At 39.8% G+C, this 288,358-nt stretch overlaps 6 protein-coding genes and 2 long non-coding RNA genes across 18 annotated transcripts; 3 read left to right on the top strand and 5 right to left on the bottom strand.

The window, feature by feature from the left end:
- The first annotated feature begins 50,250 nt into the window (after positions 1 to 50,250).
- On the top strand, positions 50,251 to 76,479 carry LOC141551851 (ceramide synthase 4-like). Its single transcript, XM_074283990.1, has 11 exons — positions 50,251 to 50,385; positions 55,895 to 56,068; positions 56,651 to 56,768; positions 58,210 to 58,328; positions 58,511 to 58,568; positions 60,714 to 60,764; positions 71,091 to 71,183; positions 71,728 to 71,856; positions 74,351 to 74,457; positions 74,775 to 74,931; positions 76,186 to 76,479. The coding sequence occupies exons 2-11, from the start codon at positions 55,896 to 55,898 to the stop codon at positions 76,357 to 76,359; spliced, it is 1,179 nt and encodes a 392-aa protein (XP_074140091.1). The 5' UTR covers positions 50,251 to 50,385; position 55,895; the 3' UTR covers positions 76,360 to 76,479.
- A 57,319-nt stretch (positions 76,480 to 133,798) lies between these two features.
- On the bottom strand, positions 133,799 to 134,988 carry LOC141561666 (uncharacterized). Its single transcript, XR_012488115.1, has 2 exons — positions 134,724 to 134,988; positions 133,799 to 134,006 (listed from the first exon to the last, which is right to left on the bottom strand). It is a non-coding gene; the product is annotated as an uncharacterized LOC141561666 (long non-coding RNA).
- A 35,307-nt stretch (positions 134,989 to 170,295) lies between these two features.
- On the bottom strand, positions 170,296 to 175,967 carry LOC141561673 (uncharacterized). 2 transcript variants are annotated; one of them, XR_012488120.1, is made up of 3 exons: positions 175,815 to 175,967; positions 171,344 to 171,496; positions 170,296 to 170,556 (listed from the first exon to the last, which is right to left on the bottom strand). It is a non-coding gene; the product is annotated as an uncharacterized LOC141561673 (long non-coding RNA). The 2 variants fall into 2 exon arrangements; XR_012488118.1 differs by lacking the exon at positions 175,815 to 175,967 and adding an exon at positions 173,730 to 174,398.
- On the top strand, positions 174,451 to 225,110 carry LOC141561618 (ceramide synthase 4-like). 2 transcript variants are annotated; one of them, XM_074301497.1, is made up of 11 exons: positions 174,451 to 175,284; positions 209,527 to 209,700; positions 212,152 to 212,269; positions 212,761 to 212,879; positions 213,086 to 213,143; positions 215,159 to 215,209; positions 216,171 to 216,263; positions 216,741 to 216,869; positions 222,229 to 222,335; positions 222,667 to 222,823; positions 224,241 to 225,110. In XM_074301497.1, exons 2-11 carry the CDS (start codon positions 209,528 to 209,530, stop codon positions 224,427 to 224,429), a joined length of 1,194 nt encoding a protein of 397 aa, XP_074157598.1. In that variant the 5' UTR covers positions 174,451 to 175,284; position 209,527; the 3' UTR covers positions 224,430 to 225,110. The 2 variants fall into 2 exon arrangements, with proteins under 2 accessions (XP_074157598.1, XP_074157608.1); XM_074301507.1 differs by lacking the exon at positions 174,451 to 175,284 and adding an exon at positions 207,358 to 207,524.
- A 15,093-nt stretch (positions 225,111 to 240,203) lies between these two features.
- On the bottom strand, positions 240,204 to 251,324 carry CD320 (CD320 molecule). 4 transcript variants are annotated; one of them, XM_074301519.1, is made up of 7 exons: positions 251,058 to 251,323; positions 246,538 to 246,657; positions 245,729 to 246,061; positions 244,850 to 244,957; positions 244,643 to 244,744; positions 243,610 to 243,711; positions 240,204 to 240,917 (listed from the first exon to the last, which is right to left on the bottom strand). In XM_074301519.1, the coding sequence occupies exons 1-7, from the start codon at positions 251,176 to 251,178 to the stop codon at positions 240,763 to 240,765; spliced, it is 1,041 nt and encodes a 346-aa protein (XP_074157620.1). In that variant the 5' UTR covers positions 251,179 to 251,323; the 3' UTR covers positions 240,204 to 240,762. The 4 variants fall into 4 exon arrangements, with proteins under 4 accessions (XP_074157620.1, XP_074157635.1, XP_074157628.1 ...); XM_074301534.1 differs by lacking the exon at positions 251,058 to 251,323 and adding an exon at positions 250,307 to 250,673 and having other exon boundaries at positions 244,901 to 244,957; XM_074301527.1 differs by lacking the exon at positions 244,850 to 244,957 and having other exon boundaries at positions 251,058 to 251,324.
- Positions 251,325 to 253,791: 2,467 nt separating this feature from the next.
- NDUFA7 (NADH:ubiquinone oxidoreductase subunit A7) lies at positions 253,792 to 262,445 on the bottom strand. Its single transcript, XM_074301553.1, has 4 exons — positions 262,233 to 262,445; positions 261,576 to 261,625; positions 258,145 to 258,294; positions 253,792 to 254,076 (listed from the first exon to the last, which is right to left on the bottom strand). Exons 1-4 carry the CDS (start codon positions 262,443 to 262,445, stop codon positions 253,980 to 253,982), a joined length of 510 nt encoding a protein of 169 aa, XP_074157654.1. The 3' UTR covers positions 253,792 to 253,979.
- Positions 262,379 to 263,323, top strand: RPS28 (ribosomal protein S28). The gene is made up of 4 exons (XM_074301567.1): positions 262,379 to 262,504; positions 262,685 to 262,732; positions 262,813 to 262,944; positions 263,265 to 263,323. Exons 1-3 carry the CDS (start codon positions 262,466 to 262,468, stop codon positions 262,933 to 262,935), a joined length of 210 nt encoding a protein of 69 aa, XP_074157668.1. The 5' UTR covers positions 262,379 to 262,465; the 3' UTR covers positions 262,936 to 262,944; positions 263,265 to 263,323.
- A 186-nt stretch (positions 263,324 to 263,509) lies between these two features.
- KANK3 (KN motif and ankyrin repeat domains 3) lies at positions 263,510 to 285,273 on the bottom strand. Of its 6 annotated transcripts, none has more exons than XM_074301445.1 (13): positions 285,167 to 285,273; positions 284,702 to 284,890; positions 284,321 to 284,407; positions 278,040 to 278,078; positions 276,457 to 277,746; positions 276,284 to 276,377; positions 275,570 to 275,761; positions 275,334 to 275,421; positions 275,008 to 275,230; positions 265,761 to 265,903; positions 265,366 to 265,566; positions 265,041 to 265,139; positions 263,510 to 264,229 (listed from the first exon to the last, which is right to left on the bottom strand). In XM_074301445.1, exons 4-13 carry the CDS (start codon positions 278,071 to 278,073, stop codon positions 264,155 to 264,157), a joined length of 2,439 nt encoding a protein of 812 aa, XP_074157546.1. In that variant the 5' UTR covers positions 278,074 to 278,078; positions 284,321 to 284,407; positions 284,702 to 284,890; positions 285,167 to 285,273; the 3' UTR covers positions 263,510 to 264,154. The 6 variants fall into 6 exon arrangements, with proteins under 6 accessions (XP_074157546.1, XP_074157564.1, XP_074157584.1 ...); XM_074301463.1 differs by adding an exon at positions 282,217 to 282,465 and having other exon boundaries at positions 284,702 to 285,259; XM_074301483.1 differs by having other exon boundaries at positions 284,702 to 284,736; positions 285,167 to 285,183.
- Between the last annotated feature and the right edge of the window lie 3,085 nt (positions 285,274 to 288,358).

Raw genomic sequence — 288,358 nt, 5'->3', positions numbered from 1 at the left:
TTACTTTATGGTGTGATAAAATCCAGGAACAGAAGGATGATGTATGAAAAAGAAAATTTGAGCAGAGATCAAAAAAGGTAAAAAGAAAAACAATGTTGGTATCAGAAAATACTAGACAACATGGCTAGGAAGAGGGAGCAGACCAGTTCAGGCAACACATCATAGGGAGAAGAAAAAAGGGATGCCAAAGTGGAAAGATGACTGGATATGGAGTCTGAGGCAAAGAGATAGAGTAAGAAGACAGGGTAAGAGAACAAGACCCAAAACCCTGTGTCCAAGAGGCTTCCACTGAGCCTCAGAATGTAGATTGACCCAGAGAAATGAGAGGCAGGGCCCAGCTCCAAGAACTCAAACAAAAAGCAAGTGGGACATGATGGCAGCCAAGTTTACACCCAGAGAGTCTTTAGAAGTTCAGAACTCTGATATGCTCAATCATCCAAATCAGATCAATCATCTAATCAGATGGCAGAAAGGGATTACATGATCAATCAGCAGAAAAGCAGTCAAATAGGAGAAAAGGATTATAATTGGGGAGAATACAGGCTTTTTAACCCAACCGAAGAGCAGTATCCAGTGCAAACAACTCCAATATAATTGCCAGATGATGAGGAGAGATCTAGAAAGTGGTAAATGGAATGGACTAGATGCTTAGAAGAAAGGTTTTGCTTATCTCTCTACAGATGGGAAAGGAATCAGATGGGTGCCAACCAGCACCTGGAGAGAGAAAGAAAAAGAGAGAAACCTTGAAAAAACAAAGGAGAAGACCTGTAATGTTCTCTTCTCTAAATTATAATCATTCTCTGGGAGCAGATTTCTTGGGGAGTTTCTGGAAGCAGTCTTGGCTTCAGTTCAGTTTCAATAATCCCCTCACATGCAGCCAGGAGTTAAAGTCCAAATCCTTTATTGTCTCTTCCAAAATCTTATCTCCTTCACTTGGGGCTCAGCTAGTTTTCTGGAGGCCTTCCTCTCTCCTTGGCTCCTGAGAGCTCTTGCTGCTGGTCCTTTGTCTCTGCCAGCTTCAGCCTCTCGTCTTCCCAATGTCTCCAACAATGTCTTCCACAAAGGTGGAAGTGGGAATGAACTTTAACTCCACCTCCGAGAGTGGGATTGTGAGTTTCTGTGGGCTTGTGAATCTCCCAGAAGTCAATCCTAGTTGTGAATCTCCCAAAGTCCCCCCTGGCCCTGAGAGCTTCTTGCTTATATGCTGCACACCAATCATTTCATTACTAGGAAACCATTATTTGTTGTAGGATTAAATCAATGCTAAATTAGATTTAACCCTTGCCTTCTCAGTTTCAAGTTCTGGCCCATAACATCTCCTTGTAGGGTCAGATCAATCATACTGAACCATGCTAAATTAGATAATTATTGTCTCTTATCCATTCCAGTGTCTTAGCACCTTGTAAGAATCCTAACAAAGACCTAATAAACATCTGACACTGAAAAAGCATGGCTAATAATGAGACTGTTACAGAACTTCAAAACCCACAGGAATCATTGGATTCCCTGACATGAAAAATTGTTCATAAGACTGTTGCAAAACTTGAAAACCTACAGCAATCATTGGATTCCCTGAGATGAAAAATTGTTGATAAGACTATTGCAGAACTTCAAAACCAGCAGGAATCACTGGATTCCCTGAGACATGATAAAACTGATACAGAATTTCAAAATCTGCAGGAATCATTGTTTTCTCTGACACATTTTGTCCACTCTTTTGTCCACTCCAGGGGAATTGGTTCATCTGACAACTAAGTATTGAAGCTGCCATCCATCCTGTTGGCTTGACTTCCACTCTGAAGTCCTAATATAACTCTCTTTGGGGGGAAAAGGAGGTAATAGTAGGATATTCTGGGTAGAGTTCAATGGAAAATCTTGGATCTATGCTTCAGATGCTGGAGTCAGCATTAGTGAGGTTAATGAGTGAGGAAATAACTTGGGTAGCCTCCAGAAGGCCAGGGTTATTCACTCATCCATCCACTCCAGGAGTGTTATCCTCAACATAACTCTCATGATAAAATGAGGGTGTGGTCACCATTGCTGAGCCAATGAGGCAGTTCACAAAGTAATAAGCAAGATGACCATCAGGGAAAACACTAAGTAATAGATGATGATATCTCAGTCTATTCTAGAAGTAATCAGGTACAGTCTGTGTTACCTGTTGGGAGACAGAAGCAGAGAAACAAGACAGTACTCATGGCTATCATTTCCAACATACCCTATCTGTCCTTGAAGTTCAGGGTCAGGTTTCTTCCTTTCCTACTAATCTGTGCATCTCCTCTCCTTTCATTTTCCAAAGGCTGTTTCCAAAGACTCCTGGATAAGAGTAACCCATTTAGCGCCTCCTGCCTCTTTACATTACTCTGTATTTGCCAAATTATTTCACCTGTCTCTGAGGATGAAGGTATAAGCCTTTGATCTGAAGTTCTAATCAGTTGCATGCTCCCTATGGATTCCCCTAATTGCAGATTGGATGATTAAGGGGAAACAAATTGGATTCTGGGGAAGAAAAATATTATGTTTCTTTTTGTATCCCCTCCAGTACTTAGTATAGTGCCTAGCACATAGAAGGTAATTAATAAATGTTTATTGATTGATTGGATGCCCTTTCTGTAAGGGTGACTATAATAAGGTAACCAGAAAGGTATTGAAATGCCCAATCTTGAAGGGGACTATAATGAACAACCTCTCTCCTCCCTTACCATTTGTTATGGTTTTGTTTTGTTTTTTTTGTAGAAAAAAATAGATTTACACAACCAACAACATTTGTCCTTACCACAAGTTTCAGTGTTGATTGTGTTCTTTTCCTCTAGTATCTTAAAATAGATTTGTAAAGTAATGAATAAGAGTTGATTGTCTCTTTTTTTAATTGGTCAGTTGAGGATGAAGACTATTCTTGAGAATCTGTCAATCCAACCTTTCAGAGTTTATTTAGTTCTTCTTTAATTCTTTGTTTAGAATTTATTTAGTTCTATTTTGTTTTTAGGTTTGCTTGTGGCAACTACTCCAATATTCCACAGTCCCTGCTGCTTGTGCATGATTTGGAATATGGAAAGTCCATATGATATCTTCAGATTATGTTCATTTATGAGTAAGTTCTGATGTGAAAACTAAGCTATTTTCACTGAAGCTAAAATCAGAGTATACCAGCTAAAGACAGATATCCTTTTCTTGGTCTTTCATGGGCACTTGTAACTGAGTGATACAGTAGGTATCTGGACTAACTGTTCTCTCTATGTGACTTGTAAGGCATCCTGCTGCCTTATGCTTTATGCCTTATGCCCTGCGCGAAAATATGTAAAATAGCATAGTAGATGAGGGGAGTCCCCCAGGTGGGGAGGAGGAAATTCTTTGCCGAGAAAACCCCAAATATGGTCATAAGAAGTCAGACATGACTAAATGACTTAACAACAACAATACCAGTGATAGGGGAACAAGGAGCCAGTAGCAAAGAACTGTTATCTGATGGATCTTCTCCTTGTTGGTGAGGAATTTCAGGACAAGGAGCTTTTCCTTGGCCTTAGCAAGGATGTTGTGCTGGGACTTTACCCATTGGAATCCCAGAAATTTTATTTATCAGGCAAGGTCCTGGACTTTGTTAGCTGGTTGCCTTGTTATCTTGGTGTAAATTGGTCAAACAACATGGCAAAAACAATGTTCATTTCTTCTTCATTAGGTTCTGCTAACATGATGTGTTTTATAGAGATATATGCATATGTGTATACACACACCCATTTGTATATATGTGTATTGTGTGTATATATGTGTTTGTATATGTGTGTAAACACACACACATATAATGGATTGTCCTAACAGGCAGAAGGAAGCTTAAATTTAGTCAGAGTCTATCCCCAGTGGCAAATTGTAAGATCATGAAGTCAGCCCATAAATATGTATTCTATTTAACTGTCCTTGTGAGAGGACCATAAAACTATAGCTCTTGCTTACCCTGATAAAAGCAAGCTAGTTCTGGCCTTCCGCCAAAAGGGAACTGAAAAGAACGCCTAGGTCAAAGTGACCACTGTACATCGGTCCCCAGCAATGGCCAGCAGTGTCTCTATAATAGTAACAATGTCAAGAATAGCCATTACCTCTGAACCAACTTCTTTATTGAAACCCTATTTATCTATATACTTCACTTCCAAGACCCACTGCCTTGCACACTGATTCTTCAGGGTTTGAATTGAGAGATGGCTCACCTGAGGACTACCATGTTCAGCAATTCCTTCATCAACATAGTTATGTCCCCTTCGCCTATCCACCCCCCCAAAAAAATTTTCTTTTGTCTCAACTATACTAAATGCCTAGGCAACATTGGGCATCCTACACAGCCACCCACTCAGGGTATTAAAGATAAACTATGAGCAATATTGAAGGTTGCAAAGCCAGCCGTAGTGCTGATTCGAGCCAGTAAGCCAAGTCAATGAAGCGATTGCTGTACTGCACTCTGTCTGTGCTAGCAATTGGAAAGTGCCAAATGGAACACGGGCAGTGACCCAGGATGTACACAAGGTGGCACCAGATCCAAACCCAGTGGACTATGGCAGCCTCACAAGTTAAAGCTGGTCCCCCCACTATGTAATTTGAGCTTTCATGGCTAAAAGTCACAAATAATAGCAAGCTCTTCCTAGTAGCCATTGGGTCAGGATGACCTTCTATCCTCTCCAGTGGTTTGTTTGAGGACCTTCTCCACTTTCAAGTCTAACTTCGTGCCTTGAAATGAGGTCAGAGTAAAGGATGGAGATCTTATTCTTGTCACCTTCTGAGAGAGTGGCAGAAGGTCATGATCAGATGCCATGGAGCTCTGTCCTACAGAGTAGTGTGGCCTAGCTCCTCTACCTTCACCTTCCCCTCATCAGAGAATTGCTGCAGTTATCAGGATCTTATCTAAAGAATGCTGAGCTTGCCTCTCCTCAGAATGTCCTCCATCAGTTTTGCAGTATTGTTTGTGGTCATTGTCTTTTCCACCTCCATACAGCAGTCCTGTCCCTCATATGAGCCTCTCTCTTCCCTAACATAGTGAAAATGAGCAGAACTCAGAACCAGGAGATCATTATACACTTCAACAACGATATTATATGATGATCAATTCTGATGGACATGGCCCTCTTCAACAAATCAGATCCATTTGTTCAATAATGAAGAGAACCAACTACACCCAGTGAAAGAACTATGGAAAATGAGTATGAACCACAATATCGCATTTCCACTCCTTCTGTTTTTGTCCACTTGCATTTTTTTATTTCTTTCTCAGGTTATTTTTACCTTATTTCTAAATCCATTTTTTCTCATGCAGCAAAAATAACTGTATGGATATATATACATATATTGTATTCAACATATATTTTAAAATATTTAACATGTATTGGTCTACCTGCCATCTAGGGGAGGGGATAAAGGGAAGGAGGGCAAAAATTAGAACAGAAGGTTTTGCAAGGGTCAGTGTTGAAAAATTACCCATGCATATATCTTGCAAATAAAAGGCTTTAATAAAAAAAAAAAATAAAAAGAATTGTTTCTTTGAGAAAAAAAATTTCCTAGCAATGACAGGAAAGTGAAATGGACTCCTTTAGGATCCAGTAGATTCCCCTGATTGGAGATTTCTAAGTAAAACCTATATAGCTCCTTATTTGGTACATTGTAAGGGGATCATGTTCATGAATGGATGTATCTGGTTGGAATAAGGATCCTTCCATATTTGACAGCCTGTAATTCTGTGACCCCTAGGGACATACACAAGTACTTCCCAGTTACTCTGTACTAGAAATTGATATGCCTGGAGGTTGTTACAGTTTCTGATATTGAATCATTTGACAATGCTAATGACTTTGATAGCAGACACTTTCTTTTCTGGGTCTTGAGTAGTTATGGATATTGAAAAGGCAGCTGCCAAGAGGCATTTTCACACAGATTATTTCCTAGGATAATGACTACAAGGGCCAGACTGGAAGCACTGCTATACTAAGACTCTTGGATTCAAGATCTAAGGCTCTCTTTATTGGGATCTAAAGAAGATAGAAGTCAAGTTGGTGATGGTGGTGGTGGTAGTTTAGCATGCCTGGCATCTGGTGCCTTTTGGGAGTCTCTGAAGGAAAGTATGGGAGAGAAAAGATATTAGACAATGAAACTAAAATCTACAGTGCTATTGTGCTATAGCATTGTGCTGGCTTGCTTGCTCTAATTGGTTGGCCAATTAGGATAATTGGCTCCTTTCTGCAAGTATAGTTTCCTAGATGATAGCCAGGAACACTGAGTTAAAAACAGAAACAGTTGCTTTGAGGGAACTGGTACTAGTAGGCAGTGCTTGGTGCTGGCACTCTTGTGACCATCTGCAGTTGGTCAGGAGCTGCCAACTGTGGCCCAGGAGGGGTGCTTGTGACCTTTATGTCTTTTGGTGACAATTGGTCAACAGTTGCCAATTGTGATGAGATCACTTTTCCAGAATGATTTGACCCCTTAATGATAGGTTTAAGGGCTAGTCTGGAAGAAGGTCTGGTGGCTACTGGGAAAGGTTCCTTCTATTCTCAAAGTTCTTGTATTCAAGATTCTGGATGGTAAAGGTGGTACTGGTATTCACTGAGATCATGGATATTTTTCAAACCTCCAAGAGCTATAGAAATGTCAGGTTTTGAGGGGGTTTTTTAAGTCAGAGATGTTACCAAAGCCACTCAATTTCTCTAACCTTGAATAGCAACTGATGGGTACAAAGGGGCTGGGGCATTGCACTATGCTATGTTCAATATCCAGGCAAGCAATTTAAAGCACATATAAATCTTAAGGAATTCTGTTCTCCATTAGAATAAATTGTTCTCATCCATCCATTCCACCAGGGAGGAGGAAAGGGGAGGTTTTCACATGCTTTAGACACAACACCCCCAATTTCAATCCTATTAATTACCTGCAACTTAGTTTAGCCCATTTACTGAGGTAGTTTTACCAGGGAGTAGCCACTAAGCTCATTTTACATATCACCTTATTTTGGCACTGTCCAAACAATTCCAGGTATATGTCTGCTATCAAAGTAATTAAACTTTCAGGTCTTCTAGTTAGAGATCATTATCTCCAATGAATAAACTTCCCCTGCCACAAGCTAGTTCCACCTCAATAGACCCAAAGTCTTTTGACTTTTCTTTTTCACAATTACCTCCAAGACTGGACACACTTATCTAATATTACTAGCTCACCTATATATATATATAAAAAAAAAAGTCATCCCAAGAGAAGAAGAAGCATCCCAAATTCAATCTGAGGCTTGCCCAAATAGGACATGTGCCTTAATATCTATGAATTGTTGCTCCTTCTGTTCAATAGCATTTACTAAGATTCTGTTGTATGAAATACTAACTGATAGAATTACAAAGATAGAAAATGAAATCATCTCTTCCTTTAAGGAGGAGAGAGAGAGAGAGAGAGAGAGAGAGAGAGAGAGAGAGAGAGAGAGAGAGAGAGAGAGAGGAGAGAAGCTAAACTTCTCGTCCAGGGTTGAAAAGGGGATGTAAATAAGGAATATAAGAATTTCTCTTTGGAAGTTAAATACTGACTTGATTCTGCAGTAGTAGCAGAATATAAAGTCTCATATATGAGGACCTCTTATGAAAAGGTAGAGTTAAGCATCAGCCTTCTTATTAAGAAGGACCATCTAATCATATTTTCTCTATGGCCTCGGGCTAACAACAGCAAGTGCCATAAAAAGAGTTCTGGACAAGATAGTCAGATGGCAAGTTTTAGACCCAGATCTCACTGCTATACTACTATATGATCCCCCTCTGGGTCTTAGTTTCCCTATATGTAAAATGACTGCAAATATTCTTTGCCAATAATATGTCACCATTTTCTTGGAAACATTTTCACTACAACAATTCTTTGTCTCTTATTTACAGAATGCTATTCAGATGGTTTTGGAAGGACCAATATTGATTGGTCCCCTCATTGATACTCCCTCATGGGCTAATTTGAGAGATCCAAATGGACCATATACTATCACCCCAAAGACTTGCTAGCATTGACATTTGTCATAATAATTGTTAATATGTCTTTGAGAGAGGTAAGTCACGTGGGTTTTTCCCCCGCTCCCCATTTTTAGAGTTGTATTGTTTCCTTTGATTTTTATAGCAAAGTCATTTCTGAATATACTCTCCTTTGTCCCCAAATCACTTAATGAGCTGGCCCTTGAAACAAAGAAAAATAATTAATCAAAAATGACCAGCACAGAGACCCTATATGATAATATATTCAACATTTTACAGCCACTTTCCCCCCCACCTCTTCAAGGAAAGAAAAGGAAGTGCATTTCTTCATCTCTTTCCAAGGACCAAGATTAGTTATAACAATGATACAGTAGTTCAAGTCAACAAATCACACATTTAACTTTGCTTCTTTTCATATTATGTTATTATGTTATTGTGATCTTGTTCTCAAGAAAAACAAGTTACAATAACAATAGAAATAAGAACAGTACATTATTTTTGTTGTAACAATAAAAAATGAACCAACATCAATAATGTAACTATCTACATACATCAAATGGCATAGTGTGGAAGATACAATATCCTAAATTAGGCCAATTTTTCCATAAGAGATAAAGAGACTATCCTCAAGTCTGTATTGGCACAGGAGATTAAACAATTAGAGTGTTGATATCACTTAGTGGTAACCTGAAAATAAGACCTTTTAAGGAAAAATTAGCCTAACTTACATGAATGAGGGGAAATGTGTTATTATATTGCTACTATCACACATAGCAATTAAAAGTTAATCGACAAAAAGCATGGATAACAAAACAATAATAGTATGTCAATTTAATATTCTTTCTGAGTTGGGCAAATTAGAAAATATGTAATTGAACAAACTTCAAAAATTTTGAGGTAAAAAGCTTATAGTATCTTCTGAGTGGAAATATTGAATAATATACATATACTTAGCATCTCAGAGTCCCTTTATAAAAAGAGAGCATATGTTAAAACACAGAAAAATTGTAAGCAAATATAAAAATTCCAGAAATACTAAACATTCATTTTAAAGGCCATAATATGATAACAAATAGTAATTAATACAGAGCATATAAGCAAAAGAAATTGTATTTAATATAATAAGATATATTATACTAGCATGAATAATGAGTGAGTAAAAGAACAAATCATAGAAACAATTGATAATTGTATGAAAGAGAATGAGATTGAAGAAGCAAAATTCTTGAGATGTAGCTAAAGCAGTACTTAAAGGAAAGCTTATATTCCTGAGAACATACATCAACAAAATAACTTTTTAAAAAAATTAGTGAATTGCATAAGCAATTAAAATGAGGAAGTCAACAAATAAATTCAAAATAAGTACAAAATAGAAAATTTTGAAAATTGGAGCAGAAATAAATTGGTTTAAAAAAACCCCAAAAAAACAGAACTAAAGAACAAAATAAAAAACTAGTTATTTGGGGGGAAAACTAGCAAAATTGACAAATTTGTAGCTATCTTGATATAAAATGAGGCAGGAAATTAAATCACAGAATAAAAACTTAATTAGATGAAATCATAACAAAAGAAATAAAAAGAATTATCAGAACCTGCCACAGCATTATTTGCCAGCCAAACAGAATTTAAAGGAAACAGAAGATTTTTAATAAATAATATAAAATATTCAAATTGACAGAACATCAAATATAAATCTTAGACAATCCAATTTCAAAAAACTGAAATTGAATTAACTGTAAAGGAACTACCAAAGCAAGAAGGGGAAATGTCCCCAGGACAGGTTTTACAGGAGAATTCTATCAAACCCTTAAAGAAAAAAATTATGCCTATACTAAAAAAAAAATATATATATATATGTAAATATATATATATATGCATATATTATCACAAATTGAGAAACAAATATAATTCTAATACCTATAACAAGGAAAGGTTAAGTGAGTTGCCCAGGGTCATACAACAAGGAAGTTTTCTTGACTTCAGAGCTGTTATTCTATCTCCATTGCACCACCTAGTTGCCCCCTCAATATAACATTTTTAAGTTAAACTTATATGTGGATAGAAGAATGATTTTTAAATTGAAAAAAATAATCATATTAAAAACAAAAATATACACAATTTTGGTCATTTTGTGCATTATTCTGTTTTAGCTTACTTAATTTTGTATCAGTTCACATTTAATCCTTCCTTCCCATGTAAGGGAATTTTTCTTCTAAATTTCTCACCTTTGTCATTTCTCATGGTTAAATAACTTCTTATTATATTCATAAACCACAACTTACTTATCTATCTCCCAACTGATGAACATCTATGGATTTTCCAGATTTTTGCTACTACAAAAAAAAGTAGTTATGAATTTTTTGTTAATTAGATCATAAGGTATTAACAGTGGATAAATGTTCCAGTTTCCAAGAGAAGGAAGCAAAAAATATGTTTAACTTCAATTCTTGAAAAGTTGTGGAAAGATCTTTAAAGAGGTGATTACTAAATACCTAGAAAAGAAAGCAGTGTTTGCCAAAAAAAAAAAAAAAAAAAAATTTTGACTTGGCTCCATCAGAAATAGGTCATGTCATATTAACTTTTTTCCTTTATTGACAATTTTACTAAACTAACAGATGAAAGAATATCTTAGATACATAATATCTTACCTAGCCTTGAGCAAAACATTTAATAAAACCTTTTATAATATTCCAATTGTGTATAGGATTAGTGTTCTTCAAATTTTTTGATCATGCAAACACTATATTGCAAAAAAAAAAAAATGAGCATGCTCTCTAATATAAAGATATTTATCAATTTACAAACTATTCATTTTTGCATTGATATATTTTTTCACTAGATAAATAGAGGATTTATTAAGTACTATAATCACATGCCAGGCAGAGTGCCTGAGAATATGTAGCAGACAATATAATGTTAAGGAGCTCTCCATTGAGAATGAGATAACTCAGCTCAACCAAGTAAATGTGTCATCGATCTCACCCGAAAAGAAAAATACCCCTCACTCTCTAGAATACCAAGCTGAGAATAGGGACATGATAGAGACTACCAGCTCCTCTCATATCTTCCCAGAGTCTTCCTTCAGCAAGCTGAAATGGGGTTAGCTTCTTCTAACTTCTTTTTTTGAATATGGAAGCCAGATGTATCCAAAGAGACCCAAAACTTAAGGTGTCCACAAAAAGACTGAAGAAGGCTGCAAGTCTCCCACTTTTGCTCTCTACCCTGGCCCTCATGCAGGACAGGGCATTCATCTCGACCAATGAGGAAAGAATCTTACAACAATGGACTTTGACTCAGGGTCTACACTTAATAAATTCTACTTAAAATAATTTCATTTATTAAAGATACAAAATTATTTTGTTCTTGCTAAAATATTGTTGTGAATATTGTCATTGTCATGAAAACAACGTTATAGAATATGCTTCGTTATTTTTGAAAACCTTGGTTGTGATATATTGATTCAAAAGTCTAAATCTAATTTTATCTTATTTCAATACTTAGGATAACTGTTATGGGTGAAAAAGATACCCAAGAGATATTTAGATCCAAATGGAAAAAGTGAACTTTGAGCATTTGCTAGTTAGTACTTAACACTCAATACTTACTGTCATGAGTGAAAAGGATATCCAAGAGATTTTTAGATTCAAATTTTTTTAAAAAGTGAATTTTTAACAGCATGCTAAATCATGATACATACTTTTAAATTTCATCTTTCAATTATTCAAAAAGATTTTGTTGAAATTTGACTAGTAAATTTCCATTTCCTTTGATATAAATCAGTTCTTATTGCAAACTATAAGATTATGATGGGAGCAGGGCTGGGGTATAGTATGGTACAGCTAGTAGTACAGCACTTAGAGCATGGGGCCTGCAGTCAAGAAGATCAGAATTCAAATCCAACCTCAGACCAGCTGTGTGACTCTGGGCAAGTAACTTCTCTTTGACTCAGTTTTATCGTTTGTAAAATGAGCTGAAGAAGAAGAAAAAGCCAAACTACTCCAGTAGATCTGACAAGAAATCCCCAAATGAGGTCACAAAGAGTCAAATATGGGGCAGCTAAGTGGCATAATGGATAGAGTACCAACCCTGAAGTCAGGAGGACTGGAGTTCAAATCTGGTCTCAGATACTTAATACTTCCTAGCTGTGTGACTCTGGGTAAATCACTTCACCCCAATTACTTCAGAAAAAAAAAAAAAAAAAAGTCAAATACAACTGGACCACAACAATTTTTAATGAACATATAAATTCAAAACTCCCTTAAATATATTTGGCAGATTTTTTTTAATATCTTACAATCCTATTATCAAGTTTTTAATGTATATAGGTATAATATAAGAGGTATGGATTAAAGCATCATTTTTGTCGACAAAAGCTTGGTTTTTAAATATCTTTTTTTTTAATTATGACTTTCTACTATCTGAGGTATAAGGCATATTCAAATAAACTAGTATCTTAGATGAGAGGGTTGCCAAGTCATTCTTAGAATTGTTTTTCATCTTTGATGCCTATTTGATTCACCCAACTCTCATCTATGATTCCCAGAAGCTGTACCATGACCACCAGCCACACCCCAATAAACTGTTTTGACAGATAAACTATAGTAGGTTGAGTGAAATCAAGTGGCTCAAACCATTTGATGAATTAGGAGAGTGTCAACCCCAAACGTGAAGATTTCCCCTGTAGGAATGGGAGGATGAAATTATTGTTTCAATGATCATGAAGGTGGCTGTAACAGATACTGTGAAGCATTTAGAGTCTGATTAGTCATTGAAGATACCCAAGTTATCCACTACATCTTGGGACATGACCGTTCATGTCAACTTTTGTCTTGCCACTAAACTTCAATGACTCTAGAAGAGTACAGAGGGCCAGTGTTGAATAAAGCATTTGATCCAGGTATTACTTGAGACTTACTCTCTGTTAGGGCCAACTACTCAACTATATGAGCTCACCATCTCTCTAAAAATTGTAAAGACATACTTGGTAAAATCAGGTTAATCTTAACAGGAAAAAGCATTTTAACTACACAATGAATCAAAACCATAACTTGAGGTAAACACATTAGTATGATAAGTTCTGCTCTGTATTGATAAATATCACAGCCATTCACAATTCTGTTGATGTTGATGAGCATCACAACCATGCTATTTACATTTCTGTATTGACAGTTAAGGTGGATATGGGAATGCCCTAGAAGACATGTGATGAAGGTAACTAGAAATTTTGTAACATTCACCTAAAAGGTATATTAAGCCTGGCACTCAGATTAATAAACAGAGATTGCAAAGCATATCTTCTGCCTGGCCTCTGATACTCATTCATACTCTGGTATTTCACTGGAGCTGGACTCCAATAAAAGAGAGAATGAGAGGACTTTGAGCAATTTTGCCTCACTTAAATCTAATTTAAATGCAAATCAAAAAACATTACCCATACCATTGTGCCATTTTTTTAACCTATCTCAAAGTCCTGTGGCAATAGGCAAGTGATAAAGAAGCAGGTGAGGGTACATTTAGAGCTATAGTAACAATCCTGCCCACAGGCAGCCTAGGCTATAGAATTGTCTTCAACTGGACTTTTCACTGGTATTCCTCAACTCCATGGGTATCTGAAAAGGCTTTTAAGGACTACACTGTTCACTTTCTGGTGGGAAGAAAGGGCTAGAAAATTGTTTCACTCACCCAACGATGACCTGAATAAGTAACATAACAGGAAGAGTTCTAATCCTGCAGCCAAAACACAAACATAAAAATATACAAAAACTTTTGCAAAGATGATTCTACCCACCATCAGAACATGAAATGTGATTATGCTCATGAGCATAAAATCCAGTAGAATTGAAAAATGAAAACTCTTGTTGTGAGAAATCTCAGCAGGTATCACATCCAAATAGCAGCACTGAGGAAAACAACACTGACAAATGAAAGCCAGCTTATTGAAATTGGAAGTGGCTACACATTTTTCTGGATTGAAGGCAAGCACCATGAAGCTGTCATAGGTTTTGCAATCAAAACTAATGAAGTCAATAAACACCTGTTTATCAAAAAGCATGAATGATAGACTCACAATCACTCAATTGCTACTGGCAAGAAAGTGCCATATCATCATCAATGTATATGTTCCTCACCATGATGTAACTTGATGAGGTCAAAAAAAATTATGAAGACCTGGAGCCCCTCATCAGCAATATGCCAAAAGAGAACAAGTTCATAATTCTGGGTGACTTTAATGCTAGAATAGGCACAGATGATGAAACATAATAGGGAGTCCAGAAACAGCAACTGCAATTCTCACTTGCTATTGTACCTCTCATGATCTTCTTAATACCAAAACCATCTTCCATTTATCTAAACACAGTAAAACTCCTTTGGCATTTGATAGACTGTTTCATTTTGAGTAGAGAAGAAAGACAGGATATAAGAATGGCAAAAGCAATGGGTGGTGCAAAGTGCTGGACTGTTTCTAGATGTATCCTCTCCAAGCTAAATATTCCCATTCAACAAAAACAGCAGTTCAAAAGCAAGATGATTACCAAAAGGCTTAATGTCAACAGATTAAAGTTCTTCCTCAAGCAGGAATAGTTCATTACTAACTTAGACAGAAAGCTGAGCCAACTCATAGTTGGCAACAGAGGAGCAGAAAAAAAATGGACAGCTTTCAAAGCTTTGGTGAACAAGACTGCATTTACTCATTTGAACCAGAATACTTAAAAGCAGAGGTTCTCAAACTACGGCTGGAGGGCCAGATGTGGCTGCTGAAAATGTTTATGCAGCCTGCCAGGTTATGGCAAATGGGCTGAGGGGCAGAGACAGAGTTGAGGTTTTGTTTTTACTATAGTCTGGCCCTCCAACAGTCTGAGGGACAGTGAACTGGCCCCCTATTTAAAAAGTTTGAGGACCACTGCATTAAGTAGCATTAAGATTGGTTTAATGAAAATGATGGAGTATTTCAGAAGCTACTAAATGAAAAATGGGAACTCCACAAGGTTTAACAACAGGATATTTCATCTGTCTCTAAGAATTTTTAATTCTTAGAATTCTTAGAATTTTAATTCCATGAAAAATAAAAGTGCAAGCAAAGCTTGAATGATGAAGTTTGAATCTCCTCGATTCCTGATGGTGATGAGGCTAGTGGCAATAAGAGAGTTGTTAAAATCCCCTTTAATCAACTGCAGGTTTAAAAGTGAAAGAATTCACTTATTCTCGAATCATTAATTGCAAAATGAAAGTTTAGACTCATTTCTGTAGTGGCAGAGTTCTATTCGGAAATGGAATTTTATGCTGAGAAAATCAGTGGGCAGAGTCCTAGCAAATTGCTTGGACCTTCTGCAAAGAGTTTAGCTGAGAGAAGCTGTTATATATGCTTCTTGGTGAGGGCTGGGACAGCCCAAGATCTGATCAAACCAGGATTCCTCAACTGAATGAGAATTTAGAATTTCTATGGGAGTTGATTTGCCCCTGAATAGTGTTAATTCTCTCATCCTGGGAGGGTGGGTCTTATCTCCAGACTCCTTGGAGCCTGGGACATCCTGATCTCTGAGATCAGAAAAGGGGACACAATCGCAGAGTGATAATCTTAAAGGGAACACAGCTTCAGTAAAGGGAACAGTTTCCCACCCCCCCCCTTCATGAAGAAATGAAAGGTTCCAGGCTCAGAAAAAAGTAGATGAAATTCAGTTTTATGCTGATAGTCACAGTCCAAAACACTTTTATGGTGTCCTGAAGGCTGAAGTTCTATGGTGTCTTTCAACTTCAAGTGCTGATGGAGTCATCTTGATTAATTATAAGGAAATGACTTTGAAGAGATCAGCTGAACACTTCCATAGGGTCCTCAATAGACCATCATTAATTAATGTTTAAACTATTGTGTGGTACGGAAATGGTGAGGGAACACCATTTAATAAAAAAAGCTGGAGAGAGCTCTAGAGAAAAGCAAAGTTTATTGTACATTCGAGAGAAGGGCGTCCCACTCTTTGAGTAGACAATCGAAGAGAGGAAGCGCCTCCTGTGGGCAGGACAGCACCTTTAATCCCTAACGCAAAACGCCCCCTCCCACCACTGACCCTCATCCTCATTGGCTGAGAGTCTTACATTCTAAACGCGAGATCTACCCATGAAATTGAACTTGACCAATAAGTACATAGTTGCCCATATTTGGATGAAATAGGGAGATATCATAGGAGGGGAAGGCAATGCCCTTCAGAGTCCTTCAGGCCTACTGGAACTCTGAAGTAGATGAAGCCTTACTCGATTTTCACAACTGTCTTGAAAGATCTCACCTCATCTCATTCAGTCCCTCCTCTTATTTTGTACACTGAGATCTCTTCAAATTTTTTTGTAACAATTTCACATTCCCTATTAATTCCTCACTTCCTTCTGATTCCTGTTGGCCTTGGGCCACCGGCTCCACCCTTACCCTTTTAACAGCATCTATTTAACAGACCCTTCAGCTTTCTCTTCCAACCTGATCATTCCAGATGAGTTTTGGACAATTCTGGTTATTAATCTGATCAAACATGGGATGTAGATAGGGAATAATATAACACCACTAAGAGCTATAAGGCCAAACCAAAGGAGCTGCTTCCACCAGCTTCCCAAACCAGGACCATCAAGAAGTATTGAACAGTGAGGTCCAAGTCTGTACAGGAACATGAGCAAGTTTCCTAATGTTCTTAGTGATTTCCTTCACTAGATTACCATTGTTATCAATCTTTATACAACATGTGGATAAATTTAGTTTAGCACAAACTCTCCCTTCCTCAGCCAACAAATAATCCAGCACAAGTCTATGTTGTAAAACAGCCTCTCTGGTTTGAGTAGCTTCATCAGCCAAAAGATGTAGTGCCTCAGCTGTCTGATTGGTGATAATCTCTACAACTGCCTGAAGCCTAATTATCCTGTTCAACATCTATATTGGAGTTCTATATCCCCAACTTCCATCTTGAGCCCAGGTCGCTGGCCCATACTCTTTGACTATTCTTTCTGGAGGCCAGGCCTCACCCCAACCATTTGCATCTCCAGTCCAAGTGATGGAGGTATCTAAACTCCGTTTCTCCCTTCCCAAATCATCATATAACTGAATCCCTAAATATTGGTTTGCCTGTTCGGGAAGAAAGAAAAATCTTGGCCTTATTAGTCCAATATAACAATTCCCTGTCCAATTGAGAGGCAGGTGATTATAGGCAGTTAAACCACAGATCCAATAATGACCCTTTAGAGCAGGTTGTTCCCTTGGAAATATGTCTGAGCTATTCCTTGTAAAAGGGTAATATTGTTGGTCTCTCGTCCCTAGGGGGCTTCTCCCCACAAAGGGGTCATACTGGCATTTCCATAAACCTTGCTCTTTTCTCCAACTACAATTGGCAACTGGCCACTGGACTGTTAGATTAGAGGTACTCCAAAATGTGGAAAACAGAGTCCCATGTTGCCCGGGTGTCCTTGGGGTGACATTATACCAACCCCATTGGTAACTGTACCCAATGTATATGTTCCCTTTCCTCTTATTCTCTTTTATACATCTCAATACATCCCATTCTACTTCACTACACTCAGCAGTAGTGACTTGTTGATAGCAATATCCCTGCTCTCCTATTTCTGGGAGAGCATTCAAGGTACAGTCTTTCTAGTCCTTCCCACACTTCAATTGAGGATTCCTCCCCGTATCCCGCCAATATTTAGACATTTTTGTACAGTCAATTGTCTTTGGCCTCAGGTCTGTTCTCGAATAGGTCCACTCACATACACTAATTCCCAGCTTCAAACCTTGTCCTGTCTGATTTAAGCAGTATTTCCCTTTCCTATCTTTGGTCAATGACCACTGATGTTTCTCTTCTCAATTCCAGAAACCGGTCCCATTATGAATTTGGGATCTGTTGCTAAGGATCCAGGCTGGGCTTAAGGGGACAGGTACCCATGGCCATTGGTTCAATTGTTGGGATCCACCACAGATCCAACAATTCATAAGTTAAATGTGCTCCCTATATTCTGCATGAGCAGGAGAAATTGGTTCTCATCTCTAGAAGGTCATAAGGAAATAGATAAACCCAAAGCTTAGGGAGAGCCTCATAAGGTTCAACTATTATAACACCGTGAAATTAAGGTGAACTTCCCAAAGGAAAATATATCAAATCACAAACAGGCAGAGACCCAAAGTAAGAAAAGAGAAGTCATACAGTTACAATGCACTGGATTCAGAATCAGTGTTCCCATTCAGTGGGGGTCCCCTCCTCTTATGTAATTGGAAGTCTCCCCTGTCTTCAACTGTCCACTCTGATAAAGGTGGCGCCACAGGTCCTTTTGTCCTGGTGTGGTGTGTCCAGCCTCGTTCCTGGGTGCGAATCGCAGTAACTGAAGTCAGTATCACTTGGTAGGGTCCGTCCCAGCACGGATTCAGCTTCTCGTCCTTCCAGGAACGGATCAGCACCCAATCACCAACCTGAATTCTATGAACAGGGAAACCTAGAAGTCTGGGCTATTAGCCCTTTTTGTTGAAGTCCTTGCAAATGTTCCAGCAATGATTTCACATATCTCTTAACAAACAAATCCTTAGTTTCTAAAATAGGGTCCCAGTCTCCCTTAGGATAAGCCTGGAAAGGATGACCATACAATAATTCATAAGGTGAAAGCCCAATATCTCTACGTGGCTTGGTCCTGATTCTAACCAGAGCGAGAGGAAGGCATTTCGTCCAAGGTAGTTGGGTCTCTAAAGATAACTTAGTCAGCTGCCGTTTTATTTCTTGGTTCATCCTTTCTACGTTCCCAGAAGAGGGAGGATGACAAGGGGTATGGAGATCCCAAGTGATTTCTAAGGCCCTAATCAGATTCTGCAATACCTGGGCAGAAAAATGTGCTCCCTGACCCGAGTCTATCCTCTCCACCATTCCATATCTAGGAATAATTTGTTCTAATAAGACCTTACTTACTGTCGAGGCAGTTGCTCGGCCTGACGGGAATGCCTCCACCCATGAGGTCAGATGGTCCACTATGACCAGCAAGAACTCGACCCACTGGTGGCAGCTCAGTAAAGTCCACCTGGATGCTTTGGAATAGTCTGATTCCAGGAGGTCGTCCCCCTTTTGGAAGCTGGCGTTGGGCAGCCCTGTTAGTCCTTCGACAAACAAGACAACCGTCCACCAGTTGTCGAGCCATAGTATATAGGCCGGGGGAAACATACCTTGTCAGTATAGCATCACACAGGTTTTGGACATCCCAATGGCTGCCCTGGTGCAGTTGCTGAAAGACTTGCCTCATACTTGCTTTGGTCAGTACCTCTCTGCCGTCAGGTAAGAGCCATCGTCCTTCCGAGTTCTCAACTGCTCCGAGAGTTGAGGCTTTCTCTTTTTCCTCCTGAGTAAAACTAGGAGAGGGTAGACTAGGGGGAAGTACAGGTATCAAAGCCATTATATGAGAGATTTCCTGATCTCCGGCTCCCTTGGCCTCCTGGTCTGCTAATCTATTTCCCCTTACCTCAAAAGAATTTCCCATCTGATGTCTCTTTACGTGTATTACTGCTATATTACTAGGAGTCAGAATGTTTTCCAGTATCTCTCTGACTAGTGTATGATGAACCAGTTCTTTACCTTTACTGTTTACATATCCTCTTTCCTCCCAAATCCTCCCAAATACATGCACCACACCCCAGGCATATTTAGAATCAGTATATATATTCCCATCTTGGTCACACAATAATTTTAACGCTTGATTTAAAGCATACAATTCACAGCAATTCACAAGTTTGAGCAGACCAATGGGCAGGTAGACTGCCCTTGGTAACAGTGGAAGTTCTAACAAACCCATTTCTTTTCCCATTTACCATCCTAGAAGAACCATACATAAATTCTAAACAAATATTTATCATAACCTTGTGTTGATAACAATAAGGAATTTGTCCTAATGAGTTTATATCCAAGTAGATCTTTCATAAGTGAACATTATTCATACAAATCAGTTTGTTTTTAAAAACATCCAATGCAAATACAATCATATACAGAATGTCTAATTCCACACAAGAGAATTCAAGAAGTTTTGATAAGAGATTCCCATTAACTTGTAATGGGAGAGACATTCTGCTATTCTGAAACATAAGGTCTTATCAAGTATTCTGATAGAGGCAGGGGGGTTTTTTTTTGCAGAACTAAGAGGCAGGGAAACTGAGGCAGGACTGAGTCAGGACAATAATTCAAAGTTAAAACATAAGCCAGCCAATCATAGTCTAGCAAATTTTCAGCTAGAGTCCCCTGTAAAGGCCTTTTGTCTCTGCAGCCTTCTCCAAACCCAGCATCTGCTAAAATCAGGTGTGTCTAGCTAGTGGACAGGTAAAGAGCTTTTTCAACTTTTTGCAGCCTCTCCCTTATCTGTAGAGACAAGAGAGCGAGACAAAAGGAGACCTTTTGTCAATCGCAGCAATTCTTAAAAGAATTGTGCCGAGCATAGAGTTCTAACAACGATCCAGGCCAGAAGCAGCCTGGATGTAAGCTGCAAAAAAGAAAAAAAATCTTTTACCTTTTCCAGAGTTCCATTCAGTACCCAAATTATGTCTAGTTTTCGAGGTCCTTCATCAGGGAACCAAAATGATGAGGTAAGCAAAGAGTAAGTAGTTTCCAATTCGGCCTGAACTGAAATAAGACATCAGTTTTTCCCAATTTTCTGACCAGTTGAAATCTCAGTTTCCCTTCCCCCCCCTGTTTACAGAAATTATCAGATTATACACAACAGACTAGTAAATTTCCCAAAATAGCAATAGTCACACAGTTTTATACAGCAATAGTTCTGTTCTCCAGGGGACAAAAAGGAAGCAGGATTAAAATCGTGATCTTGGATTATGGAACATTCTTTTCTAATAGTATTGCCTCGTGTTTCAACACTATGGAATCTGTGAGCCATCTCCCAGCCCTCTAGATTTAATATTGTTCTAACTTGAATACCCCTTCATTTCATCTTCTCTGCATATTAAATAGGGGATTGAGTGTCAAAAGTTCTTTCCCCACCATGATCATGCAAGACATGAAAAACGCATCTGAATATAGATCTATAGTCAGGAACTTGGGATTGGGGTTCCAGAGATTGCCAGCTTCGTCTCAAAAAGAAAGGCAAAGTGGGAGCGGTCCTAGCAATGTATATCTCACTGACCACTTGGCTCTGATTACAAACATAAGAGGAAAAACCAGGGGCATGATTTAAGGCAGTTTTACTTTAGGTAGCTGTCCTAATTTTAACCATCCCACCTCCAGATGGTGGAGTTTAACGACCTCTGCAAACAGTTATACCTGAATTCAAAACTCCGAGTAAATATTAGCTTCAGTCCCAAAAGATTTTATCTAAATGTAGGCTGTTCCTTTAAACAGAAATAATTAATATCTAAATCAGCAAGGAGGTGCAGTTATTAAAAACAAACAAACAAACAAACAAAAAACCCCACTATACTTAATGGGAGGAGGGACTTCTCCACGTGGTCACCCTTCCCCCACACCACCATGCTTCCCGACCCAATATATCATAGCTCCATTTAAACTATTAATTACTTTTACAAATCAATCTTTCCTGTCCCGTCTTTAAGTAAATATATATGTATATATTTTAAACTTTACACTTCAATGTTTGCACGTAACTGACCCAAATTTTATAAAACTTAATACATACCCAACAGAGCTGACAAACACTTAAGGCATAGCTCAGTTAAAAATTACCCAATACCTCTAGCAAACATACCATCTAAGTAGGGAGATACAACCACAACCTCCCCTAAGTAAGCTACCAGCATTTTGTTTTAAAAACCTATGTTTTAACTTAAAATCCCAATCACAGCTTTAAATTCCCAATAATATAAAACTACTTTGCTATCATATTTAAAACAATGAACTTCACTAAATAGCGGTTTCTTTCCCCCGGCCCACGTGGCCCTGCTGCAGTCAGGACACGTGGGAGGAAGAGGAAGGAAGCCACCATCTTCACTGGCTCAATCCCACAAACTTCCCCATGTACAGGGTTTCTGATCCCAAATGGGATCTACTAACAGCTATTTCTGGTCAGCTGGAAAGACTCCTGCTTCAAAAGACCTAGTTCTCCTCCCCCGCCCAAAGGCCCCTGGAAGGGCTAATGGAATTAAATCCTCTCAGGTCCTTCCCTTCAGGTACCATTTAATCCTTTTGGCACCACCAGTCTGCAACAAAACAACAATACCTTATCCGCTTTTTCTTGCTTTTTATTTTTCCTCATATTTTGGCAGTTTGTTCCAATTACTTAATTTATCTCCCAAGGGAATATCTACCGGTATCTTATGATCATTTTTCTCATTTCTCTCCGTGAGGGCTGGCTGGGACTAGGCCACACCCATTGAATTTGGAAGGAGTTTAACAGACTCCTAAACGCCCAAACACGCTAACCGTAGCCGGTTAACTCAGTCACCCAGGAAGGCCTAGCTCTCTTCCTGTCTACCGTCTACAGCCCCCTCCAGAACCTATAACTAGACTCAAGGGGCTTCACAGGACGCTTACCTCCACTGGGTTGCTGCGCAACAAATTACTTGACTGATCTGTCCTCCACCAACCGGTTGGGATTTTCACCGCGGAGTTTCCGTTGCTTTTCTCTGAGTTTCTCCACTTCGGGTCCACTCTACGTCAGGGAGCAAGGAGAAGCCCCTGGATGCTAGCGGGCTGCCTAAATCAAGGCAGGGCGCCATCCCACTAGCACCCAGGAGTTCACTTACTCACCGAGTAAAGGATCCGGACTAGCCCCCAAACTGTGTGGTACGAAAATGGTGAGGGAACACCATTTAATAAAAAAAGCTGGAGAGAGCTCTAGAGAAAAGCAAAGTTTATTGTACATTCTCGAGAGAAGGGCGTCCCACTCTTCGAGTAGACTATCGAAGAGAGGAAGCGCCTCCTGTGGGCAGGACAGCACCTTTAATCCCTAAAGCAAAACGCCCCCTCCCACCACTGACCCTCACCCTCATTGGCTGAGAGTCTTACATTCTAAACTCGAGATCTACCCATGAAATTGAACTTGACCAATAAGTACATAGTTGCCCATATTTGGATGAAATAGGGAGATGTCATAGGAGGGGAAGGCAATGCCCTTCAGAGTCCTTCAGGCCTACTGGAACTCTGAAGTAGATGAAGCCTTACTCGATTTTCACAACTGTCTTGAAAGATCTCACCTCATCTCATTCACTATTAATCTGATACCTCAAGTTGAAGTCAATCCCTATCTAGCCAAATTTCCAACTGAAGAAAAGTTTTTTTTATACCACTAATCTCCTCTCATAAAGTAAGGTGTCTGGTTATTGCAGTTTATTGCAGCTAAAATTTATAAGGCATAGAATCCATTGATCATACAAAAGCTGAATGGAATCTTCTAGGTTAAATGTCAAGAAGTTATCCCTCAGGGCTTCAAAAATGCTTTTATTGCCCATCTTTATAAAGGTTAAGGAAATAGATTGTCCAGTGACAATCACAGAGTGGAAGTTGTTTTCTGGCAAGATTTTTTATCAGAGTCCTCCTTAATAGGCTAATCCTTCACCTGGAAGATGGTCATCTACTTGACAGTCTAATTTTAGAAAGGATTGGGGAATGGTTAATATAGTGTTTGCCCCCTAACAACTCTAAGATAAATACCAGGAGCAGAACAGAGGTCTGTACACAATATTCCTTGCTCTGACCAAAGCCTTTGATACATTCAATCATGAGGAGGTACAAAAAATTTGATTGCCTGGAGAAAGTTATCAGTGGTGCATATCAGTTTCATAATGGCATGCTTGCCTAGGTTCTAGATAATGGTCAATGCTCTCGTACTTTCCCCGTTATCAATGGAATGAAGCAAGATTGTGTGCTTGTTCCCATGCTTTTCAGTGTGATGTTTTAAGCAATGATTTCAGATGTCTTAAATAAGTGTGAAAATGGTATCAAGGTCAGCTATTGCACTGATGATAAGTTATTTAACTTGAAAAAGTCAACACTAAAATGGAGAAAGAGTCAGTGTGTGATTTTTTTTTGTCCCCAGATGATTGGGCACTCAATTCCACCTCTGAAGCTGAGGTACAACAAAGTATGGATCAATTCTCTGCTGCTTGTACTAATTTTGGCACAAGAAACAGGTTCTCCAGCTGCCAGCATTTATACCATCCATTCATAGAATCATCAGTTACAGGAAATGGAGAAATTTTTGAATACTTTTAATTTTCTCTTACCTTGGCAGTATACTTTCCAGGGATATCCACATAGCTGCCTACTTAAATGAAGGTCTACTGAGCCATTGTGCTGACCTCATTGTTGTATGTATGAAACCTGAACAGTGTGCCAGCACTATACCAGGAAAGAAATCATTTCCATTTGAACTGTCTTAGAAAGATTCTGAAAATTATCTAGCAAAAAAAGATATTGGATAATGAGATCCTTTTTCAAGCTGAACAGCCAATCATTCAAACTCTAATGCAGAGAGAGAAGAAGGAAGGAAGGGAGAGAGAGAAGGAGGGAGAAAGGAAGAAAGGGAGTAATGAAGGGAGGGAAAAAAGGAGGGAGAGTCAGAGGAAAGGAGGAAAGAAAAGCTTTCATAAATTATGGTATTTTTCTTGAGAGCAATATGTTTTTTTTTTATACTGCACTGTTTTTAAATTTTCAGCTTAATTCCTTGTAACAGAGATTTGATGATCTGTTCAGTTCAGGTTTGTAGACAATTACTTAATATGAATGACTGCCATAATTGAAGGAGGTAAAGATGCAGAGATACACATAAAGGAAGTGAATTACTGGCCAAACTTATTCAATTTTGTTACTCATTTTGTAATTCCATCAACCAATTATGCAAAAGCTTTTGTTGAAATTTGGCTAGTAGATTTCCATCTTCCCTAGTTGGAAGGGATGAAGATATGTGCATGAGTGGGATATGATTTCTGAAAGTCAGACAGTTTCCAAGTCCAGAGGATGATTGAAGCCAAGTGAGGAAAAAGCAGTAGCAATAGGGCAGATGGCAACATACCTGGATCCACCCTGATTTCTTCTCAGCAGGTATTTATCTCCATTTATTTCCCAAGTATACAATGGGTTAGGTTTGGGGGGATCTGGTTAGGGGAATGGAGTCTTTGAAGCAAGATTAAAGATCTGAGAGAGCATATGCTGGATCTCTTGAATCCCTCTAGCACTATAAGCAAGGATGTCTTTTGGCCCTTGGCTACTGGTTCCTCCTACACTGATGCTAATACTGTTCTTAAATTCTTCTTGAGGCAGTTCTTCTGAGGAAAATGGAGTTAAGTGACTTACCCAGGGTCACACAGTTAGGACTGTTAAGTGTCTGAGGTCACATTTGAACTCAGGTCCTCCTAACTTCAGCGCTGGTGCTTGGGAGCTTCATTTGATGGGACAAAGGTTGGAAAGAAAGTGTAAGAAGAGCCCAGAGAATAAATAAAACATTTCCCTTCTCCCTGGACAAGCCTGTTCCTGTGGCATTTGGAGTCCCCAAGATCTAGACTGTATCAGCTCCTTGTTCTCCCCAGGGGATAGTCACTGAATAAGGAAATATACATTTGATCCATCTCTCAAACTTTCCCAAATCCTGATTGAAAATCAGCTACATGATGGAAAGAAGAATCTATTATTACAGAACCTTGGGCTCTTCAGGGGTCCAGGTAGTGTGACCCCCCTCAGTCCTGAAATGTGGATCAGGGTACTCTGGAAACTTCCAGTCCCACGTATTCTTATAATATTTGATGTCTGTCAGCCCCCAGGTCATTCTTTCTTCTGTCAATCATTATACATTAAGTGCCTACTATGTTTCAGGCACTGTGCTAAGAGCAAAGATACAAATGTGAAAAAGACAGTTCCTGCCCTCAAGGAATTCAATCTCATGGAGGGAAGACAACACACAAAAACATGGACTTTAGGGGAGATGAGGAAAGGGAAGGTATCCAATGTGTGAGCTTGATAGAAAAATCTGCAAAAAGTGAAATCAGCTGGGAAATGAAGAGATGACTTGCCTGAGCTTCCTTAAGTGAAAGTTCTTTTTCTCAAGACATATAGTACAGCATCTTTCCCTGACTCCCTAAGTTGAGCCTTATACTAGGGGACTTTAACAGAGTCTTCATCTCCTGTATAGGCACAGGTGTGGAATGGAAAGATGAGATGAACTTACAGGGATGTGTGAATGCTTTTTCTTTATTTTATTTTTATTATTTCTGTATCTCCTTATGACCTATGTGTAATCCTCTACTAAAATTTGGGGCCAGTTGCAGACACATTTATTTCACCTAAATTGGTGGCATTCATCAATGTCTGACATTGTTTAACCTATTAGTTTAAACACTGTCAACTCAGTTATCTGCTGATTTGAGGTTTCCTACAAGGCAGATAATTTCAGGGAAACTGAAATATTCCATTCCCATTTTTTGTTTTGACAGCGATATTCCATTAGGAGACCACATGCTTCTTAATGCTGTCTAATTTATGGTGCAATGTTTGGTAACAAAATCTATAAAATGGTATTCTGTATTAACTCTTTAGCCCTCCTGCTGTGAGAATTTTCACCTTTCCTTTTGTTCTCTAAGCAAGACTGCTCGTACTTCTGAGTGCTATAATAAGCCTTTCCTGCTTTTTACTTTGAGTGAACTCTGAGTAGTCATTTTTGGTAGGGTCTTTTTTTTTTCTTTTGCCTCTCACACACACATAAAGCAACAAATGCCTAGATTTTCAAAAGCCCATAAGCAGAGAAAACAAAAACTAAAGCTGATATTCTCATCAATCACAATTGTCTGCATGATCCTACATAATACTTTACCAGATTTATAAAACCACATTTAGACTATAACAAGAAGATGAAGACATTTGAAGACTATTACACAAACAACCCCATTTCTATTGGGTTTCACTGTCTGAATAACTCATTTGAAAAGCAAAAGGTAGTAGCATACAGTTCTCTTATCCATCTTTAAATCCTTAAATCCTCAGAGCTTCAATTGCTACAAAGCTTCTTCTCTCTAGAACATTAGAATATCATCTTCTAGAGTTGGAGATCACTCAGGAGACAAATCTTCCCTTGCTCCAATTTCCTAGAGTTGCCTAGGAAATTTCCCTTCTCTATCCAGCAGTCTCAATTCTGAAATCAAGATCATTGCCTAGGAACACAAAATCTCCATCACTCATCCACATTTTGTACTCTTAAGATCAAACTTGCCTGTTTTTCCAATTATTTTTTGATTTCTTATTATAGTATTCTAATTCCTTATGATGACTGAAGCATTTGGGGGAAGGGAGGATAGGGGGGTTATTCCCAAAAGTTATTTCTAAAAGGTCTTCATAGAATTGATCAACTTTGACTTCTTCAGCATCATTAATTGGAACATAAATTTTATTACTGTGATGTTGAACAGTTTGCCTTGTTTTTGAATAGATATTATTCTGTTATTTTTGAGATTATATTTCACTACTGTTTTTTTCATCTTTTTATTAACTATGAGGGTAATCCCATTTCTTCTAAGGGATTCTTGTCCACAGTAGTATATGTACTGATCACCTGAATTAAATCCATCCATTCCCATCCATTAAAGTTCACTGACACTCAAGATGTCAATATTTAATCTTTTTCATCTCCTGTTTGAGCATATCCAGTTTTCCTTGGTTCATGCATTTTACAATGCAGGTTCCTATGCAATATCTCAAATGACCATCAGGTGCAACTCTATTCAGGAACTCTATTCAACCACCAGCTCTGGTATGCTAAATTACTTTGGTTTCCTAAGAGGTTAAGTTATCTTAAGCTTAATAAATCAACCTTAATATCTGTGATGGAAAGACAGTTTTGAGTAATCCTTTAATAGGTCACATTTGAATTCAATTCCAGGGTATGAAATGACATGAAACTCAAGATATTTAAAATATTAAATATTATTATTTGTTTTATATTTATAATTAACACATTATATGTATATATTATGTTTGTATTATGTTATAGAAATAAAATTGTAAAGTTCTTGAATTGTGAAGGTCTGGTCGTCTGCTCAATTATAATCCTTCTCTGGGAGGAGATCTGTAAAATCTTTTCCTCTGTGTGCAGGTTTCTTGGGAGCTCTGAATCTCCTCCAACTCTTGTCCTTTCTCAAATCAGACTGGTCTCCTTTCAGCCTGTCTGGTGTCAAGACTTTATCCCAGAGTCAATTCTCTCAGACCCAATGCTGCCCTTCTTTTATCCTCCCAGAGAAGTGGCATGGGATAATGGAAGGGCTTCTGGGAAACATTACTTCAACCAATGAGCTTGCTCCTCCTAGAATTCCTAAGGTGTAAACTCCCTTTAAAGGCCCAAACCAAAGGTCTGAGCCAGAGAACTGTCAAGTCAACCTGAGTTCTCACCTTGTCACTGTCCAGACAACCTGAGTTTTCACCTGGTAATCCTAACATAAAATTATATTTTTAAATATTATATATGCTGTTTCCCTACCTCAGAGGTCCTATGCCATATTAGATTTTATTCTCCTGGAGCACATCCAAATGTTTACATAGATTCTGAAATTTAGCAATAATAACAGCATTTATTAAGTGCTTACATGCCCAGCATTGTACTAAATCCTGGAAATACAAATGTAAGCAGAAAGGCAGGCAGTTCTTTACTTAAAGGAGTTTACATTCTAATAGGGAGCACAAAATAAAGGAAGGAAAAGAACAAAGATATTAAGCAACTACTATATGTCAGGCACTGTGCTAAGCACTTTACAATTCTCTCATTTGGTCCTTACAACAGCCCCTAGAAGGTAGGTCCTATGTATTATAACCATTTTACAAAGCAAATAGAAGTATCTTGCCCAGAGTCATGCAGCTAGTATTTCATGTTAGATTTGAACCCAAGCCTGACTCCAGATCCAGAGTTCTATATCTATTATGTTACCTAGCTGTCTCAAGACACATAAAAGGAAGTTGAAAACAGAGGTGGGGAGGTAAATAGATGGTTGAATGTTGGTGACATTTTAGAGAGCCGAGTTCATCCTAGACAAGAATGACATGGTTGGTTTGGGCATTTTTCTTTAAAAAGGATGTTTGGGGTCAATCAGAGGAAAAGATCTCAAGAGTACCCATACTTTCCAGTACGCAAAGTTCAAGGGCAAAGTGAACTGCCAAGATGAAGAGGTTTCTGTGGATTTAGTATTTAATATTGCTCTTGGAAAAGTATACAAACATACTTATTTGAAGACATCCCTGTCCAACTGAGAGCAGTTGGAGAAATACAGCAGTAATCCTGAGGTCCGAAGACCTTAGGTGTGCTATTGTTCTAACAATCTGTTTGTCAATGGTCCTAATCTCCTGGCTTTAGGAATACTATACTATAGTCCTAGAAACTTTGCTGACAACAATCTATTAGTCAGTGATAACAAGGTTTCGGAGACAAAAGATAAGGTGCATACCAGACAACTCCTCAGTTCTACCTCTGGACCATAAAATTAGCATATTACTAAGATGAAGAACCAGATTTTTTTGTCTTTTCATATAAATTTGTCTTCTTGCTCCTAGTTCTTTACTAAATGCTTTTGGAACTTAGCCTACTTTAATTGATGTTATAATTACAATAAACTTTGCACCTTGACTTGGAGATGGGTTCAAGGTTGAAAATTTTTTGAGACACTTTGTGACACTGGTCGGTGACCCCAACTTTTGGGGTCTCCTTTAGGACCTCAATATAACCCTATTTCTTAGCTGTCCTCCCATTTCCATCCCAGAGAGATCTTGCTTTTCCTTGAACAGGATACTCCCATCTCCCATCTCTGTGCCTTTTCAGCACCTTGTTTTAAAAGTCCTGTCGTCTCTTCAATTAGAATCCTTCTCTGGGAGGAGATTTCTTTTCTCTGTGAATTCTTTTCTCTGTATGCAGGTTTCTTGGGAGTTCTGAATCTCCTCCAGCTCTTGTCCTTCCAGACTACTCTCCTTCCAGCCTGCTGTCCCAACTCTGTCCCAGACTAGACTAGACTCCAGACCCAATGCTGCCCTCTTTTATCCTCGAAGAGAATGTAGTGAGAACTCAACAGGGCTTGGGGAAATACTTCAACCAATGAAGTTGCTCCTCTCAAAAGTTGTGTAAACTCCTTTTCAGAATTCCTTTTTAAAGATGTATACTCCTTTAAATATGTAAACTCCTCATCAGAAGTTCAAAGGTCTAAACTCCCCCTAAAGGCCCGGAACTAAAGGTGTGAATTCTGAGCTAGAGAATTGCCCAGACAACCTGAGTTCTCACCTTGTAATCTTAACACCTGGTCTCCATATCTGAAATGTTTCTTCCCCTCTTCCTCCTAGCTTCCTTTAAGATTCAACTGAAATCCCACCTTCAGCAAAAAACCTTTTTTAGTTCTCCCATTCCCCTAGTTCTTTACCTCTAAGATTACTTCTCTTTTCCCACTCTGCATTTCTTTAATGTACCTAGTTGTTTATATGTTGAAAATAGAAAGTATCAATAATTCCCTGAGAAAGAGATTAGCTGAAAGATCTCTCTGATAATTCTGTTGTTTGGTTCCTTCCTCTACATCCTTTCACTTTATTTAGATTTTGGCATGTTCTTGTTTGCAGGTGCTGCATTTGTCTTCTTTTCATTTTTTGCTTTTTCTTTGCTTTTTTTATATTTCCAACTCCTAGGAGAAGAAAGGAACAGTGATCCAAGATGGTGGTAAGTTGACTGTTGCTAGAATTTCTGCTACTGCTGCTACTGCTGGAGATCCAAAGAGTAGGTAAGGATGAGCAAGGACATTTTCTCCAGTGCTGGCCAGAAGCTAGAGCATCATGACAGACTCAGAGTATCAAATGGAAAAAGACAGTTCGGATGAAAGCAATTCAATTTCCTGGCATGGTGCTGGTAGACTATACAAATTTCATGAGCATAACAATAAAATCAGCCCAACACAACAGCTATGTAGAACTTCAGTTTGGGAGACATTCTCCAGAATTGCATATATTAACCTCATCATATATGTATATATCCCTGGAAAGTATACTGCCAAGGTAAGTGAAATTATCCATAGTATTGAAAATTTCCCCATTAGCTGTAACTAATGGTTCCTTGTATGATGATGTGGTGCTGGCAAGTGAAGAACCTATATTTTCTTGGTGTTGTTAGGCCAAAAGCATGAACAGCAGAGAATTAATCCATAATTTCTTGGATTTCATCTTCAGAGATGCATTAAGTGCACAATCATCAGAGAACAGAAAATCTTGCATCAACTCTTCCTCCACTTTACTGTTGGCTTATAGCCTTTTCAAGTTAAATAATTTATTGTTAATGTGGTAGTTGACCTTGATGCCATTTCATCCTTGTTGAAGGCTTCTGACAAAATTACTGAAAATATCATGCTAAAAAGCTTGAGAGCAAGCACACAGACATGTTTCATTCCACTGGTGATTGGAAAGGCTCAAGAGTATCATTCATTATCCAGAATCCAGGGAAGTGTATCATCATGAAACTGATATATAGTACTGATGCACTTCTCCAGGGAATCAAATTGAGATGCAATTTTCTGTAAACCTTCATAACTTACAGTACCAAAGGTCTTGATCAGATCAACAAACATTGTATACAGACCTCTGTTCTGCTCTTTATATTTCTCCTGGAGTTGTCAAGGAACAAACACCATATTGACCATTCCTCAGCCATTTATGAAGCTACACTGTCTCTTAAGTAAAAAACCATCTTCCAAATGAAGAACTGGCCTATTAAGGAAGCATCTTGCCAACAATGACAGAGAGAGATCCTCTGGCTTTTATTGTCATAGGATAATATATTCCCTTTGTTCTTATAAAGATGGGCAAGGGAGGCATCCTTGAACTCCTGGAGGATATATAACCCATATATTTATCATATGACCCAGAAATTTTCTATCTCCTTTTGTATTAACAGGATTTCATATCTTGTAAATCTCAGCTCAAATAGAATCAATACCAGATATTTTGCCACATAAGAGCCTAACAGTCATTCAAAAACTCTTCTTCAGTTGAAAATTAAGCTAGATGAATTGACTTCAATGTGAGGTAAATGACAAATGGCTTAAACATTGGTTGATGGGGCAGCTAGGTGGTACAATGGATAGAGCACCAGTCCCGAAGTCAGGAAAACCTGAGTTCAAATCTGGCCTCAGACACTTAACACTTCCTAGCTATGTGACCCTGGTCAAGTCACTTAATCCCAATTGCCTCAGCAAAAACAAAAACAAAGCAAACCAAAAAAATCATTGGTTGATGATGATCTGTTGAGACCGCTATGAAAATGTTCAATCCATCCCAAAGAATCATTTCTTTATCACTAATCAATGTGGCTCCATGAGCACTGGATAGTTGAAATGTACCATGTGTTTTTGGCCTATAAATAGCCTTCAGAGATTCATAAAAATGCTATGGATTGTTAGTATGTGTAAAATGGAACTTCATCTGCTTTCTTAGTGATCCAAGAAGCCTGCTTCCCTCTGAGCTTCAATTGCACTTTATTTTTGATGGAGTTAAATGTTGTCTTAGAGACATATGAAGTATCCTGCTGATAAACCCTGTGAACTTCTTGTTTTTTTATTTAGTAGCTTCAGAACTTTTGCATCATTTTTATTAAACCAATCTTGATAGTCATGAGTATTCTGGCCCAAATGAATAAATGCAGTGCTGTAAACCAAATCTTTGAAAAAAGCTCACTTCTATTAAAATAACTCTGAGGTACTACTTCACACCTTCCAGGCTGACTAAGATGAAAGGAAAAGATAATTGTTAAGGATTGTGCCTAAGTGTGAAACCCAAAAAGCCTGTAAAGGTTTAAAGGGAATTTTACCATTAGGGATATACAAGCAACATCTTCATCAGTAAAGGCTGATTTGTAATTCCTTCAAGTGTGTTATGATTCATGGCTGTGGAGGCTATTGGAGAATGTCCCTTAGTGGTACAGTATTAGAGTCCAGCTCCTGTAGTGATGAAGAATGTGACAACATACTGGGGCCAAGTGGAGAAGTCCTGATTATGGACTCTTTGAAGTTTATTGATCAGAGATACAAATATATGTTAAGGGCCAGAACTCTGAAACAAGCATTCTTACAAGGTATTGATTCAGTGGAATTGATAAATACAATGACTATCTAATTTATCATGGTGCTTAATAGTTGTCTACTTTAGTACATGTACTTAGTACTTAATATAGCTCTACAAGATTCACACCTATGATAATGGAGTATATAACAGCCAGCAAGGACTGAATGAAATTCATTCCATCTTCAGTCAGGCTCTTGGTGGCTCTCATGGGGGACCAAGAGGCTCAGAGACAGCCGGAGAAGACGAGAGGATTGGAGGTGGGAGCTCAAGCTCTGGGAGCCAAGGAGAGAGAGATTTATTTCCATCTTCATCAGTCTTGTGGTGGCTGGCCTGTCTTCCTGCATTTTCTCCACTGAAACCAAGTCCCCTTTGAAGGCCACAAGAAAGCTAGCTGAGCACCAGGCGAAGGAGACAATAAAGACTTTTGGACTTTAACACTTGGCAATTCTCATGGAGATTAATCTACTGAAAAGAAGACTGCCCCAAAGACCTCCAGAAAACTACCAAGAACATTACATTTTGGCATCTAAACATAGGACTAAGAACATACATATGTAACCCAGAAAATAGTACAAAATACAAAAATAGGCAAGAAGGAAACTTTATTAAGGGCTAAACTAGTGCTTCAGCTGAAATGGGACAGATGTTTAGAAAAAAGCCTTCTTTTCCACTTCAAAGAAAATGTGTTGAAACCTTGGTTATACTGATTAAAAAAAAAAAAACAACAAGGTTTGATTATAACTTGGATGCAGATCATTGAACTCTTTGAAATATTACAATAGGGGCAGCTAGGTGGCATAGTGGATAGAGCACCAGCCCTGAATTCAGGAGGACCTGAGTTCAAATCCAACCTCAGACACTTAACACTTCCTAGCTGTGTGACCCTGGGCAAGTCACTTAACCCCAGCCTCAGGGGAAAAAAAATAAATAAAATAAAAGTATTAAAATATATATATATTACAATACACATCTCCTTGGTTTTCTAGGGAAAAGAATTAGATCCAGATAAGTGGAAATTAGTAGAAGAGCAACTATGTGAATATTACAATGATAATGGACCTTATTCAATTCCTAAAGAAACCCTCTATACATATATCACAATATAATTGGCTTTAAGGAATTATATGTATTAGAATAAGAAATAAGTATTAGAATAAGAAAAAAAAAGAAAGTGCAGGAGGGGGAGGATACTGACAAACTAGGTGAAAAGGATGAAGAATGGAGTCAATTACATTTCTGATGAAATTAAGGAATGTGGTGCTTCACAGAGGAGTCATTAGGGCATTCCCCATCCCCTGATTTACCCCCCTCAATTAACCCTTCATGGGTGGAGGGAAAAAGAGGAGGGGGAAGGGCACTAACACCATCAGCACCCACCTATGAAGCAGCCTATGACAAGATTACAAAAGGCATTAGTTAAAGCTAAAAAAGAAGGACAGGATATATCTAATTTTAAAATAAATGCATAGCTGTTAGTGAAGAATTTTATTTTTCAGATCAACAAAGGAGAAGATACATTGCTTTTGATCTGGAAAAAATCAAGGATTTGAAAAAGGGTTGCACTCTTTATGGGGCTACATCATCCTCTATTAAGATGGTATTAGAGAATTTGGCTTATGAAATTTTAGCCTCCAGAGATTGAAAATCCATAGCTTGTTTAGAACCTGGACAAAACTTGTTGTGGCTTTTGGAGTATAGTGAACTATGTAGGAAACAAGCCCAATGAAATAAGCAAACTAGAGTTCATATACAAGTCACCTTTGATCACCTAGCAGATAAAGGTCCATATGCAGACACTTCAGTGCAGATTAATTACCTTTTGATAGCATATGAGCAAATTGCTGCTGCTGCAATCAAAACATGGGGCTTCCTCCCAGGAAAGCAAGATCGAGGGAAAGCCTTCATGAAAATAAAGCAAGGTCCAAATGAACCTTTTGCTGATTTTGTGGGATGTCTGCAGACAGCTGTCACAAGAACCATTGGTGAAAATGCAGCTATAGGAATAATAATCTGACAACTGGCTAAGGAAAATGCTAATGAGGCTTGTAGCAGAATTATATGGGGACTACACAAAGATGCTCCTTTAGAGGAGATCATAACATGCTGTGCCACAGTGGGCACAGATGCCTTTTACACCTAGGCTATGATGCAGAATATGGGAAGAGGGGGTCCCTCTTGGCAAGGGACTTCCAGAGAGACTCATCAATGCTTTTAATGTAGTAAAGTAGGGCAAGTAAAAGCTCAATGTAGGCATTGAGATAGAGTGAGAGGACAGGATGGGAGAACAAGACCCAAAACCATATGGACAAAATACAACAAGTGCTTCCACTGGGCCTTAGAATGTAGATTGACCCAGGGAAACGAGAGGCAGGTCCCAGCTCCAAGACCTCAATCAAAAGACAGGTGGGCCATGATGGCAGCCAAGGTTATACCCAGAGAATCTTTAGAAATTCAATACTCTGATATGATCAATCAGCAGAAAGCAATCTGATGGGAGAAAGGGATGACAATTGAGGAGAATATAGGTTTTTTAACCCAACAGAAAGGCAGTGTCCAGTGCAAGCAGCTCCAATGTAATTATCAGGTAATGAGGAGAGATTCAGAAAGTGGTGAATAGAAGGGACTGGATAGATTAACTGTTTGGGAGAAAGAGTTTGCTTGTATCTCTACAGATGTAGAAGGAATCAGATGGGTGCCAATGAGCACCTGAAGACAGAAAATGAGAAAAAACCTCAAAACAAAGGAGAAGACCTAAGAAACATCTGACACTGAAAGATCATGGCTGATAATAAGACTGTTACAGAACTTCAAAACCCACAGGAATCATTGGATACCCTGAGATGAAAAATTGTTGATAAGACTGTTGCAGAACTTCAAAACCCACAGGAATCATTGGATTCCCTAAGACATGATAAGACTGATACAGGACTTCAAAACTTGCAGGAATCATTGAATTCCCAGACACATGAACTAATGGAAAAATAGATTGGTTTGGGACTATTTCTAGAACTTATGCACATGTTGATTCATGTTGTTTATTACATCACTACTAGCCTATATTACTATGTACTTATGTAATACCTTCCATGTTGATAGATTTATGTATTCCCGTTTCAAGTGAGACCCTTCAAAAATCCACTAATCTGGTTTCATTCCCCATTTTGCTTTAGTTTTCATCTCCTTTCCTGAGATGTCAGGGAAGGTGTGTTCACTTCCTTTTTTGGTGTTTTCACTCCTTTTTTGAGGTGTCAAGGAAGACATGATCACCTCCTTTTGGGGGGTTCTCACCTCCTTGGGAAGTCAGGGAGGGTGTGGCCACCTTATGTTCTAAAACAAAAGAAAGCAGGAGATATTATGGCCCAGAACTCTGAAAAAAGGATTCTTACAAGGTGTTAAGTCAATGGAATTGATAAAGACAATGGTTATCTAGTTTAGCATGGTGCTTAATAGTTGTCTAATTCAGTACATGTACTTAGTACTTAATATAGTTCTACAAGATTCACACCTATGATAATGTAATTATAAGAGAGCATATAAGCTGGGAGCCTCAACCAGATTCAGAGCAAGAGAAGATAGGGGACTGGAGGTGGGAGCTCAAGCTCTGGGAGCCAAGGAGAGAGAGATTAATTTCCATCTTCATCAGCCTTGTGGTGGCTGGCCTGTCCTCCTGCATTTTCTCCACTGAAACCAAGTGCCCTCTGAAAGCCATGAGAAAGCTAGTGGAGCCCCAGGCAAGGAGGCAATAAAGAATTTGAACTTTAACACCTGGCTATTCTTGTGGTGATTACTCAACTGAAAAGAAGGCTGCCCAGAGACCTCCAGAAAACCCGAAAAGAACATTATAAATATATATACCTCATATGCTCATAGGTTTGATACAAAGTGCACTCTTTTAAAATTCCTATAGCCTAACAAAATCTACTATGATGTAAATGATTAAACCCCTTAAGCCCCGGATCTTGGTTACTTAGACAGAGATATAAATAGTTGAGATACACATCAGAGTAAAATTTATTATACGATCATCTCAGGGATCTTTCTCCCAAATACCTTTAGTCTCCTAGTGAACATTCTTTCCTGTCCTAAATTCAGAGGTTTAGCTTTTAAACCAAAGAGTAGTGTCTGCATTTTGCTTCAGTTGCTAGATTATTAATTTATTATATTGGCAAGCAATCACTGCTATTTCAGTAAGGGAGTTTTGGTGAGCCAAGTTACTGTAAGACTCAAAATCTGGAACGGTGTCTTACCTCCTGGCCCTCTACAATATAATCCCCTTTAACCCTTTACAGGATTTACACTTAGGCATGGTCCCTTAATGTATAATGACAAAAGTTGGAGGAAATCTACTGATGCATTGTTGATGGAGTTGTAAAATGATCCAACCATTCTGGAGAGCAATTTGGAATTATGCCCTAAAGGCTATCAAGTTGTCCATATCCTTTGATCCAGCAGTGCCATTACTCATTTCATGGTGGCAAAGAATTGGAAAATGAGCAGATGCCATCAATTGGGGAATGATTAAATAAGTTATGATATATGGAAGTAATGGAATATTATTGTTCTATAAAAAATTATGGACAAAATGATTTTAGAAAGCCTTGGAAAGATTTACTTAAACACACCTTCCCCCAAAAAATATCCTAGACATCATATATCAAGAAATCTTAAAATTGTTCATACCTCTTAGAAACAAAGGAAAATACAATCCATCAGTTACTTCCCCCCCAAAAAAAAAAAAATTCCAAAAGTAAAGACTCCTAGGAACATCACAGCCAAAATCCAGAGTTTCTAGGTCAAAGAAAAAACACTATAAGCAGCTAGAAATAAAGAATTAAAATACTAAAGAAGAATCACAGAGAGAGTTACATATGATATGGCAATCAACATTATCCAAGAATAATTTAATCAGAAAAACTGAAATGAGGGAATGAGAAGGGGTGAATTTTTAACATAATAAAGTATTATTAATGTAGCAATATGTAGTAAATATAGCAATATTATATATACATATATGGTATAATTAATACAGTAACACAATAAAGTAAATCTGAGTATTCCTGATGAAAAGATTATGTGGAAAAACTTTGAAGATCAAACACAAAAATGAAGAGAAACATTTTTTTAAAATAATGAATGAATAATGATAAAGTAATAAACCAGGATTATTTATATTCAAATATAGAGATATATTTGTCCCCTCTGAAGTGTATAAAGGTCACAGAGGGAGTTTACTTAGACAAAGAGCCTGGGAATAGCTCTGTAATCAAAGTAATGAATTTTGAAAGACTTAATGACTCTGATGCCATATCCAACATGTTCCTAAAGGCCTTATGATGAAACATGCTATCCATTTGCAAATAAGGAGATGATAGATTCAAAGAGCAGACTGAAGCAAATATTCTTCCATTTCTTTTTTTCTTTTTTTTGGATATGGCTGATATAGGAATTTGTTTTGTGTGATTGTGCATATTTGCTATGGGATTTGTTTTTCTTACTTTCTCAATGAATAAGGGATGACAGGAGAAAAGAGAAAATTTGGAACTGAAAATAAATATTGAATTTTTAAAAATTATGAAAAAATGTTAATAATAAGGATTAGATTTTTAAAGTGGAAAAAACAAAGTTTTTCACAACCTGTCCTCTTCCTGCCTTTTCAGTCTTCTTATGTTACTCCCTACCATATATTCTACAATCCAGTCACATTGGCTTCCTTGCTATTCTTCAAACAAAACACTGCATCTCCCAACTTCAGGTGTTTTCACTGCCTGTTCACCATGCATGGAATTCTCTCTCTCTCTCTCTCTCTCTCTCTCTCTCTCATGTACCTTTACTATAGGCATGAAACTTGCCCTTTCTTTAAAATCAATATTGGAGATTGCCAGGGGATTTTTGGTCTGAGCAAAAATAGATCTAAGGATATATAAGATATTATTCACTGTATGAATGGATAGATTCTCACAATAGATGTTCACTTTTCCCTCTTTGATGGGTTTGTATGATGGAGTCTGCTCAGTTAAAGAAATGTTCAGTCTCAAATAGAATTGGAGTCATTTTTTTAAAGAAAAGGGAGTTTTCATTGGACCCAGATGGCTGTGTAAAGGAAAGTGAGGCAGGTGACCTTGCCCAGCCCTTCCTCACTTAAATCCAATTTACCTGCATGTCATGGCATCTGCTCCCTGATGTCATGGTCCTCTTTGAGAATGAGGGACAAACAACAACAACAATTTGAGGGGGAGCAATACCTTTTAGCAGGATGATTGTAGTTTGCTTGAATACATGGGATATCTGAGTGATTCAGCAGAAATGAATTATTCAACAAATTGAATATAACATGTATGCTTTAGCTACATAATGAAATGATGAGACTCATTGGAAAAGATCCTGATGTTGGGAAAGATTGAAGACAAAAGGAAAAGGGGATGGCAGAAGATAAAATGGATAGATAGTGTCATGAGAATAATGAACATGAACTTAGATTTCAAGTGAGAATGAAGAATAGAAAGGCCTGGGATCACAAAGAGTCCAACAAAACTGAACAACAAAATTTATACATTGATCAATTTATAAATATCTGAGTAACCAAAAAAAAAAAAAAAAAAAAAGGAAGGAAGAAAAGGAGAGATTTGAAGGCACCTTATGGTTACAGGTTCATCAGCAATGTAATATTCTGTTTGCTTTCTGGAGGGCCTTCAGACCAGCCTTGGTCTCAGCAGAGGAATCACCATGAGAATAGCCAGCTAAAAAGTCCAAATTCTTTATCATCTCTTTCACACTCTGTCTCCTTACTTGAGGCCTGGGCTAGCTTTCTGGAGGCCCGTTAGATCGGCCTTGGTCTCAGTGGGGGCTGAATCCCAGAGCTTGAGCTCCAGCCTCCAGTGCTCTCTCTTCTCTCCAAGTCTATCTCTAGTACTGACTCTGACCTCTTAAATACTCTATTACAATTAAATCCATTCATCATATGAGTATAAGCAAAGCATTATATCATTAGGGAACCATTATTTGTTGTAAGATTAATTCAATCATATTGAACTAGAGAACTATTAATCACCATGCTAAACTAGATAACCACTGTCTTATCAGTTCCACTGAGTTAACATCTTGTTGAAAGAATCCTTGTTTCAAGTATACTTCTCCAGAGTTCTGGCTCTCTACATCTCCTGCTTTCTTTTGTTTTAGAACATAAGTGGTCACACCCTCCCTGACATCTCAGGAAAGGAGAATAACACCAAAGAGAAATAGGGAGTCAAACCATATTAGAAGGTTTCTGAAGGGTTGCACTTGAAACAGGTATACATAAATCCATCAGCATGGGAGGTATTGTATGAGCACATAACAATACAGCACAGGCTAGTAGTGATGTAACAAACAACATGAATCAGCATGAGGAATTATACACATCCATAAGTCCTAGAAATAGTCCCAAACCAATCTATTGTCCATTACTTCATGTGTCTGGGAATCCACTGATTCCTGCAGGTTTTGAGTTTCTGTAATAGTCTCATTATCAGCCATGCTTTTTCAGTGTCAGAGGTTTCTTAGGTCTTTTTCTTTGTTTTGAGGTTTTTCCTCTTTTTCTGTCTCTCTCCAATGAACAAGGCAAATATGGCTCATTGGCACCCATCTGATTCCTTCTCCATCCATAGAGATACAAGCAAGCCCTCTTCCCCAAACAGTTAACCTATCTGGTTCCTTCCATTCCCCACTTTCTGAATCTCTCCACATCATCTGGCAATTATATTGGAGCTGCTCCACTGGACACTACCCTTCTGTTGGGTTATAAAACCTGTTTTCTCCCCAATTGTAATCCCTTTCATCTGATTGCTTTTTGGCTGATAGATCATGTAATCTCCTTTCTTCCATCAGATTGCTTTTTGGCTGATTGATCATATCTGAGTCCTGAACTTCTAAATACTCTCTGGGTGTAGCCTCAGCTGCCATCATGCCCCACCTGTTTTTTGGCCTGGGGCCCTGAAGCTGGACCCCGCCTCTCATCTCCCTGGGTCAATCTGATGCCCAATGGAAGCTTCTATTGCATTTGGGACATGGGGTTTTGGGTCTTGTTTCTCTATTCTCTCATTCTACCTCTATGCCAACATTAAGCTTTCAATGTCCTACTTTTAGCAGATTGAAAGCATTGATGAGTCTCTTTGGAAGTCCCTTGCCCCCCTCTTCCCATATTCTGCATCATAGCCTGGGTATAAAAGGCATCTATGCCCACTGTGGCACAGAATGTTATGATCTCCTCTAAAGGAGCATCTTTGTGTAGTCCCCATATAATTCTGCTACAAGCCTCATTAGCATTTTCCTTAGCCAGTTGTCAGATTATTATTCCTATAGCTGCATTTTCACCAATGGTTCTTGTGACAGCTGTCTGCAGACATCCCACAAAATCAGCAAAAGGTTCATTTGGACCTTGCTTTATTTTCATGAAGGCTTTCCCTCGATCTTGCTTTCCTGGGAGGAAGCAGCAATTTGCTCATATGCTATCAAAAGGTAATTAATCTGCACTGAAGTGTCTGCATACGGACCTTTACCTGCTAGGTGATCAAAGGTGACTTATATATTAACTCCAGGTCTTGTATGCTACACAGTTCACTATATTTAAAAAGCCACAAGTTTTGTCCAGATTCTAAAAATGTCCTTGCTATAGATTTCCAATCACTGGAAGTTAAAGTTTCATAAGCCAAATTCTCTAATACCATCTTAACATAAGATGATGTAGCCCCATAAAGAGTGCAACCCTTTTTCAAATCCTTGATTTTTTCCAGATCAAAAAGTGTATATCTTCTTCTTTGTTGACCTGAAGAGTCAAACTTTTGAATAATAGGATATGCTTTTATTTTTAAATCAGATATATCCTGTCCTTTTTTAGCTTTTACTAGTGCCTTTTATAATCTCGTCATAGGGGGTGGACAAAGCTCCCGCATGGATGGTGTTGATGGTATTAATGCCCTTTCCCCTCCTCCTTCTCCTTCCACCTATGAAAGGTTAATTGAGGGGGGTAGGTCAGGGGATGGGGAATTGTCCTAATGGCTTCTGCTATGAAGCACCACATTCCTTAATTTCATTAGCATTGTACTTAACTCCTTTCTTGTCTAATTCTTCATGCTTTTCAACTGCTTTATCAGTACCCTCTTCTTCCTGCACTTTCTTCTTTTTCCTTATTCTAAAACTTATATAATTCCCTAAAGCCAATTGTATTAAATTTCATATATATATATATATAATGTTTCTTTAGGAATTGAATCAGGACCATTATAATATTCTATTAATTGCTCTCCTACTAATTTCCATTTATGTGCCTCTAATTCTTCTTCCTTGGAGAACCAAAGGGACATGCATTCTAATGTTTCTAAAAGTCCAATGATCTGCTCCCATGTTACAATCAAACCTTGTTATTTTTATTAGTCTAATATGCACATACTTTCCTTGGGACAGAGAAGGTTGTTTTCTAAACATTTGTCCCATTTCAACTGAAACACTATTTTAGCCCTTAACAAAGTTTCCTGATTGTCTATTTTTGTACTCAGCCTAATTTCTGGGTCACAGAGACTTTTCCACTGAACTCAGGATCATGTCAATCTGGACTGCTGAGTGTAAATCCTTAGTTCCACATTCAGGCACCAAAATATAATGTTCTGATTTGCTTTCTGGAGGGCCTTCGGACCAGCCTTAATCTCAGCAGAATAATCACTATGAGAATAGCCAGGATAAAGTCCAAATTCTTTGCTGTCTCCATGCCTGGGGCCTAGGCTAGCTTTCTGGAGGCCTTTCAGTTGGGCCTTAGTCTCAGTGGGAGCTGAGTCCAAGAGCTTGAGCTTTAGCCTCCAGTCCTCTCTCTTCTCCAAGTCTCTCTCCAAGTCTGTCTCTAGGTCTGACTCTGACTTTTTAAATACTCTATTACAATTAAATCCATTCATCATACTGAGTATGAGCCAATCATTATATCACTATATCTTTGTTGTAAGATTAATTCAATCATACTGAACTAGAGAACTATTAATCACCATGCTAAACTAGATAACCATTGTTTTATCAATTACACTCAGTTAATACCTTGTTGTAAGAATCCTTGTTTCAAGTACACTTCTCCAGAGTTCTGTCTCTCTACAAATTGGACCAAAAACTTCTGTGTAATAACTTGCCGCTGGGGCAGCTAGGTGGCACAGTGGATAGATCACCAGCCCTCAAGTCAGGAGGACCTGAGTTCAAATGTGACCTCAGTCACTTAATACTTCCTAACTGTGTGATGCTGGGCAAGTCACTTAACCCCAATTGTCTCAGGAGAAAAAAAAAAACTTAACGTTTTAAAATTGGCCAATTAGCCTTTGGATGATCCACTCAAGAAATTATATTATGAATTCTAGACTTAAAAAAAAAAAAAAAAAAGAGTAGAAGCCAAAATTAAAATACAACCAAAACATGTGAAACATGATTTGAAAACAGACATCTATTAATTTTTCCATTCTTGTGGAAAAGTCCATTCTGCCTATTTGTGAGCCATATAATAATTTCTCCATGCTATATGTGGGGGACAACCCTCACAATATAAGACTAATAAGCAAAGAGGAAACAATTATTAATCATTTGTGATGTGTCAAGCACTGTGGAAAACACATATATTACCTCATTTTATCCTTAACACAACCTCAGGAAACAGGTATTATTAAGATCTCTTTCCTACAGGTGAGGAAATTGAGACAGACAGAGGGTAGATGATTAAGTGATACATAGTTCATAAGTATCTGAAGTGGCAATTAAATTCAATTTTTGACTCCATGCCCAGCCCTTGGTCCACTATTTTGGTCTTTCCTAGTCTTCACTCCCCAGTTCACTCTAAGATAACCTCTCTGTATATATGCCTTGCATTTGCCTAGTAATTTACATGTTACCTTTTTCACTAGAATACAAGCTCCTTGAAGACAGAAACCATATTTTTACCTTACTTTGTGTCCCGGTGCTTAATACAGTGCCTGACACTCAGTAAGTGTTTAATAAATACTTATTGACTGAGAAACAAATGTGCTAAAGTGAAATCAGGAGCAGGGAAGAATTTCATTTGGCAGTCTTCCTCAGGGCTTACCTGGGAACTGGCTCTAAGCAAGAGAGGAAATTAGGGCATTCAGAAAGTAAACATGGGGGAAGAATCATATCTGAAAAGATTATTTGTAACATGCCCTCCTGGCAGTTACAATTACTAGTCTACCCTATGCCCAACAGAGTACCTTTGACACTGACCTTTGCAGTGTCAACTCTACCCGGCTCACCTCCTCTGAGGCCTTCAAAGGTCTCTGGCCACGATTTCTTGAATCTATAGTTTAATAACTGGTAGCACACTCAAGAACAGCCATGTGTAATCTTAAAAGGCTTTATTATACATACTCACATAATGCCCTGACTTGTTAGCTCCCTAGTGAACACCTGGTCTGAAGACCCACGTGTTCACTACCAAACTCCTTACCTCTCTGGGCTATCCATAGCTTGGCTCAGCTACCCCAGGTTTGGGAGCCAGGTTAAAGAGAGCAACTGCTGTCTGCAGTGGGCTTATAAAGGGCCTATGAGGTCACACACACACACACAGCCAACCAGCGAGAGAGCCGTTACCCATTATGAAGCTATCTCAATATGGCCAGGATCCCACCTACAGGGCAGTCCTATATCCACAGAGATTACTTCTAGGCCACTCAAACTGTTGCACTGTGGCACCGCCCATTTAAAGGATCCTTACAATTCCCTTCTCTTGTTTTGTGGGAACCACATCCTTACAAGTACTCTCTTTGAGCTTTTTAAAGGCAGATTTAAGGGAACCCAAATAGATGTAGACCCAAATGATCTTAAGGATTTGGGAAAGGAAATTAGTTAATATTGATTACTTTGATTTAATTTTAGTTTGTAGGATTAAACTCCCTTCTTTAGAAAATGTAATCCAACAGCTAAATCAGACTAACATAAATAATCTCTTAAATCTAGGTTACCTATAGATTTAGTGAATAGTTAGATTAGGAAGACTTTATCATTTAGTAGCAGATAATTGAAAGTAATACATAGATCTTTGTAGGAATAAAATAATCACAGGATTATAAAGCTCTTTTTAAAGGCTAACTTTCCCTTTCTGGTAGCTGAAGAAAGGAGGATTTTCTAAAGATTAAGTTCCTTTTTCCAGGCTTAGTGGATAAACTTTCTTTTCTCTTAAATTAGAGTCTAATTGATTAATATAATCCTGTCAGGGGGAAGTTGGCTGATAATCACAAATATTAAGTGCTACTTTAAAGTGAACTTTCTGGTTACAAAAGATATCACCTGTAAAGGACTTCTGAGATAACTTCAATTTGACAAGTAGATAATGCCAATAGCCTGAATTTGAATGAAGGAAGTCTGGGAGAAGCAAACTAGTCAGATGATAGATTTTGTCCAATTGAATTATGCTTAAAATAAATTTCTGTTTATTCCTCTTTATTCGTTATTCCTAATTAAAAAAAAAAAAATCAGCTGTGCAACTCACCCCTTGTCTCTGACATTCTAGGAATCAGATGACCCGGTTTGATGTGAATACTAGTTTTAGAAATTAAATCATAGATGGTGGATAACTTTGCCTTAGTTTCTTTTTATTTCAGGTAATTAATTTTAATTCTGAGAAGACTAGTTCTACTAACTTTGTACAATTTCACATAAGATTTCTTTAGTCCCTTCTCATTCCTAAATGCAATTAAGTCAAATGAATGAGCATGTATTAAGCACCTACTCTGTGTTAGACAATGGGCTAAATGCTGAAGATACCAAAAAAGAAAAGAAAAGACAAGACATTTCTTGCTCTCAAGGAGCTTACAATCTAATGGAGATGACAAAACACAATTATGTATACATATATACATATATCTTAAGCAGTTAGGTGACAATGACTGGGCTTGCAATCAAAAAGACTCATCTTCAGGAGTTCAAATATTTTCTTTCAGATATTTTTTTTATACATACACACACATAAAGAGCTGCACAGAGATCAAGGTAGAAAATATGATCATACTCTTACAGATAGTGCTAACTAGGGGAGAGGTTAAAATTTAGTGGCAATACTCTGGCATAGGTCAAGAGAAAGGTGGTGGGTGGATACTCTAAGGGCATTTGACACTTTCCTCCAAACAGCAAAAGCAAAGTTGAGAAAAAAATAAAGTACCTGATTCATATACAGTGGATGGAATTGCAAGGGAGGTAAAATATTATCACAGAATAATAAAAGTTAGGAGATGAGTCAGGAGAGAAAGAAGTTAACATCCCTCCCACCACATCTAGAATGCTTTCCATTATTTTCACACACCCCAGCTCTGCAACCTGCCCAATGAGTGCCAGTGATTGAGGTCATTTGGCACCTATTTCCATGTGGACTTTAGCCCCAGAGAGGCAACACTGATTTGGGGTCACATTTTGAAAGAGGTGTTGGGCAGAAGAATGGAATAGAGCCAGGGGCAATGATCTCAGCTGAATTGGCAGTTTGGCTGGCACTGAAATCAGTTTATTATGATGGGCATGGAATCAGGCTTCTCACCCATGACAGTGAATATCATGGTTCATGGTCAGGAGAATGTAATAGGGCTCCTTTCCCTGAGGGGGGTAGGGATGTCTTTCTTTGATGGATTTTAATGATAACCCATCCTTCTAACCTGAGTAGGTGGAACCATCCCCTGAGACTCTGGGGAGACAGAACTTGATAGGAAGATTTAATATAATTCATATGAGTCTGGCAACACCAAATGATGTTTTCATGGGGTCACCTGAACTGGTAGGGTGCTTATAGCGGTGCAGGGAGTCTCCCAGGACTGGTCAGGAAAATTTCATGAGTGCTTCAACCTCTCTCTGGACAGTGGTTGCTTTCAGACTTATTCTCCTAAAGACAAAGGGAAAGGCTAATATGTCTTATGAGGTATCCTTGATTATTCCAGTTTGTTATTTTACCACCTCTCATTTCAAGGTGATGTGAGAATCATCTATCAATCAATCTATCAATCTGCATGTATCAAACATGATTCTAAGTGCTGAAAATACAAAGTAAAACAATCTCATTAATCTTCACAACAACTCTGTGAGGTAGGTGATATTATTATGTCCTTTACTAAGTTGAGAAAGCTAAGGAAGACAGTGCTTAATCGACTTGTCCACGATCACAAAGCTCCTGACTCCAGACCCATCAATGTATATACTGTATTTCCTCTATAACAACCCTCATTGAAAAAAAGAAAAAAGTAAATGCTATAAAATTACAAAGCATAGCTCAAAAGAAATATGAGAAGACATCCCATCCAGGTTTTCTGCAGAGGGAGGAGGTGTACAAGGATTGTGCTTTATATGTTATTTTCAGACTTTTTCAATGTATTAATTAGTTATGCTGAAGTTTTTCCTGTTTTTTTGTGTGTTTTTTTCTTTACATTTTAAATACTATTTGTTATAAGGGATGATTGTCTGAGAGAAGGGAAACAGATTCTGCAGCAGCTGGTCCATATGTTTGACACCTCTGTAATATTCAACTTTTTTACTTGCCTACAGAAGAGTATAAGTTGAAAAAAGGAGGGAGGGCAAAATGTATGGGTAGAGACTCTTTGTGTGGGAGCTCTCTGTGCCAATGAAATTATAGATCCAGTCTGTCTTGGTCCTTCCTGTTAATGATGAGAGTTTTCATGTTGAAAAGACAAATAATCCTTTGCTCCTATGACTCAGGTAATTTATCTGATAAATTCTGAAAACAAAAATGTATATAGGTATGCATATACACACATATACACACATGTCATTTACTATTCTTGGATTCTGTCTTTGGGGATTTATTTACTTGCTAAAAATTTATTTATAACCTTAAAATCAATACTTTTGGTGATTTCATGATCATTTACAGACATACAGAGAACGTTGAAAAATTTAATCACCTGATGAGCAAATTCTCAATTAAGACACGAGTAGGTTACATCTGCTTTGTTTCAGTTGGAATGCTGTAAATAAATTCTTCATGTTCTATTTAGAGCCACTTTTGCATTTTGATACTTCTTTTCTATGATCTAGATGTTTAAAATGGCCCCAAGTGTAGGGCTGAAGTGCCATCCAGTGTCCCTAAGCACAAGAAGGTTATGTACCACCTAATTCAGGCTGGATTACTCATGCTATTGGCCATGAGTTCAGCGTTAATGAATCAACAATATGGTCCATCCAGAAAAAGCAAGAGGAAATTACACAAAGTAATAAAAAGGAAAGTACACAAAGCTGCTCCAGAAAATGCCAAAGTAAAAGTTGTTACCAAAGACTTGAAGAAACTGTTTCCCTTGGGATATTGGTTCAGTATTTGCTAATACAATGTAATAAAACTTTTTAGAACATAGAGACCACAAATGAAAATCCAATATATGTTCATTTTTTTCTTTTTGTATTGACACATCAGCTAACAACCAGAAAGCAAATCACCCTCTATGCACCAACAATAATTTCAAAATTACTCTTAAATGTAATGGTAGATTGATCATAAATAAACCCAGTCCTTATGAGCAAGCAAAGTATTCTCAGCTGATGCATTCTCAGTATGAACTTTTTTGCATGTGCTGATATTCTATAACTGTTTCTACTCTACTGTTGTTTGCCCTTCCTTCTCCAAGAGGACCGTGGCATCTGAACAATCACAGTAATGGCTTGCTAATGAATTGTATTTAAGTGAGGGAGGGCTGTGAAATCACCATCTCACTTTCTCCTCCAGAGCCATCTGGGTCAAGTTGCAAGATATAAATCAAGATGAATGAAGATGGCTCTGCTCTAGTACACCAACCATGAGAGAGATACATCTATTTTATTCAACTTGTGTGCCATTCAAAAAGAGCCATTTAACCAAAATAAAGCTAATCCCCATTAAGTTCTTGAGCTGATTCATTTAGCTCTTAAGTAGGAAGGATACCTTAGGCCTTTATCTCCAGAACTAAACCACATGGATATTGAGTGACCAAGTCTGCTATTATTTCTTCTGTCTCTTCTGTGTGTTCTTCTTTTCTTTTTACTTGAAGAAAATTGAAGATGGCTATACACTTATGAAGTCAAGATAAGAAGTATGAGAAATAAAAAGAATATCCCCACTTCTATAGTGTTTTGCTTTTCACAAAGCACAACCCACTATCTATCGCCCAATGAAAAGAAGGTTCCTTGATAGAAAGTGAAAGAACAGTGGTGGGGGAAGTGAAGAGGAAGACTTAAAGAGGGAAAGTAAAACATCGTTGTTATTTTTAAGATTCTTCATTCACCAAAATCATTAAGGCTTAATTAAAATTCCAGAGATTACTAAAAGAAAAAAAAATTTAATTCATAAATATGGATTCTCTTCCATTGTCTCAGAAATCCCATAATGGTATTATTATTGCTACTCTGATTGGGAGTGAAGGAAGCACTTAAAGTAGCAGCTTTGATTTTAGATTACCCGTTTATAAGAATAAAAATGTGATCATCTTTTTGAAAGAGAGAGTATTTATTGAATTTCTACTGAGTGGTACTTTACTAGGCACTGCTTGCTGTTGGCTACAGAAACCTAGTAACTTGAAGGAGAGACTATGGGATGTATTAGTCTCCCACTGGATATTTCCTATTAGTAACGAAAAATATGAGGCTCAGAGGGCACTCTTTGCACATGCGGAAATCAAAATCAAATTTAAAGCCAACAATGGCAAAAAAAAAAAAAAAAAAGTAAATTTTAAAAATCTAACTTTTGATTCTAGAATATGACAATTAATCAAATATTTTCCTATGCATTGTAGACATCCACCCTTAGATCAATCCCAGAGTTGCCACTTACTTTTCTGAACATTCTCCTCCCTCCAGGGTCCCATGTACTGGTTTGTGCTCTTTCTTCCCTCCTCTTCCCAGATCCTATCGTCCCAAATCCAGATCTCCCAGCCATCTCCCCTCATTCTGGTGATTATCCAGTTTATTCTGTCTATATCTTGTTTTGTACATATTGAAGTACATGTACACACACACACACACACACACACACACACACACACACTAGATTAACATTTCCTTGAGGACAAGAACTACTTTTGCTTTTCTTTGTGTTCCCAGGACATGGCACAATTGGCTAGCATGTAGTAGGTGCTTAATAAATGCTTATGGAAGGATTGATTGACTTTAAATCCAGGGAATTCAACACCATTCTCCACCTCCTCCCTCCTATCTCATGCCCAAGCCCCGCCCTAATCCTTCCCTCCTTCTCAGCACCTCCTGTGGTTGAAAAGCAATGGGTTGGTGATCTGTGGGCTTGCTGCTGAAAGAGCAGGGAGGTTAGCTTGCAACACCTACCTTGATCAGATCCCCAAAAACCCTGCAGCAGCAGAACCAAGCCAGCCTCAAGAAGCCTCTGTGCAAACATCTGCCCATCAGTACTGCAGGTAAGTAGTTCCTCCTGCATGCATCCCCTCCCTTCTCAATCCCTCCTGCCCCTTTGCCCAGACCTTTCTTACCCAGGATAGTCATACAAAAGGGGAGGGACAAGGTAGAGCCTTTAAGGTCAGTTCCGTCAGTGATACACTCCCATCCACCCAAGAAAACTTTTCTGCTAATGTACGCAAAACCAAACTCATCATCTTTCTCCCCAAACCACCCCCTCTTCCACTGTTGAGGAGACCACCAGCCTCTCAGCTACTTGGGTGTCATCCTAACCTCCTCGCTCTCTCTCCCACCTAATATCCAAATACTCATCAAATGCTGTCCTTTTTACCACTGGACTCTGCCCCTTCTCTTCTCTGATCTGGCAATACACCAGCACATCATGCCTAGATTATTTCATGGCTTCTGGTTGATCTTGCCTCAAGTTTCTCTCTACTTGTCCTCCCTCCTGCCATCCACCTGATCTTTCTAAAGCCCAGACCTGGTCATGTCACACACTCCTCCTTCACCCTATTCAATAAATTTCACTGGCTCCCTTTCTCTTGTAGGATCAAATATAAAATCGTCTGTCTACCTTTTAAACCCTTTTAAAACCTCCCCTAATCTACCTTTCCAGTTTTCTTTCATGTCATTTGGAGACTGTCCTTGTTCTTCTTAAAATAAGACATTCCACATTCCAGCTCCAGACATTTTTCACTCTGCCCCCCTTACCTGGAATTCCTTCTCTCAATTCTAGCTCCTGGCTTCCCTGCCTTCCTTTAAGGAACTAAACTCCCACTTTCTGCAAGGAACCTTTCTCTGTTCTCCTTAATTCTAGTGCCTTCCCTCTGAGATAATCTCCAATTTATTCTGTCTGTACCTCATAAATAATTGTTTGTATGTTGTTTTTTCCCCATTACACTGGGAGCTCCCTGAGATCGGGGACTGTCCTTTGTCTTTCTTTGTATCCCCAGTGCTTAGCACAATGCCTGACAAGGTGCCCTATTTACTCTCCTCTCTGACCTAATATTGTCAGTCACCAATACCACTCTTTATCTCTCTGCCTCTGTGTATGCCTCTGTCTCTCTCTGTTTTTCTTTCTCTCTTTGTCTCTCTGTCTTTCTTTCTGTCTGTCTCTCCATCTCTGTCTCTCTCACTATCTGTCTCTCTTTGTTTCTTTGTGTCTCTGTTCCTCTGTCCCTCTGTCTTTTGTCTCTTTGTCTATTTCTGTCTCTCTCTGCCTCTGTCTCTCTATCTTTTCTCTATCTCTTTCTCTTTCTATCTCTGTCTTTCTGTATCTCTCTGTCTCTGTGTGTGTCCCTCTGTCTCTCTCTGTGTTTCTTCATCTCTCTCTATCTGTCTCTCTCTGTCTTTTTATCTCTGTTTCTGTGTCTCTCTCTCCCTCTGTATCTCTCTGTGTTTCTGTGTCTCTGTCCCTCTGTATTTCTCTGTGTGCCCCTGTCTCTCTTTTTCTCTTTTTCTCTGTGTCTCTCTCTTTGTCTGTGTCTCTGTCTCTCTATCTCTGTCTTTCAGTGTGATTGTCTCTGTGTATCTCTCTATCTGTTTGTCTCTTTGTCTCTCTTTGTGTCTCTCCATCTCTGTCTGTCTCTTTCTTTGTTTTTCTCTCCCAGTCTCTTTTTTCATTCTCTCCCTTCTTCCCCCCTCTCTGATACACACACCCCACTATCATACAGAGAACAATTTCAGATAGCCTTTATCATAAATACACCATTGTGTCAAACCTAGAGAAGGGAACAGACATATTCATGATCACAAGAAAATGTGAAAACTGGTTAATAAATGCTTATTGATTTAATAAATAAATTGAGGCACTTAGGTGATGAACTGGAGAGAACAATGGGGCTAGATTCAGGAAAACCTGAGTTTAAGGATAGCCTTACACACTATATTAGATGCTGGAAGTTGAGCAAGTCAATTTACTTCCCAATGCCTCAGTTTCCTCATCTTTAAAGGGGGGAGGGTAATAATACCTACTTTTCCAGGGTTGTGAGAATCAACTAAAATATTTGTAAAGCACTTTGCAAATCTTAAAACATTATTATTATTGGAATTAAATATTACAGCATATTCCTTAAAAGCAAGATTTTTATGTTTCATGAAGTAGGGCTCTTGCCCAAGTTAGATTATTAGGATTCATTGTGAAAGAACCTGTCTGATGAGATCAACTGAATTATTTGTAAAACACTTAGCACTGGGGGTATATAACAGGTGCTTAATTAGTGTTTGTTTTCTTCCCTCTTTCCCCTGCCTATTAATCTGATCCTCCTATAGAGGTATGGCTGCCCAAATAAGAACTTGGAAGAAATCAGGATAAAGCAGTAGCCAAAGACAAGCTGAGGCCATAGAGAACAGTGAATATAATAGGACTTCTTTTAAGATTTTCAGTGTACTAGGTCAACAACTACTCTACAAAATCAGCACAGTAATTATTATCTCCTGTCTTGTAGAAGAAGAAACTGAGTCACAGAGAGATGAAATGAGGTTATCCAGCATAGCACAGCTAATGGCTAAGGCAGAATCTGAACCCAGGTCTTTCTGCTATCCTTTCACCCCATCCCTTCCTCTCCTTGTCCCTTCACATCTCCTCCAAACTAAACTTCTCCCTTTGCTTCAGTGAATCATTATATGGCATCAATTTCAGGCCCATCCCATCCTTGTTGCTATTCCATGGCCACTCCAGCCTATCCATTTTCATACTATCTCCAGTGCCTCAGAGGTGCAGAGTGAGGCAAAGAGAATCAGGTAGGACTTCTTGGAGGAGAAGAAAAGTGGGCTATCCTAGGCCATAAAACTGAAAGCTAGGAGGGGCCTTAGAGGCCATCCCATTAAAACCCCCTTTTACAGAGGCAGAGGCCAAGGTGCAGAGAAGTGAAATTATCTGTCTAAAGTTATATAGCTAATAATCAAAGTGAAGCCAGGTCCTCCGGCTGTAAATCCAGGAATCTTGCACGGAGCCTAGAGGGGTCAGGGATAGTGGGAAGGAGGAGGTCTTTGAAGGTCAGGAGGCAAAGTTTGGACTGAAGCTAATTAGATAAGATCTTGAGGGATGGGACAATGTGACTTCTGGTTGAATCAATATATATATATATATATATATATATATATATATATATATATATATATATATATATATGTGTGTGTGTGTGTGTGTGTGTGTGTGTGTATACATATATATATATATGTATATATATATATATATATATATATAATATGATAAAAAGAGGAAAAAATGAAAGATAGAAAAAGAACTTGGAGAAAGGAGACAGATCTATTTTTTTACCTACTAACAATCATATGCTCCAAATCACTAACAATAAGAGGAATGCAAATCGTTTTGATTCTGAGGTTATTTCTCACATCTTTTAAAGTAGCAGAGATGATAAAATATGGGAATAATCAACTATGAAAGGATTGTGGAAGGGGATATTCATACAATGTTGATGAAGCTGAGAATTGCCCCCAACCATTTCTGGAAATCAGTTTGAAATAATCAGTTATTCATCAAGCATTTATAGCTTGTTTGATGGTTTGTGTGAGTAAAGTCATCTGTCCTCTCTGTCCTAGGCAACTCAGTAAGTCTTTTAAATTGCTAAATTTGATCTGTATTGGCAGAAGGAATTTCCTAGATTAACAAAATTTTAGGAATAGCCTCAATATAAAATAGAGCAGACTCTCCTATCCAGTGTTTCCATTATATCAAGGAAATAATATGTACAAAAATAAATACATACAGAATAAACATAGGGAGAGGAACTAGACCTCTGATTTCATTAGCACTGGGACCTCCCAAGTGAGGAAATTCCTGCCTCTGATACAGATTAGTGCTTTATCTAATCTAGCTGCCTAGAGCAAGAAAAGATTAAGTGATTTACCCAGAGTCACCCAAACAGAAACCAGCATGTTACGTACATTTTGATAGGTTCCTAGGCTTTGGAATCAGTTCTATCCACTATACCTGGCTCACCTCCAACAGCCTAACCCAGTCCATCAAGTTTCACCTCTCCTGAGAGTCTAGCCCTCCACCGACTCCATCCCCAGGGTAGGTAGAGCCCTAATTAAGCTTTGCCTCAGAGGAAGAGAAGGTGAAGAACGAAGAAGTCCCAGGGGGCCCAAACATTTCATCACTTCTTGATGTTGCCCCTGATTTATTTCCCATTAAAATTTCCAGTCTTACCTCCTCACCTCCAATCAACCCCATCCTTACACCAAACTTCTTCCCCAACATTAGGCAGGCCCCAGAAGCATCCCCTTCAAGATCACCTGATTATAAGTTTCTCTAGGGCAGAAATACTCAGTTAGACTCTTCTCTGAGCTTCAGAGGTAAAAGACAAAACACTAAACAAGACCTTATTGATTATGAGCAAAGGCCATATGTTTGCATATGTCAATAAGACTGAGAAATCAGGTACTATGCTAGGAGTTAGGGGTATGGACAAAATAAATGGGCAAAAACATCACTTGTCCCAAAAAGGAATTTATATTCTATTTTGGGTGATGCTTTTGGACCAGGTTAGAGAAGGGACAAGATGTATAGATATGGATACCAATTCCAAGTAAGGAAAGGCTAAAAATGTGATTGAAAACCTTCCTTGAACTCATCAGTCATTGTCATTTGGAGGCAGGAGGACATTCAGGAAGAAGGCACTTTTGAGGTCTTCCTAAACTCAGGGAATGAGGTCACAGGGCCTATGTCCCAAGCACTGTTCACTGGCATACTACAGAGAGGTCACTGGCAAAGATGAGGCAAGGGGGAAGGGAAGCTATAAAGGAAGCTTGAGGTAACAATGGTGAATGGTCCCTGGGATAGGGTCTAGTACCTGAAGCTAGGATACTCTTACATTTTTGCCTACAGAGTAATCACCCAGCCTCTCCCTGAATACTCTCAGTAAAAGGGAGGTCACTCTTCTTGCCTGAATGAATGGTGACCCTTATTCTACATTTTGTTTTTCGGTTCTAAGGATTTTCTTAGCTCTGACATTCCACCTTTAGCATTCTAGGTTCTAAGTTCTTTGGTTCTAGGATCTGTTTTCCCTCTTTGGGAAGCTACTGTCCCCAACCTCTGCAACCTTCATAGTTTAATGGTCACATCAGAAACAGCATAGGTCTGAATTAAGGTATTCAAAGCAGGTCCCATGTGGCAATCTGGACTACCTGTGTCTCATGCCAAGGAAGTTCTAGGCAGAAGCCAGCATGTTAGGTAAGAACCTTCAGGCCAATGTGTTCTGTGCCCATCCCCCACCACCCAATTTCCAGGACATCTGAGTGGCAAATGCTGTAGAAATAGCCCTGGACAGGGAATCTGTCATTGATTCATCATGTGACATTGGGTAAGTCTCCTTCCATATTTTTACCTCAATTTCTCTATTTGTAAGATGAAATGGTTAGACTTCCTTAAGGACTCTTATATTTATGACATTCTCTGTTTCTAAAATTGATGATCTGAATGCACTGACTCTATTAGTCAGTTTGCCCTGCCAATCCCTCTTGAGACTTTTGATGTCTTACCTTCAGAATGCTGGTCACCCTGTATGAATCATTTTGGAAGGATGAATACTGGTTGCCCTCTGGGTACACATGGGCTGACTTGGAAGATTCAGATGACATCAAATACCCTCATCCCAAAGACCTGCTGGCAGTCATTCCCACAACATTTGTTTTATTAGTCATTAGATATATCTCAGAGAGGTAAGTCAGCTGTGGAGGGTTTCTCCTTAGACACTTTGATAATAAATAAATAAAATTTTGTTGATACCTTTCATTTTTAGAAAACCTTTACTAAGAAAAAAATCCTTCCATCAAATATCTTTGATAAAAGCCCTATATACAGACACCTATATGGGTGCCTTATTCTCCTATCAGACCATATACTTAGTAAAGGTAAAGATGGTATCTTAAATTCTATATCTTCTCCTAGCTCTGGGCACTGGGCTTGGTATACAATAGGTGCTTACCAAGTACTTAATGAATTTCAGGGTGAGGAGAATGTTTGCTTTTTTACTGTAGCTCAGCATCTTGGATAATTCAACTGATCCGCTTTCTTGATAGCCTAAAAGTCTTTCCATAAGGAAAATATATGATGCTCCTTTCCACTAAACTAAGCATCTAATATGTGACCCACATGTACCCTTGTCCCTTCATACAAGCAACTCCCATTCTTCATCTCCCTTGAATTATGTCAAGTTAGTTGTGGTATTTATGTGGAGGGCAAGAGAGTTCCCATAATTGAAAATTTTCTATGTACTCAGCTCCTCCTGTCTCCTCTCACAGGTTCATAGGGTTGCCCTTGAGTAGAGTCATGGGTATACGTGACCCCATCAGGACCAAGGCTACTCCTAACCCCATCCTGGAGTCATTTTTCCAGACCCACAGTAAGCGTCCCACAAAGGTGAGCAAGTTTAGATTCCATTAAGGATTCTGGAAGTTTTAAGTCTCCAAAGCTTTCAACAGGGCAGTATCTGATGTTCAGTAGTCCCTGAATAAGAAATGGGAAAATGGAAGGTGCTGTGTGGCAGGGGCTCACTCAGACACCTGCCTTCTGTGTTCCTCTTTCCCTTAGAGAGTCTGATGCTTACTCTGAGCAATAGTGTTCTACCAATCTCTAACCTCAGAGAGATTAAAAATTCACTAAACTGGGTTCTAATCTCACCTCTGCCATGACTTGTTTTGTAAACTTAGTCAAGTCACTTGACATTTTTTGGGAATCTTAGTTTTCTCATCTGGAAAAAAAAAAGGAGGATGGACTCTAAGATCATTCCCAGCTTTACCATTCTATAGACATAGTTTTTTTTCCTTATGAATCATTTCTAATATTTAATCAGTTGCCAAGTTTCATTGATTTGATTTCCATTCCATGTCTTGAAACCATCCCTTTCTCTTCATTCCTTCCACAGACAGCCATTTTAATTTAAGTCCTCAGCACCTCTGCCCACAACTCCCACTATTGCAATGACCTCCAAATTTCCATTGGCCCACTGTCTTTCTCTCTACAATCCATGATCCTCACAACCAACAACCAGCCATTTCTAAAGCTCATGTCTGACTTTATCTCTTTACCTTTTTGAATGGCTCTTTATTGCCTCCAAGTTAAGTACAAATAGTTCTTTTGGATCTGTAAAGCCCTTTACAATTGGACTCCAGTCTACCTTTCCAGACTTATTGCACACCTTCATCCCCATACCCTCTGTTCTAACCAGATTCCATCCCCCACCTCCAAGCCATTATATAAATCTACCTCCCATGTTTGGAATGCTCTCCTTCCTCTGCAAGAATGCTCTCATTTCTTCATTGTGAATTCCCTTCAGGGCTTCTACCTCTTTCAAGAAACTTTCCCTAATTTTTCTCAATCATTAATATTCTCCTGAAATTACTTTGAATTTTTTTACATCTATTTTTATTTTGTTTGTACACATCATGTCTCCCCCTAAAAGAATATAAGCTCACTGAAGACAAGGAATGGTTAGTTTTCATATTACCATAGCGCCGGCAAGTTGGTTTCAGAAATTCTCCCTCAGTTGGGCCTTCTTTTTCCCAAAGGACCATGCAGCCATGAAAGGGGTCAGGATGTGACTTGGGAAATGTTTTTCTGGGAGGAATTGTGTCCCAGCCAAGGAGGAGGGAAGAAAGGAATTCTTTGGAAGGAGACAGCTCCTTGGACCTTAACCCTAGAGACTGATCGAGGACATGCCTCCTGCCATGTTCTTGGAAGTCTCCAAGCTACTGAGAAACAGGGTGGGCACTTCCTATTAGGAAGACTATGTGAGCTTAGGGAAGAGGACAATCACCTAAAGCTAAAGTCCTCACCCTTAATTTTCTCCTGCTGTCCCCAGGATGAGCTGAGTCAGCTGGCCAGCCAGTGCAGCCTCTCTACGAGGCAAACAGAACGCTGGTTTCGACTTCGCAGAAATCAAGAGCGACCATTATTGAGCAAAAAATTCTCAGAAACCTGGTGAGCTGGGGGGACCTGGTGGAAGACTGACTCCAGGATACCTAGACTTGGGTCAGTGGGCCTTGGAACCAGGACTGGCTTGGAAACCAAAGGCCCCATTTGTTCATCTCTCCACTCATTCCTTCCCCCTCCCAGCCAAATGACCTCATCCATTCATTTCTATCTCTGTTCTGTATTTTCAGCTGGAGATTTTTATTTTACTGCTGTTCTTTCTCTGGAGGCTTTTTTGTCTTCTGCAAAGTGAGTATGTTCTGTCCCATCCCTACTATATAACTATTCTCTTCCTTTGACTATTCATCTTCTCCATTCCCATAGACTTTGTCCTTTCTTTTTCTGCCCATTTATTCGCTTCCATATTCCTCCAATCCCTTCTTTCCCCTAATCTTCTCTCTCCCTGTCTTCTTTGTTCTCTGTTTCCACACTATTGACTTTGTCCTTCTTGCTTTCCCCATCCTTCATGTCTCTTCCCATTCTCAGTACTCATCATCCCTCTCCCATTACCCTTTTTGACTTTTTCTTTTGTATCTCTCATTCTCTTCATCTCTTCTCCCTATCCTTTGTCCTTTTTATCTCTTCTCTATCCCCTAATTCTTTACACTACCATTCCTTTGATTTTTCTCTTCTTGATTCTACTCTTCCATTTACTACTTTCTTAGGCTCTCCCAGACACTTTACTCTCTTTATCTTACTCTTCACTCTCTTTCTCTCTCATCATGTTCCCTTCCTTTCCTATCTATTTCATTATCACTAATCCCTATTTTGCTCCAAATCCAACTTTCCACCTATCAAAACTAAATCACATCCTTCATCCTTTTATATCACCCCACAATGCAGCTCCTGTTGTGTTGGGGATAGGAAAAGCAAGGTCACAGACTCTCTAAGACTTATGTAGCTAGACTGGTAGGTCCAACCAAGAGCCAGGATGAGTAAGATAAGAACTGAAATGGAAATATTATAGAAATGAAGGTTTCAGAGGGAGGAAGGCCAGTCTTAGTGGGGGAGGAAAGGAAAAAGGACCAGAGCACAAAATTTCAGGATCACAAAATTGAGGATTAGAAGGCATGTCAGCAATCATCTCGACCAATCTATAGCATATATGACAAATGGCCATCACCCCACTTTGGCTTAAAGACCTCCATGTCAGAGGAAGACCCAGAGAGTAGACCATTCCTCTTTGAGACATGTCATTGTGAAGAAGTTTTTCCTAAGATCAGGAAATGACATTTTTGTAACTTCCTCCCATTTCTCCTGGTTTGGACTCTGGGGAACAAGCAGAACAAAGTGAATTCCTCCTCTTCATGACAACTGACTTGGAGAGAGTCATCATATTCCCTTTGATCCTTCTCCAAGCTAAATAGGCCCAGTTTCTTTAGTAGATCCTATTATGACATGAATTCAAAATCTTTCCCATGCAATCAGTTGCCAAGTCTTATTGATACTATTTCTGTAACATCTTTTGAAACCATCTCCTTCTCACCATTCCCATAATGACAACCCTAAATCAGACCCTCATTACCTCAGCTCTCCACTGTTACAATAGCCTTCTAATTGGCTTACATCGTCTCCCTTCTAACAGTGCATGTTCCACACAGACATTCCTAAAGCTCCTGTCTGACTGTGTAATTTTCCTCCTCAAAAAAGTTAAATAATTCTCTATTGCTTCTAAAATAAAATACAAATTATTCTTTTGACCTGTAAAATCCTTCATGATTTGATTTTAATTTATCTATTGAAGTTTATCACATATAAACCCCAGTATAGACTCTATATTCTGGACAAATTCATCTATTTCTTATTACTGGTTGCCCTCGTGCTTATCCATATCCTTCTTAAACATTGGGATAGAGAACTGTACCCAATCCTTCAAATAAGGTCTGATGAAGCCAGAATATAGTAAGACTAATCTCTATTTCTGGAAGCTATACTCCCTCTTATGGCAATGTATACTCAGCTCTTTGGGCTGCCATATTACACTGCTAAAACCTTTCAGTGTTTTATTTTGAGATAGAAAAGACTTGTTAAATGCTCCAACATTTGGAAGCTTCCTAGTTTGACAGGCATCTCTAACCCAGTACCCAGCTCATACCCCCTAACTATTTCAGAGCTAACAGAAGAACCAGATGCTAATGATCTGAAGAGATGTAAAAAGGAATAAAGGATCAAGCCTTTCATCTAGTCAGGGGTTATACCTCATAAGTTTGATTCTGCCTTTTTTAAACCTGGAGAGGATGGAGAAAAAGAAGGTAAGGATAAGAATAAAGTGATATAAGGTAGAAATGCAGTCATTCCTGATGAGTGATTAGAGTTTTCTAGAAGGCTCACAGCTTTAGGGAGGAAACCTGTGGAAACTAGTGATCCTCAAAACATGTTCATTGTTTCTTTCAGAAAAACTGGATTAGCCAGCCAATATCACTCTTGATTGGATACCCTAAACAGGTGAGCAGTCCCCGGACAAGGCTGGTACCAGATTTGTCCACTGAAAGAAGCCATGGGAATGATGAGGATGAGGATGAGGATGATGGTGGTGGTGGCTAGAATATATAAAGCACTTTAAGGTTTGCAAAGCATTTTATAAAAATTATCTCATTTGATTCTCACAATTCTGTGAGGGAAGTGCTATGATTATCTTCATTTTACAATTAAAGAACATGTCACAAACAGGGCAAATTACTTGTCTAAGGTCATACTAGTATGTATTATTATCATTACCAGCTAGTACTTGTCTAAGGCTGGATTTGAACTGAGGTCTTCCTGGCTCCAGATCCAATACCTCATCCATTGTGCCCCATATAGAAATGAATGTATTTGCTGCACTTCTTTCTTTCTCTATCCTTATTCCAAACCCCTACTTTCTGAATCACAGAATCTCAACATTGGAAAGGACCAGAAAGACTCATAAATGAATAAAACTTTCCTTTATAATTACTCAAAAAATGTTCAGATCACCTCCTCCTTAAGTTCTCCAAGAAGGACAAACTCTCCCATACTTTCTAAAGCAGTCAAGTCTACTTTAGGACAACTCTCTTTAAAAAGTTTGATCAAACCTAAACCCAATATTCTGTTGCTGCCCTCCCTTATATTAGTTTGCATTTCTAGAGGTATCCTCCACATGATTTACAGATATTAATCATGTCTTCAATTTATTTTATTTTCTCCAAGCTATTTTCAATTATTTTAATAAATCATAATCATAATCAGTGTGACTCCAAGGCCCATAACTATCTGATTACTCTACCTTCTCCAGTTTTTCAAAGAAAATATGGCATCCATCTGGGGGAGGGGGTTGGGGGAGGAAGGGAAAAAATCTGAATAGAAGTAAGTGCAAGGGATAATGTTGTAAAAAATTACCCATGCATATGTACTGTCAAAAAATGTTATAACTATAAAATAAAATAAAAATTTTAAAAAATATATGGCATCCAGAACTCAATACAAGCCAAATCAGACTTACCATAATTCCTTCCCATCCCACAATTGATTATCTTTGGCATTCTCTAAAAAAATTTGTTCAAATTCTTTTCTTCTAATATTAAACTGTCCACACCAACCTGACACATATTCTGATTCATTTGAAGACCTTGCCTTGTACTTTATTGAGAAATGAGACTATTTGCCATGATCTCCCTTTTTTTCCTTTGCCCATATCTCAAAATCCCTAAACAATATTCCTCTTTTTCTCTTCTATATGTTTCTATTGAAAAGATTACTTTTCTCACTAGGGCTAACACCTCTACAGATTCCTTTGACTTCTTCCTCTCCTTTCTTCTTCAACAAATTGATCCATGATGTACAAAAGAACATAGTGTTTAATATTATTCCTTTCATAATTTATATTAATATTGAATTAATTGTTTTGATTGCTTCATTACATTGCTGACTTATGTTGAGCTCACAGTTCACTAAAAATAAAGATTTTTTCAGACTGATTGCTAACAACCACTACCCTATATTGTGTTTGTGAAATTGATTTTTTAATTTTATGCTTTAGCACTTAAGATGTTATATTTATCCTTTTAAAATATTTTATTTTCCCCAATTATATGTAAAGAATTTTTAACATTCTTTTTTTAAATTTTGAGCTCCAATGTTTCTTTTTTTTCTCTTACCTTCTCCTTCATGAAATAGTAAGCAATTTGATATATTTTATATATGTTCAAATATGTAAAGCGTACTATTGCATTAGACATGTAAAAAAAAAAAAAAAAGCATGCCCAAAGGGGGAAAAGACATGAAAAAAATACAGAAAGTGAAAAATAATAGCTCAATTTATATTCAAGTTCCATCAGGTCTTTTTTCTGGAAGTGGATAGCATTTTTCATCATGAGTCCTTTGAAACTGTCATGGATCATTATATTGTTGAGAAGAGCTAAGTCATTCATAGTTGATCATCATACAGTATTACTGTTATTATGTAATGTTCTCCCAGTTCTGTTCATTTCACTTGCATCAGTTCATTCTATTTTTTTAATATCTGCCTCTTCATCATTTATTATAGTACACTAATATTCCCTTACAGTTATAAACCACAATTTATATAGGCATTCCCTAGTTGATGGGAATTCCTTCAATTTCCAATTCTTTGCTACTACAAAAAGAACTGTTATAAATATTTTTATATACATATCTCCTTTTCCCTTTTTATTATAGGAATACAAATCTAGTAGTGGTATTGCTGGATCAAATGATATGCATAATTTTATAACCCTTTGGGTATAATTCCAAATAGCTCTCCAAAACGGTTGACTCAGTTCACAACTCTTTAAGTGTCCCAATTTTCCCATTATCTCCTCCAATATTTATGATTTTCTTTTCTGTAATATTAGCCAATCTGATAGGTGTGAGGTATTATCTCAGAGTTGTTTTACTTTGCATTTCTCTAATCAGTAATAATTTAGAGCATTTTATATGACTATAGATAGCTTTGATTTCTTCATCTGAAAGCTTTCTATTCATATCCTTTCACCATTTATCAATTGGGGAATGACTTATATTCTTATAAATTTGAATATTTTATATATATTTGAGAAGTATAGAGATACTTGCTATAAAACTGTTTCCCAGCTTTCTGGGAAACATTCTAATCTGGGTTCATTGTTTTTGTTTATGCAAAACCTTTTTTAATTTATATAATTTAAATTATTCATTTTACATCTCTTACTTGGTCATAAATTCTTCCCTTCTCCAGTTACCTGACAGGTAAACTATTCCTTGCTCTGCTGATTTGCTTATGATATTGCCCTTTATGTTTAAATCATATACCCCATTAGATCTTTTCTTAGTATATGGTTTAAGATGTTGCTCTCTACCTAGTTTCTGCCAAACTGCTTTCCAGTTTTCCCAGAACTTTTTGCTGAACAGTGAGTTTATGTCCCCAAAACTAGAGTCCTTGAATTTATGAAATGCTAGATTTTATAGTCATTTACTACTACATCTGGTGTAACTAATCTCTTCCACTGATCTGACACTCTGTTTCTTAGCCAGTACCAGATAGTTTTAGTAATTACCACTTTATAATAAAGCTTGACATCTGGTATGGCACCACTTTCTTCCTATTTCTTTTCATTGATTCCTTGGATACGCTTGACTTCTTGTTCTTCCCAATGAATTTAATTGTAATTTTTTTTTCTAGTTTTATAAAATAAATTTTGACCATTCAATTGGTATGGCACTGCATAAGTAAATTAGCTTAGATAGAATTGTCATTTCTATTACATTGATTCACTCCACTCATGAGCAATTGTTATTTTTCCAATTGTTCAGATCTGACTTTATTTGTGTGAAGTGTTTTGTAATTGTGTTCCTATAGTTCTTGGCTTTGTCTTAGTAGGGAGTTTCCCAAGTATTTTACATTGTCTACAATGGAATTTTTTTTAAATGGAATTTCTATCTTTTGCTATTGGACTTTGTTGGTATTATATAGAAATTATGATGATTTATGTGAGTTTCTTTTATATCCTCAAAATCTGCTAAAGTTAATAATTATTTCAAGTAGTCTTTTAGTAGATTCTCTAGAATTTTCTAAATATGCCAACATATCATCTACAAATGATGGTTTTGTTTCCTTGTTGCCTATTCTAACTCTCAATTTTTTTCTTCTCTTATTGCTACAGCTAACCTTCCTAGTACAATATTTTAAAAAGTGATGAAAGTGGATATCCTTGCTTCCTCCCCAATCTTATTGGGAAGGCTGCTATCTTATTCCCATTATAAATTATGCTTACTGATGATTCTATTACTTATCATTTTAAGGAAAGTTCCATTTATTCTTATGCTAACCACTGTTCTTAATAGGAATGAGTGTTGTATTTTTTTTCAGAAGTTTTTGCTGCACCTATTGAAATATTCATGTGCTTTCTATTGGTTTTATTATTGTGATTATAGTAAATTATGCTGGTAGTTTTCCTAATATTAAACCTGCATGCCTGATATAAATCTCATCTGGTCATACTTTATGATATTTTATTTAAAATTTTTACATCAATATTCATTAGAGTAATGTGCCTTAGATCTTCCTGGTTTAGGTACTAGCACCATATTTGGGTTGTAAAATTACTGGCATTCAATTTGATAAAATTATTCTTACCTAATTTTTTAATTTCTTCTTCACTGGTAGTAAATTAATTCTTTTAATTTTTGATCCTGATAATTTGGTTTTCCTCCTTTTTAATCAAATTAACCAATGATTTGTCTACTTTATTTGTTTTTATACAAAACCACCTCCTAGTTTTATTTATTATTGGTTTATTATTTATTATGGTTTTATTTTGATTTTAGTAATCTTTCCTTTGATTTTCAGGGTTTCCAATTTGTTGTTTAATTGAAGATTATAATTCATTTTTTTTAGTTTTTTTTTATTACATACCTAATTCTTTCTCTATTTAATTAATATAAGAGTTTAGAAATATAACTTTTACCTAAGTACTGCTTCCCATAAATTTTGGTATGTTATTTCATTGTTGTCATTCTCTTTAGGGAAATTATTTATTGTTGCTATGATTTCTTCTTTGTGTGATTTACTCATTCTTTAGGATTAGATTATTTGGTTTCCAATCAAATTTTAATCTATCTTTCCATAGGGCTTTATGAAATATAATTTCATTACATTATTTGGAAAAAAAGTCATTTAATATTTCTGCCTTTCTGCAGTTGGTTGTGAAGTTTTTGTGCCCTAATATATTATCGATTTTTGCATAGGTGCCATGTACTATTGAAGGAAAAAGTATAGTTCTTGCTTTCCCCATTCAATTTTCTCCAGAGATCTATTATAGCTAACTCTTTAGAAATTCTATTCACTTACTTAATATCTTGCTTGTTTATGTTTAGAATTATCTAGGAGCGAAGAGTTAAGATTCCTCTCTAGTATACTTTTACTTTTTCCTCCTGTAACTCATTTAACTCCATTTTAAAATTGAATGCTATTTTATTTGGCAAATATATTTTTAGGGTGGTTTTCTTCGAAGCAATCATGGTTGCCCAGGGTCACACAGCTAGTAAATGTGTATGGCCAGATTTGAACATGGGTCTTGCTGACTCCAGGGCTAGTGATCTACCTCTATATTGCTTTGCTGCTTCTATATTTAGTATTGATATTATCTCATTTTCTATGGCATCCTTTAGCAAGATGTAGTTTCCTTCCTTATTTCTGTTAATTAGATCTATTCTTGCTATATTTGTCTGAGATCATGATTGCTACTCCTGCTTTTTTTTTTTTTTACTTCAGCTAAAGCATAATAAATTCCACTCCAGCCTTTTCCTCTTATTCTGTGTATTTCTCTTTCTTATATCATATTGTAGAATGTTGATTTTTAATTCACTCTGCTATTGATTTCCATTTTGTAAATGGAGTTCATTCTTTTCACATTCACAGTTATGATTACCAACTGTGAATTTTCCTCCATTCTATTTCCCCCTATTTATATTCCTCTGCCTTTCTCTCCTTTCATTCTCTTTCCTCAATAATGTCTTGCTTCTGACCACTGCCTCTCTGAATCTGCCCTCTTTTTCATCAATTCCTCACTTTTGTTGTCCCTCTCCCTTCAACTTCCATAAAAGATAAGAGAGATTTCTATACTTGAGTGTATATGTTATTCCCTGTTGAAATCAAATACAATGAAAATAAGGTTCAAGCAATGTTCACATCCCTTCCCTCTTTTCCTTTACAGTGTTAGAGCTTTTGGACCTCTTCCTGTGAGATAATTTATATCATTCTACCTCTCCTTTCCCTCTTCTCCCAATGCAATTCTCTTTCTTATTCCTTAATTATTTATATTATCCCATCAAAGTCAACTTTTACTCACACCCTCTATTTATACTCCTACCTACCCAAATAGTTCTGGGTTGCAAGTATCATCTTTTCATGTAGGGATGTACAGTTTAACTTTATTGAATTATTTATTGACTAGAATGTTTTCTCCTTTTTGTTTACCTTTTTATGTTTCTCTTGAGTCTTACATTTGAAATCAAGTTTTTTGTTTACATGTTGTCTTTTTATCAGTAATGTTTAAAATTCTCTATTTCCCTGAATGTTGATCTTTTTTCCCCTGATGGATTATGTTTAGTTTTACTTGATTGTAATCCAATCTCCTTTCCCTTCCAGAATATCATGTTAAGGGCCCTGTGATCTTTTAATGTGGAAGCTGCTAGATCCTATGTAATCTTTCATGATACTTGAATTGTTTTTTGTTTTTGTTTTTTTGGTTTTTTTTTTTTTCTGGCTACTGGCTACATTATTTTCTCCTTGATTTGAGAAATATGGCTATAACTCTCCTGGTAGTTTTCATTTGGGGATCTTTTTCAGTAGGTGATCAATGGATTCTTTCAATTATTATTTCACTCCCTAGTTCTAGGATACTAGAGCAATTTTCCTTGATACTTTCTTAAAAGATATTATCCAAGCTCTTTTTTTAAAATCCTGTTTTTCAGATTATCCAATAATTCTTAATGTATCTTTCCTGGATCTATTTTCCAGGTCAGTTGTTTTTCCAATGAGATATTTCACAGTTTTCATTCTTTTGATTTTTTAAATTATTTCTTGATGTCCTATAAAGTCATTAGATTCCATTTATCCAATTCTAAGTTTTAAGAAATTAATTTCTTCAGTTGCCTTTTGTACTTCCTTTTCTATTTTGTTCATACTGCTTTTTAAAGAGTTGTGTTTTGGGAGGTAGCTAGATGGTCGAATGGATAGAGCACCTGAGTTCAAATCTGGCCTCCGACATTTAACACTTCCTAGCTATGTGATCCTGAATAAGTCACTTAACCCCAATTGCCTCAGCAAAAAAATAAATAAGTAAAATAAAGACTTATGTTCTTCATTGGGTTTTTGTGCTTTGATTTTCTATGTTACCATAGTAGCTTTTTATGGTCAAGGGTCTTTTTTGCTTATTTGCTTTTTATTCATTTTTCCAGTCTGAGCTCTGTTCATCAGATATAAGGTACTGTCCAAGTTTCTTATGCTGGGGTCCAGAAGCAAAGCTGCTGAGCTGCTGGACTAGGCATCCCTAGGCTGGCAATTTGCCTGCTGTACTAGGGCCTCTAGGCCTGACAATTCATACAGGAGCCATTAGGCCTGGCCATTCACCTGCTGCACTTCGGGGCTGGAAGCCTTACAATTGGCCTATTTTGCTACTGGTCTACTGTGTTGGGGCCACAGAGTTTTGGTTGGTAATTTGTTCTGGGTTTTAGGGGCTTCCCACTGGTTTGTTCAGATAATATCTCTGCTGGACTATGCTCCTCTTATGTCTAAATGAGACAGTCTTTCATGCAGTCCCTTTAAGTTATTTTGGGCTAGAAAATTGTTTCACCCTGTCCTTTTGTGGGTTCTGCTTCTTCAGAATTTATTTTTAGACTTGACTTAAAGTTGTTTTGGGGGAGAATTTGGGAATGCTAAAGCAAGTTCCTATCTTTTCTCAAGCATCTTGGGCCCTGCCTCTTATGTATATATTTAATAAATTTCAACTTATTAATTTATCTAGACATCCTAGATTGTCAAGATTTTTCTGGATCTAACTGTTATCAAGTTGGCTCTCTCTTAATTTTGATAATCTGGTATCTGGAACTTTCTCCAACTCATTGATTTTTTTTAAATTTTATATTAAACATTTATCCTAGGACATCTCACAAGAGGCCTCCTTCCAAGTCAATATGAAACTATTACTGAGATAACTCTTAAGTTCTGACCATTCAGTCATTTTTAAATCTACCTAAATACCATTTAGAATTTAACATATTTTATCTTTTATACAAGAATGGCCTGAGAGATTTCATCAAATGCTTATCTAACTTCTAGGTCAACTGTGTCTGAAGAATTTCTCTAACTTTAAAGTTTGCTAACCTTTTTCAGAAAAAAAAAAAATGAGATTTGTTGTTATGTTATGTAATTATATCCTCACTGCAATCTCTTTCTTGCAACTGATAATCTTGAGCATTTTCTTGATTATTTTCTTCTCTCCTTAAATTTCCTATATTGCTTTCTCTACGTACCCTAATTTAAAGGAGTATTTTGTCTCACAGTTTACTGAAAAGCCAATCACCATGAGCTTCCTCGTCTTTCCTAGTCCATATCTCAAAACTCCTTCATTTCATTCCCCATTCTCTCCTCTATATACATTTTTAATAAAGAAATGGTAGTGCCAACCCCACCATGGGTTCCCTCGATTTCATCTCTTTTTTTGTCTTCAACAGACTGTCACCTAGTTCATCTCTAATCTATAATCTCTCTCTTCCTACTGGTTTTCTTACTCCCTACAAACATATTCAAGTTTATTTCTTTATTGAGAAACTGTCCCTAGACCTTACTCCCCCTCAATCTACTTGAAATTCTCTCCATTCCTTTGCAATCTGGCATCTGATCTCCTCACTCAGATTCACTGTTTTGTCCAAAGTAAGCAATGGCCCATAAATTGACAACTATAATAGTCTTTTTTTTTAAGTGAATCTTTCTTAATTGAAACTTTTGTTATTGGTAATCATCATCTCTTCCTGGATACTTTTTCCTCCCTGGGTTTTTGTGACATTGACTTCTTAATAATAATAATAATAATAACATTCAAGCAACTTCAAAATTTTGAAAGGGTTGAGGCAGAATTTGTACTTGGGGCTTCCTAATTTCAATTTCAATATTTTATCCACTGAGTTACCACACTGCCTTCTTTTTTCTGCTACCTGTCTTATTCTTCCATCTCAGTTTTCTTTCTTGACTTATAATCCATATCACATCCATTATCCCTAAAGCTCTTTGTGGTCCTTCTCTTCTTTCTCTATATTTTCTCTTTTACTGGCTAGATGATACAATCTATAATATGATAGACTTGGGAGTCAGGAAGACTTGAGTTCAAATCCTGTCTCAAATACTTCCTAGCTTGGGAGCTTGGGATTCTTAGTCCTGTTTCTATCTGGAGAAATGGAGATAATCATAGCTTCTACCACTCAGGGATGTTATATAGAGTGCTTTGCAAACCTTAAACTAATATATAAATGTCAGTTATTATTATTGTTGTTGACTATTATTGTATTAGTGTACTTCATCGAGGTCCTCGGTTTAATTGTCACCTCTATGGTCATGACTCCTAGATCTCTATATTTAGCCCTAGTCTCTCTTTCTTGATCTTTAATCACATATTTCTTGGACTTTTCTTGCTCAATGACCTGCAGGCACCTCAGACTTAATATGTCCAAAAACATAATTCATTATCTTTCCCTCAAGACCAATCTGCCTTCCATACTTTCCTACTCTGTTGAAAGCAGCCCTATCCTTCCAAGTGGGCTTTGCAATTTCATGTGATCATCATTTTCTGTATCCAATCAGATCTTACATCTTGTTTCTACCTCCCCAACAACTCTCACATCCCCATCCCCTTCTCTCCATTCACAAAGCTCTCTTCACTTCTCATCTAGATTATTGCATTAGCCTCCTCATTGACCTCCCTATTTTAAATCTCTCCCCAATCCAGTCCATACTACATGCTATTGCCAGACAGATTTGTCTGACTGCATCATGTCCTAATCTAATAAAGTCCATTGTTTCTCTTAAACTTCAAAGGTCAAAAATGAATTTATGTGTTTGGAATTTAAAGCCAATAACCTCATCTGCACCTACCTTTCCAGCCTTATTGTATGTTCCTCCTTCTCATATGTACTTGTGATATAGATAAACTCGACTACTTACTCTTTCCATACATGATTCTCCCTCTCCCATGTTAGTGCTTATCCCCTGTGCTTTGAATGCACTCCCTCCTCCCTTCCACATCCTGGAGTCAATATAGTTCTTCAATACTCAGTCCAAATGCCACTTTCTTTGTGAAGCTTTCCTTGATTGCCAGCTGCTCATTTCTTTCCCCCAGATTTTCCTTTTATCTACTTTGTGTGTATATATATATATATACATATGTACATATATAGGCATGTTTGTGTACACTATGACTGTATGTATATGTGTATATGTTGTTTCCTTTAATTGAAAAGCTTCTTGAGGGCGGGAACTGTTTTGTTTTTATCATTGTATCCCTAGAGCCTTGCCCAGAGCCTGGCACATAATAAATAGATTTAATATTCTTGTTTATTTGATTGCTGAGCAAATACTGACTTATGAAGGCTCTGTCCAAAGGGTCTTAATACCATAGGCCATAGCCTAGCATGGCTGGAGAATGGGACAAGGCAGGGTGTTTGGTCCCATGGTATAGAATTCCTAGACAGTTATTTTCCTATTGAACCCTGTGTCTATCCATGGGTAACACCAGTGACCAATAACTCTTTTACCTTCAGCCTCTAGAACCTGCCTTATACTGGTGGTATGTCATGGAACTCGGTTTCTACTTCTCCTTGCTGCTCACTCTTTCCTTTGATGTAAAAAGAAAGGTGAGTCTGGAGGAAGCCCCGGTTTGGGGTGAAGCAGCAAAGGAATTTATTGGGATAATGCACCCTGAGGGCTCTCTTTAAAGGAGGGAAGTGTTTGCTGGGGGTGCTGCTTTCTTATTGGCTGATTTCTGTGATATGTTTAAATCAAATGGTGTGGTCAGGAGCATGCTGACTTGCTTGTGACTCTAGCGAAGTCCATGATTAAGGATTCCTGTGGGGTTTAGAACTGGGGGCAACAGTCAAACAAGGGGCATCATTCCCACGTAAGCAAGAAGACTAATAGGAATAAGAGTCTGTCTGTCCCTGAGAAAAATGTCATACTTGGTCCTGGTCCTGAAAGCCAGTTCATGGGACCAAGCAGAGTTCTAAGGGGACCTTGTCCCACAGAAGCAGGAAGGGCAGCCCTGGTCCTCCTGAGCTTGGTAGATCTGAGGCACATTGAATAAGGAGCCAATTACATTCTGTTCAAGCCAATGACCAAGGCGCTTTCTTTGGAGCTCCTCCCACTAGGTCCATCTCCTACCCAATCCCTTCCTCTTCCCAGGACTTCAAGGAACAAGTCATCCACCATTTTGCCGCTATCTCTTTAATGTCAGTATCCTATAGTGCCAACCTGGTTGTCTCTGGTGCCATGGTGCTGCTCCTCCACGATGTGACGGATATCTTACTGGAGGTGAGTGAGCCCACCATAGAGGAGCGTAGCTGGGTCAGCCTGAGTTCCTGGAAGCCTCATAGATTCAGGGGCCACAGCTCCAGAAAAGTCCCTAACTTCCCCCTCCATTAGTGTATTCCATTACGCTTGGTGACCCAAGAGGCCTTAACAGAAGCAGGCACTTGGAGCTCTGATGGACCTGACTCCATTTCTGGGGAGAGGGAGCATGGCCCAAAAGAGAGAGGAGTGACCTTTTCTCTCCCTGACTCTAGCCCTTCATCACTATTGTTCAGTAGTGTGACCCCACAGACTTTTCCCATGGAGTTTTCTTGTCAAAGATACTGGAGTACTTTGCCTTTTCTTTCTCTAGTGTGTAGATATTTTACAGAAGAACTGAAATAAATAGACAATAAGTGACTTGCCTAAGTTCATATAGCTAGTAAGTATCTGAGGCTGGATTTGAACTCGGATCTTCCTGACTCTAGGTCCTGTGTGGTGTACTGCTTTCTAGAGCCCCCAAGTTGGGGTAACAAAACATACCATTGCTTTCTAGAGTCCCCTCGCTGAGGTGATGAAAATATCCTGCTTTCTAGTGGAGAAGTGATGAGGTGGGACTCCTGAGGATAGTAGAAAAATGGAGTCCATTTATTCCAAGGATTTCCCCTTTTTTATAATATAACAGAAACAACACTGGGCATGTGCCAAGTATACTGTTCTCGTGGGACCACATAAACAACTTGCTATTGTACATAGTTTGCCATCTGTTATCACTCTTCTACCTGATATCACTCTGCTTCGATCACAACACAGGTTGTCACCTCCCTCTGACTGCTCAGGAAGGCTGAGAGCCCTTAAGGGAGATGGGAGCCGAACCAGACATTGTCAGCAGGTTCCCTCTGGGCTGAAGGGTCTTGTACTTTACGCAGAGTTTCCCCACTGTCTGTGGCCCTCTACAATCCTGTACTCTATCTACTGCACCATCCAGCTGCTCCAACTCTGTCCCTACCAGAGAGCAAATATCCAGGGAAATCTCTAAAAACAAAAGTTAGCTCTGATTCACCTCTAAGGTCTCCCCCAAATAAGAGAGAAAGCACATTAACTGGATCCCATCTAAAAATAAAATTCTCATTATGCAAAATAAGTATTAGGTATAGAGCAGCAATTTATTTCCTCCACCACAGGCAATATCTGATGGAAAAGACTCCCAGGTATGCAAATGTAGTCATTTTACTATGATGTCACAAAAGCATTCTCAAGAAACACAGTGCCATTCAAAATCTCCCAATAAAAAACAGAGTTTATAAGGTTAAAGGCACAAAACTCAAAAACTTCATCAATGACACAGAAAAGGATAGAAACCTAATTTTAAAAAAGCATAGGATGGTTTTATACATATTAAATGATTAAGAAATGCATAAATAGTGCCACAAATGGAAGCTGTGCCCTTGGCCTTGGTTGCTACTCCATCTGGGCCCTAGAAGCAAGTTGTTACAAGGCCACGGCATCACTACTCTTGAAAGGCATAGATAGGTTTTTCCGCATTAACCTTAGGCTTTCATTGTCAAGATCCAGATCTCCTAACAAATCAGGACATGGATGATTTTTGGTCTCCTACAAAATTATAATAGGAATGACTATCTTTGGGAAACTCATCTCTTTCTGGTAAGCTGATGTGTGAAATCAGAGCTCTGGAACACTCTACCCATATGGTGACCACCAAAGCTGGAAATAACTATTTCTCAGGATCACTGGGCCATGGTCTTGCCACAGAGGGATGGAGAGTAGAGAAATCCCTTCCCCACCTTGCTGAAAGTCCAAAGGAGCAAAAACCTTAGCAAAGAGTGTAATAGTGAAGGATCCCAAAAGAAAGTGAGCACAGATGTTTCCACAATTCTCATGACCCACTTCAAGGAACAAAGTTTCATTCCAAGCCTGTCTTCCTCATTTTCTGGGGACAGTCAACACCACAGTCATAAGGACTAATAAGAAGTTCTATATCATTCTATATCATTCTAGAATAGTCTATGTCCCTCAGGAAAAAAAGCCAAAATAATTGTCAAGCAACAGTCCTGCATTTAGCAGTGCAGTCATCAACCTTCCTGCTTAACCTTCTTGTGGGGATGGATGGTGCAACTATATTTTAAGACTTCTTCCACTCTTTCTCTGTAATTAAGATTTGGGGAGGTTGGATGAGGGGAGGAAAATATCAAAACTCTTCCATATGTATTATCCTGTGACTAGCTCTGTCTACCCAAAATTAAAAGGATGGAGTACAATTCTTTCTCAATGGTCAATGGTCCTCAGGTTATCTTTAAGATACATATAAGAAAAAATTTCCTAATATACAAAGCTCACTGGTCTATGAAATATGAGTTCCTCAGGAAAGTATGTCTTCAGGTGAATTGATTAGTTATCTAGGGAGACTCTTGAACAAGTTACACAGGATACCCTTTGAGACCCCTTCCAAATTCTAAGTTTGTGTGTTACCAAAATTCTCTCTGTTGTTTCCTTCCAGGCTGGTAAGATGCTAAATTATGCAAAACGAACAGTAGCTCAAGAGGTTGTGTTTGTCATCTTCGCCCTGCTGTTCATCATTACTAGACTCTTTTACTTTCCAGTCAGGTGAGCCTGGTCCTAAGAGGTGGAGTGGGAGGAAGACATGGAGGAGGGAAGGGATCCAAATATTGGGGACCTTCTGTGCCAAAAGCTGCCTACTAGAAAGAGGAATGAGTCTCCTACCTGACAAATTCTTGTACATTTGAGAAGGATGGGATGTAGATCATGAGGGTTTGGAGTCCTTTAAGAAGGCTCTGCCCCCATATCAGAAGCTTTACTCTGCCTTTTCCATTTTGGGGGAATAACAAAGTTATTTCTGCTAGGGTCTAAGCTCTAGCAGCTTGCCTCCTCTCTTCCCACATTGTGATTCTTCTCTCTTACAGAGTCATCTACTTTGTCTTCTCTTTTTTTGAAACCAATGGTATGCAAAACTTGGCATACTATTTTTGCCAGACCCTCCTGTTGGTCGTACTGGGTCTAAATGTCTTCTGGACTTCCCTCATCCTCAAAATGGTCTTCAATCTTTTCTCAGATGGCCGGGTAGGTACAAACCTCATCGTGGCCAACCCTTCCTATATTCAACCCATGGCCAACAGCAAAGGAAAAGATGGGAAAAGAGGAGGAGTACTGCAAGTAGAAATAGAGCATGGAAATTCAGGCCTAGCATCCTAGCTCCAGTAAGCACCTAAGTCATCCCAGATGGGGATGAGAATCACTGTAAGGTAGACACTGAACTCATTGAGGGAAGAAGGAAAGAGGATACTCTGGTTGTTGATAACTACCAGGACCTAGATGGGGGGATACATTCACTCATTAAGTAAAAAAACAAACTCTTCTACTCAATGATTGAATGAAAAGACTTATTAAAAGCCTTAACATTGTACTAATATCCAGACCTAACTAATAAAAAATTGAAATTGTACTCTTAAGAAAGAGGAGACAATACAGAGAAGATACTGGTGGCCAGAGTTTTGTTTTGGTTTAACAATTAATAGCTAGCATTCATGTAGTAATTTAAGGTTTGCTAAGCACTTTGCAAAAATTAACTCATTTGGAAAATCATTGGGATTATAAATGAAGTCATGATCAACATGTCCTTTCCTGGAGCACTGGGTTCAGAAGCAATGGAATGTTGATGTATATTTCAAAGCTGGAAATCAGGGAAAGGAGGTTTCAGGATTCTAATGGTCCCAAAGTAAATACAAGGACCAGTGATACAAAGGATTGATGACAAGGTAACAGTGGCCATCCCAATAGCTCCCTATTGCCACCAAAAGAAAGTATAGAGACTATCTAATTTAAAATTTATTTAAAATTTAAATTAAATCATTTAAAATCTTGTATTACTCAGCCCCAGCCTTCTTTCCAAGCCTCATATTGCTCTCATTTCTTCATTCAATTTTGAGTCTAGCCAGAAGTCTAGTTTGGCTAGACTTCATCCAGGATACTTCATGTCTCATTTCTGCCTTGCAGAAAGTCAGCTTCCCCATGCCTGAAATGTAATCTCCCCCTCACAATTACTTAGAATCCCTTATTTCCTCTAATATTCAAATAAGTATTGCCTAAATTAAGTAATTCCTGATTTCCTCCCTACCCCAATTTCTATTGCCACCCACCCCAAAATTTCTTTGTCTTACTTTGCATATATCTACATATAATTTTATTTCTCCCAATAGAATGAAAGTTCCTTAAGGGCAAGATGCTGTCTTGGTTTTTCCCTTGCTTTGCACAGTAATTAGTGTACGGTAGGGATTTAATAGATGCTTATTGATTGATTTCCCCCATGGTTCTCAGGTGAAGAAAGATGTGAGGAGTGACATAGATGAGTCGGACATGAGTGATGATGAACAGTTGACAACGAGACAACAAAGCGATAGAGGACTCCAGTCCAATGGTGTTACAAATATTCGGTCCCGGAAAGTTCAAGGAACTGGCCAGCTTGCTACTGAGGCTGTCCCTGTGTCATAACCTAGTCCAGCTCAATTGAGGATCCCTGGATAACTGGTCTCCTGAATGCCTGAAGGCTAAATCACTTTGGGAAATGTCTCAAATTCTTATTGAGCATGTTCACAGAACAATACGTGTAGTCTGGGGTCTTTCACTTCTGGCTCATTGTGTCTGTTTGCCTCTCTGTACCCTCTCTACTAGAGCAGGGGAAGAATGGAATATCTCTGCTGAGGATTTTATGGTGAATTTATTGATGTTTCTATTGAACAGTGTTTCTCCCTAAACCATTGTCCTTGGACTTAGCTGCTAAATCTAACCCTTGGAGAACAGACTGAAAGGATGGGGGATGAGGGAAGCATTTGAAACTTCCCGAAATAGCCTTTTCTCACCACAGGGTCTTCCAAACATGTTTAAAACTTCTCAACTTTCCATGGCTCTCATGCCTGACAATCTTATTTGATATTTCACTAAGAAGAAGCTTGAATTCAGGTCCAGGCCACACACAACACTGCCACCTTGATGTGCTGCAATAAATTCCTTTTGTCTTATTTCCTGAATTTTCCCTATTAGAGTATGCAGCTTAAGTAAGAATTTTTCCTTTTAATAATCTGATGAGCAGCCAAGATGGGTCACTTGCTATCATAATTATCCCTGAGTAAGTCTACTCTGACTGCGCATCTGCCACTCAGACTTTTGGCTGATCATAGCCTAGAGTGAACTCTCCCAGCAATTAAGTCAGCCATGAAGTGGTTAGAGAATTAAACTCCTCAAATTCAGGAAGGATAAAGGTCCAAAACCCAAAGCTGATTATTTTTTGTACATTAAGAAAAAGAACTGACTATTTGTGGAGATAGAGATGTGTTTTTGCCCAACTTTAGTTGCTACAAGGCAAGGTGATACCAGTATCAGTATTGGGATAGGGACAGGATAAACCTCATATTGAATCCCACTTACGCAAACTCTTAAAATCTGAGGTAAGATAAAACTGCATGTTCAACCGAAAATGTCCAAAGCAAATGACTGGCCTTGATACTTAGCTAATTGTGAGAAGCAAATTTGACCAAATAAATATGGGATCTTTAATTATTGTCAGCTACAGATGCTAAAAACCAGGCCTGAAGAACTGGAGCCTTAAAAAAATGGATTATTGGTTCTGGAGGGCAAGACTTACAAGCCAAGACTGCTCCTCATTATCAGGTCCATCCAATCCAGATTTTTCAAACATATACACACATATATACGCATATATTCACAGGCCATGGTACTCTTAAGAAACCATTTTTATAGGGAATAATCAATGAAAAAGGAACTTAAGAAAGAAAATGACATAAAGATTTAATTCAATAGAAACAAAACATTTTGTTTTGAAATGGATGGTAATATTAACTTGCCCTGGGGAGGAGGGGATGAAGGAGGGAGCTGCAAAGGTCTTTTAAGTTGTCCTTGCCTGTGAAATTTTTAGGACTTTTTATTCACAGAAGGTAATAAAATCCTATCAACTTTGCTGACAGCAAATTATGTGAAATGCTAAAATAATAGCTTTTAAGAAAGTAGGACCACTCCCATTTGAAATGGAAAGGACTTACAAATTTGCTTATACTACAGAGTGATTTTCATCTGAAATATTTGACCATCATTTATGAAAATTATGAAATTTTATTTGTTAATTAACAGTATCTATTGAAGTTGCATCTTTGAATCAACTTTGAATAGACTTTTAGATTCAAAGATTTCATTTTGCCTTGGGGTAAGGAGACAATGCAGATTGGAGTTTTACTGTAATAAGCACTTTTCTGGGATTTTCATACAATTATCATGTATTTGCTATATATGTAAAACTCTAGAGAATAATGTTTTTAATTTATAAATGAAATGTCATTCTATGTACTCATTGTTAGCCATTATTTCAACATGAGAAAAATTAATAAAAATATACTAAACTTAAACTATGATAGTAAAATTTTGCTACTTGAAGTAAAGAAGTCTCTTTGGGACAGTAAATGGGTATTTTTTGAGCTCTTATTTCAGATATGATTGTCTGAACATTAAACCATAGTCCACTACTCAAGAGGAATGCTATGTGCAAAAGGGAATGTGGTCTGAGAACTGCTACAGGTGAATATTCTTGGGAAATATGAGGAAATAACCTTGCAAAAATAAGGTAGCATCCTCTTGGCTTAATATCCCCATTCTGCTATTTCTTTTCTGAACAGGAAATTTTCCCCTCAGTTAATTCTGAGCCTGGATTTGGTATCCCAAGAATAAAGTGTAATTTTGTTCATATGATTTGCTGTTAAGTCTTATCTGAAATCAAACAGAACTAAAGGAAACATTTCCCTGTTATAGCTTATGTAAGATCACTCTATGCCCTTGAAGGTACAGTCTTGATAAAGTCATAATTATATCTCTCCCTTTTTCTTTCATAACAAATATCTATTATCAGTGTAAATGAAAGGAAGAAGTTTTGTTATTGCAATGCTTAATCTATTCATTAACATGTTAATACTAAAATGCCTGAGTTACTATAATAAGATGTAAGTACGAAAGACCTTACTATTTTTAATCTGAATTTGTGGTCAATTACATGTTCTCATCAACTAAGTATTTTTAAATGAGTTTTTAGACTTTCCATCCCCTTGTTAATAGTTATATATTTATGAATAATATTGTTCCCTTGAAGTATCTCATTCTCCCAAGATGTTATAAAATTGAATTAAAGATTTTAATTCTTTTATCTTTTTAATTAAAGATTACATTAATAATTGTAAAGATTTTTAAAATTGTTTATTCCCCCTATTTTAAAGTCTAACAATATTAAGAGACAGAATGATTCATTTTCCAAATCAGATCCTCTTCCTTCAGTCTGTGGATGACATCGTTCATATCAAATACAGGGTTTGGGTAAAGATAGAGAAAGTGCAATGTAAAAACTGAAATGAAGTTTCAGATGAATTAGGGGTTTCCAATTTGTTCTTCTTATAGCTATTATTAATTGGATCTATAACGTTTGAACAAGTTCTTGACAGATGAACTAATTACTGGAAAAGCAATCTGATTATATTTTTGTTATGTTTTGCTAAATTACACTAAGTCTTATCACTAGCAAGTTTTAGAAACATTACTTAGAGAATCTCCATAAATAAGCTGGAATCTACAGATGATCCCAAAAATACCTCCACAAACCTGCCTGAACCAAGTACAACTATTGGAGAGATGCATAGGAGATGCTTATTGTGCTTATGAAGATCATAGACAGTGACAAAGGACTCGACATCACTAAGGCTGCAGCTATATTTGGTTTCTTTATTCACCTTATTGTCATTTTGCTTCTTTTATTAGTTCTATATATGTATGTTATGGACCTATTACTTATTCCATAGATTATCATTTCTACTTTGACTGTTGCCAATTTGGCAACCAAAACCCTTGTACTGCAAGTTTGCTGGATATGGTTTGCCCCTAGAGTTTATGCAAAGGCCCATTATGTGATCTCTTGCTGTCCTTCTTATCAACAGTTTAACTCCTTATGGAAAACTGTCTCTGCCTTTCTATCCATCTCTCTTATCTTGTTCAAAGGGCCCATTTTGTCCCCTCTTCCATATTCCCTTATTTTTGCAGAAGACATCCTTCTCTCCCCGCCATGTTTCTGTCTCTCTCTGTGTATCTCTCTGTCTGTCCACCTTCTCTCTCCCCCATTTCTTTCTGTGTGGGTGTGTCTTGCTCTCTATTTCTCTCTGTGTCTCTGTGTGGATGTGTCTTGCTCTCTCTCTTTCTCTCTGTGTATGTGTCTTTGTGTCTCTCTCTTTATTTCTCTTTCTGTCTCTGTCTCTGTCTCTGTCTCTCTCTCTTTCTCTCTCTCTCTCTCTCTCTCTCTCTCTCTCTCTCTCTCTTTCTTTCCCTCCCAGCATGCTGAATTGATTGGCAAATCTTACAGGTTTTATCTTCCTATGTCTCATATCATATCCACTTATGGATACCAATTTAGTTCCGACTTAATTACCTCTCACCTCCAAGTTTCTCTACTTCAACTCTTTCTCAATTCAACAATCCTACACACTATTTCCAAATAAATTTTTCTTAAGCAAAGATTTGATTGTTCGATTCTTCTACTCAATATCAAGTTTTGCTATTGCCTCCAGGATATAATAGAAAGTTATCTATTTAACTTTTAAAGTCAGATCCTAATCCAAGTCACACAATTAGACACTTTTTGAGTGTTGCCTTTTTGAGTCCCCCTGTATGTAGGTGGGAACTAAGGGAAAAGAGAAGAAAGAGAAGGGAGTCAGCCTTCCAGTAAAGCAGAAAAGAGCAGGCAGGTGGTGATAAAAGGATCTCCATTAGATACATTTCTTCCTCAGTACAATGACGGATTTTACTCTGAATTATCTTCTCATGAGTCACCAGACTTTGAGCCTGAGTTTAGCAGAGTCCAGAAGTATGTGCTTATAAACTGTCTCATAAATAAACATAAAGATGAAGAATATAGAAATCATTGGATAACTATTAGAAATTAATGTCATATGAAACAAATAGAAACAAGAAAAAATATTATATAACATGATTACAGCATTAGAAATTGAAATAACAGAAATTAATAATCAAACCAGTTCAAAAAAAAAAAAAAGAGGAAGAAAATGTACTCCTTTCCTTTCTTTGCAGAGAGTTTACAGATATGAAATGCCACATGCACTGTCTAGAGATAGTAGCTGTGCAGATTATGTTTGCTAAACTTTTTCCTCCTTCTCTTTTATTGTTTGTTATACGGATTGGCTCTGGATTGCATTATAATGGATAGGAAGGAGGAAAAGAAAGGACAAGCATTTTTAAGCACATAGAAGGTGTCAGACATGATGATAAGCATTTTATAGATATTGTCTCATTTGGTAATAGAAATAGATAGCTCCTATAAGGCTGCTAGAAAGGGAAATGGGGGTAAAGAGATTCCAGTTCCAAGAAGGGAGGAATAGATATGGAAATAAAAGTGAGGTAAAAATGAAATACAAGAATAACTTTTTTTATCCTAAAGTTCCTATAGGTCAGTAGAGAAAAGAACAAAGAGAAAGAGCTATTGAGGAAAATGGATCTGTGTGGGTTTATTTGGTGCTGTTATTGTTTTATGGTCTATGAGAAAATACATATTCCTTTAGGTTTTCAATCTCTGACCTCTGTTTCTTTCCTACAATCCCATATCGATATTGAGTTTTGTCAGGGAAAAGATAACAGTGTCTGGCACTTTAGACTGATGCTCTCTAGGTTGAAGTGAAGTAAAGACCACTTACAAAATGGAATTAGTTGTTTTTTGTGGGAATTGAGAGAACCAATTAGATTCTATTTCATGAATACTAACATCATCTTGTGCTACCTACAGATACTATCTTCTATCTTGATGTTTTTCTGGAAATCATCCAGTGTTATAAACTCAGTGTTATAAACCATCTATAATTTCATAAATGCAGATGGATGCAATTAATTAGCACCTCTCAATTTAGGGAAAAGACCTCAAAACTTACTCACTGCCTTCCCAACACAACAAAAACTCATTCTTTCTTTTTCCCAACTTGGAAAGTCCCTAATCTTTCCTAGAATTAGAAGTCAGATAAATTGAAATTTTGTATCCTAGCTTATATTCTATTGTTATCTTTTAGTTAATTGGTCCTACTTAATTAATTGTTCTTAATACATAAAAATCTGCCTCATTTTGTATTCAGGATCTTTGGACTGACTGGAGAATCCATTGACTTTATTATGCCTTTTTTGGCTAGTAAATCATATAAGTTAGGTTGTTTCTGTTATTATCTGACACACTAAATCCTATATTCATTTTGACCTTATCTTGGTAAACAATGTAAGATATTTATCTATGCCTAATTTCTAACAAACTGTTTATCATTTTTCCCACCAATTTTTACCAAATAGTGAGTTCTTATTCCCACAGTTAAATTTTTGTATTTATCAAATGCTAGGTTACCATGGTCATTTACTTCAGTGTACTTTATACTTATTCTGTTCCAATGATCCATCATTTTATTTCTTAGTAATATCAGATAGCTTTGATAATAACAGTTTAAGATGTAGTACTGCTAGATCTTCTTTGTTTACTTCTTTCTTTTAATTATTTTTATATTCTTGATCTTTTATTCTTACAAATGAATTTTATTATTTTTCCTAGCATAATAAAATAACTTTTGATGGTTTAATTGAGTTTGCACCAAATAAGTCAAATGGTTTAGACAGAATTGTCATTTTTATTATGTTGGCTCAGCTCAACCATGAACAATTAATATTTCTCTGATTATCTGAATCTGAATTTATTTGTATCATATTATAATTATATTCATATATTTTCTGGATTTGTCTTGGCAGGCCCACTCCCAGGTATTTTATGTTATCTGTGGTTATTTTAAATAAAATATCTCTATCTTTTCTTTTTTCCACCCAAATTTATTTTATTTGAAGAAACAGAATAAGAAAAAAGAAAAACAGAAAAGCAATACAAAACAAAATGAAAAAAAAAAAGAACATTATTGTGTGCCCAGCAGAACATCAGGAAGGATTCAAAAAATATAACAAAAAATATCAATTTAAGAAGATATATATTAGTAGAAGAAATTACATTTATGAATGTCCATCTTTACTTTCTTGTAAATTATTCTTTTGTTTTCTGCTGTGCACTTTTTAAATTTTATCCTTTTTCCCCCCCTTTCATTCCCCCCCCCAACTATCCTCAAGCAGGCTATGGTTAAGAAAAGATATATCTATATAAATATGCAAATATAGATATACCATACAGATATATCCACATATATACATACATACATTCATACATAGACCCACAGAGATCTCTCTTTCATCCCCCATCACCCCCCCAAGCAGGCTACAATTAAGCAAGCCTATATTTATGTGTACATTGTAGCATTCATACACACAATCAAACATACATATTCCATATCAACTAATGTCTTTCCTATCCCTGCTCATTCTTTTATTAAATTCTGTTCCATAACTTGGTTTACTATAACTTAACCTCTCCCCTACCCAGGGATTCCTCCCTTGTCTTCTTCCCTCACTCTTTGCTTCCCCATCTACCCATCCTTCCCCCACTTATTTTTTTAATAAATTTTGAAGGATGCTATAGCCTTCATGGTATATATGTGGTGTTGCCTATTGAATCCATTCCCAAAACAAGTAGGTTTTCAGAACTATGATCCCTCCTCCCTCCTCTAATGCCTCGGTGTCTATTCTTCCTCTGTACTTCATTTATATAACATGATAACTATTTTTACCTTTACTCTTCCAATCTTTCTTTTGAGCTTACCCAATTGTTGATGTAAATCTTAAACATAAAATATATATTTCCCATGTAAAAAATGAACAATTTTTCCATGTTTAAACAGTTTGTTCATTTTGAGTTCCTTAAAATTGATCTATGATATTGGCTCTTATATGTTAACTTTTCTGTTAAGTTTGGGTTTGGTAATAGAAAATCCTGAAAATTTGCAAGTTCATTGAATGTCCATTTTTTTCTCATTCAACATTATAGATAATTTTGCTGGATATGATATTTTTTGCTGCAGTCCTAGTTCTTTGATTTGTGGGTAAATATGCTTACAAAACCTGCATTCTTTTATTGTAGCTACTGATAAATCTTGTACAATTCTAATTGTAGCTCCAGAATATTTGTATTGTTTTTTTGTTTCTTGCAAAATTTTCTCTTTGATCTGGGGTTTCAAAATATAACAATAATAATCCTATGTGTTTTCCACAAAGGAACACTTTGAGATGGTGATTGGTGGATTTTTTCTATTTCTACTTTCCCCTCATATTCTATCTATCTATTTTCTAGGATTATTTCCTGCATTGTTAAACAAGATTCTCTTTTTGGTCACAACTTTCTGTCAGTCCAATTATTCTTATACTTTCTCTGCTTGATCTGTTCTCCAGATCTGTCATTTTTCTTATAAGATATTTCATATTCTGTTCTATTTTCTCATTCTTTATAAGCTGTTTTGTTATTTCTTGGTCTCTCATAGCTTCACTAGCTTCCACTTTCCCAATTCTCATTTTCAAAAAGTTATTTTCATCTTTGAGACTCTATATCTCCTTTTCTAATTAAGTTTTTTCCATAATCTTGTTTTTCTTGGATGATTTTAATTTTTTGTTAGTTTTTCTTTAATGTCTTTCATTTGATTTTGAATTCTCTCTGGTCAAGGAGTTATTTCATATTATTGTTTGGAGCAGATTTTCTTTTCTTTTCTTTTTTTTTTTTTTTTTTGCTAAAGTATCTCTTATTTTGTCTCTCATTAATGTCTCTTATTTAAAAGAAAAATCTGCAAAGAAAGAATCCCAATATTATGGAAACAGGGAAGAAAACTGGAGTTCATCTTCAGATATTAGTGACCCCTTAATCATGGGTTGGGGGAATGATGCCTCAAGCTTCCCTTCAACTCTCCACTCTGACCAGAAACTCCAAACCAAGTGCTCCACCCTCTGGCAAGTGCCCACACCTCAGAAGTGCCCCTGCCCCATTGCTTCTGCATTCACCAAGTGCCAGTTCCTTCTCCCCCATGGCCACCTCTCAGCAGCACAGCTGGCATTCCCAATCAGTCTTCCCAGAATCAGACCACAACAAACAATCCCAGAGGTGAAAGTCTCTGTGGTTCCTTCTGAGGTTCCAATTACGACCAGCTAGCCTGAGGAGTCTGCACTGGGTATTTCTGCAGAGCTAACCTGGAGGTGTTTGCATTTCAGATGGTCTTTCTTCAGATCTTGTCGGGTTGTATCAGGAGGACCCCAATTCTGCCCGTCTTCTTTGTTTTTCACCAGTATATGTTCTCCCCGAGGTACAAATTTGTTCTGTTTGTGGGGGAAATCAGGAGAGTTTGAAATTTACCAACCTACTCTGTCATCTTCCCAGGATTCTTCCCTCAACTGCTCTCTATATTTTTTTTTACAGGGTTTTGTTGGTAATATGTAGAAATGCTGATGATCTGCGTTGGTTTCTTTTATGTTATATAACTTTGCTAAAATAATTGTTTCAACTAATTTTAGTTTAATTTCTAAGATCTTCCAAATATATAGCATATCATCTACAAGTAGTGAAAGTTGCATTTCTTTGCTGCCTATTCTAATTTCTTCAATTTCTTTTTTCTCTCTGCTATTTCTAGCATTTCTAGCACAATATTGAATAAGAATAATGGTGATAATGGGAATCTTTGCTTCACTTTTGATCTTATTAGAAATGTTTCCAAATCACTACTGATCAGAGAAATGCAAATTAAGACAACTCTGAGATATCACTACACACCTGTCAGATTGGCTAAGATGACAGGAACAAATAATGATGAATGTTGGAGGGGATGTGGGAAAACTGGGACACTAATACATTGTTGGTGGAGTTGTGAAAGAATCCAGCCATTCTGGAGAGCAATTTGGAACTATGCCCAAAAAGTTATCAAACTGTGCATATCCTTTGATCCAACAGTGCTACTACTGGGCTTATATCCCAAAGAAATACTAAAGAGCGGAAAGGGACCTGTGTGTGCCAAAATGTTTTGTAGCAGCTCTTTTCGTAGTGGCTAGAAACTGGAAGATGAATGGATGTCCATCAGTTGGAGAATGGTTGGGTAAATTATGGTATATGAAGGTTATGGAATATTATTGCTCTGTAAGAAATGATCAGCAGGATGAATTCAGAAAGGCTTGGAGAGACTTGCATGAACTGATGCTGAGTGAAATGAGCAGAACCAGAAGATCACTATACACTTCAATAACAATACTGTGTGAGGACGTATTCTGATGGAAATGGATATCTTCAACATAAAGATCCAATTCACTTCCAGCTGATTAATGATGGACAGAAACAACTACACCCAGAGAAGGAACACTGGGAATTGAATGTAAAATATTAGCACTACTGTCTATCCAATACTTAACGTGCAACAAGAAAATTGGATTTATACTCATATTGTATCTAGGTTATACTGTAACATATGTAAAATGTATGGGATTGCCTGTCATCTAGGGGAAGGAGTAGAGGGAGGGAGGGGAAAATCTGGAAAAATGAATACAAGGTGTTAGGTTCTTACTAAGTGCTAATGAGATAATGAGATACTAGGTTCTTACTAAGTGCTAAGTGGGTATTTAACAATTCTCTAGTTCCAGCCTTTTCTGAAGAAGAGCTTGCATGCTTAGGAGGATCAAGTTCATTGGTTGAAATAATTCTTCCCAGAAGCCCTTGCATTATCCCACATCCATTCTCTGAGAGGATAAAGAGGGCAGCTCTGGAGGAAAAAGGGAGTCTCTGCTCTAGGCCAGAGTTGAGTCAGCTCTCTACAGGAAGAAGAATCTGTCCGAGAGATTTGAGTTGACACAGCAGATCTCCTCCCAGAGAGCGATCAGCAGCTTCAGGAGACAACAGCACATTACATCAAGGGATAATGTTATAAAAAAATTACTCATGCATATATACTGTCAAAAAAAACTTATAATTATTAAATTTAAAAAAAAAAAAGAAATGTTTCTAGTTATCTCCCTTATAATCAGACTTTATGCCTCTCTCTCAGGATTTCTAACCTTACTTCTCAATTGCTATAATAAACTTCTTTTATCAATCTAGGTGCCAATTCATTGATCTGCTCTTTCTCTACTTCATTGACATAAGTACTTAAAGATATAAATTTTTTCCTGATTACTACTTTTGCTACATTACATAAGTTTTGATATATTGTCTAATTATTATCATTCTCTTTAATAAAATTATTTATTATTTCTACAATTTGTTATTTGATCCAATTATTCTTTAGAATTAGATTAGTTTTCAATTAATTTTTAATCTGAATTTCCATGGTTCTTTATTAAATGTAACTTTTGTTGGAATGTGATCTGAAAAGTATGCATTTGATATTTCTGCTTTTATGCATTCAACTATAAGGTTTTTATGTTCCAATACATGTTCAGTTTTGTTTTGTTTTGTTTTTTTTCCCTGAGGCTGGGGTTAAGTGACTTGCCCAGGGTCACACAGCTAGGAAATGTTAAGTGTCTGAGATCAGATTTGAACTCTGGTCCTCCTGAATTCAAGGCTGGTGCTCTATCCACTGTGCCACCTAGCTGCCCCAATGTTCAGTTTTTATAATAGTGCCATGTGCTACTAAAAGGGAAAAAAAAAGTATATTCCTTCCTATTCTTATTTCTCCCGATGTCTATCATAGGTAGTTTATTTAAGATTCTATTCATGAACATCATAATTAATTCAAACCTAAGCCCTCTATGTATGCTCTCTGTAACTACTCTAATAAGAGCAACATATAATTTAATAGCTGCAAAAACCATTTTCCCATTTAAGACAGCAAATGATTTAATTTTATTCAATCCCTTATTTAATCTTTCATGTTTATCTTCTTATATTTCTCCCAATTCTTGTAACTGAAAGTCAAAATTTTGGTTTTGATGTGGTCTTTTTTCAAGAATATCTTCAAGTTCTTTAATTTATTAAATATCCATTTTTTTCCATTGAAGAATGACAACAAGCTTTGCTGAGTAGATTATTCTTGGTTGTAGAACCAGCTCCTTTGGTCTTTGAAATAATCATATTTGACACCTTTCATTCTTTTAACATGGAAACTATTAAACCTTGTGATGTCATGACCATAATTCTACAATATTTGCATTGTTTCTTTTTAATTACATGTAATATTTAATCCTTGACATAGAAGCTTTGAAACTTAGTTATAATACTACTATAAGTTTTCATTTGGGGATTACTTTCAGGTGGTTGTATTTTACTCTCTAGTTCTAAAACTTCTGGTTAATTTTCCTTAATTTCTTGAAGTATAATGTCTAGATTTCTTTTTAATCATAGTTTTTAGATATAACAATTCTTGATCTGTTTTCCTGGTCAGTTGTTTTTCCAATGAAATATTTCACGTTCTCACCTATTTTTCATTGCCTTGATTTTGTTTATTACTTATTGATTTCTTATGAAGTCATTAATTTCCCTTTGTCCAATTTTAATTTTTTTTCATAAAAATTTTATGGAATAAAAAATATTTTCATAACATAGTATAATTTTAAAATAATTACACATAAAACCCATTATGTACAAATTGCTATTCCTTTTAAATATATAACAAAGTTATAGTTTTTTCCTTTTTTTTTTCCCCTCCACTCTGTCCTAGAGATGACTATATATAACATTTAATATTTAATTTGTTGAGAGCAGCTAGGTGGTGCAGTGGATAGAGTACCAGCCCTGAAGTCAGATACAATAGGCAACACCACATATATACCTGAGGTCAAATATGAGCTTAAACACTCAATATTTTCTGTGTGACCCTGGGCAAGTCACTTGACCCCAATTACCTCAGCAAAAATTTTTTTTAAATATATTTAATTTGTCCTAGAAGATAAGGTAAATTGACACATAGAGGGATATGAAAAACTGGTTCAGAGAAGTTTTAGCAGTTTAAGAAATAATGTGTGATAAATTGGGGTGGACTTCCAAGCTAATAAAAGATGTTACAACTTAATAAGTAATGCACAAATAAGCTCCTCGATTACTTTAGTATTTGGGATTATGAATATGAACTAAACAGTAGTCTGGAAAGAGTATGCTCAATCCTTCATAATCTATTACACTACAATACTATAAATGAAAAGGACACTAAAATTAACTCAAAAGCTGTGAATTTTAATGAATAATATTGGCTCCTGGGGAATAGATAAGGAAATTGGACAATAAGAAAAATCAGTTTCCTTGGAGATGACTCTGCTTGTAGAATATTATATACACTGACAAACATGTTTGCTATATTAATTTGTTTTAATTAACTAATTTTCTGTTAACAAAAGGGCTACTAGATGTTTTGAGAGGCAAAAGAAGTAGATATATCTAGAATATATGATATCCTGTGGTATAGGATCAAAGATTCTGAACTGAAAAGGACCTGAAATGCCATATAGTTCAATTCCCTCATAAAACAGATGAGGAACTGACAAAGGGAACAAAGGGATTTGGTTTGCCCAAGTCATTTATTACACAAGTAGTAAATAATAGAGCTAAGATTTGAATCAGATCTTCCTACTCTATACTCCTCCAGGAAAAAAAAAAAAAGGTACTGAATGAGGTGAGATCTCAGGACAGTTGTGAAAATCAAGTAAGGCTTCTTCTATTTCAGAGTTTGAGTAGGCCTGAAGGACTTTGAACATTGATCCAAGGACATACTTAAGTCCCCTTTCTGCTATACTCCCATGACATCATGTTCTCTCTATTTCAGTCAAATATGGGCAACTATGTACTTATCGGTCAAGTTCAATTTCTTGTGTAGTTCCCAAGTTTAGAATGTAAGACCCTCAGCCAATGAGGATGAGGGTCAGTAGTGGGAGGGGGTATTTGGTTAGGGATTAAAAGTATTAACTCTGCCCCCAGGAAGTGCTTCCTCCCTTCCATCCTCTATTTAATCCGTGGGACTCCCTTCTGGAGAGAATGTATGATAAACTTTGCTTTGCTTCTGGAGATCTCTCCAGCTTTTTTTATTAACTGGTGATGACCCCTCACCATTTCTGAACCACACAGTACCAATAATACTTTAATTTTTAAAAAGAAACCAAAGAAAGAAGGCTACAGTTGACTTACCTTTCAAAGTCCACTAGGATTAATGTCACAGAATAGAATCTTGGGGTGAGAATAGGTGACCCCATCTGAATCCTCCATTTCATTTCATGAAAATACTCAGGACAGAATCAGAATTCAACCTTCCAAAATCATTCAAACAGGCTAATCAGCCTCTTGGGAGCAAAAGGGTTATTCAAAATACCATGAAATGGTATTGTGGGTTGCATTGGCAAAAGACATAACTAAGAGAAAGAAATAAAAGTGGAAAGGAGAAAAAACTAAGATTAATATAAGGAAAGAGTTCCTAATTATGAGAACTATCTAAAACGGGAAGAGGCTCTCTCAGGAGGTAGCAATTTTTTCCCTTTCTCCAGAAAATTTTAAGAATTTATAGCTGGAAAGGACCTTAGAAGTCAGCTAATCAAATCTCCACATTTTTAACTACCCAGAGAAAAATTGTTCCAAAATTACATCTGGAAACAGAGGCCTAGAGATTATAACTATAATGCCAGAGAAACTGAGGCAAGATAGTGATTAGAGAGAAATAATTTATTTAAAAGGGAGAGATTTACTGGGACCAAATGGATCCATGGTTTGGTCCCAGAGCTGAATAAGACCATTGTCTCCAAGAATCCAGCAAACAATGTGAGTTTTCAATGACATATATACATGTAACTCAGACTCAGGGGGGTAGACTGAGACAGAAGTGGAGTCAGGCTGCTGAGATCGGGAACAGGACACTGACAGGATGGGGTGAGGCATCTTGATAAGACAGTATCTGATATTCTGATAGCTTGGGAGGGGGAGAGGCATTCTGATATTCTAAAATATAAGATCTTTTATCCTTATCAAATATTCTGATAAAGAGGGAAGGGAGATTTTACAGAACTAAGCAGACAATTATAAATTGAAGCAGAGCACTTAGGGAAACCAAGATAGAACTAGGTCAGAGTAATTAGGGAAACTGAGTAAGGACAATAAAAGAAAACTGTGCCATAACATAACTAAATTGCCTAAGAGAACATAGCTACTCCTTTTAGAGTCAGAATTTGAAATCAGCTACTATAATTGAATATATGACACTTTTTTTAAAATTTAAGGCTAAGATTTTATATGATGGGGACTGACTGAACAAAGTCCTCCAAATGCACCCAAGAGTTCTTCATTGACTAGATCACAAGAGCTAGCTTTCTTTAACAGCTTTTGAATGTTGCCATAGCCCCAGAGTATTCAATTATCAACTTCCCTCAAATCAACTCAGCAAAAAGCACCTGGGAATAGGATAAAAGTTACAAGGACAGAAACCATTTATAGAAGCCTGTGAAGCAAGAAAGGAAATAGTGGAAAGAAAGGAAAAGCAAAGCAAAAGAGAAAACCCAGCCTAAGCACAGCAGTAGGAACAAAGGAGGGAAACATCCTTTTTCTTTTTTCTTTCATTTTGGAAAGGAAGGGGAAATGATAAAAACAGAAAATAGAAATTATCAATAGAAGCGTCCAACAAACTGAAAAGAAGATCACACATTTTAAGCACACATAAGAGAGCAGAAGGGATTTTAGGACGAAAGAAATAATCAGGATAATCATAGCTTTAAAAATAATATATTGAATTTATCATGTGCTCTTTTAAAAGTAAGCTACACTATTTCTCCAGCCTAAAATTCCTTCCAGGCTTATGACTCAGAGAAAGTAGAAAGAACAAAGACTTAGTCTTTCTTTGAAATGGAATAAAGGTAATAAACAAATTCAGCTCTTGTGTAGGCATTGCCTTCTCACCCATCTGAAGTAAAAGAGGCCAGAATTCACCTGGGGACAATATCTTCTCTTTTGAAATTCAAGGTTAAGCTATTGATTGCAGGATATGATACAGGAAGAAACTGAGCAGAAAATGTTCTAGAATATTAAGCCCAAATTGTGTTTTAACATATTGTCATCTTTTCCTTGCTCAAGATGCCTATAAATGTTTCCTGACATCTTCTTCAGGCAAAGAATCACATAAAAGGTATAAGGAAATGTGTCAATTTGGACAAGTCTCTCTCCAGCTAGAAATGACTTGGATATAGATTATTATTAAATTCAGTAAAAATTGTTTCTGGCAAAGCTGAATCTAAATTGCAGGATACATTATTAGTAATATTTTGTTATTTGACAAAGAATATTATTTGACAAAGACTCACTACAGTGAGTCTAGAGGAGGACAATAAGGATGGTGAGTGAAAATGTGTTAGAGTCAGGGGCAGATCTCAAGGGCAGATTATAAGAGGCACTCGGAGGCTTTCTGATAAAGAAGGCATTGAAGGTATTGGGTAAACCTCATTAACGAGGAAAAGCCTCCTGGCTCTTCTGATCATGCTCAAACTCATGCACTCTCAGTCATGTGACCTGGGGACTACAAAAAGGGGGTTGCAGAAGGTGGGAGGGGGGAACTCCAGAAGGGAAGGAAGAACTCCAGAGTGAATGCTAGAGGGAACATTAGGGAACACTATGTAAAGAGATAGAATAAAAGACCTATTGCTGCATACTTGAGTGATTCAGGTCTTCTGTGGTGGAACCTCAAGAGAGGTAGCTCTCTGATTGAGATAATCAGAGCCAAGGTGTCCCAAGACCTGGTGAAGGTAAGAACCAGTTGACCCCTGCTGAGGTAAGCAGCAGGGAGTTAACAAAAATGGACATCACTTCTTATGAAGATGAGTTAAAGCCCAGCTTCTTAAATCATAGTTCATAACCCCATATGGGGTCTCATAACTAAACATGGGGTTTACAAGATTATGAGTTATTATCAGTAAATGTTTGATTTGTATACCTATTTTATAATACCAAATGACCAGGGTGACATAAAAGTTTATCAATCAAAAGTATTGGCAAATGGAAAAAGTTTAAGAAGCCCTAAGTTATAGGAATTGGAAATAATTAACCTGGAGAATAATAAGACTTCTAAGACAGATAATGAGAGAAGAATAACAAGGTAGCTAGGTGGCAGAATAGATAGAATGCTGAATTCAGAATCAGGAATTCCTGAATTTTACTCTTACAATAGATATTTACTGGCTATGTAATGCTAGACAAGTCACTAAACTCAGCCTCAATTTCCTCACATCTAACATGGGTATAACAGCACTCATTTCTCAAGGTTGTTGTGAGAATATCATATATTATCAAATGAAATAATATGTGTAACACTTTGCAAATCTTAAAGCTCTATTTAAATGCTATGTATTATTATTATTATGCCCAAAGGGGTGCCTCTCAATAGTGGCTGGGATAAAAGATAAGTGAAATTTGAGTAAGAAAGGAAATGTGTAGGGGGAAGGTCCTATGCCATTGTTATCTCCATTTTGGAGATGAGGAAGCTGAGACTGAGAAAAGTGAAGTGACTTACTTGTTCAGGGTCACATAACTAGTAAGTGTCTGAGGCTAGATTTGAACTCAGTTCTCCCTGGGAGACATTCTGCCGCTAGTTTCATAGGAATAGGGCAAGAAAAACAGATGCCATTTTGGTCATCCTTCCATGCCATAAAGGAGCCAGAAAGGTTTCCCTAAGCCTCTATCCTGCTATCAACTGAGGGTAGGAGAGTGAGAAGAGATTGCTTCCAGAGTGTTGTAGAGATCACTAGGAGCCCAGAAGTTATAAAAACAGAAGAGTTCATCAGAGGCTAATCTAAGCCTAATCTCCTAATCATTTCCAATCAACTTGACTTTTATCCTGCCACTAAAATTTGATGCCTCAGGAGGAGATAATGAGACTTTTGACTTTGTTTAGTTCTCTGGTAATTAAATTTAATCCATGAGCAAGTCAAGACATCAACTTTGTAAAGTTATTAGTCCTCTTTGAGAAAGAAGGAAAAACAACAATAACAACAGTAACTTGGCAGGGCCAAGTAGGTCAACCACAATAAAATTAAGGAGAATGGATTTCAGAGCTTCCTCTCTTCCACCCCCTTCCACTTACCAAGTGCTGAAGAATCTCTGGGATTTCTAAACACTTGCTAAATTTTCCTTCTTTATACATCTTTGAGGAGGAATGAAGAGAAAGGGAAATTGGGACAGGCTTCACCCAAGCAGCAATGGATCCCATAATTGAGGGAAGTGACCAGAACTCCGAGAACAATTTATTCAGAAGCAATTTGTTTTAACAGGGGACAGACAGAGAAGAAATAATTCTTGAAGCATAGTAAATATTTAATAAATGTTCATTGTCATACTGATTGAGCAAAGAAGCATCCAAATGCAGGATGGGGATTCAAAGAACAAGGAGGATTTTGTGTGTCCAGTACTTCATGTCCCTAAACCTTGGCTACTAAAGGCAATAAATTATATGTGAATAGTTTGAGTGCCACTTAGTGGATGAATTATGTACTAACTTTGCTAACTGGCCACTTTGTAAATAGCAGAAAGTTGAGGAATAAGTCATTTTCTTACACTTCTTACAAATCAAGAAAATAGGTGCAAATCTCATGTGACTTATAGTCTTCACAGCCTAGACTAAGACTGAACTATCCCGGACTCTACACTGGAGGGCAGAACCTCTGACTCAGTGGAAGCTTTTGAATTGCTCTGCAAAAAAATGAAAGAAGACCACACAAACTGGGCTCTGTAATGGCAGCAGCAATCCCAGAAGCAAAATGAAACTCTTTGAAAAGAGACTAAGTAGCTGTGGAACACCTGGAATATCCCCTTGAGAATCTTCCCTTGATTCTGCTCTGCTCAATGAAAGAATCCTACTGGGAGGAAAAAGAATTGTCCTCTGCTGAGAAGAATCTAACTAGCTGGTCAAGTGTCTCTTTTTCTTGTCCCTTTGATGAGGTCTTCACCATTTGGGATAGCTAATGGTGGAATTGATTTCTGGGATAAGCAAGTCAAAGACTCTGATAGAGATCAGTTTAACTCCATGGTCCCACCCTACAGGGAGGTAGTTCAGTCTGAAATCCAAATTATGTCAAACTCCTGAGATCCACCTTCTGTAGAGGTCCTGAGCAGTCTCAGTTTGTCATGCCTCATCAGAAATACTAGTCATATCCCTGAGGTTAAATTTTCCCTATAAAATATACTTGTGGGCCATCCCATGGCTGCTACTTTCCTTTGGTCCATGGCACTCTGCATTGTGTTTCCCCTTCCCCCATGCCATGTGGTTTTTCCCCTAATTCCACTATGCTTCCCAACCCCACTTCTCCTTACAGCTAACTCTTTTAGGATGCTAAGTCCCTTTCAGGATTTAGCCTGCTAACTAAGAGTATGCCCTAAACTCATGGGATGTTCCCTTTCTACTAGATAATTGTGAGTTCCACTGAGGAACTTGTCTCTCATATGCTCTCCCACTCTATTTCATATTTACCATTCCCAGTGAATGAGATAAACGAGTGAAGACCTTTCATAGAAATGTGGCCTTGAATTATGACTTAAGTCTTTGCAATAATAAGTTGAGCTATAGCTAAAAAGCTGCAGGTGTTCAATTGTCTTGGATGAACATTTCCCCCACCTTTTAATTAGCAGCTAAGTACTTTAAAGGCAATGATAGCTTTGGGAATTCAGGTAACAGAATTCTCTCATCCAAGAATATCTGCTTGCATAGCAGTTTTCTAGGGAAAATTAAACTAAGAGTTTGTTATTTACTAATATTCTTTTGTTTCTCTGATAAATTTCAGTGTTTAGAGTATAAACCTGACTCCCCCAGACAATGGGAGAATAAGGGTGAGGAGGGGCTTTCTATTCTATATAATCTTGTTTTGCAGTTTTCAAAAGATTATAATAAATCCCTTTTTGCCTTTTTTTTTTTTTTTAACCCTGAGAATCTCTGATCTTTAATTTGGATAAGGGTCACTGTCCCACATAGTTTGGGAGTATGTCCAGGATATTTCCTGTTCCTGAGGGGTCTCTCCCCTGCCTAATCCTTGGGCAGTCACCCTCCAAAGAGTTCTCCAATGGTCCTTGGACTCAGTTCAAGAATTCCTACTCCCTAGGAAATGAGGAAATCAAACTATCACTTTTTGCAGATGACATGATGGTATACTTAGAGAACCCCAAAGACTCTGCTAAAAAGCTATTAGAAATAATTCAAAATTTCAGCAAAGTGGCAGGATACAAAATAAATCCACATAAATCCTCAGCATTTTTATACATCACTAACAAAATGCAACAGCAAGAGATACAAAGAGAAATTCCATTCCAAACAAATGTTGAGAGTATAAAATATTTGGGAATCTATCTACCAAAGAAAAGTCAGGAATTATATGAGAAAAATTACAAAACACTTGCCACAAAAATAAAGTCAGATTTAAATAATTGGAAAGACATTCAGTGCTCTTGGATAGGCCGAGCGAATATAATAAAGATGACAATACTCTCCAAACTAATCTATTTATTTAGTGCTATACCAATCAGACTCCCAAGAAACTATTTCAATGACCTAGAAAAAATAACAACAAAATTCATATGGAAGAATAAAAGGTCGAGAATTGCAAGGGAACTAATGAAAAAAAACTCAGAGGAAGGTGGTCTAAGTGTACCTGATCTAAAGCTATATTATATAGCAGCAGTCACCAAAACCATTTGGTATTGGCTAAGAAATAGACCGGTAGATCAGTGGAACAGATTAGATACAAAGGACAAAAAAGGGTACATCTATAGCAATCTAATCTTTGACAAACCCAAAGATACCAACATTAGGGATAAAAATTCATTATTTGGAAAAAACTGTTGGGAAAACTAGAAATTAATATGGCAGAAATTAGATATGGATCCACACTTAACACCATATACCAAGATAAGATCAAAATGGGGCCATGATTTAGGCATAAAGAGTGAGATCATAAAGAAATTAGAGGAACAGAGGATAGTCTACCTCTCAGACTTGTGGAGGAGGAAGGAATTTATGACCAGAGGAGAACTAGAGATCATTATTGATCACAAAATAGAAGATTTTGATTACATCAAACTAAAAAGTTTTTGTACAAACAATACTAATGCAAACAAGATTAGAAGGGAAGTAACAAATTGGGAAAATATTTTTAAAAGCAAAGATTCTGACAAAGGTCTCATTTCCAAAATATATAGAGAACTGACCCTAATTTATAAGAAACCGAACCATTCTCCAATTGATAAATGGTCAAAGGATATGAACAGACAATTCTCAGATGAAGAAATTGAAACTATATCCACTCATATGAAAGAATGTTCCAAATCACTACTGATTAGAGAAATGCAAATTAAGACAACTCTGAGATACCACTACATACCTGTCAGATTGGCTAAGATGACAGGAACAAATAATGATGAATGTTGGAGGGGATGTGGGAAAACTGGGACACTGATACATTGTTGGTGGAGTTGTGAAAGAATCCAGCCATTCTGGAGAGCAATTTGGAACTATGCTCAAAAAGTTATCAAACTGTGCATATCCTTTGACCCAGCCGTACTACTACTGGGCTTATATCCCAAAGAAATACTGAAGAGCGGAAAGGGACCTGTAGGTGCCAAAATGTTTGTGGCAGCTCTTTTTGTTGTAGCTAGAAACTGGAAAATGAATGGATGTCCATCAATTGGAGAATGGTTGGGTAAATTATGGTATATGAAGGTTATGGAATATTATTGCTCTGTAAGAAATGACCAGCAGGAGGAATACAGAGAGGCTTGGAGAGACTTACATCAACTGATGCTGAGTGAAATGAGCAGAACCAGAAGATCACTGTACACTTCAACAACAATACTGTATGAGGATATATTCTGATGGAAGTGGAAATCTTCAACATAAAGAAGAACCAACTCACTTCCAGTTGATCAATGATGGACAGAGGTAGCTACACCCAGAGAAGAAACACTGGGAAGTGAATGTAAATTGTTAGCACTAATATCTGTCTGCCCAGGTTACATGTACCTTCGGAATCTAATGCTTATTGTGCAACAAGAAAATGGTATTTACACACATGTATTGTATCTAGGTTATATTGTAACACATGTAAAATGTATGGGATTGCCTGTCATCGAGGGGAGGGAGTAGGGGGGGGGGGATAATTTGGAAAAATGAATACAAGGGATAATATTATAAAAAAATATATAATTAAAAAAAAAAAAAGAATTCCTACTCCCAATCAGGCAAATTCCTAAAGAGAGACACTTGGAGAAAACAAAAATTGAAGCAGGCTAACAAAGATAAAGGATTAATTCAGCTCAGGAGACAAGCTGGCAGAAAAAAAAAAAAAAAGTTTGGAATTGATGAGCTTTGTATCCCTTTCAATTCCTGGTCAGGGAACTAAATGATGAGATTCAGTGCAGGCAGAGAGTTGTGGGAACCCCTTCTGGTCGGCACAGGTCCTTCATAAAAGAATTTATGAACCCAAAAAGTTAGACTAACAGAAAGAAGTTTCTTGGCACTGAGAAGTCAGCTTTTGCTAGGAGACTGACTTCCTCAGTGGCAAGGTCCTGACAAAAAAGTAAAGGTCTAGCAGTGAAGTCCTGGGAGTTAATGCTGCCAGGGGGGTTAATGCTGAGAAAAAGGTGTCTTCTCAGTAAACAGGGGGTCCCTGAAGGCAGCTATGCCAAGGAGAAAGAGAGGGGTTCCTTGACAAGTCATGTTCCTGCTTTGGGCCTCTGCCAGGTCCTGACAGAGAAGTAGGTAAAAGAGATAGAGAGGGGTTAACAATGAAAAGAGAATATCTTCTCATCGGGCAGGGGGTCTTCGAAGGCAGCTATGTCAAGGAGAGGTCCCTTGGACTGGCATGGTCCTGCTTTTAGATCCTCTGCAAAGAAATGAGCCCCAAAGTTGCTCTTTTAAAAGAGATTTGAAACTGAAGTTTCAGTTGAATGAAGTTACTGCCCCCAGGCCTAGATTTCCAGAAGAATGGGACCATTTACTGAGAGTAGTCCTGAGCCAACACAGGGAAGGACAAAAAGAAAATGATTAAATACTGTTGTTTTGTTTGGGCAGGCCAAATCTCTTTGCAGAAGTTCCTAACATGGCAGCCTTATACCTGGCATGCCAAGGATCTCTGTCCACTGGAATCCTATTTCTGGTGCCCTTTTATCTCTACCTTTTACTAATTAGACTTTAACTTTACTTCCAAAACCCCAAAATAAACCTCTTTTATCAATCTAGGTTTTTGGGTCCGTAAATTCCTTTACAGGGAACTCTGCACCGCCACTAGACCTCATTTAACTCTGTATTCTTGCGCCGAATCCAAAGGGGTTGCAGGGGAGCTCTATTTGACTCCCTGTACCCCGAATCTGCCACTAACCTCAATTAAACCTAATTTCATTCTAAACCTCATCAGTGTGATTTAGAAAAGCAGTTTGTGTTTGTATATGTTTGAGCCAGTGTTTTATCTTCTGTGTTTCTCTCAGTCCACCAAATTACAAAGGAAAAGATCTGGCTATTTGGGATTTAAAAGCACTTGTTTTGTACATAATTGGACTTATGCAAATAGCTTTTAGCTAGAAAAAGGAAGGACTAGTTCTGAGATGAGAAAAATTTTTAATTGCCACACCAAAAAAGAAAAAAACAAACCCTCTTTTTCTGTGAACTTCTGTGAACAGGCCAATTTGGGTTTGCAGAAATAATTAACTTTACAGAACTCCTAAAAGCATTTTAGTAGATTTGGGGGTTTTTGAGAATAAGTTTTCAGTCAGCTGAATTAGTCTATTGTATTTTTAAGGAGGCCTAATTTACATGACAAAAAGCCTTCTAAGGGCCTGAACTTGAGAAAAACTTCAAAAGGAAAAAACTGTCCTCTCTGGGATTTCCCAAGCTTCTCTCCTTTGGAAAGGCTTGTGAAATCTGTCTTAGGAAAGCTGTTGTGCCTGACTGACTGGATTCTTCTGGGGTTTATGTTAATGCCCCAACATTTTTGACATGTCTTCCCTTCTCCTCCCCCGGATTTCTGGCATGAAGAGTGGGCTAGTTACTGGGCCAGTTACTGGGCCAAAGACCTGCAGCTGGACACCTGGGTCCAAATTTCTCTGATCCTCTGCCCAGGGTCCTAAAGTCTGCCAATTTCTTAAAGCTCTGGTAGACAGACTTGAAAGAATAGTTTTCTGCCACCTCAAATTTTGGAACTATATGTGTTTAAAGTGGAATTCTGATTCTGAAATTGTCTGAGATGATTAATATTGAAGTATTGCTACTAGAAATTTAAATCTATATTTGATTTGATTTGAAGTTAAAAAAAAAAAGTTGGTTCTGTGGTAACTTACCTAGAGTGGTTACATGTCTGTATCTCCTAATTCCACCATGTTGCTTTCTAAATTATATATTGGATAATGTATAAAAATTGTATGAGCTGTTCTTTATTATTTTGTCAGTCCAATAAGAGGTAAAAGCAAAAAAATTTGGTGTATAGGGATGTATGGGATAGTACTGACCACAAAAAAGAATCAGAGACTCTTAAAGTCTTAGAGTAAAAAAGGGTTTATTAAAACCTTGGAGGAAAAAAGGACATCTCCCATCTGACAAGGTATTTGTTAGTAAAAGGAGAGCAAAGTAACAACCACAAAACACAAGATTAAATGCTCTAAACACAGAAGCCCCCATCCCCCAGACTGGCATTTTCTCCCATTGTTTAGGGGGAGTCCAGGCTTATATTCTAGTCATAGAATTCTAACCCAGAAACAAAAGAATAAATTGCCTCTAAATGAGTTACTTAAATGGTAATTAAGAGGTGGTGGAAAAACAGGAAGGGACAAACACCTACAACTTTTTTCCACTATAGCTCTACTAATTATCATAAAGTCTCAAGTCACAATTAAGGTATAGTTTAAGGCTATATTCCCATGAGAATGTCTTTATTCAAGGCAAATTGCACACAGGGATACATGTAATTGCAGAACAAATTATATGTGAAAAGTGTGTAATATGTTTAAAGATAAATAAGAAGAGATTGAGGAGGTAGTCCTCTGGAAGGAAGGAACCTAACTCCAAAATATTCAAATTAGGTTTTAATGAAATGACTCTAGTAGGAAAACTGAGATAGTAGATGAGTGGAAGCTTTCTCCTGAGCTCTGCTACTTTAAAAGGGGTTATTGGAATAATATTGGACCAAATTGTACCTAAGTATGAATTGGTAGAAATTTGATTCTGATAATGAAAGATACTTTACTTCTAAGGTTTTATGAAAAATAACGGGGAGGGACTGCAAATTAAGTGGCAATTCCATACACTTGGGCATCTGCCCTCATCAGGAAAAGTGGAAAGAATAAATCAGGTTCTTAAGAAACAGATTACTAAATTGATGTAAGAGACTAAATTATCTTGGACCAAATGTTTGCTAATTGCTTTTTTTAAAAGAATTAGAACTGTTCCCAAAAGTGATCTAGGACTTTCCCCACTATGGAATTGATTTATTTTATTTTATTTGGGAGGAAAAACAAAGGATAAGTTTTTAAGGAATTACATACTGGCAGGATCCTCATCCCTTTTAGCTCTTAGGAAGCAAGGATTTGTAAGCTGAATAGGCTCATTAGACTTCAGGTCATGGTCAAAATACTTAATAGCTAGACAAAGGATATATTAGCAGACCAGGTCACTCAGATTAGGGAAGCTGAGATTAGTATTAGACTACTTGTTGGCTGAAGAAGATAGAATTATAGGAAATTACATTTTTGCTATGTGAAAATTGATGATAATGGACAAGTAGTGAAGGAAATTGTCAAAGACATCAGAAAATTGGCCCATGTCCTATTCCTGGTCCTCACTGATGTGATCTATGGTATAGGATTTGTCACCAAATGATGGCAGGCACAAAAAGTTGGGGTTCAGTTATGTGAAAAATTCACAATGGCCATTCTCTTTGTCAAAAGGTAATTTATTTGGGGGAATGGATTACAGATAGAATGAAAGAATACAATAGACACCAGGAATGGTAAATATAAAAAAGTATATAAAAGACAAGTTCCTCAGTGGAAGTCACAATTTCCCAGAAGAAAAGAAGTACCCCATGAGACTAGAGATATCCTTAGCTAGCAAGCTAAATTCTATCCATATTCAGTATCAGCATATCTGTCCCCAGTCCATGTGTTCCCAATCTTTCCCTTTCCTGTGTCCAACCCACACACATCTGCCTTTCCCACCTGTACTCCCTCTCAGTTCTGGACAGACACCCCCCCCCATGTCCTTGAACCTCCAGCGTATGTGGGCCCCACCCTGCCTTTCCTCACTTTCTCAGGCAAATCACTTTATATAAAAATCTGCAGAACAATACATTTACATTAAGCAGGAATTGTTTATAGTTTAACAAGAATCTGCTGCTTCTACTAGTCATTTAGAAAAGGGAAGCAAAAGCAAGAGCCCCAAATCTAACTTTATCCTTTATAGAGGAATTTACTGGTTTCCAATATTTGCATGTATATATGCAATCCTGAAAGCATAACATAAACCACTCAATTAACAAGAACTTTTCAAAGTACTTAGAAATAATAATCATAATAATGAGTCAGACACTGAGTGAGGCAGAAGTACCACCCATATTGTCTTCTGCACAGTTATTTATCAATTTGATCCTTACTAAATGAAATGGATATGAGATCTCCTCAGAAAACTAACCCCTGCCATACTTTAAAGATACAGTTACAGGATAACCTCTCCTTGTTTGTATTTTTGCTTAATCGCACACAAACTATTTTGTAATCCTGTTCTTATACCCTGAGGATGAAGTGGATTCTCTGACAGATAGTGAGTTTTCCCATCCCCAACAAATAGAGCTTTCTAAAAGAATGGAATCACTAATGAGAAAATGGTTTTCCCCACACTAGAGGCCTTTAAACAGTTCTTGGGAAGTGATAGCTACACAGCTGCCAAAGTGATTTTCCTAAAGTATTAGATTAATCATATTTCTTCCATATTTGATGGGGGGAACCCTGAAGCTGTTCTCTGACTTTGCGGGGAATGCTTGAGAAACTCTCCTTTGGGAGAAATCTGCCCTAGAGAATCAAGATAAAGTGGTTTCATTCTGTTATTTTGGTGGGACTAGTAGAGTCCAGGATTCAACTTAGCTCAAACTTAAATAGTCTCATTTAGCTGGAGATCTAGATTTCTATCCACCCCTATTGAGCTGAAGATTGGCTCAGGACCACTCCCAGTAAATGGTCCCATTCTACTAGAAATCTAGGCCTGGGGGCAGTGACGGCATTGAGGGAATCTCTTTGGGTTGAAACTTCTATCTCAGATTTCCTTATAAAAACAACTAATTTTTTTTTTCTTCTGAGGCTAGGGTTAAGTGACTTGCCCAGGGTCACACAGCTAGGAAGTGTTAAGTGTCTGAGACCAGATTTGAACCTGGGTCCTCCTGAATTCAGGCTGGGGCTCTATCCACTGCGCCACCTACCTGCCCCCTAAAAACAACTATTTTAAACTCATTTCTTTGTAAAGGCCCAAAGCAAGAACATGCCAGACCAAGGGAACTCTCCTTGGCATAGCTGCCTGTGAGGACCCCCTGCCCGCTGAGAAGACACCTTTTTCTCAGCATTAACCCCTCTTTATCTCTCTGCCAGGATTTCTCTGCTAGATCTTTACTTCTCTGTCGGGACCTTGCCACTCACTGAGGAAGTCAGCCTCCTAGCAAAAGCTGACTTCTCAGTGCCAAAAAACTTCTTTTTGCCAGTCTAACTTTTTGGGTTTATAAATTCAAAGGATCTGTGCCAACCAGAAGGGGTCCCCACAACTCTCTGCCAAGAGCCAAACCTCATCATACTCATTAATCACCAATAATACCCTATTACCTTTAGGAGCAAATTCATGTAGTCCAGCTTTAGGGACTCCATTATAAGAGTTTGGAATGGAGCCAACAGATATGTATAGTGGTATCTTCAGGGAAAAAGTCACAAGGTCTCTAAATTCCAAAGACACATTAGACTTTACTTGAGGATCAACTACCCAGAAAGTCTACAACATTGACACTGAAAGCGACCCCAACTTTTGGACTCGAAGGAAGCCTAAAGATATAATACTGGAGAAATTGAGGCAAAACAAAGATTAGAGGGTTTTAATATTTTAATAGTGGAGAAATTGGACTGGTGAAGCCATACTAGTCAGCCAACTTGGATGGGATTCTTGTTTCAAAGCATTCAGCAATGAGCAAGTATTCCAGAGACTTTTATAGGGCACCAGAGATCAAGGAAACAAAGGCAAGGGGGAAAGATCATAATTCAGTTTTGACAGGTTGGGGGTAAGGAGGTAGGATCATAAATTCTGATAAATTGGGAGTGAAGAAAATAGTAGAGGAAGAGACAAGAAGTCTGAGCCAGAAGACCAGGCATTTGAGATAAGTCAACTGGAGTTTTATGACTCTTTGGAATACCAGAGTAGCCACAGCTCTGCAGCCCGAATTATCTCATTTCTAATGGGGGAGGGATTGCCACCAGGGAAACTGAGGCAAAACAATTCAGGGAAACTGAGGCAGGACAAAGAAAGAAGAATTGCTGCCTTGGGACCTTCAATGGGGTAACAACAGTGTTGAGGGATAAAACACCCTAACAAGGTTTGGGTGTCCCCAGGTAGGTATCACAAGTATTGTAAAAGAATTTGCAAACCCATCTCCAAGTTAAGTTGGCAAAAAAGGGTTTATTGATGCTGAGAATTAATGGGGCTAGATTCAGATTGGAAATAGCAAAGAACAGCTTTATCCAGTCCCTCATAGCCTAAAGCTAAGGAGTCTATCACTGATAGACATAGATGTTGATTCTATGACCTGAGGCTAAGGCTAGGAAGTAATCTCCAAATGAATTAAGGGTGGTACTGGGCACAGAAATTTCCTGAGGCCAGAACTATCTGGCTAAGGAGTGATCAGCTTTTCCTAAGCCAGACTCTAAATCCAGAAGATTTAGGATTTCCTGACCTACTGCCAAAACAGAAGGCCCCCCAAAAATTCAGGGGTCCAAAGAATTCGATTACATCAGAATCACAGCATCTGTCTTGAGAGGCTTCATACCTGATTGGCCCACAAGATCTGTTCCTATTCTGTCCTTCTAGCTGTACTATCTTCCTCAAAATCTCCTTTCTGTCTTGTCAAGAGCTAAGTTCTTCCAAAGGGTAGCCAACTTGGCTTCTTTTAAAAACCACCTGAAATATGGTCATTCCCCACCCCCACCCCCAACCATTGGCCTGACTCTCCTTAAAAATCCAACCAAAGGACTTTTTCTTACTTCCTAAAGGGATGACAAAAGCAGGTCTTCATGCTTTATTAGCATATTATTAATTCCATTGCTTTCAATTACTATATTAATTAATAGGGAGGAATCCCTCTCACCCTCTACCCCCACTTGATATATAAACTCATCTGTATGATATTTAAAGACCTATACATCCTGACCCCAACCTACTTGTCAACCTTATTATATAATATAATATACCCCTTATGCAATTGATAGTTCAGACAAACTGGGTTTTTTAATACTATTTTTTATCCACACACTACATTTTCCATTTCCTTATCTTTGTATTGTCTGCCTAATTCCTAGAATGTTGTGCTAAATATAGCCCGACTGAGGACAGATCCTCCAAATTAACTCTGACCCATTAATTTCCATTTTTTAGATCTAATCATTCAACCATATCCAATGCCACCTAAATGTAATATTATCCATCTCATTTCTGCCCATCATGTCTAAGATGTTATAGTGATAGCCTTTTTGAAGAATGTTGTTTTTGTATTTTCTAAATATTTATTTTGTTGATTTCCCAATCACCTGTTTAAAAAAAAATTATTTTTTTTTAAATTTTGAGTTTGAAATTATCTCTCTCCCTTCAGCTCTTTACCCCTCCCTGAGAAGACAAGAATTTTCATGTTAAGTCATGCAAAACATGTTCTATATTAGCCATGTTGCAAAAGAAAAAAACATATCAGGGCAGTCAGATGGAGTGGATAGAGCACAGGCCCTGAAGTCAGAAGAAACTGAGTTCAAATCCAGCCTTAGATACTTAATATTTCCTAGCTGTATGACCCAGGGCAAGTCATTTAACCCCAATTGCTTCAGCAATAACACACACACACACACACACACACAGATCAAGAAAAATAAAGTTTGAAAAAATTATATTTCAATCTTCATTCAGAGTTCATCAATGGGACAGTTAGGTAGCGCAGTGCATAGAGCACCAGCCCTGAAGTCAGGAGGACCTGAGTTCACATCTGGTCTCAGACACTTAACACTTCCTAGCTGTGTGATCCTGAGCAAGTCACTTAACCCCAGTTGCCTCAGCAAAAAACAAAAACAAAAAAAGGATGCAGAGTTCATCAGTTCTATCTCTATAGCATTTTTCTTCATGGGTCTTTTGGAAATGCCATGAATCATTGTCTTGAGCAGAGTAGCAAATCTTCAACAGTTGTTCATCCTTACAAAATTGCTACTACTATAAACAATGTTCTATTTGTACTCATTTCACTTTGCAAGATTTGTTTTTGATGAACTCCTGAGAACTGAATGTAGTATAGTAGGAAAAGCACTGGATTTAAATTCAAAAGTCCTAGGCTTAAATCTAGTACTAAATATCTAACCTTTTATAAATCATACAATCTTTCTGGGCCTCAGTCAATTCATCTATAAAATGGAAAAGAGGGAGAGGGAATGGAATTGGACCAATTAAATATTCCTCTCATTCACTGCTCTCCACATTGATCATACCCTTGTCCTCTTAGCTAAAGGGAGTTATCCATAAAGCTTTCCTATATTGTTGCAGGAAGGAAGAAGAATTTAAATTATTAAACCATCTCTATGATTATAGGTCCAGGATGTGGGAGAGGGAACTTTAATAAAAGAATGAGTGAAGTGCCCCAAATGCTACACTTAAAGAATTGGTGTTCAAGCACCAAGTCAAATTGGTCTGGTTTCTCATTTGAGAGTGAAGGGGTCACCCCTCATTCCCTAATCCTATGAGAAAAGTCCCACATCATCTGAAATCTCTGTAGGAATTATTTAGCTTCTCAGACATAAAACATTTTTTTTCTTTTTAAAGTCAATGATTGATTAAATTGACCAGTAAGACCAGAGTAAAGAAGTTCTTTAAGTGGAAAAGGAAGAGGGGGGTGTACAATAATCTTTGTGTGGACCCAATTAGACTCCATGTTCTAATGTTTTTATTTGTCTTTTTCTTAGTTTTGTTTTTAAACAAAAGAGGGTTCACTTGAAGGGTAAAAGGGAAAAGGGGAAAGAATTTCAGGAAATGAGTGTGATGTCAAAACATAGGGTATCAACAAACAAAAGAACTAAGGGAGGTGGGAGCAGAAGGATTATATTACTCTAAAATCCCTTCCTAAACTTTTAACACAACCACAACAACCAGGGGAAAGAGTAAAAACAGGTAGGCTACACTACATCTTCTCATTTTATGCCCTCATAAACTATAGCAGGGAATTGAGTCATATTATAGGAGTTACACAGCAAACAGAGCATAGCTAGTAAGAGCCAATAAGAAACTTTCTTTTAAGACACAGACCCAGAGGATCACTCTGAAAAGACTCTGGCTTTTTGCCCAATTAGCCAGGGAACACCATCCTTTTTTTTTTTTTTTTTTTTTTTTTTTTTTTTTTTTTTTTTTAGTACTCCTTAGTTTCTCAGACCTGATGGGTTTATCTGATCTCATATAGTTCATCTTCACAGAGTAACAGGGCAAAGAGAATGGCGCATTCACTGTGGGATTATCGCTGTATCATTGTATCTATGTCATTTTATCACTTCTTGAGGATTATAACTTGTGCCTCAATAAATTTTCTTTCTCATCAACTACTTTATTGTCTACTTAGACACAAAGTATTTTAAGACACAAGTATATCACTGAAATCCATTGGAGTAGTATCCCTATGATTTAGACAGTTTGGAAGTCAACAATATTCTAGATTATTATGGCATAATTATCACATCTAAAACTACATTATAAAGCAGAAATCAAAACTAATTGATATTGCTAAAAAATAAGAGTGGTAGATCAACAGAATAGGTTAGGCACACAAGACACAATAGTCAGGGACTAGAACAATCTAGTATTTGATAAATCCAGACTACAGCTTCTGGCATAAGAATTCATCATTTGACAAAAGTTGCTGGGGAAACTGGCAAACTTGGTTTTTATTCCCTTTTTTATGTTTTTTCCCTTTTGCTCTAATTCAATTGTATATGTATAACCTTTAACAAATTGATTGCTGAATTACGGAGGGGGTGGGAACAGAGTGAGAAAGAGTGAAAATCAAAATATTGTAAAAGTAAATGTTTGAAACTTTTTTTTGTAAATTACTAAGGCATAAAAATAACGACAATCACAACTATAACTAACATTTCTGTGATGTTTTAAGGTTTGCAAAGTCTTTACAAACACCACTTTATTTGATCCTCACAATTGTCTACCTTTTACAAGTGAGGAAACTGAGGCAGATAGAGGATAAATGCTTTGCATAGGGTCACCCAATTAGTAAATTTCTGAAATCATATTTGAACCCAGGGCTTCTGGATTCCAGGTCCAGCACTGGATTCACTCTGCCATCTAGTGGTATATTGGTGGTATATATGATATCCAATTAAGATGCCTCCAGTTCTTAGCCTATCTCTTCCCCAAGCTCTTCTACTCAGATCCAAGAGCTACAACAAAAATGGCACCAGGTCTGTTGCACCTCCTCTTCCTTTCCCCCTTAGGACACTTTTTATTCTGTTATGCTTTAATCATTGACTTTAAAAGGAAAAATATTAAGCTTCATATCTCAGAATTTTACTGTGAAAGAATTTTACCAGCTAGACACCATATGTCTCATATTAGATAAAATACTCATGCCAAATGTAATAATACAATAGATGTTACAAAAAACATCAGAGTAAAATAGCATAGACGTTAACTCAGAAATGATGAGTAACTTTAAGAAGGCATTTAGAGTGAAATGAGAAGAACCAGAAGATCGCTGTACATTCCAATGCTGTATGACGATGTATTCTGATGGAAGTGGATATCTTCAACATAAAGAAGATCCAACTCACTTCCAGTGGATCAATGATGGACAGAAACAACTACACCCAGAGAAGGAACACTGGGAAGTAAATGTAAATTGTTAGCACTGCTGTCTATCTACCCAGGTTACTTATACCTTCGGAATCTAATACTTAATGTGCAACAAGAAAATTGGATTTACACACATATATTGTATCTAGGTTATACTGTAACACATGTAAAATGTATGGGATTGCCTGTCATCTAGGGGAGGGAGTAGAGGTTTGGAGGGGATAATTCGGAAAAATTATTACAAGGGATAATGTTATTAAAAAATTACTCATATATATACTGTCAAAAATATTTTATAATTATAAAATTAAAAAAAAAAAAAAGAAGGCATTCAGAATATTAACTAGTGCGGGAAGACCAGCTGTAGGCAAAGGTGATCTGACCCCTTGGTAAACATCCAAACCTCCCAATGGCATGATTCCCAACAACATAAAACCCTGTAAGTTACCACCACCTGGCAACACACAGCTCCATCTACAGCTTTCCCATGGGAGAATTGTGCTGAGTGCTAAGTTTGTGGGGATAGTCCATCCAGAATCAAGTCTGGTTTTTTGTGACTAGAAATCCTGAATAGAAACAATAACAACTCAACTTCTAAGATTTGAATTAGTCTAAGGATTGGATTCATTTATTTCTTCCATCAGATAGTAAATATTTTCTGCCATCTTCATTAGAGAAGCTGGGTAGTACAATGGATAAAGAGTACTAAGCCCAATATCAGGAGGACCGAGTTCAAATTCAGCTTCCAACACTTTATTAGCATATGATCCTGAGTTAGTCACTTAAACTCTGTCCACCTTAGTTTCTTCAACTATAAAATGGGGATAATAATAGCACCTGTCTCCCAAGGCTTTGTTTGGACAGGATAAGATAATATTTGTAAAGCCAAGAATATAGCCTGTGTGTGAAATCTGAATTTTGAGATATGTTTATCACTTATTGATGGTGTGGGTCACACTTAAGTAAATAAACTGTACTTAACCTATGTCTGTAATTCTTCTGGCTTATTGGGTTGTAGCTAACAAGAATTCTGAAAATCCTCATGATCAAAGATGGACTGGAGTAGAGACAGACATATTAAGTAGACCAATTAGCAGACTGTTTCGTAGTATAAGTGTGAAGTAATAAGAGCCCTATACAAGAGTCTTGACAATATCAGAGAGAAGATAACATATTCGAGATATGTAAAATCAACAGCCCTTGACAATAGATTAAATATGAGGGATGAGAGAAAATGAGGAGGTAATAAGGATGACACCTAGATTACAAGTCTGAGGAGCAAGAAAAGATGGCAGCACTTTTGACGGTTTGAAAATGGATGAAAAGCTTTGGAAGAGGTTCTGTGGAGAGTTAGATAGAAAATATCTCTTTAGGTATCCTCACCTCCACTTTTACCTGCTCACATCCAATGAGATAACAGATGTTACTCTTGTTCTTTAACACAGATCAGGACTCTCCTTTCTTTTTTCATCTCACCATTCATACCACAAACCCTGGATCCTTCAAAACCAAAGGAACTAGAAACCTGAGGACTCTGGGAAAATGCATACCCATACACACTCCAGGCCACCGAATCTTTGATAACCATTTCTCTTCCAAAATTCAGTGTCTCCTGAATCTTCCTGGGTCTTGGCAAACATCAGTCAATAAACACCTATTTAGTTCCTAGTATGTGTCAGTCATTTCTTCTTTCCCTCTGTATCATACTTATGTAGACACTGAGTGTTGGTAAAGTAGGGCAAAAATAACATCTGGCAGTTTAGAAAAGATCACTATATATGAAGGTAAAAGATGAGAGAGAGGAGCCTTGTTCTAAATTATGTCAATGGTCAATGTCTCCAGTAAGTAGAAAACATCGTCCCTGGCTTAGGACCTTTTTCTCCTGAATTGATTCTTATTTATTCAATTCAATCAGTCAAAGGTAATAGCTGGCATTACAGTGGAAAGGTCCAGATCTAAACATCAGGAGGTTCTAGCCAGCTCTTCCCTTGCTTCTCCAAGACATGCAACAATCTCTTTGAAATTCAGTTTTTCTGTGTGATAAACAGAGAGGAGAAATTACTGGTTAATCCATAAATAAATATTTATTTAGTGTTGACCAATTATATTAGTGACTTAGAATATTACCACACACCTAATTCTTCTAAGGCCTTTCACTTGGGATGAGGTTGGCTCACTTAGCCCAGCCTACCCTCACACTAGCAAATCTAGTACTTTTTCTCAGAATTAAGGGGAATCTTGGAGGAGGTTGACACTACTCATGACTAAGGCTATGTTTGCAATTCTTCAAAATTCTAAAGATAAGCCCTAAGTAAAGGGAATAGACTGCCCATTTCCTGCTATTGTAGCTCCCAAGGACCCACTAGTGTGCTACCCATTTGCACAAGATCAGTCACAGTAAAATTTATGATTCTTAAATTTAAAACATTTGCTAAAAAATAAGACAGATTTTTTTAAAGTATTCATATTTATTCAATAAAAGATAAAAGCAGAAATAATCATAAAATCTACTCTATAAAAGATAAGAACAGGAATAATTCAATTATAGCAATCCACTCATAAACTTGTTTTACACTCTTTCACTAATGAACAGTGTCCATAGAAGAATGTAAGCACACAATTATAGATACCAACAATTATAGAAACCCAATTATAGAAACATGAGCAGAGAAATCCATATGCCTTAAGCTTATGCACTAAGATGGTATAATGGAAACAATTGGTAATAATAATAGTTAGCATTTATATGGTGTTTTAAGGTTTGCAAAGCACCCTGCAAATACTTCATTTTATTGTCAGAAAAACTCTGGAAGGTAAGTGACATTATTGTTTCTATTTTGCAGATGAGGAAACTGAGGCTTGGAGAGTTGTGCAACTCAACCAGTAAGTATCTGAGACTAGATTTGAATTAATTGATTCTTGGTGAATAATTGATATTGTGTAGGAAAAAGGTGAAGAACTTACAGATTAAGCACATATTGATCAGGGACTGTTATCTAAAGCCTTAAAGACCTCAGTTTAGGAAGCATGTGATTTTACATAAGGCTTGGACTATATTCTATTGTTCAAAGAAGGACACTGGTGAGAAAACTATATATCTACTACATTCCACTGACCAAACAAAGGAACAGTAGATTTATGTGACCAATTGCGACATATAGAGGGAAGGCTTTTGGAGGTTCTTTGTCTGAAATTTTTAAAAGTTGTGAACATTTTCAAGGATGTGGCTCTGTGCTGCTGTGAAATTCGGCTCACAGAGACTTATATGAACTGATGCTGAGTAAAATGAGCAGGACCAGGAGATCATTATACATTTCAACAACAACAATACTATATGATGATCAATTCTGATGGATGTGGCCATTTTCAACAATGAGATGAACCAAATCAGTTCCAATAGAGCAGTAATGAACTGAACCAGCTGATAGTTTCATTCACCTTTAGAGGCTTGTCCATGGCACTGTGCAGGATTTCATTGCTTAGCTATTGTGATCCTTAAGCTATTGTATTGTAACTAGTCATCTCCAACTTTGGGCTCAATTGAGAACATGACTGAGGAGGGGACTGCTATGTGCCTTCAGAAGGAGCCAGAGTCCATATGCTGGGACCAGTAGGAAGATCAGCTCTAGGATTTGAAGTTTCCTTAACAGAATGCACTGATCAAGCACTAGATTTTCAATTCCTCCACCATTCCACTCAATTCTCCCTTGGAGTTTCTCCTTGCTCCACTGAACTGTGTCATATGCTTCCATTACAAGACACCATTACCAGCAAGAGGAGGAGGTGGACAGAAATCCTTTTCCTCACCTCTTACTTTGGTCTCCAAGAGGTTCAAGGGAAAAAGTGAAGAAATAAATTGAGACTTGAGTTGGCTGAATTCAACTGGCGGTCAGTTCTACTGATTTTAAATTCTGTAGCCTCTCTGATTTGTTTAAGTGGCTGAAAGATAAGAAAAAAGGCCCAAATATAGATAAAACCACGAAGTCTGACACCTCAACTTAATCTCCTGACCATTTCACATGCAAATAATTCACTAGGTCTAACAAAGGACACATTCTAATAAGACATAAAATTCAACCACTTAGAGTCAGAAAGGACCATCTCCCCATATCTCATTGTCTGTTACCTGCCCTTTCTTTATACCATGTAATTTTATTATATATATTGAGGGGATTCAGTTGATCAGAATTTCCTTGATCAAAACACAACAATTTTATTTTTTATTTATTACTTTATCATTTATTTTAAACTGTTGTATAAGAACTTAGGTAACCCCAAAGATATGATGGTAAGGGTTTAACAATTGGTTCAGATGTGGGGAGATGGAAACTATACATGACATACTTTTAAGCTTAATCTGCATTATTAATATTATCTCAATTATTGTTAAAACTAAACCAAACATGGAGCTATAGACTGCAAAACTTCTGACCTGCTATTTAACCAACTAAATAAAAATACAATAGAATAATGTAAACATGTGATTTTGTTAAGTCATCATGGGGCTAATGGGGATTTGTAGGTTGGGGAGGGGTTTGTTTATTTTTGGCAAACAAATGAGGTTAAATAACTTACCCAAAGTATTAAGTGTTAAGTGTCTGAAGATAGATTTGAACACAGATCCTTCTGACTCTAGAGCTGGTGTTCTATATTCACTGCACTATCCAACTACCATTACATTGAGCTTAATGACCATGATTTTTATTTGAATTTGATACCACTGATCAACAAAACAATAAATCCAAATCCTGATTTGTAGCATTTGCTAAGGTATAAATGGTCATTTTGTAAAAATAGCAATTGATTCAAATCCTGTATTATCTGATTCTATCACGCTCAAAGTATGCCTCACATATCAGGTACAGGAAGTTTTCTGCTCATGAACTTCTCAGAAATACATTCTCAGAAATACTTTCTACTTTGGCTCAGATTTCTTGCTCATCTTGATCTAGGGTTTAAAATATAATTATCATGCCAAATTTCATAAGTTTGTCACAATTTGCTCATATTTCCCATTGATATTTATCTCCTTCCCACTTTACAAGACTCAAAAAGGAAAACAGATCATAATTCTGAAAACATGAAACTGGCATTTATGAGTTAACTGTGCTATTGCCAGGGAAGTCTGAACTCTCAATTCAGGTTTCAACTTCCCTTTCATGGAGAGAATAAAACTTCCCTAAGGCTGTTGGCAGAAAAGAGCTACCAAATATTCCCTGCCAACCTCACAGTCAAAGATCTCTCTGACTACTGAAGAAGTAGCTGTTACTTCCTGAAAAGAGTTTGGGGAAACTTTGGAGCCAGAAGATCTCAATAGGGAGTGAGATGAGGAAAGGGGGATGCACTCAGAAATCTCCAACTTCAATCTCATAATCTAAGGCACTGCAAGCTTATCATGTAAACTCCCCAGCCTGATAGAGATTCATGAGGAGCTTTTCACCAGCAGCCTCTCTAGTATTATTTCCAATGTGTCATGAATAAAATTCCAGTTGTCATGAATAAAAGAGCAGGCCCCTTATCCCACTGCTACTGCCTTCTCTCTGAAATTGCTCTAACATACACTATACTCATAGTTTTCATGTTGTCTCCCCCATTAGTTCCTTATAGGGAGGGATTGTATGTAATTGTTTTATTCGTCTTTTTTTTTTTATAATCTTATAGTGTTCCCCACTATCTTTTCTCCTGTGACTCCCATTCCATGTAACAAATAATATTTTAAAATTTAAAATTTACTAATACATTGAAAAACTCCAAAAATATACACAATATACAACTGTGGACTTTGCGCCTCTACAAAAGGGTGATTTGGGAGTAGCTTTTCATATATCTTCTGAGTCACATTTTTGCAACATTCATTTTGATTTGTGTGTGTGTGTGTGTGTGTGTGTGTGTGTGTGTGTGTGTGTGTGTTTCTTCTTAGCTAAAGACTACTTTCCACTCTCATATCTGTAGCTCCAAAAAGCTGGAGCCTGTATAACAGCTACATTGTTGTAATCATTGTACATGTTTTCTTGCCTGCTCACTTCACTCTGTATCATTTCATAGAGATCTTTTTATACTTCTCTTTTCATCCCATATGTATCATTTCTTATAACATATAATATACTCTATTATATTCCTGTATTACAATTTACTTATTATTGTACATAGCAACAACAAGCTTAGGTGATGATCAACTGTGATGATTTAGCTCTTTTCAACAATGAGATGATTCAGGTCAATTCCAATAGACTTGGGATGGAGAGCAATCTGCATCCAAACAGAGGCTTATGGGGAGTGAATGTGGAATAAACATAGTATTTTCACCTTTTTTGTTTGTTGATTTGTAGTTTTATATGTAATCATCTTTTTATTGTATTATTATGGAAATACTTATTTTATTTCATAAATTAAAAATACTTTAGAAAAGATCTGAAGATCCTCATCATCAATGTGCCAAAAAAAAACAAAAACAAATAAACAATTTTGTCATTCTGGCACTGGACATAGCAGGGAGTCCTTGTAAGAAATGAAGTTAGAAACAGCAACAGTGTCATTTATTACTAAAGACCTGTACATCTCATGACTTCATCACCAGCACTGTCTTTCATTTACCTAAATATAATAAAACTCTGTGCATGTACCCTCCCAGCAAACACTGACAATTAATAGATTATGTTATTGTAAGAAGAAACAAACAAGAAGTGAAAGTAGCAAAGGCAATGTGTGGGGCAGAGTGTTGGACAGATCATAGACATCCTCTTCAAACTAAAAATTCATCATCAACAAAAATAGTGACCCCCAAACAAGATGATTGCTAAAAACACTTCATGTCTTTAATAATCAAGATTAGAGCACTTTTCCAAGTATAAACAATTAGCCTGGAAGGAAAGCTGACTGAACATATGGTTAACAATAGGGAAGCAGAAAAGAGGTGGACAAGTTTTCTGAGATTTGGCGTTTAATAAATATCACATTTTCTCATCTGGGCCAGAACACTAACAAATAACAAAATTGCTTTGAGGAAAATGATGGAGAAATCCAGAAGTTACTAAATGAAAAGTGAGGATTCCATAGGGTTTACTAGCAAGATAGTTCATCCATCTCTAAGAAGCATTTAATTCAGTCAAAAATAAGTGCAAGTGAAGCTTAGATGAAGGATTCTTGGCCTAATAAGAAACAGCAAAATTCAGTTTTGTATTGAAAATATGAGATGAGAAAAAATGAGATGATTCAGGCCAGTTTTAGTGATCTCATGGTGATGAGAGACATCTACATACAGAGAGAGGACTGTGGATCACAACATAGCATTTTCACATCTTTTGTTATTGTTTGCTTGAATTTTATTTTCTTTCTCATTTTCTGATTGAACAAAATCTTGACAGATTTTTCTTGTGCATCAAGATAATTGTATGCCTATATTCGATTTACATATATTTTTTACCATGTTTAACATATATTGGATTGCTTGCCATCTAGGAGAAGAGGTGGGGAGAAGTGGGGAGGGAAATTGGAACACAAGGTTTTGCAAAGATCAATGTTGAAAAACTGTCCACACATATGTTTTGAAAAAAAAAACTTCAAATTAAAAACAAATAAATAAGTAAATAAAAGGACAAACAAATAAATGAATGAATGAAGTAGACCCTGAAGGGGAAAGAGAGAAAGAGAGAGAGAGAGAGAGAGAGAGAGAGAGAGAGAGAGAGAGAGAGAGAGAGAGAGAGAGAGAGAGAGAGAGAATAATATTCTAAAGCACTTTTATGATGCCCCAAAGGCTATTTATTGGTCAAAAAACTACGATGCATCTCAACTATTCGACATTGATGGAGTCGCATTGTACAATAATAAGAATCCTGGAGAGATAGACCAAACACTTCCACAGTGTTCTCAACATTCCATCTCCAAATAACGCTGAAGACATTCATCATATACTTCAAGTGAAAACCAATCCTTCTCTAGCTGAATTTCCAAATGAAGAAGAGTTTTTAAATGCCATTAATATCCTCTCACATAGCAAAGTGCCTGGTGCTGATTCTATTCCAGATGAAATTTACAAAGCAGAGGTCCACTGCTCATACAAAAGCTGCCTAAAATCTTCTGGGTTACATAGCAGGAGATTATCCCTCAGCAGTGCAAGGATGTCCATCTATTGTCCATCTCTGCAGTCCTCCATAACAGGCTGATCCTTCACCTAGAAGAGGTCGCCTACTCAAAAACCAGGGAAGCTTCAGAAAGAATTGAGGAACCATTGATATGTGGTTTGCTGCCCAATAACTCTAGGAGAAATGCCAGAAGCAAAATAGAGGTCTGTACACCCTCAATCAGTCTGTTTTCTCAGCTTTATATACTCAGCTCAGTGCAGTTATGATGACCTTTTGCCATAGATTGATTTGCTCCTTTATGGAAACTAGTTATTCTGCCCCCTCTTCCACTTTCATTCCTGTGGCACTATAACATAAATGGAAGGAAATACCCAGAGATCATATTTCTATCAAAGCTTTTCTGAACTCATGCTTTTTAATTACATCACAGAAATTCTTCAAAATGAGTTTATGTAGGTTAAGATACATTTTCATATAGATCTGTTTAAATGCAGGAGAGATGGGTTCATCTCTACTACCCTTCTCCATACCTTAGGGAAAGCAAAAGAAGGAATCAAAAGGCCAGTTTGCTCTGCTCTCCTCTCAGAGAAGATACCAAACTATAATTATATCTATCTGTTCTGCCCAAATATTGCAAGTTGGGATAGAGCAGGGGAAGAATTAAATTCAGGCCATTTTTCCTGATTGTTATGCCTTAATGAGAAATGAATGCTCCAAAGTATAGCCAAAGGCTTGACTCCCTTCCAAATAAATATTATTTACATATATACCATCACTTCTAATGAATAGCAAGTAAACCCAATTATTCAAATCAATTGCAATAAGAAGTCAGAGAAGTTATACAGATTAAAATATACTAGGCAATATACAATATGAATGAGCTTTCCCATCAGGAGTGAGATGACTTAGTTTAGCAGATAAAGATCTCACTCTTGGGAAAATTTCCCAAAGTCTCAAGTGTAGTAAGCTGGAAATGGTATTGCTCAAGACATTGGCTTCTCTATGTGATGGCCCAAAGTCTTTCTCTCTTAATTGCATTTACCTTTTTCAGAAATGGGAAACTTGAAGCTAGAAGAAAAAGAAAATCTTTCTAAAGCTTTTTTCATACCTCACACTTAAGGGAACAACAAATAACCATGCAAATCATTATGCAGATGTATAGCCTTAAGACCTGGATTACATTCATAAAGGGTTTTAAGGCTTCCAAAGTTCATTATATTATCTCATCTAATATTTATAACAACTTTGTGAAATAGGTGCGATTATTATCCCCATTTTACATATGAGGAAACTGGAACTGAGAGACATTGAATGACTTGCTCAGTGACATATAGTAAACATCTGAGGTAATTCAAATTCAGATCTGACTTCAAACCCAACATTAATCCACCATGCCATCTAGTTGCCCTTTAGTCGGTATCTCAAATGGGTGACATATTAATGCTGGACTTTAAGTCAGGAAGCTCTAAATCCAAATCTGGCTTTAGACATTTATTCCAAATGGTATCAAAATTATCAGGACAGAATGTCCTCTCTCTCTACCCCTTTTTCAATTCATCTAAATAGCAATGAGTTCACTGAGTGACTTAATAATGGTAATATAATTCTCCATAAGTTCTGAATAATAGCTACCAAATCCCTGAAGAGTCTTTAGTTTCTGGAAATCCACTGAATGAGGCCAGTTAACCAGAACTCTTCTCTAGGTCAGGGCTAGCTCCTTACTGAGACATTATGAGAACTAGACTCTTGGCAGAAATTCTGCAGACCTTCGTTTGTCAATTGACAGCTTTAGAGAAGTAGCATCTGGTGAGGCTAAAAGTGATTTACATCCTTCTCATGTTTTCCAAAAACATGAGGTCTTTCCAAAAACAACAAACATTGATGGTTCCAGGTAATTCAAGTTTCCAACAATTTCTTCATAAGTGGCTAAGATACTAAATCAATACCTCTAAGGTTCCTTAGAGAATATGCTCTATGATTTGGAACTATACCCACGGAGCTATCAAACTGTGTATACCTTTTGATCCAGCAGTGTCTCAACTGGGTCTGTATCCCAAAAAAATTCATAAAAAAGGGAAAAGGACCCACATGTGCAAAAATATTGGTAGCAATCCTTTTGGTAGTGGCAAGGAACTGGAAACTGAGTGGATGCCCATCAGTGGAGAATGGCTAAACAAGTTGCGAGAAGTAAATGTTATAGAATATTATTGTTCTATAAGAAATTATCAGCAGGGTGATTTCAAAAAGTCCAGGAGAGACTTACATGAACTGATGCTAAGTGAAGTGAGTAGAACCAAGAGAACATTGTACACAGCAACAACAAGATTATATGATAATCAATTGTGTTGGACTTGGCTCTTTTCAACAATGAGGTGAATCAGGTCAATTCTAATAGACTTATGGAGAGAGCCATCTGCATCCAGAAAGAGTTTTATGAGAACTGAATGTGGATCACAGGATAGTATTTTCACCTTTTTTGTTATTGTTTTCTTTGTTTGCTTTTTTTTACTTGATTGTTTTTTCCCTTCTCATTTTTTTACCTTTTTGATCTGATTTTTCTTGTGCAGCATGATAAATGTGGAAATATGTTTAGAAGAATTTAACATATAATGGATTACTTGCTGTTGAAGGGAGAGGAAGGAGGAAAGGAGAAAACTTTGGGACACAAGGTTTTACAGGTTTGAATGTAGAAAACAATTTTTGCATGTATTTTGAAAAATAAAAGACGATTGTCATTAAGAGAGGGGAGAGACAGAGACAGAGACAGGAGACAAAGACAGAAATAGAAACAGAGACAGAGAGAACATGGTCTAATCAGTATAATTGATGAGAGTTAGGAAAGGGGGAACCCCTTTTGGATTGGCACAAGGATAGTCCAGAGATGGCGCAGTAAATTTACAGGCCTGAAAACCTAGATTGATTAAAAAAAGGTTTATTGTAGGGTTTGGCAGTAAAGTTTAATTAGTAAAGTTGAAGGTAGAAATAAAAGGGCACCGGAATAGGTTCAGTGAGCAGAAACCCTTGACATGACCGACATAAGGATGACATGTTTGGGACTCCTGCAAAACATGGACTCCAGGGTAGCCCCTTTTATAATGGGGGCTCTTGGTGATCTTGAAGGTGGGTGGAGTCTCAGGGTCCTGGCGGGTTTTTAGATAAGGAAGAAACTGTTTGTGGGGGTTGGGGAAACCTGAGCAGATAGTGGTGGGCTGGGAAAACTCAAGCCAGCTCAAATCTGGTGGGGGCTGGGAAAGCCGGAATATCATTGAAATTCAAAAGGGTGCTTTTTGACCAGGATTTGTGAATCAAAGGTCAGCCATGAGGGTTGGGGAATCAGAAAGGAATTTTAAAGGGACCTCAACCCCCATCATAATCACTTAAATCAGATGAAAGCTATTTGTCACTATCCTCCTCTGTCACTTATCCACTATCCACCTTATCCCCCAATACAGAGACTGAAATTCTATATACATACAACTCTTCTCCAATCTTCTTCCCTAAGTCCCCCATCAATAAGCTCACCTTCTACAAAAAGTCTCCTTAATGCTAATGCCTTCCCATTGTTGATTGTCTCCAATTTATTCTGTGTATATCCTGTTTGTACATAGCTGTTTGCATGTTGTCTCCCCCATTAGACTGTGAGATCTTTCGGAGAGTGGATTAGATTGGTGTTATATTTTTGGAGGTAGGGGTGTTGCTTTTTTTGTATCCTCAACACAGAACATGCTTGGTATATAATAGGCATTTAATAAATGCTTCTTGGATAGTTAGGTGGCACAGTGAGTAATGTTGAGGCTGGAGTCAGGAAGACTAATCTTCCTGAATTCAAATCCAGGCTCAGATACTTATAACCCATGATGCAGAAATCACTTAACCCTATTTGTCTCAACTCATCATCTATAAAATGTTCAGAAGGAAATGGCCAGCCAATTCAGTATTTTTCCAAGAAAAGCCCTAATGGGGTCATGAAGAGTCAAACATAAATAAAAAACAAGAGAACAACAGCAAATACTTCTTGGCTTACAGAACACTGATTAACTTCAGGTGTCTGTGATGGTTCCATTCTGTCCTTTTGGGTGGTTTCTGTAATCTTCCATCTATAGTGGAGACAATTAGAGGAGCCCCTGATATTCTGAATTGGGGAAACTCTCATAGAGTTTCTCTAATTCCTTACTGAGGGCATGTACCTTCCTGGAATAATGATACAGACTCTTTATTGGTCCCTAGTAAGTGGAGCATTGCCTCAAAAATGACTAGTGATAGATTCAGGAGATTGAAATCTAGCCCAGTTATATAAAAAATGTGGGGAAAAGCTCTCTCCTGCCTTTTTGTGGATCTCTCTTTCTTTACCCAGCACTTTTTCTCCCATGTATTATACTAGTAGGGACTAGGGGCTAAAGTAAGTATCTCATCTGTCCCCCCAACAGGATCAAAGGGACCTTGCAGTATTGTCTGTTTCCCTCTGTGAACACAGATCTGTGACTACCAATTCTAATTTGGTATTTCCAGCCTTAGCAATAACCACATAGGTCATGAGTTCTTGAACTCCAGATTATTACATCAGCCAAAAAACAGGAAGATAATTAGATAACAGAACACTTTTCAGATATGATGGCCACTGTCAGGATCATCCTACAACCAAAGAAGTTAGGAAAAAGAAAGCTATGCTGTGGCTGACCAAGAGATTTGAAACTGTAAGTTGCTTAGTGAAATATTTATTTAGCAGTTCCATAAAATTTGCCATGAAGGGAGTAAAATGAGTGTAATGGTCTATTTGAATGTTTTGTATTTCCTGTGTTTCTTCTTTGAGTTGGAGTGGGGGGGGGGGGGGGAGTTCATGCATTTTCTTCATGGTAAAATAAATAGCTGTAATATACCTGAAAGTTTCTTTCTCAAATGATTTCTATATTCCTCAATCACTGAACAATTACCCAATCTAAACTTTGGGTCCACTCTCAAGTTAGAAGAATCATATTTCCCACCACTATTAAAGACTTTTCTCAATGGAAAGTACAATATTAGTTCAAGAGCTGGATATTCTCTCTGCATGTAAAGTACCAAAGGAGCAATATACAGAATCCTCCCTACTTCTATCCTTATCAAGAGACATACTAAAATATTGCCTTCACTGAGATATGTACTCCATGACTCAAAGGTCCCTAAACAAGCAGTTCTACTCTCACATGGACCTGGGTTCGTGTAACTTCCAGAGAGAAATATATAGCAAAACATTATTTAGAAAGAGGAAATAAGTGAGATCAAAGATTTTGTAGATGAGAGAAGAACCCAACACATTTACATTGTGAACATGTTCTTCCAGAAGCTGGTAAACAGTAAACATCACTATCACGATCAACATGATAATTAACATGATACAGCACCAAAAAGAATAAAATCAATTGATCATATTTTAGTAGACAGGAAAAGATTTATTATTAATATGGGGTTTATCCCTCAGCAAGCTACTCATGTATAATCAGGTTATCACATCAAAACTAAAATCAGAACTATTAGAGAAAGAGAGAGAGCCAGAGACACACAGAGAGAAGTAGAGACAGAAAAGGAAACTACACACACATACAAGAAAGAATAATGAGGAAAAAAAAATATGGTACAATTGAAACAATTTGGTTCTAACCTAATTGAACAAATTATTACACTGATACTGATTACAAAAATTTTGTCCAGAAATTCGAACAATGCAAATTAATTGACACAACAAAGGAGATCACAAGTCCAAAAAGTGTATTACTTAGAAATAGGCAACTTATCTAGGGGAGGGGATGGAGGAAAGGGAGGGAAATGTTGAAACAGAAGTTTTTGCAAGGCTCAATGTTGAAAAATTATCCATGCATATGATTTGTATATAAAAAGCTATAATTTTTTTAAAATAACTATTAAAAAAAAAAAAAAGAAGAAGAAGAAAGAAATAGGCAACTCGATTTGGCAAGTAGAGAGAAATGGTTGCCTAGGGAAATTCTAGGTTAAAATATAAACTTTGGTTTGGGAGGAAATGGATTGCACTAAGATAGAGAATAACAGATGCCACTGAAAGAGTTCCACCAGGCTTAGAAATGTGCAACTCAATTAAGCCATAGGGATAATCCCCTCCAGAGACCCCCCACTCAACCCAGAAATCCACAGAGGGATCTATGGAGATCTTGGGATTGGTAAATAGGTCTCAAAGTAGAATCTATAGTAGGGTAAGATCATAGAGCCAGGTGAAAAGAAGGCACTTTCACACAAAGCTCCAAAGTCCCTTAAAGGAGGACCCCAGTCTGAGCCATTGTACTCAGGACTTAAAAGGCCCTGTTTACCTTATTGTTTCAGAATTTGACCCACAGTCCCATGCATAGAAAACCAAGGAAAACACCTACCACCAAGAGAAAATACCTTGGTTTGATAGCTACCCAAAGGATAATCCTAGAAGATAGTGACCTCACAAGTTCAAGTAACACCTCAAAGGAAAAAATATCCTGTCCATAGGAACTTTTTAAAGGAAATGAAATAAGAGGTACTGGATGAAAATGCTGAGGAGGAAAAAATGACAATGAAACCCCATGACTTAAAAATGGATGCTGGAAAACATCAGTCAAAAAACGGAAAACTCTGGGGATTAGAATGGGCTGGATAGAAAACAACGACTCAACGGTACAACAAAAATATCAAAATAAACCAAAAATCTAGAGGAGGAAAAAAACAGAAGAAAACCAAAGAAAGGTGATATTGAAAACCACCAGCCTAAAAAATGAATCATGGAGAGACAGTCTAAGAATTATCATATTCTCTGAACATTTTGATCAGAAAAAAAAAGTCTTTATATCATATTCCAGTAAATTACAAATAAAAATTTCCCAGAACGCTTGGGCTGGAGGCCAAAGTGAAAATAAAAAGAACCTACTAGTCACCTCCTGAAATAAAATAAAAAATCTCAGGACAATATAAGAACATCCAGAACTTCAAAGTCAAAGAAAAAATGTTCTACTCAACTATAAAGGAGGTCACATATTAAAGAATCATAATAATAAAGATTACACAAGATTTAGCATCTATAATTACAAAGAGAATTTAGAATATGATATGCCAAAAAGTAAGATTAAGGTTTGTTGCAAGGATAACTTATTCAACAGAAACAATTATAAGTCTACAGAATAGGTGAGGAGAGAGGAAACCTTTAATAAAATAGAGGGTTTCCAAGTATTCCTGATAAAACAAAAGATTAGAAACACCAAGATGAATCCAGAAAGTCATGTATATTCTTATAATTGAAAAGGAATACATGGGGATGAATTGTTTACATATTAATGGGAGATAAGAAAGAAAAATCTTCTCAGAACTCTAATATTTTTGAGTCATAGGAAAAAAGTTAAAATGACAGCAGGTCTGTAAATGATATTGATGAGGTTTGGCACAGGGCAGAGAGTTATGGGAACTCCTGGTTGTCACAGGTCCTTCATAAAAGAATTTATACACCCGAAAAGTTAGACTGGCAAAAAGAAGTTTATTGGCACTGAAAAATCAGCTTTTGCTAGGAGACTGATTTCTTCAGTGGCAAGGTCTGACAGAAAAGTAAAAGGCTAGTAGAGGAGTTGGAAAGATAAAGAGGGGTTAACGCTGAAAAAAGAATGCTTTCTCAGTGGACAGAGGGTCCTCATAGGCAGGTATGCCAAGGAGAGAGAGAGGTTCCTTGGCATGGAATGTTCCTGCTTTGGGCCTCTGCAAAGAATTGAACTAGCAAATGCCTATTTTATCTTGACTGGGAGCTGGGGGCAGTTTGAGTTGAAATCAGGCTGAAATCTTCCAATTGAATAGATTTTCAATTGAATGAGCATCCCTGAGCTCCTCCAGGATAACAGAATGAAATTACTTATCTTGATTCCTTAGGGCGGTCTTTCTCAGGGGGAGAACTTCTTTAAGGGTTCAAGGAGTTTCTCAAGCATTCCCCCCAAAGTCAGAGAGAGATAGCTTCAGGGTTCTCCTGTCAATATTGTCCAGTTTTATTTGCTTTAAAAGATAATGAAAATAGGAAGAAAAGATTACTTACTTGTAGGAAATAAAAAATAAGAAGGAAAATTACTATTATCTAATTATAGATATGTAATGTGCCTGAGATTAAGAGTATATAGCCATGGCAGAAGAAGTGAAGGAAATGGGGCATCTCACAGACCTCATGTTCATATGAATAAGATAAAAGAAAAACTGAATATAATTATATTCATATCTCAGTACAGAAATATATAGAATCTCAGTATAGAAATATATATTAAACTCAAAAAGGAAGTGGGGACAGAGACAATGGAGGGATAGAGAAAAATCTAAAAGGAAGGATGGGATAGATAAGAGAACAGTCATAAGCAAAATAATATCAAATACTACAGGGGAAAATATAGAGAGGATTAAAAGGAAAGGGGGGGAATAGTAAAACCTGGGATCAGGACAAGGTACAGAAAAGAAAAGAGCTGTAACAGACTAGAAGCAGATTGTTTCAGTTATAAGATCATAAGTATCAAGTAAATCCCCTCTCTTCTAGCACTTTCTTTATAAAGAGGGAAATGACAGTAAAGAAAAGGAAAAGTAAAGAGCATATGATAGAGGAAAATACACAGTTGATATTCTATGAATTGAATTAAGTCACTATAAAATTAATATGAATTCAGTCACTATAAAATTAGTATGAATTAAGTCACTATAAAATGGAAGAAGATAGCAGAATTGATTAGAAAGTGGAATCTAGTGATTTTTCTTTGCAAATACTTGAAACAAAAAGATTTACATAGAGTTAAAACAAAAGGCATAATTTATTTTGCTTCTAATCTTTAAAAAAAATTAGTTGTGTTACAAGAGACAGTCTTGGGAGAATAGAGTCATAAACCCCATTTTCTATTAGAAAAAAAATAAAAATTTAGAAAAATTAAAGATAGTATAATCTCTGGTGATTATTGAATGGGAATAAAAAAGGAAATTACATACTTATATCAGTAGAATATAGAGATAGCTGGGGATGGGAATGTATGTGTGGAGGGGTTTATGACTCTATTCTCCTAAGACTGTCTCTTGTAACACAACTTACTTTATTATTGTTCTAAAAAAAAAAAAATTGATGAACAAGCTGATTTTAGAAAGGACTGAAAAGATTTATATGAATTGATGCTGAGTGGAGCAAGTAGAACCAGGAATACATTATACACAGTAACAGAAAGATCATGTGATGATCAACTATAAAAGATTTGGTTTTTCTCAGTGGTTCAGTAATCCAAGGCAATCTCAATAAACTTTGGATAGAAAATGCCATCTGCATTCAGAAAAAGAAATATGGAGATTGGGGGGCAGCTAGGTGGAGCAGTGGATAGAGCACCAGCCTTGAATTCAGGAGGACCCGAGTTCAAAATTGGTCTCAGACACTTAACACTTCCTAGCTTTGTGACCATGGGCAAGTCACTTAACCCCAGCCTCAGGGGGGGGAAAAAAAAAGAAATATGGAAATTTTAATGTAAATCAGTATACATAATATTCATTTATTTTTTCTGACTTTTTTTCTCTCTCATGGTTTTCCCCTTTTGATCTGATTTTTCTTTCCCAGTATGATTTATAAAGAAATGTATGTTTTTAAAAATTAATATACATAATAAAACCAGGAAAAAGAAAAACATTTTTTAAAAAAGAAAACATTATTAACTATCCATCCAATTCTTATTCTCGTAGTTATACAAAAATGTTATGAGAGTCATTTATACATGAATTAGGAATTATAGGGAATGATAATTATTATTAAGGAAATAATAGTAATAAATAACAACTACTTAATACTTACTTTGTGCCAGACACTGTATTAAGTACTTTATAATGACTAATTCATTTGATCTTCACTATAATTCTGCAAGGTAGATACTATTATTTCAGATGAAAATTTCTCAGATGTAAAACTGAAGCCATGGTTAAGTGACTTGCCAAGGGTCACACACATAGTAAATAGCTGAAACCTGATTTGAACATAGGTCTTCATGACTTCTAACCCAGTGCTCTGTACACTGTACAGCTGCTATTGTTTGTTGATTGTTGTTGATTAATGATTACAAAGAAACAAACAAAAAAAGCATTTGATTCTTAGAAAGAAAACACCAACTTGAAGGCTTTTTTACAACAGTGTCTCCCATCCAAACATCAAAATCATTCAGAATTCATTAGAATATGAAATATGAAAACAGAAATAATCCTGTTCAACTTTGTAAGAGAGGAAATGAACTCAAGAGTAGAGTGTACTTTCAGGATGAGGAGGCTGCTATGGCATGGTGGGGACAGTTCAAAAAGTCAGAAATGGAGCCCAGTAAGATTAGGCTCTTTGTGGATTTGCCAGAGTAGAGTAAGCCAATGAGAAATGGCCTTCTTAAGTCTTGTGTGCAGGCTATGTGGGTCCAGAGTGCTGGGATGTCATTATTATTTGAATATATAAATTATATAAGTATCATTATTTTTTAAAATCTTGTATGAGGGAGAGGGAGAGTCTTAGATTTCCCCTTGATCACCTGATAGAATCACAGGTGAAAAAGTATGGTTGCATTTAAAAAGGAAAAAAATCACCTTCTGCTACCCAGTTCTGTAACGTGCTCTCCTGGCAGTTACAATTACTAGTCTGTCCTAGACCCACCAGAGTACCTTTGACCACTGTCCTTTGCAGTGTGAACTCTACCCGGCTCGCCTCCTCTGAGGCCTTCTAAGGTCTCTGGCCACAATCTCTTGAATCTATAGCTTAATAACCGGTAGCGCACTCAAGAACAACCACGAGTAATCTTAAAAGCCTTTATTATACCTACTCACATAATGCCCTGACTTGATGCCCTGACTTGTTGGTTCCCGAGTGAACACCTGGTCAGAAGACCCATGTGTTCACTACCAAAACCCTTACCTCTTTTGGCTACCCATCTTGGCTTGGCCACCCAGGCTGGGGAGCCAGGGTGAACAGCACAGTTCAAACATTTTTCTCTTAATGATTGGTGGTTCTCAAAAGATAGTTTGAGATTTCAAGGCAGTCAAAGAGAAAGATAATAATTAGAAAAAAAAATCCCCAGCTCCTCATCTCTTAAGGGGAAGATGTGATGATATCTAACTACAGAAAGAGACATCCCTTCAAGAAATTAGACTCTGAGGAACAATTGAATGATACACACTGCCCAGACACAATACAGAGAGACAGGCAGCAGAGGGCAGAAGTAGCTTCAAGAAGCATCATAGCTGGCAGGAGAAAACACAATCAGCTAGCTATAAACTAGAGAGTCACTGTGCCCATTGAAGAGCAAACCCTAAAAACTTAGCTGGGCAACCAGGCATTAGAGATGCTGTAGCTAGGGGTAGCTTTGTGAAGGACTCCACAGGAAAGGACTTTCATGTCCTGTAATACCAAAGAAAAAAGGAGCCATGCAGATATCCTAGAATGTACCATTGCTTCAAACAATTTTCAAAACACATATAAGAGTCCTTGGACTCTGATTTTCTGATGTTCTGATTTTCCACCAAATTTTCTACAACATCTTAAAGAGCACACTCAATATCCTTGTCCCTCTACATATTCAATATACCTCATTATATGATTTCCCCAAAGGCTTTAAATCCATCATTTCATGCCAACCTTCCAACATCTGCCCAAACATAGTGCTAATTTTCACTTAATTTTTATTACAGTGTACTAGCCATGTAACAGATATCAGAACTTAATTGCAGCCATGCAACTGTTACAATAAAATTACTAGTCTGATCTGTCAAAATCAAGATAGAAAATGCCACTGTTCATAACATAAGAAAAAGGAAAAGAATTATAGCTTTGCATACATGTACATATGTATGTGTACATACTATGTGCATATGTGTGCATATTCATGTATATGTGCATATATGTACATGCCACATATGTGTACCTGGATATCTGTACATTGCAGTATATGCATGTTCGTGTGTTAATACAAATATATAAAAGAAGCTGACATAAAAATCCGCTAGAAATAATTAGTGGTTCTTTTGGGAAATTTTGTTTTGGGTATTTTACCTTGGTACCTTCTTTCTGTCTTTTTTTCTCTCCTACTTAGAAGCAACAGAGAGAAAAATATTTTTTATGTGAAGTGTTTGCAGGCAGGGGATGATCTTAGTGCAAAGAGAACCTATAGCAAATTTTTAAGATTGCTAAGTAACATCATGGAGAAATCTTGAATTTGAAGTCTGAAAGAAGCCAACAGAAGGCTTTTTCCATAGCCAACCACCAAATTAACTCAAGACTCCTTAGTTTTCCCTTTTTCTTAATAGCAAGTTGCTACACCTTCTAAATCTTTGGCTCTCAAGCTTCAATTCCAAATGAACTATTTTATAAAACAATATGGTGGCACAGTAAATAGAGCACCAGCCCTGAAGTCAAGAGGGCCTGGGTTCAAACTTGGCCTCAGACATTTTACACTTCCTAGCTGTGTGACCTTGGACAAGTCACTTAACCCCAATTGCCCCAGGAAAAAAAATATTGCCCATACATATATTTGAGGGTTCTTGTATATATGTTTTTCTTTTTGTTTTTGTTTTACTCTTGGCCAATTCTGCTTTTTTTTTTTTTGTATTGTTTTGTTTTGTTTTTTGTTTTCATGGCTTTTTATTTATCAGATATATGCATGGGTAATTTTTCAGCATTGACAGTTGCCAAATCTTTTGTTCCAATTCCTCCCCTTCTTCCTCCCACCCCCTCCCTCAGACGGCAGGTTGACCAATACATGTTAAATATGTTAAAGTATAAATTAAATGCAACATATATACAAAAAGAATCAGACTTTGAAATAGTGTACAATTAGCCTGTGAAGGAAATAAAAAATGCAGGTGGACAAAAACATAGGGATTGGGAATTCTATGTAGTGGTTCATAGTCATCTCCCAGAGTTCTTTCACTGGGTGTAGCTGGTTCAGTTCATTACTGCTCTATTGGAACTGATTTGGTTCATCTCATTGTTGGAGAGGGCCACCTCCATCAGAATTGATCATCATATAGTATTGTTGTTGAAGTATGTAATGATCTCCTGGTCCTGCTCATTTCACTCAGCATCAGTTCATGAAAGTCTCTCCAGGCCTTTCTGAAATCATCTTGTTGGTCATTTCTTTCAGAACAATAATATTCCATAATATTCATATACCACAATTTATTCAGCCATTCTCCAACTGATGAGCATCCACTCAGTTTCCAGTTTCTGTGTGCTTTTTTTTTTTTTTTACTATAAACAGAACCAAAAAAACTTCATGAGATTGAATAGAAAAAACAGTGGTTTGGGTAAAAAAAATAAATGGTGAAGAAACTCACAGATAAATGAAAATGGAGAGCAAAAACAATAATAACAACCTCACTACTTCTTCAACATTAAAATTCTAACAGATAAACCTTTTGACCACCCAGACAGTTGCTATGGACCACCTTCGTATTACCTTCCTCAAGATGAAAGTCCAAAGATCTTTGATTACATGTGGTTTTACATGATTGAATTATATGTGATAGTCTGGATTTCTTTTTTTTCCCGACACAATTGGGGTTATGTGACTTGCCCAAGATCACACAACTAGGAAGCATTAAATGTTTGAGGCCAGATTTGAACTCAGGTCCTCCTGATTTCAGGGTTGGTGCTCTATCTACCATGCCACCTAGCTGCCCCCGGGATTTCTCTAACTAGATAAAACATTGGCATCATAGCTACTATTGCTCCCTGAAGAGTACATTGGAAAATTAGGAAATTGTAAAACATTTTGGAGAGGATCTTTATAAATGCCATTTTACTTTTCAAATGAAAATGTCCAGGTATAAAATTATGACTATGGTGGACACACGATTACTCCACAAGTACACCAAGAGTTTCCACAAGCAAGTCAGATCAGAATCCCAGTGAAAGATTTTATCCAGAGGGATGGATGCCTCTAGGAGATAGTCAACATTTTTCAATCATCTAGCTTATTTTTTCAAACACTAATTTTTATAGAGGTTCTCCCGACTTCTGTGATACTTTAAATTTGTAATGTACAGAATAGGAATCACCTGAACTAATTTCATCAGTTATAATCAGGCAGGTAATATGGGAATGTGGCAATGGATTATTTTCATTATTTAGACAAATGACTATTTACAAAGTGTGACTAGCACAACACAAATGGGCTAGTGGCAGTTGAAAATAAGGAGACATTGCTGATCATTCAACAGAGTCATTTATTAAGAAAAAACACGCTGCTTATATATCTTAAAACCATATGTTATTATGAAAAGCATTGTTGTGTGACCAACCCTGGTTTCTGTCTTCTATGATCTAACTCTCTGAAGAATGTGGCTAGTTCACAATACTCCAATAGTTATTCCAGAACCTTATGTTTTTTCATGATTTCAAGCTTAAATGCACCTTAATTAATCTGAGGAGGAGGAGAACATCCCAGTTACTGAAGTTTCTAGCTTCTCTACATCTCTCCCTTTTTTGTTTTTGTTTTTATTTTGCTGAGACAGTTAAGTAACTTTCCCAGGGTCACACAGCTAGGAAGTATTAAGTGTCTGAGGCAGGATTTGAACTAAGGTCCTCCTGACTTGAGGGCCAGTGCTCTATCTAATGCCCCTTTTTTGTTTATTGAGGTGCTCTCAAGTCTTGAAATCTGAGACCCTGCCTGTGGACATTCTCCACAATTCTTTTATCTATGTTCAGAAAACAGAGTAGGTCCACAAATACAGATACATATAAGTAAAATTATAGCAAATGCTATGAATATAATTTCATGCCCAATGACACTGAATGTTCTTTGTGCTCTCTTAATCCAATAAGCAATTATTTGGGCAGTCTGGTCAGGTTCTAGATTTTCATGTGATTCTTTATGTAACATGTCAACAATCTTTTGAAGATCTTCAATATCCAAGTTCACATTTGAATTTCCCCATAATCCATTATAAGGTGATTTCTAATTTTATCCCATTCCTATTCTTACCTCATTGTATTCCTTATTAATCATACAGAAACTAGTGAATCTGTAATCACACACCAACCTTTGTCTAATCCTCAATATGTTCACTTCTTGTCCTATTTCAAGGACATTCTCCCTTGTTATGAGCCAGAATTTGAAACAATGTACTAAGTGGAATTGAGGAGACAATGGTTAAATCTAGTTTAGCATTGATTTAATCCTACAATAATGGTTTTCTATTGATATAATGATTGATTTATACTCAGTGTAGAGCATATAAGGAAGAAGCTCTCAGGGCCAAAAAAGAGAAAAGTGCACTAGAAGCTCTGGGAGGCTGAGACAAATTAATTCCATAATCCACTTTTGTGGTGGCTGGAGGCTAAAGCACAAACCTTTGGATTTGGAGAGATTCCGAGGGCAGAGAAGGAGGAAGGAGCTCAAGCTCTCGGAACCAAGGAGAGAGCTAGGCCTCTAAGAAAGCTAACAGGGCCCTGGGAAAGGAGACAAGACTTTGAAAGAGATAATAAAGGATTTGGACTTTAACCCCTGGCTACTCGCATGGTGACTACTGAACTGAAATGAAGGCTGCTCCCAGAGACCCCAAGAAAACCTCAACAGAGAACATACATTTTAGAGAGAACATTACACTCCCTTACTTGATTTATAGCTTCATAAAACTCCTTATTAATTTTATTCTGTATAGCAAACCCTTTAGAGATGTTCAGAGTAAGTTCATGGAAATAATTAGCTTGAACCACTTGATTTTGAATACTGATTACAGAAATAGCACGAGGCACTGGAAAGCAAAATAGAAGTTAATATAATTATACCAAAAACAATACATAAAATACATTTTTTCTTTCTACTTTTGCTAAGCAAATGTTCAATGTTCTCCAAAGAATGATCTGCTCAAGTGGGATACCAATTATCACTCTGTAGAGGTAACATTAAATGAAGGCTTCATAATAACAAACACAACACAAGTATTAACCTTACTTCCTATGCTTTCAGAAACCTTGTATTCCCTGCAAGTAACATTATGTTATTAAGTAATTCTTTTATTATTATTATTATTATTATTATTATTATTATTATTATTATTATGTAACATAACTCCTCCTTCTACTTTTGCTATTGTAACTTGGCCAATTTCTCCCCACATGAAAGCATAATCATTCCTCAGACATGCATGCACTGTAGCATTATATGATACATTCTTATTTCTGTTCTGATAAAATCCCTCAATAAGAGCAAACAGTAATGTGATTTTCCAAACGTGATCATTCCCCTTTTGATTATTCCCCCACCAATTCAGTTTGAGGTATCCCTCATGCATATGGCAATCATGAGAGTCATTATGCCAGGACACATAAGTCTGATTCCAAATTGTGTGACAAAAGTTTCTGCTAATGTTGCAGTCCAGAAAAGGAGGATCAGTCCTAGAGGTCCTGATCTGGAAAAAGTAATATATGGATTTCCCAATTGAGAGTTGCTGTTTCACAGTTCTGAACCAATATACCCATAACAGTGGTTGTTAGATTGAGGAAATGTGTGCTTTGTGTCATTACAGACTTAAGGCCTTTTTTACACAGAGGGTTGCAACGTTCCTACTAGCCAAAAGCCTGTGAAAAGGATCATGTTTATAATAAAAATGAATAGGTTATATAAGATTACAGCTGTCAAAGCTAGCATTTGTAGTAACTCATAGGGGAGGATCTTTAGTAAGTCCAGTAAAATTAAACTTAATTATCAAAGTATTTGATTCCCTTCCATGCTCATTAATATCAAACTATTTAACTAAATATTGAGATCCATTATCATACAATAGAATTTCAGGAATGTATTTTCCCCATCCAACCACTCTCACCCAAGGTGGACTTTGTATACTATCCCAGAAAGTTTTATTTTTTTCCTTCTCCCAATTTAAGTTGTGCCCCGACTAAGGCCAGTTGCAGGAGCTATGCTGTTCCATTTCCCTTGCAGCAGCTTTTGCAAGTCTTTTCTTTTATCTTCATGCTCTGGATCATTTTGGACAGGGCGGCTACATCTTTCCAGGATTCATGTGTCTCCTTTATCTGTGGAAATACAAAGAAAACCTCAATTCCGAATTATTACCTTTTCAGGGCCCCTCCACATACCATTGACATCCTTCCACGTTACATATTGTTGCCAGGCGACAGAGCCAACCCTTTAACCTTTTCTGTTCCTCTTTGTTTGAGGAAAAATAATATAGAAAAGAAAAAACTAAGTCAGCTGGGATGTGGGACATGTTATTCAATGTGAGATAATTAATAGTATATAGTGCTTTAGCAAATCTGTTCTTGGGGGACTTCTCCCCCCTCCCTTTTTTTTGTCTATTAAGATTGATTTTCAATGTTCTATTCTTACCCTCTACTTTTCCTGGTTTTGATAAGCACATTTTTATAATGTTTTACAAAGGAAGAATATCAGAAGAGACCATCTGAGGGCCTTTCTCTCTGCACACTTTGTATAAAGTTTCTCCTATGGCTTCCCATTCACTGATAGTGATTTGGGGGCCAATGGGGAACCACAGTACATTATTGTAAATATCCTGTAGAAATGGTCTTAACTTATTTTTCTTAGCCTTTACTCCTTTTTTTAACATGATTAACTGTAAAAGTTTAAGATCTTTCCCTTCATTCTTTAATCCTTTAACTATTTTCCCTCCTATTGTTTTACTTCTCTGTTTGCTCAGAAAAGTGAAAGAACAGATGAGCCGTGCAGGTGAGCTGTAGGGCAGGTGAGCTGCCCTACTGAAGCATTCCCCTTACCTTGTCTAAGGCATTTTGTCCTCTGGCTACTCAGAGGGTACCAACCACTAAAAGATCATCTTCAGTCCCAGGTTTCCCATCAAGTCTCTGCTTCCCTTGTGGGACACTTGACACAATCAATGCCTGATAGGATTAGGGCATGACAAGATCATGGCGCTGTGTTGGGAGCTATTTGTTGTGACCAGCACAACACAAATGGGCTGGTGGCAGTTGAAAATAAAGAGGCGGGGTTGCTGATAACTCAAAAAAATTATTTATTAAAAAAAATCATTCTGCTTATATATCTTAAAACCCATATGTTATTATGAAAAAGATTGTTCTGTGACCAATCTTGGTTTCTATTTTCTATGATCTAATTCTCTAAAGCATGTTATTAGTTTCTGGGGACTCAATCTTATGTAAAGTTCACAATGCCCCAGTGATTTCAAGCTTAAATGCACTCTTGATTAATCTTAGGAGGAGGGGAACCTCCCAGTTAGCTTCCTGGAAGTTCTCTACACCAAAGAACATTTATCCACCTCTAGAAAAAGAATTCTAGTATTTGGCCTGGTGTCTACACTCAAAATAAAGAGTTAAGATCAAAAGTAGAATAAGAATGGTATTGATGAGATTTGGAAAGGAGATAGCTTAAGATCAAAAATACCAACAGGAAATTCCTTTTTTGGGAGAGACTGAAGGAGATAATAGAGAATTTTTGTCTTATTTACAACAGAGAATTCTTGTATTATTGACAAATATCTCTGGAACCTCTTGATAACATCTCTGTGCAACCATTGTTTTGATGACTCTAGTCATCATGTATGTATATAAGGAAGGCTGAAAAATGAAATCTTTGCATTTGGTATATACCAGCTAAATGCCCGTCAACTGACATCTCCCTTGCAGGCAGTTTGGGTCTTCCTGAAGGCCAAATGCCAGTCTATCCCTTTACTATCAATAAAGATTTTGTTTCCATACAGCATTAAATAGCAAATTCCTTTGCTGCCAAAACCGCCCTTGGTTACTTTGGGGAAGGAAGGAGAGAGAGAAAAGGAACTGATCCATCTCAGTTTAGAACCTCAGTTTACTCCTCATCAGTATCATCCAACCATACTCTGGAAGCCAAGGTTTCTAAAGCTTGAATTTGGAATACAAGGTTCATCTCAAACTGTAGCTGTATATTTAGACAATTACAAGGTTCAACTGCACAGATATCAACTACCTTAACAACTTCAATGCATCTTCTTCCTAATAAATCAATTACTGCGGCCATAAAAACGTGAACGTGGGGGTAGGGGGAGCAGCTAGATGGCACAGTGGATAGAGCAAGGACCCAAAAGTCAGGAGAACCTGAGTTAAAAATCTGGCCTGACACTTAACACTTAGCAGTATAAGCTGGGTAAATAATTTAACCCCAGTTGCCTGGGTTTTTTTCATGAAAAGATATGAATCCATTTTTTTTAGGTTATATTTTTTTACATATTTCCACATGCATCATGTTGATAGGAAAAAAAATTGGAATGAAAGGGGAAAAGCATGAGAAAAAAATAGAAGAAAAAAAGGTAAAAATAATATGCTTTGATCTACATTCAGTCTCCATAGTTCTCTCTCTTAATGTGGATGGCATTTTCTGTCAAAAGTTTATTATAATTGCCTTGGATCACTGAATTGCTGAAAAAGCCAAGTCTACAATAGTTGATTATCACATAATCTTGTTGCTGTTATGTATGTTTTCCTGATTCTACTTGCTTCACTCAGCATCAGTTCATGTAAATCTTTCCAGGCTTTTCCAAAATCAATCTGTTCATCATTTTTTATAGAACAGTGTAATATTCCATTTCTTTCATATCCTATAACTTAACCATTCCCCACTTGATGAGTATCCACTCATTTTGTAATTCTTATGCAAATCCATTATTTAAAGTGCTTCTGAAGCCACTTACAACTGAAATTTGCTTTACTGAAGAGACTTCAAGGAATCAGCTGGAAGAGTTCAAAAAAGCTTTTGAGTTTCCTGAGAACTTTGGGAGAGTTCATGGGTTTTGTTTTGTTTTTTTTTCATTTTCCCTTGTTCTGTTTCTTTAATGTTCTTATATCAACCTAGAGATACCTAAACGTCTGTTTTTCTAAGTTCCTTTCATCAACTCAGTTCCCCCATGATACCCTTCTTCACCTGGATATCAATGGGCTAGCTGTCTAAATATAAACTTTTTTGACATTTCTTCCTTCCCTGATTCATGTCTCAACAGCTGGTTGTGTGTGGTCTATTATACAAAGTCCACTCACATCCAAAATTGATATATTCAATATAGTTACCACAGATCTTCAGGTCTGAACACGGTCTTTTTTTTAGTATTTCAGTTTGCATCTTTCCAATGTAGTTTCTAATATTCAAATATCATTCTGATGTCTTAGTCTGGTGGTCCTCAAAAAAATCAAGAATGACTTGCTTCTTTTCTTCCTGAAAAGCATTTCTGTTTACTTCTAGCTCTTGTTCAAGCCCTTTGAACTCCTCCCCATCCTCTTGACTTGTCTCACCTTCTTGGCAGAAAGAATAAAAAGCATCTCCCTATCAAGGACATCAACCTATTTTTTACCAAGCTCTGGATAGACCTCTTCTATCCTGCTTGGAACTTCCTTCAGATGTCTGATCAAGTGATGAGCCAGATCTCCCACCATTGTTGCTGGACTTCTGCAACCAGGAAGCAATTCCCAAGAAAAAGAGTGCTTCCCTTCAACCTTGTAAAGGGCTATGAAAGTTTTTTTTTTTTTTTTTTTTTTTTTTTTTTCCCTAGGAGTTGCAGAAATGGCATGCTCTTGTCCCTTGAGAGGAGTGAGCCCTCAAGGGTCTCTTTTATGATCTGTATTAATGAAAACACCAAATAAAAGAACATTCATTGGGGGATGTGAAACAATTCATCTAGTTCATTAGCAATGTTCACTTCATCATCAGATGATGTCTCAATTTTTACAGCATTCGGGTTACATTCATTACACCCTCATAAGCCTAATGAGGACTAGGATGTCTCCCCCTGAAAGTTCATCTGAGGCCTGAAGATAATTGCTGCTCTTCTGCTTGGGCAGGCCTTTTTTCAGACCATCTAATTTGTCTTATTAAAGTAATCCTGAGTAACTCGTGTAAAACAATACAGCCACCTATTAGTTTTGCAATTTTTGTCTACCTCCTGATAAACTTGTCCAGACTTGTTCAAATAGCTCTTTTTCTCCCCTGTCCATGTGAGTGAATGATTGGCCAGACTTATAAATGACTATAATCATGAGTTTTCCTGATTTTTGTGTACTTTTCATGTGCTTTTTATTGCTTTCCTTTTTGATCAAGTCAGAATATGTCTTGAAGTGATCTTTAAACATATAATATTCTTCTAACAACATTTTCTTGATGACAGCCCTCTTCTCTGCACTCTATCCAGACACCTAGGAATGAGTTATTATCATGGTAATGATCTTGCTGTGAACTAAATGGTGTATCTTTATCACCTCTGGGTAGAGGAGACACCTCTGCCTCGGGGTCTCACTCAATATCCACCTTTACCTTTCAGCCTCCATAATCATGATCATAACTGGAGAATCACCCTTTGACCCCCAGAGGCAAATTTTTCAAACAGGGATAGTGTAACAAGGGTTTTACTTATGTGCAAAATGTATTAGATGGCGTCTCTTCACATGGAGAGGCTGGGAGTTTGTTTCTGGAACAGTCACACTGACATGTAAGGGAAATGCCTTAAAAGGCATGTATTGTGGTTGGTTCTGGTCCTCTGAGAGGTGAATGGGAGACTTTGATTGGTTTCAGACGCATAGTCTCTCTTGCTTTACTCCTTTAGGCTACTCTATTCCTAGAAGTATGAATTTGTTCTTCTAGTTGCCTGGTAAGAGGATATGATATAAGAGGAGAGATTTTGAGGATTTTACCCCTTTGAGGTGATGTGGTCACAAGAAACAGACCTTGATTTTTGATGTCTGAATGTGATTTTGTTGGGTTTTTTTTCCTGTGTTGGCTCTTCTCAACAAAGTGGTGATTCAATACAATAAATGTGGATGGAAAATACCACTCATATCTAGAGAGAGAACTATAGAAACTGAATGTGGATTGAATCATAATATTTTTGTTTGTTTCTTTCTTGTGTTTTTTCCCCCTTTGGTCTGATTTTCTTGTATACCATGACAAATATAGAAATATATTTAAAAGGATAGTGCATATTTAATCTACATCAGATTGTTTGCTGATATAGATTGAGGGGGGAATAAAGGAGGGAGGGAGAAAAATATGGAATGCAAAGCTTTACAAAATGAATGTTGAAAACTCTCTTTACATGTATTTGGAAAAATAAAATATTATTAAAAAAATAAACTTTAGAAATGAATTGTTTTTTTTTAAAGCAGCCTTTGGATGATCCAGACCAGCAACTGCAAAGTCAATGTTATTTTCGGAGGTGAACTTGGTAAAAACCAACACTATGTAAGAACTGAGCTAAGGTGAGAAGATTCTCCCCAATGAGAAAGTAGTATAGGAGAGAATCTGCCCCTGAGGCATTAGGGGAAATATGCTTATACTTTATTTTTGCTTTATCTTCAAAGTAAACATACTTTTGTAAAAGCTAATCAATATTAAGTGATTAAAAGATAGGAAAAGTCAATGTTGAAAGGGTTATGAGAAGATAGGCACACTAGCACATAAGTGGTAGAGTTGTAAATGAATACAATTATTTTGGAAAGTAATTATCAGAATTATGCAAATAAAGTGACTAAAACATCCATACTCTTTGACCCAGAATTCTACTTCTAGGCTTATATCTCAAAAAAGTCACTGATAAGAATAAAATCTCTAAAGATATCAAAACACATACAGCCAGTTTTTTGTCTTATGACAACAAAAAGCTGTAAAACAAAGTAAATGCCCATTCATTAGGGAATGACTAAATAAATTGTGGTGTATGCATGTAATGGAATATTACTCTGCTATTTTAAAAAATGATGAATATAGATAATCACAGAAAAACTTACATGAAGTGATGAAAAATGAACAGACAAGAAAGCAATATACCAAAATAACTACAACTATATGAAGGGAAAGAATAGCAACCACAAAGGAGAATATTGCAAAATCATAAGGAACAAACATGATTCTTTCTTTTCCCTTAAGGCAATTGGGGTGTCTGAGGCCAGATATGAACTTAGGTTCTCCTGACTTCAAGGCTGGTACTCTAGCCATTGCTCCAACTAGCTGCCTCAGAACAATCATGATTCTAAGGAAAAGAAATAAGAATATGCTTTCTCTCTACTATCACCACCATCAATTATGTGTAAGTGGAAATCTATAGGTGTGGAACATTTGTATTTATTTTCATATTTCTTCAATGTATTGCTCAGTTTTGCAGATTTTTTGCCTTTTTTTCTTTTTAAAAAATTATTTGAGGCAGCTAGATGGTGCAGTGGATAGAGCACCAGCCCTGAAATCAGGAAGACCTAAATTCAAATCTAAACCTGTGTGATACTGGGCAAGTCACTTAACCCCAATTGCCTCATCAAAAAAAAAAAAAAAAAAAATTCTTTGTTGTATAGAATTACTTAGTAAAAGATAAAGGGATACTGGGAGAAATTTTGCAAAATAAAAACAAGCAATTTTTAAAAATTATTTACAAAATAAATATAACTGAAGTCTTTGTAACTAGTTCTTACCAGTAAGAACTTAGGTGGGAGATGAGGTACATAATCTAATAGCCATGGAGAAAAAGACATCCCCAAACTATTCAGGATGACCTGAAACCCTGAAGGGACAGATGTAGGATACTAGAGAAGAGAAAAAGTCACTGTACAACTATAAGAAGAATTCTCCAAATCACTAATAATATTAGAAAAATAAATAAAAATAATCCTGAGTTTCATCTCACACCCAATAAATGTGTAACTATCATAAAAAAAAATAGAAGTATTCAAAGTTGGAAGAATTGTTAAAAAAAAAAAAAAAATAGGTGCACTGAGGCATTATTTGTGAAAGCTAAGAATTAATAAAATTATTCCGGAAAGCAATTTGGAATTGTACAAATAAAATGCCTAAAATTTTCTTATTCTTTGACAGAGATTACACTTCTAATCACAAAATCAGAGACACACTACTGGGTCTTATCCCAAAGAAATAAAAGAAGGGAAAAGACCCACATGTAGCAAAAATGTTTTGTGGTGGCAAAGAAATGGAAAATTAGTAGATGCCCATCAATTGGGGAATGGCTGAATAAGTTATGATCTACAAAAGTAATAAAATATTATTGTTCTATAAAAAAGAATGAACAGAACAATTTTAGAAAGGCCTGGAAAATTTCTAAGAACTGATGCTGAGGAAAACAAGCAGAACCAAGAAAACATTGTACACACCTCAATTATATGATCAACTATAATAGACTTGGTTCTTGCAGCTATTTAGTGATCCAAGGCAATTCCAATAAACTCTGGATGGAAAACACCATCCATATCCATGGAAAGAACTATGGAGACTGACTGTAAATTAAAACATGCTTTGTTAACTTTTTTTTCTTTGTTTGTTTTCTCAGGATTTTGTTCTGGTTTTTCTCTCCCAATATGATTCATATGAAAATATGTAAAAAATTATTATATATGCTTAACCAAAAATAAATAAATAAATGAATGAAATACGAGGCAATTATTTGTAACAAGAAAGTTCACCGTATACATCAAATATTTCTAGCAGTACTTGTTGCAAAAAATAACTACCTAAGGAAGGGAACAGTTTCAAGAAACGTTCTCCTTCCACCAGAAAAGAATTCTGGCTATGGACTCAAGAAAGATTTCTAGTAAGAGATTTGAGTCACTTCTTTGAAGCATACCACCATACCACCACTTTACTTTTAAGGGGGGAAAGCTCATATTGACCATTGATCTCAATATGTTTTGAGAACAGAGTGCCTCACAGCTTTCTGGGGGAAATTTATTAGTCTACCAGCATAGTAAACATCTTTATTAATTAAAGAAAATGGCTGATTGTTAATAGGAAGCATTTCTACAATATTTTTTACCTTTTGTTCTTTCAGATAATTTTTATAACTAATTTTTTCTAGCTCTATAAAAGAATTCTTTGGTAGTTTTATTGTATAATATTGAGTAAATTGACTTAGATAGAATTGTCAATACTAATGATTTATAATGGTTCATTTTTATATGCTGCAACTTTGCTTAAGTTTTTAAATGTTTTAACTAGATTTTTAGTTGATACTCTAGGGTTCTCTAAGTATACCGTTGTATCATCTACTAAAAGAGAGTTTTGTTACTTCATTATCTAGTTTTATTCCTTCGATTTCTTTTTCTTATCTTATTGCTATGTATTTCTTCCTGTATTGTACTTAACTTTCCCTTTAAGAACCTGAATGTTATATATCACTTGGTTCATACATATTTAGAATTGATACAGTTTCATTGTCTATGGCCCACTTTCTTAAACTGTGGTTCATGACTCCATATGAGGTCTCATAACTGGATGCAGGGGTTGTGAAATTATGGTTCATTATCAGTAAATATTTGATACCTATTTTATATACCTATTTATCCAAAGTCACACAAAAATTGGGGGGCAAAAAGTTTAAAGTTTAAGAACTTAAACTTTTGTGCATGCATGAAATGTTCTGTTCTCTAGAGGATACCTATCCACCCCAATGCTAGACCAAAATACGTGCTGATTCAAGCTGGAGTCCATTACTCCCCTGACTAACCCAAGACATACAGGTAATCCTGATGTTAGCTAAGGTATACCGGAGGGGATTGGGGGGGGGGGGGAAAGAGGGGAAGGGGGATGTCTGTTACTGGTATGCACTTGCTTCACCACACTAGGGCTCAGTATTTCATGATGATTTGCTGAGGTGGGGCTTGCTGAGAAGCTTCCTGTCCTGGACCATGTCTACTCTTCCCCAAGTGAAACAGCACCCTCTTGTCCATCCTCCAAGTTTCCTGGACTAACAGATCTTTTCTTCCCTATCTCCTTGCTGATTTCACCACTCCAGTATTGTTGTTCTATTTTATGGTTGCCTGGAGGTGAACATGAAAGAATTACACCAAATCATTGCTTACTTTGCCATCTTAGTTCCCAGATGTCTTTTTCAGTCTTGATTTAAGAAGCGTAGAAGCGTAAAAGCATACAAGCATATAAGCGTATATATATTTTTTTGATAAATGGACCATTGATTCCTATGCTTTCAAGTGCTTTTAATAAAAATAGGTATTTTATGAAAGTCTTTTCTGCAATCATTGAAATAATCATATAACTTTTCTTGTTTTGTTATTGATATGTTCAATTATGTTGATAGTATTCCTAATATCCAACCAATCTCACATTCCTAGTATAAATCCCAACTAGCCTTAATGTATGTTGTAACATAGTGCTATAATCTCTTGCTAGCATTTTATTTTTAAAATTTGCAACAATATTCATTAAGGGAGGTGGTCTATAGTTTTTGTTCCCTCTTTTTGTTCTCCCTGGTTTAAAAGTTAAAATCATATTTCTGTCATCAAAGGATGGACTTCTTTTTTACCTATGTTTTTTGAATAGTTTATATAGTATTAAGATTAATTGTTCCTTATATGTTTGGTAGAATTCACTAGTAAATTCATCTGTTTCTGGGGGATGGATTCATAGGGTAAGGTTCTTAAAGAGCTCATTTTTGATTTGTTCAATTTCTTTTTCTAAGATATAACTATTTAAGTATTCTATTTCTTCTTCTATTAATCTGAAGTCATTTAAAAAAATATTCATTAATTTCATTTACATTATCAGTATTACTAGCATATAATTTGGCAAAACAACTCCTAACAATTGTTTAAATTTCATCTTCATTGGTGGCACATTTATCTTTTCTTTTTGATAATAGTAATTTGGTTGTCTTTTTATTAATCAAATTAATCAGTGGCTTTTTTGTTCTATTATGGGGTTTTTTTTTAATCATAAAACTAGATCTTAGTTTTATTTATTTCCTTTGATTTTCAGAATTTCTGTTTTGGCATTTAATGGATTTTTTTTCTAGCTCTTTAAAATCGCATGCCCAATTCATTGATCTGTTTCTCTCTCTTTTATTGATGTCCATGTTTAGAAAAACAAATTTTCCCATAAATATTGTTTTGACTGAATCTTACAAATTTTGAATATGTTGTCTCATTGTCATTTTCTCTAATGAAATTATTGATTGTTTCTATGATTTGTTCTTTAACCTACTCATTTTTTAGGACTAGATTATTTAGTTTCAATTAATCTATATTCTATGGTCCTTCATTGAATGTACCTTTTATTGCATTATGATCTGAAGAGGATGCATTTAATATTTCTGCTTTTCTGCATTTGGTTGTAAGGTTTTTGTGCCCTAACATATGGTGATTTTTGTGTGTGTGTGACAGTGCCATGTATAACTAAGAAAAAGTTATACTACTTTCTACTCCCATTCATTTTCTTCAGAGTTCTATCATATTTAAGGTTTAGCTATTGTTTTTTTCTATTTCTTTGTATTGTTCATTTATCTCTCCTTAATATACTATGGAATTCTGCATCACTTGGGCATATTTTTTCCTTTATCCTTGACCTTTTGCTTTTCTTCTTTCCTCAATCATCTATAAAAAATCATATCAGACAGCCATTTTGCTTTCTTGCTCTTCTTTTTCCTTGCAATGGATTTTTTTGGTTGCTGTTGCTGCTGCTGCTGGTACAATAGTTTGAACCTCTGTCTATAGTTCTTTAAGCACTTTATCGACCATATTTAATCTGTTATACCTACTCATCACCTCTACTTCATATTCATAAGGGTTTTATATGATCTAATGGTTTTCCCTATTTTCTTCAATTTGAGTCTGATTTTTGCAAAAAGAAACTCATGATGTGAGCTATAATCAGCTCCAGGTCTTGTTATAAGTTACTGTATAGAGCTTCTATCTCTTTAGCTGCAAAGTATATAATCAATCTAATTACTGTATTGACCATCTGTTGATGTCCATATGTAAAGTCACTTTTTAGTGACTTTAAACAACCTTTTTAGGTTGTTTAAAAAAAAAAAAAAAAAGGTGTTTGCTACGACCAGAAAGTTATCTTGACAAAACTCCATTAGTATCTGTTCTACTTCAAGGGTCTTTTAAAAACTTACTTTTTACTCTAATTATTTTTTGATTTCCTACTTTAGCACTCCAATCCCCTATGATGAATGTGATTTTTTTGAGTAATATTTCTAAAAGATATTATAGTTTTTCATAGACTGATCAGCTTTGGTCTCTTTGCATCAGTGATTGGAGCATAGATTTATATTACTGTGAAGTTGAACAGTTTGCCTTGAATTTGCACAAAAATCATTGTCGTTTTTAAGATTATATCCCATATCTTCAACATAAAGAAGATCAACTCACTTCCAGTTGATCAATGATGGACAGAAACAACTACACCCAGAGAAGGAACACTGGGAAGTGAATGTAAATTGTTAGCACTACTGTCTATCTACCAGGTTACTTATACCTTTGGAATCTAATACTTAATGTGCAACAAGAAAATTGGATTTACACACATGTATTGTATCTAGGTTATACTGTAACACATGTAAAATGTATGGGATTGCCTGTCATCTAGGGGAGGGAGTAGAGGGAGGGAGGGGATAATTTGGAAAAATGAATACAAGGGATAATGCTATTAAAAAAAAAAAAATATATATATATATATATATATATATATATATATATCCCAGAATAGCTTTTCTCACCCTTTCATTGACTATGAGAAGTGGTCCATTTCTTCTAAGAGTTTCTTGTCCACACGAGTGTATGTCACCTGAATTAAATTCACCCTATCCCATTCATTTAAGTTCAATGATATCTCAAGATGTCAATGTTTAACCTTTCCATCTCCTGTGGGACCACATTCAGCTCACATTGGTTCCTAGATCCTACATTCTAGGTACCTACCTAAAATTATTTTTTACATCAGATTTTCCTTTCATCAGCAGACACATCCGCAGCTAAATTGTCTTTCAGCTTTGAACCATTTCACTGGAGTTACTAGTAGGTGTCCTCCACTCTTCTCCATTAGCATATTGGATACTTTCCAACCTTAGAGGATTATCTTCTGATGTCTTTTCTCTTAGCACTTTAATACTATACATCGAGTTTTCTTGGCAAAGCCACTAGAGTGGTTTACCATTCCCTTCTCCAGAGATTTCTTCAAGAAAATTAAAAATATCCTAAATTATATGCCAATAAATCTGATAATTTAGGTTAAATGGATGAATACTTGCAAAATTTTAATTACCCAGATTAATAGATGAGGAAATAAACTACTTAAATAGTCCCATTTTAGAAAAAGAAATTGAACAAGCAATTAATGAACTCCTTAAGAAAAAATCTCCAGGGTCAGATGGATTTTAGCAATTCTACCAAGCATTTGAAGAACAATTAATTCCAACTCTTTATAAACTAATCAGAAAAATAGAGGAATAAGAAGTCCTACTAAACTCCTTTTATGACACAAATATGGAACTGATATCTAAACCAGGAAAGACCAAAACAGAGATTTCTGTTTCCCTAAAGAATATTGATGCAAAAATCTTAAATAAAACATTAGCAAAGAGATTACAGCAACTTATCTACAGGATAAAACACTATGACCCAGGAATGCAGGGCTGGTTCAATATCAGTAATTGACCATCTCAATAACCAAATTAACAGAAATCATATGATTATCTTAATTGAGAAAACGCATCTGAAAAATACAATACCCATTCCCATTTAAAAACACACACACACACACTAGAGGGGTAGCTAGGTGGGACAGTGGTTAGAGCAGGAGCCCTGAAGTCAGGAGGATCTAAGTTCAAATTTGTCCTCAGACACTTAACACTTCCTGGCTGTGTGACCTTGGGCAATTCACTTAACCCCAATTGCCTCAGCAAAAAACAAAAAAACACTAGAACATAGGAATAAATAGAGTTTTCCTTAAAATGATAAGTAACATCTATCCAAAACAATCAACAAGTATCATAAATAATGGGGATAAATTAGAAGCATTTCCAATAAGATTAGGAGTGAAACAAAGTTGCTCATTATCACTACTACTATTCAATATTATACTAGAAATGTTAGCTTTAGCAATAAGAGAAGAAAAAGAAATTAGAATTAAAGTAGGTATTGAGGAAACAAAAATTATCACTCTTTACATGATATGATGATACACTTAGAGAATCAACTAAAAAATTACTAGAAATAATTAACAACTTTAGCAAAGTTGCAGGATGTTAAAAAAAAAAATCCACATAAATCATTGGCATTTCTATATGTACCAACAAAATGCAGCTGCAAGAGATAGAAAGAGAAACTGTATTTAAAATAACTGTAGATGATATGAAACATTTGGGATTCTATCTACCAAGACAAAACCAGGAACTAAGAACACAATTACAAAATGCTTTTCACATGAAGTCAGATCTAAACAATTGGAAGAATATCAAGTGCTCATAAATAGGCCAACCTAATATAATAAAAATGACAATTCTACCTAAATTAATCTACTTATTCAGTGCCATACCAATCAAACTGCCAAGAAATTACTTTGTAGAGCTATAAAAAAAATAATTTAAATATTCATCAAAAGATCAAGAATTTCAAGGGAATGAATGGGGGGAAATGAAAATGAAGATGGCCTAACTGTATCAGACCTAAAAGTATATTATATGGCAGCAATCATCACAAGAAAAGTAATGGACCAGTAGAATAGGTCAGGTTCACAAGACACAATAAAAAATGATTATAATAATATAGTATTTGATAAATTCAGAGACAAGCAAATTAGGAAAATAAGAGATAGTATACCTCTCAGATCTGTGGAATAGTGAAGAATCTATGGCCAAGGAAGAACCAGGAAACAATATGAAATGCAAAATAGATAATTTTGACTATTCTAAATTAAAAGGGTTTTGTACAAACAAACTGCAATGCAACAAAGATTAGAAGAGAAGCAAAAAGCTGAGGGGAAAATTTTATGTCTAGTGTTTCTGATAAAGGCCTCATTTCTAAAATATAGAGAGAATTGACTCAAATTTATAAGAATACAAACCATTCCCCAATTAATAAATGGTCAAATGTTGGTTAGAGAAATGCAAATTAAGACAATGCTGAGATGATTCAGTCCAATTCCAGTGGACATGTGATGGAGAGAAGCATCCATATAGAGAATTAAGTATGCTTCACAACATAGTATTTTCACCTTTGTTGTTGTTGTTTGCTTGTTTATTTTTCTTCTTTTTCTTTCCCCTTTTCATCTGACTTTTCTTGTGCAGCATGATAAATGTGGAAATAGGTTTAGAAGAATTATACATGTTTAATGTATGTTGGAGTGCTTACTGTCTAGAAGAGAGGGAAGGTGAAGAGAGAGGGAGAAAAATTTGGAGCATAGGATTTTGCAAGGATAGATGTTGAGGATTATTTTTGCATATATTTTGAAAAGTTATTATTTTTAAATAAATTTTTAAAGACAACTCTGAGGTACTACTTTACACTTCTCAGATTGACTAAGATGACAGGAAAAGATGGCAAATGTTGGACAGAATGTCGGAAAAATGGAACATGAATGCATTGTTGTTAGAGTTGTGAACTAATCCAACTTTCTGGAAAACAATTTGGTATTATGTCCAAAGAGCTATCAAACTGTGCATATTCTTTGATGCAACAGTATCTCTACTAGGCTTATATCCCAAAGAGGGGAAAAGGGAAAGGACCTACATATGCAAAAACATTTGTAGCAGCCAGTTTTGTGGTGACAAGAAACTGGAAATTGAGTGGATACCCATCAGTTGGAGAATAGCTGGATAGGTTATGGTATAGGAATGTAATGGAATATTATTGTTCTATTAGAAATGACAGGCAGGCTAATTTCAGAAAAGCTGGAGAGATTTAAATGAACTGATACTAAGTAAAGTGAATAGAACCAAGAGAATATTGTATATAATAACAAGATTATGTGAGGATCAACTGTGATGAACTTGACTCTTTTCAAACATTAAGTGAATTGTAAGTGCCTTGAATTCCAATAGACTTGTAATGGAAAGAGCTATCTGCATCCAGAGAAAGAACTAAGAAAAACTGAATGTGAATCAAAACAAAGTATTTTCACCTTTTTTGTTGTTTGTTGGGTTTTTTGCCTCCTGTTTTTTTTTTTCTTTCACCTTTTGATCTGATTTTTCATTATCATGAATATGGAAATATATTTAAAAAATTATACATGTTTAACCTATATTAGATTTCTTTCTGTCTATAGGAAGGAGGGGGAGAAAATTTTGGGACACAAGGTTTTGGAAAGGTAAATGTTGAAAACTATCTTTGCATGTATTTGGAAAAATAAAAAGCTATTAAAAGAAAAAAAAAATTTAAAGAAAATTAAGGGGATATGTCCTGCAAAAGTAAGCACTATTTCAATTCTCACTATACAGATGAGGAAAATGAAGTTGATTGGAATATATCCAGAGTCTCATAACTCATAACTGCACAGGAGGTCAGATTTGAACTCTAAAAGACTCATATGAATTTATATAAATGAAGTAAGCAGAGTATACACAATAACAAAAGATAAATGGAAAGAACGACCACAAAACAATCACAACTGGATGTTGCGAAATTCTAATGACCGAGCTTAACCCCAGAGAAGGGATTTGAGGACACACTTCCCCTACTCCTTTGCAGAAGTGAAGATTTTCAGGCATGAAAAACACTACATATATTTTAAGGTTATTTGTTTGGATTTTTTTTAATTTGTTTTGCTGTTTGCCAGATTTTTAAAAATTCTTTTCTACATATACTAATATACTGTTGGTGGAACACCAAACTAGCTATGCCCTTCTATAAAACAATTCAAAACTGTTCCCAAAATGTCACCAAAATCTATATACATGTCATACAAAATCTACAACCCAATGGTACCACTATAAGGCATATACCTCAAAGAGATCAAAGACAGAGGGAATAAGCCCAAATGTAAAAAATAATCAGTGCAATATTTTCATTATAAAAAATAACTATAAACTAGGGAATTTGTGGAATGACTAAACAAATGATGGTAAATGAATATAGTAGAATATTACTATGCCATAAGAAATTATGAAAGGAACAGATTTAGAGAAAGCTGAAAGGATGTATATAAACTAATGCAGAGTCAAGTGACCAAAACCAGCAGCATAAATTATACAATGACTAAACACTAGAAAGAAAAACAATATTGAAAGATTCCAGAACTCTGATCAATGCAGTAAATGACTTCAAAAGTCAGATACTAAAACATGATTTCCAACTCTACACAGAGGGTTGACCAAAAGTACAGAAAGAGACATAACATTTTCAGATATGGCTAATGTGGTGATTTGGAGCTAGTTTAATTCTCACTGGTAGTCTGGGTCCTCAAAGCAAGAATACTATATTTCCTCTTACATTCTAGGGATATCCCTACAGCACATGAGCCCCCAACAATGCTGTTTGTCTTTGATTATCAATGATATCAATTACCCAGACTTAATTAGTTTTAGAAACAGGTATTTACTAAGGTGGTATAGTTAATATAAAACATCTCCCCAAAAGTCTGCAGCACATTCTTACTCTAATATACAGAGACCAAGAAAGATAACAAAGGGATAATTCAGCTAGTTATTAGAAGCCTTTTTCTCCCCTTTAGGAAGTAAAGGAAGTTCCCCTTTGGTCAGTTCCCTTTTGGTTGTAGCTTCTTTCTTCAGTTTAGGAAAGAACAGTTTCAGTTGAATGATAAAGTTAAAAATCAGTCTGAAGAAGGCTTAGAAGACAGTGAGAAGAGAGGAGGAAAAGGAACAGAATAGTGCTATCAATATTCAAACATGAGCATCTAAAGAACTTAACAATGAATATCACACAGATAGCAATGGAGAAAGAAAAACAACATTGAAAAACTCAGACTAAATGTAAATGTCTCCAAAAGCCAGATAAGGAAACATGATTTCCAACTCTAGGCAGAGGGTTGACCAAAAGTACAGAATGAGATATAACATTTTCAGATATGGGTATAATGGTCCTGAAACATATAATAAATGAGGAATTTCATAGAAGACTAGGATTGTAGGTATTATTAGAAAAAGATATCATAAGAAAATCACTGAAAAAAATGTTAAAGATCAAAGAACTCCCAGATGCCTCAGATATTCCACTATTGACCTCCTACCCTATAGACATTGAATCCAAGACAATTGCTACCATGAATTAAAACAACTCTGAAATACCACTTTACTCCTATCAACTTGGTTGATATAACAGGAAAGGAAAATGACAAATGCTAGAGTGGATATAGAAAAATTGGAACAACAATGCACTATTGGTGGAGTTGTGAACATTCTGGAGAACAATTTGGAACTCTATCCAAAAGGCTATAAAACTCTACATAACCTTTTGATTCAGAAATACTACTATTAGGTGTATATCACAAAGAGATCAAAAAGAAAGGGAAAGGATTTATATGTGCCAAAAATATATATAGCTATTCTTTTTGTGGCAAAGAATTAGAAATTGAGGGAATGCCTATTAATTGGGACAAATTATGATTTACAATTAAGATGGAACACTATTGTACTGGAATAAATAATGAAAGGGATGGTTTCAGAAAATTTTGTAAAGATTTGCAACTAAATGAGCAGAACTAGGAAAACATTGAACCAAGTAATAATAATATTGTAATGATGATCAACTGAAAGTTTGTTACTCTGATCAATACAATGATCCAAGACACTTCCAAAAAACCCACAATGAAAAATGCTACTTATCTCCAGAGAGAGAACTGATGAACTCTGAGTGCAATTGATGTCTACTTTTTTCACTTACTTTATTTTTCTTGCTTTTTTTTTTTTTTTTTTTTTTTTTTTTTGCAACATAGCTAATAGGGAAATATGTTTTGCATTACATCATCTGTAAAATTGATATCATACTGCTTACTTTCCCAGTGGGAATGGGGGGGGGGACTAAAATGAGAGAAAGAATGGAAATCTTCTGGAACTTTAATGAATGTCAAAATAAAATAAAATATGTTTTTAAAAATACAACTACTTGCCATGCAACCAGTTCCAAATCCACAAAATTATGTTATCATGTAGGCTGTAGTTCTTCATCTTTTCCGCAAAAGTTGCACTAGATACTTTAATAAAGTATTTTTTTGAAATCTAGGTTAAAATTATATTTGCAGAACTCTGTAACCCTTTTTAAAAAGAAAATAAAATTGATTTGACCTAGTTTGTTTTTAGTGCAGTCATATTGACTCTTTAGGATTCTGGCATTCCTTTCCAAATGTTTTTCAACCATTTCTTTCATGAGTTTGCTTTGTTCTATGTGGTCCCAGAAGAAAATACTAATGGGTATAAACTGCAAAGGAGAAAATACCATTTTGATAACTCAGTAATAATACTTTATTAACAATTGGAGATATGCAATCAGTTAATAGGCACTTACTATGTCCAACAATGGAAAGGACTGTCTCAGAAGGGAGTGGATTTTCCCCTCAGCAGAGGTCTTCAAGAAAAGATTAGATAACCATCATTTGGCAGGCAACTATAGAAGGGATTTATTCATGTTCAAACATAAATAGGACTAATTGCAGTGAGCTTTCTTCCCAATTTAGGATTTGGCGATGTTGTGATTCTGAAATATACCACATGAGGGAGTCAAGGAACAGCATTAAAATGGGGAGGAGATGTGAAAAAGCAATCAGGCCACAAAATGGCCAAAACAGCAGCTTCAGAGAGACACGTGTTCCAATCCCATCGGACAAAGGGGGGGAAAGGGCGGAGGAATAGCTCACCTCTATGAAAAACGAAACACAAAAACCAGTAAGATTGACAATAATGATTAAAGAAGACTAGAAGCAGTGTGGATCAGTGGAAAGAACCCTGGTTATGGAAACAGTAGGTCTGCCACTTTCATCAAGTCATTTCTACTCTCTGAGTCTGTTTCTTCATCTGCAGAATAAGAAAATTAAGCCAAATGGCTTCCGTGGTCCCTTTCATTTCTGTCCTATATGTGTACATATTGTCCTATAAATTCCCTAAGCATAAACTAGTGTTTTCACTTTTGGGCTTAATAAATACTTGTTGAATCAATGAAGTTTTTATAAACTTTAGTATATGTAAATATAAGTTATGATGATCATATGTTACATTTTATAATTATAAGGCATTGTAAGTATGAGCTTCCTTTGCTTCTCTACCTTGGAACCTCATTCATGCAGCAAGCATTTCATTGTATGAATTATCCAGCAAGGCTGTGCAATATCTTAGCTATCTGCTAAGGGTATAAGCCATCAGCACAGTAGTCTTGTTAGCATTTTTTGACTAGCATATGCCACTTTTTATTATTTATTTTATTAACTTTGAACATTGACTTTTATAATATTTTTTATTTCCAATTTTTTTCTCCCTCATTCCTCCCTATTTCCTCAAGATGGCAATCAATTGGATATGTTATACATTGTATATTCAGATTAAACATATTTCCATATTAGTCATGTTATGAAAGAAGAATTAGAACAAAAGAGAAAAACATGAGAAAGAAAAAAACAACAAAAAAAATGAAAATAATATGTTTCCATTTGCATTCAGATTCTATAGTTCTTTCTCTAGATCTGGATAGCATTTTCCATCATTAGTCTTTTAGAATTGTCTTAGATTATTGTATTGCTGAGAAGAGTAAATCAACTTCTATCAAAGTAGATTAGCCCCTTAATTTGCTATTATTGTGTACAATGTTCTTCTGGTTCTTCTCATTGTACTCAGCATCAGTTCATGTGAGTCTTTCCAATCATCAAGTCATTTCTAAAATCTGCCTGCTCACCATTTCTTGTAGAACAATAGTATTCTATTACACTGATAAACCACAATTTGTTCACTCCTCATTTGATGAACATCCCTTGATTTTTAATTCTTTGCCACCACAAAGAGAATTGCTGTAAACATTTTTGTACTTGTGGGTCCTTCTCCATTTTTTATAATGACATTCCTGAGTTCAAATCTGACCTCCAACATTTACTAGCTCTGTGACCCTGGACAACTCACTTAGCCCTGTTTGCCTCAGTTTCCCTATCTATAAAATAAGTTGGGAAAGGAAATGGCAAACTACTCCAAAATCTTTGCCAAAAAACCCCAAATGGGGTCACAAAAATTCAGTTAAACAATGATATATAATTCACCAGTGTCTGCCCTTTCTAGACTCCCCTCTTTCAGTGTATAACCCCCTTACATTCACTAGATTCAGAGAATCTATATATTATAATAATATAACCTATTTTACAGCATATAAAGTATAATGGGAAAAGATCAAATATTTCAATATGGAGTGCTTCACTTTTCTTTCTTTTAGTTACACTCTCAGATCTTTGGATACAGCTAATGGAACTCTTGATCATGCATCAACAACTCATGGAAAGGAAAAAGAGGAAGGGGATATCCACACACAGTCTCAGCACCATATACTAGAAATAAATGAAAGCAGGAAGACATAGGGGGAAATGAGTCATCGAAGACACACACACATACACTCACAGTCTCCACTTCGGGGGGAAGGAGGCTGAAGAAGGAAATTGGGGTTAAATGACTTACTTAGGATCACACAGCTAGCAAGTATCAAACATCCAAGGTCAAATTTGAACTCAGATCCTGCTCACTCCAAGGTGAGTTTCCGTCCAACCTAACAACTACCAAACTGCCCTCACTCAGTCCAAAGAGATTTACAATAGTTGGCAACATTGATAATTCTGGATCTTTTTTCCTTGTGATTCCTAGTCCTAGTGTCCACTCTAACTATAAGGGCTCTCCCAAAGCTTCAGGACACTTTTCTCCCAGGTCTCAGACAACTATAGAAATAGAGTCTACCCTGTGCAACATTGGAAAGAATTACTAGATTTAGAATTAGCAGACCTTGATTCAAATTCTGCTTCTTGCTTGCCACTGGTGTGACCTTGGACAAATGAATTCACCAAATCTGAGGCTCAGTTTCCTGATTGTCCTAGATGACTCTAAGTCTCTGATCCTATGACCTGAAAATTCTTTTTCTTTATCTTCACCCAGAATCCATCACGTTACAGAACATGATGATATAGACAAACTCAGTTAAAAAGAACAGGTGAGGAATAACATCTCTGTCTGAAGATTGATCTCAGTACAGTCAAAAAGTCTTTCCTCTTATCTGAGTCACATTTCTTACTGAGATTCCCGCTGACATTCCAGACTTTTAAAAATGTCTATAGTAACTGATTCAGGGCTTCAGTGATGACTGGCCTCTTCACTCCTTCTGTACTTTTTATTCCAGGTCCTACTCTTTCCCAACATTGCTTGAATTTCTCAGGACAAGCAAATTGGTAGAGAAAGCTATACTTTTTCCTGGCTCTAGACCTAGAGAAGGGGTTTAACTAAAGCCTATAACTATTGATACTTTGAGACCCTGTTATATCCTAGTCACTGGTTTTAGAAATAAGAGAGATTTTAGAGATTATCTAATTCAAATATACCATTTTATAGGTGGAAAAATGAATAATAAGTAACAGCATCAGCATTAAACCAGATCATTCAATTCAAGTATTCTTTCTATTATTAATATGGTCTCCTTTGCTCCAGCCCTAGAAATTGGCAGTTTTAAGTACTAAGGAAAGGAATTCAGGGCTGAGGTCCCCTGATATGAGACCTCAGAATAGAGACCTCCTATTAACAGACTCTCTGAATTCAAAATGACTTTAGGGGCCATCTAATACAACCATTGGGAAAAGAATCCTTTCCCCAAGAAACCTGAGAAAAATTCATCGAGAATTTGCTTGCACTATTTCCCAAGGCAGCCCATTCTCCCAATCATCCAGACTCAGTCTGAACTTGAAGTCACTCTACATATCTAATCTGTTGCAAGATTTGTCAGTTCTGCCTTTATCTCATCTCTAACGTATGTCCCATTCTCTCCTCTGACACAATTACCACCATGACATATTCCCTCATGATTGGATCATTGCAATAGCTTCCATTTTAATCTCCATATCTTTTCTCTCCTCTCTTCAGTTCATCTCATCTGCCAATATGATGTTCCTAAAATACCAGTCTAACTACCTAATCCTCCCTTTACTAAACTCCTGTAACTCTCTATTATGTCCAAAACCAAATATAAGATGCTCTGTTTGCCATCTAAAGCTCTTTATAATCTTCTTACTTTTCCAGTCTTCTTAATCGTACTCCCCAACATGTTCTGTAGGATCTAGTAACCATAGTCTCCTGCTATCTCTTAAACACAACACTCTATCTCCCAACTGTCCCTCATATTTCCAACATGAGCAGCCTGCCGCCTGCACCCAGAATGCTCTTCCTCCTCATATCTATGTCTAGGCTTCCCTCAACTCTTAAAGAAAAGGAATCTCAACCTCTACAAAAGGCTTTTCCAGTCCCCCTCAACTCATCAAACCCACTCCTATAGTCTCCAGTTACTGATAACTTTCCATTCCATTTACATGCACATTATGCATACATATAATTGTTTGCATACTTTCTACCTTATCAGAATGTGGGTTTCTTGAGGGCAGGAACTGTGGTTTTACTTTTCAAAGCATTCCCAGAATTTGGCATGGTGCCTGACCGATGGTAAGTGCTCTATAATTGTTTGTTGACTGACTGAGTACCACATGCAATGAAACATTTATCACATTCAAATCAATAAAGAGGTAACATAAACCTATATAATGGGCCTCTCAACAGAGAACTATTATTTCCTACTTTAATGAAAAAATAGAAGCCATCCATGCACGCTTCCTTTTCTTCTCTACACACTCAGAACCTTTCTTCATCATCCCTTAGTCCTTATTTGCTCTAGTCTCTGAAAAAGAGGTTACCCTTCTGGTCAAGATTAATCCCTTCACTTGAGGTCTCTATCTCTTTTTCTTTTGTATTGTCTTAAGAAGTTGCTTTCTTCTTTTTCTTCACCTTTAATCTCTCCTTTTCTCTTGCTTACAAAGTCTTCTGCCATCCTTAAAAGAAGCATTTATTTATTTGACCTTGCCATCCCCAAAACAATCATTATATATCTCCTTTTCCTTTCACAACCAAAATCCTAGAAAATATTCTCTCATTATTGCTTCTTTTTCTCACATTCCAATCACTTCTTAATCATTTCTTACTATGAGATCTGCCTTCTGATCCCACTACTCCATTGAAAGTGATCTCTCCAAAATTACCAATGATCCCTTAATTGCTACAATCAATGTAAAATGCACAAAGGACAACCACCTTTTTCCTGAACACTCTCATCTCTTCGTTTCCGTGTTACTGCTCTTTCTTGGTTCTTGTCCTTCCTATAGGGCCATTCTTTTTCTTTTTTTTTTTTTTTTTTTTTTTTTTTTTTTGCTAATTCCTCCTCCTCCTCCTCCTCCCTCTAAGGGAGCATGAGAATCCCTCAAGGCTCAGTCATGTGTTCACTCTCTTTGTTTTCCTCTAGGTGACTTTATCCACCTTCATTAACCTCTCCTTTATCATCTCTGTGCAGATGACTCCCAGTTTTTTACAAATCTTAATCTCTCTTCAAAAATCTCGTTAGTTCCCCATCTCTGCCTGAATTATTCATCAGCATCTCAATATCGATTTTTTTATTATTTATTATATATTTTTTATAATATTATCCCTTGTATTCATTTTTCCAAATTATCTCCCCCTCCCAATGCTCTCTCCCCCCATGACAGGCAATCCCATACATTTTACATGTGTTACAATATAACCTAGATACAATATATGTGTGTAAATACCATTTTCTTGTTGCTCATTAAGTATTAGCTTCTGAAGGTATAAGTAACCTGGGTAGATAGACAGTAGTGCTAACAATTTACATTCGCTTCCCAGTGTTCCTTCTCTGGGTGTAGCTACCTCTGTATATCATTGATCAACTGGAAGTGAGTTGGCTCTTCTTTATGTTGAAGATTTCCACTTCCATCAGAATACATCCTCATACAGTTCAATATCGATTTTTTAAAATTCAACATGTTCAACAAAAAACTTATAACATCTCCTTCTCTTATCTCCCAAAAAACCTACCCATCCTCCAAGCATTCCTATTTCAGTTCCAGTCACCTAGGCTTGAAACCTTGGAGTTATCCTTGTCAATGTGATCTGCTGACCACCCCCTTCCCCACCCCATCCTTATCCATCTCATCAGTTCCCAATTATTAATGATTCTGCCTCTGCAAAATCTCTCTTTTTTCCTCTTTTCTCTACTCCCAAAACTTCTTCTCTGGTTCATATCATTATCATCCTTTTCCTAGACTATTTGCAATAATTTCTGAATTGATACCCACACTTCCAGTTTTTTCTGTCTTCTTTCCTATCAACATTATCAAACTGATATTGCTAAAACACAAATCTGATCATATCATCTTTCTAAAATCTCCAACGATTCTCAAATGTCTTTAAACTACTATATTCTTAGGTTCATTTTAAGGTCCTTTATGATCTGACAATTTCCACCAATATTGTTTCATGTCACTCTCCACCATATACTTGGCATTCCAGTCAAACTGACCCATTAGCTTTTCTTTTTACATAACTTTACCCTGCCTTGGCAAAAGGTTCTCCTTCCTCTAGACTGCACTCCCTTCTCATAGCTGCTTTAAACTTCTCCTAGCTTATTCATAAAATAGCTCAAGTGCTTTTTCTCTTCAATTTCTTTGTATAACTTGTAATTTCTCATTTCTGTAGAAATTACAATATTCTTTTCCCCTTTCCCCAACCTGATCATCACTCTGAATTTAAACTCCAAAAAGGCAAGAAACAACTTTATTTTGATCTTCCTATCCCCAGAAAATAGCACAGTACCTTAAGAACAATGACTAACTCCCTAAGTTGTTGTGAGTAGCAAATGAGATAAAAATTTGTAAAGTAGCTAACCCTTAATAAATGCTTGTTTTACCACCAACACCACTCCTAGGTTGTCCAAGTGTTTTCATGATAAACACAGTTTTGAGAATGTTGGAATATTGAAAAATAAAAGAAAGTCAACAAGACTCTGATCAACTCTAAAGCTTAACAAGAGACAAAGTATAAATGTATTATAGTGAATATGATTGGACATGAAGTCAAAAAGACCTGAATCTGAATCCTAACACAGATATTTACTAGCTTGATACTGTCTGCCTCAGTTTCCTCATCTGTAAACTGAATGGAGCCAAATTTTCTCTAAGGCCCGTACCAGATCAAAATAAATCTATGACTCTATGAGAGATTATCTTCTGATGGTCTGTACCAGAGAAATAGTTTAGGATCACCAGTTCCATTCTATGCCCCATCCCAAGGGGCAAACATTTTTATTACTCATTTTTGGGCCAACTTTCACTTCTCTTCTGGTAGGAGTATTATGTGATTCCTCAACTGAACTTCTTTACATACACTATAAGGAATTCCTATAGGCATTCATGATATTTGATCATCCATCCATTCCATTCATCAAGCAAATCTTTATTGAGCATTACTGTGTGCCAGGCCCTGCTCCTGCTCACATTCATTAGGGATGATGACTGGCACAAAACCAACCAGAGACCAAGGCGACTGTGTTGAGGACCTCAAAAAGACATTGGTTTGGGTCTAAGTCTGCAATTCTAGGACATCATTAAGATAATTAAAAATGGTAAATCCTGGGCCTGGTCCAGGTACAATGAACTAACTAGCTATGTAACATGGACAAGGCAAGACACTCCTCTGATCCTCAGTTTCCTCATCTCTCAAATACATGGATTAGACAACATCATTTCTAAAATCTATCCATAAATTTCAAGGTCATTTATATGTAGACCATGGCAGAGATCCTCCCAAAGCACTATGAATTCACATATTCTAGTCTGATCCTGGAGGCTAGCCCCTTTACCACCATCCCCCACTCCAAAAATAATTATTTTCTCTCTGACTTATTATGCTCCAGCTCAAAGTTTATCACAGGGCAATCTCCCAATTGTATTGCTTAGAAAAGTTTGTGTCAAGTTTTTCTCAAGGGCAGTTAGGTAATGCAGTAAATAGATGCCAACCCTGGAGTCAGGAAGACTTATCTTCCTGAGTTCAAATCTGGACTCACATACTTAATAGCTAACTGTGTGAGCTTGTCAAGTCACTTAATTAACTCAGTTTGCCTCATTTTCCTCATCTGTAAAATCAGTTAGAGAAGGAAATGGCAAACCACTCCAGTAATGCCAAGAAAACACTGAACAGTGTCGTGAAGAGTTGGATGCAACTAAACAACAAAAGTTCCTAAATACTATCTGCAACTATATAAGCACTCATGGTAACAGGGCTATTAGATACCGAGAAGCTTTAATTCACCTCACTAAAATGAAATAGAAAGTATTCACAGGAGTCTATCAACAAATGCAAAAAACACAGAAAGCACTGACAGAAGTTCATAAATTCATACAAAAAGCACATGAAACAAATAAAGAGCCCATAAACTCCCTCAAGAGACAATCATAATTTAGGATAATATAGTGAGCAATACCCCTTCCCAGCAGACCTGCACTATCCAAATTATTCATTGTGATTATTGATATAGATGGGGAGAGGTAGAAATGGCAAGATAAGATACAAATCCCTTACTTTTCTAAGTCATATATACTCTTAACTATTTCTCCAATCTAGGGGTCATATTGAGAATCCTGGTTTTTTTCTGTAAACATAATGTTCAGGAAATTACATCCTAATCATGGGTGTGTGTGTGTGTGTGTGTGTGTGTGTGTGTGTGTGCATGCATACATTCCGTACTACATCATAGTTCCTGGCACAAGGATTTACTTAGTAAATGCTTGCTGACTTATTTCAGACTAGAAAGTTAGCTCTAAAGTCTCAAACTTAGAGTCACCCAAAAGGTCAACAAGGAAAACTCCCTTCTCCAGCTAAAAGGTTATATTCTGGTTGCTTCCTAGGAAATAGGAATCCTACTTTTCTACACAGGTCTTTAGAATTCATGAACATTATTCATAAGCTCCCCTCTTAGGTCAAGTAGGCAAGGATATGCATGTCTTTGCCAATAGGAAGATATCCACCATTGCCCTGGTTGCTAACATCCACTCTCCACTCCCAAGAACTCTCCTTTTAGTCCAAATGTATGTCTATATTTGTCTCTGCCATGTGCTTCCTCGGTAAATTGCTATCATCTTCTGAGAGAAAAGAAAGGAAAAAATCCTTTCTTTCCAGTCTCCTCTGTAAGACTCCATGAGAAAAGTAAAACTAAGGAAACTGATGCTCTCCTTGTAAGGCAAAGGATGAAAGGGAAGATTCTACAATAAGGGGCAGTGTCTTGAGGCTCAACTAGCCAACCAATCAGCTTAGTAACAATTCCAGTCATTGGTAGCAACCAGATATTGGCACTTGCCTTCTTAACAAGGTGCCACATCGTGTCCTTCCTCTATAATCTATGACCTTGAGATAAATCAATGAGGGAATCCCCTTCCCCCACCAAATTACAAGAGGGAAGTGGGCAGCCTTTTTCTATTACCCCCATGTATTGTAGTTTCTCCATTGAATGTTATATGCATGTAAAGGGCTTTGCCAACTTTAAAACACCATATAAATGCAATTTATAATTAGTTGTGCTGTTCTCTGGAAATACAGCAGTACTTTTCACAATTCTATGGACTTTGTACTTGGCAAAGTACATTTCTTTCAAATCATCAGCTTCTTGGTTGTTTTACAAAAGCATTAATTATGGCAGGGAGAGAGGAAGGGGGAGAAAAATTTAATAGCTCTTTAATGACTCTTTTAATACCACTGCTAGGTCTATTTTCAAAGATGATTAGAGGAAAAGGAAAAAGAACTTATGTGCTCTAAAATGTTTGTAGCAGCTTTCTTTGTGGTGGCAAAGAACTGGCACCCATCAACTGGGGAATGGCTGAACAAGCTGTATTATATGATTGTGATGGAATACTATTGTGCTATAAGAAATGATAAACTAAATGATCTTATAAAAATAATGAAAGATTTGCATGAAATCATGAAGTGTGAAATGAGAATAACCAAGAGAACATTATATAAAGTAACAGCAATATAGTTGGGGTTTTTATTATTATTATAGCTTTTTATTTACAAAGCATATGCATGGGTAATTTTTCAAGATTGACTCTTGCAAAACTTTCTGTTCCAATTTTTCCCCTCCTTCCTTTCACCCCCTCCCCTAAATGGCAGGTAGTCCAATACATGTTAAATATGTTAAATGCAATATATGTCTACATATTTATATAGATCTTGATGCACAAGAAAAATCGGATCTAGAAAGAAGGTAGAAAAACCTGAGGAGGAAAACAAAAATGCAAGCAAACAATAACAGAAAGAGTGGAAATGCTATGTGTTTCACATTCATTTCCCATAGTTCTCTCTTTGGGTGTAGCTGATTCTCTTCATTACTGAACAAATGGAACTGGTTTGAATCATCTCATTGTTGAAGAGAGCCACGTCTATCAGAATTGATCATCATATAGTATTGTTGAAGTATATAATGATCTCCTGGTTCTGCTCATTTCCCTCAGCATCAGTTCATGTAAGTCTCTCCAGGCCTTTCTGAAATCATCCTCCTGGTCGTTTCTTACAGAAAAATAATATTCCGTAATATTCATATAACATAACTTACTCAGCCATTCTCTAATTGATGGGCATCCACTCAGTTTCCAGTTTCTGGCCACTACAAAGAAGGCTGCCACAAACATTTTGGCACACAGGTCCCTTCTTTAGTATTTCTTTGTGATATAAGCCCAGTAGTCAGTTTAGGAGAATCTACTGTTAAATTTAGTGTGAGCTTTCACACTTCAGAAATCAGCAAATTCCAAATCAGGGTTTAATTTATTGTTTCATGAATGTCTAGTGATGGAGTGATGGAGGAAATGTTCGTGATACATATTAATACTTTAAAATGTCAGAAAGTCACTGGTTAAAAATTTACCAGCAAAAAAGTTTCCCCCTACCTTGAAATGGTCTCCAAAGGAAATCAGTGTACAGGACAGCTATCACTTTAGAAAGAAGTCCCAGAAAGGATAAAAGAAGTCAAAAAACCTAGAAATGACAAAATTGGATATGAGGATAGATTGGGAACTATAGAGCAGAGGCTCTGCCAGGGGTCTGAAATGATGTCCCCACTATTGGCTACAGTGCCCCTTATCCATGCTAATTAATTCTAGCTCTGAATCAGAGGCTGGAATCCAAGACTTCTGACCCTTCTCCAGAACACTTTCTACATAGTACTATATTTCCTCTCTCTAGAAGTATCCCAAACTTCCTGGTTTAGGGGTAAAGTCCCCATTTTAAATAAAAAAATTGCCAAGAGCAACTCACACAGAGGCTGAAAGAGAATGAGAGACAGAGACAGAGAGACAGACAAAAAAGAGGCAGAGAGTGAGAAAGAGAGAGATTATTTAACCCCATTTCATAGGGGAAAACAAAGGTGTCCTGAAGAAAAGAACCCTTGACCTGGTAGTTTGGAGACCTAGATTCTTTCATTGACAATGACAATGAAAAGCTAACCTCAGGAAATCACTTAAGCTTTCTGAACATGTTCTTTCATCTATAAAATGGAAGATTATAATCTCCGCCCTTGTCTCAGAGATTTGTTGAGAAAGTTAGTTGAGGAAATGGAATTGAAAGTGTATTATAGGCTAAAGAGAAATAGCATGAACAGCAACATTACCATCATAATTTTTTTCTTATTATCACCCTTGGGCTGAGAGAAATTGAGAGTAGAAAAAAAATACTCTCTTCCACAAAGAAGGCCTGACTTTGATCTCAAGCAGACCTGAGTCCATCCTGAGGAAGCCTGACTCCATTGACAGGTGATCAAGCCTTCCTCCCCATGCATATATTCTTTCGATCATTTTGCTTGAACCAGAGAGGTGGAGAAGGGGGAAAAAAGCTGAGATATAACTCATGTCTAAGGTATCCCCAAAACTACCATTTCCAAAGTTACCAATTATGTCTTAATTGTCCAATGTAATGACCTTTTCCCAATCCTGCCCCTCCTTGAACTTCCTTTTGCATTTCTCCTGATCTGTATCTTGCCATTGGACTCACATCTCTGAAGAAGAATGTGGCTGGTAATTTTACACAGCTCTTTCAAACTTAAATCCAAAGTAATGGCTTTCTGATGACATGGTCCTCTTTGAGAATATAGGACATACAATGAATAGCAGTAGCTGTCCCTCTAGAAACCCAGCTGGACAGTTCCAGTTGAGCAACATAACCCTTCCTCCCTCCCTCCCTTCCTTCCATCGTTATCTTCCTCCCTTCCTTCCTTCCTTCCCCTCTCTCACTTCTTTCCCTTTGTCCACATAGGGTATCATACCCTTATCTGTGGATGCTCTACCCAAAGGAATATAAAATTTGTTCATCACCACCTGGCAAAATATCTAAATAATAAATAAGTTTATGAGATAGATTTCTTTCTTAAAGACAATTCCTTAAACCCACATCATTCTGGCTTTCATTGGTTGGCCAACAATAGGCCTCATTTGATTATTGTTTGGGCCCTGAAGATTCAGAGTGAGTATAAATAGCACTTGTTTCTTTCTCTCTCTCTCTCTCTCTCTCTTTTTTACTGAGTCCATTGGGGTTAAATGACTCACCCAGAGGCACACAACTAGGAAGCGTTAAGTGTCTGAGACCAGATTTGAACTCAGGTCCTCCTGACGTCAGGGCTGGTGCTCTCCCACTGTACCAACTAGCTGTTCCATTTGTTTCTCTTTTGACCAGAAACACTGAGAAACTTCCCCTCCCAAATTGATTTTTTTTTTTGATTGGGTAAAAGAGGCCATTCTTAACCTTATTTTTAAAAAATCTAACCTTAACCACTGAATGGGGGTTGCTTCAGCCAAACTGAGGCCTAGGAAAGACCTCAGCTTAAAAAGGCTAAGCCAGAGCCATCTAGTCATCCTGATCTAGATTCTGGTCCACTGGACCCAAATGGCTCTGGAAGAGAAAATAAGGCTGGTGACTTTGCACAACCCTCTCTCACTTAAATCCAGTTCCCTTGCAAGTCATGGTATCACCTCCCGGTCTTGGTGTCCTCTTTAAAAAGGAAGGAAAACAACAACCACAAACTGCATTTGACACACCCATTATTTTCTCTTAGACACTCCCTTCTCTAGGTTTCTGTGACCTGCCTAGGGTTCTTCCTAGCTGTCTAACTGCTCCTTCTCCATCTCCTTTTGCTGGGTCTTCATCCTTTCATCATAGGTGTCCCCCAAGACATTATGCTGGACTCTCTTTTCTTTTCATTCTACTATTTCACAGAAGTTGGATCCATAGATACAGAAAATTGTCAGATTTTTTTTTTCAAAGTGTTGATTGGTTTTGCTAAATCATCTTCTCTTCCTCTTTTGAAAAAAATTCCTATTATAATTCTCAAGGAGGGGGGGAGGAAAGAATAAAGAGAGAAATCTAAATGATGTAAAACCAAAATATATTAATCAAGGTTTTTTGGTTGTTTTTTTTTTCATAAAACAAGATTCATCCTAGAAAAGTTTTTCAATCTACTTAGTAGTAGATTCAGGTATAGAACAGCTATTTACTTCCTCTACTACAAAAGAAATGCTTAAGGCAAAAAAATTCATAAACAAGTGTAAGAGGAATGTACCATACCATTCAACCTTAATTATTGTAACAAATTAAATTCTCTGGGCCTGATAGATAAGAATATTTCTTTGCTTGAGGTCATCAATAAATTAATCAAAAGTATACTGGGTAAACAATTCCTAAGACCCAAGTATTGAATCACTCAATCTAAAATATACACTAAGTACAGATTGAACAAAAGCAGATGATGCCATATGGTGAGTATCTCATGGTTGATTGAAAAGAATTAGCTGTATGAGGCAGAGTTAGCTCTTACTACTTAGAAACATCAGGACTATGAAGGGATGTTGGAGATTATGTAGTCCAATTCCTTTATTTTATAGTTGGGGAATCAGTAGGAATCTGGAGTTAAAGACCAGGTGAGCTGTCTATCCTTCTCTTTATGTCTTTCACTAGAATCCTCCAGGGCAATTTGGTGGCAGTGGATAGAGTACCAGAGCCTGTACTCTTCCAGTCATCTTCCTGAGTTGAATTAAGATATGTACTAGCTGTGTGACCCTGGGCAAACCATAGATCCCTCTGTGCCTCAGTTTCCTCATTTGTCAAAGAAGCTAAAAAAAATTACAAACCATTCCAACATCTTTGCCAAGAAAACCCCAAATGGAATCCCAGAGAGTTGAATATGACTGAGCAATAACAAAGCTCCCTTTTTGCACCCAAACAACCCTGGGCTTCTTTTTTTTTTTTTTTTTAATTTTATTTTATAATTATAACTTTTTTTTTTTTTGACAGTACATATGCATGGGTAATTTTTTACAACATTATCCCTTGCACTTACTTCTGTTCAGATTTTTTCCCTTCCTCCCCCAACCCCCTCCTCCAGATGGCAGGCAGTCTTATACATGTTAAATATATTACAATATATTCTAGATACAATATATGTGTGTAGAACCGAATTTCTTGTTGCACAGGAAGAATTGGATTCAGAAGGCAAAAATAACAGTTTACACTCATTTCCCAGTGTTCCTTTTCTGGATGTAGCTGATTCTGTCCATCATTAATCAATTGGAATTGGATTAGCTCTTCTCTATGTTGAAGATATCCACTTCCATCAGCATACATCCTCATACAGTATCATTGTTGAAGTGTATAATGATCTGGTTCTGCTCGTTTCACTTAGCATCAGTTGATGTAAGTCTCTCCAAGCCTCTCTGTATTTCTCCTGTTGGTCATTTCTTATAGAACAATAATATTCCATAACCTTCATATACCATAGTTTACCCAACCATTCTCCAATTGATGGACATCCATTCATCTTCCAGCTTCTAGCCACTATGAAAAGGGCTGCCACAAACATTTGGCACATACAGGTCTCTTTCCCTTCTTTAGTAGTTCCTTGGGATATAAGCCCAGTAATAGTATGGCTGGGTCAAAGGGTATGCACATTTTGATAACTTTTTGGGCATAATTCCAGATTGCTCTCCAGAATGGTTGGATTCTTTCACAACTCCACCAACAATGCATCAGTGTCCCAGTTTTCCCACAGCCCCTCCAACATTCATCGTTATTTGTTCCTGTCATCTTAGCCAATCTGACAGGTGTGTAGTGGTATCTCAGAGTGGTCTTAATTTGCATTTCTCTGATCAATAGTGATTTGAGACACTCTTTCATATGAGCGGAAATAGTTTTAATTTCATCATCTGAAAATTGTCTGTTCATATCCTTTGACCATTTATCAATTGGAGAATGGCTTGATTTCTTATAAAGTCAATTCTCTGTATATTTTGGAGATGAGGCCTTTATCAGAACCTTTAACTGTAAAAATGTTTTCCCAATTTGTTACTTCCCTTCTAATCTTGTTTGCATTAGTTTTGTTTGTGCAGAAACTTTTTAATTTGGTGTAATCAAAATTTTCTATTTTGTGATCAATAATGGTCTCTAGTTCTCCCTTGGACACAAACTCCTTCCTCCTCCACAAGTCTGAGAGGTAAACCATCCCATGTTCCTCCAATTTATTTATGATTTCGTTCTTTATGCCTAAATCTTGGACCCATTTTGATCTAATCTTAGTATGTGGTGTTAAATGTGGGTCCATGCCTAGTTTCTGCCATACTAATTTCCAGTTTTCCCAGCAGTTTTTGTCAAATAATGAATTCTTATCCCAAAATTTGGGATCTTTGGGTTTGTCAAACACTAGATTGCTATTTTTATTCACTATCTTGCCCTGTGAAACTAACCTATGCCACTGATCAACTAGTCTATTTCTTAGCCAATACCAAATGGTTTTGGTGACTGTTGCTTTATAATATAGTTCTAGATCAGGTACAGCTAGACCATCTTCATTTAATTTTTTTTTCATTATTTCCCTTGAAAATCTCGACCTTTTGTTGTTCCATATGAATTCTGTTGTTATTTTTTCTAGGTCATTAAAATAGTTTCTTGGGAGTCTGATTGGTATAGCACTAAATAAATAGATTAGTTTAGGGAGTATTGTCATCTTAATTATATTCGCTCGGCCTATCCAAGAGCACTGAATGTCTTTCCAATTATTTAAATCTGACTTTATTTTTGTGGCAAGTGTTTTGTAATTTTGCTCATATAATTCCTGACTCTCCTTTGGTAGATATATTCCCAAATATTTTATACTATCGACCGTTACTTTGAATGGAATTCCTCTTTGTATCTCTTGCTGTTGGATTGTGTTGGTAATATATAAAAATGCTGAGGATTTATATGGATTTATTTTGTATCCTGCAACTTTGCTAAAATTCTGAATTATTTCTAATAGCTTTTTAGCAGAGTCTTTGGGGTTCTCTAAGTATACCATCATGTCATCTGCGAAAAGTGATAATTTGATTTCCTCATTTCCTACTCTAATTCCTTGAATCTCTTTCTCGGCTCTTATTGCCGAGGCTAGCATTTCTAGTACTATATTGAATAGTAATGGTGATAGTGGGCAACCTTGTTTCACTCCTGATCTTATAGAGAAACAACCCTGGGCTTCTTTATCAATCCAGAAGTCTCTCTCTCAGGATAAGGTCCAGACCTCAAGGGAGCTGACTTGGACCTGGACCAAGAATTTTTTGAGACACTACAGTCAGTCTCAATAGTCTCCAAGCCCTCAGTGTCCGTCCTCTACTCACAGTTTTCCAGCCCCCACTCTGCCACTCACATGTACACCCACTAGTTCAATTTCACAATTCAACATATATTTATAGAAGGCTACCTTGCACAAGCCACAGTGGTAACTAACTGGTTGTATGATCTGGGCCAAAAAATTCTTCTTTGGGGGACATCCGTCTCCCCACCTAGAAAATGAGAATAAGCAAGCTCTACCCAGAGTCTCAAACTACTGAAAAGATCAAAGAACAATAATGCAATTATATTCCACAAATATTTATTAAGTACTTTATGTGAAATACTTTCTTGGAATTGATCTTGGGGGGGGGGGGAGAGTGGGCCGATGTTGAGCCAGAATTTGTGTTTGCAATTCTCAGGTTGGTTCTATCCTACCTCCCAATCCCCAGTCTACTAAATGGAGTGCAGTACTAAATGGAGTGCAGGTTCTAAGGGTAGAATGCTGGGAAATAGAGCAAAGCTGACTCTAAAAGGCTTTTTTTTTTGGGGGGGGGGCGGAAACTTGATGGGAAGGAAGGAGGGAGGGAGTGAGAAAGGAAAGGAGAGAAGAGAACGAATGTCAGACAGAAGGAAGGACTCCCATTTCTAGAGGGTTGCACTGTAACATAGGGAACAGGTTGTTCCTGAAATTTAACTAGCTGCCCCAGGGAAGGGCCTGGAAAAGGAAGGATCAAGATAATCCAGGAGAGCTGAATAGAATACCAACCCTGGATAGAATACCAACCCTGGAGTCCAGAGGATGGATCTGAATGCAAATCCAACCTCAGACACTTAACACTTCTTAGCTGTGTGACCTTCAGTAAATTATTTAACCCCAAACCAAATACCCATACAAAAAAAAAAAAAAAAAGTTAGAAAAAAAAAATGCTCTTCTTTCCTGCGCACCCTCCTCTGTCTGTTTAGTTCTGCTTTTCCTAAGTCTATCTTGTTAGGGTGGAGCCCCCTTAAAGGCCACAGTCCTCCAGAAGACCCTTCTCAAAGTGTCAAGCCCAAAAAATGGGAGCCTGGGAGAGGAAGATGAGAGATGGATATAGACAAGCTCAAAAACAGAGGATGTGACTACTTGAAGAAAATACTAGATTTACTCTTTAGGGGTTGGAAGCACAATTTGGTAAAAAAAAGTTATTAGGTATGAATTGTGTGCAAGGAACGTTGTTCAATCATAATTCCAATTCTTTATGACTTCATTTGGGGTTTTCTTGGCAAAGAAATTGAAGTGGTTTGCAATTTCCTTCTCCAGCTCATTTTACAGAAGAGGAAACAGAGGCAAACAGGGTAAAGTGACTTGTCCAAGGTCATAACAATTAGTGTCTGAGACCGGATTTGAACTCATGATGTTGTCTTGTAGTCTATCCTAAACTGCCTTAAACTGCCCAAAATAGATTACACTATATTAGGGATTACAAAGATTACGTGAACTATTATACAAAGAATAGAGAGGGATTGAGTAAAGGAATAAATCAAGTTCACAAACATTTAAGTCCTTACTATGAATAAGGCTTGTTTATGCTTTTTCAAAGAGGACCTGTGATATCACAAAGAGATATCTTGACTCAACATGAATTGGATTTAGATGAGGCAGAGCTGCCTCACTCTCTCTTCCAATCATCAAAATCCAGTAGTAAGACAAGTCAATATGGCTGAAAGACACAGATTACTAGGACATCTTCAATGTCTGACCACCTGACCCCACAGAATCTACTTTAACTTTCATCATGGCCATTGGAATAAATTGTTCTCTGCCCATTCTACCCAGGCAGTCTTTAAATGTTTGGGGTAGACACCCCACTCACTGACAGATTTGGAGCCTGTCAATTATCCATCATTCTGTTTTAGTCCCTCTGCTGAGGTTTTACCAGAGTGTTGCAACTGTGCACACTATAACTTCTTAGAGGTACAGATGAGAATTGGGTGAAAATGGACACCAAAGCTGAATAAGCAGCCCAGAAAAGTGTGCAAGGCACTGGGGGTACAAAGATAGGAATAACACATCCCATACCCTAAGAGAGCTTACATTTTCTTGTTTGAGGTAGCCAGGTGGCTCAGTGGATAGAGTGCTGGGCTTGGAGTCAATCAAATCTGGTCTTAGTCATTAACTAGTTTCATAGTGCTGGACAAGGAGAATTCTCCTCCTGGAGAAGGAAATGGCAAATTACTCAATACCCTTGCTAAGAAAACCCCATGGACAGTATGGTCCCTTGAGTCATAAAGAATTGAACACAACTAAACAATAATGCGACTGTCTTCTGGGACCTTACATTCTAGAGGAAGTAGTAGAGACACTTTTCTAGAAATAAATACAATAAAAGGTATAGATTATAAAAGGTATAGATAACTGGGGACAGCTCTACCACTGTACTACAAATCCATCTCTCCTCTCTGAATCTCAGCTTCCTCCATGTTTCAGTAAGAAACTTGGACTGAATGATCTACTGGATTCACAGAAGGTCCTTTAGCTCTTGAACTAAGCTAAATGAAGTATCTTAAAAAACATCATGGTAGGGGCCAGCTAGGTGGTGCATTGGATAGAACAGCAGCCCTGAAGTCAAGAGGACCTGAGTTCAAATCTGAGACCCTGGGCAAATCACTTAATCCCAATTGCCTTAGCAAAAAAACAAAAACAAAAAAACTGCATGGTGGAGGAGAAAGTACACACTAGTTCTGGAGTCAGAGGAATAGGTTTTATGTCCTTGCTTTGAATGTTCAGCCTGAAGGTCATATAAGGCCTCAAAATCATTTGCTAAGGCAACTGTAGGTAATCATGAGTTGAAAGAAGTTAGGTACGACAAGCTCTCACTGCTTAAGTTGTACTAGTTCATGATTTTGTATGGCCTTTGAATGCTGATATAAATATTCAAATGGCCTTTGGCAGAAAAACATTTCTCCAATCCCAGGGCAGAGGGTCTTTAAGGTACTTACCAAGTTGAAATCTATAACTCTATTATCTCTAAAGTTCTTCTCATCCTGACATTCTCTGTTCTATGGCTAATGCAGAAATGTTTTGTATCTCATAATGTGGTTAATGGATATTGTATTTCCAGGCTTCAGGTTGGGGAGGCAGAGGACTTAGAACTGAAAAGAAAAATTAAATTAAAAAATAATCATATGTTCTAAGGGTCCTTCTATCTCTAATATTCTGTGTTCTGAGATTATTCTCAGCTCTAACCTCCTATGTTCCAGGGAACCTCCCCATCCCAGCACTAGCATAATGTCTGGCACACGGTAGATGCTTAATGTTTATTGATTGACATTCTGTGTTCAGATAGCCCTCCCAAATGTGTTCTAAGGGCCCTCTCAGCTCTGACATTCCATGCTCTAAAGCAAAAATGTCAAACAAGCAGTCCTCAGTTTAACCCCCAACATTCTCAGGGGCTGCCCAGACCAGATTAAAATGTAATTGGGAAATAATTAACAAAAACAAGTAAAAACATACTAAAATATGGAAATCACATTTTAAAGCTAAGCCAATTTGTGGCCCCCAAGGATATTTACATCCAGATTAGTGGATTAGATGGATCCCATTGCTATATACTTGACTCCACTGATCTAAGGGCCATCATGATCTGAAATTCTGAGATCTAAGGTATCCTCATTTCTGACATCCCGGGTTCTAAGGGCCCTCCCAGCTCTGACCTCCTGGGTTCTAAGGGCCCTCCCAGCTCTGACCTTCTAGGTTCTAAGGGCCCTCCCAGCTCTGACCTCCTGGGTTCTAAGGGCCCTCCCAGCTCTGACCTCCTGGGTTCTAAGGACCCTCCCAGCTCTGACCTCCTGGGTTCTAAGGGCCCTCCCAGCTCTGACCTTCTAGGTTCTAAGGGCCCTCCCAGCTCTGACCTCCTGGGTTCTAAGGGCCCTCCCAGCTCTGACCTCCTGGGTTCTAAGGACCCTCCCAGCTCTGACATTTTAGGTTCTAAAAGTCCTCTCAACTAATATTCTAGGTTCTAAGCTCTGACAGCCCCAGCTCTACAAATACCACTGTGGAGCCAAATCATCCCTTTCATTTCCTGCCAGTCCTGAGGTAGAAATTTTAACTCAGAAAGAAAATAACTTTCTCCCAGACTATACAGCCTCAGTGGCCAAACCAAGTTAAAACCTCCGGCCTCCTAGTTAAGGGTTCATTCTCCCTTCCACTGCCACTATCTCTGAGTGAGTTAAATAAACAATCAGAAGGTCAGAAATAGATTAAGCCAGTGCCAGTGGCCTCTCTGGTCTCCAGGGACAACAGCGACTGACTGGTCAGAACGGTGGCCTCCTCTCTGATCTCTGGCCTCTGGCCTTCATAGATGGGACAGTCTAAAGTGCCAGACACTGACCTTTGCCCTCACAACGTGGGATCTGCCTAAATATGGTAAAGCTGGAGGGAAGAAAGTGGAGTGACAATGGGATAGAGAATGAGAATCAAAAGGTGAGATCCATGTCCCCCATAGAAACACTGACCTTCTCCCAGTCCTTTTCCCCATTAACTCTAAAGAGCATTAGGATTTAGGGCTGGGAAGGACTTTAGGATTGAATCCTAATTGAATATTCAAGGGAAAAACTGAGAAGGGGGGGAGGAAATGAGAGGAAATTTAGAATTCTGAATGGCAATCCCCTCCTCTTTTCCACTACCCTAAATCGGCACCTCCTCCGCCCAGAGGTAGATGGGAAGCGTTTTGTCCAAAAAATAGCATAACTGCAACTCAGACTCAGATCTCATTTTAATTCAGATGTTCTTTTCACTAATGAATGCCCACCCTTCTCTCTCCATCTGATCCTACTGCGAAAAGATCCAAATTCCCCACGGAGCCTAGAATCTGAAACCTCCAGCGCCTCTCCAAACTGAACCCATTAGCTACGTAATGTGCTCGCTCTCTCCCGGCTCCCAGAACTGACCTCGACCCTGCCCTGGAGGTGTACAGGCCACGTGCATTCCTGCCTGGGGCATGTTCCTTCAGTGCAGGCCACGCCTCTCAGTTTGCCCAAGTCCCAGCTCTTCCAGGGAGCCCCAGGCTTTGGACACTCCTCCGTTCTCTATAACGATCTGTATAGTCTAGAAGACTTATCTCTGAAATCTGCCAGACTCGGATTTATTGAAAGTCAGGTGGCAGAAGACATCAGAGTCCCTCCTCTCCCGGGACCGAGGAAATGATCCTTTTAAAGATCCTTTTATCTCCACCTGTTGGACCGTATTTCAATGAGATCTACAAGTCGGGGACAGAGATCCTTCAGCCCTGCCTTTCCCCTGCCTGTCTGGAAGCCCAGCACATAGTAGGGCTGCACCAGAGACCGGCTCTTTTCAATCCAATTTAACACAACTTTTCTTTTATACCTGCTACGGTGTGCTGTGTTATAGGACCGAGGCCGGCAGAGACCTGGGATCCGGGCGGGAACCAGCCAAATGTCAGGATCACGCACCTGCCAAAAATGGGGACGCGGTGGGGGTGGGGAGAGCGATTGACACACAGACCAAGCAGCGGTTCTGCGTCGGGTTTGTAAACATCGGAGGCAGACAGCAATTTGCTGGCTTCAGACACTCATTCCAAAGTTCAAAGAACGATAAGAAAGGAAAAGATAGGAGAGATCGGGCCTGCGCCAAACGGGCTGTCATTGTGAGGGTGTGCGCGCGGAGGCACCTAGCCGAGTGCGTGTGTGGGCAGGAGCGGGCCAGCTCCAGAGGGGCCGGGAGCCGGGTCGGGAGAGACAGGTGGGAGGGCGATGTGGCTTGTTGCGTTGTGTCTGCGGACCGGGACTCAAGAGCAGAGGGGCGCGCCGCGCGCCCCCGTTATTTCTTTGGGTGTATGTAGGGATGGAGGAGAGGGGACCCCTTGGGGAGGGTAAGGGGATAGAGGTGGCTAGGGGAGGCCGGGTAGGTGGAGGAGGGGTGAGGCTGGCTCCAGGCTCCCGGAAGCTGCGGGAGGAGCCCTGGAAGCCGGAGAGGGCGGGCAAAGAATGGGGGGCCTCCGGGCAAGGCTCTCCGCCAGCATCCCGCCCAGCGATGTGAGTGGAGGCGGCCCCGGGGCCGGGCCGGACGGGGAGGGACTGGGCGGGACGGGGAGGGGCCGAGGCTAGTCGACAGCGAAGCTCCGGCCCCGAGCTCCCGGAGGCTCGAGCGCCACCTCCTACGGACCCCGGGCCGGCTCCCCCTCCCTTTCCCCCGGCCCCCCTTCCTCCTCCAGCACCTGCTCCCGCTGCCTCAGCTTCGCGTGCCTCCCCCGCTCCCAGCCACCGCCCGAGCCTCGCAGGGCTCTCCGAGGGGCCATCCCCTATTACCATTCCAACCCCCCATTCCAAGCTCCATCACACCCTGAACCCCATCTAGGTTCTTCCTTACCCCATAGGCCCCTCGAGACCCTCCACCCCCATCCCGCTCCCAGCATCCTACCCAATCCCGGCGCCCCCGCCCGCTCCCGGCGCCCCCGCCTTCCCCGACTACCCCGCTCCCAGCTCCTCTGAGCCTCCTCCTCTGTCATCCAGGGCCCTGCCACCTCCAGAGTCCCCTCTAGGTCTCCCTCTTCCTCACTGGGTCCAAGATTCGGTTACCCAGAACCCCCAGCCCTTCGCGAGTTCCAGCCCTTCCCCCTGCCTTCCAGTAACACCGATTCTCCCTCCCTCCCCTCTCTTTTTTCCAAGCTCCCCCCCTCCTCAGGCCAGGTCCCGCCCTAGCCCCTCCTTCCCGGTCTTGGAACTGAGTCCTGACTGCCGGGGGCGGGAGGGGAGGGGAGGCGCGTGTCCGATGACCCGTCCCGTCGCTGCCTAGGCTAGGGAGCATCCAGGGCAGCCACGTCTGCCTCGGCTGTAGGGACTTGGAAACCACCACCTAAACCCGGCTGCCTTAGGGAGCGTCTGTCCTAACAGCTGTCTGTCTGTCTGTGCCGCAGCTGCAGGTAAGCACTGCCTCCCCACTCCCTCTACCCCCGCCGCCGGGATTACCAACCCCCATCCTTCGGGGGCTGTTCCATCTCCCACCCACCCAGTCGGACCTTTCCCTCTCCAGCCCCAGCCCCACGTGCCTCCAGTAGGCCCTTGCTGCCTAGCCACAGAGGGTCTCAAAGGGCCCTAACGGTCTCTCCTCACTATGGCAAAACACACACCGTGTTCGCCCTTCTTGTAGCTCCCAGATGACCCTCATTCCCATCCTATAACCCTCATCCTGAGCCTCGTACACACTCCCAGACACCCCCATACACACACATTTCCCCTATCACTGCGCCGATATCACCCCCACGTAGATTGTACACACGCTTCCCTCTCACCCTTGCACACATGTCAGGTATCCCACAGAACTCCAGTATCCTCAGCTTTTACACACACACACACACACACACTTCCCATGTCACCGCTATGTGCTTCTCAAGTACACACACTCCCCGGAATAATAATTGACCTGAGCTTGATCCCAGTTCACAAACCTAACCTGAATCTGGCAAAATTCCTGGAGAATTTCCCACTTGTAGAAGGAATCAGGGAGGGGCATGGGACTCAGCTCCCCACCTAGCCTCGGAGGTTTGTTCATTTGGAGAGGAAATAGGACAGACGATGCCGGTGTATGCCGGCCAGGTGGGAGCTGCTGCCGCTTTGGGGGAAGGGGTTTGAGGAGGCCTGGGGAAAGCACCAGGCTGGACCAGTTCCTGTACCCTTTTTGTAGGATATACTTATGTAAATTTAAAGGGGGGGGTGGCTACACTTAGGGTTGCTAGAGCTCTCCTTGCACCAGGCCTGGGCTTGAGTTCCTGGCAGGAGAAATCTCAGGCAGCCCTGGGCTGTGACTCATCTTACATCTCATTCAGGCCCATAGAAGTGAGTCTAGTCAGTTGGTGCCTTCAAGTCCATCCAGAATCCCTCCTCCCACCTCAACCTCTCTATCCCCAGTGACTCAGGCAAGACTTTCTTGGGTACTCCCATTCCTTTACATGATAATTATAACCAGCCTGATTTCTCTAAGGATTACAAAGCACTTTTCTCTCAACAACCCTAAGAGACAGGTCATACAAGTATTCCTATTTTATAGATGATGTAACCAAGGCTCAGAAACTGATATTTCCTGGGTCATACCGCTATCAAGTGAATGGCAGAGCCAGAATTTAGCACCGGACTCCCATAGTTCCAATGAGCTGTCCATCTCCATAATTAAATGTGAAGATGAAACCCAGTACAGCTGCTGGAATCTCCCATCTTAGACCCCTAGGCTTCTTCCTTGACCTCAGAGAGGAACCTTCTCAAATTTCCTAAAACACTTTGTCCCCATCTCTTCTTCATTCCCATCACACTCTATAGAATCATAGATTCACAGCTTTAGTTGTCATCTTCATTCTACAGTGAGGAAACTGGCCCAGAGAGGTCAGTTAGCTTGCCCAAAGTCACAAGAACCAGGATTTGAACCCAGGCCTTCTGACTATAAAGCCAATACTTCTCCCTGTACTGAAATCACAAGATTCTAAGAGGTATTTCAGAATGTTATGGAATGCAGTGATTAGCGAAAGCTAGCAAACCTGGAGATAGATATACAACAAAAATTCGTCAACAGCACAATTAAGAAGGGCTATTCGTTAGAAAAGAGTCAAAAATTGTATCTCCTTCAAATTGCTAGAATAGATATCTTGCAAAAAGGGTCTGGAAGCATATGGTTTATCAGGATGTAAAAACAAAGATAGTCCAATCCTTAAAGAATAGGTCAGATATGCCCTTTTGGAATTGTCTGGAATTCTTTTTCTGACTGAGCCCACAATTTATCCAGTGCTTCTGGGGAGTGAGATTCATCCATCACTGAAGTTCTAAACTTGAAAGAAAATCAGTTTATTATTTTTGGAAGAAGTTGCTGACAAAGAGAAAAAAGGCAGCACATTTGGTACTAAGAATCAGAAAAACTGGCTAGGCAAGTGACCTGGAAGCTCTCTGCTTCAGTCCTTTTCTCCAAATACAGCCCAGACTGGTAGAGATTTTAGCAATTAAGTCTGTACCATCCAGTCACCATTCTTTGTGGTGAGACAAAGACCAAACTGAAACTATGCAGTCCCTGTCCTTTGGGAGTTCCTATTCCACGTGAAATGAATTTTTAAAACTCCCTAATTTAATTTATGAATGACTTGTTGCTGCTAGGCTACCTCTTTGGGTGAGCTACTTTCTTATTTGGGGATTATAACTGAATGGATATTGGAGACTATACCACCAATTTCATAGTTCATTTGGCTGAACCCCACCGAGGGCCCTAACCAGGACTGATCAATGACATCTTTTGAACTCCAAATCCAGAGCTTTTTTTTCCTTGCATGTTAGGATACCAGACAACCTCAGTTCTCACTTAGTAATCCTAACACTTGCAGAATATATCCTCTAAGCAAATAAGTTCCCAAATAGAAATCACCTCTATAAACAACCAATCATCTAGCTTTTGCATGAAAACCATTGAGGCAAGTGGGTAGCTAGACAACCGGACTAGAATTCAGAAAGTTCTAATTTGGAACCCTTAGTCACCCATGTGGGATCCTGGGCAAGTGACATTACCTTTCTCAGCCTTCGTTTCCCCTCAGTGTGTGAGCATAATCATAGGTTCCTCTCAGAATTAATGTGAGGATAATTTGAAAAAAGTGCTTTGCAAACCTTAAAGCATTACATAAATGTGATCTTTTATCATTTTATTATATAAATATTATTGTTGTTATCATTAAATATTTTATACATAGAATATATATGTATATTTATATTATTAAATATGTATTTATATTATTAAAGATAGGGAGATGACACACTCTCTCCCAAGACTGCCCATTTCACTTTGGACAGCTCTGATATTAAGTTGAAGCCATTCAGAACAAGGCTGATCCATCTTCCATATGACAGCCTTTCAAACATTCTTTGCTGGTGGCCCTGGTGCTCTTTCTGGGCTATTATCTAATGTCAGATAACTTCCATTCTATTCCAGATTCCAACAACATTCTCTCCTTTCTGAATTCTTTGAATTCTATTCTTCTATAGATGAGTCATCCTCCTGGGTATGCCATTCTCCCCACCCCAAGCAACTCCATCCCCCCCATGGAATATAAGCTCTTTGAAGGCAGAGCTACATTACTGTTTTTAATTCACTTCATATTTCTAGCTGGCACTTAATAATTAATGTTAAATGAATGGAGACTGGGTAAAATTGGTGGGGATTAATAATGACATATCCTGATTCTTTACATTTCAAAAAATTACCTTGTGAGACCAGTAGTATAATTATGTTCCCTTAATAGTTTGGGGGATATGGAACCAAGAGAGCAAGAACGGTTGGTTATCTTGTTTAGCTGAGCCAAAATTGGAACCCAAGGCTTTTTGCACTCTACATGCCCTCTTGGGGAAGGAAGTGATTCCTCATAGTCACATCTAGGTGGGGGTTCTCCAGTAACTCTTAAATCAAAGCCTTGCCCCTCTTGATATCTCCTTTCCCACCCCTTGAGCCAAGGAAGGTCTCCCAGGGTTCAGTGGTTAGAGTAATGCTGGGTCAGCTCTCTGATTCCTCGTGGCTTCCCCTGGGAGCTTAGGGTAAAAGATAAATCACTCTTCTTGGGGAGAGATAGAGGATAAAAGCAGGAAACTTCTGGGTTCTTAGGGCACTAAAAAGAACTAGATGCTGGTTGCCAAGCCACAGCAAACTGGTATTTGAAAGAGGAAAATGGGAGCTCTGCCACCCACCAGGCTGGGAAAAGGCAAATGACCTGATTTTTTAAAAGAAAAAAAAAAAAGAAGAAAAGAAAGAGAGAGCCTGCAAATTATATGTCACTGAGTTAGATTTCCATTCCTGGGAAAATTCTAGAATGGATCATTAAAGAGATGGTTAGTAAGCGTCTAAAGAAAGGAAACTGTGATTAGAGCTGGGAAGACCTACCTTCAAATCTTCCCTCAGAAGTATATTAGCTGTGTCACCCTAGGCAAGTCACTCACTTTCACTCTCTCTCAAAGCCTGGGTATCCTCACCTATATAATGAATGGATTAGACTTAATGACCTTCAAGTTCCTTCTAGCTTTAAATCAGTAATCCTATCATACTAAATCACTTAATCTCTAAATGCCCAGACAACTCTTAGATTTTAAATTACAGACTAATTGCCAGTTCTGACTTACTATGGGGGCGTAGGAAAGGAGTAAAGTCTATACCAGGGCTTCTCCTGTACCAGAGATCTGTTATTAGTGACTTGTATAAAAGAAATCAAGTCTTTTCATCAAATCTTCAGATGGCATAAAATCAGGGAGGGATAACTTAACACACCAGATGACATCTTTAGGATTCATCAAGATTGTGAGAAGTGAGATTATTCAGCAATATTAATAAAATGACATTCAAGATGGCTAATTGCAAAATCTTACTCGTGATATCAAAAAAGGGAACTTCACAAGTACAAGATGAGAGAGGAATGGCTGTTTAGACAGCAGCTTTTGTGGGAAATACCTGGCAGTTTTAGTGAATTTGGGAAGACCCAAGTTCAAATTACTAGCAGATCAAGTCTCTTAACCTCTGGCTACTTCAGTTTCTTCAGCTCTAAAATGAGAGGCACTGTGAGGATCAAATTAGATTATATTTGCAAAGTACTTACATAAATAAATGCTAGCCATTGGCTCTAGTTATTATATGATCTCAGACTTCATTAAGATAGGCACACTTCCAAAAATCTGGGTGTTTTGGTCTTTCTTCTACTCACTTCATAACTCATCTGGAGTTGGTTTTGGGGGCCAGGATGGTAAAGGGCCTTGAGTCCATGTCATAGAATGATGGATTGAAGAGACTGGGAATATTTAGCCCAGAGAAGACAAGGCTCTAGGAGAGGTGCCAAAGGTATTTAAAATGTAAAAAAGGGATCCACCTTTTCTATTTAGTTCCAGGGGGCAAAACTAGGAATAACAGTGATATATTTAGGTATATATAGTTTTGATATCAGGAACACTTGATTACTCATGAGATTTTCTGTTAAGTGGAGTCAACTCAGATTTTCCCCTGCAGGTTCCCCTAATATTTGACATATCCTAGATGCATATTTGTAGTGTGAGCTTTGGACTACCTGACCTCTGAGGTTCCCTCTACCTTGAAAGTTCTGGGATTCCTTGAGACTAGTTGGAGGCATATCTGCAATAGCTGAAAAGTTGGAGCTTTGAGGAAGGGAGGAAACCAGCCCCAGTCAGGTGACTAAAACTGAATATAATTGGGTCTAAAACATCTATGAATGCTGTCTTCATGAATTGGTGCCTCTCTCCCCACAATGCTCCTCTATAAAAATGACCTAGCCATAAGGAGCAGCCTAGCGTAAATTGAGGCCATAAATAATCATAATTATAACTGAAGCATTTTTCTGAAGGTTTGCAAATTGTATTCTCCACCGTTATCTCCTTTGATATTTGAAACTATCCTAACAGATAATTGCTAGTTATTCTTCCCTGTTTTATAGATGAAGAAATTGTAGGTGATGGAGGATATAAAGCCCCTATTTAAAAGGCACTATGCTAGGGCTTGGGGATATGGAGACAAAAGTGAAATAATTCCTGCCTTTAAGGAGTTTATATTCTGTTGGGAGAGACAATACATACAAATTGGGGTCCATATGTTTGCCACTGGGATGTAACAGAGTTTGGTCTCTTTGCTTCAAAGATAGGTTTTCTGAAGCCAGATCTGGTTCTCTTTTCCTAGTAGCAAGGAGAAAACTAAAGGGTGCAGAAGGAGGTTGGAAGATGAAAAATCTGAGCTGATGCTAATTAGGCACTGGGAAGAATGTGGTTTCCAGTTGCTTCTGAAAAGCAGTGTGGTATGGTAAAAATGGGACTGGAAATGAAACCTGGAGCCTTGGATCTAATTCTTTCCCAATCATTTGCTAGCTTTGTGCTTGGGGAAGTTAAGGCAGTTGACTGTTAGAAGCATCTTGATATTGGAATGACAGAGCTCTGGATCTAGAGTCAGGAAGATTTGTACAAATCTGACCTCAGATACTTCTTAGCCGTGAGATTCTGGGCATATATATCTACTTCTGTTTCTTCAGCTGTGAAATGGGTATATTAATAGCACCTACCTCCCAGGGTTGTGATTGTGAGAATCGAATGAGGTATTTGTAAAGTATTTATAAACCCATAAATGCTGGCTATATAAAGTCATTTTCCTTCCCCAGAACTGTTGTTTGTTTGTTTATTTGTTTTAACCTGTAAAAATGGAGAGAGAAATTGAGGCAAGAAAGGAGTAGTAGATTTAAAGCTAGGTGAAACTGAAAAATTCACTTAAACACAGCGGTTGAGCATCAATTTCTCCCATTTGTAAAGTGTTTTCCTGCACTTAACTCCCATAATACTGTTATAATCTTTGCCTAGCTCCTATACTGTGGGAAATGTGGCTGTTGTTTTGTTGTTTGGCTGTCCCTAACAAGAAAGGCCCAGAGGTATTTTGAGATATACCCTGAGTTGGGGGGTAAGAGCCATCCAGAGCTGAGATAACGGGTGGCCCTGGAGTTTTCCTGTATAGTGAGGACAGACAGAAATGCTAGGCAGCCAGCCTTCCCTTCTTTGCCTATGTGGGCCCCACAGGCCTGTTTCCAAGTTCCAGTCTGATCTCCTGAACTCCTGATCAGAATACTCTATAGTTTCTAAGCTCCCACGCTAGGCCCAAATAGAGAGGCAGAAGGGACATCAGAGGGGATGCTGATATACAGAGTCTCCCGATTCCTAGGTCTTCCTTAGTTCTTTGGGGAATAACAGCTGAAGAACCCTGATTTGCCACTGGCCTCTCTCCCCTCTTCCCCTTCTCCCAACTGTGTTCCACCTCCCCTTCCTTATCCCATCACTCAGCAAATGCCTGCTGGGGGCCAACTGTTGGTAGAGGAAATAGGAGTTCACATTCATCTATAAGACTCAGTCCAGTTCAACAACCTGTGATGTATAAAATGATGCAAGATCATGCTAGACTGGAAAAAGTCAAATTAAAAAGACATTGAGTTCTGAGGGAGCTAGTGTGTTATTGAGGTATACAACACAGGAATAGTTAAGTAAGATAATTTAAGAAGGGAGAGAGCACAAATAACCAGGGGCCTCTGCCTTCCTGGTGTACCTGATTTGAGCTTTGGAGAATGGTCTTAGAGGCCAAAAACTCTTTACCTGGCTGACCAGCCCCAGAGCAAGGTGGTCCTTGATCTCCAAGGTATTGAAACACACACCTCCTTCCCCAACACAGGAGAGTGACTATGTGCCCACCTTCCAGGACTGACCAATGAAGCACAGGATCAAACCTCACTTTCTCTGACCTAGAATAATCCATTAGATATTTGAAGGCATCTCTGAGCCTTCTTTTCTCTAGGCTAAACATCTCAAGTTCTTCCAATTGATTTTTGTGTACCTCCATCTCCAGGCTTCCCTCATCAACTGAGTCACCTTCCTCTGGATACATTGGCCTTTCTTAAATGTGTTTTGGTTGCTTTGATCTGCATAAATTCATTCAAGATCTCCCACTATAATACCCACATACATACACATATATCTTAATCCAAATTATTGATAAGAATGTTGGCTCAGAGATAAGGAGAAATCTCAAGAAACCCCACCCTCCTGGGTGATGTCAGTTCATTCATTATCACTCTTTGGGGCTGGCTGATCATTGAAACAGTTCCAAATCTATATAATATGTTTTTTTTCTAACCCATATTTCTCTATATTGTCCACGAGATATAACATTTTTCCAATTCCTTTCTAGAAATCCAGGCATCCTAATAAGGACTTTTATTTATTATTTAAGCAGTGATGTAGGGCAGATAGTATAAACATTATTATCCTTCCTATGAAAAACAAAAACAAAAACAAAACAGATTCTAGTGAAGTCCATAGTATTTTCCAGAATAGCAAAGTTATACTGAAAAGAAATAGTGGTTGAACATCTCCATTTCTATTTTTCACAGAATTTCAGAGTTTGGATTTGAAAGGCTAGCTATGTAATAACACAGGTTCTTGAAATGGAAATTTTTTTGTTATGTATTGAATTTTTTTTATGTTTTATATGTAGAAATGTCCTTTTTTTCTTTTTTTCCTTTTCTCATTTTGTATTTAAGTTTAAAATGAATGAAAAATTTACACACAGAGACACAAGGAAAACCCATAGGTTTCTAGGTCAACCCATGCACGCAACAACAAATCCTCTGTGTGACATACTTGTCCAGTGCTCATTCAGGCCTTTCCTTGAATTGGAAGAACTCTATTTCCCAGAGCAATCCATTCCACTTTTCCAAACCTAATTACCGGGAGAGTTTTTCCCCAAGCCCTATTGACAAAAGGTTTTCACCCTTTATCCCTAAAATCTACCCTTGGAGATATGTAGAATCTACTCTCCCATCTGATTTTCAAAGATCTCAATCGTCCTCACTCCCTCTCCACCCCCTCCATTTTCATCAGCTCCTTGTCATGTGGCTTAGACGGGAGGCCCTCCTCTCCCCAGTGCTCTCCTTTTGTCGCTCACCAGCCTATAAATGGTTTTCCTAAAATTTAGTGCCCAGCAAGGAACACAGTACTTCACTTGTTTCTCCCTATAGTCAGAAATTTTCCTTTTATATTCCCAAACCGTGGGCTAGATCTGACTTTGCTCTACTGACTCCCTACACAGCTTTAAAAAAGGGACCTTTTTGTCCTCCTGAGCATTTGTTACAGGCCTGAATTCTTTCCTAACACAATCAAGCAGACTAGCCTTTGTTGAGTTCCTACTAAGAGCAAGCACTGTGTTAGCCTCTGGGGATAGGAAGACAAAAAAGGGGGAAATCATCCCAGACTTCCATTACAATAGGAGAGTTGGATGCTGTACTGATTATACAGGTGAGCTTAGGTGTGGCTACAATTTTCACATTCTCTCTTGGCTTTTTCCCTCCCCAGGTTGGGGAAGAATTACTCATTTCAGCTACAAGTTTTGTTGTATTTAAAAATATAAAAATCATTCTTTGTTTGTAGGTTAGTAGACCCTGCCCACTGGCCTGGAATTACTAATGACTGTCTTAGGAGGGGACTAGTATTCCCATTTAGTTAGTTATCATAAAGCCCTGGAGAACATAATTACCTGTCTGTAAGATCTGGATCACTTCTGCTTTGCTCAGCAGCCATCCTTGTTGGAGAAGCTGCCTCAGTTTCCTTCCCCAATCCTCTACCTTCTGTAGGTGCAGCAGTAGGTAAAGATGGGGACTGCTTGCAGATTGGTCCTTAGGATCTTTTCATCTAAAGAGGTTTTTTTTTTTTTTCTTTTTTCTTTTTACTTGAATCCCCAGCAATCCAGAGATGTTCACTGATTCCTCGGAGTTGCATTATTGATTATTCTCAATCTCAGACAATCCTTACCCCAGTCTAGGTTTCCTTGTCTGGCTTCTCTGCCTCCCTCCTCCTGGATATCTTGCATGATCTACTAGGTTCCTAAAATCCAAATGTGATCATCTTTATTTCCTTAATTTAACCTAGTTTTCAAGACTGACTCCCAATCCATTGCTCTTATCTCATCTCCTGCAACCCTCCTTCATGTAGCTCACTGTTTCATTCCCTCAAGACCCAGACTCCCAAAGCTAGATGAGAACTGAGAATTCATGTCATCCATGTGTAGACCTCTCTTCTGTAATATCCCAACAGACAGATCATCTGGCTTTTTTCCCCCTATTTTTGGGAGATTTTTGGCAAGGCAGGAATAAGTCACTTGCTTAGAATCACACAACTAGTAAGATTCAGAAGCTGAATTTGAACTCTGGTCCTCTTGGTTCCAGCTCTGGCACTGTATACTCTGCCCAAATATTCCATAAGGATCTGAAGTTTCTTTCTCTCAGAATCTGAACTATTTCTGGAGACTTTCAATTTAGGGAAAACACTTAACCAACCTCAGGCTCTTTTTTCTCATTAATAAAATGAGGATATTCATCTTAGCCCTTCCAACAATTTAATCCAATCACAATTCATTAGGCACCCACTATGTGCAAGGCACTAAGCCCAGGGGATACAATTAATAAAAAGGCAGCCCTTGCTATCAAAAAGCTTCCAATCTAATGGAGAGAGACATAAAAGAAAAAGAAGGCAGGAGATCAAGTAGGGAATGGAGGGCATTTGTTCTGTGGAATTAAAACCAAAAACAGCAGAAACAGAGTGGAGTGAGCCAAAAAGTCTAACTTCGGCCCTCTATAAAGGAAGGTGCTGGGAGGAGTTTGATATTTCCTCCCGCAGGCAAAGGGCAGAGAAGCCTGAAGAAGGGTGTCAAGGCATGAGTTGGAACCGTGTTGATGGGTTTAGGGGCAGGTCAGTGGTTCATTGAATAGAGTGCCTGGCCTGGAATTCAGAAAAATGGATTTGTAAAATTTCAAATCTGGCCTCAGACACTAAGAAGTTCCCATATGGATGAATCTCTCCATTCTACAGCTGAAGATTTGGAGGCCCAGAGTTGTTATGACTTGCCTACAGACACATAAATGGTAAGTGTGTAATGTTAGGCAAGTCACCTAACCCTGTTTCCCTCAGTTTCCTCATCTCTAAAATGATCTGGAGAAGGAAACAGCAATCTCCTCCAGTATCTTTGCCAAGAAAATGCCCAGATGGGATCATGAAGAATTAAACATGGCTGAAATGACTAAATCTTAATTCATTTATTTTTCATTTAATGACAATTTTAAAATGTGATGATTTATATCACAGGTACAGTGGATAAAAATTCACCCTCAGCTTCTAGTTTTATGACTCTGGGCAAGTCATTTATTCCTATTTCAGTTTCTTTAATCTGTAAAATGAATTGGAAAAAGGGATATCTAGGTGATATAGTGGATTGGAGCACCAGTTCTGGAGTCAGTAGGACTTGAGTTCAAATTCAGCCTTAGATACTTACTAGCTGTGTGACCTTGGGCAAAACTCTTAACCAAAGCTGCCCCCCCCCACACTTAAAAAAATAAATAAATAAATTGGAGAAGGAAATGGCAAATCATTCCAGTGTCTTTGCCAAGAAAAGCCCAAATGAGGTCACAAAGAGCTGGACATGCTAATCGACTAAACAACAATGATGAGCTGGGGAGGGGGAAGGGGTCAGAGATCTTGTTCCCTAGGCAGAACCACAGATGCATGGTGGGTGAGCCAACCTTTCAGTTTCAGTGAGAGGATTATGTCCTGTATGGGTTAGATGGGGAAAATCTTTGTATAGCACAATCATACAATGTGAGGGCTCAGTGAAAAACTTTATGAGGCACCTCTTCCAATCTATTCATTGTTCTGTTGTTTTTTTTCCAATTGTTTAAATCTTCATTGACCTCAAAGACCATACTGTCTGTGGAGTTTTCTTGGCAAAGATGCTAGAGTGGTTTGCCATTTCCTTCTCCAGTGGTTTAAAGCAAACAGGTAAAATGGGGGCACGTAGCTAGTTAGTGTCTGAGGTTGGATTTAAGCTGGAGTCCTCCTGACTTCTATTAAGGACTCTTTTTGGTATGCCACCTGGATGCCTCCAAGGAGGAACCTTCTTAACAGCATTTCTGACAAATGACAATCCACTTGAAGACTTCTGGTGTCAGGGAGTTCACTGCCTAGCAAGAAAGCTAATTCCAATGTGGGATAGTTCCATTTGTTAGGATGTTTTCCCTAATTTAGAGCTGAAGTGAACTACAGGTTCCCTCCATTCAGAGAGAAAGATTTCTCGCTTACAGAAAGCACAGATCAACTCAGAAGGACCCTCCTAGGAGAGGACATTCCTGAAGTAACCATAGTGTATGTATATATATATGTCCCTCATCCAGTCCTCTATCCTTAGAATCTAAAGAACTTTTGAGAGAGGCCATCTAAGACCCAGAGATCCCTTTGAACTGTTCAGAAATGGAATGGGCTATCTCTGGAGATTGAAGAGGAATCTGGTACAATTTGGAGATCTTCAGTGAGATTCCCTGTGTCCTTTTAGCAGTAGAGAGAATGAGATAATGTTTGTAAAGTGCTTTGCTATATAAATAATTAGAGTTTGCACAGGCATATTAGGTCTCTGCCTTTGTGGCCCAGAACAGGTTTGACTTACCCCAATATTGATATTATAATCTAAAACAAAAAGCCCAGGATTTTGAGTCTGAGGCTCTAGATTCCAAATTTTTTTGTTGTTGTTGTTGGCTGAAGCAATTGAAGTCAAGTGACTTGCCCAGGGTCACACAGCTAGGAAGTGTTAAATGTCTGAGATCAGATTTGAACTCAGGTCCTCCTGACTTCAGGGCTGGTGCTCTATCCACTGCGCCACCTCGGTGCCCCTCTAGATTCCAATTTTGACTTTGTGTTCATAATGTCACATCACTCTTCCTGTCCAAACCTCAGTTTCTCTATTGGTAAGGTTAGGGTTAATTAATATCTTAAACATGTATTTAGTACCCACTTTAGAGGAATAAAATCCTCAGCTGGATCCTGGAGACACCAAGATAAAAGAAAAATGTTTCCTTCCTTCCTTCAAGGAGCTAACAATCTACTGAATGATGCAGGCAGGGAATTAACAATAGGTCTACAGATAATACATTTTTAAAAAAGATAATTTGAGGGAGAAGAGATCATTAGTGACTACAAAAATCAAAGAAGTCTTCACAAGGGGTATATAATGCCTGAGCCTTCCAGGAAGAAAAGGATCCTGAGAGGAAGAGATTATAAGTGAATGTATTCTGGGTGTGAGGGGTCAATTGTACAGAGGTGGTCAATGGAATGCTGACTTCGGGGAATAGCAGCAGTTCTGAGTCCTGTTTGACTGGAATTTAGAGTACAGGAAGAAGTATAATATGATTTACAGGTAGAAAGGCAAGCTGGAGTCAGATTATAGATAGACTTCATATCAGGATGATTCTATCTTTTGTAGAGCCATAGGAAGCTATGGAGAGTTTCAGAGCAGGAGCATGAAATAGCCAAATAAGTTCCTAAGAACAAGCTTAAGCCCCTTCCAAATCTATAGTCTTTTGGGCTAATATGGCAACAACCTTCCTGACATAGTTTTGTTCAATTATTTTAGACTCCTTGTGACCCCATTTGGGAATTTCTTAGCAAAAAAATACTAAAGTGATTTGCTATTTCCTTCCCCAGCTCAATTTATAGATGAGGAAACTGAGGCAAACAGAATGAAATAACTTATGCAACTAGCAAGTATTTGAGGTGAGATTTGAACTTGGGGAAATGAGTCTTTCTGGTTCCAAGATCTCTACCATCTAGTTGCCTTCATGAGATAGTCCCAAGAGGAATCTTGGGTTGTTCTGAGATAGGGCTAGCAGGGAGACAAAGAGATGAATAGCAGTTGATCCCCACCCTCACATAGTTTATAAGAAAGGATGCACCAGTTATGTCAATACAAGGTAGAATATGATAGGCAATAGGATAAAGTAGTATAAACACTTTGAAATTGGGAGAACTAGATTCGCTCTTACAATAAGTATTTTTATGACTTGACTTTCTTCATTCTGAATCTCAATTTTCCCACCTGTAAAATGAGGAAAGTTCCACCAAGGTTGATGTGATTAAACTTGAAAGCACTATAGATACACAAATTGAATGTCATCATTGTTTCGGTCTTTCCTGTGGTAGGCAAGCTAATCAGGTGGTTGAGTCTCATTTCTTAAGTGAATGATTTCTCTCATTCCTGGACCTTGGAAAAGGAAAGGATCTAAAAAAGGGAAGATGGAAGGGCACACAGTCTAGTTAAGGGAATAGAAGAAGCAAAGGCAAGGTGTCAGGGGCAGATGAAGAATAATATAACAAAGAAGGCTGAGGTCCAAGTCAGAGGGACTGGTTTCAAATCCTGGCATTGATATTTCTTAAGTTTATATCCTCTAACGATTTGGTGAACTTTTCTGGGCCTTAGCTTCCTTATTTGCAAAATGAGGATTAGACTAGAACATAGTCCAGTAGAAGGTTACTATGAATATCGGATGAGGTAATACATCTGATTATCTTGCAAATAATAAAACCTTAAAATGCTCTGTAAATGCCAGCAATGATCATAATTATATTATTATAACGGGAATGAGCATTTGGACTTCTGTCCCTGGTGCTAAAATTTAGGTGATGCTGACAACACTTGTACTGTAGAAATGAATTTGAAGCTCTGATCACAGAAGTTCAATTCTATCAATGAAAATGGGACTGAGGGACCCAGAACTTATGTAATTTAGTCATATATATCTCTGTGTGTGTGTGTGTGTGTGTGTGTGTGTGTGTGTGTGTGTGTGTGTTATTATTTTTGCAGGTGAAGAAACTAAGGTAGATTGTATTTCTATGATTACACAGATAGTAATAAGTAGTAGATACAATTAGTTTTAGCACCTAGTCAACAAAAATAATTAGTTAAAATAGAAAGCTTACCACTTTCCTCCCAAATCCTTAGTAGCTTCACCACAAATGAATCTTTCCTTCCAGTATCCTCCAGCAATGGGCCTTTAGCATATTATGCCCTCTTGGAGGCTAGTGGCTCAAGATCTCTCCCATCTGCAACTAAATTTATCTTTTAAAATTGTTTGAAGGATACCTTTCATATTGCTCACCTTCAAGTGCCACAATTCTAGTTATGACTCTGATCTACATAACCTCTAAAGTCCTCCCTTCCATGATAGTAATCAGAGAGGATTGTAGAGGAAAATTATTGTCAGAGAAAATATGAGCTCCTTTAGAGCACATATTGTTTCATTTTTTGTATCTCCAGACCCAGACACTGTCAGACTTATAGTGTTCACTTTAAAAAATGCTTGTTGATTGATTAATTCAAACAAGAAAGGGAGATTGAGGAAAAAGAACTCTGGGTTTAGAGTATAAGATCTGGGTTAAAACCTCAGTTTTGAAACTGTATGATCTTGGGCAAGTCAAGTCCCTTCCCTGCTTTGGACTTCAGTTTTCTTCATTTCTAAAATTAAGGAGTTGAACTAGTTGATCTCCAAAGTCCAAGTTCTAAATGCTACCAACAAGTTCATGGTCTAAGAAGAGAGAAGGTATAGGCATCTAGCTACCATTATGACATGGTTCCACAGACAATTACTGACAAAGTGAGCACAGAGGAGAAAAATCATATCCAGTTTTGTGATTATAGAAAGCTTCCAGAAAGAGGTTGAATTAAAAGTTGGGACTTGAAGGATAGACTCCCATGATCTCAGAGGTGATCTAAAAGAGAAGTCTTTCTGCCAAGTTGTTAAATGGTTCTCCCTGAGTTACTCAGCTAGAAAGACCTCCAATGAGGTGGACCAACCAGAGTCAGCCTTTCCACTGCTGGACAGCTATCTTTGTTAATTAAGTTTCTCCTAATACCAAATCAATATTTACCTCTGGGTAACTTCCTATCTTATTCTTCTTTTTTTTTTTTCCTGAGGCTGGGGTTAAGTGACTTGCCCAGGGTCACACGGCTAGGAAGTGTTAAGTGTCTGAGACCAGATTTGAACTCGGGTCCTCCTGAATTCAGGTCTGGTGCTCTATCCACTGCGCCCCCTAGCTGCCCCCTCATCTTTTTTTTTCTATGTTATTGTTTAGTCATTTTCAGTTCTGATTGACTCTACATAGCCTCATTTGGGGTTTTCTTGTCAAAGATAGTGAGTAGTTTGCTATTTCCTTCTCTTATTCATTTTACAGTTGAGGAAACTGAAACAAACAGGTTTGGTGACATGTCTAATGTCTTTTCCATGACAGCCCTATAATTACTTGACTTATTTGCACCAAGTCTTCTCCAAGCTAATTGTTTGTAGTTCTGCAGTCTGTCTCCTGCAGCATGAGTTTCAGGTCTTTCATAATCCTAGTTATGTTGTGGCTCATCAGTATCTATAAAATTATCTGAGCTCAGAGTCTGACTAGCATAGGTTATAGGGACCCTGTCACTTCCCTCTTATTAAGAAATTTAATAAAGACACTATAAATGGGAGAAAGCAAATAATTTGCTCAAAGTCACACTTGACAAAATGAGGAGGCAGGATTTCTGAGTCATTGCTTCTCCTTAACACTTTTGTCACCTTGCAGCCTTGAAACACCTCTCTAAGTCAAGGGGTTACGGGTAGAAGGGTAAGAGACCTTATATTTCCCTACAACCCCACCTATGAGTCATGCAGTACACTAGATGTTCAACCCAAAGCCTAGCAAGGCAGGCAATAAAGCAGAGTTCAGTTTATTCTCCTTGATGAGGTGGTCCAGTATGTCAGCAGTTGAAAATCTAATGTATTTACTACTGCTTTAAAGGGAGTTAGCATGATGGATGATGATAACCTGGTAGGTACCCTGCTTTTCAAGGATTTTATTAAACAGAGATGGTAGAGAAGACATTCCAAAAAGAGATTAGGGCAGAGTATAGAAGAGGAGAAGTATGAGTCCTGCTGGGGTGAAAGCATTCATGTGGAGCAAAAATGATGAGTGATAAAGATACAAAGATAAATTGTTGCCAGATTGGGAGATAGAGGGAATTAATTGCCTTTTTAAATTGCCTCCTTCTTGAGGAGCTGTCCATGGTAGCTCTTAGAAAGATAAGGACTGAAAAGCTCATTTGCCCTAAGCAGAACATAATCTACAGTGACTTCATATTGCTTTTATTTCTGCCACAGCCTTCTGCCAATGACTTCTGTCAGTATTAAAAGTATAAACCAGGGGCAGCTAGGTGGCGCAATGGATAGAGCACCAGCCCTGAAGTCAGCAGGACTTGAGTTCAAATCTTGTCTCAGACATTTAACACTTCCTAGCTGTATGATCCTGGGCAAGTCACTTAACCCCCATTGCCTCAGCAAAAAAAAAAAAAAAAAAATATATATATATATATATATATATATATATATATATATATATATATAAACCAATCTCCCTCCTAGAAAAGAAAGTGTGTGGCTAAGATCAGAGACTTGAGTAGAAATCAAATCATATTTGTTTCCCCAGTTCCTGGCATACTATAAGAACTTCCGCAAGTAAGCTAACAATCTCCCCACATCTAAGTATCATGATCTATCATCAGGGGAAATTGTAGTAGATATCTATGAGGTCCCTTACAGTTCTAAGTCCATGATCTTACAAAGTAGTAGGGCTAGAAGAATGTTTTTCCGTTTTTCTAGACCATCCAGAAAGGAAATAATTCCTTTTATTTGAAGAGGGGGGGGGGGAAATGAACAGGGGCTTCAGTGTGAGAACTAATCTGAGAAGGTAGAGGAAAATCCTGACTGAGGTTAGAAGGTTGGAGCATAGAAGAATATCACAAAATAGAGAGAGGGAAGAAATACAGCTGAACAGTTACAGCTAAAAAACTGAGAGTTAATTGGGAGCTAAAAACTGAGATTCTTCTTGAGGAGGAAGTAGCTGCTTATACTCCAAGAGGTCCTGTCAGGTGTGAGATCATCCAGTGGAAGGGTGAGAGGAAAAAGAGATGAGTGGTAGTGGTTGCCAACCCCCTGATGAGAGATACAGAGGTAACTATTTGTCAGCTGACTTTCCTGGGAATGTAGCTAATACATGAGAGAACAACTCTCAAGCCTTAATCAAGCAGCATGACTACCACCTATTTCAGATGCTTTGTGTGGGCACAAATTCCTTGCCAGAAGGAATTTAGAAAGCATTGCCAAAGATGATGAAGTCTTGAGCAAGAAGCTGTAGCTATCTTAGGCAGTGTTTTCATCACTGCTGTCCATTGACAGCAAAGGCTTTGGAAATGAAATGCATATTTATAGCTGATGAAAAACATGGTTTCTGAGAATGGCGTTCGTCTCGGTTTCCTCATCTGTAAAATGAAAGAGTTGGTCTTAGTGACCTCTTAGGGCCCTTTCAACTCTAGAACTATTATCGTATGACTATCACTTAAAATATAAAGCTGATAAGAGCAAGTATGAAATGTACCCAAAGAGGACTAGTAAAAGTAAATTTGTCTGGAGCTTTGCAAATCTAATCAAAGGAGGTTTCAGCTGAAAAAAGGAAGGAAGAAACTATTGACTATGTCTATATGGCAGGCTAGATATCTTTTAGGGTGGTTATTATAAAGGAAGACTAGCAATTGCTTATAGGAGACAAACTCCAAAGATGGATTAGAGAGTCTGAGGCAAGGAAGCAAATTTAATCTCATAGAGAAAAAAGAGACATAGAGCTCTGAAAAGGTTATGCTTTATTAGGGGGGAAAAAATCTTGGGATGGGTGTCCCTCTACACCCAACCTTTAATTTTCCTCCTTCAGGATTTTATGAGGAAGAAAATGAGAGAGAGAGAGAGAATAAAGAGAATAAAACTTAATAAAATCAAAGGAATTTTGAATAGCTAGGTGACTTAAGTTCAATGAACCTCAGTTTCTCTAACTATTCCAAGAGTCTGTTAGTCTGTTGTGGGATTATTGGAAGATGGATCCTGTGTCCCCCCTATCACGTAGAACAAATCTGGTCAGAGGTTCTTGGTTCAATTCCTAATTCTGCTACTAGCTAATGGATTTGCAGGAAATACAGATTGCTGCAGGAACTCCAAAAGATCAGGAGAGACTATAATTAAAACATTGCCTGATCCTCAACAAGCCAGGAGAGGAGAGGGGCTGGCTTTGATATGTTGGATGGGAATGCGGAATCCAGATTCCTCCTGGCCTTTCTTCCTGGCATATTTGGGAGTCAGTGCAGGGCAGGGTAGATAGTTCTATTAGGCATGGGAGAAGAATCTGAGAAGCAAAAATCCCTGAAAGAAGCTATTGATTTCTACGTTGGTCTTCCAAGCTTCCTAGATTTTCTCTACTATTTGACTGCAAATGATCTGTAGATAGGAGAATGAAGAGTTGAGCAGTGGAGAGTTGCAGGGGGTTGGAGGGAGAAAAGAATGAAATGAGGATAAATAGAGAAGGGATGAAGGTCTTCCTAAACATGACATGTCTTTGAAAGGATAATGATAGCCCACTAAAGACTAGTTTAAAAACTTACAACCAGATACAATCAGCTGGATTTTAGGAGGTTAGATAGAAAACTCAGGAAGTTTGAGGGATGAGGAGAGAATGGGACAGCCTAATCCCTTCATTTCCACCCTAAAATCATTCCAGATAAATAAAGGAATTTTTGATTAAGTATCCTGCCCCAAGATCACACAGGTTGTCAAAGGCAGAGCCAGGATTTTAGCCCCAGGTCATAAGATAATGGAATTAGAACCTGAAAGAACGAACCTTGGAAAGGTCTACCCAGCTTATTTTACAAATGAGAAAACAGGCATTTGGATTAAATAATTTGCCCAGCATCATTAAATTTATTTGTATAAAAATATTATTTTATTTTTTATTATATTATTTATAGTGAAATGTAGTATAATATGTGCTGTACTATAACATATTATCAAATAAAAATTCACTATTTCTCCCAATGTAAATACCTACAGTCTGCCTAGCATTGGGCTAAGTTGTGAGGACACCAAAAAAGGCATAGGAGAGTTCTTGCTCTCAAGATACTTAAAGTCTCAAGAGGAAGATGAGAAGCAAGGACAAATGTACAAAGCAATTATAAAAATTATAAATAGGAAATAAGGAAGGGAAGGCTCCGAATTATGAGGCTTCTAGAAGGTAAGATTTGAGCTAGAACTTGAAGGAAACCTAGATTCCAGATTTGGGGACAGCAAATAAAAATGCCCAAGAGGCGAGAGTGGAATATGTTGTGTGAGGAACAGTCAGAGGCCAGTGTCCCTACTTTAAAAGGTGTATGGAGAGAAGATAGGAATATATATAAGGTATACGAAAATTGGCAAGGGAGAAGGAACTATCCATGAAGGGCTTTGATCAACAAGCAAAGGATTCTGTATTTGATCCTTTAGACCAGTGGCCCTCAAACTTTTAAAATAGGGGGCCAGTTCACTGTCCCTCAGAATGTGGGAGGGCCAGACTATATTAAAAACAAAACCTCACATTCTGTCTCTGCCCCTCAGCCCATTTGCCATAACCCAGCATAGATGTCCTCAGCGGGTGCATCTGGCCCGCAGGCCGTAGTTTGAGAACCCCTGCTTTAGACATTAAGGAGCCACTGCAGTTAATAATCAGCATGGGGATGACTTAATCAGATTAGTGCTTTAGAAAAATTTACTGACAACTGGCTAGAATAGGCAGGCAGACCCACCAGAAGGCTCCTGAAGGCATGAGGTGATAAGGATGGACATCAGAGAGAAAGGCCTTCTAAAAACATGAAGAGTGCTGTCAGGGCTTCAAGATAGAAACAGACTTTGATAAACAAAGACTGCTGATTGAATATGAAGGAATTACGAGCATTAATTGGTTGGCTATCTTGCCACTTTCATCATCCTTTTGGAACTGATACAGAGGACATAAAAACTAGGAGAGTCATGGGAGGTCATAACCTCTAGCTCACTTATTTTTAAGAAGAATAAGCCTAAGGTCACTGGGGAAGGAATTCCTCAAAGGCCAAAAAGTCAGTTGAGTGAGGATTAGCACTACTTCCTACCTCCCTTGATTTCACCACCCCATTCTCTCCAGTTCTCCAATCTCTCTGATAGCTTTGTCTGTCTTCTATCTATCTGTTCTATCTCTGTCTCTTCTTGTTCCATCTCCTCCCTACTGATCCCATGATTTAGCAATTTCCTAGGGCTTTGTTCTCAGCCTTCTATGCTCTTTTCCCTCTCCCTCTCTCCACATTCTTGTAGTAGGAGGAATACTGCTTGACTCTAGAATCAGAAAATCTGCATTTGAATCCCACTGCTGGAGGTGATTACTTATGTTGCCTCACCATTCCAGCCTCAGTTTCCTCATCTATGGTATGAGGGAATTGGAGCAGCTGGGTGATGCAGTAGACTTGAGTACAAATCTGGCCTTAGACACCACAAGCTTTCTGACCCTGATAGCCTCCAAAAAATGAAATAAAATGAAATGAGGGGCTTGGGCCAGAGAGCCTCTGAGATCCTTCCTAGCTCTTGACCATGACCTTATGATCCACAGTGAGCTCATCACCTCCCACAGATCTACTTCTTCCCTCAGTGATAATAATGCCTCTTAAATCTGAAGGTCCATGGCATCCTCAAACTAAACATGTCTAAATCCAGATTCATCATCATCTGCTGAAACCTGTCCTCCCCCTCAACAAAGCTTCCCGTCTCTGTCAGTGGTCCCCATTATTCATCATGACTCTTAAAGAGTCATTCTCAACTCTTTCCCCTCCTAAAATGGTCACCAAGTCCTGCTCAGGCTAGTACTGTCAACTACCCCCAATCTACCCCTTTCCCTCCTTTATACAGACCTCCAGCCTACTTGAAGCCTCTCCACTGGACGATGGAGACCAACCTTTACACTGATCTCTCTCCCATCCCTCTATTCCCCAGTGCACAGAGACTCCAATCTGAACCCATGCCTGGTATCTTTGTGGGGTTTTGTTGTTTTTTTGGCGAGGCAATCGGGATTAAGTGACTTGTTCAGGTTCACACAGCTAGTGAGTGTTAAGTATCCAAGGCCAGATTTGTTCTCAGTTTCTCCTGATTCTAGGGCCAGTGCTCTATTCACTGTTCCATCTGTTTACTCCCTACTGTCTTTTTTTTTGACATTTGCCATTCTCTCTTCTCAGTCTTAATTCCTCTGGATAAGCTAATTAAGGCTGCCATTTTGCTCTCTTTTGCCCCCATGCCTGATCTTTCTTAGTCATGACTGGAAGAGAAAGCAATAAACTTTTTTCCCCTCCTCTCTTCTCCACCCCCTCTCCAAGATAGCAAGCCATTCCATGTAGATTAAACATGTAAATTCTTCTAAACATATTTCCATATTCTTCATGTTGTGCAAGAAAAATCAGATCAAAAGGGAAAAAAACAAGCCAACAACAACAACAAAAAGTGAAAATACTATTCTTTGATCCATACTCAGTCCCCGTAGTATTCTCTGTGGATGCAGAGGCTCTCTCCGGCACAAGCTTATTGGAACTGGCCTGAATCAGTTGAAATCATAGTTGATCATCACATAATCTTGTTGCTGTGTTTTCTTGGTTCTACTCATTTCACTCAACATGAGTTCATATAAGTCTCTCCAGGCCTTTTCTGAAATCAGCCTTTTCATCTTTTCCTATAGAACAATAATATTCCATTACCTTCATATAGCATGACTTATTCAGCCATTCCCCAACTGATGAGCACCCACTCAGTTTCTGGTTCCTTGTGACTGCTACATTTATAAAGTGCCTGTTGTGTGCCAGGCACAGTGCTAAGAGTTTTTTATACCTTATTGGGTATTCACAACAACCCTTGGAGGTAAGTGCCATTATTATTCCCATTTTACAGCTGAAGAAACTGAGGCAGACAAATTAAATGAGTTATCTAAGATTACAGTTTGTAAGGGTCTAATCCACTGGAACTCTGGTTTTCCTGGCATGGAGCCTAATTCTCTTTATCCCTTGCGCCACCTAGCTGCCGCTAGGGAAGATGGCAGGAGATGGTAGGGAGCAAAAACCTACCTGAAAGAAGAAATAAATGAATTCCCAGCTGGAGTGTTCCTGTTCTCAGGGAAGATCTAGAACTATCATGTAGAGATGTTAATGATTAGTCTTCTGGCAAAATGGAGTCTTTGATATCCATCCAAGATCCTTGCCTTGACATCATCCCAACTCTGACAGTCCATAGCCTATAAATAAGACTAGTTCAAAGCCTTATCCCTTCCCTGGGGACTTGGTACAACTCTAGTGGACAGAACTGTGGAAGTGCAGTCAGGTGTGATCTGGGGTTCAAATCCTGTGTCTGGTGCTTCCTCTTTGTACAACAAAGGATAAACCATTCAATCCTTTGAACCTCAGCTTCCTCATCTCTTAAATGGAGGTAATAATACCTGTGGCACTTGACTTATTGTGTTCATGTTGAGAATCCATTGAGATAATGTTGACTGGTAAATTTCAATTATTTGAAGAGAGGGGAAAGGGGGCCGAACCAGCCCTGTGACCATTAGGGGGGGACTCCCAAATAGAAGACTGCACTAATTCAGTAGTCAGAGTCTTGCCACAAATTGGCAGGGTCACCCTGGGCGAGCCATTTGACTCCTCAGCTACAGAATGAGTGCTGATCTGTGTGTAACTTGGTATTCTAAAGAGGATCAGTCACTTTTATGTTTTATAATGGTGGCTTTTTGGGCCCCACCTGGGGTGGGGGTGAGATGCTCCTCTGGCCCAGATTATTTCACTGGTAAACCACTCACTCCCTTTGCCTTATGAACTTGCCTCTAGACAAAAAGCTGAACCTCTTCTATTTCTGCTTCAGGGAAGACGGGTATCATCCTGAAAGTGGTGACATTTGAAGCTATTCCTTTCCATGAGCATGATATGGGGCCCCTGTGTCCTCCTTTTAGAAACCAGAGGCTCTTGAATACCCAAGGACTTGGGTCAAAATACTTGTTCCAATAAGCCCTGATCACTCTGGCTTTGAGTGGGGAAAGGAATCCTCTCTTCCCTCAGCTGGCACTCTCCCCTTCATGTCTGCCTTCCCCACTTTCTCTTCCTCCTCTACCTCTTGTTACCCTCTTCTGCCAATCCTTCTTGACAGTCACTACCCCACACAGGGAAAAGGGCTATGGACCAGACTATTTACTAGCTATCAGTGGTAAGCTGTGATGGTGTCCTGTGTTGATTGTACTGTCCAAGCTTCTTCCTCAGCTGACCCTTCCTTAGATCCAGGCTCAATCAATCTCCTTCCTTTCTTCCCTTCCATACTTGCCAAGACAATATAATGGCTATCCTAATGACATGCAGAAACTAACGGGATGAGTAACCCAGCGGTTCCATGGTCCTCTGGGGCTTGGGTACTAGTGGGGTGAGGGTATGAATTCAGTGCACTATCAATGATTAGGAGGTGATGACTTCTAGAAAATGCCTGGTCTATGGGGAAGAATAGCCTAATGGGGAATGGAGTCAACGAATTCAACGCTAATCTAATTCAGTCCCTTGAGTATTTATTGTGTTCCTGTGTATTAGGTACTATGTCAAGTGCTGATGGAGTTCTTTCCCTCAATGAGCTTATACTCTAAATTGGAAAGTTTCACAGGGATTCCCCCCATCGATGAGTCCCAACTCCATTTCTTCCAGCCCTTACACACATCCACATTGACTTTGCACCCATAGTAGGAAGTTACCTTTCCTCTCCTCAGACATTTTAAGCCATAAAGTCATTGAATGTCAAATGATACTTTGAAGGTTAAAAACCACTTAGTACAAACCATTTGTTTGCTGGTGGGAAATTTGAATCCCAGAGATACAGATTAAATGTCTAATGTCAAAGAGCTAAAGAGAAGCATTCTGTGATTTAGGTCTTTTTTTTTCCATCAGGCCTTCTTCAATGGCTACTTGGTCTAGCCCAGAGCTATAACTAAATCGAAGTAATCAGTACTTTGCCCTAGGGCACCAAAATTTAGTGTTTTGAAAAATAACTCCTCCTGCAGATGGAAACCATTGAGTTTGATATCAAATAATGTGAGTGTCCTCCCTCTATCCAATGATGAGCTCTTTTCTCCCTCCCCTGGTATTAATTCTCCTAGGCTGTGTGATCCACCAAAGGGCCGGAAGATCTAAAATGTCTCTTGTTTTTTTTTCTCTTCCTAGGCGAGAATTTGTCTTAAAAGTTGAACTGAAGGTGCCTTTTTCTTCTGCTTGCCCTAGATTGGTGCATTGGGTACTTGCAGTCATGTTTACAGTACAGCCACTTTATTTAGGAGAACCCAGTTGGCAATACCCAGGGGTTACTTTACAAAGGAACCCTATTCAAGAGGGTGGTGCCAGCATTTCTAAAGAAGGGGCTAAGCTCTCCATGGCAGCTGCCAACTCATCGTTGGAATTAGTTTTACCAGGCACAGCTTGCTAAACAGATGGCGAAAGGGAGGTGGGGAAAAATTGACACTTGAATCCATTGGACCTGGATGGAGAAGGGAGTCAACAGTAAAGAAGTTGTGGCTTGTTAAGTTACCTCTAAAGAAGACAAAGAGAATTTAGAAGGAGGCCTTCTGGGATGAGGCAATATTGGAAGAGTTCAAAGAGTTTAGGAGTGAGAGGATTTGGATTCAAATCCTCTTCTACTTACCCCTTTTGTGATCTTTAGTGAAGCCCTTGGTCTCTGTGAGCCCCATTTCCTCATCTGTCAAAAAGGATAGAGGCCCTAGATAACTGCCAAGGCTTCTTAATTAATGATCCTTTGGACCTCAGTTTCAAATAGAAAGAGTATTGGATATAGCATCAGAGGACCTGTGTTTAAGGCACAGCTCTTCTTAGTAATTGTGATGCTTTCTCCAGCCTCAGTTTCCTCATCTGTCAAGTGATAAGGAGATTTCTAAGATCTATTCCTAAATCCTAAGAATTCCTATGGGACAGATCTTCCCCAGGACAACCCAAAGCTGTTAGTGATCTTTACCCAGGGAATTTATCTGGAATCTTCCTGGTAGAATGGGTTTCTCTCTTTCCCTCCTTCCTCCAGGAATCCAGGATTCAGAGAATAAAAACCCTTCAGAGACTATTCTGATACAACCTGGAGCTTACCATGAGCCCCTTTCAAGCTGGTGCTCAAAGACCTCCAGAGGAATCCTTTCCTACTTTGGGCTTGGGCTAGCTCTCATCGGGATATTCATCCTTAGTCAAGCTTTAAGTCTGTCACTCTAAGATGTTCATCCCTTGTTCCTTCTTAGTTCTTCTCTCTTCCACCTAATGCTCCACTTACTTGAAGAGAGGAAGCCTCTTTGCACACTCACACACCTCCCCCCAAAGCTTTTTCTTTTCCAGTCTAAAAAAATCCCCATTTCACTCAATGTAGTCTCACATGGAATGAACTGCAAGCCATCCCTCCAGCCATATTGTTCTCAAAATGTGGCCACCTGGGAATGAACATAATGCTCTTGTGATTTGACTGTATCTGAAGGCTATGAAGGGTACTATCTGCTTCTTCCTGTAAGCTTCTCTTAATGTACCCTGAGATCCCCTTTGGATCACAGATCTAGAATTGGAAAGAGATACCAGAAGCCATCCAGTCCAACCTCCTCATTTTATATTTGAGGAGACCCCATAGAGAACTTGGACAATGATTTTTATGGCCACAAGTCTCCCCCATCTTGTATTTGATTTTTAAAAAAAATCCAAGTGTAAGACTACATTTGATACTATGATTTCTTAGAGTTTTCAGGTAGTTTTTCTCCATTAAGTCACCTTCCATTCAACTCAAGTTTGGAGAACTGTCTTGATCCTGCAAAAGGTAGTTACTTGCTTAGGGTAACACAGCCAGTATCTGTCAGAGGCAGGATTTAAACTATGGTCTTCCTAGCTCCAAAAGGAACTCTATCCACTACACTATACTGTCTGCCATTTACTTTAGTTATCCTTAAATCATCCCATCTAATTTGTCCAGCCTGGGGAGCCACAGCAGTCTCTAGGCTGTGAATAAGTGTTCTCCGAGCCCTTCCCCCAGCATTTCTGTTTATCAGTGGCTATCAGAAGCAAAGGACATGAATGTAAGAGGAAGGCTGCACCATTTCTGTACTTCCTCTTGGTGGTTGGCAGCAGACAGGACCAAGGATAGAGGAAGTGAAGATGGGGGTGGGGCTCTGTGTTTTACATGGTGAGTCTCACTCAATTTTAACAACTCACAGGCCATGAAAGCTGGAAGGATCCTTAAAGAAGGTCAAGTCCAGTCTTCTCATTTAACTGATGGGGAAACTGAGACCCAGAGTGGTAAAGGGACTTATCCAAGTTTGCATAATACTTAGCTAGGACCAAGTTTTCCCTTCTCCACTTTTCCCTTCTGCTCTGGACAGCTCTTTCTTTACCCGTAGTCTCCATTGTAGGCTTCCATTGTAAGAAGGAAAAGCAAAGAAAAAATGCTAATTCTGTCGTCCCCAAGCTCCTCTCATTTGTACCAGTGTTTCTCACTTCATCTTCTACCTTTTGCTCATTGATCCAATCAAACGTTTATTAAGTACCAACCACATGCCAGGTGCTGGGGTTGTAACAGCAAAAATGAAACAGTTTCTAGCCTCCAGATGTAGTCTGTGGGGTGGGAAGTGACCATTCCCTATTACTTAAGTGATATTGAGCAAGTAGCTTTGTTTCCATATCTCAATTTTCTTACCTACAAAATGAAATTAGACTCGATAGCCTCTGAATCCCCGTCCAGCCGTGCAGCTGTCATCTTAAGCTCTTAATATGTGTATTCTTAGAATCCATACTAAAATATGACATAGGAAAAAAAAATTGGAAAAGGACACAAGAAGAGTCACTTTGCTACTACTTTGTTAAAATTCCAGTTTTTAAAGCAATCTTCATTAATTTTTGGTATCTTAAGAGAAATGGTATGTGAGAAATGTTTGAATTTACAATAACAAAGGAAAAATGTAATTAAAAATAAAACATAAAAGGTAATTTGAAGAAGAGACATTAGCATCAAGGAGAACTTCAGAAAGATTTCATATAAAGTGGTTCTTGAGAAGAATTTTGAAAGAAACACAATTCTGAGAGGCAGAGATGAATTGAGAGGGGCACTTCAGACAGAAAAGAACAGCAAGGACATAGGCTGGAAATGAAAAATAGAGGATATTTGTGTGAGAACTATTGACAAGGCCAATTTGTTTGGTCTGTAAGAGTAATATGGACAGTTAGATGGCACAATGGGTAAAATGCCAAATCTGGAGTCAGGAAGAACTGAGTTCACATTCGACCTCAGAAACTTATTAATTGTGACCCTGGGCAAGTCACGTCACCTTGTTTGCCTCAGTTTCCTTATCTGTAAAATAAGCTAGAGAAGGAAATGGCAAACCACTCCAATATCTTACCCTGCCAAAAAAAAACCCAAATGGGATAATGAATGATGATTTAAATGACTAAACAATAACAAAAAGATATATGCAATAAGGTTGGAAAAGTAGGTGATTCGAGTCAGGTTATAAAGGCTTTCTATTTAATCCTAAAGACTGCTGACTGTTGCTGAAATTTCTTAAGAAGAGCAGGGATGTGGTATCACTTTGGCAATCTCTGGGGCTTGGATTGGAGAGCAGAGACTTAAAGCCCAAAGATTAGGAAAAAAGATGTTGGCAATAGTCATTCAGCCTTTGTTATATTTGTGGTATCTACACTGAGAGAAGTTGGGATAAAGGGAGGAAGAAAACAGGCAATTAAGCACACAGTATGTGTACAAGGCACTGCGCTAAGGACTATGCATTTGCATAAGGACTTTCTCATTTGATCTTCACAACAAACCTAGAAAATGGGTGCTATGTTCTTATCCCAATTTTATAGATAAGGAAACAGGTAGGGAGCAGTAAAATGACTAGCTAGTAAGGATGGATTTGAAGCTAGCTTCAAAATCCAGTGCCCTATCCACTATACCAAAGCTTCTAAAACTGCGGATCATGACCCCATATGGGGTCTCATAGGGGTTGTGAAATTATGACTTATTCAGTAAATGATTTGTATACCTAGTCTTGGGTCATGTAAAAATTTCTCAGATGAAAAGCAGTCAGGATGGAAAAAAGTTTAAGAAACTCTGCACCATACCACTAATTAGAGCCAGGAATCAATTAACAAGCATTTGTTAAACACCTACTCTCGGTCATATATTACGAAAATATCCTATTATGTGCCAGGCCCTATGGAAATATTCTCCAACACTGTGCCAGGGGGAACAAAAGGTAATAAATGTCCCTGCCCTCAAGATTACTCATATTCTAGAGGGAGAGACAAATTGTAAATAACTGTGTTCAAGATACACAGCCAGTACAAGTGAAAGAGGGAAGGTATTGACATGGAGGAACTGGGAAAGTGTCCCTCAGAAAGTTCACTTAAAGCTAAGTCTTGAAGGCAGCCAGAAATTCTGGGGTAAAGAAGGAGAGCATCCCAGGCCTGGCTAATAGTGCCAGAATGGAGTCGAGAGATAAAGTATCTTGTATGAAGAACAGCCAAGTAAACCATTGTGGCTGAATGAGATCATGTAGGGAAGGGGGAAAGGGTTCATGGACAGAGGCGTAAAAAATCAGAAAAGGGATGAAGGCCTGGGCAATATTGTTTCTTGACGGAGATTCAGAGGTCTTTGGGGAGGGAAGGAGGGTAGACAGTATAGTTAGCTAATGTATCAGAGTGAATGTGACTGGATTGGAAGAGACCCACTTTTATCCTCTTAACACTTAGGCTTGTCACAGATGGACCGAGTGCTCCAGTAAGATAGTTAGTTCCCTATAATCTTCTCTAATTGTATACACCCAAATAAGGCTTTAGCTTAGGCTACATGGGTTTACCAGCTAGCCCTTCCCCACCTAGACTTTCCCCATATTGGTCTCCATATATTGTGGCTTGGCATAAAAAATTAAATGGGAATTTGGGAGTTTTGCAGAAGTCAAGGACAACACTTGAAGGCTAGCAGATGATGCAAAAAAAAAAAGTTTAGAAAGTCAGAAATACATAAAATATATCTATAGTACTGTTTAATACCAATATGCTATTTTTTAATACTGTAAACATGTCATAAAAGAAAAATATCAGACTTCTTTTCTGGTATGAAAGGAGCTTTTTTGGTGTGGATTTTCCAGATCATGGAGGGGTACAGTATCCCTAACCCCCAAGATATGGTAGGGATAACTGTACTATGGACTGAGGAGAATGGAAAGGTAGGGAGGCCCAGGTTGTAAAAGGGCCTAAAAGCCAACCAGAGTGTTTTCATTTGATCCTAGAGGTAATAGGGAGTCACTGGATCTAATTTGAGGATGGGGAGGAACACACAGTGATGTTAGGGATGACATGGACAGAACTTCACTTTTAAAAAAATCACAGACAGCTGAGTTCAAAATGGATAGGAAGGGAAAGAAAAATGAGGCAGAAAACCAATCAGAAAGCTGTTGATCTAGGCAAGAGGTGAGGAGGGCTGGTGCTAAGATAGTGACTGTTTGAATGAAAGGAACTAAAATTACAACCAAATCACCTACTCAGCAAAGCTCAGTATAATCTTTTATGGGGGGAGGGGGCAGATAGGGAGGGTTGGGATATTCCATGAAATAAAGGACTTTCAAGTCTTCATGATGAAAAGACCAGAGCTTAAATTCTTAAATTTTCAAATACCAGACTCAAGGGAAGTATTAAAAGATAAACAGGGAAAAAAAATCATAAGGGACTTAATAAGGTTAAATTGTTTACAAACTATTTATATTCCTACTTGGGAAGGTGATACTTGTTAACTGCTAACTACTTCAGCATTATTAGGGCCAGTTTGAGTATTCATAGAGAGCATAGGTATGGACTGAACCTTTTGGGATGGTATAAAAAAAAGGGGGGAATAAGAAAGAGGAAGGAGGAAAGAAGAGCTAGAAAGGAGTAAATTATATCACATAAAAGAGGTGGGGAAAGACATTTGACAGGGAGAGGAAGAGGGGGGAGAAGGAGGGTAAAGAACTTGACTCTTACTCTTATTAAGAATAGGTTCAAACAGTAATAACACACTCCGTTGGGTATAGAAATCTATCTTATCCTACAGGAAAATAGAAAAGGGGAAAGAAGAGAAGGGATTGATATTTGGAAGGGTGAATTGAGGGAAGTGGCCATCAGGGTGAGTCTGGCTTGATGGGAGAATATGGGGGAGCTTCAGAAGGCCTTTCTGAGGCTAAGTAGGATGGAAGGAGAGAGACTAGGATGAATGGGGAAATACACAATAATCGTAACTGCTAAAAATTTTACATTAGGTTTCTCTGTTACTGGTCTCATTTCTCAAATATGCAAAAAACTGAGTCAAATTTATAAGCATATGTTGTCCTCCAATTAATGAATGGTCAAAGAATTTGAACAGGTAGTTTTCAGTTATGAAAAAGAAATGTTCTAAATCAGTATTGATTAGAGAAATGCAAATTAAAACAACTCTGTGGTACCAACTCACATCTATCACATTGACTGATAGAAAAAGAAAATACAAATGTTGGAGAGGATGTGAGAAAATTTAAACACTATTGTGTTATTGATGATTTCCATTTTGCTCTCCATTTTACAGAACAATTTAGAATTAAGGCCAAAGGGGTATAAAACATACATGGCCTTTGACCCAGCAATAAGTCTCTATCCCAAAGATTAAAAAAAGCAATATATACAAAAATATTTTGTGATAGCAAAGAATTGGAGATTGCAGGGATGCCTATCAATTGAGCTGATCTTCATGCTATGTGTATTATCATGTTATAGTATTTGAATGTGATGAATACTACCCTGCCATTAGAAATGATGAGCAGGATGCTCAGAAAAACCCAGAAAGACTTGAACTGATGCCGATCGAAGGGAGCAGAACCAGAACGGGGTACACAGTAACAGCAATATTGTACAATGATCAACTGTGAATGACAGCTATTCTCAGCAATACGGTGATCTGAGGCAATTCCAAAAGAATCACGATGAAAAATGCTATCCATCTCCAGAGAAAGAGCTGATAGAGTGAATGCAGATTAAAGCACACTAATTTTTTTTATGGGTTTTTTTTTTTTTTTGGCCTGTGTTTCCATTCACAACATGACTAATATGAAAATATTTTTCACATGACTGCACATGTATAACTAAATTGCTTGCCTTCTCAAGAAGGGAGAAAGAGAGAATTTGGGACCCAAAATTTTGAATTAATCCCAAAAAGTGTTTTCATTCAGTTGGGAAAAATAAAATACTAAATTTCCGAAGTTTGGAAAAAGCAGTTTTTGTTGACTGGTGAGGGCTGAGGCCGGACTATGGAGAGATTCAGTTAGAGACTGTGTGGTTGGCTTTGTCTAGGAGTTTAGCCTCATTTTTGCCCCCCACCCCCATCTCAGTTCCTCCAGCTTGGTGGAAATAGTGGCAAGTGAGAAAGCCTAAGAAAATTGGAGGGTGTGAACTGAGCACAAAGCTCCTCCCCAAGGGAATGGTCTGAGCCCCTCCTGCTGGGTGAAGGCCCTGCTTCACTGGAGGAAACCCGGGTTGCCCCGTGTGGCAGAGCCGCAGCTGCCTGCCAGCCCGGACCTTCAGCTGGGCCCGGGGCCTTGATTTGTGAATTCCGGTAGCCTTGGGGATGAGGGCCGGGGCAGGCCCGGGGCCAGCTGGGCTGGACTGAGGGAGCTAGGGGCTGGGACTGGGCGGGGCCAGGGCGGGCTGAGCAGGGAGGGAGCTCTTGTGGAGCCCAGCCCTCCCTGCTCTGAGCCTCTTTAGAGGAAGGATCGCCCGGGTGAGTCCGGCTGCCCCGTCTCTCCGGAGGGTGAGGGTACCTCCACTCGCCGCCGCCGCCGCTGCCTCATCTGGACCCAGGTGATCCTCCCATTCCATTCCCCTAGGCAGACACTTATTGTGGGCCTACTGTGTGTGAGGAAGGGCAACATTGCCTTCCCACTGTTCTGTTCTAAGGCCGTTAGAGAGGAGATGGGGAAGATTTCTGTGGCCCAGGAGAATTCAGGAAGACTTCCGAGAAGAGGCGGCACCTGAACTGGTCTTTGATGGGAGGGTATGGGGGAGTTTTGGAGAAGGGCATTCCAGAAGGCTCAAAAGGCTTCAAGTGGGGTCCCTCAGTGGTGGGGAGACCTGATCTGGCTAAGGCTTAGATGGCCAAGGGGCCTTCAGGCTGGCAGGGGAAGGTTTGAATGCCAGGCTTGGAAAACGGGACTTTTCCTGAAGGTTCTCAAAGAGCTATGGAGAGTGGTTTAGTTAATGGAGGAACTGGAAAAACTAGGGAGAGTAGTTTAGCCAAAGAAGGACCCGTCTGAGCGGGGCCGTGGTAATAACTGTCAATCTGTTTAAGAAGAGTTCAGCGTAAGCAGGGGGCTGGGATAAAAGGTCAAGCTTGAATGGGGGGGAGGGTAGATTGGATGGGAGGCACATCCTCAGGACTCGGTTCCCGAACAAAACGTGGGGAGAAGGGAGTCTGAACCTGGGCTCCTGGCTTGCTGTGGCCCGCCCTCCGGCTTCTCTGGGCCTGTTTATGTAGAAATGGGATCGGAGATTTAGAGGTCTAATGCATTCATCTTACAGATGAGGAGACTGAGGTAGAGAGTAAATGATTTGTCCGAAATCACACAGGTAGTAAGAATTGGAAATCAGCTCCAAAGCCTGGGCCTGGTTGAGCTTGATAGACTTAAAACTGCTTGGAGGAGTCCAGGAGGGCCCCGTGTGCTTAGGTCAGGGAAAGCTGTGAGCTGTCCAGGAGAGAAGACCAGCTAGTGAAGGGAAGGGGGAAGCTTGGCTGGGGACAGACTTCACATCTCCATCTCTGGGTGACTTTTTCAGCGCACTTCCTCTGGCTCCCTTCAGGGAAGCCCCACCGGGCAGAACCTGAGACGGTTGCTCCCCTGTTACCACTCAACATCCCCTTACCTCCCCCTCCTTGATCTGAAGGCCTTTGCTCAGAGTTGGCCTGGACTGGGGAGCATCACTCAAGCCCTAAGCCCCTTCTCCTAGACAGCCGAGCTAATTTTAGCCCGGGCCACCAAGAGGATTATCCCCCATCTGGGAAACTTGGAGGGATCAGCCTTTTGTCTTTTCCAAGGACCCTCTGCCTAGCAGAAATTGAGCCTCCTTGGGGAGGGAGAAAGCCAGTGGTGACACCGGCCTCCCGGACCAACCAATCCCCAGGAGCCAGGCCGGAGCTATGGCTCTAAATGATTGTAACTGTGCTCTGTCACTAATGTACGATTTTGAACCCTCCTCAGGACACTGTGCCAACTCCCTTCTAAATTTCTTCCCAGCTCTGATATTCTAGGTTGTAAAATCTCTTCTCTGGCTCTGACATTCTGTCTTTTAAGGACTCCCCTATATCTGTGGTTTTAGGGTCTCTTTCCCTTTATGGGAGCAGCCCTCCCCAACCCATGTGACCTCCCCAATCAGTGTTCAAATCACAGCTGGACTGAGCCAGGGGCTGGCAGCTGGCTGGACAAAGTCTGGGACACCTGGGTCTCTTGTGCCAAGGAAGATTAGACAGCAACCAGTGTCTTAGATAAGGCTCACCCACACAGTGCCCCTCTGGTGGCCTTGAGGTGGCAGTGACAGGGACTCAGATTTGAGCACCTGATTCACTATGCGACTGGACAAATTCCTTCCTCTCTTAGGGCCTCAATTTTACCACTTGTAAAATAAGAGCGTCGGACTTACAGGTCCCTGATATCTATGACATTCTCTGTTTCCAAAATCAATGATCCGTGTACATTGACTCTCAGTTAACCAGAGTTTTTGATTAACCCACACTTGTTCTCCTTTGCCAATGCAGTGTCCTCTCCCTCTCAGGATGTTTCCAGTAAAATTCTTGGCTTTTTGCCTCCAGGATGCTGACCAGCCTGTATGAGTGGTTTTGGAAGGATGAGTACTGGTTCCCTCCTGGGTACTCATGGGCTGACACAGAAGATTCAGATGGGGTCACCTACCCTCATCCCAGGGACCTGCTGGCATCCATTCCCATAGCCTTGGTTCTAATGGTCATCAGATTTGGCTTTGAGAGGTAAGTCAACTGTGGGCTTCCTTCCTTATTGGTCCTGGGATGTGGGAACCTATGGGCAAATGCTAAGAATCAAAAAAATCAAACCAACTTATTTATAAGTCATGTCTCTCCTTGGGCTAGTCATTGGAGGCTCAGTTTCTCATCTGTCAAATGGGAATATTCTTACACACTTTGCTGACTTACTGGGCAAGTAATAGTAGCAACATTGAAACAAGAGCAATACTCCATAGAAAGCAATACTGAAGCAGGCTTTTTACTCTGATGGTTCCTGTCTTCATCACAGCCTCTGGCTGGACCAAAAGAGAGATGATCATCTTTAAACACTAAAGAGTGGCAGTTTGTCACTTTTCAATAAATCCTTCACCTGAGCTAACAGTTCCTCCCCTGCAGCTCAGGACAGCGAGCCAGCCTGGGATAGCCATGGTACCCACAGCAAAGAAATCAATGCAGTCTAGCAGGGAACGTCAAAGAAAACTTTCATAAAAAAAGATCCTATTTTCTCATTGACTTCCAATATAGAAATGGACAAAGGTTTGCCATGTAAACAAAGAAGCCCTTGATATAAGGAAAGGATAAATACTTTCCAAGAAAAGGTTAATGATTGTCCACAAGGGCTCTGTGTTGTGTTCAGGTCCTTCTCTGGTGATTCACTGTAGTGTGATAGTGGCCCTTAGTTTTTATAGATTGCCCCAGTGGGTAGGCAAGCTCTGGCTTGCTTCCTGAGCCAGAATGGCCTTTGAGCACAAGCTGAAATGCTGTCCATGAGAAGGTCGAAGAAGTTCATCACCAAAGAGCTGGCCCTCAGAATAGATTTGTCTTTCAGGTCTTGCCAACCTATTCAAAAAACAACCAGAGCCTGCTGTCTGTCAGTCACTGTGATGCACATTCCCTGACCCAGTCAAACATTTGTTGAGTTGAATTATTATAGAAAACTAAGTCATAGAAGGATTCTGAAGGAATCATTTGGGCAATTGCTGGGTGCCTGTTGGGACAGAACTTGGAGTCAGAAAGACTCATCATCCCTCAGATAATTACCAGCTGTTAAATTACTTAAACTCTATACCTCAGTGTCCCCATCCATAAAATAAGGGGTTGATAATTACATCTACTTCTTAAGTGGTTGTGAAAATCAAGTGAATGAACACAAATCACATTGTATTCATGAAAGCCTTATGTTAATGCTAGCTAATATGATTATTGTTATCGCCATTATTATTAATATTTATTTGAGAGGATGGGATAGACTAAATAACCTCAGATTTTTTCCAGCCTATAAGAATTTGAGAGTATACATATCCTAGATTGAAGCAAGTGAAGAGAATTAGTACATATTTCTATGGCTTTGGTTCATTAAATTAGAGCTGGGAGAAATCTTATAAACTTATAAGTATCTGAAGTCACATTTCAACTCGGGTCCTCCTGACTTTGGGGCTGGTACTTGGAAACCAGCTATTTTGGAATCGAAGCGTATTTCTTTGTTATCTCAGTTCTCAGACTTAAAATTTGTCCAAGGCCTCCTTGAGGGTCTGTGGAGACCAGATTAAAGACACTTGAACTAGACCATGATTGTCCAACTCCAAACATTTTTCAGATGAGGAAACTAAATCCTAGAAAAATGAGGTGACTTCCCCTAACATCACACAGCCTCTAAGTAGCCAAGCTGAGATTAAAATCTAATCCCTTCTGTCTCCCAAGCCAATAGTCTTTCCCATATACCATGCCTTGTGAATACAAAATGTTTTTTCTCCTAGTAATTCCATAAGATTGCAATATAATTATGTGGAATGTTATTGGGCCACAAAAAACAAGTGGGGAGGGTCTTCCTGCCCAGGAGATTCCAGTTAAACTTGGCCAACAGCTTCTTCTACTCCCACATCTACCCACAGCTTTATTCTTGGAATATCATGCTCGCCTTTTAATTGCCTGTTAAATTCATCTCCAACCCTCACAGACTAACTCCAGCGGCTCCTCCTCTTGAAAGTGTACCCTGATTTGACCCTCACTGCTGGTTCCCTTTTGGAAGATTCCTTTACCATGCACTTAACCCTGTGATATCGCATATTATATATAGCTGGGTTGGTATCTTACACCTCTATTAATCTGGGGTTTTAAAAGATGTAACACTACTCCCAGACTAAAACTTTACCCTATAGGCACTGAATAAATACTTGCTGAAATTGAGTTTGCTCATTGGCTCTGGCTAGTATTTCAGGGGGCTTTTCTGATCAGGAACCCACAAGGAACATCCCAGAGTCCTGCTGAGATTTACATTTATCACCTTATATTTGCCCTTGCTGAGAGCTCCCTTTCTCTCCCCCCTGCACCTCATCTCCTGCAGGCTATATGAGCTAGCTGGGGCAGGCCAGCTTGGATTTGGCAAAAATCTCCCAAAGACCATGGAGGAGAGGGAGGGGTTCCTGGATATTCACATCCTCCCGTCTCTTGTTTTAGGACCATCGCGATGCCGCTGAGCAGGGCTTTGGGTGTGCGTGACCGCCTGAGGGTCAAGGCTGCCCCTAACCCTGTCCTAGAGAACTTTTTCCGGACCCACAATAAGGATCCAAAAGAGGTGAGGAGGTCCCTGGACTGGATGACATTAAGAAACCCTGGATGCCTAAACTTCTCCAGGTCCCTTCAGGAGTTGATCTTGCCCTGTGGGAAATCCCTCTGTCCATCCGTTTATTAGGGATTATGTGCCCAGTATAGATTCAGCCTCAGGTTGAACCAAGAGCTAACACTTCAACATGGTAGAGAGGGCCAGGAGCCCAGGAGACTTCCCAGGGTATAATTTGGGCAGTGCTTTCTTGGGGGGACTTTTCCCTGGCAATGGAAGAGGCAGCTCCGTTAACCTTATCCCCAAAGACCAGCCCCCGTCCCTCAAGCCCTCTGATGGAGAGTTCACCAGGTCCGGGAAGTTCCAGGTTTCTGGGTCAGAGTGGCAGCTTGGTGAGGTGGACAGTGGCCTGAATAAACTTGAGGAGAGGCCATCTTTCCCATTGTCACTGAGAGCTTAGGCTTTACTTTCTCCCCCATCGCCTTTTCCTGTCCTTCTGTCTCCAGGCGCAGCTGAGTCACCTGGCCAGCCAGTGCGGCCTGTCCGTGAGGCAGGCTCAGCGCTGGTTTCGGCGCCGGAGAAATCAGGATCGACCGTTACTGAGCAAGAAATTCTGTGAAGCCTGGTGAGCCTAGGGGAGTGCCGTCCATAAAAGGGAGCCTGGCCAAGATCTGGGGTGGGGGACAGGCTTAATTAGGGATCTGGGGTCCTAGTTTTTGAGTCTGTCTAACCTGCCCCTGGCAATAGCCCTTTCTATCCATCCCCTCCTTCTCTCCCACCCCTGGACTGGGGCTCCCTAAACTTAGTCCATATTCTGTTCTGTATTTTCAGTTGGAGATTTTTATTTTACTTCTCTTCTTTCTTTGGAGGCTTCCTCGTGCTCTACAATGTGAGTATGTCCTTTCCCATCCTCAACACAGAGTCCTCTGTCCCCTTCTTTCTTATCCCTTCTTCTACTTTTTGCTGTGCTCATCCTCCTCTTCATTTCCAGACTTTTTATCCCTCCCCTGTCCTCTTCCATCCCTCTCCCTTTAACTTCTCATCTTCTCTATCCATCTCTTGCTTTCTTGCTCCTTCCTGTTCCCATATTATTCATCCCTCTTTTATCTAGTCATCCCCATTCTTTCTAGTCCACCATCCTGTCTATCCACATATTCTTTTCTTTTTTTTCCTGAGGCAATTGGGGTTAAGTGACTTGCCCAGGGTCACACCGCTGGGAAGTGTTAAGTGTCTGAGGTTCTCCTGACTTCATCTATCCATTGCACCAACTAGCTGCTCCTATCCACATATTCTTTTCCCTTTATTTTTATTCCAGTCTCCTCTTCTCTCATCCCTTCCCTTCCCATCCTGTCTCTTCCCAATCTCTCAATTCATTTATAACCCCATAGTCTTCATTCCTCTATTTCCATTCTCTTGTACTGTCTTATTGTCTCAATCCTTATCTTCATCCTTTTCTTTGATCCTCCCTTTCCATCCCTTTCTGCCCTTTTTATCCATCTCTCTCTGTCCCCTATCCTAAACAAGGTCTTCTTCCCACCTTGGCCATTATATTGTTGCCTCTTCCCCTCTTCCTGTTCACCATTCTCCCATCCCTTTCCCCTGAGTCTCAGAGAGTCAGGATTGTGTCAGCCTGCCCACAGCCTCTCTAAGCCTGTAGCTTAAGTGGCCCACATGATCAAAAAGGATTAGAAACTCTTAAGTCAGGGATCCATACGCAAGATTGAGTCCCGTACGACAGGGAACAAGACCATACTGGTTACAGAAAAAGGTAGAAGGGGGCAGCTAAGGGGTGCTCTGGTTAGAGCATCAGCTTTGAGTCAGGAGGACCTGGGTTTAAATCTGCTCTTAGACATTTAACACGTCCTAGCTGTGTGACTCTGGGCAAGTCACTTAACCCCAATTGCCTCAGCCAAAAAAAGAAAGAAAGAAAGAGGTAGAGACTCAGGCAGATCAGGTGGTCAATTTAAATTGGGGATGCAAAATACAAGCAGAAAGGACAGGTATTACCTTCAAAGAATTTATATTCTAATGAAAGAAGAAATATAAAAGCTAAAAAGCTGACTGGGGAATGAACAAAAGAGGGAGGAAGGGAATCATTAAAGGCCTGGGAAGGCCAGGAGGAGAATAAAAATTGCCCAGCCATCAGCTGTTGCTAGAATCAACAGATGACCCAGAGGCAGTGAACAAGCTTTTGTTAAGGGCTTCCTTTGTACCCATCTGAGAACTGGAGATTCAAAGAAAGATAAAACCAGTTCTACCCATTAGGAGCTCCCATTCTCATGAAGGAGGGACTACATGCAAATAACTAGATGTAAGCCAGATAAATCCAGGGTAAATTGGAGGTGTCTCAGATAGAAGGGATTGGGATGAAGAGGGAAAGAATCCTAGACTTGGTAGAACCAGTGAATTCATATTGAGTTAGGAAATAGTGTGTTTTATTAAAAGAAGAGCAAGAAGTCAGTATCAATGTCAAGGATCATAGAATATTTGGCAGGAAGTAAAGGTAGAGAAAATGTAGACTGGAAAGATAGGAAGGGGTCAGATTTTTGAAAGGCTTTAGAAGCCAAAAAGAGGACTTTATACTTGATTCAAGAGGTAATAGGGAACCACTGGGATTTATTGAGTGCTTTGGGGGGGGGGGGAAGGGTGGCAAGAGTCAGACCCTTCTCTCAGATCTGTTGTTGCCCAACAGGTTAAATCCTGACCTTGTCTCGGAGGGGGAGAATGAAGTAGGGGGAGGCCCAGATAATGGCAGAACCTGCTGTTAAGTGGGGATAAGATTATGTATGTTGAGTGCTTGGAATTCCCTGAGGGCACCTCAAAGTTACAGGTCAAAGCTATTACCTGTGGAGCTGGCAATGCTGAGGGCAATTTCCTGAAACCCATCCCTTGTTCATCTTCCAGGAAACCTGGCTGTGGGAGCTCAAGACATGCTGGGATAAATACCCCTTCCAGGTAAGTAACTCAAAATAAAGGATGTATGGCAGACATGTCCGGTAAAACAGGCCTTGGAGCTAAAGCAGATGTCATCGTAGAATCTGAGAATCTCAGAGTTGGAAGGGATCTCAGGAGCCATTTAATCCAATCCATACCTGGAGCTGAATCCCTTCTGTCAAGAGAAATCCATTACCTCCTCTGGCCTACCATTCTACTTTGGGACATCTCTGATTGTTATTAAGTCTCTCTGAAGCCTTAATCTGCCCTAAAGCCTCCAAGTTCCACCCATTACTTTTTCATCTTCCCTCTGGAGGCCCAGGGGACCAAGGCTAGTGCCTTCTGCATATAGTGCCCTTCAAAAACCTAACTACAGTTATGGCTTCCAGTTCAGTAAAGATCTTAAGTCTCTCTCCGATGATTTTGCTATCCAACCATCCCGTCCCTGATTTGTGAACCAAAGACTCTACAATATTTCTATTAAATTTGCCCAAGAAACTTTTAAAATCCTGACCATCATTCCAAATGTTAGCTCTCTTTCCCTTCTTTTTGCCATTGGTGTGCAATCTGTGACTTTATCAAAATTAGTGATTTAAATTTATTTCAGTGGCATAGGGCAAAGCACAGACCTTTTGGGTTTCTCATTGGAGCCTTCTGTACAAATTAGTATTGAATTATTCTTTGGTCCAGCTATTCACCTTTCCAACTGTATTATCAACTGGTCTACATTTTGTGTTCTCCCACAAGAATTAAATGAGAGATTTCTTGACAAATGCTGGCTAGAATCTGAGTAGAACCCCTTCTGTAGCATTCCCCAATTTTCTAGTCTTGTTACCCTTCCACTAAAAGAAGTGAGGTGCGTGTATCATGGCCTGACTCGGGTGGGGACAGGTGGCATTCTTGGACTCATGAAACAGTTCTGTCTTTTCTCACTGTGTACCCAGTCCACGCCATCTAACCATGTCATGTCTTTGACCTTCAGCCTCTGCAGCCTGCCATGTACTGGTGGTACCTCCTTGAACTTGGCTTCTACATCTCTCTGCTGCTGACTCTCCCCTTTGATGTTAAGAGAAAGGTGAGTTAAGGAGACCCCAGACAGAGGGGAAAGGTCCCATTCCTTGAGTCTGATGGAGGCCCGTGATTCATAACTGCCTCCCTTGGGAAAGTACCAAGCTTGACTTTGGCTCTGAAGGCCATGCATGGGATTTGGCCCACCAGACCTGGTCAGTGTGCTCTGCCTGAAGCTGGGCAAGGCATTCCTGGAAATCAGGTACCCTCCATCTGGACCTCAGGGAAGCCTAGCCTGCCAACCTCTCACCAAATCTGCACTTTGCCCTGCCTCCAACTCCCTCCCTATTCCTACCATGTTGTCTCCTCTCCTTCTCTTGGTCTCCTCTTCCCACCTGTCCTTTTTGGGTCTCATCTGGATGACCCTTAGCAGACCTGGGCCTCTTGTTGGTGGGTGTTCCTTAGCATCCGAGTGGGAGGGTCTGACCCTGGTATAGACTGGAATCCCGTGATCCTGGCGTGACAGCTGCCTTCCTCTCCCCAGGACTTAAAGGAGCAGGTCATCCACCACTTTGTCACTATCATCTTGATTGGATTCTCTTACTCTGCTAACCTCCTGCGCATTGGGACCTTGGTGTTACTGCTTCACGACATATCTGACATTCTCATGGAGGTGAGTGAGCAAGGCGTCAGTCTCTTGTCTGATCTTCCAGGCCCTTTGCCAAGCATCCGTATTAACATATGGAGGTCCATGACTTAAAGAAGGGCGTGTTAGAGCCAACTCACGAGAATTCGTTACCAAATTTTCAGGGTGAGCATTTACACATCAGAAATCGGCAAACACTCCAAATCAGGGTTCGGTTTATTGTTCTATTGAGTGTTCCAGACCTGGGGAAGTCATGGATTTTTCTATAGCATTATTATTGTTACTATTTTTAAAAAGAAGAAGAAAGAAAAAAGGAAAAATAAGCAAGTGAAAAAAAAATTTAATAATGTAGATTAGGGGCAGCTAGGTGGTGCAGTGGATAAAGCACCAGCCCTGAAGTCAGGAGGATCTGAGTTCAAATCTGGTCTCAGTCACTTAACACTTCCTAGCTGTTGACCCTGGGCAAGTCACTTAACCCCAATTGCCTCAGCAAAAAAAAAAAAAAAAAAAAAATAGATTAAACTTACATATGTTGTGTGTATACTTTTCTCCCCTACCAAAGAGCTGATCTTTAAACATTGACCAGCATATCCCCAGTTATGGGAAAATAAGGTCTCTTTCCCTTGAAATTCCATAAGCCCAGATAGGATTCAAAGCCTCCAATCTAAAAAAAAAAAAAAAGCAGGAACATTCATTAACCAACTGTGTGACCATGGGCAACTCACCCGATACCCTTCCTTCTGTTTTTTTTTCATAGGGAATTCTAGTACCGGGGAAATATTAGTCCCACTGAACTCTCCCCTGGTCAGAATATATCTGGAGCTTATAGTAAGTTCTTCCTACTTCATTGTAGGAAGAATATTGGTAAATCGCAGCATCCATTGCCAGGATAATAAAAGGACTCTAGATTAAGTGTTGTTTAAAAGAAATGGGAATCTTTAACTGAAGAAGAAAAGACTTAAGGGAACTTGATAATGACCTGAAAGTGTCTGAAAGGCTATCGTGTGTGAGAAAGATTGGATTTGTGTGTGGTGGAACTAGGAGATCCAGGGGGAAGTTATAAAGAGATTTAGGTTTAAAGACAGGGAAAACTTCCTAATAAGAGCTGTCCAACAAGTGGAATAGATGGAATGGCTTGGTAAGTGAAGAGTTTCTCCCTCTTGGGAAGTCTTCAAGCCAAAACTGGGTAGCCCCTAGTGGAGGATGTCGGAGGAGTTCTGGTCAGAGATAGATGAGATTCGATGATCACTGATGTCCCTTAAATTCTATCAAATATTATGGTACTGTGGGAAAAAGATGTGAAGTCAGAAAACCTGGGCTGTAGTAGCAGGGCAAGGAAGAGGAGGTGAAGATCAAATGAGATAATAGATGTAAAATACTTTGCAAACCTTTAAAGTACTGTATAATTGTAGAGAGAAGTGGGAATGTATTAATGGACAAATGTATTAATGGGAAAGTATGGATGTCCCAGTGGAATGTTCCCAAGGTTTGTGTTTGAGGAAATAGAACTTCAGCCCAAAGAAGGCTACAAAATCATCTCCAACTCTCCCACCCAGATGGCAATCCATTAATTAGTCTTCCTGCTCAACTTTCCTATACTCATAGCCTACATTTCTATTTTTCTCTTTTGTACTTATCAATATGAAAAAATTCTATATTGACATCTTTTGTTGTCATCTGCATGACAATACAGGATATGTATTGTTCTGTGCTCCCACCCCTCCACTACCACCCAGAAGGGAAGGAGATCCATTTTCTCATCTCTTCTCTTTATTATCACATAGTGTTTAGTTCTGATTTCTTATTCTTTCCATTTAATATTGTGGAAGTCACAGTGTATGGTTTTTGGTTTTTTTTTTTTTTCCTGATTCTGCTTATCAATTTATATAATTTTTTTTTTGTTTCTCTGAATTTTTCATATTCATCATTAATTATGGCACAATAATAGGCCTTTATGTACTGCAGTTTGTTTAGCCGGTCCCCAGTCAGTGAGAATATATTTTGTTTCTACTTTGCTCCCACAAAAAAAAAATTAATAATAAGTATTTTGATGTTTATGAGATTTTCCTCCTATCCCTACTATCTCTGGGATAGTTGCATAGTAGTAAGATCATAGATTTCAAACTGAAAAGAATCTAGTCAAACATTATTTTACAAATGAGGAAACTAAGGCACACAGAGGTTAATATGCTTAAAGTCATATAGGTAGGAGAGAGAAGAAACAAGATAGCAGTGAAGATTTGAATCCAGGTCATCTGGCTCCAAAGTCATTGCTTTTTCCACCAATCAATACACCTTCTCTGGGTCAATGAGTAGATATTTTGTTAATTTCTAAAAAATAACTCTAAAGTTCTTTCCAGCTTACTGTTTGACCAAAAGTGTGCCTGTTTTTCTGAAGCCCTTCCAGCACTTACTTTTTACTAATTTTTTTGTCATCTTTGATAATTTTACAGGTGTGAAGTTAAACCTTTGAAATTTTGATTTGAATTTTTCTTTTTTTAATGGAGGAAGAGATTCATCCAGTGTGTATACACACACATGCACAGAGTTTGGGAAGGAAAATATGAGCAGCAGTCCCTACTGGGTTCACTAAAATTTGTGGTACACAACCTTAACAAGGCCCTCACTCCTATAAGGAAAAATTCTACCATACCTCCCTTATCAACTCACCATCCCACTCACCACAGTGCTATTGAATTTTTCTTCACTAATTTAGGATAATCTTTTAGACAGTTATTAATAGTTTGAAATTCCTCTCAGAACAATTTGTTCACAGTCCACTTATTCGATAGAGAATAGTTTTTTATCTTAAATATTTGTATTAATTCCCTATACATCTTAGATATTAGAGATACTTGTTGGAATGACTTTTTTTCCCAATAATTCCCTTCTTATCTTACTGGCATTGATTTTTGTTAGTGTAAAAGTTTTGTACAAATTTATTTATCTTTTATGATTACTTCTGCCCCTTTTTTGCTTAAGAATTTCTGAACCATAGCTATGAAGGGTACTTGATCTGGTTCTCTTCTCATTTTTTACAGTGTGAACTTTACTCAAGTACATATCCGTATTGAACTTACTTGTAGTAAATGGTATAAAAGACTGGCCCAAACCTAATTCCTGCCATATTCTTTTGCAGTTTTCTGAGTCATTGTTGTCAAATAAGAATTCTTCCATAAGTAATTTGGATTTTTCCAGTCAGTGACTAGGTTATTGTGTTTGGTTGTTTTTGATTCTTGACTAATTTATTTCACCAATCCTTTTCCTTTTTCCTTTTTTTAAGCCGTACCAGATAGCTTTTGTGATTACTCTTTCTTGTGTAATTTGAGGTCTGGAAACATTTTGCCCCCTTCATTTCCGTCTTTCTCCAATATTTTCCTTGATTGTTTTTCCAAAATAAATTTTTTGTTATTATAGCTAATTCCATAAAGTAATAGTGCTAACTACATCTCCTGTAGATTGATTTTGTACCAAATGAGATTTTTGTTAAGTATTTGGTACGTAGTGGACACTTAATAAATGCTTCCTCCTTTGTCGTTTTCATTATATTGTTGCAGTCAATTTTTAAATTTTTTAAAGTCCCTTCAAAGTGCTTAGCACTGTGCCTTGCACATAGTAGGTGCTTAATAAATGTTCCTTCCTTTCTCCCATCCTATGACCATCACGATAATTCGAGTCCTCGCTGTCTCTAGCTTTGACTGTGGACTATCACGGTAGTGTCCTGATGGGTGGTTGTGGTGGTGGCGATTATTGTTCACTTGTTTCACTCATGACCAATTTTTTATGACCCCATTTGGGGTTTTTCTTGGCAGAGATACTACAGTGACTTGCCATTTCCTTCTCCAGCTCATTTTAGAGATGAGGTTAGGTGTCTTGCCCTGAGTCACACAGTAAATGTTTGAGACACATCTGACTGACCCTGTCTCTGCTGTAACTCTTAACCAGCAAGCCCTGAATGGTCTCCCTAGGAGCCTTCAAATCGCTCTCCACTTCAATTCATTTTTCCATCCTATATAATATTCCTAAAATGGTCCGTTTCACTTACCTACTGAAAAAGCTTCAGGGTTTTCCTGGGGCCCCTCAGATTAAATAGAGACTTCATTTCGGCTCCTCTGTTTGGCATTTAAAGCCCTTTCTTCACAGCCTGTCTCAGGCCTACCTCTCTAAGTTGATCACATGTTCCTTCCTTTCACATACTCTCCAGTCCAGCCAAACAGGCATTTTCACTATTCCTCACATGTGGTAATCTCTCTTTCATCTCTTTGTTTTTTACACAGATCATCTCCTGTGCTCTTATTTCTCTCTTATTTCCACATCTTAGAATATTGAGTTCCCTTGAATGTTATCTCAAAGGTTACCCCCCACATGAGGTCTTTATTAATTCCTCCCAACTGTTATTTAAATATAATTTATGTATTTATGTGTACCAGTTATCTTCTCCTTGAACAAGTAAACTTTAAAGTCTGGAACTATTTCTTTTTTTTTTTTTTCTTTGTATTCCCTAGAACAAAACATATAGTAGGCATTTAATAAAAGCTTAAGGATTAATTTAATAGAAGGTAAGGCTAGAAGAAGGGGAACAAGACAGGGTAGGTAGATTTCGAAAAAGTAGCTTAGAAAACCTGCAGAAGACAATTTGCTGGATCAGTTTTAACAAACTAGATGACAGTCAGGGGTCCCTCAAAATCTTAAGCAGCATGCAGTACTTCTGTCAATTTTACAAGCACAAGCTGGGGAAGGTGTGGTTAGGCTCTGAAAATACCCAGGGGGTTTTGGTGGATGGCGAGCCCAGAATGAATCAGCCGTGGGATACGCTGGCCCCAGAAAGGGTAGCAGGATGTTGGGCTGCATCTGGAAAATCCCAGTGCCCAGAAGGAGAGAGTTAAGTCACTCTGGGCTCTGCCTTGCTCAAACTCTTGTTCAAGTGTGATGGGAAGAGACACTTGTGGAAGGGAGAGTGACAAGAACGAAGCCGGAAAGAACTGGAGATTTTCTAGCCAAGGAGGACCGGGATGTCAAATGGAATGTGGCAAACATGATCGAATGAAGGAATTAGAAGGCTTGATAAAAGGTGGTCACTTGTTCAGGATGGGCTAAGAATGGAACAATAAGGGAGAGGCAGGTGTTGGCTGGGGATAAAGAAAAACTTCCCAAGCATCTATCGAGCTCTCTGAAAGTAGAATGGGCTGTCCCCAAGGAAGCAGTAAGTTTGCATCATCTGAAATCTTCACGTGAATTCTGGGTGATCACTTGTCGAGCCCTAAAGGGGATCCCTGTTCCAATATGGGTGGAACTAGGTGCCCTCTCAGCTCCCTCCCAGATCTTGAGATTAGTTGATTCTAAAATTCTTTCTTTCTCTTTTTCTTTCTCTTCCTTTCCCTCCCAGGCCTGTAAAATGTTTAATTATGCACAGCGGAGGCATATCTGTGACACACTCTTCATCATCTTTGCCCTGGTGTTCATCGTTACCCGGCTCATTATCTTCCCAACCAAGTGAGCCTGGTCTCAAGAGATGGGGTGGGGGGGCAGAGGGGGACTTAGTGTGATCCATGGGAGAGACCTGGGGTCCCAAGCCCTCCTCATTGAGGACCACCTGCTTCCCAGAGTTGTCCCTCCAATGACAAGTATGGCCTTCCTAGTGATGGGCCCTGGCCAGTCCAGACGGAGCTAGGGGTCTTTCAGGATGCTATTCTTGGGGTTCCTGTTCCATCCCCTCCCATTTCTGGTGACCAAGATTTGTCTAGATTCCAAGCCCTCCCCATAAGTGGGACAGATTTCTGGGAGCCTGGCCCCACAGTGACCCAAGTTCCTCTTTCTCCTGCAGAATTCTCTACACTACCTACTATGATTCCATGATCAAATTCCAGCCCTTCTTTGGATACTATTTCTTCAATGCCCTCCTCATGATCCTTCAGGTTCTCCATGTCTTCTGGTCCGGTCTCATCCTCCGTATGGTCTACAAGTTTGTTTTAGCTGGCAGGGTATGTACAGATCTGGGGCTGGGCCCTGGCCCCTGATGCTCTTAAGGCCCAGTGAACCTGTCCTAGGCCCATTTCAGACAGAGCAGGGGCAAGTGAACAGGAAGCCTGGTCCTTGGGGCGCAGGGGAGTCTGGGTGGTGGAAAGATGGGGACCCAGGCCTGGCATCCCAGTGCCAATAGGCACCCAAGGGGTTCCGGCAGGGAGTCTGATCCCAAGCCCGTGACAATCTCCATTTCCCAATTCTCCCTTTATCTCTGCTATCATCTCTTTCCTCATATGTGTATATTTCCCCTATTTCTTTGCTTCTCTCCTGATTCTTTTCTCCTTCTTTGCCTTTGCTCTCTGACTGTGTCTCATTTATTCCTCGTCATCACTTTTACACTATTTTATTCCTCTTGTCTCAACTCTCCCCTTTCTTACTGTTTTATTCCCCTCATCTCCACTCTCCCCTTCTTTCTTACTCTTGTTCTATTCCCCTCGTCTCCACTCTCCCCTTCTTTCTTACTCTTGTTCTATTCCCCTTGTCTCCTCTCCCCTTCTTTCTTACTCTTGTTCTATTCCCCTTGTCTCCACTCTCCCCTTCTTTCTTACTCTTGTTCTATTCCCCTCGTCTCCACTCTCCCCTTCTTTCTTACTCTTGTTCTATTCCCCTTGTCTCCACTCTCCCCTTCTTTCTTACTCTTGTTCTATTCCCCTCGTCTCCACTCTCCCCTTCTTTCTTACTCTTGTTCTATTCCCCTTGTCTCCACTCTCCCCTTCTTTCTTACTCTTGTTCTATTCCCCTTGTCTCCACTCTCCCCTTCTTTCTTACTCTTGTTCTATTCCCCTCGTCTCCACTCTCCCCTTCTTTCTTACTCTTGTTCTATTCCCCTCGTCTCCACTCTCCCCTTCTTTCTTACTCTTGTTCTATTCCCCTCGTCTCCACTCTCCCCTTCTTTCTTACTCTTGTTCTATTCCCCTCGTCTCCACTCTCCCCTTCTTTCTTACTCTTGTTCTATTCCCCTCGTCTCCACTCTCCCCTTCTTTCTTACTCTTGTTCTATTCCCCTCGTCTCCTCTCCCCTTCTTTCTTACTCTTGTTCTATTCCCCTTGTCTCCACTCTCCCCTTCTTTCTTACTCTTGTTCTATTCCCCTTGTCTCCACTCTCCCCTTCTTTCTTACTCTTGTTCTATTCCCCTTGTCTCCTCTCCCCTTCTTTCTTACTCTTGTTCTATTCCCCTTGTCTCCACTCTCCCCTTCTTTCTTACTCTTGTTCTATTCCCCTTGTCTCCTCTCCCCTTCTTTCTTACTCTTGTTCTATTCCCCTCGTCTCCACTCTCCCCTTCTTTCTTACTCTGTTCTCCTTTCCCATCTCTGTCTCTTCATTTCTCTCATCCCTTTGCTCTTGGTGCTTCCCCTCTTGGCCTCTGGTTTTCAGATGCAGAATGACATAAGGAGTGACTTGGAAGAACAGAATACAAGTGATGAGCAGTCCGAGGCACTCCGACAGAAGAATGGGAGGCTTCAGTCCAATGACAAAACAGACACTTGTACCCTTCCCCGGGCCAGGGTTGCTCGGGGGGCTGGGCCCAGCCAGCTGGCCAATGGCCACGTCCCAGCAACATAGCCTGGTCCGGCTCAGGGCTACCAGATGGTCTGGCTCAGGGATGAAACCTGGATGACTGGTCTGCAGACTGTCTGAGGATTCGGTTGTCGTGGGAAATTTCCCAGAATCTGATGGAGCACGGACTCCATAGGCCTGGACTAGGACCCTTTACTTATTTCTCCATCTCATTTCTGTCCCCACCTCTGCTGGACCTGAGGGAGGAGGAAGAAAGATAGAATCTCGATTGAAGACTTGGGGGTGGGCTTAATGATCTTTCTCCTGAACAGCCTTTATCCTGAGCCAGTATCCCTGGACTGGCTGCTAAGGCCTTAGAAAGCCAGGGTGATTGGGGATACTAGGGGAAGGCTTTGTTTCTGCTGTGCAGGTACCCCTGAGGAGAGAGCTGAGGGACCCTAAGAGCCCCCTATCCCCTTACCCCCCCCCAGGATTACATTCCCATGAGGTTAAGAAGGAGCAGGCTTCTTCCTGAGCCAGTATGGGGGACACATGGGCTTGTAAGCCTGGGTCTGGATTGGGCTAACCAGCCTCAGACCCTTCTCCCTGTCCCAGCCTGAAGTCTCACCTCTGCAAACCCTAGGGTTCAGGGTAGCCCATTCAGGATAGGGATGGGGGGATGCATTCTGGGTTTCCCCAGACCCAGAGAGGGAACAATAAAACTTGAATGGAGTAGTTTTCACTGTCTCTGGGATGCCGGCCTCTTTCATTCACTGCTCATTCTTCTGGAAAGGACCTCAGAAGGTCTCTATTTGAAGCCCTGCTTCAGCAGCAACGTCCCAGTGTGCATATGATCATTCAGCTTTTGCTTGGATACCTGCCATGATGGGGAGCTCACTGTCTCTGGAAATAGTCCGTTCTTTTTATAGGACGGTTGTTATTGCTAAGAATTTAAATGTTTATTCCTCTATCAAGTCCAAATCTCTCTCACCCTTCTGAGTCCTCCTACCACTGCTACCTGCCCCAAATCTCACCCCTCCCTCAACTGGATGGCAGTGGGAGACTGGGGAAAAGACCGGAGAACTTCAGTTTGGAACGAGTTAATGTCTAGGACTCCTTGCTTGGTAGCAGAAGCCCCCCACTTTCCTTTAACTCCCCAATCCAGATGCTTAGACATCCTAAATTTAAAATTATGTAGAGAGGCAACATGGCAAAATCTCCCCCACGTCAGTGATTCCTCCAGCTCTCAGCTCTGTCACCTGAAGTAGGAGCAATGATGGGTAGGAAGTGAGTGTTTGACAGTATGAGGAGTGGAAAAGGAATTCCAGAGTGAGGATAAGGAACTGAAGAGATATCCCCCTGGGAGTCTAAGCCCCCGGTAGAACTCCACCAGACCCTCAGCATCTGGCTCTGAAAAGGGACCTGAGATTTCATCTAGTCCAACCCTTCATTTTACAGATGGGAAAAATGAGAGAGGGAGAGAGGAAGGAAGCTCATCTCCCGTTACACACTGGTAAACAGCCAAGCCAGTATTCAGATTCCCTCTATAATACCCCACCTTAATCACCTCATCTCCTTTCTTCTGTCTGTGGCTGGGGCTACTGGCTGCCTCCACTCTCCTACCTGTTCTCTGCTAACCAGGAGGGAAGGCCTTTCCAGGTGGTCTCTACTCAAGACCCAGAAGGGAAAGAATTTGGCTCCCAACCCTCACATCTTTTCACTCAGTAACCATCAGGGAGAGACCGATGTAGGGGTGCTACTGGAACATGTGTGTGCGAACAAAAGAAATCAGGTTTAGCTATTTATTGGGTCAAACAGAGCGGCCCAATCTAGTCCTTCCAGAGTGAGGAGAGCCCGAGAGCCCTTTCTCCCATGAAGCAAACAGACCAGAGGAACAGTTTAAAGCTGGAGTCCTAGGGAGGGGCTGAGGGCAATCAGCCTCCAGATATCATCTTAAAAGGGTCCTTCCCCCAGCTACACTTGCCTCCCTCTGCTTTCCTCTACCGCTTTGGACAAGCTGCCCCTGCCAGGACTGACAGCCCCCTTTCATCTTCCTATATAACACCACCAGAGACTAAAAGCTTCCAGCCTCTTCCTCTTTCATATACTTGTGATTCCTATAGAAATGGGCTGTCCAGAGTGGCAGCATGATAAAGTTTCTTGAAATTCAAAATAAGTGTTTGAACCCTCTTTTGTTAAAATAATTGCTTCTCCACAAGTCTTGGGTAAGGAGAAAAGAGGAAGGGATGAGGTCCAGGTACTTGCCAGAAGAGCATCCATGAGAGGATGTGTCCCCACAAAGCTGCACACCTGTGGAGTGCTAAACTGTTTCCCCTTCTTTCTCCACCATCAGCCCAATCTACGCTGGACATATCTTTAGCCTCTTAGTTCCTCCTCTGGTTATATCTGCTCCATCCTAAGGATAATCCCCAAAACAAGGCAGAGTCAAAATTTAAAGAGGAAGCAGGAGATACGCCTCCCCCATCCCCAAGTTTACTTCCATCTACTCTGTCTTGTCCATATTTGCATATATTTTCTCCCCCGTTAAAATGTGAGCTCTTTGAGAGCAGGGACTATCTTGCCTTTCTTCATATTCACAGCTTTTAGTGTTAGTGCCTGCCACATAGTATTCACTTATTAAATGTTGATTGAATATCAGGGAACTTCCTATAAAGGACTCCCTATGAATGTGATCTCTATCCCCAAAGCTGGAGCCCAAATCTAGAGTTGAGAGAGAAGCGACTACAGCAAAAGCTTGCTGGCTGATCTTCCTGCCCAAAATCTCCCCCTGCCTTTAATCCGCTTTATCTTCCACTCTGCTGTCATCTTCCTAAAGCGCTGGCCAAGCCACTGTCCTATCCATAAACTCATTGGCTCCTTATCACCTCCAGGATCAAGAAAATCCTCCATTTAGCTTTTAAAACCCTTCGTGACTTCACCTGTTCCTACTCTTCCATTCTCTCTGCAACATTAGCTTTCTTGCTCTCACATAGGGTGCTCCCTCTCCTTTTGAGTGACTGTCCCCTGTTCTTGGAATGCTCTTGTCCCTCTTGTCCTTTCCCTCTGAGATAACCCCCCCCCACTTTGTGTATGTTTTCTATTACATAGCTATTTGCATGTTGTCTATCCCGTAGGTAGGTGTCCTCTCAGAAAGCAGGGATTTTTGCCTTTCTTTGTATCTCCAGTGCTTAGCACAGTACCTAGTACACAGTAAGCACTTGCGTTATGGGGACAGCTACATGGTGCAGTGGATAGAGCACTGGCCCTGGAGTCAGAGGACCAGAGTTCAAATCTGTCATCAGACAACACTTCCTAGCTGTGTGACCTCGAGCAAGTCACTTAATACCAATTGTCTCATCAAAAAAAAAAAAAAAAAAAATGCAGGATGATGGTGGTTGTGGGAGTTTCCCATCTTGGGTTCCATGAGAACCAGGAGATTCTCACCATATAGTTTAATCTTTAAATTAGAGGATTCCTCCCTTGAGACAGAATCAGTCTGACTCATCTTATTCCCAGTAAAACGAAGAATAAAATCTTGTCTGAGGACCTCATTGATACAATCCCATAACTCTGCTTCTTTGTCCTTGGAGCATCCTTTATCCGGGAAAATGTTTTACCAAAACTCACAGAATTCACAATTACTAAGGTGAGGATGACCTCAAAAGTCAGACCGTCCCACAGGAGATTTCATGAAATGGGAAAAGCCGAGATTTTGGAATTAAATGACCCAGATTTGAATCCTAACCTTGCTTATTTACTAAGCAATCTTGCCCTCTCTGGGATATAGTTGTATTTATGTGGTGTGTATCCTATTTCCTCATCTATAAAATGATCTCCATGGTCTTCTCCAGCTCCCAATGCCATGACTTAGGAGGGTCAGAAAGGGGTTGCCCCAAATGACCCATGACCCTCCTGGTTCCTTCCAGCTCCGAGATTGTATAATTCTAGAACTGTTGCTTCTCACAGGCCTTTAAAACCTTCTGCCCCCAGAGTAGTATCTTCTAAGAGCCTCTCCCTACAGGGGAGAGACCCCTTATTCCCCAGGAGTCCTCAGAAAGCATCTCAAGCTGAGGAGATGAATGACCAGTACACTCTCAGGGGATGAATCTTCTTCACACTGAAAGGAATAGGGAACACAATGGTAGAACTGAAAGGGACCACCTCTTTTTACACAGAGCAGTTCCAGAGAGGGGAAGGGTCTTTGCCATGTCCATGCGGCCAATCTAGTGAAGCCGAGGTCAGGAGATAGACTAGGATTCCTTCCTTCCATTCCAGAGTTTTATCAGGCCCAGGTACTGCTGCTTCTTCCTCCCTAGTGACCCTCACCTGGTCTTTCCCATGGGAAAGAGCCCACAGCCCCGTTGTTGCTCTGAGGTCAGCCCTGGCTCCTCCCTTTGTCCAAATCAGTTCCAGGACCTTAAGGACCTGCTCAGGACTTGCCTGCCCAGTGAGTCTGGGGAACCCAGAGCCCCATCTCCAGCTCTCCTCAGACTGTAGGCTGGAACAGAGCACCCAAGCAAGTCTGACCCCGATCCCCCAGCATCATCTCGGGGCCTGTGGGTACCCTCGTAGCCCTGATTCTAAGTGCTTGTTTTCTTGATATTCCCTCATTCTGGACTGGCCTTTGTTCCAGGGGAGACGAGAATCAGATCCATGCCGGGAACATGATTTGACAAACACTATATTTAGATGGAAATATATTTGATAACTACCTGAAACACCTGCACTTCATCATGTGCTTTCCTTCCAGCTGCCCCATGAGGGCAGTGGTGCACTAATGCTTATCCCCGATTCCAGCCTCATTTCTTAGCATTGGCCCATGGGTATTCTTTGTTCCAGGAAGGCCCAACTGCTTAACTGTCCCCTGAACATCACGTTCCATCTCCTACCTCCATGGTCTGGCACAAGCTGTTCCCTGCCCAGAACACACCACTCCCTCGGCCTCTCAGAACATTTCTCTTCCTTCAGGCCTCGGTCCAGGCTCAGCCCCTCCTTCCTATGTGACCCTCGGCCATTGTTGGGGCCCTTTCTTCTCCCGGTGCCCGTTTTACCTCATCCATCTCTCAGAGGCAGCTGTTGGCAGATCGGTTAGAGCTCTGGGGTCAGGAAAACAAATTCAAATCCTGCCTCAGACATTTACCAGTTGCCTCAGTTTACTCACCCGTGAGAAAGTATAATAACACCATCCACCTTGCAAGGTTGTTTGTGAGAATCTGTACAAGCAGTCAAGAGGACCTGAGTTCAAATCTAGTCTCAAACATTTAACTCTTCCCAGCTGTGTGACCCTGAGCAAGTCACTTAATCCCAACTGCCTCAGGGGGAAAAAAAGTAGTTAGCTCAGTGTTTGGTATATAATAACCATTATATAAATGCTTTATATATATAATATATATTGTCATAATTTATATATAAATATCATTATTATAATTTATGTATAAATGCTTTCCCTTCCTTTTTCCTAATCTCCCACCAATCACCACCAAAGTAAATTTTTTGAAGGCTAATTTTTGTCTTTGTAAGCCTAGCATTTAAGGGATACTATAATAAATTGAGAATTTATCTGTTTTTTGAGGCAATCAGGGTTAAGTGACTTGCTCAGGGAATATATAGCTGAGGTAGAATTGGAACTCAGGTCCTCCTGACTGCAGGACTGGTGTGTTCTATCCATTATGCTTCCTAGCTGTCCCTGTTGAATTGAGTTTTACAGATGAGGAAATTCATTCGTATTCCCCCAGTTAAGCAGCAGGAGGGGGGCTCAGGAGCCCACCACAGTTGTCTCCTACACAAGGGGCTGAATTAGGGAAGAAAATATCTCAGGCAAAGCACAATACTCACCCTTTATTCCTAATAGACTAGAATCAAGAAAGCCTATCACTCAACCACTCACTGGCAGAGGATCTTGGTTCTGCTCTGATCTGTACCCTCCCACCTCCTGGCCAGAAACCAGCCACATAGTCAAAAAATGTTTATCATCACCTACTCTGTGCTAAGTGCCGGGGATACAAAAAGAGGCAAAAGGAGGTTCCTGCTCTCAAGGGGCTTACCATCCAATGACATGAACAGAACTTCTAACTTCCTTTTGTGCTAATGACTTCTCTCTGCTGATTCTATCCAATTTATTCGCATGTTGCTTGTCTGTACACAGCTGATTGCATATGACATTAGGCTGTGAGCGCTTAAGAGCAGAGATTTATCCCCACCACAGAGGACACCTGGTGCACATAATGGGCATCTAGAAAAACATCTATTGAGGGGTAGACAACCAAAACCAGAACTGGAGCGAGGGACATTTTTCCAAGCCTCTCTAATCTAGGCTGAGTACATCTAGGATCCAGCAGTTAAGGTAGTAAGGGAAAGAAACCTTCACATTCTCAAGAGCAAATTATTATAATGTCACATGTCACAGACCAGGAAAAAAAAAAAAAAAGCCATTTCCTTGTCTCTCCCTCTCAGTTTTTACCCAAGGGAAAAAACTGTCTTTTTTTTTTTTCTTTAAAAACACTGAGAGCCATCTCCAGTTGTTCTGATCTATATCTTGTCCTTGGAACCAGATGGCTCTGGAGGAGAGAGTTAAGTTGGTGACTCTGCACAGCCCTCACTAACTCCATTTCAATTCACTTTGCATGTCATTTTTTTTTTTTTAATTTTAACACTGACTTTAAGCCAAACTGTGAGCCCTGAAAAAGGTACAGGAGGAAGATAAGACTTACCAAATTTTACCTGGAAAGGGTCACCAAATGCCATTGCTGGAAATATCTAGAATGACAATTAAGAGCTGAATTCAATCTTTAGCTATAAATTGAGAGCATAATATTATGTTTAGATGAAAATGGGGGGAAATTGAGTAGCTTTAGGTTTGGGGGAATCGTGAAATTCAAAGATACAATCAGGAGAAATCAAAAGGAATTATCGAAGAGGGAGAGAGACAGAGATTTAGGTTTCTGAAAAGTAATTGGAGATAGAATTATAATAGCATTTATGTAGCTCTTTAAGATTATTTTCCCACAATCCTGTGAGTGAGATGCTGTCCTCATTATATGGATCAGGAATCTAACACTGAGCAAAGAGACACATGAGTTGCTAGAAATTGTCCATAGTAGAATTCAAGGTTAGATATTTCTAACTCAAAGTCCACTGCTCTATCCCTTCATTGCACCACCTTGCTAATTTAAATTTTATACATAGACGTCATAGTTCACAGGTACAAGTGAATGGGATTGCCAAGAAAAAGAGGGTAGAAATAAGAAAAAATAATTCTGAGGCCAGAACATGAGGAAATAAATACCCGCCTTAAATTCTGGGAAAGAAGAATAACCAACAACTGAGATATAGAAATAGACCTGAAAAGTAGGACAACAATCAGGAAATTGCAGTATCCTGGAAGAGAACAGAATGTACAAAGAAGGAACAATTCAAAAGCATTCATTTCTTCACGGAAATCAAGGAGGATGAGGAGTACAGAAAGTCAATTGGATTTGTCAATTCAGTCACTGGTAACTTTTGAGAGAATAGTTTTACTAGAGTGATGGGAGCAGAAGATAGATTGAAAGGGATTGAAAAAATGGGTAATGAAAAAGTGAAGGAAGCAATTAAAGAATACCTCTTTTAAAGATGATTGGTTAAGTTTGAAATGAATGTGATAAATTTATTACATGTTAATATATAATATGTTTATATATATGCACATACATGTACACACATATAAATGTGTATGTATGTAAATTAGAGGAGCAAGAAAGGCTGTATCTTCCACAACTATGACTGGATGATTCCTAAGGTTCATGTGGAGTCAAGAAGACCTAAATTCAAATCAAACCTCAGACACCTATCAGCTAGCTGTATGCCCTCTGGGTAAATAACTAAATTGCTGCTTGCCTCAGTTTCCTTATCTGTAGATGACAATAATAGTACCACTTACTTCCCAGAGTAAAATGGGATATTTGTAAAGTGCTTTATAAATATTAAAATGCTAGTTATTTATTTTTGCTTTGTTAATAATCGTTATTTATTTTCATTATCATTGTTAATAATGTTTATTGCCCATACATAAAATTTTTGAGTACGTAAAAAAGAAAAGTAATAATTTTAGCTACACAAGATAAAAAAAGGTCAGGGTTTTTATGCATAAAGTCAATGTATCTCAGATAAGGAAAGAAATTCTCAATTGGGAAGAAATCTGCAACAAATATTTTTATTTCTTAATAGCATTTTATCTTATGGAAATATGTTTAAAAGGATTGTACATGCTTAACTGATATCAGATTACTTGCTCTCTTGGGGAGTGGGGAGGAAAGGGAGAGAAAGAAAAGAATTTGGAATATAGTCTCACCTAAAAAAATTTTTTCCTCCTAAAAAAAAATAGTATTTTATTTTTCCAAATACATGTAAAGATAATCTTCAACATTCATTTTTGTAGATTTTGTATTCCAAATTTTTTCTCCCTCCTTCCCTTATCTCCACATTCCCCAAGACAGCAAGCAAACTGATATAGGTTATATATTTACCATCCTTTTAAACATTTCCTTATTTTTGCACATATAGATCCTTTCCCCTCTTTTATGACTTCTTTGGGATATAGACCCACTAGTGACACTATTGGATCAAAGGGTATGCACAGTTTTGTAGTCCTTTTGGCATAGTGTATAAATATTTCTAATAAATTTCAGATTTATAAGATACTTGAAACTAATATGAATATATGACCAAGAATTGTCCATCAATATATAAACATTAAAAAAATGAGTAACGGTTTTTAAAGAAGAATTTTCATACAGAAGTATGAAAAGCTGTTCTAAATCACTAATAAGATAAATGCAAATCAAAAGAAAGAACTCCAATAGGCCAAATAACAAAAGATAAAAATAGTCCATGCTAGAAGGCCATAGGAAAAACATTTATACAGTATCAGTAGAGGGATGAAATGATCAAACTATTCTATAGTTTACATGAGAAATCAATAAATTCTTTATATTCTTTGATTCTGATATTCTACTATTACACATAGAACTTATGAAATTCATTTAAAAAAAAGGTCTTATGTATTATAAAATGATTATAGTACTTCCTTTTGCAGAGGCAAAAATTAAGTCTTTATGACAAAATAAACAAAATGTATCATAAAAATAAAAACTATTTGGGGACAGCTGAGTGGTTTGGTAGACAGAGCAGCATCTCTGAAGTCAAGAGCACCTTAGCTCAAATTTGGCCTTAGATATTTGTTAGCTGTGTGATCCTGGGAATGATAATTGCCTTAAAAAAATTTCTTTTAAACTTCTCTATTTGTCAGAGCTAACATCATTTAACACTGGAAAGATTCTTAGAAATTATCTAGTTAAATTCCTTCATTTTAGGTTGAGAAAATTCAGGGTCAGAAAAAGGGGGAAAAGTCAAATAGCAAATGCCAAACGTAGGGTTCACACCTGCACTTAACTGAATGGCGGATGGATTGAAGTGGGGAAGAGACCTGGGGCAAGTCCAGCTCAGAGGCAATGAGGGCCTATACTAATCAGAGTGGTGGTTCTATTAACAGAGAAATGTGAGAGGTGAGGGAATAAGATTTGACAATAGGTTGGATAAGTTGAATGAGTCTGAGTAAGGAGAGCATAGGACTGAGGTGGCCAGGATGGATCAGGAGGATGTTGATACAGCAATAAGAAAAGTTGGGAAGCCGGCAAGGTTTGAAGAAAAAGATGAGTTGTTTTGGACACACTGAGTATGAGACTCTGGGATGAAGTGTCTGAGAGCTACTGGTAATAATATAGGACTAGAGTACAGGAGAGAGATTAAGGCTTGATGGCAATCATCTATCTTCCTAAAGAAATTATTGGAGCCCATGATATCAGCTGGCAAAATAATATGGAGAAAAAAGAGAAGATAGTCCAAATCCTTGAGGGATTTCAGTGGTTAAAAGGTGTGACATGGATAAAGAGCTGATAAAGGAGAAATAAAAGGAGTAATCAGCTGAATGTGAGAAAAAACAGGAAAGAACAATATTTATGAAAACCAGGGAGGAAGGAATATCCAGGAACTGGTAAATACAAAAAGCAAACAGTCCCTGTCATCAATGAGCTAACATTCTAATAGGGTTATAGGGGAGTGGTAGCCAGAGAAGTATAACTTGATCAGGAAAATTACTCTCATCCAATCTTCTTATCGAAGAGCTCTGATTGGGTCATTCCATTACTCCAAAATCATCGATAGTTTTTCATTGACTTCCAAATGAAAACCAAACCGTGGCTTGGTGTTCAGGCTAGTTTTTTTTACCTTTTATCTTTTATTTTTTTATCTTTCCAGTCTGATTTCCTACTCTTCAAAAATCTTGATCTCCAGCCAACTATTCTATTGACCAGTCCTTAAATATATCTTGTACTTTCTTCAGCTCTGTTTTAGCTAACATCTGTCCTCTGCTGGAAATACCCAGCAGCCTTTAGCCCCCCGTGCCATTATCTCTACCTTTTGATATTTTAGCCATCTTACAATGCACAGATTAATTCTCACCTCATTTATGAAGTTTTTCTGGATTGTATCCATTGAAATTAATCTTTCCTAAATACCTTTGGTGCTTAATATTATAACAATCATTTAGCCCTTGGTATATAAAATTACAGAACGTCATAGATAAAAGGGACTTTAAAAGAACATTTAGTTCAACAACATCATCCCATTTTCTATCACCTATTTCTGGAAAAATGTTCTCCCTGTTTCCCTCTAACCCTACCAAATATACTCATATTCTGAACCTTACCTTCTTCACATTCTGCATCAGTCCCCAAATCCTATTTTTTTTCCTTCCTCCAGTACAGATGGAAACTCTAAGCAACTCCCTCCTGGGAAGGGGGTAGTGGCTGGAAGGAGATGTTCTGTAATGGAAAAAATGGGGAAAAAGCCAAGAGAAAGATTTTTAAGAGATTTGTTGTTAACAAGATTAGATCTGAGAATCTTAACTGGAAAGGAGCTGACCTCCTCCTGGAATTTAGAAAAAGAAAAATCAAGAAAGGGAAAGAGGAGGAATAGTAACCTGCATTGCAACGACAAAATCTGAAATCTGTTTCTAGGGGGTGGTGACAGTCCCACTGTTCTCTGCCCTGGTCAGACCACACCTAGAATATTTTGTTCCATTCCTTCTAGATCCACAGGGAAGGAGGCTAGTATAATAAGGGATCTAAAAATTATGTCATATGAGGTTTGGTTGAAGAAACTTGGGATTAGTTAGCTTGAAGAAAATTAGATAATGATAAAATAATAACAATAACTAATATTTAAATGAGACTTTAAGGTTTGCAAAGTGCTTTACAATTATCATTTTATTTTATCCTCATTACAATTCTGAGAGGTAACTATTATTATTGCCCATTTTACAGATTTGGAAACTAAGGCAGAAAAAAAAAGTAACTTGCCCAGTCACACAGTTAAATATCGGAGGCCATATTTGAATTTAGTTCTTCTTGACTGAAGGGTCAATGATTTACTTTTTTTTTTTTTTTTTTTTTTTTTTTAACTGAGGTTAAGTAACTTGCCCAGGGTCACACAGCTAGGAAGTGTTAGTGTCTGAGACCAGATTTGAACTCAGGACCTCCTAATTTCAGGGCTGGTGCTCTATCCACTGCGCCACTTAGCTGCCCTAGATTTGCTTTGTTAAGTAGATGATTTTCATTCCGGTCTTTTGAATCTTGGTGGAGAAGGGAAGAGATGAGAAGTATCTATCATGGAACTGAGAGTACCCCAAGACAAAAGTAAGCTTAATTGTTGGTAAAAAAAAAAAAAAAAAAAAAAAAAAGTCTCAAGGAGGATAGATTTAGCTTGATCTAAGTTTCTATCAACTGAATCTCTCTATTAACCCCAGAGGACTGAGTCCAATGGGAGGAACCTGCTGCTTTTGCTAGGTACTGTTTTATTCATTGTTCTTGTATCCCTAACACACAGCCTACCAGGAGCCGTATTAATTATATTAATATTTATTGAGTGAACTGAATTGATCTAGTAACCAACAAAGGCCAGCAAAGTACAATGTTCTCTCATTTTATCCCCATAACCACCCTGTGGGGTAAGTATAACAGATTGTCATGGTCTCCATTTTTCAGATGAGGAAGCTGCGAATAAGACCAAAGAAGTGATTTGGCTATCATCATCCACTTGGGGACTGTCCCTCTTGCCTGGATCTGACTTTAAATACCTCCTACTTCTAAGTCAGGTTTTTTGGACACCATCCCATCCTGCATTGACAGCCTGGGTTTTGAGGACTCCCAGTGTCCAGAGACGACATGGCAGGTTCATAACTTTGTGCTCACCTGGCACTCAGGCCAATGGGTTTTCCCCCCTGCTTCTCTTCCATGTACCAGAAGTAACTCCCATTATGTCGAGGCTGTCGATTTTCCTGTTGCCCCAATAGGGCAGAAATTAAGTAGATGCAAAAGTGGTCACCAAAGACAATGGTAGGAAGTCATGGGAGAGCAATTACCAGAGGTGGAATTGTCCCTCGAGGTTGTGCTGACCAGGGCTTCTCAAACTCAAGTGGTGGGCCCCTCTGGCAAGCTTATGGAACTCTTCTCAGAAATGATGTTTTTAGATTTATGAAATGCATAAGATGACAATTTTATGCTGCTGGCAGCTTTGTGAGCTGGAAATACAGCTAGGAAAATACAAGAGCCCTTGATTTAGACCAGTCTGTTAATTTTACAGCAGAGGAAACAAGTACAATAAACCTGTCCTCCCGGTCTCTGTAAAACAATGGCTGTTTTAAGGTTCACAAAGCACTCCACATGTCCTGTCTTATTTAACCTTCATAACAAACAGTGGGGATTGCTATAATAATAAGAGCCGTGCGAATGTGAACAGGCTTCCTCTGGAGGGAAGCTTTCAGGCAGTGGCTGGATGCCCCTTCCAGGTGCTGAATAAGGGCATTCTTGGGCCAGTACCAGCTAACTTTCTGAAGGCCCTTCCAGTACAGAAGCGTGTGAAATGTTTTAGAGGATATGTTTTCTTATTTATTGCTAGAAATGTTCAAACTCTGGGTGATCACAGGATCATCTGTCTGGGTGATGTGCTCAGTTCCCAAAGGTTACCATATTTCTGTGAAGATGGATACAAGATGTATATATTTAATTCCAGTCCATCACAAAATTCCAGGACATCCCAACAGCATCTGAGGTTCAAGATGACCATGCTGAGCTTCATATAAGACACTCTATCATCTCTTGACTCGTGTATTTTTACTAGATGTCCCCTATACCTGGAATGCTTTCCTTCTTTACCCCAGTCATCTGATTTTCTACCAGTTCCAGCTGAAATCCCATCTTCTTCTGCAAGAAGATACTTTCCCAGTGTCTCAATTCTAGTACCCTTCTTCTTTTGATGATTCTTATTTATCCTATATAGAACTTGTTTGTGTATAATTGCTTGCATGTAATATCCCCCATTAGACTGTGAAAGCCTCAAAGGCAGGAACTATCTTCTACCTTTCTATGTCCAGAACTTAGTGCCCAGCATACAGCAAGTATTTAATAAATGTTTATTGACTGCCATGTGTACAACAGAACTCATTTTAATCAGAGAATCTCTAATCTGGGAGGCCTCTTAGAGGCCAACTTGTCCTATCTGGATTTCAACAAGGATCCCCTCAGTACACCTCACAACTGCTCATTGAGCTCTTTAAGATCTCCATTAAAGGGTAACTGAGTCCCGAGCAAACACCTTTTACTTTGGGATAACTAGTTTTTGCTTTCTTATAATTTCTACCCACTTCACCTGGGCCTGCTCTCTGAAACTAAGCAGAACAAGTGAAAAACCTTTCATAAATATGTCCTCGCTGAGTCTTTGCTTCTATACATTCTACAATATTCTCAAGTCCTTCAAGCCTCATCCTGACTGCCTACCTCTGGATTCTCCAGGCTATTGATGTCCTTCCTAAAATGGGGTACCCTGAACTGAAAACAAATGGTCAGACCAAGGCATAATACAGTGGGCTAACACTTCCCTGGTGCTGGAATTCTTTATGAAGCAACTGGGAATCAGAGAGGTCAAGTAGCCCAAGGTGACATGGTTAGTGACACAGCTCGCGAGTTGCCAGAGGCAGGATCCTTGAGTAAAAGGTTCCCTGGACACTCCAGCTACTTCTCCACCTCAGAGTCCCTGTCTAGGTTCAAGGAGACAGTGATATTCTCCAAGAATCTTTCCTTACCCCATGGCCCCAGTGACTACTCAAGACTTAATATGGGCCACGATTCTTCTCCTCACCCTTCCCCAAATGCCTATTTCTGCTAAGGGCATCATCATCCATCCACTTACCCGGGTTTGAAACCCAAGAATCATCCCTCATTTCCAGGTATTTTTCCAAATCATCTGATTCACCTTCACAAACATCCCTCCTTATCTCCATTCCCATTCCTCATTCAGACCTTTTTCACTGCCTATCTAGACTATTGCAGTGGCTTAGGACGGGTCTTTCTGCTTCCACTCTCTCCCCTTCCCAATCCATCTTCCCTATAGCTACCAAATTACTATGTCTTACACAGACGTCTATGTCACTCCCCTACTTTTAAAATCTCCAAAGATTCCCTATTGTCCCTAGGATAAAATACAAGGCTGGTAATTAAATTCTTCCTCAATCTAACCTACCTTTCTAAACTGATTTCAGATTATTTCCTGATCCCCAAATACAACATGCTACCTCCCATCTCTGTGCCTGTACATATGGAATTTTTATCTCTTTTCTTCCCCCTGACTCATGCTTGGGATACATTTCCATCGTTAAGAAGCCTTAGCTTCCTTCAAGCCCAGTTTGAGTGCCAAACTTTCCTAATGGACCCCAAGAAAGCCCTCTCCCTCCTGAAATTACACAAAATTGACTTCCCTGTGTCTTAGCTTACTCCACTGAAGTGCAGGCTCCTTGAGAGCAGGGGCTTCTCTCACTGGGAGCCTTTGAACAAAGATGTGATAACCATTTGTTGGGCACAGGGTGAGCTGGATGGTCTCTAAGGTCTCACCCAATTCTTGAGATTCAGTATTGTCTCTTCCAGATAGTAAATTCCTTATATTTCAATTTGGTCTTTGTATCCCCAAGCTTATTATATTATCTTATACATGGCAGGTGCCTAATCAATGCTGAATTGAATCTAATTCAACCCCTCATTTTACAGATAAGGAAACAGATTCAGAAAGGCTTACTTACTTTTAAAGGACAAAGTCCAGAAAGTCTGACAAGCCCCAAACCCAGACACCTTTGTCATCCACACACTATCTCCTTCTACTTAGTGAGGATGCTATCAAAGGGGATTACCATCTGGAATAAAAAGTTGAACTAGCTTCCTAAGATCTCTTTCAAGGAATTTCAATTCTATGGGAAGAAATACAGGATATATATTTGCAGTCAAGTGATCTGGGTTTCAAATCCCAGCTCTACACTGTGTGACTCCAACAAATAAATTATGTAATTTTTCTGGCCTCAGTTTTCCTGTTCAAAAAATGGGAATAACAACACTTGTACTACTGACCTGGTGGTATTTGTATTCCTTACAGTGCTATCAATATGGGAGTGATGCTACTTTAAAATTTATATTCCTCTATTTTTCTGTCTGCAGTAAAAGTTACTGCTGCCTTCAAAAAATGTTTGTCTTGACTGTACTGCACAGTAACTTCATATGATAAAGGAAGAGACTCCTAGGACCTTAGAGACCATCTAGTCCCGCTTCCCCTACTTGTGATACTCCGTTTGGCCAAAGAAGGTAAATTTCTCCAGAATGGGGGTCTTTTTTACCTACTTGCCCCCACTCCATGCCAAGTTCTAGGTCAGATTCTTCTTCCATGAGGAGATTCAGAAAAGAAATCAGAAGACAAACTGGAGGATAGGTTTTAAATTTTGGGAAATCATTTTAATCACTAAAATGTCAATCACCCTAGATGTTGGGCTATCCTCCTCCTCATCTGTAGCCCATGTGAGAGCTGAACGGAGTGTCTCACCCCAGAGCCACCAGCCCAGCCTCCTAGCTGATTCCAGCGACCCCAGCCTTGCCTAACAAAGAGTACTGGCCCTGAAACCAGCTGCATGGGGGTGTGATTGGGCGTGTGACTACCTCTGGAGCCTGCAGCCAATTCCCACTCCTACCCCCATAGGAGACAGGATGTTGCAAAGAATCAGGATCCACACCCATCCGGCCTCATCCAAGGGGTGCCGGATGCAAGGCCTCCCAGGGTGGTAGAAAAAGGCAACAAGGTCAGGACCTGTCGGCTGCCTTAAAGAGAGAGGTAGCTTGTGATGGAGGCCGATGGAAGAGAGTCCTCTGTAGCTAACGGCCTCTTTCCTCCTTTGGTTCTCCTCCTCCTGGAGGACTCGGTTTGACCCCAGGGTAGCCTGGGCCACTTTCACAAATGGACAAGCAATCCTGGAGGCCACGGGAGCTGGTCCTCAGATTGAGGACGATGGTGTCCTCTCAGGCATCAGCAGTGAATCCTTCATAACTTCCACCAGATGTGGTTGGGGGAGGAGGCGCCACCGGACTTGGGCCCAGGTCTGGCAACACACAAGCAGACAGGCAGCAGCCAGAATTCCACTTAGGGCAGCTGAAAGGAAAAAAAATCAGACTCAGAAAATGTTGGTGCTAGAAAGGACCTTATCCTCCCATTTTACAGAGCATTGAAATAAGGGTTGGAGAAAGATGTCACCTAGTGCCACAAGGCAGGTCAGAGGTTAAGTCTTGGATTTGAATTTATACATTTCAACTCCAGCTGTAGAACTCCCCATCTCTTTGCCCTGCACCTCTACCCCTGGGTCATCCAAAAGACCTCCACCAGAGGCCCAAGGCAAGGGCACCCTACCCCACAACCCCGGGCAGACTAGCAAAGGTCACTTTAGACTGCTAACAGACATTGCTCTGAAGTCTGGGAATTCCCAAAACTCTCAGGAAGAAGATGGAAGAGGGAGCTGTTCCAATGGGGCAGGGCAGCAAAGAGGGGCTTAGTCCAGATTTCAGGAACATGAAAGAACAAATACAAACATGGAGCCTGCATGAAAAGCACACTGGGCACTGACAGCAGAATGAGATATAGCTGGTAGGAAAACCAAGAAAATTTCCCTTTTTTTCTACTTCTGTTTTGTGTGTTTGTTTGTTTGTTTTTTTCAATAATAGCTTTTTATCTTTCAAAATACATACAAATTTTCAACATTCACCTTTGCAAAACCTTGTTTTCCAAATTTTTCTCCCTTCCTTCCCCCCATCCCCTCCAAACAGCAAGTAATCCAACATAGGTTAAACATGTGCAATGCTAAGAACATTTCCAACTCATCTTCTGAAACTCCCTTTATGTTGTATAAATTGACCTCAATTCCAAAATTACTCTGCTCAGGCATTTCTGCCTCTGACTCTCTCCCTCCGACATCAGGGAATCCCTCCCTGATCCTCCATAAAAGGAAACTTTGCAGCTTCTGCATGTTGGCTTCTTCCATTAGATTGCAAGCTCCTTGAGAACAGGGGCAGTCTTAGGCCTATTGCTGTGTCCCAGGCTTAGCCAAGCACAGTTCCCTGGCAGTAATGGGCACTCTGGCAGTGTTTACTGACTCTGACTGGAACAACCAAAAGGGATTTTTTAGCTATGCAGGAGAAAGGAGAAGAGTTAAAGAAGGACAAGGACTGGATCATGACTGAAAATAGAGCAGAAGTAGCTCAATCTTTAGCTGGCTTGTTTTCTCTGCCAAGAAGAATGAGCATCAGATTGGGAAGGAAATAGAAAAGAACAGGGAAGGTGCCGCCAGCCTGGAGAGGGGTACGTGTGGGCTTGATCATCACAGAGGGCCAGAGAACAGAATAAGCAAACTACAGGCCAACCAAGAGAACTCTGACTCCTCGTGAAAGTCTACAGCATGTTATGAAGGGGATGCTTATGAACGTCAAGGGAATAAATGGTGACTACAAAGAAGCAATACAGCTTCATCAAGAATAGATCATGGAGATGAATCTCAGGCTTTTTTAACAGCTACTAGATGAGAAATAGCTTACTTGAATATTTTTAAAAAACCACTATATTTGACAAGACAAACTGTCTTGTACCACACTTATAGACAAGACAGAGAGATATGGGTCAGATGATCACACAGTTAAGGACTGATTGAATGGATGGCCCCAAAGAGCCATTGTTAATGGTTTCATATGAACTTTGAGAAACCTCTTCAGTCACATGCACTGGGGATCTCTGTCTGGGCCTGCATGATCAATGCTCTGGATCTCTTTAGATGACAGGATAGAACACATCTTGGCAGGCTGGAACATTGGGCTGAATCTAATAAGATGAATTTTAAGGGGACAGATGAAAAGATTTATACTTGACTTCAAAATACCAACAAGATGGGTGAAGTAGGCTTGATGACAGTTCATCTGAAAAGATCTGAGGGTTTTAGTAGCCTGAAGGTTTAATGGGTCAGCAACACACTCCAGCAGCTAATGTGATCCCAGACAAAATTCAGGAGTGCCCAAAGTTGAGGCCTAGAGAGGGCCAGTCTTGCGTTCTCTGCGCTGCACTGGTCAGACCAAATCTAGCCTCCTGAGGGCAACTCTAGGTACCACAGTGAAGGAAAGATATTGACAAACTGGAATGTCCACCACAGGGAAATCAAGATAGAAAAGAACCTAGAGATTGTAACAATAGCCAACATTTATATATTATTACTTTAAGGTTTACACAACATTCTGCATATTCTGATATTTGATTCTCACAACAACCTTGATAGGTAGGTGCTGCTATTATTCTGATTTTACAGTTGGGGAAACTGAGGCAGAAATTTTTCATTTGTTTGCAAAGTTCCCACTGTAAGTACACGTCTAAGCCAGGATTCAAACGCATAGCTTCCTTATCTGAAGTCTAGCGATCTATCCATCATGTTACCCAGCTACCTCAAGAAACTTCACTGAGAAAATGTACAATGTTTATTAGACTAGAAAAAGGAAATCCTGGAGGGAGACTGAAAGAGTTCACATGTGAATAAGGGACTAAACGTGTTCATTTTCTCTCAGGGAGCAGAACTAAAAGCAATGGACAGAAGTTGGAGTAAATCTGCTTAGATGTCAGGAAAGTGTTTCTAGCCAGGAAAATGGGCTGCCTCAAGAGGTATTTTTCACCCCTCATTGCTAGATGAGAAAGTTGTAGAATGGGTTCGAGTTAGATGGCTTGCAAGACTCTTTCCAACCCATAGTTTAATAGTGGCAGGACCTAAGTCATAACAGATAATTGAGCAGGCCCACAGCCTGCCTAAGGGCCTCACCTGCTGCCATGACCAGCCCATATGCGCTTCGTCTTTCAGAAGGTGTGAGGCTTCCACGACCTGGAGTGGTGTTCTGGTCTTCAGGAACTTGTGTCACCACCCCTGAAATGAAGCATCTTCAGGTCAGCAGCACCCAAGAGGAGGGAGAGACTTTGCACCCCATGGTACAGCTACATCTAAAGCCAAAGGCATTGAAGGCTTCCTGAATTTCTGAGCTTGAAAATACCACCAGGGCATACCCACCTGAGAGCATAGGCCAGAACCTGATAGGTATAGAAATAGTTACATACTCCTCCCCAAACTGGAGCTCCCTACCTCACTGAGGGTCACAATTAGTGGGAAACTGGAATGTGAGTCAGAGGTCTCCCCCACTCTCAGCACTGCCTCTGTGCTCCATCACTAATCTATCAGTTCTTATTGTCTGATTCAGTGCCCAGGCTCTGCCTGAAACAAGGCAGTGGGGAAAGAACCAAATCAAAAACTCAGGGAATTTCTGGTTTGGAAAGGACCTTAGAGAAAATTAAGTGATATTAAAAAGAACAACGGATAGCAAAAAAAAGAAAGGCTGCCCAAGGCCGGCCCAATCAAGGTGGATGCTTCAAGGTCAACACACTTCCCTGGCCCTTCTATCTCTCTCTGGGCTGTCTAAAAAAGTACCTGAAGTACTCCCAAGATGTGCCTTATGGCATTCTCTGCCCTCTCCTCCCAGAAGTGTCAGGGCCTTCTCAGAGAATACTGCAAAGGCTGAGCACGCCATGTGCTTCCCAGCAGCTGAGGGAGCCCAGGCTCAGGCCAGAGGAAGGAGTGTCCAGCCAGCAGCTGGCAGCCCATCTCTCAAAGTGAAGATTCTCTATAAGGTGCATGAGACGCTGTGGCCACCTCAGCCCTCCACCCCCCCACAGCAAAGAAAATCTATACCTGCTCCTAGGGTGGGGCATCCCAGGGAGGTGAGGCCATGAGGGTTCCAGACTTGATGGAACCAATATTCTGGAAGCTGACTGCACAGATGCTGCTCCCACTCAGGGACACTTACCAGTGGTCACAGTTATCCCACTGACGCTCAGAGTTCCTGAAGGGACAGCACTCCCATTACCTGAGGTGGGAGACACAGCTAAGGTAGAAGTTCCTGTTGTCCCTGCAACAAAACCAGTCTGCCTCAGGTCAGCGGCCCAGGGGGAGAGGGGGCCGCAGATTCTTCAGAACCAGAAAGGAGATGCTGCCCACACTCAGGGACACTTACTGGTGGCCATTGTTACCCCAGTGGTAATCTGATTTCCTGAAGATGCTGTACCTGGGGTGACAGACTTTGCTAAAGTGACAGCCTGATTGAAGGGAGTTCCTGTTGTCCCTGCAATGAAACCAGTCAGCTTCAGTCCCTATGGAGAGATTTCCTCTCTTTCACCCTCGGATTTCTCTGACTTCATCGTGTCCTGGGAAGCTCATTAGTGGGAAGATCTCATCATCCTGTTGTGGTCCAAGCCTTGGACCTTCTGATTGGAAGATGGGGCCATGAACCCCCCAGCCCATCCCCCACTCAGGGAAGGAGCTCAACTCAAAACTCAAAACATCTTTCTCACTTGGCTGAACAACTTCAGGACTTCTCTGACTGACTTGTCTCCCATCCCCCACTCCTAAACTTGCAGCTCCTTGAGGGCACATTTTCACATTTGCATTCTCAAAGCTTGGCACCCAGTAGGTGCTTTTACTAACTCTGACATCTGAGACCAAAGGATGGAAGAACCTCCCCTGGCCAGTGTTCCAGAGATGCACCAGAATCCAGTGGCCTGAGGGACCCAGCCAGATCTTGATTTCCTCCCTAAATTGTAAGTCTCCCACAGATTCCCATGGCACTGCAGCTGGCTGGGATTGGAAGACCACCTATGTTTCCCAATATCACTACACTCAGGCTCCTCTAGTCCACTGTCCAGTCTCCGCCTCCATTTTACTCTATCTTAGCACCAAAGCCAAAAGATGAATTCCACAAGGGCTTTTGAAAGTCTCTCCTTCCTGAGACATCCAAGGTATAAGCTCTTAAGTTCTCCCTTTCTCTAGTACTCTAGCTGACTGAAAGGGTACAGTATGCAAGCATGTGCACTCCCCCCCCCCCATGAACACTCACCACAATGATGCTCGTCAATGCCACTGGCACAGTCTGGGTGCCCATCACACACCCATGCATGTGGGATGCATACTCCTGGGGCACACTGGAACCCTTGCCTGGCACACCCCAGCAAGGGCAGCTTTGAACGGCGCTTCCTACAGTCCACAAGCCGTTCATCTGTGCCATTGGGACAATCGTTGATCCCATCACAAAATCGATATTCAGCCAGGCAGGGAGGTGGGGGACAGCTGGCTTCAATCCGCAGATCAGCACACTGGGGTCCCTCACATCTGAGAGGGGAACACGTCTCAGAGGGGCACCGCTCCTCCCCCTGGGCACAAGGCTCTACTCCTATTCACGGGTAAAAAGAAAGGTTACAGATGAAGGTTAAGTTACAATAGAATTAGGTTATAAGCTAAAGTAATTGTATTGAAAACTTTTCCCCAAGACTTGGGGACCATGAGAGAGAGAATGCAGAGTCCAGGGAAGGGTGGGATGTCCTTAGAAATCGGAATGAGGGAGGGCTAATGCTGGAGACTCTTTTCAGGCCACTATACTCTGTAAGCCTATAACTGATGGAACCCACTTACTCTGATCTAGACAGATTAACCCAGGTCCTCTTGGTTAATCTTTAGTATCCTTACAGGCACAATCCCTTCTCCACAAGACAAACATAATTCTTTACTAGCCTAAGGGCAAATTACAAAGAAGGAACTTAGCATAGAAAGCTGTGGAGTCTCAAGGGGCAAAGGGGTATCCATACAGTTGGTTGAGCCCAGCTCAGTCCTGCTCCGGGCTGGGTGACCTCCCGGTTACCATCCACTTACGGCAGGAAGTTTCATCTCTGCCATCTAAGCAGTCCTTGTCACCGTCGCACAGCCACTCAGAGGGGATGCAGATGCCCTGGCCACACGGGAACTTTGAGGGTGGGCATGGCTCTTCAGTGCCTGAGAAACAGGAGTGAAAAGAAAACCTAAATGACAGGACATCCCCAGGCTAGCCTAAAGCAGCGCAGCCAGGATGGCCGATAAGACAACAGAACCCGGTAGGAGTGAGAATGAGCCTGACTTGGAACCAACGGTCCCTGTTCTTGACTCCCCGCTCTACTCCATAAAGCTCTAAGCTTCCTTCTTGGATTATTGTCTCTAAAATGAGAAAGTGAGGGGAAGGGAAGGAAAAACTGAATGAATGGATGGAGGGACAGATAAATAACAAAATAATGTCCCGGGCCTCATTACTTTCTCCTGGAAAAGCTGGATCTTCTTATTTGTAAATGCATTGGTTGCAAATGTAGAAATATTGAGAGCAAGGAAAGATTCTTGAGTTTTGTTTTCTCCTGGAAGCTAATGGACCCCTTCCTACCTCATTTTCCTTCCTCCAAATTACATAGGCTTTCCCTTTCAACATGGTCCCACTAAAGTGAGTGGTCCAACTATTATGGAGACTTATGGGGAAATGGCTAGCTCCCTTGGCCTGACTGAGCCTTAGCAGCAGCTTGACCAGCTGAGGCCACTGCACCACCTTCCCAAAGTGGGGAAGGGATTCCTTGGGATATATGCCATTCTAGTGAAGGAGCTTTGGGGAGGGGGAAGCTGCAGGAGCACATGCCACAACTAGAGGAGCTGCACTAGAACAGAGAGCCAGGATGGCACAGCAAAAAGTGTACCAGACCAAAGTCTAAAGCAGGGTTTCTTAAAACGTATTCCACCCACAACCCCTTTTTGGCAGACATATCTTTATGTGATTGTGGGTACTAAGTATATAAAATATACCGATATATAGGCACATGCCTACATGCAGTTATATAAAATACTATACAAATCAAACATTTACTGATAATAAACCATAAAGAAATTATTTTAAAACAAAATTTTGATATACATATAATTTTACTATTTATTAAAGATGAAAACAAATCTGCATAGTAATAAGATGGATATATTTATTTTTACATAATTAAATAAGATGGATATATTTATTTTTACATAATTAAATCTTGGCAGAATATTTGATACTTTTTACTGTTGCCAACTTTTTTGTGACCTCCACATTCACAATCCCAGATGGGGTCTCTCCCCATAGTTTAAGAAGCTTTGGTTTTAAATCCTGCCTCGAACACTAGCTGTACAACCATAGGTAAGTCACTTCTCTGCCTCAGTTTCTTCAGCTATAAAAAGGGAATAAAAAATAGGTATAGCTAATATTTACATAGTGCTTTAAATCTGCAAAGCACTTTACAAATATTACCTCATTTGATCCTGGGAGGGAAGTGTTATTATCATGCTCACTGTATACATTAGGAAATTGAAGCGAGCAGAGGTCAAGTGCTTTACCCAGGGACCCACAGCTAGACAGTGTTTGAACTTGGTCTTCCTGATTCCAGATATAGCTTTTTATCCATCGAAAGACCTGTTAATAATAATACTTACGTCACACAACGACTATACACCTAAAATGAAATACTGGACATTAAAGTGTTTTGAAAACTATAAACGGCCTTATAAATGTCTATTTTGGTGATTATTAAAGCTAGTAAAATGGCACACATCTGGGCAGAGAAAACAGAGATTATCAAACTCACTCACTTTATTGAGGGCTGAATTTAGAGTTAGAGTGGGGAAGTGATTTACATTCAAGGACTGAATTTAAACCCACATTTTCTAACTTGAGGAGTTACCATGGCCACCCCACACTACTTCCCAAATACCTGGCTCCCAGAGTCCGTCTTTTTTAACCTGTCCCTTATTCACAAGGAAGCAGAAAAGGTAGACGGTCCCCCCTATTCTCAGCCCCGCATTCACTTGTCTCTGCTCCCAAAAACTCACGCACTCAGTTACCCCCCCAGAAACTCTTCCCAGAAACTCGTCCAAAGTCTGAGAACCCGCTGTACTTCCTGGAGGCAGGCGGAAGGTGCCTGCCCCAGGCCACATCTCTTCCCCAACAACCAGGTGCTGTTCCAAAGAGAGGTGCCGCCAGGGGAAGCAGGAAAAGAAACAGGCCTGTCTCAGCCCTGACCCTCTTCTCTTCTGGGATAACAGGTTCCTGAACACAGGAAGAGTAAATCAGTAAAGGTCTCGGACTTGGTGGAGCCAAGAGTTGAGTGCAGGCAGAGCTAAGCCGAGCTGCAGTGATCCGTCCATTTGTTTTCTGAATGGACAAGGCTCTCTACCTGGTTTGGGGGACACAGCTAATAAGGTGTGATCTCCAAAAGCTTTCAAGACTATTGAAATGGAACCAACCCCAGCTCAGCAACACTCGAGGAAGTGGGAGGAAGTGGGAGACTCAGGCCCTGCACTGACTGCACTGGGCTAACGCTCTGAGGCTTAGACTACCAGCACTGACGGTGGGAAGCGTCCGTCCCCACAGGAGCTCAGAGCTCTAACATGACCCAGAGAGAACTCGCCAAGCTGAGGAACCTTCACAAATTTAAACCCTTTTCTTGGTACCAAAATAGGGAGTAGAGTCTGTTCTCTCCCCAGGCAGCTCTTCATGTCCTATCCAGCCCCTCACTCCCTGAGGCTTCATCATCATGCAGACTAACTCATCACCTCCTCAGTGACAGTTCCCTAGACAGGAGCGCCAGCGGGAGAGCAGGGAACTTCAAAGTCTTTTATCCAGAGGTTCTCAAACTACGCCCGCCCGCGGGCGCCGGGTTATGTCACGTGGGCTGAGGGCGGAGACAGAGTGGGAGCTTTTGTTTTTACTCTAGCCCCGGGGGACTGGGAACCGACCCCCATTTAAAAGTGTGAGGACCGCTGTAGAACTTTGCAAATAACGTTTATTGTCTACTATCAGCGTCACTCCCACCACCCCTACCTTTATTCCATCTAAGCGTACAGCCTCACGCCCCAAACCTCACTCCTAGCCACCCAGGGGAGCCACAGGAGCATCCCACTGGCCTCCTTTGCCCGGCCTCTGCAGCAGGGGCGGGGGCTCTCTCCAAGCCTTCCCAGATGATCCCCAGAGACCCCGGACTTCTTATCTGACACTGTGGCTTTATGGACAAAGCCTTCCTTCTCCACCTATGACCACAGGGCAGGCGCCACACATTCTCCTGGCCCGGGGCGGAGCAGCCGGAGAGAAAACAGCCGCCCCTTGCCTCTGCACAGGAGCGTGGCTGTAGGTGGGCGAAGGAGAACCGTTCCAAAAACAGAACTACCGCTCCCACCCACATAAGACTCGCTCTCTGGGAATGAAGCCAAAAGATACATGGGAAGGCTTCCCTTCCTCCAAAGTCTTTTTCTTCCCATCCCGTTTCCTCCTCTGTAAATTCTGTGAATGTCCTCCTCCAAAGGGCTTTTTCTGCACTAGCCCCTAGAGGCCACGGACTCCCTGCAGAGCTTAGCACGGCGCTGGCACACAACAGGCGCTTAATCAATGTTTGCAGAATCTCCCCCAGGCTCCCCAGGGAGGCTTTGAGCAGCCCGGGCCGCAGAGACCCATCAGACCGAAGCCCTCACCCTGTGAAGGACAAGGGAGCTCAGGCCCCGGGCTCTCCAAGGTCATGCGGGGTCTGGCCGGCCGCCCCAGGGCCCCTCATCCCCATATCGGGCCGGCCTCCGGGGTGAGGCCTCTGGGTCCCCCCGCCTGACTTGCCAGGGAAGGAGAGCGGCTCGGTCATGAATGTCCCGCCTCCTCCCCTTACTTAGAACCTTAGGGGCAACAGCTTTCTCCTAGGCTGAGATCAAACTCTCCCAGCCGGAAGCCGCCGGTGCACACGCAGGGGGGGAAGGGGGGTTGCTTGACCCTCCCTTGCCCTCGGGGTTCGGTTAGAGGAGAGGGCCGTGAGTTAGGGGGCTGGGCCGCAGCAGGCGCGGCCACACATCAGCCGCACAACTTGTAACCAGGAGGGGGGAACTGACAGGGGCCCGCCGAGGGGAGAGCCTCCCCGGGATGACGCTGGGGCCTGGAGGAGCCGCCCCTGCCCCTTCAGGGGGTCCCGCCGTCTCTCAGCACCTCCCCCTCGGGTTTTTCCCGCGCCTCGTGCCGTAGTACGAGGATGTGGCCCAGATGATCCCGAGCGTTCTCCGATCTGAACGTTTTCTCAGAGCGGGGTTCTAAGCCGGCCGGGCGGTGGTCCCAAAAGGTCATTCGCCACCGAGGTCCCCGGGCCCGCGACCCCTCAGCCTCCCCTTAGTAAGCGCCGGCGGGTCCGCAGCTCCGAGTCCCAAGCCATGTGGCGGCGCTGGGGGAGTGACCCTGACTGATGGGCATCAGGACCAATCGTGGGCTGCGGTGGTGGGAAGCGGGGCGGGCTCGGGGGCGGGGCCTAGAGGTCGCCGAGAGAACGCTCCTCGCCCAGACTAGGGGAAAGGGCAAGGGGCTGCAAGGACGAGGCTGGGCTCACCTCCTCGGCGGGCCAGGCTCCGGGGCTGCGCGGGGGTCGGAGTCGAAGGCAGGCTGAGAGTCAGAGCTCGCTGCAGTCCTGCCAGAAGCAGCGGCAACAGCCGCAGCAGCGCACGCGCCATTCCCGACTGTCCAGCAGTCCTCAATTCGTCCTCTCTCCGCCCCCAGCCGCTAACTCGCGCACGCGCCCCCCTCCCCGTTCTGGGGACTAGCGGGAGGCAGAGCGCATGTGTAGTCCCGGCACCTCGCGCCTGGTACCTGGCTCTCCTCTCTTCCCAGACGCCTTTTATCCGCTACCTTGCGCCTGCGCATAACTAAATCGGGCAGTGTTCAGAGTGGATCCTGAGATGGCTCAGACCAGCAGGGCGCCCCTACCAAAGCCCCTTGAGGACAGAAATGCGCCGCCCCCTTTCTCCCGGGAAGGCTCAGAAGCACAAGGACAACAGAGTTTAGCAGACTGCACCACAGCCCACGCGAGATGAGGACCCCCCGAAACCGCCATGACTCCCCAATCTCACAGAGTGCTGGAATCATAAAATTAGCCCTCCCTCCACGCAGCCACCCGGCGGTCTCTCCCGCGAATTGGCCAGCGGGGCGGTGGCGGGGCTGGAAATGGCAACGGCTTGGGGCTTTCCGGGGTTTACTGGGGGGAGGGGAGGAGGTGGCGGTGCCAAGGCAGAGTCTTACCAGCTGCCTGACCCCGGGCACTAGCCAGCTCAGCCTCAGTTTCTCCAGTCCAATGCTCACCAAGAACTAGCAAGATGGTGGATGAGGCTTCAGCAGCTTTAAAATCCCACCCATATGTTGTCTATCACTACCATTGGCAGAGCTGGGTGGCCCACTTACCCGGTCTATCATTGAATCCCTTTACCCGGGTTTGCTCATTTGTAGCGTGGGAAAGTAACAGCTCCTGTGTCCCAGGGTGGAAGGAGAGGCCGGCCCAGAATGGAACCACTCACTCCAAATTCTTCAGGAGCTCTCTTGCCTTTACATACAAACTCCTAATCTTGGCATTTAAACCACCTTTGCCAGTACATTTAGGCACTAAAGCACAATAGACATTTATTAAACCTACTCTGGGCCAGACACAATACACTGACCCTGCAGATTATCTTGTTCTTTCCCCATGGAAGCAGGCTGGTCTTTGCTGCTTGTCCGAATACCGGGTATCAAACCAAACAGTGGTCAGAGATCAATCAACGTTCTATGTCTTCTCTCCGTCCCTTCATGTTGGATGCCCAGAATATACTTGCTGGCTTATCCACTTCTTCGAATCCTAATCCAAGCAGAACTCCCATCAAAGCCTAATTCAAAAGACGTCCTCTCAAGAAACTCTTCCTAAACCCTCGATCCAGTTGTTTGTAGTCCTTTCAAAGTTACTTTGTAGCTCCTCCAACTTGCCCCCTCAGGTAAGTTCCTTGAGGGCAGGTACTGATTTTCCCTTTGTCTTTATACCCCCCCCATCACACCGCCACACATACTAGACATTTAGTCAATGAATACTAACAGTATAGCTATTAATTGTGCAGTTACTATCAGGTAGGAATCTTCAAAATGTTTACTCAAGGGCTTGAATATTACTTTTCCAGTTCAGCCATGTACATGACAGCTCCAACAAATGGCCATCCCAAGCTCCACCTGACAACTCCAGAGACGGTGACCTCTCCAACTTTATAAGATCATCTAATTTCTGAACCACTCTTTATAATGAGTTGCACTTTGTCACCACACAGGTTTCCCCTGATCCTAGCTCCACCCTCTGGGGCCAAGGAGTAAATCTGTTCCCTTTTTTCTATGACAGCTCTTGAGAAGTAAGAACAATGCTACTCACACATTCCCATACATCTTTTTAGGTTAAATAGTGCAGGATCTTCAACTAATCTTTGTATGCTATCTTTTGAATTTCCACAAACCTCCAAAGCTATCTTCTGAATATGTTCCACTTGCAACTCAATTCAACAAACATTAGCATTTTTTTTAGTCTGGACTTGTCTCATTAGTGACAGAGGAACCTATCTTCCTCCTCTAAAAACCTCAGTTTTGCCCATCTCATGAGAGTGTGATGAGGTTCAAGTGAGAAAGTGACAGAGCATTTTGAAAGCCCCTAAGAAGTATTTTCTATGATGATGATGAGAAAGAGAAGAAAAAAAAAAAATTCTTACCTATCTACCACTGACTCATTAAAAACAGGCAAAGAAATGCAGTTAAAAAAAAACAAAACTAAACTAAACTCTAGATTAAGAGTCAGGAAGTTTGGGTTCTGGTGCTGGTCATGCTACCGACCCCTCCGAATTAAGGGAAGGCCTTGAACAAGTCTTTCCCCTTAGCCTACAGCTCAAGTTTCTCAAAAAAAAAAAAAAAAGAGCATCTCATTTGAATTAGATGCTCTCTTCTGGACTTCTAGTGCTGACATAACCACGGCTAATACTGACATCACATTAACGTACAAAATACTTAGCAACTATTATCTCATTTGATCCTTGCCATACCCTGGAGAGATAAGCCCCACTGTATGGATGAGGAAATTTCAGCTGGGAAAGTTTAAATGAGGTCACACAGGTCACACAGCTGGGAGTTCCAGAATTCAGTTCAATTTTTCAGACTCCCAAGTCCACATTCTAGCCGGGGCCACCCACAATCTTCAGAGATGACAATTCCCATAGAATAGGTAACAGTCTTTATCCTCAAATTCAAGCAATGAATCCCCCAAATAAAAATGCAAAGAATATTGGGAGTTCAGTGTATTTGTCATGTATTAGGATACATGTTTCTCCCCAAATTCCCTACCCCCAAGATAAAATATAATGATGCAAAGTTGTCTGTATGATTCTCTATGATGCCTCTGCAGAAGAGCTGATGCCTTCAAGTCAGTCCCCCAAATCACAATCTCTCAGCACCTGTATGTCCATCTTCCAGATCCATTTCACAAGTAGGGTTGATCCTTTGACAGTTCCCACTTTTTCATGGGAGGTCCTGGTATCACTGGCTTTTTCCCAGTAGTTGCCACAGCCTCAGTTGAGCTAAAGAAAGAAGAGAGGTTTAGGGAAGGCCTAATTTAGAATTTTTTAAAACCCAGCACACAAAAGAAATCATATGTGGATCATATGATCCATATATCAGCTTTTGAGATTTCTACTTCTGGAACAGGAAGTACAATCACTAAATTCAATTCAATGTATTTTTATTTTTATTTATTATTTTTTTTCTGAGGCTGGGGTTAAGTGACTTGCCCAGGGTCACACAGCTAGAAGTGTTAAGTGTGGGAGAGTGAATTTGAATTTGGGTCCTGAATTCAGGGCTGGTGCTCTATCCACTGCGCCACCTAGCTGCCCCCAACATATTTTTACTAGTCTTCCTTTGTGGGAGAAAAAAAACTGATCAATGCTAAGAGAGTGCTAGAGGCTAGATGAGACATAACAAATTTCTTTGTCCTTAAGACAACTTACATACACACAATGCAATAATCAAGGCCTATAGGAATCTAGCATTTGATAAACTCCCAAACTCCAGATTCTGGAATAAGAATTCATTATCTGACAAAAATTCCTGGGAAAACTGGAAAAATAATGCCAGAAACTTGGTTTAGACCTACATCTCACACTCCATATGAAAATAAGGTAAAAATGGATACATGATTTGGCCATAAAGGATGATACCATAACAAATTAGGAGAACAAGGGATAATTTACCTATTGGGTCTTTGGAGAAGGGAAGAATTTATGACCAAGGAAGAATTAGAGAACATTATGAAAGATGAAATGGACAACTTTTGATTTCATTAAATTGAAAAGTTTTTGCACAAACAAAACTAACAGAAACAATATTAAAAGGAAAGTGTAAAGCTGGGAAAAAATCTTTACAGCCAGTATTTCGGATAAAGGTCTAATTTCTAAAGTATACAAAGAACTGTGTCAAATTCATAAGAATACAAATCATTCTCCAGTTGATAAATGGTCAAGAAATATGAACATTTTTAGATGGCAAAATTAAAGTCATCTACAACTATATGAAAAAATTTTCTAAATCACTATTAGAAAAATGCAAATTAAAACAACTCTGAGGTACCACCTCACTCCTTTCGGATTGGCTAAGATGACAGGAAAAGATAATGATAAATGTTAGAGGAGATGTAGAACTGGGACACTAATGCATTTTAGTGGAGTTGTGAAATAATTCAACAATTCTGGAGAACAATCTGGAACTATGCCCAAAGGGCTATAAAACTCTGCATACCCTTTGACTCAGCAGTGCCATTACTGGGTCTGTATCCCAAGGAAATCATAAAGGAGGGAAAAGGCCCCACATGTGCAAAAATGTGTGTAGTTGCTCTTTCTGTGGTAACAAAGAATTGGAAAATGAGTAGATATCCATCAATTGGGGAATGGCTGAACAAGTTGTGGGATATGAAGGTAGTGGAATATTATTGCTCTATGCAAAATAATGAACAAGCTGATTTTAGAAAGGTCTGGAAAGATTTACATGAACTGATGCTGAACAGAACAAATAGAACCAAAAATACCTTGTATACAATAACAGCAAGAATGTGCAATGATCAAGTAACTATGAAAGACTTAGTTCTTCTCAGTGGTTCAGTGATACAAACCAATCCCAATAGATTTTGGACAGAAAATGCCATCTGTGTCCAGAAAAAAAAATTAAACAGACTGAATGTAAATCAACACATGCTACATTTACTTCTTCTTTTTTTTTTTTTTTAAATCCCTACCATGGTTTTTCCCTTTTTTCTCTGATTTTTGTCTATCAACATGATTCATAAAGCAATGTGTGTTAAAAAAAAAAAGTTATGAAACTGGAAAAAAAGAGAAACTGAGGTTGGAGTGGGAGGGACTTTCTACTTTCATAAACAGAGTTAACTGAAGCAGCTGAGCATGGTGGAAAAGTGATATCTTAAAATAATACATTATGTGACCCAATACCATTGTGAGTTGGTATGCTCCAACCTGTGTAAAAAGAAGGGTCAAATTTCATGTTTTTACCATATTACCTAGGTTACGGATTATTAAAAAATAGTTACTAAAAAGGTTGGATGAGTAGGGTGGGATTACATTATGGAAAAACCAGGCAAGGACGTGCCAGCCTTTTTTCTAAGCTACTGATTGGTCACTTTCAATATAGGCATCTTGCCATGTAGAGAAGGATTCTACACTAGCTGATTAAAGAAAAAAAAGGTCTCCAGGAGTCAGCATCACAGCCTCCCTTGAGGGAAAATGGTACAATACAGTTTAAAAAAAAAAAGAAAAAAGAAAAAAATAGAAAAAATGCTCTAAATTACTATTAGAGAAATGAAAATTAAAACAATACACTGAGGTACTATTTCACACTCAGATTGGCTAAGATAACAGAAAAAGATGATAAATGTGGAGGGGATGTGGGAAAATTGGAACACTAATTGTTATAGCTGTGAAACCATCCAACCATTCTGGAAAGCAATATGAAACTGCCCAAAGGGATATCAAACAGTGCATACTCTGATCCAGCACTATTACTACTACAGAGGCACATGCAAAAATGTTTTATAGAAATTCTTTTTGTAATGGGAAATGACTGAATAAGTTATAATATATGAATTTAATGGAATATTATCGTTCTGTAAGAAATAAGCAGACCGATTTCAGAAAAGTCTGGAGAGACTTACATAAACCGAGGTTAAGTGAAGTAAGTAGAATCAAGAGAACATTGTGCATAGGAACAAGATTATGTGATGATCAACTATGATAGACTTGGCTCTTTTCAACAATGAAATGACTCAAGGCTACTTCCAATAGACTTAGGATGGAAAGTAATATCAGCATCTAGATTGAGGACTGAATGTGGATCAAAGCATACTATCTCCACTTTTGTTTTTGTTTTTTTTCCTTGTCTTTTTTCCCCTTTTTGGTATCATTTTCCTTACACAACATGATAAATATGGAAATGTTTAAATTATCAGCTTATTTGCTTCTTGGGATGGGGGAAGATAAGGGAGGGAGAGAGAAAAATTTGGAAAATAAATGTTGAAAACTATGTTTATATGTATTTGGAAAAATAAAGTATTGATTTTTTTTTTTTTTTTTAAAGTACTAGAATATAAAGCCCTGGCTCTTCCAATAAGTTAGCATGAGCACTTTTCCCTCTCTCCTGGCCTCACATTAGGGAATCTCAGGATGGAAGTATCTTAGCATACTTTCTTGAAAAGTAGGGATAATAATCTCACAGAGTCACATTGAGGATTCAAATCATCAGACAGTTAATACCGAGTCAAACGAGGGGTAAAAGGATTTTGAAAACAATGAGGCACTCTATGAAATGAAAAAGCTAGTTTGATAACTCTAAAGATCCTCAGAGACCACCTAAGCTAACTCATGCCAGAAAAAGGATACCTAGAGAAGTAGTAACTCTACCTCTGCTCAAAGACTTCTAATGAGGGAAGGACCTAGCTCCCAAAGCAGTCCTTTCCATTTAAAAACAGCTGTAATGATTCAGAAATTCTTCTTAGCATTAAGGCTGAATCTGCCTCCTAGCAACTTCTACCCCATATCCCCAGTTTTACACTATGAGGTTAAGTAGAATTATTATCTTGTTATCACATAACGCTTTTGCAATCCCTAAGACAGTTATGAAGGCCCCGATGTGTATTCTTTTCTCCAAGCCAAACATCTGTTTCTTCAACTGATACTTGTGCAGTATGATACTGGCACACAATAGCATGAATAAAAGTGAAGAGAAAAAGTGAAAAACTGGTCTACTTGAAAGAGGTCAGAGAAGCTAATATGGGCAAATAGTGTTACATTATGAGAGTTTTAAAAATCAGGGACCTGGCAAATTTCAGTTCATACACATGAATTCTGGGGTAGGAAAGGGAACCTATGGCATAAGAGAATGCTGGAATCCTACTCACTCCACTCCTGCATAATTCTGGACACCTCGACCTCAATAAACCTCATTGTCCTCATTGAGGAAATAAGAACAATACAAACTCCCTCACAGGGTTGTGAGGATCAAGTGTTTTGTAAATCTTGAAGCAATGTGCCAATATGAGCCAAGGAGAGAACCTAGGAAGGGTCATCTAGTTCTGAGAAAAGACTTACCTCTTACTAGTGAGACCGGACTCTAAAACTTTCACAGTAGACATTACGATTGAAGGAGGAGAGGCTTGCCGACGTCCATCACGAGTACAATAGTAATTGTTTGAAAACTTATGGCTAGGACCTACTGGCAGTTTAGGAGGTGGCTGAGTTCTAAAGAAAATATAATTTAATTGTTAGTTATAATCTCCTGTGCTAGCAATGGTCCTCACATGTGTAGATGTTAAATCCCATGTCCCTACAATTTAAAAATATTAATAAACATATATTTAGCATCTACTATAGTCTAGGTATTTTGCTAAGGTATCTTTTCTCAATTTATCCTCAGAACAATCCCGGTTGGTATGTACTATTATCCTTATTTTACAGATGAGAAGACAAGGCAAACTGCTGTTAGGTGACTTGTCCAGGACCACAAAGCTGGTAGGCTCTACCCAACGTGTCACTTCAGTGCCTTGGACAGCCTGACAGATAAGGCAAAATATAGGACAACATCTGACTCACTGCACAACAAAGTCATCAAGAGCTACATGTTCTTTATTGTTCTTGCTAACCAGCTCAGCGGGCTTTCTTCTGCTTGAAGAGGCTTGTAGACAATGTTTCAAGTTCAAAGGATCCTGAGACAGCCCCCAGTCCCTTCATACTGAGCCCCAAATCTGTCCCTGTAGCTTCTGCCCCCCTAAGCCTAATTAGCTCTCTGAAGCCAACCCAAACACATTCTGGCCCTCTTCTCCACAAGAGCCTTCAAGGACTTGAAACAAAGAAAAGTCCTCAAAATTCCCAGCTCTTCCCATGTCCCTTCACATGACAAGTCTCTGGTTTCACTCGTATGTCCTCTAACTCCAATATCCCGCCTAAAATGTGTTGCCTGAAAGTGAACACACAACATCAAACCTTGAATCCCAAGCACTCTGACTCAGGAAATCAGGTGCTTTGGCAAAGTTCTCATATTCTCTCCATTGAGGACGTTTATGAATTATTTTCTCATTTGATTTTTTTGAACAGGTATTATCCCCATTTTCCAGATGAAGAAACTGAGCTCAGAAGACTTCAGTGCCTACCTCCTCCTAGTCCAGTGTTCTTGGTAGTGAATGTGGTAGACAGAAAATAAAAACGAACCAAAACCTTCATAGCAAACTATAAAATGTCTTCCGATCCAGAGCTAGAAGGACCTTAAGACATCACCCAACCCAGCTCCTTCATTTTCCTGGTGAATCTTCTCTAATGATGACAGCTAGCATTAATGTGGTGCTCTAAACTTTGCAAAGAACTTTTTACTATTACTGTCTTATGAACTTTACAGAAAAGGAAACTGAAGCAGGAATGAAGTGACTTGTGCTGGTCATACAGCTAGCAAGTCTCTGAGGTAAGATTTGAATCCACATCATTCTGCCTTGAGGAGTAAGAACAGCATTTATATGCTGCTTTAAGGTTGCAAAGAGCTTACAAATACATTTGGTACTTAAAACAACTCTACCATGTAGGTGCTATTATCAACATCATCATTTTACAATTGGGAAAATGAGGCACAGAAGGGAAGTGACTTCTCTAGGATCATAAAGCTATTGTCCAAGGCTGGACTTGAACCCAAGTCCTGCTGGCTCAAGATCTAACATTCTATCCACTTTGCTACATCAGGAAATCCTTGAACTCTGGGAGTAGGTAATGCTCAAGATCATCTAAGAAAAGCAACCAAGATTCAAAACAAGTCTTTTCATGAAAAATTCAATTTTTGTGCTTCCTTTTCCAAGCTATTGATTGTCTCTTGTATAATTCTTATGTCTTTTCCCAATTTTTCTTCTATCTCTTTGGTAATTTTTAAAATCTTTTTTGAGCTCTTCCAAAAGGACTTTTTGAGCTTGAGACCAAATCATTTTCTCCTTTGAAGCTTCACATGTAGATATTTTTCCATTTCTGTCACTTAAGTTTGTGTTTTGATGGCTTTCTTACCTTTTTTTTTTTTTAAGCATATTTCATGAGTTTTAAAGTTGAGCTCAGCTCCTGGGCACAGGGGGGCACTGTTCTAAGCTTCTTAAACTGGGGGTCAGAGGCCTGGCTTTCCACACTGAGGCCAGCTCATCCACTGCACTAAGGTGGTCCAGCACCATGTCTGCTGTCGTGCTAGGGTTCCAAGGCTGGCAAATGACCTTCTGCACTGAGGCTGGGGGCCTGAATGCTGGCCTGCTGCTTACCTGTGCTGTGTCTCCTTCACCCAAATGAAGCAGCTACTTTTTTGAAGTCCGAGTACTTTATCTAAAGCTAGAACATGGTTTCACTCCAACCTTTTGTGGGTTCTGTCACTCCAGAATCTTTTAGAGGCTTGATTCAATATTGTTTCCAAGGAAAACTGGGAAGAACTCAAGCAACTTTCTGGCTTCTCTAGGCCATTGGCTCTCCCACCGTATACTTTTCCGTTATACTGACCTGTCCTCTCCTTCCCTGTAGCTGGGAGCTTCAAATAGGAAATTATGCTGCATTTTGATATTTTAATTTTTTTTCTTTTAAACATCAAAGTGTCCACGAAGGAACCTTCTTACCATATAAACAGAAAACATCTTAGTGAACATTTGAGGCTGTTTTTACTAAGACAAATGTTTTGTAATCAGTACACACAAGACAACACAAGCCGACAAATGTATTCTCTGCATCTCAATTCAGTGACCACAGAGCGGAACGCCTAAAGAGCAGCAGCTCCGGTCAGGGTCCGTCTTCGATGCTCAGTTCTCATATGTAAAGTGCGGGGCTGGGACCTGAGGTCTCTGACATTTCCACCTCTACATGTATAAGTTTATAAGTTATTCTGTATAGACACAACTTTGCAATCTCTCTTCCTTTCTTCTACTCTCCTAAATTATCTCAAATCATGCACAGAACATTCTCAAAAACTTGAATGAGAAGTTATAAGCTAATTTTAATTATTTTTTTACTTTATTTCAAATTAAATTCAGAAAGCTAAAAGGGAGAGCTGGATTTAAGAATTCCCAACCAAAGCACAATCCTATTTCAAAGCTGTAAGCCCCGAGCCTGAGCTGCATTTTTAATGTCCCTAAATTCCTAGACTCTATCATCTTCCTAAGAGGCAACTAGAGCAATTAAATAATAAACATTTATTGAGCGCCCACTAGATGCTAATGGAGCTTTGTTTAAGCCCTAATAAACCACTGTCACCTGGTTCTCTTTATTGCATCTAATCAGTAGTTTGTGAGTTCTAGCTCCTTCAGGTTAAGGTACTTTCAGCTGAGTCTTTTAGTCACCGTCCGTCTCCTTTACAGAACAAATACAAGCGCACAGAAGATGGGGGAGGGGAGGGATGTACGGAATCGTCCTTCCGGCCCTTTCTCCCCCTCTCCCCTCCAGTCTAGCTCTAGGGCAAGTTTCCCACGGACAAGGACAAAGCGGGGAGTGATGGGAAGGGAGAGGAGAGATCTGCTCACCTCTTGGCTATCTCCTGATAACGTAACTGCAACTTAGCCTGGAGGTTGTGCTGTGAAGAAGAGAAAAAGATGAGAACTTGGGGTGGCCCAGCAGGGGGCGGGGGCTCGAGGCCCCGGGACTCCCCGGGGATTAATGAGGACTCGGGCACAGTCGGGGCGAAGCTGTCCGTATCACGGGAGGGGGCGGGGCGAGTCAGAAAGCTGGAGGAAAGGGCCGAGGGGGGGCTCGGGTAAGTCCGGAGGAATAAGCCCACCCCCATCACGGGCAGAAGCCCAGAACAGCCCGCAGTCCTGCCAGGGGAGGGAGCCGGGTCTAGGACTGCGCCTGGGGGGTGGGAACAGTGACAGAGGCGAGGGGTTAGAGGTGGGGGAGACATGGGAGAAATAAGGGTCCCGGGCAGGAGTCATCGGTAGGGGCAGGAACCGGGGCTCAGGAGGAAGGGTTAGAGACCAAGGTGAGAGACTGGGGGCAGCGGGAGGGTCACAGATGGGAAAGACCTAAGAAGCAGGGGACAGGGTTATAGATCAGAGGGCAAAGGTCAAGGTAAAGCACAAGATGAGGGGAGAGGGAGGATTCACAGGATGTCAGTCAGTCAGTCAGTTCTTCGTCCCCAGCGTCATCAGATCAAGCCCTCGTCCCAAGGGTCGTCCTCGCACCCCGGAGGCTGAATTCCGGAGCCACTGGATGAAGCCAGTGGCCGACGCCATCTTGGGTCCGGAGTGAAGGGCAACAACAGAAGCCGCAAAGGCCGTTGGGTAGGCAGGGAAGGAACGCGAGTGCCGTGATCTCGCGAGTTCCGGAGGCGGGGCTTCAGGAAGCGTATAAAGAGGCGCCAGGGCCCACGTGACTCTCTCTCGTCTCTCTCCCATCTTCCTTGGCCGCCGCCATCATGGACACAGGCCGCGTGCAGCCTATCAAGCTGGCTCGGGTGAGGCGCAGATGCCGGGACGGGAGTTTGGGGTGCAGGAGAGAAGGACGAGGAGCGGCTGCGTGGTCCGGGCCGGGACCCCGAGCCGCTCCAGGGGCCGGAAAGAGGGAGCGGGGAGGGGGGGGTAAGAAGGAGTGGGTGGGCGGCCCCGGCCTCACGCTCCTCTCCGTCCGTCCCCAGGTCACCAAGGTGCTGGGCAGGACCGGTTCTCAGGGCCAGTGCACGCAGGTAAGCTCGCGGCCGCGTCCCCCCTCTCTGGGCCCGGGCTCCTCCGCCCGCCCGCGCCTCACTCCCTCTGCCCCGTGCAGGTGCGCGTGGAGTTCATGGACGACACGAGCCGCTCCATCATCCGCAACGTGAAGGGCCCCGTGCGGGAGGGGGACGTGCTGACGCTGCTGGAGTCCGAGCGAGAGGCCCGGAGGCTGCGGTGAGGCCGAGCGGTGAGTGTCTGAGTGTCCGCCGGCAGCTGGGGGGAGGGCCGGGACGGGAGCTCCCTCCTAGCTACCCCGCTCCGGCCCGGAGGCTTCTCTGGTCTGAGCTACGGAGGACCCCGAGCCGGGAGTCAGACCCAGGGAAGGGGGAGGGGGACCCTGAGCCGCCAGCCAGACCGGGGGAAGGACCCCGAGCCGCCAGCCAGCCCCCGGGGAGGCGGTACCGCCTGAGAGAGCTCTGCTTGGGCCGGGCTTTTGGGACAACGGGAAATGCTAGGAACCGGAGCCCCTCAACCCGCCCCGGCGCCTGACCCTGCCCTTATTTTCAGGTGGAGGCCGCCGCTCACAGGAGCACTGCTGAGGATGTAAAATAAAGCGTTTTGTCTAAGCTGCCGAGTCGTGTGACTTTTCCTAAAAGTGGGTGGGTCCGGGAGACCCTGACTTATCCCCCAGCTACCCGGCGGCTTAAATAGAAGGGGGGAGGGGGGACAGGTCCCCTTGCGAGCTTAGTGTGGCTCAGGTGTTCTTCCATAACCCTTCTCTCCCACAGACAGACATAGAAAACATAACCAGGTTTGACCAGATAACCGCATTTTTATTGGAAAATTGTGTTTCCCGGATGGTTTTGGGAACCTCCGCCCTCAGAAAGCACTGAGGCCCCGCGGTCCCTCACTCTAGGCCGGGGTCGGAGATAACTTGTTCTGCCCGGTGAGGTCCAGAGCTGGGAGCCCTTTTGTGGAGAAGCGGACTCCAGCGCGGTGCTTTGCTGGGCTGTGTCGCCCCCATCCCTTCTCCCTTTGAGTGTAGCGGCCGCAGGGTTGGGTTTGGGCAGGACTAAGGATGAGGGGCTTGGTGGCTGGATGGATGCTTGGGGGGAAGATAAGGGCCAGCAGTTCACCGCATGGGAAGAGTGCTGCCGGTTATTCTTGTAGACTTGTTGACATGTTAAAAGGCTGGAACTGGGGAAAGCAAAGTGACTGCGGGGTGACTGTCCCCCTTCCCTGAGCTGCTTCACTTCCATCCTCCAAGTGTCGCCTTCCTGAGGACCCCGGAACTTGTGCCTGCTCCCCTACGGCTTAGGCAGGGTTTTCATTTAAGGTGCTTTGTGGGCCACTAACTGGGAGCCCGCACAGGTCCAGGCTGCGCTCTTCTGTGGGTTAGTAGAAAGAGAACCGAGCATCGGCACGTTCAGCGGGGGGCAGGGAGCTGATGTGGCCGATCACACAGGGCCCACGTCCTGCTTGCTCCCCTTGTCAGTGTCGCTGCTGTCAGAATCAGGAGACGCTGGTGGTGTCTGGGAGAGAGGCTTAGAGTTAGGAATGGAAGGAAAGGGGCACTTTTCACCCCCTTAAACCCATTCCTGTCCTAACCCAGAGCTTGATTGTTAAAACAGTATCAAATATGAAATCTTCCCCTCCCATCCTCTCCTGCTTTAGGACCCAGTCCAGATGTGACCTTAACTTCTTCCCCGACTGCAGCTTCTTTGCTTAAAAGATGTTTAAGTGTCTCCTACTCTTAACGTTTTTCACTTCATTTTATTTTTGTTTGTTTTTTGTTTTTTTCTGAGGCCGGGGTTAAGTGACTTGCCCAGGGTCACACAGCTAGGAAGTGTTAAGTGTCTGAGACCAGATTTGAACTCTGAATTCAGGGCTGGTGCTCTACCCACTGCGCCCCCTAGCTGCCCCCTCACTTCATTTTAAAATATTACTCTTGAAATATTTCTCCCCTATATTCAAGAGGTGTTAAGAGCCTTATTCTGTGATAGTAGAATCGATTTATTCTATCACCCTTTTACTTTTTCAGCCTTTCCCGTAGCTTCCCCTCTTTTCCTCTATTTCTAGGTATGTTGTACATCATCTGGATGTACAAAATGGCAGCTGCCACCTTTACCAAATAATTCCCAAACATTTATCCACCCTTATCTAGTCACTTACTGGTGCCCCTTCCGCTGCCAACTCTCCTAACTTTCCTCACATTTTCCCGCACAATTACAGTTTGCCCCATTCTTACAAACACATGGTCTTGTCTTCTTGCCTCCACGGGGTATTATTGTTAGTAGTGGGTGCTGGGAGAACTTTTGCAGGGTTCACGGAAAGGTGGCTTACCAAAGGCCCTGATTTAGCAGAGCTTAAGTGTGCGTGCAACAGGGCGGCAACTTCTTCCTGTCCGGCTTCCAGGGCTATGGCCAGGGCACTAGTGCCTTCCTTTGTGGGAGAAAGGAATCAGGACAAGCTAACCAGGGGGATTAAGAGCTATTCCAACAGTTCCCCAGGGTACACAAGACTCCTTGTAGCATCTGGGAGGGAGGGAGGGAGTGATGTGATGGGCCCACAGTGATCCCAGGGAGAAAGGAATGTGGGAGTTCTGGGCAAGTTAGAAGCTGGTGTTCTGAATCCCGCTCTCCCCCAATCATGCAGGCCCCAGCCTTACATTGTCCAAGACAGCCTGGTCACAGGTTGGCTGGGCCAGAAGGAGCTTTACCATCTCCACACGTCCGTGTTCACTGGCACACATCAGGGCTGTGGAGCCTTCCTCATCCTGCAGGTTCACATCAGCCCCACAGGCTAGCAGGGCAGCCACCATATCCTGCCGACCATGGCTCACTGCCAGCATCAAGGCTGTCTGCCCTGCCTGGAGAAACATAGATAAAGCTTGGCCGGGGGCACCTACCCCGGTTCAGAAGGAAACACTAGACTGGGACTGAGGATGGTCACCCACTCAGAATGAGAAAGTCCCATTAGCCTGGACACCCCAGAGCGGCCTGAGGAACTTGTCGGGTTCCCTTGAGATTGTGGGCTCTCCGGAAAGCAGGGATGGGGGCTCACCTGGCTGGCTTTGGCATTGACATTTCCCAAGCTGAACAGCCGTCTAATTACATCCATGTCATCCTCTCCATCTACAGAGGCCAGAGCCGCCAGCATAAGGGCCGTGTACCCTGCTCTGTTCTGATGATCCACCTCACACACTTCTGCAAGGGAGAAAAGACAGTAGGGGTGATAGTTCTTGTCCTTGTATTTCACACCTGTCTTCTCCAGCATCTCACAGTTCTTAAAGACAACCACAAGTATGGGGCTCATGAGTCCAAGTGCTGATACTGACCATGCAACCTTATTGCCTCGTTGTGACCATTTTCTCCACCAGAAAAGAGGGGTTGGAATACTTAGTTCTTTCTAGTTAATATCTTAGTTCAAAGCAATTTGTGTAATTCAAATGCCTTCTCACTCAGCTTCTCCTAGTTCTATCCTGGGCAGTGTGCCAGACACTGGTTTACCCTGTTACCAATTTAAAGTGCAATGAGAGCTACCTGAGCCTCCCTCAACTTTCCAATTTCTTCAAAGCATGAAACCCCTTTAGAACATCCCCAACAGAAGTGGTCACATGGGCTGCACTTGACCCTCAATGAGCACACAAGAATCCACAGCACTCAGCAAAGGTATCTGATAACATGGGTGGAGACGGCCCCAGAAAAGTTGGACAGTGAAGTAGTAGGTAACTATGAGAAGGGAAAGATGACTAAAAACAGTAACACTGCAGCTGCTTAAAGTGGGGATGAATTCAAGCTAAGTATTTCCATCTCCCTACAAATCCCAACCATATCCAGGTCTTCCCTTGTCAAAACCTATGCTCAGGAAGAGTATTAATATGATAAACAGATGTTTGCCAAGTTACAATTACTAATAATTTCTCACCTTGTTAGTGTTTTCAAGAAATAACCAAATAAATTTCTAATTTTGAGTATTTCAGGGGAAAGAAAAAGGTAAGCAGTTTAGGTAGCAGAGTGGATAGAGGATCAGAAAAATCTGAATTTGACCTACCTCTGACAAATAGCTATGTGATCCTAGGCAATTAATGTAACCTCAACCTTAATTTCCTCATCTGCAAAATAGAAATCACGGCAGCATCTACTTTCATAGGGTTATTCTCAGGGACAAATGGGAGTCCTTTAAAGCACTTTACAAACCTTGAAATATAAATATTAACTATTATACAAGTTGGGAAAGTGGAAGTCACCTGAGACAGGATCCCTAAATTTTTGGGGGGAAGCAATTGGGGTTAAGTGACAACCCAGGGTCACACAGCTAGGAAGTGTTTGAATTCTAGTCCTCTTGACTCCAGGCTATTGCTCTGTCCACTGTGCCATCTAGCTGCCCTTATAATGCCTAAATTCTCCCATTAAGGAATCTTGGACCATCTAGTTCTGCTCCCTCAATTTGTAAACAGAAACTGAAACCCAGAATAATTCTGTCCAGCAAACTGGGGCCAAGAGGAAAAGCATGCTGTGGTTGGTTTGCTGTGACACTGCCACTATGCCTTAGTGCTGGGGCTCAGAAGGGAGAATATGCAAGAGATGTAGTGAATGCAAAACCATGCAGGCCTTGGCCACAGATAGGGTAGAGACTGAGGGGAGTAAAGATAATGTCAAGGCAAGCCTGGGTCACTGGGAGGATGATGGTACTCCCAAGTAATGGGGAAGTTAGGAGGAAGGAGTGGAAGAGTTTAGGGAAAGCATAATGACCTATTTTAGATGTAAAGAGTTTGAAATGAATGTAAGACATCAAGTTTGAGATGTCCAATGGGCAATTAAAAGTGTGAGACTGAAGGTCAGCAGAGAGGTTAGGGCTGGTTAATTAGGTTTGAGAATCCTCAGCATTAAGAATGAATAGGTGGGAGCTGATTAGCTCTCTGATTAACTTTGGAGAGCCCAGTATTGATTGAATGATGAGGTTGGAAGACAGGGTAAAGGGTAAAGTAGATTTACTCCTTTTCAAGGAGTTTATCCACAAAAGGATAAACACATCCTATCCACATGGAAGCATAGCAAGAATGGAAGGACCAAATCCCGGTTTTTTGAGGGTGAAGGAATTGGGCATGTTTGTAGTCAGGGGAGAAACTGATGTTAGGGAAAGATCTGAAGTGGAGACAGGAAGCAAACTGCCAGAGAATAAGAGATGTAGGGAGGGTGTCTATCCTGGCGAGGAAAAGGGTCACCTCGCTGTGGCTCCAACATATTTTTCCAGTTCTTCTACTTTTATTCTTTCCCTTCACTGTCCACCTTCTGTACAGTTGGGCAGCTTGTTCCCCAAACTCCCACCTGCCATCCTTTGCTAAGCAGAGTACAGACTTTCTCCTGTATTTATTCCTCATTCCTGCCTGTTGAAATCCTCATCTTTCAAGACTCAACTCAGATGTAATTCATGAAGTTTTCCCAGCAGAAAGTGTTTCCTCCCACCTCAGCTTTTCCCAAGAAACATTACCTGGATTTTCCTTTGTCTCCATTTGTGTTATTTTTAGATATGTTTGTGTCCTATATGTGTTCATATTCTCTCCCTTACCTCCATAGACTATAAGCTACCTGAGGGCAGGGACTATGTCCCCCAACATTGAAAACGGTGCTTTATACCTAGCAGGCCCTTAATTGACATTGAGTTGGAAATCTGTTAAAGCTCCAGGAGAGGCCCTGAGTACTAAACTTGGCAGAATTCCAATACTGAAATGTCTAAAATACATAAGGTATGTGAATGTTGGCAAGAGATTCCCAGTTTTAGGACCTACCCTTTCTCAAGTATTGCAATCATTTGTACCAGGCCCTAGACTTAATGTCTAGGGATTCTTCTGTGGAAGATAGAGACAGTTTCATTTTTGTCTCTTTAGCTCTAGTGCCTTGCACAATTTCTGGCAATTAAAGGTAATAAATAAATAAAATAATAAAAAGGCAATGATTGATTGGATCTTCCTCATGCAGCTCTTTTGCACATTCCTAGACCTTCTAACAAATAAAATGTAAATTAACACTGCCATTAAAGGCCCTCCAAGATCACTCTATTCATCTATTCTTTCATACTACTTCTGTTTACATAATTACTGATATTTATATAGCGCTTTATACACATTATCTCATCTCAGCCTTGAAACACCCTGTGCAGAAGGTACTACAACATGTCACAATACTACTAAGTATCAGATGCCAGATTTGTTTCTGGGTCTTACTGATTCCAGCCCTCTATCCACAGTTCTCATATGCTCCTCTACTCATCCCAGTGCAATTAGACTGTTTATCACTGTTCTTTGCTCATACCATCTTGAAGGCTGGGGAGAGATTGAGCATACAACACAGGCTGGAACCAGACAAGCATATAAGCTTCATCACACACTAGGAAGAAGGCAAGATGCAGTAATATAGCAGGAGATTTGAAGTTCTTGAACAAAGGACAAGGTCAAAATAACCTTTCTTTTCTCTGAGCCTCAGTTGTCTCACAGCAAAATTAGGGCCCTAACTAGCTCTGAGATTTGGAGCTCTTATGCAGAGAACAGGAGGGAAAAAAAAAAAAAAAAAAAAAAAAAAGACAAGCAGGATAGCTTTGAAAGCTAGAGAATGAACTCCGCTACATATGTCAAAAGAAATGTAAATTGAATATGACAAAGTTCTGCAATTTCCTGTACAATCCTCTTTTTCTATTATGTATATGCAAATCCAGGCTCTTTGGTATTTAAGCTCAGATTTACAAAAAGAAAACAAAACAAAAAGATTGAGGTCCCTTAAATCCCATGCTGCTTAACAGAATGGAAGCTCCTTGAAATAACCAGGTCATTTTTTTATCTTTGTATCTTGGGGTCCAATACAATGACTTGCAAATATTAGGCAAAATCAATTTTTGTTGCTTGCATGAATCAGTGAACCTTAGGGAGAGTCATGAAAGAGCAGAGGTAAGGGAACGATTAACCCAAGTGAGGTATTGGCAGGAAACTATGTCAGCACCAGGGAGAGTTCCCAATACTTTTAGTACCATTAGGTGGCATACCAAGCTCAGGGCCCCAATGGGTAAAGTGCTAAGAAGACTCTACCCTAAGGACTGCAATTCACAGCCCTAGAATCCTTGGAGGAACAGAAGTTTCTTCTTTCAACAGATCTTAGGAAAACCCACTCATACATGGGTAAGGACTACAGGAATCAGCACATGAGTTGTACCAACTACAGATTATACAGACATCATAGGATTTAGAAGTGGAAAGGTGTGGATGATGTCAGGATTCTGTAAATAATTACCATTTCCATCATGCCTTAAGGTTTACAAAGTGATCTCTTCAAAGGTAGGCAATGAGTGTTTTGTTATCTGGATTGCACAGCTGAGAAAACAGGCTCAGAGTGATTTATCCATGGTTAGTAAATGCCTGAGCAAGGACTCAAAACACAGGACAATAGGAATTAGAGCTAAAAGAGAATTTGAGTCCAAACCCTCTTGTGCCTCATTAGACATGGGGGAAATGAGTTGCAGAGAGTTGAAGAGATTAGATCAGGGCTTCTTAAACTTTTTCTACTCACGACTTCTTTTCACCCAAGAAAATTTTATGTGACCGCAGGCATGTAGGTATATCAAATAGTCATACAAATCCAATACTGGTAATCATAATTTTGCAACTCCCACATTCAGCTACAAGACCCCATATGGGGTCTTGACTCACAGTTTAAGAAACTGGGGACTGGATGATGGCTGAGGACATCTGAGCTTTAAACTTTTCTAGCTCTAAACCTTTGATCATAAATAGCTGATCCAGAATTAAAACCCAGTTCTTTTGACTCCATATTTATTGCTTTCCACTTTAGCACAATGTCCCCAATGTATCTCCAGCTGCCTTAAGCTCCCCAAGGTTAACCTAAAGATTCATGAGGAACACTCACTGCCACTGCAGGACCAAAGAATACAAAACAACTCACTGTGACCTACCTGGAAGACTGGAGTTCTATACTGAAAAAGGATAAGTATAGAGATAGAGAGATGGCACCAATAAATACCCAACAGAGCACTGAACTGGAAATTGGGAGACCTGGGCTTTACTGAAAACAGCAGAATGAAAATGGCTATTGTAGTTATGATACAAGATAAGTAGGGAACTAGTAAGAGGATACTTAATTGTCCTGAATGAAATCAAGTCCTGCTCCTGAAGAACAACATCCTTGGGTTCTGAAAGAATGGGCTAAGCTACTGTTAACAACATTTAAAAGATGGAAAATGGGAAAAGTAAGCAAGGTGAGAAAAGGGCAATTACTGTCCCAATTATTACAGAAAGAGAATGGAATCCACAAATGATATGCCAAGGAATTGGACTCAGGTTCCTGGGAAGAATCTAGAATGGATCATTAAAGACATTTTTGTCAAACACTTAGAAAGCAAAACAGTGATTACAAAAAAGCCAGCATGGTGGTTTTGTCATGGCCGGACTGGTTTTGTTTTCTTTTCTTGTTTGTTGTTCAGTCACTGACTCTTTGTAATCCCATTTGGGGTTCTCCTGGCAAATATACTGGACTAGTTTGCCTTTTTCTCCTCCAATTCATTTTATAGATGAGGAAACTGAGGTAAATAGTATTAAGTGTCTTTCTAAGGATCAGACCGCTAGTAAATATCTGAGGCCAGAATTGAATTCAGGATGATGGTTCTGACTCAAGACTTGGCACTGTCTCCACTGTGCCACCTACCTGCTCTTTAAAAAAAAATTATTAAACTAGTGGATGATAATATTATAAGGGTAGTTTGTCTAGATTTCACCCACATTTTTGATAAAGTGCAGAAAATGCAAAAAGATAGAAAGATGGATTAGATGATAACCCAATCCAATAGACTCAGAACTTGTTGGATGATTGAATTCACAAAGTCCTTAATTCAATGTGTTAGGAGATCTCCTTGGAATCTTTCCTTGCCCTGTGCTATTTAACATTTTTATAATGACCTAAATAAAACGCAGATGGCATGCTCATCAGGTTTGCAGGTGACACAAAACTGAGAGGCAGAATTAACACAGTGGATGACAGTCAGGATCTAAAAAAACTTCTAGGAAGCTAAAACACTGGATTAAATCTAAGAAGATAAAATTCCATAGAGATAAATGTAAAGTCTTAATCTTAGGTACCAAAAAAAAAAAAAAAAAAAAAAAATCACAAGGATACAAAAGGTAAGAGACACGGATAGATAGGAGTTATTTTGAAAAAAAACTACAGTGGCAACCAGTGCACAGTGGAGAAAGCACCAGGCCTGGAGTCAGGAAGACTTCAGTTCAAATCTAGCCTCAGATACTTACTAGTTCTGTGACCCTGGGCAACCTTATTTGTCTCAGTTTCCTTATCTGTAAAATGAGCTGGAGAAGGAAATGGCAGACCATTCCAGTATCTCTGCCAAGAAAACCCCAAATGGGGCCAGGAAGACCAAAGACATAATATAAAGGTCTTATAAATAGTTACAAATTATATAATATGTAAATTATTATAAAATTATATATAAATATATATATACATTTATCTTATAAATAGCTGTAACAGCTATGTATCTTGGCCTGCCCTAGTGACAGCAGCAGCCAAGTGATAGTCCCACCGTCCCCTGCCCTCATAAAATTCTTCTGAAGCTCGGTTTCATTCTGGGCACCATAGTCTAAGAGCACTAAGAGGACAATCAATGAAGAAGGGCCTCAATGTGTACTTGAGGATCACTTAAAGAACCTATGTATGCTTATTCTGAAGGGAAGAAGACTCAAGTGGCCATAATGGCTGCTTTCAAGTGTCTGAAGGGCTGTTGTACGGAAAAAGGATTAGATTTGTTCCCTTTGGCCCCAAAAGTCTGAACCAGGAACAATGGGTGGAAGTTGCATGGAATCAAATTTAGGTCTGATGTCAGGAAAAACTTTCTAAGCGATAGAGCCATTCTACAGAGGGATGGGCTGCCTCTAGAGGGGGTAGATTTCCTTTCATTAGAGACCTACAAAAGGAAACTCAATAAACATTTCTATATGTTATATTTGTTATAGTGGGAAATTTCTTTTGATTTAACATTGGATTAGATGCTCACTGAGACCCATTTAAATTTTTTGACATGTCCAATCCCTTCCCTGCTTCTCAGCCTCAGTTTCCCCATCTGTTAAATACAAAAGTTGGGGAAAGGTGGAACAATGATCTTTGAAGAGTCTCCCAATTCTGAAGTTCTTACTGTGGGGAGGAAATAGCGGGATAGAATAAATACTGGACGGGCATCTCACAAACCTGGTTTGTAAATCTAGCTCTGACTCTGACATCTCTGGATCTTAGTTTCTTCTATCTGTGTATGCTGGGGAGACTCGGATTAGACTGGGTAATCTGGATAGTTCCTTCCAGCTCCACATTCTCCCTCGTTCACATTTGGGCTCTCTCACTTCTGTGGAGCTCAGCTGAACTTTCAGTTGTTGTTCAGTTATTTTTCCATCATGCCCAACCTGTCGTGACTCCATTTTGAGTTTTCTTAGCAGAGATACTGGAGTGATTTGTTATTTCCTTCTCCAGTTCACTGTACAGATAAGGAAACTGATGCAAACAGGGTTAAGTGACTTGGTCAGGATCACACAGCCAGTAAGGGTCTGAGGCCAGATTTGAAGTTAAGAAGATGGATCTCACTACATTCAGGTTTAATCCCCTATCCACTGTACCATGTAGCTACCTCAGTGAGACCATGTGATATTTAAAACCTATTTGTCTCCTAAAGCTTTTTGGAAGCTGGCTCCAAACCACCTTTCCAAGCCTATTGCACTTTCTATTTTCTTTCTCGCATATTACAATCCAGTCACACTGATTTATTAGTAATTCTCCCAACACTCATTCCATTTCCAGCCTCAGTTAGTCTCCCATAGCCTCCCTCTTCACGTCTCCTTTCAGAACTTCCAGCTTCCCTGGAAGCTCAGTTCACATTTCACCTCATAAATGAAAGCTATCTTAATCCCTTCATTTGCTAGTGCCTTCCCCAGAAATCAATGATATAAATTTCATATTTAATTTTCATGCTATGTGTTGTCCCCCCACTGCAATGTAAAGTTTGACAAAAAAGATGGTTTCATTTTTGTCCTTGTTTCTTTAGCATATAAAACATAGCTGACATATACTAGATAATTAATAAGTCCTAGTTGAGGTGGCAGGTAGGTGGCACAGTGGATAGAGCACCAGCCCTGAATTCAGGAGGACCCGAGTTCAAATCTGGTCTCAGACACTTAACACTTCCTAGCTGTGTGATCCTGGGCAAGTCACTTAACCCTAGCCTCAAAAAAAAAAAAAAAAAGTCCTAGTTGAATTTTTTTTCAGATATCGAGGAAAATTTATTAAAGAATCTTAAGGAATCATCTTAACGTTTCTGGCCAGAAGCAGGATCCACTCCTCTGCAAGAAGAGGGAGCCCTGAGCACAGAAGTGGGGGAACTTTTATATTTGCTAGTCCCTCCCTTCAGAGAATAGATTGGTCCGCTTCTTCTGGGTTACAATTTTTCTGATACACCCACTATTTGTTTCACCTAAATAAGTATAAACATGATCCCCCTCCACCATACATCCCATGTTTAAAAATGGCAGAAACCGGCTCCTCTGGGGTATGTTGTTTAATTTGAATTGAATGCTCCTTTCCATTTCTGAATTTCAAAGATTCTTCTAAGTAGTGAGTTCCCAGGTATTTGAATTATTTAAGCAGAGGTGGAGGGCTCCTTTTTGAGGAGATCATAAAGAGAACTCTTGTTTGAGAAATGGAGCTACACTAAAGAACCCAAAATTCCTTTCTTGCTCTATGAATCTGATTCATCCAGAAACCCTTAAGTTCTGAAAACTTCAGGAAACGTCATGGATCCCCTCAGAATTCCTGGATCCCTGAGTCTGAGTCACAACACATATTGGAGCACTGGATTCTATATTCTTGTACAGATCCCATCTCCCTTCCCAGAGAAGTGAACTTCCAAATGGCAAAAAGGAATCACGCCTCTTCCACATCATGAATGGCTATTCAAAGGAGCCTGGTTGATGGAATGAAGTCCCCAAAGAAAAGCAGTGACAGTTGTGGTAAACCTGTCTTCAGCCCTCTGACCAGACTAGCTTTCATCTCTGGCCCTGACTCTTGAGTTGTGTCTCTTCCCTCAGACCTGGGTGGCCCCTTTCCCCATCAGGAAGCAGGATGGCCAGACCCTAAGTACATACTCTGTGGAAACCCCTTACAACTTCCAGCTAGACTGGACTTGCAGGGCCCTGTGACCAGTTCCCAGCCCTGCTCCCCATGCCTCAAACCAAGCCCCAGGCCCCACTGACCAGTATCCAGCAGCAGGCGCACAATGTCAAAATTGGAATGGGAGACGCTGTAGTGCAGGGCCGAGTTGCCGTTCCCATCAGCCAGGTTAACCACGTGAGCCAACAAGGCCGGTGACTGGGCTTTCAAATTCGCCAGGAGGGCTGCCACGGGACCGGGGCGGGAGTGCTTCTGGCTGGACACCCGAAACCATTCCTGCTGCACCAGGCGTGAAGTGCCAGCAGCCTATGAGGGCAGATAAGTGGAGAATGACAGGAGAGTTTGCCCGTGGTGCTGCTTACCTCCTCAGAGCCTGGGCGGCAGGGGTCCGGGGGGACTGAGAACTTACCCCTTCTCGGTCCCGGCCACCCCTGGGCTGGCTCAGCTGCTTCTGGAGCACCAGGCAGGCTTCCTTCAGGCGGGGACTCAGCTCAAATCTGAAGCAAGGAAAAGAAGGGGCCCCTAAGGCACAGGGAAGAGACTCCTAAAGGGCTGGAAAGGGAGCAGAGGAAGACTTTGGAAAAGATGGAGACCTTCCCAGAGATGGAACAAAACTGACTTACTCTTCCCTTCACCCCTACTCACTTCTCCCGGCTGTCAGGGGCATCCTGTCCAGGTTCTGGCTGGTCCTGGACAGCAGAAGGACCACTCACTGGGGAGGGAGGGGGGGAGGGGCCGGCAGAGCCAGCACTCTCATCAGAGGAGTCCTCAGGGTCCTCTGGCTCTGACTCGCTGTCTTCCTCCTCTTCCTCCTCACTGGATGAGGAGCTCTCATACCTGATGGGAGAAGGGCTTGTGGGTGGAGGAAGTCAAAGAGGAGAAGCTTTGGGGCATGGAAGCCACTAAGCCCCGAGTGCCCAGAATCCCAAACTGAACTCCAGGCATGCCATGTAATGTTCCTGGCCTGGCAGCTCCCCTGCCCAACCTTCCTGAACAGTGACTCCATTCTCCAGGGACAAGGAAACCACTGTTCCTAAAGGGCCATTCCATGTCTGAATCATGGAAAGAAGCTACAGCCCGGAGCAAGGGGAAAAGCCGGATGTAAGCCAGGGCAAGTCAGACCCTGACTCACAGGATGTGGAATTGGATCTTTGAGATTATCTAGACCAAGCTCCTCATTCTGTAAGAGGAGGATGCCATGGTCAGAGGGGACAAGGGACTTTCTCAAGACCACACCACTAGTGAATGCAAGGGCTCGAACTGGAAGCCAGGCCTCTGATTTCAAATCCAGTGCTCGTTAACTCGGAACCAGGAGGGAACCCAGAGCCTCGCAGGGGAAATTGGGTTCTAGAGTCTCACTCTCCATTGAGGATGCCCACAAACTGCAGGCTCTTAGGTCCAGAGCTGGGCTCCGCCGTCCCATCCCGCTTCTTCATGATGGATCTGAGGGTACCTGAGGACAAAGGGAACTTGTTGGACAGGCACCCGTCTCAGGTACGGCCACAGCCAGGAGAGAGGGAAGGCAGACCTACCTGTGACCCTGCTCTGCTGAGCTGGAAGCCCATGGCCACCTGGGGCAGCCTCTCCAACGCTGGGCTCCGAGAGTCCCGGCTCGGCCTGCGTGCCCTTGTCAGCCAGGGCCCCCCGAACCAGGGGGCTGGGCGTCTGGGTGGCCGCCTCTTGTCGCTGTGCCCTCGAAGGTGCCTCCAGCTCCTGGAGCCGCTCCTGCAGGAAGGCACTCACCCCACGCTGGTGCTCCAGGCTGCTCCTCAGCAGCTCTAGCTCCCGTTCGGCTGCATCGGGCACTCCCAAAAGCTCCTCTGTCACCCACGTGGCTGCCTCGTGGGTCTCAGGCACCGCCAGCATGCCCTCTTCACAGGTGTTGGGTACGGCCAGGATGCCCGCCTCCTGGGTCTCAGATGCCACCCACACGCCCACCTCCTGGGTCTCCAGCACCATCAGTGTGCCCGCTTCTCGGGTGTCAGGCACTGCCAGCATGCCCGTGTCACAGGAAGGCCCATGGGCCTGCGCTCGGGCCCTGGTCCCCCTCTCTGACGTGGCCAGTCTCTCAGTCAGCCGGCGTAACTCAGCCAGTTTGCCAGGCCGAGCTGCGGTGTCCAGCTCAGGCTCGGGCTCAGGCTCAGGGCCTAGCTGGTGCCCTGCCTGTATCAGACGGGCCCTCTCCTCACGTAAGGCTCGCAGCTGCTGCTGCAGAGCGGGGAGAGACCTCACCTGGCCCTCCAGCTCTCGGAGGCGTCGCAAAGCAGCTGCCATCTGCTCGCGGACGTGCTGCAGCTGGGCTGGACTGGCAGCGGGAGCAGGGCTGCTGCGGCCCGAGCTCAGGGGGCTCTTCCAGCCCGGCCCAGGGCCAAGTCCGGGACTAGCAGGTACCTGCTCCTGTTCCTGCGCCAGCCGCCGACTCGTCTCCAGTAGGGTCTTCTCCACTCTGGGGTTTCTACCCGAGGCCGTTCGAGGTGATGGTGGTGGCAGGAGACCAAGACCGAGGGGAGGTCCTGGAGCGAGCGACAAGGTTCCCCCAGGCTCCCCCAGGCCGTGGGATGGCACCCGTCCTTCCTCACTGGCTAAAGACTCTGTGGAGGTCCAGGGTCCTGGACTACGGGGACTGCGGGGGCCAGAAGGCCGAGGGCCCCGGGGTCGACGGGTGGGCAGTGGGGCTCTGCCACGGAGGCCCTGCCCACTCTCAATATCCTCCACATACTTCAGGAAATCCAGGTCCAACTGGAAGCCATAAGGAGTCTCCACTGAGTACGGGCTTCGAGCCCCACCATCCTGGTCCTTGTATAGAAAGGGGCCTCCCAGGTCTGGAGGGGAAAGATACAGAACTAGTGGGGCCACAGCTCAAAAAGAAGAGACTCAAGTATCTGGGGAGCAAACCCCAAGGTCAGGAGGAGGGGCAACCCAGAGGTCATTCATATCCAGCATTGAGGATGCCCTGCTGGCAGGATCTGAACAACCACTTCCCCATCTGTCTCCCTCCGGTAATCAGGAAGGGAAGTAGCCCGGCAGCAGGAATTCCCTTGCCCTTTTCACCAGCCCAACCACTTTAGCCCCTAGGGAAGAGAAAGAAATTTTCCCTGCCCCCAGTTCCTCTCACCTGGTAGGTTCTGTTTCATAGCAAACTTGGCCATTGTCTCTGTAGCAAAGGAAAAAAAAGGATTAGCCTAGGCCAGCAAGTTAACAAAATGGGTATCCCTGATTCTGCCCAGACTGCCTTCTCCCCTGGAGCTATGGCGTCTTCATAGGCCCCTTCCTCAGCTCTCCAGGCCCAGGGGCCCTTTGGCCTGAGACTGCATTCTGAAGAGTGGGAAGAACCTTGGATTTGGAGTCAAAAAGACCCCACTTCATATCCCCACTCTGAACCATTTACACCTGTGTGACCTTGAAGACATTCACTTAACCTCTTTAAACTTCATTTTGTTCCTCTGTAAAATGAAGGAATTGATGCCCAAAGAGCTACAAAACTGTGCACACCCTTCGATTCAGCAGTGTCTCTACTAGGTCTGTATCCCAAAAAGATGATAAAAAAGGGAAAAGAACCCACACGTGCAAAAACGTTTGTAGCAGCTCTTTTTGTAGTGGCAAAGAACTGGAAAGTGAATGGATGCCCATCAGTTGGGGAATGGCTGAATAGGTTATGTTATACAAAAGTAATGGAATATTATCATTCTATAAGAAATGATCAAAGGGATGATTTCAGAAAGGCCTGGAGAGATTTACATGGCCTCTTTTACCTTGTCAACAAAACTATATAAATAAATCTGGAAGAGGAAGACTTTCGAGGTGTTTGGCCAATTGTCTGTCTGGGCATTGAGAAGTTAAATGATTTGCCAAGAGTCATTTAAATGACTAATAATATATTTTTTTTCTCAAACGGGTGGCCATTGTGTATAGGTATGGGTGCTGCATCTGGTGCCTGAGCTTCAGATTCAAGTTCTGCTGCTTGTTAACTGTGTGACCGTGAGCAAGTACTATTTACATTTACACCGAGTCAATTGGGACTCAAACAATGACCAATTGGGCCTGGCTTGGGACCTAGTGTTGGCCAATCAATGAGAGTCAGAGTGGTTTTGGTTTAAGGTATGGTCATTAAGAAAGAAATCTAGCCAGCAAACCTCAAGATATCATGAGAAGGTTCAGTGGGCCAAAAAAAAAAAAAAAAAAAAAAAAAAGTTTTTAAGCGCATCTATGGGTATGTCTATATATGTCCATACATCATACCCTTACCAATAGTAAGCATAGTTAGAGCTCAGAACACACTCTCTACTCTGGGCCCTTGACCATTGCAGCAAGAACAACTGACTTGAATCAGGATACCTAGGTTCAATTCCTAGCTAAAAGAAGGAAACTTCCCATTTCCTTCTCTATAAAATATTTAAAAATAAAATTATTACATAACGTTTATTATAAAGAAAACACTTTGCATACTCCAAAACGGGAGCTATCATCATGGGATCTGATATTCAAAGGGACCATTATGTCCAATCCCTTCATTTTACAGATAGAGAAACTGAGGCCCAGAAAGGGGAAAGTACTTGCTCAGAGTCACACAGTTAACAAACAATAGAGCCTGAATCTGAAGCTCAGGCACCAGATGCAGCACCCATACCTACATACAATGGCCACCCATTTGGGAAAAAAAGTATTATCCTAAATGAATAATTTGGCCAATCACTTAATTCTCAATGTCCAGGCAGAACAGCAGGTGCCAATGTGTATAAACAGTTTCCAACTAAATCACAGATTTGGTTCGTCCCCCCCAAACCTCCCTGCAATAAGATATACCATGGTCCAGTAGTCAGGCTTAAAGTCAGGAAGGTCGGGCATCTCACACTTACTAGCTTTCTGGCCATGTATTGTGCCTTATATCTTTGTGAGTTAGACTTTCAGAAAGTTTCTCAGCAAACTCTCCAAGATTAAAAGTTACAGAACATAGGTGGACAGAGTGGTTCCATACCAGAAATCCCCTAAACTGATGACATTACAGGTCCAAAAGCAAGATGCTCCCCCTCTAACCCAATTATAATTATTAACACTATTATTGTTGAGGCTAGCAAGAACACCAAAAAACTTGTGTCCCCATTAAGTAGCTAGGACCAAAGGCGTGGAAAGGCACAGTTAGAAAACGTGACTCCTATGATGATACTTGAATGTTCGATTTCTTTGGGAGACAGCAGAGTATGTTTGGGGGAGAGGAGGAAAAACACATTTATAAAGCTCTTCCTCTGTCCTTCACAGTATGTTAAATGGCTTTGTTTTGTTTTTATAAATATCTCATTTAGTCCCCACAACTATAAAATAGTCTTACGGGCAAGCATACATTTGGCATTCAAATAATGTAGCTATCTAGAATTCTCTCCACAACCACCCAGGTATGTAGGTATTAATATGATCCCTATTTTATGTACATAAGAATTGTATATTTTTAACCTATCTTGTATTATTTGCTATCTAGGAGAGGAAATTAGAGGAAAGAGAAAAACATTTGGAACTCATGATTTTGCAAGGGTGAATGTTAAAAACTTTCTTTGCATGTATTTTGAAAATAAAAAGCTATTATTAAAAAAAAAAAAAAAACTAAAAAAAAAATTATCCTATTTTGCAGTTGAGAAAACTGAGGCAGAAAGGTTAAGAGACTGGCCCAGGAACACATCGCTAGTATGAGGGCACATATGAACTCAGATCTTCTTACCTCCAGGAAGAGCCCTTAAGCATTAGGAGTCTTGAGTTCATGTCAAGACTCAACAGTTTCTTGTCTTTTACCTAAAGGCAAACCCTTTAATCATCCTGAGTCTCAATTTTCTCCTCCAAAAAATAAGAGCCATCTTGCTTTTACTGTTAATTACATAGTACAGCAGGGATAAACATTCAACTTGGAGTCAGAGTCCCTGATTCAAATTCAGCCTCTACAAGAACCCTACTTGAGATCATCTTGATGCATCCATACCTACCCTCCCTTCTCGGGTTCCTCCTTTAATTGGATGAGATAACCTTCAAGGTCCCTTCCAGCTTTAAAACCTAATGTGAGGGAAGTGTTTAAGAGATATAGCAAGAGGAACAGGTAACTATTTCTTCCTTCCTACTATGCCAGGAAAAGAATGAACGGCTTTGGGCCAGAGACTAAAAACATCAGGGGGGCAACAGTATTGGGGGATCCACAAGGAGGGGAGCAGAGAGAGGACACTTTGGGTATCTGAAAGAAGACCGCCTTCTCTGGCAGCAGGGGTCACCTTCTGGACTAAAAAAGGAAGTAACTTCTTGGGGATACTGGTCTCTGGGTCCAAGGAAGATAAAACTGGACTCAAAATTTCAACAGAGGATCCCAGAAAAACTGGAAACCCATGTCCTTAGCAAATCAAAGGAGATCATATCTGAAAAGCCCTTAACAAATTTATATTGCTCATAAGATGCTTAAATTTTCTTTAATCTTAAGTAAATCACCTTCTCTTATCCCATCTGTAAAATGAGGGATGAGGTTTGGCCAGACCACTTCCAAGATCCCTCCCAGCTTTAAAATCTCAAGATTCTAAGATGAAAGGACTAAAGAGGTTTTTTACAAGTGAGTCATTATGAGGCATCCAGGCATCCAAGAGGGAGGGTGAGCAGATTATAGTAGAGAACACTGAAATCTTGTGTTCCTAAGAGAGTTAAATTCCAAGGGCACTTATGTCTAGTACTCTCACCAGAGAGGAGAGAAGGAAAGCATCAGCTTCGGATCTTAGGGAACTAGATTCCAGTCCTGCCTACAGCACCAGTCTGAGGGGTCCCTCCCCTTTTTTCTGGGCTCCACTTTCCCTATGTGTATATGAGGAAGTTGTCCTCTCTCTGCCCTCCCAGCTGGAACAATGTGTGAGTCTAACATCCTGGAAATGGAAGAAGTGACTTCATAGCCCAGAATCAGGGAGGGGGCCAAAAGGAACAGCTGAGCATACAGTACAAAGCCAAGGGTGCTGGAACATCTGTTTGCAACTGTAGCCTGAGCTCTCTAAGCGGCCAAAACAGCCACAGGGTCAAGAAGGCAGTCTTTGGGACCTGGGTCCACCCTGCCTCACCAGGGGGAGTTCAGGAATGCTGGGGCCACTAGAAAAAACAGGGTCTTGGGACTCCTCCCTCGTTCAAGCTGGTGATACATAGTTCAGACATTCCAGTCACATCTGGAAACAAGCCAGCTCCCTAAAGCTGGACAGGCAGGCACCAAGGGAGAAAGGGGAGGCCCTGGACCCAAGAGATGGATGCTGATGCTGTCATCCTCCCCGACACCCTGTAAACTCTACCTTCACCTGGGCCGACTCAGGTGCCAACCACTGACCCAGCTGCAAGAAAGAATGTGCCTCTTGGATGACTCAGCCGGGCGCCTTCATCTCTCTCCTCTCTACGCTTCTTACACTCCCTAGTAGCAGAATTATTTGTTTACTTGTTCCTGCCTAGTTAGATGTCATATTCGAAGCTCCTTGGGAGCAGGGTCCGGATTGTAATGCGTAAGCCTATATAAATGACGACTCTTATATCCCCAGCACAGCGCCCTAGATATAATTAAGAGATTCATAATAAATGTCACTTGAATTAAACAAATTAATTCTCTGACCCCATTCACTTTCCCTCCAGCTAGAAATCTGTCTGTTCCAGCCTCCCTGATTCCTTCAGCTGGCCACAGGAAGGGACCTCCCTCTTGCCCCACAGTGGTGATGGTTCAGGCTCAGCAAAACCAGAGGCCAAAGGCCAGAGGAAACAGGACCAAAAATACTTGGGGCTGATTGGTCTCTGGCAGTGACAGTTCAGGAGCTGAGCCTCTTTGGGGTTGAGGGGAGGAAAAAGAGTTCAAGGGCCAGATTTGGACTCTGGGACAGCGGCTTTCAATAGAATGGGCGGTTTCTAATAGTAAACAAGAGTCCTTTGAGTAGAGGTTACAGGATCACTTGTCAGAATTAATTGCAGTGAGGTCCCACCTAGGCCTGAGATTCTAGGATTCTGTGAATTCAGTGATGAATGTGTGAAGAACACAGCCCTCTCTTCTCCTCCAGTCCCCACCACCACAGCCCATCAGTGTCATGTGATTCCACCCACTTCCCCGCCCCATCACTTTATGGAGCAGTCCCTCCGTATATCAGAGTGGGCTCCAAGCCCCATTTTAGTAAACAGGCTCCCTGGCTTCATACGCCCACCCCCTGCCCTAGACTGTCAAGGAAGCCGGATGCTGCTGCCTGAGAGCCCCTCATTAGGCCATCATGACTCCCAGGGCTCTGCCAGCTATTTTGGGATCCTGTACTGTTGGTATCACTGGGTGACAAGTTGGGGGGGGGGAGTGGAAGGAGGAAGGAAGAGGAAGAAAGTTCTTAACTATTGATGAGGGGATGAATTATAACAGCTCATACTTCAAAGGTTTTACAAGGTGCTTTCCTCTCAACAATCCTGAGAATTAAGTAGTGTAAGTATGGTTATCCCCAATTTACAGAAAGATAAACTGAGGCTCAAGAGGCAAATTTACGTGCTATGTGTGCCATCTTGGATAAATGGTAGAAAGAACTAGGATATGAAGATTGATTTTTTTTTTTTTCCATAGGGGCTAGGGGTCGGTTTTCAGCTACTACAGGCCTCTATCTCCTATCTGCATATTTGAATACTGTGAGCAAACATTCTCCTTCCTAGGCTGCACATTCCTCCTTTTTTAACACGAAGAGTGGATTAGAAGGCTTTTCCTGAGTTTTCCAACTCTAAATCCTGTGTTCCTAAGTCCTTGGAGGAGCTCAAAGGTATTAGAAGCTGTCCACCTGAGGATCAAAGGAAGAAAGCCCAGCTTTTCCCTTCCTGCTCGAAGGACAGTAGGAAATGTTCTCAATGAGGCCCCACCCCATTCAGGCATTGATGTCCCAAGCCCCCCTAGAGTTCCCTCACTATCCCTAAGAGTGGGAGGGGACGGAAGGGACAAAGATTCTTCCTTCCTAGCTAGGCGGCTTCATCCGCTGCCCATTGTCTCTCAGGGCCCCTGGGGCTGCTTCCCAGGCCCCAGTTTCCGGAGAGGTTAGGGCCACCCCCCTCTCCAGGCCCGGTCTCCCGGCCTGGGGGGGGGGGGGGAGAGGAAAAGAAGGTGAAATCCAAGCATCGGTTAGGTTGAGCAAGGAGTTCTGGTACCAGTCCCTGGTAGAGAGCTCTGCAATTCAGGTTCCGATCTAAGCCCTCATCCTTCCCTACCTGAGGAAGAAGTGGGGACATGGTCAGAGGCTTCCAAGACCTTGCCGGCCCCTCCGTCTCTCAGGCTAAGCCTAAACGATCTCTCCCTGCGCACCCACTCCCCCAAGCTAGTCACAAGGTTCAATAATCATGTCCTCCCCTACTGGGGGTGATGAAAATAGAGCAGACCCTTCCCACCCAACTACTTACTCTATCCTTTCTGGAACAGCGTTGAGAGCCCACTCCCCTGAAGGGCCTCCCGGGGACCCTTCTCCTCAAACTGGCCAGAGAAGAAATCTGCTGGGAAATTGTCCCTGAAGTGGGCTGAATTTGCAATCCCCCCCCCCACCGCACCTGTTTTCTGAACACCCCCCCCCCCCCCCCCCGCCATCCCTGTCTTCTCCAGTGCAGTCCCTCTTAGGTTCCCCCGCCCCCAACTTTCTTCCCCAGATCTTCGCTTCATGCGCCCTCAAACCTCCAACCCGAGGTCCCCAGATCTCCTGCTCCCCAACCCCGACAGCCCCACCCCGCCCGGGTCTCCCTCCCTCCCTCCCTCCCTCCAGTCCCATTGGGAATTCCAAACTGTCCTACCTGAAGTGCTCCTGGCCCGACGCCGGAGCCTCCGCCTGAAACCGATGCTCTCCTTAATAAACCCGGGACTAGAACTGGCAATCGTATCAGCCAATCATCAGCCGTACGATTCCCGAAAGACCAATAGTAGTGTAAGGGCTGGTGAGGGGCGGGGGGCCCGAAAGCTGAGTCCGTCTCCCCGAGCCCAAACTGAGGAAAAAACCGAGTTTCGGGCCCCTCCCTGCGGGCTCCTTTCGGCCAAGACCCGCAGCTCCCGACCCGGCCACCCACTCCTGCCAGTCCCCAGCTCCCGCCGAAGAACTCGGAACCTGGAACTTAGCGACGACCAGACCAGACCCAATTCAGAGAGCCCGGAATGGAGCGCAGAGCTCAGAGTCAAGCTCAGCACCCATCCCAAAGGCTGAAGGGAAACCAGAAGGCAGCCCAGACTGAAGACCGGGCCTATGCTAGAGAGCAGAATCCAACCTGGAGGCCAGTTTGGAGGCCCGGGCTCAGCGCTGGCCGTTTGGGTTCAATGCAGCGCTCAGTCTCCCCCAGAACTGAATCTCCAGAGCTCAGCCCAGCCCAGCTGAAAACTACATCTGGAGGCCCAGGCTGGAATGTTAGACCCTCCTTCCACTAACTCCCTCCCTGCCTGCCTTACTCCAGGCAGTCACCTCAACCCCACCCTCCGGAGGCCCTCAGCAGCTCTGCAGGTCACTGAGACACCTTTAATACTCCGTTCTTTCTTTAGGTATTTGCCTTCTCTCCCCCAACCACTCTTAGGAGGCCCCGAGCCTCAGAGGGCACAGTAGGTATGACTTCTATCCCACTTCCCCATTACCGTCAGTCTTTAGGTCATGAAACCCCAAGGAAGGACTAGATTCAAAGAATTAAATGTTGGGACTTGGACTGAAATAGAAAATTATAAGGACTAACCCCCAAAGCTAGACTTTTGTACTCCGTTATCTGTTACAATGCTTCCTGACTTGCAAAATAATTTTTCATTCCCTCAGGTCTGGACCCCAAATTTAACAAACGTTTATTTATTGCCTCCAATGTACTGTTGTCTACATCCCTCACAAACCTTCCTTCCCTTGTCTCTTTACAGACTCGTAGGATTTTAAGTCCCCCACCCCAACCTATGAGTTGTTACATAGTTATTCAAGATGGACAGATGATAGTATAGAGTTCTGACAAAAGATGCTCCGCAGCAGAAGGAAATGGCAAACCACTCAAACACCTTTGCCAAGAAAACCCCATGGACAGCACTAAATTGATAAGAGATGAAAGATGAACCTTTCAGTTGGAAAGCCCAATATGTCACAGAGAATAATTACAGGTAGCCTCAATACTAATGAAATGGCCAAAGACAAAAGGAAGATCCACTGTGGATGTATATAGTGACAGAAGAATGTTCAGTCTTGTAAAAATCAATATTGCATAAGAACCTGGAATGTAAGACTAGGAACCAAGATAAGCTGGATATGGGCAAATAGGAGGTGGATTTGGGTGTCAATGAACTTAAATGGATGGGAATGAGTGAATTTAATTCAGATGATCACTAAACATTCTATTCTGGACAAGAATCATTTAGAAGAAATGCAATAGCCCTCAAGGTCAATAAAAGAGTGAGAAAAGAAGTCCTGGAGTATAATTTCAAAAACCAAACAGCAATATCTGTTTGAATCTAAGGCAAATTGTTCAGTCACAATAATAAAAGTCCATCCTCCAAATGCTGATGAGATCAAAATTAATCAGTTCTATGAAAACCTACATCTTCTAGAAATAATCACATCCCCCCCCAAAAAAAGATCATTGAAGTGATAAAGAAACCAAAAGATAATTGGAATAATAGGCAAGTTTGGTTTTGGAGTATAAAATTAAGTAGGGCAGGGACTTAAAGAGTTTTGTTACAATACCCACAGGTTATAGCAAATACTCTTTTCCAACAATCCAAAAGGCAACTACACATGAATGTCACCAAATGGTCAATTTAGAAATCATATTGATTATACATTTTGTAGCCAAAGGTGGAGAAGCTCTGTCTATTCATTTTTAACAAGCCCTGGAACTGACTGTGGCTCAGATCATGAGCTTCTTATTGCAAATATCGGACTTAAACTGAAGAAAACTGGGGAAACCATCATACCATTTAGGTATGTCCTAAATAACATCCCTTATGATTATGAAGTGGAGATGATGAATAGATTTAAGGGATTAGATCTGGTAGAGTACATAAAGAGCTGTGGACAGAGGTTTATAATATTGTACAGAAGGCAGCAACAAAAATCATTCCAAAGAAAAAGTAGACCAAGAAAGCAAAATGGCTTCTGATGAGGCTTTACAAATAAATAAGGAAAGAAAGTGAAAAATAGAGAAATCCAGAGATATACCCAACTAAATGAGAATTCCATAGAACAGTAAGGAGAGATAAGAAAGTTTTCTTTTCTTTTCTTTTCTTTTCTTTCTTTTTTTTTTTTTTTTTTTTTAGCACAATACCTTGCACAGAAGGTGCTCCATAAATGTTTGCTCGGGTTTTTTGTTTGTTTGTTTGTTTTGTTTTGTTTTTTAACATTATTTCAAAATAGAAAAATGAACGGAACAGATAAAGGGAAAAAAATACATTGCCATATGTATAGCAGAGCATCAGAGGGTTCAAAATAAGAGACAATAAATTCCCATTTCAAGAAAGGCTATATACTAAATTCTACACGTTGTGTTCAGAAATGTCCATCTTTTCTTTGCTTGTTGGTAGATTTCCTTTTGTTCTTTGCTATGCACTTTTTATCCCCCCCTCCTTCTCTTCTCCCATCTCCTCTTCCCAAAAGGCTACAATTAAGTGTAGATATATATATATATATATATATGTATGTATATATACATATATATATGGATACATCCATACATTTGTGTTGATATCTATAGTCATACACATGTATATATGCATGTGTATTCACATACATTTGTGTAAGACTGAATTATACTTCTTTGTACTCTGTTTCTCTGAAGGTGGATAACATCATCCTCCCTAAGTCCAATCCTTTCCATATTTTTCTAATTGACTACTTCATCATTTCCTATATCTCAACAATATTCCAACCTTATATAATCTAATTGTTTTAAATAGTCTAAAACAATATTAATATGGTTGACATATAGTGTAGTTTCCTATTTTTCTGTCTTGATTTAATCTATTTTCTTTACCTTTGAAATCAACTATTACTACCCCTATTTCTTTTCAATAAATCCCACTCTAGGGGCAGCTAGGTGGTGCAGTCGATAGAGCACCACCCTTGAATTCAGGAGGACCCGGGTTCAAATCTGATCTCAGACACTTAACACCTCCTAGCTGTGTGACCCTGGGCAAGTCACTTAACCCCAGCCACAGAAAAATAAATAAATAGATAAATTCTATTCCTGATCATTATTATTATATTTATGTGCATCTATTGGTTCCTATCCCTGCTGACTCCTTTACTTTACTTCTATCCATTACCTTATCTTGTATTACTTAATCTACCCAAACTCCAAGGATAGCTCCCTTATCCTCTCTCCCCCACACTTTCCTCCTATCCCAGCCTCCCTTTTAATCCCATTACCATTAATCTACACTTCCCTTTAACCTATTCCCTCCCACTCTTATTTATTTATAAATTTAGAAGGCTTTTATATCAT

The sequence above is a fragment of the Sminthopsis crassicaudata genome, chromosome 1, assembly GCF_048593235.1.
Source record: "Sminthopsis crassicaudata isolate SCR6 chromosome 1, ASM4859323v1, whole genome shotgun sequence".
Classification (NCBI taxonomy): Eukaryota; Metazoa; Chordata; class Mammalia; order Dasyuromorphia; family Dasyuridae; genus Sminthopsis; species Sminthopsis crassicaudata.
Note: the sequence above shows the minus strand (reverse complement) of the source record. Positions and strands in the feature narration are given on the sequence as shown.

What these genes read in the sequence shown, in the direction of transcription:
- LOC141551851 (XM_074283990.1), top strand. Translation starts at nt 55,896, where the DNA reads ATGCTGGTCACCCTGTATGAATCATTTTGGAAGGATGAATACTGGTTG. An exon ending in TGATTGGATACCCTAAACAG is followed by an intron (nt 60,765 to 71,090) that starts GTGAGCAGTCCC and finishes TTTTACCTTCAG; the next exon opens with CCTCTAGAACCTGCCTTATA. An exon ending in CCTTTGATGTAAAAAGAAAG is followed by an intron (nt 71,184 to 71,727) that starts GTGAGTCTGGAG and finishes TCCTCTTCCCAG; the next exon opens with GACTTCAAGGAACAAGTCAT.
- LOC141561618 (XM_074301497.1), top strand. Translation starts at nt 209,528, where the DNA reads ATGCTGACCAGCCTGTATGAGTGGTTTTGGAAGGATGAGTACTGGTTC. An exon ending in GGGATAAATACCCCTTCCAG is followed by an intron (nt 215,210 to 216,170) that starts GTAAGTAACTCA and finishes TTTGACCTTCAG; the next exon opens with CCTCTGCAGCCTGCCATGTA. An exon ending in AGTTTGTTTTAGCTGGCAGG is followed by an intron (nt 222,824 to 224,240) that starts GTATGTACAGAT and finishes TCTGGTTTTCAG; the next exon opens with ATGCAGAATGACATAAGGAG.
- CD320 (XM_074301519.1), bottom strand. Translation starts at nt 251,178, where the DNA reads ATGGCGCGTGCGCTGCTGCGGCTGTTGCCGCTGCTTCTGGCAGGACTG. An exon ending in CAGAGATGAAACTTCCTGCC is followed by an intron (nt 246,062 to 246,537) that starts GTAAGTGGATGG and finishes ACCCGTGAATAG; the next exon opens with GAGTAGAGCCTTGTGCCCAG. An exon ending in TGGGCTGGTCATGGCAGCAG is followed by an intron (nt 240,918 to 243,609) that starts GTGAGGCCCTTA and finishes TTTTCCTTTCAG; the next exon opens with CTGCCCTAAGTGGAATTCTG.
- NDUFA7 (XM_074301553.1), bottom strand. Translation starts at nt 262,445, where the DNA reads ATGGGAGAGAGACGAGAGAGAGTCACGTGGGCCCTGGCGCCTCTTTAT. An exon ending in TCCGGAATTCAGCCTCCGGG is followed by an intron (nt 261,626 to 262,232) that starts GTGCGAGGACGA and finishes TCTTCTTCACAG; the next exon opens with CACAACCTCCAGGCTAAGTT. An exon ending in TATCAGGAGATAGCCAAGAG is followed by an intron (nt 258,295 to 261,575) that starts GTGAGCAGATCT and finishes TATTTTCTTTAG; the next exon opens with AACTCAGCCACCTCCTAAAC.
- RPS28 (XM_074301567.1), top strand. Translation starts at nt 262,466, where the DNA reads ATGGACACAGGCCGCGTGCAGCCTATCAAGCTGGCTCGG. An exon ending in AGCCTATCAAGCTGGCTCGG is followed by an intron (nt 262,505 to 262,684) that starts GTGAGGCGCAGA and finishes GTCCGTCCCCAG; the next exon opens with GTCACCAAGGTGCTGGGCAG. An exon ending in CTCAGGGCCAGTGCACGCAG is followed by an intron (nt 262,733 to 262,812) that starts GTAAGCTCGCGG and finishes TGCCCCGTGCAG; the next exon opens with GTGCGCGTGGAGTTCATGGA.
- KANK3 (XM_074301445.1), bottom strand. Translation starts at nt 278,073, where the DNA reads ATGGCCAAGTTTGCTATGAAACAGAACCTACCAG. An exon ending in TATGAAACAGAACCTACCAG is followed by an intron (nt 277,747 to 278,039) that starts GTGAGAGGAACT and finishes TTTCCCCTCCAG; the next exon opens with ACCTGGGAGGCCCCTTTCTA. An exon ending in GTGGCCGGGACCGAGAAGGG is followed by an intron (nt 275,231 to 275,333) that starts GTAAGTTCTCAG and finishes CTGCCCTCATAG; the next exon opens with GCTGCTGGCACTTCACGCCT.